Genomic DNA, 278716 nt, shown 5'->3' with positions numbered 1-278716 from the left:
GGCCGCCGCCCGGGGAGCGCAGCGCGGATTGGCTTCCGCTGGCGCGCACATTCAAAGCGCCGGGCGAGGGCGCGGCGGCGGCTGCGTGACCGCATCGCGCGGGGCGGTGACACCGCGCTGCCGCCAGGCCAATCAGCGGCCGCGCCAGCCCCGGGCGCGCCAGCGGAAGCCAATCCGCGCTGCGCTCCCCGGGCGGCGGCCAATGGCCGGGCCCTTCCCACAGGGCCCCGCGGCGCCTCCAGCGGCCGCGGCGGCCTCGGCCTGGCCCGGAGCGGCGGCAGCGAGGCCGGAGGCGGCGGCGGAGCCCCTGCAGTGCCAGGGGAACGGGCCCGGGCTCGGGCCCCTGGCGGAGCAGGAGCGAGGCGGGAGCGTGCGGGGGTATAAAACACGAACCAGACGCCCCCGACCCCGCGGAGAAGCCCGAGTGACGCCGCAGCCTTTGAGCTTAAGGAACTATCGGAGCAAAGACGCAACACTTCGTAAAACTTTATTGATTTATCACTTGATTAAAGTATGGAATATTATAACTATTATACATCGTATTTTCATGTAGAAAACTTTACATAGTTTTTCATATTATATAATTTTGGTATTCTCTCAGAACTCTATACATCCATTGGCAAGGAATGGTCTTTAAATTATTGATGGTAAATGCACTTAATACGGAGGTATTAAAACTCAGGCATTTTAAATATGTGAAAACATACATTTTAAACAAAGGTGCTGAACAAACTGAACTTACAGATTAAAGGGAAATGTACTGTTGACAGAGTTACTATTTTTAATCTTTGTCCTGAATAGTAAGATTGAGCCAAAATCTGGGGGTTGGCTGTTGGAGCAGTGGACATGGTTTAGATTGTGCTGTTGACAGTTTGGAAAGTGAGATACCAGACATGGATAACAAACTGCTTTAAAAACAGCCTTTTCCTGGACTGTAAGACACAACAGAAGCAACGTGAAGGGAGTTTTTAATCACCACGAAAGGGAGGGTTTAGGGTTTTCCTCGTTAGCATCCTCTCCCCCTCCCTTCCCTCGGGAGGTCTGAAATGACACGTAATAGCAAACCCCACGGAGTCTCCATTATTTATGCCATTACAGGTGGATGAGTTGCAGATTCATCTATTGCACAAACACGTCCAAGAGGTGACTTTCTCTCAGTGCCTGTATTGCACAGTCCTGCTCTCCAGCCAGCGAGCCCGGCTGCGCTCCCGGTCCCAGCGGAGCCAGTAACAGCCGGTGTCAGTGGAGGGGGGGAGAAGGAACAAGCTGGGTCCACTCGAGGAGGGCTGAGCTTCACTGGGAGGGCTGTGGGTTCTGCCCTTTCTGACTCTCTGAGGAAAACCAACAAGCGCTGTGGACGTAACCTGAACACACCCTGATTATTGCTCTAATGGAGACAATCACCTGCAGAAACAGGATAGGATTAAGGCTCTGACAATGCAATTGCATTCCAGTTCCTTCTCCTTCATGCACTGCAGGCTCTGGGATGGTTGGATATCACATACCCAACTTCAGCAGTTTGTAACTGGTGTAATTACAACAAAAGCTTTTCTTAAGGAAAAGAACAGTCTCAGACCAAAGGCTGAAGGGAAGCATGGATTAAACATCCCATGTGCAGAGAGAGTACAAATGCTGCCCCTTACAGTAAAGAAAGCCCATGAAGCAACTGTGAAGTCATATAAGATCTCAAAATTGAGACTTGTTTCAAGACATGACTAGGGCTTTCAAACCTGTGACACACAGAGGAACATGCAGCTGGACCAGGTGTGTCTGATGGGACAGGAGGGAACACATTCCATGAGGCAATAACACATTCCAAATCTGAAAAATTACAGTTCCAATATTTTTCTTAGGACTACCTACAACCAGAAAAAAAGGAATAGCATATTCTTACAGATTTAAATAGAATTAAAATAAATACTTCATTTTCTGCAGTATCCAATGCAATGACAGTCCCAGGGAATGAGCAGCTACACGAGATGCAACACAAAAGGATTATTTCAAATGCAGCAATTTAAGTATCAGCATTGCTTATTTTTCAGTCTTCTCCTATTGTCGTATATAGCCATATATTCCCTTCTACTAAATAGCAGTGTATAGATTTAACCTAATGGGCATTTAAAAGTCAAAGAGCCACAACCACCACTTACTTTTCTTTGGTTAAAAATAAAAAGTAAAAATAAATTGTGAAAGCCATGTGACTACTACTGACTGCAAAACCTTTCCCAAACAATGCTTACATAGGACAAGCTGATGTACTGAGGAGCACCATAAAAACCCTTTGGAAATAGATCACAAAAAACAAACAAACAACAACAACAACAAACCCCAAAGACAGCACATTCCCAGCAGCTCAGAGCAGCGTATCCCAAGAAAACCTCACCTGAGGCCATCCTACCAGGAAACTCAACTCAAAAAACAAAATAATGTTATACACTTAGTTCCATTCAAGTAGGTAGGTTGTTGTTGCTGTTTGTCGGTTTGTTTTTTTCTTTAAATATTGTTAATATTTTAAGTTTGCTATTCTGGATAGCACAGTAGTTAATACAACACGTTGCATTATTTTAGGAAGTGGAGCCTCTCCTCCCATCCTGCCACACTTTCCTGGTTTAGAGAAGTCTTGAAACTTGAAATTTAAAATTATTTCAAAGGTCAAGACAATATTCTGTCATGGAAACATTGTCACAGAAACCCAATGCATTTCAAGGAAAGAAAGAAAGAAAGAAAAAAAAAAACTCTTGGGCAAGCAAAGCTGTGGTGTCATGTCACATTTTGCTTCACAGATAATCTTCAAAGCACAGAATTGTGTTGGTCACTTAGAGCACAGGGATGAACTTGTTTAATTTTGCTAGAGCAGTTTTTTTGAAATTTGGGTTTTTTTAAGATGCCACTAGGAACTAAGAGTTGAGAACAAAAATCATTTGCACAAAATGACAAATCAGAACTTGCAAATCTGCAGTAAAAGGAGACAAACTTGTGTTAAGGACAGGACTTTTTGCTAAGCAGTCACAATTACTGCTAAATACGTTATATTCAAGGGTCAAAAAGGTGGGTTTATTTGTTCTGAGCCGTTTTTGATGTTCCTGTGTATGCTCTGTCCATGATCTGCCAATGTATGAAAGGAAAAGGAAAGCCTTTTCTTTTTCTTAAATGCCTTTAACTCAAGCATAATAAACTAAAGGAGTAGATACTATTGATGCTCCTGATGTAAAATCTTCCAGAAAACTAAAAATAAGTCTCAGAAGATGCAGTACTGATACTAAATTTTTTTTTAAGTCATTTGCTAAACAGGAGGAAAACCTTCTCCAAATATCCTACAGGCTGTCCATTTCAACAGCCTGGTGCCCTGCCTGGCCTGGTCCTGGATACAAAGGAAAACCCAGAGGGATCTCGGGTGGTCACTGGCCACCGCAGTCGAGTTTATTATGAACACGTGCCAACATCACAAGGCTACACAAATACAGTCATTTTTTCCAAGGGGCATAACTTCTGTTGAGAGATCAGCTGATTTATCAGCTCTACCTGGGATGCAAGACTGAGCAGTGGATAAAAGACTAGAAGAGACATACTGGATCATACAAATGATTAGCATTGAAACAAAGAGACTGCACACCTACTGTATTGACTCTGTAAGCAATAATTTAAATAAAACTGCTGACACTTTTGTAGGATGGACAGAACAGGATTATTTTCCTCGTTCCCAAATGCCATTGTGGTAAGAATAACTTGCTCCTGTGGTGATACATCAGGGTCCCATTTTTCTCCCATCCACTTCAACCCATCTCTGGACACAGCTTTATGTACGGGCTGGTGTAACAGCCTCACTTAGAGCTACCAGGAAGGCAGGTTTATCCCAGTTGTCCGTGCCTGCTCGTCCGTGATGCAGATGTTGAACACCACCCCTATGCGCAGGAAGAACTTGCGCAGCACCGCCCGCAGCTCGGGGATCAGGTCGAACTGCATGATCTCACACAGGTACGGGTAATACGTGGAAGCGTGTGCCCTGAACTAACCAAGATACAAAAACAGAACGTCATTCTCTATTGCTAGAGGAAAATGCGAAGTTTTGACACATTCATGGCTACACCAACTTGTTAAAACACCAGGTCTCACCCAAGCCCTCCCAACGGCCCAAGGGCACCAAGCTCCGTGTTGTTTGCGACAGCAGCGCACACGGGGCCAGCCTTTGGTGTTACTCCCCAAGCAGAGTCAGGTTTTTGTGAGTCCTCAGACTAGAGGTGGTATCAGGGTCTTTTTGTAGCAACGTGAATATTTGCATTCCCTTTTCCTCAAAAGGGCCAAGATCCTGAGAATTATTCGTGCCATCACTGTCAAGGAACTGGAATTCCAATTTTACAGTGGTGAAATTCACCCTCACCATTCCTGTGCAGCTGTAATACAGCATAAGCGTATCCTTTACTGCACACTCATTGTGCTTTTATATGAAAGCTGTTCAGTAATTCTATTCACATTCCCACACAACTGGGAATTGGATGGATGCAGCCCCATTTCCACAATGCAGAATGCCTGCAGACAGTGGAGCTGCCACTGCTGTATTGCGAAGAGAGCACTCACTATGAGGAACGTCCCACCTCCAATCTGGATGGAAATGAAGACTGAACTCAGACTGAAGAAGGAATGAAAAACATACTCAAATGCAGATATGACTTCCAGCCTCTTCTTACCTTATCATCACTGATTTTTAGTGTTTTTGTTAAAAGCAACAGCAGGAGGTTGGTCCAGGCTTCTCTGTGGCTTTCTGAGTTGACAGTAATAAAATACGCCAGGGCTTCACTGCACACACTGGAGAGATGGCACAGTTCACACAAACCATAAAGAAAACCCTTACAAAGTTTTTGATTACATGCTCTATTTGTCCTCTCAGTGTACTTTGTTTTCAAACAAGATGCACTTCCATGGGAAAGTTTTCAATCACATGCAACAACTTTAACTACACAAATTTGCTTTTTCTGGTTCAGGAATTGTTCCAGATAACTGAACTGAAATACTTTTCATGTTGGTGACGGAGAAGAAAAAGTCTAATTTGCCTGATAAATATTTTGTAATTGAAGTGCTGTCACTTTTAACCTGCAAATATTATTTCCTGACCTGACATTGGGACAGCTTAGGCAACAGCACCATGAGAGAGCTCTCCCTCCAAATTTGGACTGTTTTAATAAAGATCTGCACAGATCAGCATCACAGATTACGAAGGAATTATTATTGCACTAATAAATTTTTGGTCCTTGCTGCAGATTGTCAACACAAGGTACAAACTGTAGCATTTACTATGGCTATTTTAAGGACACTCTTAATTAAAGAAGGACTGAGCAGATTAACATGTCTGTACATGCTGGTAGATCAGAATCCCCTGTATTAGTGCCAAGAACAAGTTGGGAGATCTTCACATTTGATAAGAGACTGGTACTTTCAACTTCTATGTACCAACTCACCCAAACACCTTTTGATATTTATTTAGAATTATTTTCTACATTTGTTTAAATTCCAGGTATACAGCAGCTTATACTGCACTCTTTTTCTATTAGTGTATCCTATCATACCTCTATCACTATGTACTCAGATGGGAAAACTATTCAGACATCACCACTTCCATAGAGAAAAGCCTATGTCAGGCAAGAAGATGCTTTGTCTATTCTAGACAGATTGCTTCCTTACTGCTAAGTGAACTTTTAATAAAGAGTGGCCACACCCCTCTCTGCCCATTCCCATCCTGAGCAGGGCTGTCCTACCTGAGCAGCCGCCGCTGCACAGCGTCCCAGGCCTCCCGCCGGCTCTCGTCCACGTACATCCGGAACAGGATCCTCAGGCAGCATGCCAGGCTGCTGGTCTCTTGTTTTAAGAGATTGGGTTTTGATTTACCCTTGAACCCTAGAAATCAGTCCCACACAGAAAGAGAGGGAACATCCACAGTTGGTGTTATTAGCCAAAAATAAATTTTATCAACGATACCTGCACTAGTGACCAATAGTGATTTCTTGTCCAGACAGTATTTCCTCCTCCTTGATTTTGATTGAGTTCTGATTTATTTATAAAGATACTTAGCTACAGCAGTACCAGCAGTGTAGCTCTACTTTAATAAAAAAAAGCAGATAATTTAGCAAACAGAATTATTCAAGTCATCAGGAAGGAGACAAGCAATAAAAGCATGTGACTGTCTAATAAACTCTAGAGGTGACTGCGATGGCATACTGTTGTATCTTGTTACTTAAAGCTAGAAGTGTATTTCAGCATTTTTATCAAATAAAAATAAAAGCCTTACCTGCTCTCCATAACACAGTTCGCTGCTCATAATTTGAATTAAAGGCTTTTGAAAATGAATGAGACTCTTGCAGACAATCCAGTAACTTAAAGAGGTGATGTGAAGACATGTATTTATACATTCCTTGGTCTTCTGTGTCAATGTGGATGTCTGCATCCAGCGTGTCTCGCTAAAGAACAGGGGGAGAGGGACAGAGAGAGAGAGAGCACATGCCACAAACTCTAGTAACTCCTAATTCCAATTTATAGGTGCAATGCAGTATTAGTGCAGTACAACACAGCAGAGTGGTACTCTTCTCAGTAGGATACTTAAGAAGGGAGAGGTTATCATCTATCCTATTTACTGATAAGAAAATAAGACTCAAGAGCAAGGGAAGAACTCCCTTATTGAGACATTGCAGTCATAGCAATACAGTACAGAACATTTCCTCTTCTCTAGAAGCTGACTGGGTAGGTCTGTTGAATTCTGAAAAACATCAAAATGAACGACAAAAGCAGTGCAGGTTTAAATGCTGCCTAGTGTAGAAATCCCCCATCTTTGGCTCATGTCAAATTTAATTAAATTGGTCAATATTTTTTGCTAATTTCACTAGGAATTTAACTATACCATCTCCAAAATACTACCTGAATGCACGAGCCAGAACTTCCAGCTTAGGGCTTTATTAAAGCCAAGCCAGAGGTACTGTGCACTACTGCCCAGAATCAGAACTTTCAGGGACACAGGCATCTCCAAGGTTGGCAATGAGTGAAATCTTGACCATTGACCTTGCTGAAGTCCAACTTCTGCAACACTTCCTGTGCAAACATCCAGAGGCTGAGCAAAGCCTCAGCTGTGGCTAAATGAAGACACTCAGTCTAATGAGCAGAAAAGAATGCTTTCCCCCAAACAAACAAAAACCATTTTTGATGAGTATGTATTCATGATAAAAACAATTATAATCTATTTTATTGATAATAAAAATATAGGTAATGTAATACTACAACAGGCAGACCACCAGGCAACACTGGAGGCAGACAAAAAAATCACAACTTAAGAGTAGTTTACACACACATTCAGGGTAGTGCTGAGAGACAGAAAAAGACACTATTCTGTAAACACGTCAGAGCATTGCATAGTTTGTACTTTACTGTCACAACAAGATTACAAGTAAGCCTGATTGGTACCTGAGCTGCAGCCATGTGCTCAGCATCTTCCTTCTTGCTTGTTGCTGGATAGAACACTATATTATCAATGGTCTGTATCAACTCCAGCTGTACCACACATTTGATCAGGAGGCCAGCAAATAGTTTTTGGTCTAATGAAATGGAGCAACACAAGTTTCAGAAGCAATTCATGCCAAGTCACTTACAACAGGCTAGCAAAATAGGACATTCCCATTAACAATTTGATATTTAGTAATGCTGTGAATTATCTTCTAAAGAGAAAATCTCTCTGCAAGGCATAAACACAAATTGCAAAGACTTATCCCAAGTTTAACTGCCTCAAAACTTTCTGTAAAGAACTACAGAAGTGAACTAAGACTGGCTATAAAGGTGCATCGAAAAAGCTTGTATGATTTCCTTACTTGTATAAGGACCACCTTTCCAGCTCTCATCTGTTGGATTTGAATATTGGCTTTGTCCTCTTTCAGAAGCATTTTTATCCATGCTGCTTAAAGACTGGTGATCTAGGTCCAAATCCTAGAAGAGAGTGCAGAGCAATTCCAGCAATCCAAAACACTAACTCCCAACCAGCTATCACTTTTCAGATTACTTCCCTAATCCTACATTCAAAGGCTTCCTGCGTCCATTCTTTACATCATTTTTTACAGTAACACCAAATACAATCTACTGTCTTTTTTTTTTGTCAAATGTATTGACTACAACAGAATTTTTCAAAAGCTAGCCTAACACACAAAACCCTTCAAGTCAGTTTATTGCCCTGAGTAAACTCTTACCAAGTGTTTTTCAGATGAATCTTCCTCCATTCCTACAGGCTTCCATGTCAGCAAGCTTCACAGAGTTAAGAAAAAAAACAAACAAAAAACCAAACAAAACAAAAACAACAACAACAAAAAAAACAACACAAACAAAAAAAACCAAACAAAACAGAACAAAACAAAAAAGGTAAATATTGTTGCTCTGGAATTTGGTATCAAAGTAAGAATTAAACTTATGAACTTACACATGAGGAATAGTTGTTTTGAAGATTTCTAGCATACAATTGCATGTCTGGCCCCAGACTTCAGGGCTGAATTTCTGTCCATTGAGTATTACCAGGTTTTCTAGGCAGTTTGTACCTGATCGTGCCAACTGCTCATTATCTGTGAAAGAAACATTCCATATTTATCAACTTCTACAATATCAATCAAAAATTAAGCATTCCCTATTACTGCTCCATTAAAAATTTTATCAATTTTTCACAATACTGTGAAATGCACAGTGTCTTGGCTCAAAGCCTACCTATATATGTTACAACAATATGAAGCTGAGGAACCTACTGAATAAAAAAAAGAGTTTCAAAATAGCCTTCATGAGATGGAAATCCAACCAGGGAAGATAAAAGACAGGGCAGATGCAGTAGGGAAGCACACAGTGAGAAAAAGGAAGGAAAAGCAGCAATTGGAAACTTATGATTTACTGCACGATCGTCCCCGACATTCCATGCCAGTAACACACAGGATTTCAGGTGTAAGAGCTGGAGCCAGAAGGAAAACACGTTCTTTAGAAAGCTGTATTTAGAAGTACACGATGGCTGGGAGAAGGGGGCGAAGCAGGTGTGAGAAAATAAGAAAAAAAGATAAAAATGAGAAAAAAAAGAGAAAAGAAAAAATCAGAATGCATGCACATATCTGTATGTGTAAATAAAGGAGGTAATGTATCCCTGCAGTCAAATGAAGAAAGGTTGTTGGCAGAAGATTCAGAAGATTGACACCAGCCTCCAAAAGCTTTTTCTGTGTCACAGTAACACCATGAGTACATTATGAACACAGCAACAAAATAGTTGCCTAACTCAATAAAAAGATTGGTGCTCAAATACTCAAGATATTGCATCAATCTGTTGCAACACATATTGTCCTAATGGGAACTTTTATTCTTCCAAAATTCAGTTAACCTTCCCCTTCTTAAGTAATGAACATTTAAAAATACATTTAATCAAAAAAACAGATAAGTAAGGTACCTTGTTTTACACACCAGTGTAACTGTGCAAGTATGTCGGGAAGAAGGATCTCGTGTAAAGCTTCATAGAACTGCGTGAACACGTCACAGATGGCATAAAGTGCATGGTTGCACGTCGTGGTCATCCACTCTGATTTCTGGGAGAGAAAATGAAGTCTTTGGTTCTATGGGGATTCATCCATAAGAACAACAGTTCGCTTATACATGGCTGGTCAGCAAGAGACACAGCTCTGAGGAGAGGAGAACTCAGAATTAAAGCCTCACAACTGCAGATGTCTTGTCAGAAGTACTTAGTTGGCCACATGAACACTGCTCAGAAAACTGTACACGTTCACAACAGAGTGAGAACATTCTCCTTGAAAATAATCAGACAGAACACACACACACAGAGGTCACTGGACACTGTGGCAATTTTCATTCATGCCACAGAATTTGGCAGAATATAGAATGTGTTTAGTTAAGTCTAGGGCAGTATGGGGTGGCAATATCTGATGTCAATACAAACTGCTGCCTCAGATGTGCGAGTTTTTGAAAAGACAACTCTAGAGAATGCTTACTTCTTGGGGGTTTTTTGGTTTTACCTCTGTTTGTTGCTCAGGGAGTTTCATATTATCAAAAATCCGAAACACAATTCTAAACAGGTCTTGCCACCAGTGCTTTTCAAAGGTATGCCCATAACTCTTCATGATTTCAAACATCACTGTTAAGCCTCTATAAACAAACCCAAACAAGTATAGGAACAGATGTTAAAATGTGTTACTGTGGTATCTTCACTAAATTAATTACAATTTTTAAAAAAATAAAAAAAATAAAACCTTTATTACCTTGTACGAACATCTAATTTGCAACGATTGATGATACAAGAAAGTTCAAACAAAATAGGAAACCATCCTCTGACCCACACTCTGTCCCCAGGAGCCACGTTCATGTCATCGCTTGTGTATTCTCTTAATACCTTGAAGATCAGCCGGCAAAAAAGATTTAAAGAAAAAATTATCTTAAAAATCTTTAAATATGACAAATTTAGATACTAATAGTGGTACAGACAGACTTGGAAAGTTAGCTTAGTCCTACTGTAACACTCCAATCCTGCAAAATGTAAGTATAGCTCTGAGATGTAACTATTTGCAAAAATACTAGAAAATAACATATGGCAATAAATACTTCAATCTGTTTTTTAATTCAGTCCAGCTAAAGGCCTTACAAGTTGCTGAGGTCTGGACTTCTTAGCCATCAGCTTTAACAGTGACAGACAACTGTTATATCAATGCACGTTACAAGGAAATCTAAAATTGGCAGAAACCAGTTCTACACATCTCTGTACACTGAATGCAGCATGCAGTGGGGACGTGCAACTGCAATGCAACTCCAGGCTCTCCTCAGCCAGTGATTCTTACATTCAGTATTCACACAACAGACCGATGTAGAAGAATACGCATGTTTGTAACCAACTGAACTAGAGATAATTAGGGTGACAGAACAGGAAGTACTGCTTTCCAAGTCATCTTAACACCACAAAACCAAAAAAACAAACAAGGACTATTTAATTCAGTTATTTCCCATTTGGACTTACAAGACTTAACATTATTTAACTAGCCCTAGTTTACTGCTTATATAATACCAAAATTTCTCCTAAATCCAAATAAGCTTTGAATACAAACACTTGCAATTGAAGTTTGAGTCTGAAAGCTCTTTCTTAGTAGATTAAAGTCCATTTAACAGTAGAAGAGAGTGTGAAAATGCAACAGGGTAAAAATTCAAATATACCTGTGGTCTTTCTGAGACATATTTTGCACAGTAACGAATAAGCCTGATGGCTTCCATGCTGGTGTCCGGGAAGGCAACATTACAGGCAAACTCAGAGAGGCATTTTACTGCATCCTGAAATGAGTCAATTGCTGCTGGAAAATGCTGCTGAAAAATATTTGCTGTGAAGAACAAACAAATACACTTCTTAAAATTTACGGATATTAAAATCCATAGATAAACTGCATCAATCTAGGCATGCCACCCATGGTATACTGCTATGGAATAGACAAACATGAAAGGACCAGATCTTCTACATTAAATATGGTTCTTTGCTTTCTCTTGCATTCTTCCCTGTCCTGCCTCACCAACTGCATTCCAAAGTTCTACAGCAGAATAGCTATATCTAGTTTGTCCTGTCCATAGTATTCAGGAGACTTAATGGGTATGACCCAGCTGCAGAGTTTAAACAGTCTGGCTGCAAGGTTGTGTGTTTATTTGCCTGCAAATACAAAAGCCTTATTCAGATGAGCCTTTTAAGGCAGACTCACAGCAGCAAAGCGAATTTGGGTGCGTGCATCTGTCAAGCACTACTTACTAACTATGTGTGCTGTAGTCTGAAAGGCCAGCTCTACGATATTCCCATCGTGGTCTGACGCTGCTTGATGAAAGACCGCAAAGATATTTTTCCAGCCTGAACGAATGTTACCAGCTTGAGAGTTCACCATCTGAGCAATACAGCGGATCACCATGTCTCGAATAGTCGGTGATCTTAAAACAAAAGGAGAAAGGAAAGCAAGACTACTTTACACTGGCACAAAGTAACTGCCCCACTTCCCTGTACATGACCATCTAACCCATGCCAGGTGACATCCTTAAGTGGGACTAAAGCAAGCTAAAGCAGAAATTGCAGTGCCTCACACCTGTTTTTCTTCATAATATGCTCAAAAGGCCTTAGGAAGTCCTTCTGGAAGCGAAAGTTGGCTAACTCTCCCTTCTCAAGAAATTTCATTGACAGTTGCCTTAATGAGTCTACAGCAAAGATGGCAACATCTTCATTAGGGTTACACCCAACCTAGAAAAAAAGCATATTTTCAAACATTTATCAGCCAAAGTGTCATTTATGTGAGTAACAAATTCATAATTCAGGTTCCATCTCAGCCCACTAAACACTGCTAGCACATTCTAGTGCTCAGATACTCGGGAAAGAAGGGGTTCCTATTGAAGGGGGCTTTCTGTCATTTTGTCCATCGAAACAGACCCATGGATTTTGAATGCATCAATGCAGCACTATAATAGCCAGCTAGATGCTAAAATTTAAATTAAAATACAATACAATAAATGAAATCTTTGGTTAAAAAAATCCCATCCTAACATGGTTCAATTTCCTAAGGAAAACAATGGTTGTTCCAGGATCACCTGTGTACATTTCAGAGGCAAACTAACTTGGCATTTTATCAGAAGGAAAAGACAAAGAAAAATTACAAAAATACTAAATCATATAATGAAGATTATATGATTAAAGATCATTCCCATAAACATTTCTATTGTAACTTCAGATTAAATAGGTGCTTCTTTTAGGTGCTTTGAATGGAATTTTTTTCAATATCAGAGCTTAAGCCACTATCAACACAGAAGGGAAAGCCTGATTAAAGAAGTTCTGCTACTCATGCATATAGTGTAACTTGATTTTAAGAAGTACCTTATTGAAGTGATCTCCAATCACATGCCAAATCCTCGACCACTGCAGCCTAATGCGGTTCATGTTGTAATAGGATATCTCCACTATCTTCTGCAGGCTGAACATGCGCGGGTGGTGCGGGGACGCCAGCTCATCCATGGAAACAGCACACAGCCAGCGCACAAAGTCAACTGCACAGGAGAAGCCTGCTGTGAGCCAGGCTGCCCCAGTGCCAGGGGCCCTGTAACCCACCATACGTACCTATGGCATTCCCATCCAGCCTCGTGGAGCCTGTGAATATCCTACGGAACAAATACAGGAGTTGGAGTTTCAGCTGCGCATCCACAAGAGTCAAGTTAGTGCTGCAGCAAAAGGTCAGCACATCTGGAGGTACTTCACAATCCTCCATGCTATGAACTCTGCACCTCTTGTATTCCTGCTCCTTGGCAGCAGTACATGCATTTTTCCTTCGTCTAAGCATCCTCTTTCCTGCACCAAGTCACAGTCTACTGTGCTCCTGCCCCACTGCAGGAACAGGCACAGGCTCACAAGTTTACCCAGCCAAGTTATGCTGGAACACTCAGTTGGGTGACAGCATGTTAAATTTCATGGGGACAATAAACAGACAGTAAGAAAGCTTTGCTACAAGACCTTACTGGTTATCAGCCACCTTTTATCTTTAAATGCTCTGAGAATATGGTCAGCTGTGGCTGTCAAAACAGAAGAAAGACTGTGGATGCACCATTGTCCCTTCTTCCCCTTCAGCTGTTCAGTCTTGAGAGAAGTTCAGACTACTGATAGTGGTCCATATAGAACACTGATAAAGTGCAGAACATTCCCAAATCTTCTGGACTTTGATGTGGTAACAGACACATTAATGGTTAGAATAAACACCGCAAGTCTGAATATATGATTGTGCAGACTTGCACAATTGTATCAGTAATTACTAAGCAGTCCCATTCCAACACGTGATTTAGGATAGAAGCATGTCTTTAGACATTTCAGAAGGGCAGATGACAAAGATGATGATTTAGGTAAGAGTGCAGAGATTACATTCTCAGTACCTGTCTACTGCTACCACCACACTCTGTGAGCTGGTCTCCCCCACAGACTCCTGAATGTTTGCCATATGCCGTTTGTCAGCCCCACTCCCAACAAGGTTCCCTGCAATAAAAGCCATTAAAAACCAGTATTTGCCATCAGGAAATAACAACTTTATATTAACTGCAACATCAAACAAGTAGACAAGAAGCGTCTACTGCTTCTAGATACCATGTAATTTATATGGAGCAGATGGTGCCTTTGCCAGATCTGTGACAGATTATTACACAGCTAAACATCGTGTTTATTAAGACAATATGACATTGTTAATAAAATTGGAACTGATAAAATATTATTTTAAAATATTAACTCTAAGTCAGCTACAAGTAGTTAATCAGTTCTGTATTCAACACAGTTCTGTATTCATCATAATCATCATGTATAGCATCCACTCCAGAGTTTTTTAAAATTAATTTCCTTAGTGGTTTTAAAAGTCAACTTGCCTTGTCCCTCTAATTTACAGCCAAAAATCTAAGGTTTGTTTCTTGCACATACTGCAGAAACAATAGTAACTGGAACATCAAGCCCAACATACAGAGGTAAGAAATTCCTTTGGAAAACCAATTGTCAGTTATCAAAACATCTATTAATTCCTAAAAGTAAATGGCTCTTTTTTTCTTTTAATTAATAATTGTAACAAAACCATGACTTTGTATGGCAAAACAGTTTTGACAATAACATATTCCAACAAATAAATCTGGAATAGTTATTAAATAGCTTAACCAAATTCCAAAGTTAGAACAGATGTGGTAATTATAAACACACATTGAAATACACAGTTTCATTAATCCAACACAGCTTCCCCTGGAAGCATGTAAATATATTTGAGTATGTTATAAGATTGAGGATTCTTTAACATCCTTACTCCACTTGTATGTGCACCTTTGTGAAATCCAGGATTAATAATCTTACCTAATCCCAGGCTCATAAACTCTTCTCCTGCAGAGGCATAGCCCTTAATGCTGCTTTCCCTCTCACGCCCAGAACCAGACAAATAGCGAGTTTTCACACCAGTTCCTATGAGCTGTGCCAGTTCCAGCTGGCTAATACATTTCAAGATCTAAAACCAAAATAAATTAAACATTGTGTTTCTGGACACCACCATATTTTTATTCTTAACATATATTTGTATTTAATATTTATAACCTTCCCAGGTTCTCCAACCATTAAAACAACTTTGACCATGACAGCAGCTTTGATGGAGCTAAAACATTGCTAATAAAATTGAAAATGAAGTTGAGTGGTTCATTCAATATTATCAGCCACCATGAATCATTCCAATACAAGAATAAAATAAACAGTGCTCAAAAATCTAATCTGGATCTCTAACTACTAAAGGAAACCTTTTTATTACTTTTTACAGCATCAACTTTCAAGACTATAAACAAGTTGGAGCTGATCTTCCACAGACTTCATTGTCGTAGAGAGACAAAAAGACTGAAACGTTGCAGCTATCACCACTGTGAGTAATGATGTTCCAACCTAGACAGTTTAAATGCCAATGCTGTACTTGCCATAGCACAAAATTGACTCTCTTCCTTCTTCCTCCCCCACTGCCACATCCTTTGGCTGGCACAAGCACTCAAGAGGGTGTGCTGTGAGCCAGGTCTGAGGCATCTGTCAGCTCTAGAACCTTCTGACTCATAATCACGTAGCCCAAGACTAGAGCCAGAGAACTTAAGGCAGCAGAAATGCTCCTTTTAGCAGCAGCACAGATTTAGAGCTGATAAAATTACTCCTGGAAAATAGGCTTTAAGAAAACACATATGATCCTGAGAGCCTATCTTTACCAATCCCCCACCAGATTATTTTAGCCCTAATTTTTCATGTGTTTATGGTGTAAATGTTGCCAAATATTGCACAGACAAGTCTGGACCTGTGAACTAGAATATTTTTGTTTCCATGAATAAGAATACAATAGTTCATATGCAGAATTTTCTGAAGCCAAATGAGACTTCTTATTTCATTTAAAGTCCATGTCAAATGCACCCACAAGAATTACAATATTGTCACACAGTTTCCACAGGGTCTTATATATATATTAAAAAAAAACAAAAACCAACCAACCAAACAAAAAAACAAAACAAAAACTTAACAATATAATGCACTTCCTTCGCATTTTCAAGAGGGTTCTGGGAGCTGATAGTAGAAGGAAAAATATGACACCACATTCACTATTTAAACTAATCAAGATTTACCTCATGCCAAGAATTGCCAAGATAGTTGCCATCTGTGTGAGCAACTGTAATGAGTGTCTTAATGGTATCAATGTTCTTCTGTTTCATTTCTGTAATGCTGGAACTCGCAGTCAACAAGGAAAAACGAGCAAGGGCCTGTACATAAGCATCTCGTTCAAGCTACAAGACAGAGAAACAAGCATCAAAATCAAGTCCCCAAAGAACCAGAGAAAGCAACTTGCCTACAAATTTTCCTTCTATGGATAGCTGGCACTGTTAGAGCATTTTCCAGCTAAAGGAGAGTAGGATGCCAGTTAGCAAACATTCTTAATAGAAGATTCACCAAGAAAAAGAAAAGCAGAGCTGAAGAAATACTTGATTACATCAACACCTTTTACCGTTTCAAGAAAGCAGATGACACTTCATCTGCTATGTATAAGCTGTTTGTAATTCTTCACCTGCCTCCCAGAGCCCACATGTCTGTCAGTGAGTCCCAGGCTAAGTCTGGCACCAACCTGCATTCCAAAGATACAGGCTATCCTAACTGCACAGCGTATTCCTTCCAAACACAGGGATGCAACTTCTGTGTCATCACAGTTCTGCAAACCAACACTGTAAGCTGCCAGCAGTGGAGTCCAGACAAGCTAAAGAGAGGAAGAAACTAAGTTCAGAAGTCTCTTACAACTTTAGCCCAAAACACTGGATCACTGCAGTCAAATATATCCAAAGAGTCCACCTGTGGCATTTAGCAAACTCTGAAGAGTAACTTTCCACTTTTTTTCCCATGCTTAAAACTCTTCGTGATGAAGACACAGCGAGAACCTGACACTCACTTTGAACATGGGTCTGACATGATCCAGGTGAGTGGCGCTGGTGAAAGGTGCCTTTGCATGGCTCACTGCCTCCATGAGGGCTTTGGCTGTCTTTGCCATTTGTTCCATCTCCAAGTTGTACAACAACCTCCGCTGCTTCTCATTAGCTACACCTAAGGGGAACACCACGCAGAGGCATTGATTGCTTTTCTTACAAGAGCATATTCCATGTCTTCACATTGAGCATCACAAAATGTCAAATAAAGGTATTGCAACTGAAAAGATAAAAATCTTGCAAAATCTTAGAAGTCAGGAGGCTGCCCCAAGTTGCAAGCAAGGAAGTCCAGCACTAAAAACCACACCCAAGTTTAAGACGTTATTCTGTACAAAATAACTAATTCAGTCCTTTACTATGTAACATCTGCTATCACCTAATTGTTCAAAGCCAGAGGGGCATACCCTATTAAGTCATTCTGCCTGTAAAAGTGGATGGAGAATCCTGTATCTTCTTAGGCTCACATCCCCAAAACAAAACAAGCCCTCACCACCATGATAAATAAATTGATAACTTAGTGTTTCTTTACCCTTATACTACCGGGTGCAACTTCAATTTTCAAGCAAATTAATTTTGTTCCTATTTTGATTTGAGAAAACCTGCAAACAGCATGAAAACACTGGAAAAACCACTATGCTGACGATTCAGAATTCACTAAGTTGAATTAAATTAGTACCAGCTATTCTCAGTAAAAGTAGGGTACAGCTGGGGATACTACACACAGAAGTCCTCATTTGGTCTGGATGAGGAGAGGTGACTATAGATCACAACAAGTTCTCTAATCTCTCTGTTCTGCAAACACTATCAGAAGGACTGTGACACCTCCCAGCCACTGAACCATGGAGGAAGACAAAAAACCAGCCCAAATCAAGCCCTCACCCATTGTCAGCACGTAAAAAGTTAATTGCAAAGTAAGTTCCCCCTTGAGTTATTCCAGCCTTTTCCCCTCACACTCATGTTTAAAAACCCCAACAGATCTCGCTTGTTTCTGCCGTGGTACCAGAGGCACCTACACAGCTGTTCCCACCACAGAAAGCCGTGTTAAGTTGTAACTGAGCCAGTTTCCCTCCACATAACTCCATCAACCATTCTAAATGTACTCTATGTATTGCCCCAAGGCATTCTCACGAGGACTCCGCACACCACTGTGCCATCCCAAAGTTCCTGCAATAGTTCAAGAGCACTGTGGTCTTTCCTGTTTCTAGTTCCTTCTTACTTGGTTTACTACACTTGGTTGTAATTGCGTATTCTTTTGTCTCTTTCATCGCAATTTTCTTTCCTTCTATTTCTTCATAGATTGTGGATAAATACTCTTCTGGCAGGTCTTTACTGTCATTGATTCCTCGATTCATTTTAATGTACTGCTCCTTTGTCATTTTATTTTTTACCTGTAAGAAGGAATAAGTTGGATATCAGATTTTGAATGCAACTTCCAGGGAAATTTGAACTTCTGTAAGTTTGGATTTTTTTAATTTCTACCTGTGGACTGTGCAAGTCTGTAGTCAGCATTATAATGGAGTATGCCAAAACATAGGCAGTGTCAGCACTAGCAAATAGTGTTTGCCTGAAGGAGGAAAAAAACAAAACAGGTTTATAGACTCCCAGTTCCTCAGTCCATTAGCTCTAGTCCCATATGCAAGAAAAATACCCGTAAGTGCTATGGATTCAACCAAAGAGCCAACAAAGCCTGAAGCTAGCTTGATGCTAGAAATGCATCAAACCCCAAGTAGTTTAAAACACAAATAAAAAGGGGGGAAAAAAGCGCATCATCTTTACAATATTGAAAACTAGTGGTGACTGAGATTTTCAAGTACATTGCCTAAAGATTACCCAGAGAACAATAATGTATGATCTTTAAAAAGTTAAAGGACAGCTTATTTTTCACTCCCAGAGTTTCAAAAAGATTGATACAAAACCAACCCACTGATACACCAACTGGACTAAGGAATGGGAACTAATTAAGCTTGACATGTAGCTAAACTTCAGTTTAGGTTATTGCATTAGGAATAGTAGCAACTTTGCCTATTTGGTATCAAATAGCATATACACATTTTGTTCCACATCTAACAGGCAAGCAGAAGCATTGTAACATCCTATTAGCTGTTTATGCCATGAATTCTAGCCATTTCTACTGCTTATTACTGCTTTTTTATACTTGACTAATCTACATTTGTCTAAAATTGTCTCTGCATAAGCTGTAGCATTTTAACCTACTTAGGGCTTCCCTCTTCCAGTAATTCCTTCTAAGCAAGTCCTTGGGATTTAAGGAAATGCCAGCATCAGTATACGTCTTATCCAATATCAGCAGCAAGATCTGCTCCTCACACAAGCCTGCAGAGGTTCCTGGCCGGGTATGAGCTTAATCTATCCTCCACCCCTAAGGGCCACAACAGTACAGCCAGGGAGTGCTCTTTGGCCACTGATCTGATACAAAGGGTTTGAATTACCGTTGGTTGCATTCAATATATCTAGCAGCAAACTTCTCCATTAATCTATCAATCTTCTGGGCTTCACCTGGCAGACGAAAACCTTCCAGAAATATACGCAGAGCGGAGACAAAGTCTTTTCCACAGAAATCAAGTTGGTCTACATAGGCATACATCACTTCCTTGTTAAACTTGCTGCTTTCCCCAAGAAATTCCCCCACTTGAGTCTAAAAAACACGAGACAGTTATTACTGTGCAATCCAAGTGCCAGCTTTGCAAGAAGGTTTCTAGGCCAAGAGTTGCGCAGCTGTCACCTCTGTAAAGCTGACGTGCTGCTGAGTGGGCAGAGCAGCTGATGGAGGGGTGGCAAGGGACAGGGGTACTAGATACCCCCCTCAGTCTGCATATTCCTGCTTCCCTCACTGCCAAAGGTAAGATCTGCATTACTGCAGAGCCAAGGAGAGCTGAACTGTGCCCAGTTGAACACGCAGCAGAGAATGCTTTGCCACTGCAGCACATGCTACTCCTTTGCTGGCAAGGTACTGCCGGCAACTGACACTACTCCATCTCCCTCCAGTCTCCAGGGACAGATGAAATGCACATTCCACTGATGGGGAACCCTCCAGCACTTCACTGTAACACAGTACTTCACTAAGAAGCCCGGGACAGCAAGGATACAGTAGGTAGCTTTGGCATTAGGTGTGTCCATGAGAAGCCTTGCCTGCTCGTTTCTCTAAGATACAAACTACAGAGTGGGAGCACACAGATACCAGGGACAGGGCCAAAGGTACTGGGGCAAGTGTATTAATTATGCTGCATGTAATCTTACAGAACAGAGGCGTTCCTCTTGGTGCAAGAATTGTGCCAGGTCCTCTGTTGTAGTGCCAAGCATTCCCTGCTCCTGTAGATACTGTATTCCTCTCTTTGGTTTTTTATTAAACCTATTCAGACAAAAACATGGGAAAATTGAGACATACAATTAAAAAATCACATCCTATAATATTTGAGTTTTACAGAGTCCTTATAAATCAAAGATTCTGTGCTGTAGCACCATGTCCTTTCTAGTTAGAAAAAAAGTTAAAGAATGTGCAACAAATCTATTACCTATCACACCACAGGCTCCATCTCATAAGGTACATTGAGCTACTGATAACCTTAGAAGTTATTGCTGGAAAACTCCAAAACTCACCGTTTTGAACATTTAAAATTAGAGACTTTACATGACATGTTAAAAATGGTGCTGTTCAAGACCTTCTTCTAGCATTTACAGACACGAAGACCTTCAAATTAAAAAGAAGTAAAGCATAGCTGGACAATGATCTAATTCTTCAAACTCTATTTCAATAAAAGACAACAAATCATGTAAGAGCTGCAAGACAACCGTGCTCCTCAAACCAATTTCTCTCTAGGCATACACACTTTTGTGCAGCTGAGCCAGCAAAAGGACAGCTGTGAAAATCCCTTTCACTCCATCCAGGATTTTATTAAATTTGGCCTCCAGCATTGGTTTTTGACAACAGCAAGCAAGAGTCTTCAGCATTAATATCAATTTGTAAGTGTCCCTACAGGTGTGACTGTGTGAGACTGTAAGAAACAACACATTTTATTACTCATGAACTTCAGTTTTCCTGTCATACTGGGCTTACAATTCTATCCCATGTTCAATTATTTCCTTTTGTTGCTTGATGACTTCAAATTGCTCTGGATCATCTGGGACAGCAGTCTGGGTACCAACACTTCCAACTCCTGATGATACAGTGGAGTCCAAGGAACTGACACTACTCCGTCTCCCTCCAGTCTCTAGGCATTTACCTTCAGCCATTTCCTGTTCAGATGGTTTATATGAACCTATTTACAAACAAGGTGAGATTTAAGTTAACCTTGTTCAGTCAAGAGCTTTTAGTTACAGAACTTTTAAGGAGAAATCTAGGAGTCAATATTCTTATTTTACCACATATATTCTTTGTCAGTCTGCGCTACACTACATGAAGATGCTCTACTGATGCAATTCTAAAATAATCCAACAAAAGGCAGAAAAGCAGCAGCCCCTATGGAGAAATTCTAGCACTTCAACTCAGTAACTCCAAGACTGGTCACATGTATTGTTCTATGTGAGCTTTTATAGCATAAACAAGGGCCTGGCTGAAGCTCAGCAACAGAACCCGGTTATTCAAACCGGACGCTTGGAGAATCGGTTACTGCAACACACTAACAACTGTCTGTAAAATACCTCACTTATATAAACAAATTGTTAGGTACAAATCTGGCATCCACATTTCTGAATAGATTCTAAACACTGAACAAACACAAGAATGAACTGATTAAACAAATTAGTCTCTCCATACAGAAACAATCTTACCCAAGCTAGTCTGATGATTGGGGTTCACATAAAGGTCTTTGCTCCATTCTACCATACATTTTAAAATAGAAACCAAACATTCAAGTCCTTTTTTCCTCAGGCTTAGTTCCTAAAACATGAAGAAAAATAATAATAAAATAAAAAAAGAAAACCAACAAACAGTGCTGCAAACAGTCTCTACACCAGTCTCCCTCTAAGGACTTGGAAAGTATAATCTTAAAAATAAAATGCTTATGGTGGAGATATGGCACAAAGTCTGTGCAAAGCAAACCCCACAGAAGGTACCACTGGTTCATAAGCTCCAGAAGCAAAGTCATTTAAATGAGGCCGAGAAAGGCTCATTTGGTTCTCTCTCCCATGGCAGTCCAATTAAAGAGACCAGAACCAGCCTGGTCTCACAGTGCAAGCAGGCAGCAAAATCACCAAGTAAATTAATGGCACTGCTTCAGCATCCAATTGCAAATTTGCGAACTAATAAAAAGTAAGTAACAGACAACCTGAACCACTGGAAGTATCAGTAAAGATGCAGAGATAACACTGTTTATGAAACCATAGTACCTTATCTCAAAGCTGTTTTCCTTACCTGTAAAGGTGTCATTCCCAGCTCATGCCCACTTCGTCCCTGTGCGATTTTGGACAAATCATTTACAAGACGTTCAAATATATTAGCAGCATTTAAATCACAATCATAATTAACATAAATATCCACTACACATTGGGCATCTGGAAAATAAAAGCAAATGAAAGCATTAGGATTCTGTGCAATAGAATTTTTTAAAGGGACCAGCCAAGTTGGAGCAGGCAGTGCAGATGAATCCAGACATTTCACCCAAGCACTCTAGGATCACATTCAAATTTTCATACTTAAACATCTTATGTGGCATTTCTTTTCAAAATCATTTTCAACTGCTGCCAGAAGTGATTCTTTTACACAGTGGAAATACCTGCACAAATTCTAGTTAAAGTCTGAATCACCATCCATTTGTGTTCAAAGGAACTTGAAGAAGTCTCTAGAATATTCAGGAAGATCTCTTTGAAGAACACCTGCAAAATAAATAAGGTTAAGGACTTGATGATCTGAAACTTATTATAGAACCACGTCAAATGTACAGACTCATTTCTGTTCAGTAATTTCTCTTGAAGAGTAACATTTCATACATATTAGAATTTGGATACAGTAGTAATATACTAGTTTAGTAAGCAAACAAAACTAAGACGCTAAAATGTAAATTCCAGCTGTCTTTTCACCATTACAATATTTTGAGAACTAGAGCATATGCAATTTTATAGATTAAAAGTTTCTCACCTCAATCTGCATTTTTAAATGGGTCTTAAAATTTGAAAGCAGTGTGAGGAAGATGGCAAGAGAGAGCTCAAACACATCAGGAACAGAAGAGACTCCATTTTTAGATAATGCTACACAAAGATATTGCTTGATTGCATTGATGAACATTTCATGTGTCCTGAAAACCAGACCAGCATTCTGCAGCACTGACAGAAGCAGCTGGAGAGACACAACCTTGGAACGCAATTCATGGGATCTAGAAAAAATTCAACATTAAATGTATTTTTGTATTTTCTTAGTATATACTTGTATTCAACATTAGCACTCTAGCATTTCTTCCACATCAAGAAGAAATGACTGCTATTTTAATTCATTTGAATGCAGGGGGAAAGAGGGGTGGAAATCAGCCAAGTGTTTTTTTAACATCTACCACTCAAATTTGAAAAAATTTTCAGTAATATTAACATCTTAGACTAGCCTAATAGATGCAGCTCAGTGCTTCTTAAGCAATTCCCCACTCTCCCATCAAAAGCTTCACAAATACTACAGTCAAAGCCACTCCAACTGGTAAGATTAAGTCTATTATGCAAAAACCAAAAATCTCAGGTATTAAATTTTTAATAATTTGAAGCTATTTTCAATCCTAGATTCATCGAGTTAACTAAACCAAGGGCCTGACAAGTGGATTTTGAACATCTGCTTTACTATACAGCAGCTACTTAATTGTCTCCAAAAGCTACCTGGAGAGGACAGAATAATAAGTACAGCTCATTACTTGGGATCTGGTGGTCCATCCCCGAGCGGTTTCATGGAGAGCTTGCACAATGACCTGAACACAAGGAAGGCATCCTTTTGCAGAACATGGGAAAATCTGGCAGCACCTTGATGTCCAGATACATCTGTTTCCTTGAGAGTAAAAAACACAACACAGATCCTCCATGAGACAGAGAAACAGAGCAATTAGGAGATTCCACAGCTCCTCTGAGAGTCAGCTACAGTTTGAAGAAAATAGTACCTTTGGCAAAGTTTAAACTAAACCTAAACAGGATCTTTTCACTCGTGTTGACTGACTCTTTATCTCTGTCCCCACTCTGTATTAAAATACAATATAATCAATTTTAGGACGGGTATTTTCAAAATATGCTAAAATTCCAGCCGCTGCTTCCTTTTTGAACTGGAGCGGGACACACACATTAGGGTTTCTGTCCCTTTCTTCTGCCAAATCCCACTCTATTAGTTGGCACAATAAAAACATTTCTTCTCTCGTAGATGTATATTGGCATCTGGTGCAGTTATTTACCAGATTATCAGTGGAGGAAACAGACTGCCCATCATCTGGAATCCCGTTTGTTTGTACATTTTCATTGCTAGAGCCAGAAAGAAGAGTATCTGCAGTCTCCAATGCAGGCAGAGCCTTGACTGGTTCTGTTACCTGCTTTTCTTCAGCCACTAAAGGGGAAAAAGGAAAAATTATGAAAATCATGCATTAAGAGTTTTCTATCCCATGACTTTGTGAAGCTCTACCACCGAGTGGGACAGAAGTAGCACTGGTAAACTAGAAAGTTTCTCAGCTATCAGCAAAAGAATATTGTGATACAATCAAAACCTGTTCTTGCTGCCTCAGTAGGTGTTCTTGTCAAGATGCTTAGTAACAAAAATAACTTCCATGCTTCTATAAGCAATACAAATGCAACTATTTTACTTTAGAAGGCTTTACTACCTTTCACAGCTGACTCCACCACGTCTTCCAAGATGCCTTGAACCATTTCCTTTCCTCCATCAATTGTTTCCTCTAATGAAACACACAGAGAATTTTTTATTTAGTATTTTTGTTTAGGAAGAGGATTAAAAGGAAAAACATGAGAGAGGCAGAAACGTAAAAAATTATCAGTTTTCTTCAGCAGTTCTCATTGAAAGTAATTTCTGAGAAGTCACTCAAAAATATTCATTGATGTTATTTATGTTGTTTAAATCAAAGCACTGATATTTTTAATGCAGTTATTTTGTCATTTGTATCTATCAACTGTTACAAACATTCTTAATTTCGATGCAGTATGTGCCGATGATATGGTCTTCATAATATGCACCATTTTTACCACAGGACTTCAATTACCTGAAAGCAATTCTGTCCCACATATTATCTGTCCACGTATTACGTCCCACATACCATGACAATTCTCTTCCTTTCCTTCCCCTTTATTAACCTACTCAAGCCAAATTCCTTTAAAATTTTCTAGATAAAGCACACATAGTTTAACTAGAATTCTAGGGAGAACAGGAATCTTTCTGCAGCAGTTACAGTGTAGACACAAGCCGAGGATGGCAGCACACTCAAAGACTACTGAGGAGAGCCAAAGGAGCCAGTCACCCCAGTCACTGCTCCTCGAAGCGGCCTCCGAGAGCGCTTTCCAACAGCACCGCCGTAAGCGAAAGCAAGGGACACCCCGTACCCTGCTCACCTGCCGCGGGCAGGCCGAGGGCCCGCGGCGGCTCCCCTCGGCCGGGCTGTGCCGTGCCGGGCTCCCCGTTGGCCAGCGCGGCGCCGGCGGCTCTGCCTCCCCGGGAGCTGTGCTGCCACTGGCCCGGCCGCGGGGACCGCGCCGCCACCGCCGGGGACTGCGGCTTCTGCGCCGGCGCTCGCTCTGCTTCTCTGGATTCCTGCAGCTTGAAAAATCCGTATGAAAAGGTTCATCTAAGCACAAAATACACTAAGGGAAATTCTGTCTACAATGACTGCTGTTCCTTTGTGAATTCTCACGTTAGCAAGAAACAGTGAAACTACAATCACTTGGCCAATTAGATTTAAAAGATACACTTCAAGTTCATTTGAAAAGCATCATGTGTTTATGCAGCGCCATTTGGCAGAAGCTGCAGTGTGAAACCTTGTTATCAGCAGTGAGCCACACCTTTTATTTTCAAATCAGTCACTATGCCTTCACTGCAGGGTTTGACAGGTTTTCTAACATGACAAATCAACAGATATAAAACTACAATGACAGACTCATTAAAAGCAACAGTAATGAAAAAAGTTTTCAGCCATTTGCAAGCCTAAACATTTGAAAAAGGAATAGTTACTTACAGCTTGATTTTCCATCCGTGTAAAAATGACATTTAACATCTGTGTCAGGGTAGCTTTGGCAGTCGTCTGGTTAATAAGATTTTTACTGGCCAGATAGATGTTGTAGCAGGTTCTAACAGTTTGAAGAATTGTTCCTTCATGAATTTCTATATATGGAGATGTTACTGCAGTGAGGAGAGCCTAGAAAAGTCCATAACACGGTAAAAATGAAATCTAAGTAAGTAGGCAGCAATGCTCTTCATGCTCTTCTTCATGCATGTCTTCCAGAATAATCAGTGGGTTTGCTACAAAACACAGGTATCTTTTTTTAAGACTTTACGAGCAACATCATTTCAAATCAAAGAAAGTTTAAAAGGACTTCCATATCTCTGTTCTCTTCTGAGCTGTTCTTAGAGGGTTTTATCAAAATTAATTTTCCACTACGGGACATACTGCACCTCCAAATGAAAGTTATTATATTCCATAGCTTCATTTCCATGCAAGAAACAACTGTCCCACACTAACATCAAGCTGGATTACTACAAGGTTCACCAACTTCCAAACTCAGCTACAGTAGCCCAAGAAGATTTCAGAGCCAGAACACACACCACTGATGGACACTACCACGCCTTGCTGAGAACATACACTGGCAGCTGTCTGGAAAAAAGTCCAGGGGAGCAGACAGGTTTGAACAGCACTCCACAGCACTGCATCCCATTTCCAGGGCTGCTATCAGGGCTGAAAGCAATTCCCTGGCCTGATGGAGGTGGGCACTGCAAGCCTCTAAGAGGAGCATGAAGTTGTCTGAAAGATGGCTCATCTTGGAAAGCACAAACATCTATAAAATATTCCCTTACATTCTGCTTTCCCAACAGGAAGTACATTTTCCTCACCACCTCTGCCCTGGTGACAGCCTTCCTGAATGCAGTGACACATGGGACAATGTAAGAAATGGAGCAACTGGGCCCTCAGTAATATTTAGCTTTCTTTTTTTTTTCAGTTACAAAATGAAAGAGAGAGAAAGCAAATTAATATTGCACCAAAATAAATGAAATAAAATACCTTAATTATCTGCAGTTGTACTCCTTCATCTGTTTGGGGACCTTGAAAGCAATTGCAAATGGTTTCGACTATTCGGTCAATCAGTCGTTTTCCAGGAGCTCCACTGTCTGGAGCGTTGCCAGTGATATGCCCATATGCAATGAGTTTCTAGATAGAAAGAATGCAGCTTAGATGACCATATACTGTTAAGAAAAACACAGTTTAGCACAGCATAAAAAGGGGTGTTTAGATAGCATACCTCACTTAACCAGCTTTAATGCAAAAATTTAACACCATCCATAGTCTGGCCACCAAATACTTTGACTGCTCACATACGTGGACAAAACAGATTTCAGTATTACACAAAAGCTTTTTCCACCCAGACCATTTCTTCATACCGTAACCAGAGAAATTTTTTTTAACACCAGTCCTTGTGTTACACCTTTGTGTAACACCTATTCAAAACCAAAGGGTTCTGCCCAAGATATACAAGAATTCTGTAAGAATCGAAAGAGGGAAAAAAAAAAAGAAAGACTCCAGAGTGTGACCTCTGCCATCACATCAGCACCACAAGAAACCCCAAGGTAACACTCCTTGTAGAGCACCGCAGACGAAGCGCCTTTCCTGGCTGATGTGAGGATCCCTGAGCCCCAGCAAAGGCTGCTGCAGAAGTGCAGCCACACTCCTCCCTGTGCCACGCGCCCAGCCCACAGCGAGCCCAGGCCGGGCCAGGGCGTGCGCAGGGCAGGGCTGCCCCTCACCTCTGGAGCTGCACACCAGATTTGGTAACTGCAGCTTTCTCCATCTCACTCTGAGCAGGCTTAACCAGGACACTTACCTGTAAACAATCCAGGGAAGTACTGACGATGCGTGGAGACTTTGACTGGCAGGCCAGCTCAAATGGAAGGAAATATTTATCTGCTTCAATGAAATTTGCTTTTGGTGGAGCAGCAGTGCCTTCTCTAGGTCAGATAAGAAGAGTTATTAATTTTTCTAAACACGTACATCGCAGCAAACTACACTTTCTCCTTTTTCTAAATTTAAAGCTAAATAATGCATAGCTGCTTACAAATGTACTGCAGCTTTCTTGCATATACTTTCTGAAACTAAGATAAATTTTCTTTTAAAATCACACAAAACCCATTTTACATTTATATTCTATCTGATCGTTTTGATACCTTCTTCAGCTTAACTATTCCCTCACTATACTCCAACACTGTTGCGCTATCTGAAATATTAGAAAATTCCTACACAACTGATGTATCTATCCATGTTATTCAAAACTGGTTAAACAGAGCCCATAAGAGGAAAACTAAGCAAATAGAAACACATTTGGAGACCCATCTACTCATTTTTAATCATAGCACAGTGCTGGAAAACCGTTTTAAAATTTTTATTTAAGTAATATTCAAATTGGTGTTCTTGATCTAGGTAATAAAGAGCACATGCTATCAAACAGAGGGTATGTACCGCTCCCCATGATTTCCTATCAAGCTATTGAGTCCAGTAAAAGGAAGCAAAAAACTGGCACCTTTTAGGAATTTTGCAATTTTTTCCTGGTGAAATTCAGAGGCAGTTATGGCTTGAGTACCCACAGCCACAAACATTGTGTAAGCGAAACACACAGGCCAGGCCATATGCTCTTGGCAGAAAGGTGGGTAACCGAGTATTCACAAACTCACTGCTGTAATGTATATACACCCTTACACTTCCACAAAATATTCCATTTGTCCTTTTCACACACTGTTTAGAGTAATTAAGAATTTACCTTTGCTTTTCCAGCTCACTTTTTATTTCATCTGGAAGAGAGAAAAAAAATCAACTTAGTCATCATTACCAATAACACAGTAATACAGAAAAGTTGTTTCAAATCAAGTCTCGCACTTCAGTATTTGCTACTCCATTCCTGTAACACCTCAGCTTCAGAGATCAGTTTCACCAGTTATGGAAAGGTATATCTCTCCAATTTTACATTTAAAAAGCCATTTTTTCCAAACATTCTCAACAAAAGGTATCTTTAGAACACGCAGGCATAGTATGCAACTTTTATTCAAGTGCAAGTCCACATCATAGAGCGCTCAGATCTGCAGAAGCCTTTGAGCTACTGCATAAACCCTGAGCTCAACGCATCCGACCTTCCCGTCACCTGCAGTCCCAGCCAGCCTGCTTGTCTTGAGCCTTACAACAGGAATTGGCCAGACAAGCTCCCAGGAGATAGGAAATCTTAAAATGCACTCTGTCCTGTTGCCAGCAGATTTTTTTTTAATTACACTTTTAAAGAGCTTTTCATAAAACTAAAAACATGAGGAAAGAAAGTTCCTTTCTCATTTCTCTTGTATACAGCATCAGATCCCAAAGATCCTAGTAAGGCTTTTCAAGGATTTCTAAGGTATCACCACGATACAGACCAGCGTAAGCACCCACTGTGAACACTGACAAATCCATATCTAAACAAACACCCACGGTAAGGCTGCACAGCTACATCATCTGTAACACCAGTGGAACCTTCCATCCCACCCTACAGCACATGCTGCAAATTACCCTGACTCTGCAAATTACCATGCTTACAAATCTTGTTTCAATTGCACGTATTAGAAAATGATAATTCATTCAATACTTGTTCTCCACAACTCTGGAGAGGCACCATTGTTTGTGATCAGATGTCCACAGTTCAGATGATTTCACTGCTGCCTGTGAACCTCAGGAATTTCTTCTGTCTCAGGAGAATCAATACACAAACCGCACTAAGGAACAAGGACTGCAGCAAACACAGATTACAGTGTTTTGTACAGGCCTGATTGTCAGTGAATGGCACAGGAATTAATCCTCACAGCGTGTACTTATTTTGTAAAATTACTACCCACACTGGATAGAGAAAATGGAAGCAAAACATAGAGAAGACCTGTACAACTATAAGCTGTGAGTGATAAGCTCCATCCAGGACTCCCATTCTCTCTGCCATATCTGCTCATTCATGAGCATCAGTCTGACATCCCTTAGTTCTCATGGCACACAATGATGTTACACAAACTGAAGTAATGTTATCCATCCCGGAGTCAGCCAAAGAGACATCAGAAAAATGGAAGAGTCCCAGGCACACAGTGTTCCCAGGTCTCCTCAAGCCCATCACACAAACAAACATATCCAGCAGCTTTAAAGACCAGTTTTCATTTGCCAACCCTGCAGAAGCCAAGCCCAGTGCTCAGCACTGGGGCCTGGGGCTCCAGGATCAGAAGGAACTTTGCAGCTCAGTGACAGCGCAAACCCAGAACCACCATCCCCTGATACTTCAGGCTTCAAGTGGAGAGGAGACAACAGAATGGAGGCTGTTGGTAAGAAATGACCAAGGTTTTCTGTGCCAAACAGACAACGTAAATCTTGCACAGCACCACTTCCTGAACCACTGTGGTTTTCATTCCAGGATCCAGCTGGCCTACCAACAAGGTGACTAGTCAGAAATTCAGTTCAGCATAATTTGAATTCAGGCCTTTAGGTTTAATTGCCTTCCCCATCTTTAACACTATACTGTGATCCAAAGAGCTACTGAGAACAACGTATGCTAACAAACCCACCAGTGTATTGTGCTCCTGTTTTTGTCTGCCATGTTCTTAGCACAGCATATTCCCTAGGCATGCAGGAACCGGCTGCTTAAAACACTGAGTCTTCTGGGTAGCTTTATACCTTCAGAACGCTTAGTCCTGCCTCCAGGTCTTGGCAGAGAAAGGCATATTTTAGCTATAGCTAGAATCCCAAGTACAGCAGGATGCCAGGACCAGAAAAAACACAATTAATGCTGTATTTCAGACACCCTGTAGAACTAAGGTGTACAGAGCTTTTTCTTAATGAAGAAATTTTTCTAACACAAAAGCTCCACTAAGTTCTTCTTTCTTCCAAGGAGATCATTTTCCCCCCATACTGTTTGTTTTGCAGAGTAAAAAAGATCTTGAATTGAAACTTCACGAAGATTATGGCTCTAAGGGGACATGATCATGCCCATCTTTACTGATACTTGTCTTAGATCTTGCACTGGAAAAATAATGGAAGAATAACATCCCATATTAGAGCAACAACAGTTCAACTCTCAGAAGTACTCTATAAACAACAACAATAAAAAAAGTCTAACCAAGGCCTGACCAAGTTCCCCACTTTTATTATAATAAAAGCTTTTCTAAAGCCATATAAAAACATCTTCACCACAACAGTATTTTAATAGATAATGCTGGCAGAAAAGAATAAATGAAAGGACAAAAGGAAGCTACAGGCATACCTCTGCTACTGATTGCATCAAAATAGTTTGAAAACCTCCACGTTTGAAGTACTCATTTGGTGGTCTGACCATCACAAGTGAGTGAAACAGAAATAGTTGCCTAATTAAAGACTGCTGCCAGGAACAGCTTGCTAAGCCCTAACCAGACACTGCCAGCTTCCAGAAATCGCCTGCCACTGGTACTGTTTTTCTCCAGTCACAGGAGCAAGGGGCACAGCTCAACTCCCTTCCATAGCTACAGAACACTGTCTGAATTTTGGTCAACATCTGGTCACCCCAGCACAGTGCTGATCCCTCAGTTGGCGCTTTAGGTACCAGAGCTCCCTGTCACTCTCATGGCATCTCCTTCAGTCAGAAACATCTTCAACCCCTGTGCTGCCCACCCAATGAAAGTCCTGCAGCATTCCTAGCAAGCAACAGAACTGGAACACGAATGGCCTTGCAGCAATTTCTTCCAGAGCTTCTGGCCATAAAAGCAGGATGCAAACCCACACTGAGTAGCTGCCTTTCTATAGCAGATGGATGGGTTCAGTTCGCTTGCATTGAAAACTACACATTAAAAGAGAGGACATTTGTTGTCTGCCTGCAATTCGATGCCTGCTCTGTGGCCGTAGAGTCAGGTTTGTGTCAGTGGCAGCAAGCAAGCTCCTGTGCAGAAAATGGCTTGTGCTGGCACAAGGACACAGGCCATGCCCTTCCATAGCCCGTCCGAGCAGCAGGCAGCAGTGCCAACACAAACACACAGAGGAGCAGCCAAAGCTTCCCTCCCCCAGCCCAGTAAAGCCGACCGCATTGCCCAACTGCAACCTGCCTTCGACTTCATCCAAACCCCAACACCCCGCAAGTATTGATCACATCTGTCCTACAGAGCCCTTCAGAAAAGGCTGCCTGGGGAAGCCGGAGTCTCCTCTTTGCCCCACCATTCTCTGAACACACTGGCCAAGAGGCCACACTAGGAAACACAACTTATTTTGGACATTTGTCATTTATACACAGAGACTTCTTAAACACACAACCAGATTCCTAAGTGAAGGCACGGTTGAAAAGATTTTAACTTGTTAACAAGCTAACTAAACAAATTGTGTTGTTTACAAAGCTCGAAGATATGTATGTGGAGCTGCCCAGGCAACCAAAGAAAGCCACAGAACCAGGTTGGCTGCACAGGATGTCATTAAAAATAGCCGCAGTAGGGCAGGAGTAATAGTTTATGTGAGAGACCGAGGTGCACAATTAGCTTTATTCTAATATGAACTGCTGTGATACAGACTATCAGTGTTCCACTGCAAATTTTTCAAGATAATTTCAGCAGATTTACTAAGAATCATGTGTACCTGGAGCTCCATGTAAATGCTTATTAAATAACTATTTTTATACAATACGATGGTCTGTTGAAAACAAATTTTCTTTAAAACAGTTTTCTTAAGAAGAGCAGAACAGCTTCTCTGTTTAAAACCCTCCATTTCTCCCAATCTCTCCTGGGGTTTACTGGCACTACAAGTACAGGAGACAGGAGACAACCGTTACACCTACTGATGAAGCAAGAGACCGAAAGAAGGAATCTATTCAAACTCTGCTTACTTAACATTAACACTGCATATTTCAAAGGAGGGGGTGGAAAGAAGAAAAAAAACCCAAAACCTCAAAAAACACCATTGCAAACTGGTTTTGTTCCTTTTCTTACATATTTCTTGTGTTTGTGTCCTACTTGAGCCTATGTTACTTCTGATTTCTACAATGTCAGGTGTATTTTGCAGTCCAAAACTGATCAGTATTAGTCCAGTGAAAGGACTGAATTACAGGGAAAAAAGGGTAAGAAGAGTTTCAATTTAGAACAATTAAAGCAGATTAAAATTAGAATGAAAGAATACCATATTTCCTACACAAGAGAGACAGCAACATTCAGTAGTGATTTACCTAAATTCACAGGAGTTACATGTACAAACCTATACAGAACTCACATAAGAAAACAAGAGCATCATTCCCACAGTTAGAAACTTCTTTCTCTCTCACCAAACAACAAATGTAAAGCATAGGTAAGTAAGAGAAACACTACTGCAGTAACACCACAGCAGAAGCCATAAAAATAGGTTCATTTTTATTAGGCAGCTGTAGAATACACCAGTTCCTCTCCATTTGGAAAAAAAAATTCATCTGAGACTTCCCTTGTCCCAGGAGCAGATACCATGCACACATGCTCTGTGCCTGTGTTGCCTGGTTTATAACTGGTGCAATGCTTCAAGGCTCCAATAAAAACACCATTGCATAGAGAAGACTGCACAGCAAAAGGGATTTAGGAAGTGGTAGAAATGGATTATTCAAACTATGACTTGGAGAAAAGTGCAGCAGACAACAGCTGACACAATGACCATTTTCATAAAGTAACTACATTTCTTTCAAACTGAATTATTTTTACTCAGTGTTAACTGGACTTTTTATTATTATTCACAACATTGAAGCTTCTTTCATCCATGACAGTTTGTGTAGGTTATGAAGTTTGGCCTGAATTCTTCAGACTGCCAGCAACATTCTTCCCTCATTTCCTCACATATATACTATTGCATAGAGCTTGAAAATTAAGTTGACACTTCTGGAACTGTCATAGTTAATATAAAGTATAAGCTTAATTAAAATTAAGTATATGGAAATAAACCTGGTTTTTTCACTTGAGTTAAAAAAAAAAAAAAAAAAGGCTTAACCAAAATAGAAAAAAAGAAACTGCATTCCTGTTGGCAACCTACAATGCTCAAATAATATTCGCCAAATGTAACAGAGATCCTCTCATAGAGTCATCCAGGCCCCTAACAGTTGGGTCAACAGAAGGTTATCTCTTTATGCTGACTTCTGCTTTAGTCCCGGAAAGCCCATGGACTCTTTTTCAAGGCAAGATGAGGGAAAAAATGTCCACCATCACAACCATCAGCTCCCCTCAAACATACTGTACCTCAAAACATGCAGGCATGGAATAGTCATAGTCCAAATGGCAGGTGCCAACGGGTGGCAACTGCACAACACTCCTCCCAAAATCATCTGCGATGCATTAGCAAACACAGACCTTCACTAGGCATCTTACAAGGAAGTTCCCTTTCTCAACCTCTAAATATATTTACATAGCAGCAAAACAGGTTCTCAGTCCTGTACATGGGTTTGGTGCATGTGGGGGCAGTTGGGGAAGAGATCAGGAAAAGGAATTAATTAGGAAAAGCAGTCTCTAACTGCTGGGGCACATCTGTTATTCTCTTGCTCACAATGCCAACTTTAAATAATAATTAAAATACCCTCCTATCTGCTTACCTTTCTCTGGATATACTGTCACTACTGGTAGCTCCTACAGATCTCCTGGCAGCAAATATTGCAGGGAGGAAAATAAAAAGGACAGCATTTCTTTAAGCTTGCTCTCACTCTGCCTGGGACAGAACTTGCACCTGTCCAGCGTCCTTACACACTCAGCCTGTCTTTTCTTCTGTCCCGGATACATTAAATGTTCCCAATTCAAAGGAAAATATTGATGGGAAGCAACCAAAACTGAAAGAGAGGTGTCACTTTTGCAAATTAAGAAAGGGCCACAGAGAACTCCAGCTGCAGAGCTCTACTGTTCTACCCAGTTTATCTTTACCCTCTTTGTGACACACCATATGTTGTCAGAACTCTTAACACAGAGACCTTTACATAAGCTTGTACTTGCAGATTTCAGAACCAGTCCACCAACTTCACAAAAACCGCTTTCAGGTCTGAAAACATCACAGACATTACATGTACTTGGCCACACTGCTAACAGTCCTCAGCCAGTCCGACCACGACTTAGAGATTAGAGGTCAGATTTATCATCCCGAGAAGCTCTGGGACTCCATAAATCGAGGGCCTTAAAAAGTCTTGTTTCCTAGTCTAAAATAAGCAATTAATTTTCTGAAAACCGAAGTGGCAAGTCCAAATTCCTCCTGTTTCATACCGAGATCAGAACTTAATAAAACAGATATTTGGGGGGTTTCCCCTCGTATTTGCACGTCCTGTACTGCATGGAAGAACGTTCCCTCCGCTCCAAAGTCCCGAGAGCAGCTGGGGGCGCGGGGCTCTCCCGCACCCTGCCGGAGGCGGAGGGGACGTGTCCCGGGGGGCTGGGCCCCTTCCACCGCCGCGCCCCCTGTGCCCTGTGCGGGCCGGGCCGGGCCGGGCCGACTCACCCAGCGCCACCTGGCAGGCTCTCCGCAGCTGCCCGTGCGGGGGCCGCTGCGCCTCCTTCTCCGCCAGGATCTTCTCCAGGGCCCGCGACACGAACATGCTCTTAGTGCGGGCGTCCTGCTCGCGAGCCGGTGGCTGCATGACGAGGCCGGGAGCGGGGCAGGGGACGGGAGCGAGAGCCGGGCGGGCACTCGGGGCCCGCGGCACCACCCGGAAGGGACGCGCCTCCCTCAGCGGCCGCGCCGCCGCCACGGCGCCGCCATGTTGGTGCCGTCACGTGACTCGGGCCAGCCCTGGCCCACCCCCCCCGAGCCGCGCGTGCCGGGGGCGGGGCCAGGGGGGCGGGGGGGCGAGGGGCGGGGCCTAAGGGCGGGGCCGAGGGGCGGGGCCGAGGGGCGGGGCCGAGGGGTGGGGTCGGGGGCGGAGCTGAGGGGCGGGGCCGAGGCCAGGGGCGGGGACAGGGGCGGGGCCGAGGGCCGAGGGGCGGGGCCGAGGGCCGAGGGGCGGGGCCGAGGGCCGCCCTCCGTGAGGGAGGGGAGCTGTGCTTTGCTGACGGGGGGGTCGCGTTGGTGGAATACTCGGGTTTGTAATGCTTCTAATCGAAGTATCTCCCCATTCCCATTATCCCTGTTAACTCTCACACAGTCCTGTAACGAGGCATGGAGAGAGAACACATGTGAAAGAGCCAAAGCCGTATATTAAAAAGGACTCACTAAAAATAAAATTTCCAGGCACAGAAATTAACCCTCCTTTAATAACCTTATACCTAACTGTATCTTCTCCCTTTACCTTCTGCCTAGGTGGTAAAGCACCTTACACCCGAAATCCAGTTCTGGACTCCAGCACAATCTGTAGCAATAATCTGTATTTACTCTATCGACACCCTCCTCAGTCTATTAACCATCACTGCACGCAGCCGTCTCTTCCACGAAGTTCCACAGAAGTCTCCTTCAAATTCAGACGGCCACATCTAACAGAGAACACAGGAGCACATTCGATTCTCTAGGTTGCAGTTTTGCTTCCTTTTTTTCAAACAGCAGGACTAACTCTTTAAAATGTCATTAATGAACCCTTAGTGTCGATTTGTGAAGAACTGCAATTTTTGTCCCCAAAACCATTAACAAGGGCTCCAAACACCTGTGCAAAGCAATAGTTTAGTATTCTGTCCCAGGGAAAATTTACCAGTGCTTGTATTTTTAGATACAGATTTTTAAAAAATGCTCCCAGTCAGAAATGTGCCTGCAAACCCAACCCCCCAATGTACGTCTGGACATGTGATTCTCCTTTCACTTACACTCCTGTAGATGAAGGGTAATTCTACTGTTATCACTGAAATTACAGTGATGCAGAAGTGACATAGCTAAAAGACAAATAAAGCCCTGAATCTTTTTTGAGGGTTGCTGACTTAGTTATTGACACAAAAGGAGGCTGTAATTACTGTCAGTAGCATTGCAGAACTAATTAAGCAGCAGAGCTTTTCATGTATTGTCAGCCAAATTATCAGTTCTGATTTTAGGGTTCTTATCGTGGGACAGGATTAGTTCTCAGGGGAGAAGCAAATGGATACAGGCTAGTTTTTAGAAAACGGATTGAACAGATGGTTTAATGGAGATTTTAAAAAATCTGTCTATCAGGCAAACCCCCTGTTTTTCAAATCATAGATTTGAAATCATATACTATAGATTCATAGTATCTGAATTCCTAGGTGTAGGGCTACACTGAGGTTATGGTTTGGATTTCAAAGAGCCAAGAGTCAATACTAGGCCTGAGTTACAGTGAGCTCTCTGTCAGTGGCAGATGAAGAACACAGAGCTGGTGGATGGCACACTCTCATAAGGTGAGGTTTGGTTATAGGCAAGCTCAAGTTTCAGCAGAACGTAAGTGGTTTGGGAACTCATATCTTTTTAGCAATTCCTATTACGCATGGCACGACCATCATCATTATTTTAAACCAAAAGAGATGGACAGTCATCCATGCCAAATGCCAATCTCGTAGGAAATAGTTTTACACAAACAGTATAATCTGAAAATACAATATATGCCACTCTCCGTTTCTAGTACAGGGTGCCCTGTACTAGAAATATCACTCTATACAAAATTTAGGCATCTGAAATGAATTTGCAAATTTCTTTTCTAGAAACAGGCATAAAAATTTTTACGTATTGTTTTGTCCCTGGCAAATTCTTCGGCCTTTCCTCAGGAGAGTGTAATGGATCCTATGTGTTGCACACAGGGGATTTATGGGACCTGTTCCTTTTACTTACCTCCTCAGTCTGCTCCATTTGCTCACCAGTTTGTTTTTGTATTACTGATAAATGTTTAAGCAAACTTCCTGGGCTGTTTACTCACCACAACAGCCTACCTGGTAAGGATCTCTAGTTTATTCTCACAGAATAAGCAATGAAGTAGGAAATCCAAGAAACTGAAATGTGATCTGTAGCAGGGCCCAGATGCAGATTAAACCCTTTCATCATTACCAGCATTTTCAAACACTGGGGGAGAGGAGGGCTCTCCAGCTGAGGCTTTCCTCAGCCATGACAAAAGTAACTCAGGAATACTGGTATTTATGCCATAGCAAGGCATTTGCCCCTGTGATGATTTACTGCCTAGGCTGGCATCTGTGACAAAGAATTGCTGCCGTTTATATGCTTTCCTATTTTGTTATTGACTTGTCTCTCCTTTGTCTGGGCTATTATAGGTCTGCCACTGTGCATGTGAGCAACAGGGATCATGTGGGAGGAACTTCCACCCACAACCCTGTGTTCCTGAAACACAGCCCTCTTCCTCTTGGTTGCTTTCTCTCTTTTCCATTTTCATAGAAATATGAGTATTTTTTAAATACAAGCACATTCCTTTGGTAAGTGCAATTTGATACTTGAACCATTTGTATCAAACTGATGAGCTCACTACATCAAAGACTGCTTGAGGATTCAAGAAAGAAAAAGCCAAAGAGGCAGAGAAGAGTTCTTTTAAAAATCTGTAATTCAAAAAAAGACACAACCTCATGTGTCTTTTCCTCTAAGTATTTTAGGATTACAGCAGCTGATTTTCTGAGGGAAGAACGTGATTTATTTGGTTAATTCAAAAGCAACAAAGCCTAGTCCAATGCTGTTACTGAACACAGCACCGTGCTGCAGAGCGTAATTGCATGATGGGTGCCCCTGGCTGGAGGCATACAAAGAAAGAAAGCCTTTCCAGTGGGAGAGAAGGCAGACCAAGGGGGAAGAAATCCATGTATCTGCATGCATGTGTTTGCCAGTGGATTCAGTGCCAATTACAAGAATTACTATTAAACTGCTGTAAATAGCTCATTGTGGCAAATACGTCTGTAGTGCGAGACATAAATCATGAGCAAACAATGCCTAACAGGTGGACAGAGTTCACAGTTTGTACAAGCTACTTCCTTGGCAAGAAGCTTCTCTGGATTTCTGCCCGGAGGCCAGGTGCTCTTGCTGACTGACAGGACTAACCTCAGAGCACTTTCCCACTGGCATATTGCTACATAGTTTGCTTTACGAAGGAAACCACACTCTAAAAATAGATGCGGAATGGACAGGAAAATTCTTGGAAAACCAGCACTGGTCTGTATAGTAGCTTAGTTCCCAGTCCAGCATTAGCACAGAACTTACTTTCCCTTCTTCTGTCCATTTTTAATCATTTCCTTCGGGACTGATTCTATAAACTGCCTGGCTTCCAGCCACTTTCCCTGCTGTCCAGTAATGTACTTACTAGTGGATTTCCCAGGGGGGGTCCTTATTTGATTCACTATCTCAGCTCTCTAATTTTTTCCAGTTCAACACTGCATGCCCTAAAATCAATAAATCCACATAGTAAAGAGTTATCCCACTGCTAGCAGTATAATTGAGGTAACTATTAAGTCGGTAATTATGCAAGTATCTGTGTGATATTAGCAAGACAGTTCACCATGATGTTTAAAGACAATGCCCTCCCTTTCATTCCCACTATTTTCTTCAAATCCCAGTCTTAGACCTTCTGTGTCTTCTGACCGACTTACTGCCAGCAGCCTCACACTGAACTTGCACTCCTGCCCAGAGAAGCTCTGTAATGTGAAAAAAGGACACTGACAATATATCTAAACAGCACCGTGCAGTGTCATGAGATGAAAAGAAAAATCACTTGGCAGGAGAGGCACTGGAGCTGTTTGTCCCCTGTGCTGGGCCAGACCAACCAGGCAGCTGCTGCAGCCAGCACTGCCTCGCTGCCAGTCCCCACAGCTGGCTCTCAGAACTGACTGCAGCATTTCTGCTCACTGCTGAGGTTTTACCTTTCAGCCCAATATTTTACCTTGAAGTAATTTACAAGGGACAACAGCACTATTTGGAATATATGAGATTTATACAATTTTAAGCAAATACAAATTAAATTCTTCTTTCCTTATAAAGCCATCAGGACAGATCAGATTTGCAGTTCTCTCTCTCACAAGAGAACTTGAACTTTCTTATAAAAAATCTGAGAAACATACTTTGGCTTTACCCCAGATCTACAGTTTTCATTTTTTCACATTTCAAAGGATCAGCAGCCTGTCGAAAGAAAGCAGACAGTTTTGTTAAAATCCCACCTTTCAATCAAAACCAAGTTAGAGATTTTTTTTCACTTGCCCTGGCAGAAGGAGCCCATTCCTGAGATCAGCTGTGGTACCAGACTCACATGAGAGTATTGCAATAAACCACGTGCTGGACAGAAGCAGATGCAGAGCCTTCGATGCTGAAATGCAGCCTCTATTCCTTGTCATGATAACAGATAATACGTAACCATAAGAGGATGTGTTAGGAATGTAACAGTGTTCAGACAACCAGAGCTGCAATAGATTCTGAAGATCAGACTTTGACTCAAAGTGTTCACATGTTCAAATATGATTGCCTTCATGGCCCATATTACTGAACACCACTGCTCTCACTGATAGCAGCATGTGCTTCTGATGAGCAGCAGCCCTAAACACAGTCATTTTAATAGCGTAACATACTCAGGCTTGAAAATTTCAGATTATTTTCCTTTTACAGTGTTTAGAACCATATCTAGGCCAGAAAAGTGTACAATTACCTAAATATAGAGAAACACTAGAAACAACATGTCTTTGAAAGCAACAAAAAAGTCTATTTATTTTTAAAAGATAGCAGCCAGAGTGAGGGAGCATTTGGGAAAAATATTTTTTTCCAGCTCCTGCTTTTGCCTGCAGAGTGAGAAGTGTAATTGTTTGGAAAGATGCAAATGCAATTGAGTAGCTCCCACACCCTGAGATGCTGGAGAGGTGGAAGACCCAGGGCTGGATAATCACTCACTTCCAAGTTTCCTGTCTGAGAGGTGATAATGAGACTTTACTTGCCACACAAGCAAGTGCTAGTTAGAGTTGCGTGTATCTGAATGGCACAGGACTGACTCTTCCATGTTGTATCTGCGCACAGAACAACCTGCTTTGCACAGCACTCTGCTTTTCACCAAGGTAAGAGTATAACGAGGCAGATTTTGCTGACAGAAACTTTGTATTCAGTAAAAACAAAGGAAACAGAATACTAAGCTACTGAAGATCCTGGTTTCCAATTGTAGTGGGTTGACCCTGGCTAGATACAGCAATATAACAAAACTCTGTCAGAATTTCTTAAACTGAAAGGAGTTGAACAATGTTTGCAGATCTACAGCATTTTAGTGATTGCTCTCCACCTCTGATACACATGCCTTGCATCAGCCCTGATTTTGCTTTCTATCAGGATGATTTCAGTCAGGAGAGCTATGAGTAGCTCTATGAGGAATTAAATTGATAAATGACCTTCTCTCTGACCTTTAATCTGATCTTTATGTCTCATCATTTAGTGTAAGAAGCTCAGAGTGTCATCAAGAACTGTCCCTAGCTTTACCATACAGTATAGACCTTATCCATGTATGTGCAGAACTCTTCATGTCTTTCACAAAGCCAGCTCAAGACAGTTCCTTGCCTCCTTGATTCAGATTTACAGGCTTGTTTCCCTTCCTCTCAGCAGGAAAGGCTTCCTCTCTCTGCTCATTACTGAACTCATTTATTCTTGAGTTGCAGGTAGGTATTCTTTAGAGGAATCTTCATCGAGACAAAAGCAGTTTTGTTTTGGTTTTGCTTATTGTATCTTCTTTCTATTGGACCAGAACTAACATGCATAACCCAAGAGGTCCAGTGAGCTATCCAGTCACTCTTATTTTAAGATTAATTTTCTTTGTCCTTGCAGTATTTCCCAAATGCTTTATGAGACTAAATGTTACTGGATCAGAAGAAACATATTGACAGAACTGAAGAGTGTATGTAGAAATTGGGGCAATGGAACTGATCCTTTCTCTTACCCTCCAGATTAGTTCAGTTTATAAAGTGCAAAATTATTTTTCTATGCTGTTGTCAATGGAAACTTTTCCACAATCTTCTTGAACATCTGTGTCTCATCATTACATTATACCTTTTGTCCTTCCTTCTAAAACCACTACTTTAGTGCTCTAGCTTCCCCTTGTCTCCATACTTCATCACTTAAGTCCCAGCCACCATTTTAAGGAAAGTTACAAAAAGCAAAGGTACGAAAATTGAGTTGCAATATGTTGAACTGACACAGAGGAAAGAACCTGTTAACTGTCCTGGTCTGGTGTTCTTAGGCAGCATGTTCAATTTGAAACTGAAATGGTTCTGTAATTTGTTCAGCCAGTAGAATGGAAAAATAATTTCCATATCAGGCATCATCCCAGTGAAATGTGGAGAGTCAGATTTACTAACCCACCCCCTTCTACCCCTAAGCATATGGGCACTGTCAGTGACTCTAACTGGCCTGTTTGTGTGAGCACTCACACAAGTGTCCTTTGCTGCCCTGGTGCATACCAAACAGAAATCCAGCCAACGCCCACACTTCACACACAAACCACTGCCTTCTACCCCTCTAGAGGGAAGATGGGATCCTGCGGGGACTTTGGTACTTGAACGATAACAATGTAGGTCTAGTGCAAGCCACGTCCAGAGCATCAGCCACTCTGAGAGAAGGCTTTGCACACCTCTAAAGGGCTGTTTTCTCTCCTTGTGCAAGCATAAAAAAAAAGAAAGCAAGCATAAAAGACATTTTGCCACCTTCCCCAGGGACTGACAGAGTTCAGGGCTGCTGTCAGAAGTCTCCAAGGACTCCCAGAAAAGTCTGAATTGTGGAGGTCCATTTGAGCGCTTGGGATGATTGATGTAATAAAACATCACAGAGGTCAGCAATGGATGTAAAGCTGTAAAACTGGCTGCACAATCCAGTTCAAATCAGCATCCTGAGAACGGGAAAGAACATCCTGCTTAACCTTGCCTTAACCTTCCACACTTTATAGTCACCTCATACTAGGGTGTCCCTATGAGCTATAAAAGCCAAACGTCATGCAGGCCAGAGGCAGATACTTATGACTTTGGTAAGTAGTTTTAGTTTAAACAAAGCATTCTCTATTGTGTTAGCTACATTCTCTTCAAATTTTCTTTTCTTTTCCCCTGAAAAGCAACCTCAGCATAGCATTGAGCCTATAGTTCCATCTTCCACGGCAAAGCACGTGGGCCTCCTCCTAACTCTGTTACCAATGGCTTCCTGTTAAGGCTTGTACAGCATTTACACTGTAATACAAATGAAAGTGTTCTGTGATTTCACAAGTGATGCTGTCAGTTTGGTCACATTTTTATTGCTACACTTACTTTTAATGTTTCTGCACAAGATCAACCAGAGAAAAAGAAAAAAGCCTGTTTTGAAAATAACAATAGTGCAAAAAAAAGTCCAATTCCCCTTCCCTAGCAGCACTGCTGTAGTCAATTAGTATTCTGTTAGAGCTGGTGATGATTTCCTAGAACATCTTTCTCCCCCTATGAGCTCACAGCCCATGCACTGACCTTGTACGAGTGGTTATAATTCCAAGGACTGCATCCAGTGTTGATGCAGGCAGTTGTGCAAGGCTATAGTTTCACAAATGGTCTTTAAACTGATCTGCAGGTGAGGAGGCAATCCCATCCTTTTCCCAGCCCTGCCCTTACCACAAGACTGAACACCTCCTCTCATGCCAGCAGTAGCTCTTGGGGTTGCACACTGAGCCTGTCAGGGAGCAAATCTGACTGAAAAAGGACCTTTTGTTCGTTTGCCTTCCAGTTAATTTTGAGCTGGATCAGCTGATCGGTTCCTGATCCTGTTCACTACAGTGTCACAAAGGAAGTGGTGAAAACATGCAGCAATGTCAAAAGGGAAAAAAGGGTAGCTCACACTTCAGTTAACTCAAGTTCAACAATAAAAACACAGTCCAAGCTACACAGTTTCCCAGTTACATGAATTCAGCCTTATAGATATAAAATATGTGCACTACAATTACAATGGAGAGGGTTTTATCCTGGATACAAGACGCACAGGGAGCCTATAAATGGCAAAATTACGTATTATGACCAAGCTCTCTATTTTGTGCTAATGTGATATCAAACTGGTTCAGCACATCCTTAGCAAAGATCTTTAGTTTATCAAATGCAGACTTCCATCACTCTTAGTATTTAGTGGAGAAGAATTCACATATTATCTCACAAATGTATGTTAGCTTACTCATATGCTCCAGAATTAAAAAAAAATCTGACCAAAATTGCAGGTGCAGACAATAAATCCCTGAAATTACATCTCTGTACAACTGCATTTGGAACACCGAGTGTCAAAGAAGCAGGAGATGCAGCATCACATTATGTGATGTTTGCTCCTTTTCCTCACGCAGTGCACAGAGTGGGCCCCAGCTGAGTCAGTTCCTTAGGCATGGTCTGATCTTAAGTGTGAGAACAATTCACCAAAGCCCTTCAGCACATGTTGCACCTGAAAGGCAGCAGGCGGCAGACTGCTGAGCTAGTGCCAATTTCTTGCCCCCAAAATCATCATCTACATCTTCAAAACCACTGAGGTGTATCAGGAAAAGCAGAGAATAGAACTGGAGTAAAGAAGAGCAGATGGATGGATGCCATGTATTCCACATGTATTTATGTGCCATAAAACATTTTTTTCTGATCTTCAACTCTCTGTTCCACACAGAAGATTCTTTCTGGCTCTAGCTGTGAAAACACCACGAGTTTTGAACCGGCTACATAATTCCAGCCTCCACTTCTTCATTACAGTTTCTATACATTGGTTGTGCTGACACAGAGGTAGGTGGCTTTTCCTGTTCGATGTACTGACAGAAGAAATAATGCAAATGCAGTCAGGAAGAAGCAATTTATAACAAAAAAACCCAAAACCCAAGTACTATTGTTCATGTTATTTTTACTTCATGTATTTACAGAGAACAAAATACAGAAAGTGAATCTTTGCTTGATTGTGTTAGCTCAGGGCATACAATCTGCAAAGCTTCCACCAGCCTTTTTTGGTACTCCCCCCAAAGAAAACATTTTGTAAGAATGTTAATTTGTCAGAAAAAAATGTAAGGAGTTGCAAACTTGTAAATGGTCTCACATGGGAAAAAAAATCACTTGGAACAACCCTGGATTAATCAACTATTCAATCAAAATCTGACAAACTTCCAATTTGCAAAAGAAAAAAAGAATTTTCAAAAAAAAAGTCGTTCTACTTCAAGCATATTGAAGTTTGATGCATCTTCTTTTCTTTAGATAAATATACCTGAGCTTGTTGTCAAGGCAGTGTTTCTCCATTGTTGGCTTTACAGGGTAAAGATCAGATCATACGGTATTATGTCAGGAATAATAGAAACACTTTCTGCATCTGACTTAAAAACAAAACTGCTTAAAAATACCCTGAATTAAGAAGGACCATTTGATTAATTAAACCAAAAATCTTCTCTCAGTTTGAGAGCTCAATGAGAACCCTCAATTACATAATCAAAAATTATGTCAGGAAAGAGCATAATGAAAATCTAATTATGCACTTTTTAGTATGTGATTAGTTTTAAGTAGGTGGGTATGATTGAGGAAGAGCAAAAGAGGAGAAATATGATAAAAGAAGTGAATCAGATAGTGGAAAGAAAAGAGTTATCAGAGGAGTGAGTAATAGCAAATACAGCCTTCTCCCAGAGTGTCTTCCAAAATTGAGTATTTTGACTTGACTACAGAATGTATGAAATAACACACGCTTCTTCCCCAATTATATGCATTTAGGATTTGACACAAATCTCACTGAAACCTATGAAAAGGAAATAAGCTACATTTCCAATTAATTAGTGAGTTTGATACCAGGAATATTTTCAAAACGTTTTGTCCACCTCCCCTGACCTCATGGGAAGGCTGGAACTCTCCACCATTTGCATTGTGTTGTCCCTCTGCCAAGTCAGACAGTGATGTAATATTTTACAAAAGCTTGTGTGCATGTCCCATGATACAGTTTATGGTATCTCCCCCTTTCTTCTCAAATCCCGAATCCTTTTTGTCATGAAGTTGTGTTAACCTTCAGTTTTTTCTAGGGTATTAGCATTATCAAATAAGTGGGGACGCCAAGGAGAAACACGAGCTTTGGGCACTGCTGTCTCATCGCACTCACAGGTGGCCTAACAACCCCACAGGTAAAATCTGAGTTGCTGACTGGAGACTCATGTGACATCGTGGGAGCCCCTTTGAGTGGGCTCTGTTTTGCACATATTCACAGTATTCTTGGGCAGCCACTTCAGATGTATGCATCTCAGTTTCCCTGTTTTCAAATGGACGCAATACTTATGTCCTACCACACACCATGTGTCTAATTAAGTGCTTTCAGACTTTAACTGAATGTGTGTATTATATTATCCTCTAATCACAGAGAATTCTACCCAACCCTTCCTAGAAAAAGAAAATTCTTTTTCTTTGTTCTCCATGTTCACTCTAAGCCTCTATTTGTTCCAAGTCACTCTGCTGTCAAGTTACCTGAGCATCTTTATCTTAAACCTATTTTTAGGCTGATGTTGAAAAGGGAAATGCAAATGCTCCACTGGCAGTCTAGGTTCCTGGAGAGTGGGAAGGTAAGAAATTATTTCTGCAAAGCTCACGCAAACCACCTCCATATAGCTTGCTTGAAGATTAATCATTTGTAGAAATCAAAGGGATTAATTCTTAGCCAGAATAAATCAGCAGTGGCTTTAGCAAAATCAGTTATCTGCAATGAATTATATAGGGGCAGGTGAAAGGTGATTCATGTCCACTGCACACAGGCCAGAACCTGATTTTAACTACACACATGGAAATCTCTATTAACTACATTATTTTGACTGAAGTTTCTAGAATTACTCTGCATATCTACAGGTGCAATATTGGAATTGAAATTAGCTGTTGCCATTCAATAAACAAGTGGTGGAGTCAGGGTTTATTCTCTACTCAGCAGCAGCATTTTAGAGCCTCTGTGGAAGCAGCACACTGACCATCACTGCATCCTGAACAGGTCCCTGGTACACAGACTTTAATGTCTTGCACAAACCTTTTACTTCTGTCTCTCAAAGGATATAGTAGAGCTGCTATAAGTACAGGGAAGTGAAAGAAAGATGGTTAGCCATGCAAAATGGCTTCAATATGAGGAGAGTCTAACAGGTTAGAGCATTTTAAGTTGGTGTGGAGGGCACTGAGAGGAAATAAACTAAAGGTCTGCAAAATCTTTAAATGGTGAGTAAAGCATAGACAGTGACTAAGCTCTATTTTTTTGTGGTAATGAAGTTAAGATGCAACCAAGGAAATTATCAGGTCTAAAGCAAGATTTTTTTTTTTTTCATACAGTAATCATTACATGTGGAACAAACTACTGAAGGATCCTGGAAAAGCCAAACACTTAAATGTGTGTCAAAGGATGATTCAATGGGAAATAGGCCCATTGTTGGCTATTAAAAACAGTGGTCCAGATACAACCTCTAGCTCAGGAAATTCTTAAACTGCCTTGAGCCAGGTATGTCACATGCTGGGCTTGAGTGCCAAAATTGTTTTGGAAGCCACATTTCAACAAACTTTCAACTACTGATTTCCCGTGAGTCTTTGGGCATTTCTGTACTCTTTAGGGAAAAGGGCTATAGACTAGTAAATGCTGAACTGAAACAGTAAATTTAGGGTGCCCCATGGACATAGTGTACCAAATCTGGAACCAGTGCTCATAGGAGCAATCATCCTCTGCTGGCCTGCCTTACTGCAGCCTTTACTGGCTGCTATGCAGCTCCAGCAAAGCTCATGCGCAGCTTTGAGCTTCTCTTAAAGTTATCTTGCCTTATGTGGCCTGTTTGAGACCCATCTTCACCAAGAGATGCAGACAAGTCCCCTGGTATACTAGCACACAGGGATCCGCAGTTCAGTGACTCTTTTAACACAGCTGTAAGAAGATGCACACAAGGACCAAGTGGAGATCAACACAGGAGAGGAAAGTTCAGATACCTTCGCTCTCAGATGCACACTGTACCCAACACTTCTTATTGTCCATGTACTTTTCACCACAGAGAGCTTCAATAAACTGTGAAATTGTGGTGTGCTAAATTCTACTGAAAAGCTGTATAAACATTTCCATAAACCAAAGCATGAGAAGCTGGGATTTTTTAGCACCAAAACCCCAAATAAATGTATATATAAATCATATATACACTGTCTTCACAGACAAAGGGTCATGCAGAACATGTAATGCCCGCCCACATTTGCCTTAGTCATCAAGTCACTTCAAAACTATGTGTGAGCGGCAATTCTCTTATAAGCCAGAAATAGGGATTTGCTTCAAAATTTCCTAAAGTTAGCAGATAAAACATCTAACAACTTAGCAAAGTTCAGAACAGTGTAGTTTTGGGAAGCCTGATGAACCGATAGTACTTTTTAGAAAGGAATAGCAGTGGTTAAGGAGAAGAAAAAAAGTGGGAGAAAGGCAGGTGTGCGTTCTATCAGGTCTTTCTTGCAGAGTCTAAAGGGTATAGCAGTATAAAACAACAAACTCTACAATTACATGGGACTTCTAGATCTTTTTTCTACAGCAAATAGGGTACCAATCACCTCTCACACAACTTTCCAGGGGCTTTCCTAGAGCCTTCAGCAGGCCAGGAGTGAATAACATTTTTTCCTACAAGACTGAATGCAGCCAGTATGCAGACGAACACATAATGGATGATTATTTTCTTTGGTATTGTGATACCATGTGGAGACCTTGCCACCTTGCTGCTACTGGGAGAGACAACATAAAAATATAACAGCTGCAAACAACTTACAAGCACACGTAAATTAATTACATCTTCACGAAAGACCTTGAATTCATGGTAATTGATGTCAGACTCCTTGTAATTGACTCCCTGACCGTTTTACAAAGTGGCAGCATTTCTTTTTTGCTTTTGAAGTGCTCACTTGAAAACACATATTGGCAGTAAAAATTCTCTTCAAAACTGAAAGTAATTGTAAACTACTTCCTTTTTAAAAATATAAAAAATTAAAATGAAGTGAAAAGAAAACAAGCTAGAAGGAACACATTTTCAGCTAGAGTTTCAGTCAGCTAATACATGGTAGCCCTTCAATAATAAAAGAGCTTGCTGGCTAATTACATATTCTTTTTCTTTAAAATAAAAATCCATGCTAGCAACTAATAAAATATCCATTCAAAAGTAAGGATTATGTGTGTCTGCAATAATTTGGACTTCGCCAAAATGAATTTTCCTAGAGCCAAAAGAAAACACTTTCTAAAAAAGAGTGAAAAATCTGCCTTTAATTTTAATGGAAGCCTTTTTCCTTAACATTTTAATTTTTCCAGTCACAGGTAACATCCTTTTTAAAATCCTTACACAGTAATGCTTTCAATACTGCCACCAAAGCTAGAGGAGTGTTTTGAAGCAATATAGTTTGTACACCATGTTGACAAAAAGGCACTCACCCTCCAGCGGTGGAGGCAGTGCTCCGGTAACATCCTACTTATGTTAGCTGCCATGGGCTCCTGTCTCAGCAATTGCTACGGAAATGAAATTATGGCAAGATTTTTGAGGAAAACACAGGAGAGAGAGTTAACAAATTAGCAAGTTTAAAACTAACAACTTTCTCATTCAGCCACAGGGTGGGGGCGTAGCTTTGGTGATGGTGATTTCTCCTAACAGGGTGTATTGGTATTTACTCAGGGTCTTTTAGAAGAAAGTCTTGTCTCCTGCCTCTTGCCCAAACAGAAAAAAAACATTTGATGATTTCAAAAAAGAGATCGACTGGACACAAAAAGAGTAAATAAATGAAAATGCTGTAGTTACTTTCAGAAGAAAATGAAAGGTTAAATGTAAATAGCTTGAAAGAAAACCAGTGAATTTAGAGTCAAATACGACCTTCTGGAGATTCCCTGTCCTTGTCCCAGACCCACTCTGCAGTGCTCTCCCACATCCCAGAGCGCTCCTCAGCACAGCTGAGACCTGCACAGAACCCAGAGCCACCCTGGCCAATCCCTCCCCTCGGTGCTTTTCCTCGGACCCCCAGCATTTAGGGAGATAAGTCCTTTCCCACACACTCCTTCCCATTTTGAGCAATCGTGTTTCAGACTGACTTGGAGTGAGGGGAACGTTTGTCACTGATGAGGATGCAGAAAGTGCTACCACAGGGTACCACGAGAGCCACGATAATTGCACACCTTGACCCAAGACTACCTCATTAGGAGACATGGAGAAATAAAATATTGACACTTGATAAAGACAATTTCCACACCTAGGGCTGAAAGCATTTGAGATATTTTCTTTACACTCCAGACCTGCTGACTGCTGCAACTGTATCTTGACCCAAGAGCTGTTTCCTCATTTCATGTAATGTGATATCCATGAGGCCTTGAGATGACAACTGGGTATGTTAGACTACCAACACTTACTCCTGAATAGAACACTTAAAAACCAGAATAATGATCAGTCAAGACAGAAAAAATAGCCCATGTGTTAAGATAAAAAAAGTTCAAGAGTTATTTTGGTTTAGCCTGGGGAAAATGACAATTGTTACATTATTTGTTACATTTAGTTTTGCTAAGTTTACTTTTTAAGGTAGTATATCCAGTAAGTGTCTCTATCATTACGCCTCTTAAGAGTTCACATTATTGATGTTTTTAAATTTTCCTTTTGAAACCTTTTTCCTTAATTAAAAAAAAAAGTATTTGTACAAGAAAAAAAGAAAAAAAAGCCTGGCAGTGTTCTTATGGTGGCATGAAGATATTTGGGAAAATTTCCAGTTATGAACCAAGTTAGCTTCTTGGGAATGGGAGGAGTAGCGTTGAATTGCAGCCCTCACCCTGTTTTTGTGTGCAGTTTAGTTTGCCCTGTTCATCCCTGCCCTTATGCCGTGCACTCACTTTGCACAAGAAGTTGCAACCAACTTAAAACCTCTGCATTTTGGATTCACAGGGATGAAACACGTGTTTTGTATTTATTCTTTGTTGGCATGGAAGTCTGCGATACCTTATTTCTGCATATTTGTGTCCATTCTGGTGTGTGCATTCCTGCGTGACAACTGAGTGTATGAGGCGTCTGCGTGACCACCCACCCCTTAAGTGGTGGGCAGGGCGGGGGACCTGTAGGGTTGGGGGCAAATCCCTGTTCGTGCAGGAAGCCGTGGTGCGTTCATGGCCCTGTCCGTGTTCGTGTGGCGCCCGGCTGTGCTGCGTGGCTGCGCTGTGCGGGCTCTGCAGCAACGCAGCGGGAGGAGAGCAAGGAGGCGAGAGGCGCGGAACGTGGGGGTCTGCCGCGCAAGGGGCGCGAGGGGAGCGTATGTTGGAGGGGGATAAGGGAGTGCGGGTGCGAGGCGGTGTCTGTGCCTGCGTGTGTGAGGGGCTGCGTGCGAGCAGCACCCGCGGCTGCGAGAGCGTGCGGGACCAGCAGAGGAGGAGGCCGCACGCCCGTCGCTCTCGCCCCGCCCCGCTGCCTTCCGCCGGCCCGGATAGGCCCCCGGGGCCGGGCTTCGCCGCCTGTGCCCGCCCCGTCCCTCCTTCCCCTCGCTCCCCCTCCCTGCCACCGGGACTTCCCTTCGCGCTCTATTCAGCGGTGCCGCGCCGCTAGCCCGGTATGTCCCGCAGCCGGGCTTCGCTCAGTGCCCGGCTTCTGTAACGCCTCCACTCGCGGGCGAGGCAGGGCCGAGGGGGCCATGGGGGGCTCCTGAGGGAGCGGGGAGCGGAGCGCCCGGCCCGCCTCGCCACCATGGAGCCGCCGCCGCCGCCCGGCGCCCCCAGCGCCGCCGAGCCCGCCGGCTGCCCCAAGGACACCGACCGCCAGCTGCGCCTCCGCCTTTGCGTCCTCAACGAGATCCTCAGCACTGAGCGCGACTACGTGGGGACCCTCCGCTTCCTGCAGTCGGTGAGTGGCACCGCGGGGCTGGGGAGCGCCCTCGGGGGCATCGCGGGGCCGGGCGGACGGCCCGGAGCGGCTCCTCCCGGCGGGCCGGGGGCTGCGAGGGCGGCGGGGCAGCGCGGGGGCGCAGCTTGTGGAAGTGCCCGTGCCCGGGTCCGCACCGCCGAGAGGGAGTTTCTGTTCGAGAGGCCGCGGGGGCGGGGGACGAGCGAGGGACCGCCTGAGAGCGCGGGGCCGGCAGAGCCGCGGTTCTCTCGCCCCCGCCGCGGAGCGCGGGCAGCGTCGGCCCCGCAGCGGTCCCGGCCCCACGGGGTGGCCGGAACGGACCCGGGAATGGATCTGCTCTTTGGTTGTTGTCTAGAAGTTGCTTTTACATCCACTTGGAAAATCTACCCTTGCTGCCACTTATTTATAAATAAATATTGTATATATATCTTCGTTTAATGGTAAACATAAATTTGTGATTGTGCTGGGTGTGTCTGTGCATGTGGAAACAATTATACCTGCCTCTGAAATTATCCACGGGCTAGTTCAGAAGAAAAAAATCCATCTGGATATTTCCATTTTCCTATGTAGGCTCTAAATGTGGAATTCATCTGTGTACCACCACACTCCTGCAAATAACTAGAAGAGTCTGCAGTAAAAGTTACTAGATAACAGATATATCATAATAAAAAAAAGAAGAAGAATAAACTAGTGATCACAGAGAGATCAAGAATCAAAGCAAAGGAAGTCTCTGCAGAGATTTCTAAAAGATTGGTCAGGGCAGAAATTCTTTCTGGTGTTTTCCTAGATAAAAACTAAACTCTGGTTTCATCTAAAAGGGCTTAGACCCTGGGCCCCTTTTGACCTGTCCTTCTGGCAAGATTTTTGTTTGTTTGTTTTTTAAAATCAGTTTGTCTTCAGTGTTTTTCACCCAAGTGGCAAACTGTCTACCATAAAAGATAAATGACAAGGATGTGGTTGCTTTATGAACTGGTCTCTACTTCAACCCTCCTCTTCTCTCTCCAGTAGTTGAACTCAGAACCTTTAATTTGAGTTTTCCAACTGAAGTGCCAGTTAGTTTAATTTAGAACTGTGGTTCTGTCTCAGTGCGAGGAGGTTCTTATAAAAGCTGTAAGTTGTAGAAGTGCCCCACCCTACAGACAAAACAAAGCAAAAATCCCTCAGAAAACTCCTCTGTCCTAAGTACTGAATTTGAGATTTTGTTAGCTGCAGGCTAGAATGTAGATTCAAGCTATATATTTTTAATTTCAGTTCTTAAAGCTAAACGTATTCACAGTGTCAGCTAAATGGGATTTTCATATATTAAAAAAACAAATCAGGTCTTTTATTTATTTGTATTCATTAACTTGGCAGTTTTCATTAGAACAGTAGTGAGTAATATGCCCTAGGTAATGGCAGGAGAATATCCTGACTGAGTGCACTCGCTGAGGTCTTGGCTGGCACTGCTGGCAGTCAGAGTCCTTCCGAGGCACTTTGTTACCGGGTGTAGAGTGGCTATAGTATAATCTTGCGGGTTGGTTCTGGAAGTGCAGCTTTACGCCCTTACAGAATTTGTGTTTTGTTAATTATGTTTGAATAAAGCACTGAGGGATAGGATCTTTCTTATCTCTGGGCCTTAGTTTAGAGCAGCATTCATACACAGGCTTAACTTTATGCACATGTCAAATATTCATGTGCTGTCCTAAATAATGTTAGTTTCTTCAGTCATTGACCTACATCTTATGTACTGAATCTCTGTACAACTGCATTTGGATAGCTGAATGGTGTTAGCCCCAGAGAAAGGAGAATGAGGATCTACTGCAGTGTCTGAGGGTAAAAGAGCAGTAGTGGGATGAAATTTTTTAAAATAAAATTTGGAGTATGAAATATTTCCTGCATAAATTATGCGGATGGCCGTAAGTTAATCCTTCTAACAAGACAGCCCACAAGAATGAACTCTGCCCCGCCTCCCACATTGGACAGCTGACACAACATGCAAGGATAATACCATCTATATCTTCACTGAGATTCGATGCAGTTATAGGCCTAACATTTTGCCTTATGACACTAATGAAAGTACTGCTGTAGCCCTGGGACTCTATTCTCAACTCTGCTTGGCCTCACAAATGCAGGCCACATAACTCCCATTTGTTGGCTTTCCTGAGCATGCTGGCATCGCTGCACAGGAACCTCCTGCCCTATGGGTCTCTGTCTCCCCAGCTCACGTTCTGCATGAGCAGCACTTACCCAGTGCAAAATAAACGTAGACTGTTCTACTTCCTGGGGTAACGCGCCAGGTTAACGCTCCAGTGTGATTGGGCAAGGTTAGTTGTTTTTTCCATAATGTGAATTGTACTGAAATGGTCCAGTACAATTGATCCAGAAGTAATTTTGGCTGCACTGAAAGACTGCAGTTCTGTGCAGGAGAACTGCAGTACCCAGATCTTCTGGAAACTTGTTCCTGTCAAAAAGGAGATGAGAGAGATGTGGGTTGTGGGTTCCTTTGCTTAAGAAACTTCAACAGCTTGGGTTAAATAAAGGAAGACTAAATCTCATATCTTTCTATCACCATAATGAGTTTTCTCCAAGTAGGCTGGGACAGTTGTACTTATGTGAGGGAATCTGTGCTCTTGGTTAAATATTTGCTATTGAAGCCCTAGTACTCATTAAGTGTTCTCAATAAACAATGTTTCAAAAAGCAAACAGCTAAATTCTATGGGTTTATTCACAGCACTGAAGTTGCTTGCTAGCAGCAGCTTCCTGTGTTCCCTGGTAATGTAAAAGAATCTCTTAAGTATTTAAAATCTTGTAAGTATTTAATACTATGCATTTGCAAATAAATCAAAGTAACTTCAATTTACTTACAGTATTTTAATCTGTTTTAGGAGATGAATATACGATCATATTTAAGGAAAGGTTTCCTTTTTCTTTTCTTTTTCTATGCTTAGAAACGTTTTCCCACTAAGCTGCAGGGGAAAATAAGTTCATTATTAGCATGAGGACATAGTCCTTACTTGCTTTGCCTAAAAGATTGTGGTCCATATTTTGCTTTCATAAACTAATAAAGTGAATATCATTAAAGTTGTAGAACATGGAGTTCTATTTTCTAACAATAAAAATTGTGTTAGTCACTTTTAAGAATATTTTGCTGTGAGTTTTGTACTCATTTAATGAAAATGCTACAGATGTTTACGTATTTAAATAAAATTTAGTCTCTAGAATTGGTTATGTTTTATACCTAAAGTAATTTTGACAAATGGAGTTATATCTGCAAACTTAACTTAGGTGTCCCATCATTTTTCACTTTGTATATGATTTATAATAATTTTATTCCATTTAATTTTGGACATGAGAAGGCGTTTCTCGTATTTTGCTCGTATTTAGTTTCTGGTACTCCTGTTGATATTTTTATTATATGTGTGTGTATATATATAATATATACATTATATGTGTATTATCTATTATAGTATAATGTTTCATAACTATGGGGAGAATGAAACCCAATAGCTTTACCCTGTGGTTTGTTCCTTACAAGGTGAGATCATCAATTGCAAGGGATATAGCTGTTTTTTAAAACAGAGTCTGGATTTTACATTAAATTGTAATATAATACAGATACGATACTATATGTATGCCATCATTTCAATAGTCCTACTTGTCCTCGATATTTCTTCAAAATAAGGAAGGAGAGGAGGGAAAACTCTTCTACCAGCTCACAGCTGATGACCTGAAGTTAATGATTTAGTTATGAATATACGCATGCCATATTGTGTCCTGTCCTATTTGCTATTTTGTTAGGCAGGGATGATATTATTGCAAATTATGGCATCGTCCTTGAAGAAATGCTGTGTAGCACAGGAGTACTAATAGACAATATTGCAGTTATGCAGCTGTGTTACTAGCTGTACTAGTAGAGGCTCGTTACACAGCCAAACTTTTTAAGCAGCAGGGAGAATTTCATGTAGCAGATGGAAATGTACTGCTGCTAACATCATTAAAGAACTACTGATCACAGAAGAAGCAAAGTGGAAAATTGTCAGAACCTAATGGAACTTTAGTAAAAGTTTCAGGAGTAAGATAAACTTCAAAGACATAAAGGCAGATAATTCTGTTGTAAGTCTCTGGTGTGATCATAAACCATAAGGATTTTCAGTCTCCAGACTTTAAGGTTCAATTAATTCTTTGGCCTCTTTTAACTCTGTAACGTGTACAGAAATGTTTATATTGTCTTACGTAATTCTGTAAATATTTCTTTTTTTGTGTGACAGAATCAAACCGGGTGATAATTTAGTTAGTGACCAGTTGGATAAATGCCAGGATCTGTCTGGTGGCGTGCAGTCCTGTGCAGAATGTGGGGCTGCCAGCGCACTACTGAGGTGCAGTATCTGCAGGGTGCAGCCCCCAGGCTTACCCAGCACTAGCTAGCTGTTCTTGCTTATAGTGTTAGTTGGTATGGAGAAGTCATGCACAGTTTGTTGAGAAAAGAAAGGTTGTGGTGTGTTTGACTGCTGCATGGTCATTCCACAGAATCCCAGTCAAATCTAACACTAATATTTCAGTGACTAAAGACCAGCTCTCAAGTAAGGAGACACAGGAGCCCTGAGCAATTTCAGACATACTCATTGACCATCGTTCTAAAAATAGATTGAATAGTGAATACACAGCAGTTAGCTGTCAGTTTTTTAAAGTTTGTTCTTCCCAGTTTGTAGATTTAATCATATGAATTACATGTGGAAATGTTGGAGCAGTAGTCATCCAATACACGAGACTGCAGTGGTAGGTATTTTGTTGCATCACTTTTCCCCCCCCCATTCTTTTATTTCATTGAACACTCAGTTCAAACCTGCACATGCAGCTCCCACAGCTTAGATAATTGCAAATCTATAAAGCCAAAATGTTCTCTACATTGTATATAAATATGTCTCTTTCATCTTTCCAAAGACAAACCACCAGCTTGTTATTTCAATGTCAGAATGACAGGATGTACTTTTAGCTTGAGCAATTGCTGTTTGTTCTGTGCAGGCATGAAAGCAGTAGGAAAGGTGAATTGTTCTTACCAGATAGGTATCAAATTGGATAAGTAATTGTACCAGTATTATTTTTAGGTTTTAGTATCATGCATTCCTGTATTTTTATATGAAAACTAGAAGTCGTCTTCAGTCCTATCAATTGTATAAATGTTACATTAGGACACGTGCCATCAGATAAATTAGCCCACATCCTACAGACTCAAAATATTTATGTTTTGCTCCCCTTTCTTGCTTGCTTTGTAGTTGTAAATGATCTATCTCTGGATTTTGCACTCCACCCATCTTGAAACATGATAAGCATCACAGGCCTTTTTTTTTTTTTTTTTCTCCTCATTCCCTTTCTATTTCACGATCTTGTTTGCATCCAAGATGAGGCTCTGGTGCTCTAATAGAGTAGCAAACAGACCATTTGTCTCAGCTGTGAGCTGTGGTTTCCTGTCCTACCCTGTTCTCTGCCTGTTCACCCTCAGTAGATACAGATACACGCTGATTCTGGAAGGTGTACCATATGCTTTGGGTAATATTGCTCCCTTATTACAAGACAGCTAAAAGAACATTTGGGGGAGAGGAAGGAGATGGGAAAGGAAATTGTTTGGAAGTGATCTAAATTGGCTTTGCTGTTCTGTTATTTTGGGTCAGTTGGTCACCTATAGCCAGTTGTTAGGGCTGCAAATGATCAAGATGTTCTTCTGTTTAGTTTTAAAGTCATGGAGCTTTTTTTTTTTTAAAAGCCTGGTTCCTGATGTATATAAATTGAGGAATATCACAGCTTTTATTTAAAATGACATATTTGTAGCCCTTCTGGTTGTAAAACATGAATTGAAGATAGAACATTAGCAAAACAAAAATGCTCCTGGGTTTTTAGGGGCTTTTGTTATGACTCTTGAATTTGGGGTTGGCAATTCTGCTCATAGAGTTTTCTGTTTAGACCAAGTGTAGTGCAAAATTAGCTGCTAATGGCTGAAATGCAAATAGACTAAAAGGTTCTTTTGCCCTGGATACAAAAAAAGAAAGTGAAGAAAACAGTCTGGATGTAGAAAAATGAAGCAAAAGTGAAAAACTGAAAAGCAAAACAAAGCAAAGAGAAAGCTCAGAAAATATTTATTCTTCTGAGCCTGTGGTCTAGAGAGCCCCGTTTACAGTCACAGGTCTACGATCAGGGCTGTAGGATCCAGATTACCCAGGTTCTCTCCTGCTCTGAGATGTATGAGCTTAGTGGGTCGCTTTGAAAATAGTGTGCTGAGCCCATGCCTTTTGTAGTGAGGCTTTACAAATCAGAGTTATGTAGGAGTACAACAGGTTTTTTGTATGAATGAAGGTGTTCATTCTTTTTGTACTCTCACAGAACTTCCATGGTGAGAAAATATCAATAAATCCCCTGTGTAGTTTCACCAGTTTACTGCCATACAGGTGAGAATTAAAACTACTTTCTCTTTGCTTCCCTTAACTCATTCCAGCTTGGTGTGCATCTGACTCCTGTTACCCTTTATCTCAGACCTACTTTGGTCTTATTACATCCTTTGGAATGAGGTGTCTGACCTCGTTCTGGCTCTGCATCTCTCCCTCCTCTTGGTTGCTGTGCTGTGATCCTTTTGCCGTTTGTCCCTCCCTCTCATTTCAGGCATGCCAGTTGTTGTTTGAATATGTGCCATGATCTCTGAGGGAGGAGGGAGTGCTTGGCTTCCCTGGGCTTTCCCAGAGCCATGCTGGTGCCTCTGCAACAAAACTCCCTTGCGATAGCACTCTGGGAGCTGAGGGAAAGGAGGGACAGAGACCCTGGGCTCTGGCAGGAAAGGGCATGGGGATCAAAAAGTGAACCAAGCATCACAGAGAGCAGAGTATTAGAGTTGCTTGGTATATAGCTGAATGCATGTTTGATTTCACAACATTTCGGGCTGATGTTTGCAGGAAGCAGACTGATACCCATTATGAGAGCTTGTTTGTCCCTAAATATAGGAAGCAAAATAGTTTAAAAGTTTTGATAATTTTCCACTCACCAGCTCACACAGTATTTCTGCCCTAGGCAGGAGTACTGGTTTGCAGGGATGGGAAATGTGATTCTTCAATTTTACATTGTATTGTAGAATCATGAAACAAAGCCTTGGAGAGAATCTTGACAAACCATCCCATCCTGTTCTGATAGGAAAAGATCTTCATTTCTGATGGTTTACCCTTGTTGTTTAGATGTTGTTAGTATTAGAAAGGTCTTCTTAATGCCTAACATAATGTCTAATCTTTTTTTGCAGTGCTGTTTATTTCTTTGCATCAATCCCGTAAATATTTCAAGAATGTTTTCACATTTTGCTTCAGATTATGCTATATTGTCAAATTGTTTAACTTTTCTTTCTCAAAAACTATTTAATTTTACTTCTGTAGTTCCTGTGCTGTTATCTGGATTCTCTAATGTATGTCCTGAACTCTAGTGCCCAAAACACCAGGTGCAAGACATTTCCAAGGTTTTAGCAGTACCAAGTGAGGGAGTGGATTACTTCACAGGTTTTGTAGAGTATACAGAGTATTATTGTCGCAGGAGAGCCTTGTACCTGCATTTGAGGACAACTCATTGCTCATACCAGCAACTGTGACTAGGTGTTGGCATAAAGCATTTATGGGAGCAGTCTAGCATTCAGACTTCTGGGGGGTACCCTGCAAGTGCAACACTGAACCCCCCTATGGGGAAGAGAGTGATGTGTTTGCAGGCCAGCTTTCCAATGTGCACATCCTGGCAGTCCCAGAGGCATCCGCCACAGAGGGTATCTGAGACTTGAAAAAGCAGGATCTCCCAAGTGCAGTGTTTGCCTTTGGGCACCCAGATGAGTCTGTGACAGATGAAGCTTTCAAGAAATTACTTATTTCTGTTGCCTGCCTATTGTTTGCTTCAGGCACTTGCAAGAAAATATAAAGGGACTGTGTGAATTTCTTCTTTCCAGCTGTAGAATCCCTTTTCTGTTTTTGTCTCCCCAAATGGATTTCCAGCCTGCAATGGTAAAGGCCTTGCACAGTTGTGGTGTGGTTTAGGATGTAAATGGTGATGTATCTTTTGATTTTGATGATGCTTGAAATTCCTGTGCAAATGGCAGCTTGTCCTGGTTACCAGGAGTGAGTACATCTAGAGACAAGAAAAGATTTAAAATAAGCAACCATGTCGTTTCTCAGTCAGCTACAAAGACTTCCTTGTGGAGCAGTGCAGTTCATGCAAAGCCATCTCATCCGGACTGAACACTACCTTTGACTGCTTTTCCCTTCTGTATCGTAGAATGAGGCTTGGTCTGGGAATTGCACCAACAGCATGCCTGAAATCTGACCAAAATCTTGGATTTAGATATTACTGCGGATGAAGAGTCCTGCCTAATTACCCAGTCAGATGTGATTAAAGCTTTCACACTACCTCTGCAGGTGTGATTGAATCAAGCTGTAGCAGAAATAGAGAACTGCAGTGGATCTGTACTGGGACAGAACCTTAGGGTGGCTGTCTGGTTAAAACATCTGACTTCTGCATGTCACCTTCACCTTCTGTAGATTCCACTCATCTGAAGAGACCTTGGCTCCCTTTGAACTGCAGATCTCAAGAGCAGAGTAAGAGAAAACAGCTCTGTGATGAGAAAACAGTTCCTTCACTCTTCCTAATGAGTCTTCCTCCTTGCTTACACAGCTGAATGCCATATGTCAGGCCATGAGACACTGATTGCCCAAAGCTGAATGTTGCTCTGATAGGCCCCTTCAAACCCATGGACAGAAAGACAGATATTGACTGTTCTGGCATTGTGAGGCTTATGCCTTAGGCCTGTCTGCCCTTTCACCCAGTGTTATCAGCACAAGAACTTGTTACAAACTGGCTGGCAATGTCACTTCCTACAGTTCTGGAAACAGTGACAATTTTATGTCATGTATCTTTGAGTTGCAGAGTGGGCAATAGATTTCTAAACCCTGATTATTTAAATCTGAGTATGGTTACTGAGATGATGGGACTGTGGAACTGAGTTACAGGAACATTTAGGTTCATGTGAGGATACTGGGTCATTCTCACTGCTGCTCCCGTTGCTGAAATTATTTTTACGGAAGCATATCAGCCATAGAAATAATACCTTGTTGCAATTAATCTGATGTCTCATGACTCATAGAATAAATTTTGTGACCATTCTCAACCTGACTTTCATTTTGTACTTCTGGTTTTGCTGTGGTCAGTTCTTGTGCCAACAGGTTAATTTGTTGGTTCCCAAACCACTTTGCTTATCTAAAATGAGGACACTTTTTTTTTTTAACAGGTGCAGTTGTTTAGTCCTTAAAAATCTTTCTAGACTAATCATAATTTATTTGGCTCAGTAAAACACTTTCAGTTAACAAAAAAAAGAAGGAGCAAACAATTGGATAGGCAGAGTGCTGATTATATATTCCCTGTGGATTTGTCAGTTGTTAAGTTGCCACTAGCTAAGTGATAGGACCAGCATTTCCAGGGCTCCTGTCTCAAGCATATATTAGGAGCTGTTTGACAGTATGTTTTGGGTGTGAAACTTGATGTGATTGGGCCAGGAGTTTGCCTTGCACAAATCAGGGTGCTGGTTTAGTTGTGAACCAGAGCCGCTAGTGATACCAAAACCACATCCTTTCTGCTGACATGTCTTGGCCCAGGGTGTCAGAATGAGCAAATGCTGATCCTTGAGAGGCACAGTGCTTGCCCCTTCCCTGAGAGCACCTCTTTTACAGAGAGGTTGCTGCAGTCCTTTGCACCAGTGACCATGACTGCTGAGCTTGCCACTAAGGAGTGATGTTTATCTGAGCAATTTACTAAGAAACAGCTTTAAACCCATGAGTCTCATTTTACTGGATGTCTGCCAGACGTTTACTACCTTTGTACATGACAGAATGGGTTTAGATTTTAAAAAAGCCTAACAACATCATCCATATCCTCTTACACCTTCTTTTATTTACAGTAAATCACATTAGTGATAATACCTTTGTCTTGAAAGTTTTGCCTGCTCATGCTTCTGGCATTCTAGCATGGCTTGAGTAATTTGGAACAACCTGTAATGGGATACATGAGGGAAATACTTGTCAGGAAAGAGGGGAAAACATAAAAGGTTGCATTCAGGGATTGTTTTGGATGCTGAGGAAGCTGGCAATGAGAGGAGTTTCCTGATATTCGAAGTGTGTGTGTCACTGGTGGAGAGCCTTGCTTTGGCGGCAGACTCCTGATAAGAACTCACTAAAATGCAAATTCTTATCTCAGACAGGTGGGGGTGGGTTTCAGCTACACAGCAAAGTCTCTGTCTAATCTGGCAACTGCTTTGAATGCATCACCTCAGGGAGCCTTGGCTGTTAACCTCATCAATAGGTGGCTAAAGAAGCCCCTTCCATTTTGTATGAAGGGGCACTAACAGAAGGTTATAAAAGTTTTTTGGACTCGCAAACCTGATTCTTAAATAGCATCCATGTTGTTGTGGGAAAAATGGACAAGCTTAATGTAGGTATACATGAGTAGGCTGTGTGCTATTTAATATGTAGGTCACAGAGGAGAAGGCATGGATGCCAAAGTTTATCTGTTAGAGCTGATCAGTGGTTAATGCCCTGTATTGTTAAGCAAGAGACTTAAGCTACAAATGTAGTAAACAAAACAGTGCCAGGCTTTACTCTTAGGCCCTGTGGCCAACTGGCATGATCTGGTCCTGTCTTGTACCATTGAACTCTTGAGTCTCAAAGCAGGATAGCTGCATTAAGACTGCCTACTGGGAATGGTCCTTGGCCTCTCCTAACTGGCACCATACCTGAGAATGGTTTGGGAGAATGCTAGAAGGCCCAGGTCAGAGCATGCCAGGAAACATTCTCCCAGTTTTCTCCCAGAATTGCAAGGCTCAGGGGTGTGTCCTGGCCTTATGGGCTCACCAGTGGAGGCATGGCCCTACATTCCACCCCAGGCTCCGGCATTTATTGCTAAAGCAGGGTTCTGGTACATGGGAGCTCATACCCAGACCCAGTGCTAGCTTTTCCTTGAGGGTGGTTGATGTGGGTGGTTATATTTCTGATGCTTTGTTGTTACATGAAAGTTCTAGGTGCCAGGCCAGAAGTGCTAGAAATACATTCTGTCAGCCTTCCTTAGATCTTTGTCATTACTGACTCTTGCCATCATTACTTGAGATCTTTTATTTTGTTTAATCTGTGGAGGAGGAGACAGAAAGGAAATACAGTTTGAATGGCTGTCGACTACTTCAGGGCAGTGTGAAAAGGAACTGGATATTAATTACCTAACTCGGTGTCACCACTGACAGTTGTCAGCTGAGATATTGTAGACTGAAAGTACTTTGGCCCTTCATATGAAGGGTGCTTGATCATTTCTCTTTTATTTACTTCCCTTTTTATTGGAGAAAATCAAAGGCTTCAAATGATAATCACTGGGCACTTGGATATAATTTTTTAGCTTGTATCCCTCTGGGTGCTGGTGGTTCTGTTTGTTGTATTACTAAAACTGTGCTCAGAAATCAGTTCAGATGGGAAGCAGCTGTTTGTGAGGAGAGGGTGTTGACAAGACAATAAGGGCAGAACAGTGGGGGAAGTTTTCCAAAGAGAGCTGCAGAAGTGTGTTTGCTTTGAGCATTGGTTTGTCAGAGGCATGATCCGTCAACAGGAAAAGGAGAGATGCATATTGGGGAGACACTTTCCACAGAGTTTATCTCCTTTGTTGGCTCTTAAAAATGTACATGGGAAGCCACCACTGTTAAAAATACATGTCCCCTCCTCGGTGCTGGCACAAGTCGTCTGTTCACATGAGGAGAATTGTTGGGGTCCCTCCCCGTGCCGTGTGGTCCTGGGAGCGGGGCCCTGAGGGGAGGTACGGGGTTTTCCTGCCCCGGTCAGCCTCCTTCCCCCCTGGTTGGTTTGTGTTCCCCTGCCCAGGGGAAGGACCCTGGGTCCCGTGATTGATGCAGTTTCCTCGGCATCCTCAGCCATGCGGCTGGGAAGATAAACATCTCTGAAAATATCTACCAAGAATCGGTCCATATATTTCTTTTCCACGGGCCTCGTTGTCTGATACATGTGTTGCAGTATCCCCACTGTAACAGAGAGTGTGTTCTGAAAACTTGTTGGTAAATAAGTAATGATTTTCAGGCTATATGGACCAAAGAGAGTATTTTTGGGAGGTATAGTTGAGAAATGAGATTTATCAATTAAATTATTTGTACAAGACGAAAGTACTGCACGAGATTTTAACTTAGTCGTTAAACGGTACGGGGGACATGAAATATGGTGCACTGAGTGTTGCAGTACCTGTTTTGCTGGGTTTTTTACTGGGTAGGCCTTCAACTTTGCCAGCACTGAACTTCTGGGGTTGTGCTGTATTCAGTCTTCTGGCTGTGACATTGCCTCCATGTTCTTGCTTTCCAATGATTGCAAAGCCCTTGTGCAAGGACAGATAATCTTACTGTAGATATTTTTTTTTCACTTCTGTACATTCATCCTTCAACACTTAGAAGAAGCATTTGCCAGAATAACTGCACTTAGAAGTTAGGAAACAGGAGCAAAAAGCATTTAGAAACAAAATTGGACCACTGAATTGAAAGTGTAGTCCAGGCTTTTGAATTAAACGCAGTTGGAGAGAGTATTGGTTTTAGATGAATGGAAGGAGTCCAAAAGAAGCACAGATCAGTACTTCTGTATTGAAGTAAATACTTCCGTAATTAGAACAGGTCACTAAGACATATGACATCCTTACATAATCTTTCACTATTCACCAGCTATGGTGGTTCTCTGAAAAAATCAGCTGTGGGCAGTTCCTGTTGTTATAAATGAACAATTGTGCACAGTTTTTATTACTTTGCTTTGATTTTTGTTGTTGGTTTGGGTTGGTTTTTTTGTCTGTTTGCCAAATGGGGCAATTACTCAGTGAGCAAAACAGTCCCTGAAGAAATGTGTGTTTTCCTCTTTTTGACTGTTAAGCAAGCCTTTCTTTCTCTAAGTGTGCTCAGCTTCATCTTGATTTTTGGCATGCTGAACAGATCAAGCTGATGAAACTTTGCTCTATGGATCGATCTGTTGGTGAAGGATGCTGGAAGTTTTCTGCAGTTATACCAAGTAGCAGAGGAAAATCAAAAAAGAAGGATTATGTAGGGTGATAGTGTTTTGCATGGTGTCTGGTAGAGCACCTTTTGGGGATTCTGCTCCCTCCACAGACTTCATCCTGTGGAGTGCAGAAGCCAGGAGGAGCTAGAACCTCCTGTTCTAGCAGGTGCCTGTCACCTTGCAGTATCAGTACCTTCTGCTTGTAGAACATGAACACCATGAACAGCAAGGCACATCTGGTATTTCTGCTGTGACCTCTGTTTTCTTCCCTATTGAAAAACAATACGCAACTTGACGTGAAATAAAGCTAGAAAGAACAGGCAGGCTCTTAATGGGCTTTGTCTGTTATATTCTGCATGCACTGTGTCATAAGAGATCCTTTTGCACAATACAGGCCATCTTTCTTAAGCAATTGCACAAGAAAAGCCACAATATTTGGAAAGTAAAGTATGAATCAAAAATTTTACAGCACATAACCAGAGGAACTGAAATTTGCAAACAGCAAGCAAGAATGAAATTGCAGTGGCAGCAGTTACCACGTCCAGGTGGTGTGTGGAGGCAAGGCTGCATGACATCAGTTCTCTTTTAATGTGGCTCTGGGTGAGCTGCTGGGGCAGCATGGTATCAAAAACCAGCTCAGTCCAGTGGAAAGAAACTTTTCAGACTATTTCACTTAGAGAAGAAGAAAATTTTGTTTTGAAGTGCATTAAGAATAAAGATACTGGTTCATGCAGCACTTTTTTGTCTGGATCATCTCAAAATAGAGCACCAGTATTTAGCAGATGGAGAAACTGAGGTGCAGAAAGGCAAAATGCGTTGTCCAAAGGTTGCAGGTGAAGTAAGTAACAGAGCCTTGTCTCCATTTCTTACCTCCTTTAGGAGAAAAAGCAGAGCAAAAGATGTCACATAAACTTTGTGACTTTTTTTTGTGAAAAAGTGCAACAAAAATGTTAATTCTTCAGTTCAGTCTTCTGGCAACCAGCTGACACATCCTTGGCAGTTAGCGCTCGATGAATTGGTGGTCTTAGCTCAATTCCAGGGGGACTGTTAGGCGTAACCAGAAGCAGTCTCTGTGTGCAGACAAAAAATCCATAGGGATGGGAGGCATTAACGGTTTTTCCTTCTGGGAATACCTCTGCTGGATGCAAGAGACTGTGCTGGGAGAGTTTTCCTGCCAAAGTCCTGTGTGAACATAAGGTATAGAATGTAAGTCTTGGCCCTTGAGGAGCTGCCAGTCAGCACTTTCCCAATACTCTCAGGGAGTAGTAAAAATGTAAACAAAGAAGCTATGTTAGGTCTCAGAATTACTCAGTGGCAGTTGTCTGAACAGTTGTGCTCACGCTAAAGTCTCGGCAAGTCCAAGTGCAAACACTTGGACATCTGGTTTCGTACTTGCCTAGTCTGTTTGTGTGCTAGCTGCTGAAACAAATCCTTCTCAACACTATGCAGAAGTACTTTTTAAAGCAGTAAGTGCAAGCCTGAGTTCTGCAATCAAGCACAAATTGAGCACAAAGGGTGTAAAAGACAGAAATGAAGTGAAAATGTCAGTGGTTTGAATGTACTGCTGTACAGGGATTTGAATGCCCCTGCATTCACTAGAAAAAAAACCAGTCTTGACAAGGAAAGTAAAACTGTCTAATGCCAAGCTGAATCCAAGGTGAAATTTTGAAAAAGTTGTTACAAAAGTCAGTATCTAGAACATTTCACTTGTGTAGCTTCTTTGCACTTGTTTTTTTTTTGCTGAGGAGCTGGAACTTCAGAGATGCCACAGAAAGGAAGTTTCTTCCTCTGTAATTTTCTAGCTCCAAGGTTCAGACTTGAAGTTTGAAAGCGAATTAAAGAAGCATTTTAATCCTCAAATTCACAGCGGAACCTGTAGTCGGGGACAAGAGCATTTATTTCTGGTAGATTTTGTACCCCTCTGCACAATTCTGATCATCTAAGGTTTCGCCTCCTTCCTTTTCATTAATTTTGAAGATAACCTCTTCAGTCAACCCTTGTTGGGTCCTTAAAAATTCTCCTTATTTTCACATAAAAGGATTTTTGTTTACCAATTCTGACTCTGGGAGGCCATGACTACTTTGTTCAAACTAACCCAGTACCAAAATAAAAAAGTTACCATGATATATCTCTGCAAATCATGAGACTGTTGAACCATTTGTGGAAGAGATCGGTGAGATTCTGAGTGAGAGTGGTGTGTGGAGAGGTGGAGTAATGCCCTCATAGAAACACTACTTGCCTTTTCTCACATGCCAGCTGGTGTGATCTGTCTAGGAAACCAAGACTTACGCTGAGACACCTGGTCTGGTGGGGACTATAGCACAAGGTGGGGTTGGACTGCTTTCCTCAGTTCTGCATACCTGCATCACTACAGCATCCTGTCGCATCTTGTGTCCCACATCACAAATTCTCGGTTGTCCCCACAATATATTTCTGTTCTGCTTTACTCCAGCAGTTCCTGAGGTGGGGTGCAAGTACCGTTGTACAAGGGGAAAGAAAAGAACGAACACGGTGTTTTCAGCTTCCTGCTGGAGCAGGGCCGTGCCGCTGTTGCATGGGTCAAAGGAGATGGACAGATGAAGGTCCACCAGGACTGGTTGACGCAGGACACAACACAACATTAACATTGTGTGTACTATGAGATCATAATTTCAGTATTGGCCATTGCAAACAATCGGAGATGCTGGTGTATGTGATAAGCCATTATCCTGGAATCCATATTTCACTTAATTATCTTAGAGTACAGTAGACCAAACCAGAAGATATTCCCACCAATTTCACTCTTACTCACTGCTTAGAGCTTTGATTTATGTTTGTAAGCGTGTCAAAGTGAGGTGACCATGCCAGTTACTGCCATGCCTGTTTGCCTGGCCCCATTGCTTGGAGGTGAAGTCCCGCAGTGTGAATGGGTGTCTGGGTTTGTATCCTCAGCTGCTACAGCTTTCTGTATAAATGCAAATTAAAGGCTGCAGTGGTTTGTTTAAATGTTGAGTTGCAGAGGGCAGTGTTTAAGCAACAGATGCACATTTTGTGCAGTCTTGTTAGAAAGAGAGGTCTAACCTTCAGGAGAGGAAGGAACAGAATAGAGAACAAAAATTGCTTCAGTTATCTTGTTTAAATCAGTTTGCAAATGAGAGTCACAGTCCTTAGCCCAAATGCACATTAATTAACAGTTTGTAGTTGACTGTGGGATGGCAGCTGAAATGGTTGAGGATTAGGCACTTACCTTGATTTTTAGAATCAAGAAATGTTAAATACAGATGGTATTTGAGTTGCAGTTTCAAAGGAGGAAGAGAAACATACTGTCTTAGTCTGCTTCTGTTTTCTAGGCTTATGTTATTTTGTATTTGCTGTGTAAGCAAGTTTCAGCTGAGCTGGTGGAATTGGTCAGAAGGGTTGAGACTTCTGGATGAAATGAAAAAAGATTTCCTATGTGGTTTTTTTTTTTGTGTGTGTGTATGGGGAGTAATTTGGGCTTGAGTGTCCTTTTTTTGTTTAATGATACACCATCTGTGGAACCAGAGACAGGAATCTCTTTTCATTGCGAAGCTTCTTATTTAAAGCTGTATTACCTGTCTGCTCTAATGTGCATTTAAGTGAAATTTGGCTAAGTGAATAATTTCTGCCTTCACTCATCATTATACAGATCTTTTCTTAAGGAAAAACAAGTCTCTCCTTCCCAGTGGTTTAAACATCAGGCAGTGACAGGAGCTAGTTGGAAATCTCCCTGTCTGTTGTGTGTCTAGGTACTATGATATTCTGTTGTCAAACTTGTCTGTTTTTCTGGGGAAACTCTGCTGCATTTAGAAGCTTTTGGGTAGGACACACAATCCCGGACACTCAGCATGATTTCCTGCACATACTTCTGTGAAGTTCTGTGATGCTGTCAGAATTCTGGGATGCCTCTCCAAAAGGGTGATCTGCTTTGGAGTACCTGGAAGAAAAAGGCTTGGTTATATGCAGGTCTCCTTAACAGCACTTCTGAAAAGGGCACTCATTCCCTGATGAGGCAATCCTTTTATCACGTATTGTCCTTTTTGGTGGAGTTATTATGTTTTCAGAAGTGAGGGAGAAAAGATGCATATCAATTTCCGATTAGTTTCGAGTGTGAAGTTTGGACATGGTGAAATCCTATAGCAAGTTCTCTATCCACATCTTTCTTTAATCAGCACTGACATCTGTGTGAAGTGTGCATGTTGTGCGTACGAGTATTTCATACCCACTGAAGAAGTTCTCATTGTTTTCAGGAAGAATATATTTCAGAGGAGAGATGGAGAGGAATCATGAAATGCCATTTCTCCATATTCTGTCTGTTCTCAAAGAAGTTATGGGTATGGGCAGGGGAGTGTTAGTATGAGAAGAGATATACCAGTGTATCTGGTATAACATTGACTGGGAAAGTTTCCATGGGTCCAGAACTTGACGAAAATAATGGACAAAGGTCTCCTGATTGAGGATTAAGGGAGAATGCTGAAAAGTTGTTAATTTAATCTTCAGATCTATGCAGCAGGTGTCTTTGTTATTTTTGGTGTTACTTGCACAAAACTGCTTTTTTGAGGATTCATCTGCCCTTACTCTTCATTTGCCAGCTTTGATTGGAGATGCCTTTATAGCAATTTTAGTATAAAATAACTATTTTCAAGGTGACTCTAGTATTTATTTTAACTTTCAAGGTGATAAACAGAAGGTTATGAGCTGCTGAGAAATAAAGTATGACTTCTTTTCCCTTTATGTAAAGTTTATCGGTCATTTGGCTTACGAGGGAATTATATACCCAAAGACATAAAGAAGATGGCAAGAGAACAGATTAGAAAAATAATGTCTTATGTGTTTCAGATTCAGTGGAATTTGTAGTCTGTGTATATATGTAAAAACTTAACTTTGCAGGCAGTATTACAAATGCAGGAGTGCTAATACTTCTACAACATCTCTGAAATTTGTTTTTTGTGCATTAACGGAGGAATATGTAACAGTAGAGGAATGAGATTCTGTTAGGTTTGTACCTGCACAATAAGAGGTGTTGTGTGCAAGTCCCCACCTGCACAGGGCCTGGGGGCTGCATGCTCTAAGCAGAAGGGTCTGCACCCTGCTTACTGCGCAGGAAGAGAAGCGATGAAGCCTGGCTACGATACTTGCACAGTCCTATGTAAAAATCTTGTTTGGCAGTAAATTGCTGCTAGTTTGGAGCAGTTTCCTGCTTTCTATGTGTTTCAGTTTTTAGTTTCTAAAACTTACGCCAGAATAGTACCTCCCACATGCACATGTATATATCTGTACATGTATATATACTTTGCCTGTTTATTAATGGGAGGTACCTTCTAGGCTATAGCAGAAATATGGGGTTCTTGGTTTTTTTTTGTAGTCAATTCTTGTCTATTACTGATTTGAGTGGAGTCTCAATGAGTTTACTCAAACTCCAGACGTATAGCCTACTGGTGTGTGGTACAACTACTAAAGCATGCATGAGCTGGAAGCCTCATCAGAATCTGAAGTGAGTTATGTAGGGTATTCTTGCATAAAGAGTGGGATGCTAAATATTAGAGGAAGCTGCTCCTCCTTAGCAGCTCATATCTGCTTTCCAGGTTTTGAATTCTACAGTTGCAGTGGCTGTTTCTTCAGAAAAATATCAAAATGAACCAAAAAAACCCTGCTATTTTTTCATACCATGCAAATCTTTCATTAAATAAAATGCCAGGGAAGTATAGATTCGGTTCAGTGGTGGGAACACAGTAGAAACTTCAGTCCCTGCTGCTTTGAATTTTAAGAGGAAAAAATGTAATCTATAAATGAGTGGAGGAATCTGAGGCCACCAGTTCTTCAGAGACAAATAATTCAAGCAGAATATGATGATTGTTCCAAGGGCCAGGTATGAGGGAGCAACAAGAACACATTTCTCTTGATTTCTGGTTGATAGCTTGCTGTGTTGGAGAACAGTTGTGCTCAGAGCAGAGCCGAGAGAGAGTAGGCACAGTAAGGTATAGGCAAGCCCCTGACAGTGAACTAAAAGAGAGGATTTTTGAAAAGAGAAGAAAAATCCAATGAGTAGACTTCAGGAACTGAGATCTACTGTTCCATTCAAAAGTCACTGAAAAGCCATTTGTCTGACATGCTACTTCATATCCTGTCCTGTTTGTATCCTGAGTGTTTGTATACAAAAGCAAGGAGTCAAACCATGTTTCCCTGTCTGGATTTGCCACCAAGGATGTCCTGCTTGGATGCTGGGCCAGTTGGCGTACGCAGCCCTGGCTCCGCTCCTTCAGAAATGAGCGTGGGGATCACAGTGTACTGAACAAACTGCTGAGTGCCATAGTCTGGGCTTTGTGCATCTCTGTGTGACAGATATGGGTATCACGTATGAGGACAAGGAAGGCAGAACATGAACAACAGGAGTGTTCTAAAGCAAAACGTGAATGAATTCGGATTGCTCCAGCTGAAAAGGCGTCTGAAACTAGTTCTTGTTGAGAAAGAGTGAAACAGACTAATGAAAGAAGTGTAAAAGATGCTGTGTGCCGGCCTCAGTTATAGAGAAGCTTTCTGGTCTCTCTTAGTCCTGATTTCCTTCATTCTTTGATTTTAAACAGTGGAGAGGATTAGTCAAAGACTTGAAATTGCTTTTAGGCAGCTTTTCTGACTGATTATTTCCTGTTAACTGATTTTATGTATTCGTAACCCTTATCCTTTTGGTCTCATTGAAATTTGTGACAGCTCTTTAATATATCTGAGTGAAGAGTTAGGAAGTTTAGTTTGAAGTGTTTCTTTGGTACCTTGAACTGAGCAAGCTGACACTATGCTGAAGCAGAGGAATAGCTCACATAAACTGTCTGAGAGCAGGGACAGTAGCTTCCAGCAGCAGAGGGGTAACCAAGAAAAGAGGTGTTGAAGTCCTAAATCATTCCAGTTCTTAGCAAAGTAAATGTGACTTACCTTTGTAAGTCAATCCAAACAATTTACCCTGTCTTCTCCAAAAGCCAAGCATATTTAAAAACAGAACAAATCCCTAAAGACACATAAAAAGTGTGGATTCTTTCTTAAAAAAAAGAACTGTAACAAAAGTAATCTTGGAACTATGAATTTCACAAAGGTAAAAATGTGAAATCCAGTTTTATGAGGCTGTTACCAGAGGTAGGAAAGGTACCATGGGGGTACCATGTACCAAGGTACCTATCACATCCTGTGATACTGGGTAGGTGTTTCACATTTGGGAGAGGTTAATAATGTAAAATTACTGCCTAGGTCATCTTTTTTTGCCAGGTAAATTGTTTTATTTCTGGTTCGAAATATGTCCTGAAAATACAGTGACTTGAAGATTCTGTGGCAATCCAGAAGATGACAATATAAATTTGTGACTGTCAGACTGTCAAACTCATGACTGTCAGAATACTAATATCTTCTGTCATTTGAAGCAAAATGACCTAACTTGTTTAAGAACTTTCTCCTTCTAACTGGGATAGCGTGTAATTCCCCTACATTTCTGGCTAGTCACTTGGGCCAAAAGAATAACACTGTGCTTTGTCTGCCTGGATTCTCAAAGATGTAAATCACTGGACTGTTTTCAGTTGTACATTGAAATTCTCTTTCTGGGTCCTCCTGAGGAAACCAGACACTGTCAGCTCTCCCTACATGTCTGGCTCTGCTGTCTCTGTACACAAGAGCACCATAGTAGACAGGAAGTTTGCTGTGCAGTCAAAAGAATTTTGCCCTTGTTCATAAGTTACAATTTAGCTCCAGAACCTTGCTGGCATCACCTTTTTCTAAATTCTTGGCATCCAGCTGCCTCATTTCAACTCATCTTTGTCCTGGATAGTTTTCTTTTGCTGAGAAGTGGCTTCCTCACTCCACTTCCTTAGTGTGGTTCAGCTGCATTTTTCGCTCCTGTAGACAGTATTTCCCCCTAGCACTCTTGCCTCACAGCCCAATATTCCCACACTTTATAAATATGCTTGCAATTGTGCCATAAGCTGTCCCTTCTTATTTATGGATAGAATTGCAAATTTGATCCAGATGGTGCTGGTTTTTAAAGTCTGCTTCTGAAATCTGTTTGCAAGATATGATCTGCCTGAGCATATGCCTGATCGTCTGTTTTTGGGAGATCTCCTTTCAGGATTCTTGGCTTATTTTTGCTGTATCAAAGTTGTGCTTCATTAAATGCCATGAGTCAGTGGAACTGAATCCTTTTGTTTGCCACAGCATCACAGGTAGTGTCTAAAATCTGCTTAGACTTACGTGCTGTTTTGTCAGAATTGTTTCTGAAAGACTTAGTGCTCTTCAAGCTTAATAAGAAAAAAATACTATTTTATGATCTGTAGTAAATGACAATTAATGATATGATTAGTAGTAATTACTAGCTTTGTATCAAGAGACATTTGACAGTAGTTGTAGCTTTACTAGGGGATGGGGTTTCTCAGTGCCTGTGCGTTTGATGGTACTTGTAACTGCCTGGGTGGATCCCAGCTACCCACTTGCAGCTTGCACACAGTCCTTCTTGGTTTCTCTTGGGGACTTAATCTCATGCAATTTGTATTGCCTCTTTTTCTTTTCTCTCATTCTGTTATCTCTTTATGTGCTTACCTTCCTTGGCTCTTAAAACTGGCAAACAAAAATTCTTTGGCATTTAGTGTACCTTAGCATTTTTTCTTAAGCATGCAGATTATCGCGCAATGCCATAAGGAGGTCTCTTACAGCTTCAGTTTTACAAAGTTGTATCTCTGAATAAAGAAGTTGTACAGCAGAGGTGTGTTATGGAGTATGATGAAGTCTGTGCTTCAGTCAAATTGAGACCAGCTTGTGGAATCAGTGTATGAGCACTGAAAGTTTCAAAACTCAAAAGGCAAAGAATTAAAATACCTCTGTCTCAACCCCGAGACACTCTTCTGATTTTAAAGGCAGTTAAACTCTCCTAGTTGATAGGCATCTGCTCAGTACTGTTTGTCATGTAGTTCATTTGTTGGTTCATCATCAACAGTTCTAACACACTCCGCTTCTTGTTCTTCCAGGCAGAAAGCATGCTGGCAGATTAGCAGGAGGAGCATGGGTGGCATTGTCATCTTCTGTGGAATGCCCAAACTGTGCCTGTCCAAGGGACACGGCTCTGGTTTGTCCATACATTTAAGTCCATTAGTAGCTGGCTTTGAGGAGACTGAGTAACTAGTGATTGAGGGTGGAAAAAAATAATGCAAATGGCTTTTGTCATGAACTTTCAAATCGTAGTGGTTGCAGTGTCAAAAAGACTTGCAAACCAGAAATACTTTATCATCACCTTCCACAAATTCAAGGCCAACAGAACTTGGCAAAACCTGCTTCTGAGTGTTAATGTCACACTGTACAGAACATGTAGGACAATGACCCAAAGCCTCTTTGAGGCAACCTCTAGCCACTGTTGACAACTACTAAACAGATACATGCTTTGATGTGTAGAATTGTTGAGGCAATTTGGCTTCTCTGTTTCAGTGGATATAAAACTTCAGCAGTGTGTTAGCTGCTTGGTAAAAGAGGCTGGAGCTCTCTGCTGCAGCAGGATTGTTCTGTTGCTTTGCTTTGGTGTTGCAGCTTTTTGACAGTTGTTTCCATAATCTTCCAACCCAGAGCAATGCATGTTTCTTCAGACACCATGCAGTAAGAGTAGCCTCTGGAAGAAGTTGTGACGCCAGAAACCATTGGTATTTGTGCTCTACTGCTTGAATATTTGATAAAATTGGTATGTAGGACTGGGAGAAGTTAGAACTGTCTCATCTGTCTTACCAAGAGCTACCATCCCAGCAGTAACAAACTGTTAAAAAGTCACTCTTTTGACAACTGAATAATGTTAACTGCGAGCAGTTTTGAAGTTTGTTCCTTGGAGGAATTTGCTATTGTTCCTGCCCTCTGTGTGCACTTCTGGAAATGTGAAGACTCATATGCATGTCACAAGCACTCACAGTCCAGAGGGGTGAGTGTTTGCATGCACAGGGAGCAAATGGACAAGCACACTGATCATCCTGCCTGCTGGTGTTACCCTGCTGTTTGTGCCGCTCTGCAAAAAGACGACTGTACTGCCTCAAGTTGTCTTTAGGTCAGCAGAGTGCCAAGGTGGTTATTTAGGATGCGGACCTCTCCTTTGTATCTTGTGCACTGTAGTGCTGAGTGAACTTTGCAGAGGTTTGTTTTAAATCACATAGACTCCTGAAATCAGGGAGAGTTTTTTAATTTCATGTCAATATTGGCTCAAACAGCCACATTCAAAATATATACCACTGTGTTTTTTCAAAGCAGAACACTCAAAATTGTACTAACCCTTGCTGAGAAGGCCTCCTCCCTTCTGATCTGCTTTTTAACTAACTGGAATAAAATACAACAAAAAGATAGCTTTAATAATTTTTGTTCTTATTAGCAGGGAACTCGTAGCTAGTTTCCACACTTCAGTTTCCCACTAGTTTTCATTTTTGCATAAAATCTTGGTATTGTAGGTGTCTGGGGAATGTGGAAAGAGGCAAGAGGGTAGAAAGAGGTGAAATTTTGCTTATCATATGGCCCAATTAACTAATTAACTCTGGGGGTTTGTGTCTCAGGTTTCACGGGGCAATGGTGGTTTTACCATGGCTCTTGGTTTTAGCACCACATTTCCCCCTTTTTGGCATGGTAATAGTCAAAACCAGGCCAGCACGGACTGTAGGTTCTTTCAAGGCTACACCTGTTGCCATGTTTATTTCCTTTCTTTTTTTTTCTTTTTTGCACACTACAGTGTTAATAAACTACTTAATAAACTACTTTTGCCCAGTGAGTGAGAACAGGTGACGTCAGTGCAGTCAGAATTCATGTTGTAATGGGGAACTCAAGTGCATTGTTTATCTGTGCTGCTGCTTCCTCCCAGTTAACTGACGTAGAAGTTACAGCTTCGGTGTACAGATTTTCCCTTGAAACTTGCTGTACAAGACAGAGGATCTGCTACCTTTGCAGAGGTTTTGTTATCAGAGAGCTCTGTTATCATGTGAGCCGTCTGTGCATGCATTCAGCACAAGGGCGGCGAGGGGTTGTTCTGTTCTGCAGACTGTGACACAGACTAGAAATGGCTGCAGAAGCCTGGGAGCCGTTTGAAGGGCAGGTGCCAGTGTTTGAGAGCTTTGCCTTCCCTTCTGTGCACACGTCAACATCTCTGAGAAGTATCAGTTTGATTTAGAGGGAGACACAGAAAGAAATACAGGATGGGAAAGGGAACAGGAAAGAGAAAAATTGCTGGGTTGGAGGGGGAAGGGGGGAAGTGGCCAAGGAAAGGGAAATGAAGACAGACAGAAAGACAGAGAAAGAACTGTTTCCCCTTTTATGAGGAAAGGGAGCCTTCAAATCAGGATGACTGAGTTCAGCTGTTCAGGCCACTTTATACCCATGAACTTGCAATTAAATGCGGAAGTGGCAAACAAAAGACGAGCTAAAAGAAGATATTGTTAAATAGGCGGCATTGGAGGATGTAGAGGGGAAACTCAGAAAATGGACAGAGCCCAAGTAATGAATAAGCACTCAGTTTCCTGGGATTCTGCTGTGGGTGGGAGGAGTGCTGGAGGTGCTGGAGGCCTCTGTCATTCAGAAGCGCTGTGGTGGCAGAGACCCTTTGTCCTTCTCCCCTGGATGCTGTTACAAAGAGAGGTTTTATTCAATTTCATGGTGCTGAGTCGACAGGCCTCTTTCTACTAAGCAAGGGGTTTATTCCCCAGGCCAAGCCCTCAGAGAGGCTCTGGGAACCTTGATTGTTATTTGGCTTGGAAGTACATTGTTTGCTGCTTGAATTTTTCTTGATCTTTTGCCTAGATAACCTCAGCTGGTTCCTGTTTTGCTTTGGAAAATTACACATGCCGGATCAGTTGTTCCTGGATTATTTCACAGTATGGAGACACCCAAAAGGAGTCAGGACTGTTACCTTGTGGTCTGGCCAGATGGTTCTAAAGTTTTTTTGGTATTTTAGGGGGTTTTTTGGGTGAGACAAAGTAAAAGCTTGCCTAGTCTCTTAATGACAGTTTGCACACATTTCTAGCAACCTGTGCTGGTGAGAGGTAAGCCACGCTTACTCCTGTGAGTTCATGTGCTTCTTGCTTCTGGTCAGAAGTTAAACTAGTATAATCAAAACATTAATTAGAGTTTTGAAAACATTTTGGAATTTTTTTGTCTGGAAGATGGGGAAGAGGGGGTGTGTGTGTGAGGTTCTTGGGAACCAGGAGCAAACAGTGATTTGACAGGTTAGGATAAAGCTGTCACATTCATTCCCTTGCCATATACCTTTTGAGTAATGGAATGGGAATAGATTTTCTTAATGTTTATGAAGACCTTAGTGGAACACAAAGGATGCATTGTTGAATTTAACAGCATCAGAACTACAAAATTCATAACCTATGAGAACAGAATGGGGGTTCTTGTGCCATAATCTGCCAGACTCACTAAAGTAAAGGAGATTTAACTTCAGTAAGGAGTCAACAGAAAGGGAACACATTCTTTAGGATCAAGCCTCATCTCATGAGTCTGTGGCAAGCATCTGAAATGCCTCATGTATTAAAGATGGTTCTGTAAACTAGTTTTTTGGGGTTTTTATTACTCTTGAAGACTGAAGCAATGTTCAGATTATAGCACATGATTTAAACTGAAGTGTATATATTATTAGTAGGGACTACAGTGTGTCTTAGCCTGTAGAGAGTGAAAGTAGGTCATTCTGAGTCCTTTGTAGCATTTTGACTCCAATACCAGTTTGCCTCAGCATATAAAATCAGGCTGAGGGGAGCCCTTGAATGGGGTGGTTATTTTGATAGCCTCTGTGAGTGATACTGTCATAACATTCTGCTAATTCCTTTCAAGTTCTTCCCAAGGCTGTGTTTGTTTGATGATTTTGAAGGTTATTTTATTTCTTTCACATGTACAGGGTTGGATTTGAGATGCTGACCTGTTTTGGTGCTGCTGTGGAAGGGACAACAAGCAGGTTTTTCTGTTAGCATTTGGCAGAGCAGAGATAAAGAATGCTGACGCAAAGCTTGTAGTTCCTTTTGTTGCCGCAGTGCTGTGTGGATTAGGCATTGTTGTAAAGGAGATATTTGGCTGCCTCGTGCCAGTTGCCTGCAAATTCTCTACTGTCAGATGTAGGAGTTGCATTTATGACTTCTTACAGTCAAATATGCTGGCACCAGATACCGTGCTGCACTGTCAAACAGATTTCTACAGGTGTATGGTGTGACCAGTTTTGTGTGGATTTTGGGTTCTGTGCCCATCACACCTTGCTATCCACATAGTATACTCCCTCACACTGCAAGGTATGGCCAGATGTCACTGGGAGATGCATTGAAAACATCACTTTTTGCTGATATCATTATAAGCAACTGCTTTGATCGTGAACTATGACGTGATTGGAAGTCTGGGAGTGACATGCAGCCTTAACTACGTTATCACATTTTCTTTGGATTGGAAGAGCCCCCTGAAAGTTTTATGGAACTTTCCAGAAGAACTGGATTAGCAATCACAGAACAGGATCTGTCCTAAATACATGCTATCAATATATGCCTGCTGGTTGTAGTCAACATTGTCAGGTTGGATGGAATGTGAAGTAAAGCATCTCCCCATACAGAGATCGCTTATGTCTCCCAAAGTTTTGTTTGTGGTTAGGGAAAGCATTGCTGTGAGTTTTACTCACAATAGTTAATTTCTCCCATTATTTCCAGCTTTCAGTATTTCTGGCTAATTTGGTGATTTGGCCTTTGTGTAAAGATTCCTGTCTAAGGCAAGAAGTGCCTGTTTATAATTTTTATTTCTTTCCTCTTTGTTTCCTAGCTTGTGGAAAACTGTGGAATAAGCAATGTTGATTAAATTTATTCTGCATTGTCATCTACATGATTTAATCAAAACCTCTGGGGCTGCATTTTGCTTTGCTGGCATGAACGTTCTATCTCATGAGGCCTTTCAGGCTGCTGCATGAGTGGTCTTTGCTGCCTTACCCAAATCCCTGGAAGGACCATTGCCCTGTGGCGGGCAGGCATTTGCCTGTTTCTGAAAACACTCGCTTCCAGTGGCATTTCTAGTCCTGGCACTGTGAGCAGTTGGCCAGCACATAACCCGTGATTCTTTGCTTGAGCGGAGATGGGTGGAAATTGACAGCAGGTTTATGGGAGGACAGGATGAACAATGGGAAAAAAGACAAGACTTTAGGTTCAAGTGGAAATCAAAGTCAGGTAGAGGACATAAACCTTTCTGTTCTTAGCAAGATTGATTGTATATTAGCAGCTGGAATTGACATGTGTCAAAGATCTCTTTTGTTGCAGTCCTGCACCCACAGCCATATGATGCACTGTAAAGGAGCTACACATTAGAAAAATTCCAGCTGTCCCTGGCTTCAGATGAACTCTTGCCTCAGTGTAAACAGCCCTTCCCATTCTTTTTCAGGTTTCACTGTAATTTCAAAATAAGGAGACAGAAATTATTTTCTTGGTTTAGGTAATATTTCTTCTTTTTTCTGTAATAAGGACTCAATCTAAAGTAGTGTCACAGTAACAGCTTACACTGAGTGTTAGCAGGACTCTTGAGTAATGCAATACAGATTACAAGCAGATGCAGCAGCTACAATGCCCTTGGTAGCAGGACCAGCATTTTAAAAATACATGTGTGGGGAATACATGGGGAAGTAAGAAAAGAGGGTAAGGAAAACTGAGTAATATCAACCAACATCTTGGTAGGGGTTGGGACAAGCTCTCAGAGTTGAGTTGTGTAAAGGGATGTAATGGAAAGAGGTTGTCCTCTGCTGTAAACTGGCTGACTTACCTCTTGGATTCAGTGCAGACAGGTGATACTGGTCCATGCTTTTCAGGAAGGAATCATTTCTCTCAGAGGCTGAAGAACAGGCATAGTATACAAGGAGAGATCCAGCCCTGCAAGTTGGCATGGCTGAGAATGAGGGGCAGTGTTACAGAGGAAATCCTGTCTGTTGATGGAACACTGAGTAGGGGACATATCTGCCTCCTAACTCAGTGTGTCTGAGGTGGAATGAGTTACATGATGGGCTTTGTGTGTAGCTTGGGTGCAGCTGAGTGGAGCTCAGCAAAGCTTGTGGTGCGTGTTATGTCTGCTGTGCTCTTTGTCTTTCATGGCTGCGGTGACTCCTTCATTTTCTCCTGAAGTTTTCATCCTTTTGCATATGTACACCTGACCAGCCTCACTGATGTGAGGTGCTGGGTGTGGGAGTAAACTCTCCAAGCTGAAACACCTTAACCTGGTTCTGTCTAGAAAGGAGACCCACTTCAGTGATTCCTCTAGCAGTTCTTTTCATATTGGTACAAGTTCAGGCTATTGTGACACAGATACATACACCTTTCCCTCTGCCTGAAGAATGCAGGGCTGCTGTGGATTGACTGGGCAGTCTTGACAGCTCAGGTGTAAGTGTAATGGATCTTATGTTCCCCATTTGATGGATATAATTTTCTAAAGTGTAAATCCAGCTTTTCTATCAACACTTGAATCCTATTAAAAAAAAAAAAAAAAAGAAAAAAGAAAAGGAGACTATCTCATTAAGTTCGTCACCAAACAGAGTTTTCTCTAAGGATGAAATAACCAAGAGCAGTAGAGTGGGTTATGAAAGTCAGGAAAAACAGTTTATTTACTTTGTAATGACTGGTACAGGTTTTGGAGTTGCCTGGGTTTTAGTTAGGAAAACTGTGAGCAGGAGGTGATTTGGGAATTTTGTTTCAGTCCTGAGTGAACTATCAGGTGTTCTTTGTTCTTGTGGCACATGCATTTTTTAACAATCTGAATCTTTCTTGACTGAGCGTGTGTTCTGATTCCCTCAGAATGCTTGTGGAAGCTGGGCCGCAGCAATGGGCTCACTGAGCTGCTGTTGGCTGGAGCTCCCCTGGCAATCACTGTTGCTCATCTGTTGTTGTACATTATTCAGAAGCAGTCGAGTGGAGACAATTTTATACAAGTTCACAGGAAGAAAATGAGGGCAGATCTCCAGGAGATGGTTCTGCCTGGTGGTACATTCTTCCAGATGAGACCTCTGCAGAGCCGCGCTGCACAGAGATTGCGTTTCCTTCTCACGAGTTACTTGTTGTGGACACCAAATCAAAGTGAGCTCAGGAATAATGCAGAGGTGTTTTAAAATCCTCCTATATTCCTTGCATCTTAAAGACCTTTTGTAGTTGTTCAGTGCAGCATTTACAAGGTTTAAACCTTTGTTTGCAAAGATAATGATAAATAATAAAAATACTTAGCAAGACCTCAGAGTTTGGAAGTGAAACACTGCTGCTCACAGGATTTATCTATCTAAAGTCTAAAGAAGTAGCCCTGATTACAGCCTGAGATCACCAGGATGCTTTGGCACTGATTGTCAGGGCAGCTATAGGAAATCTGAAGGTGATACGTGCATTATGTCCTGGTCTAAAGACATCCCAGATAGGTTGTGTCTCTTTTTGTGATGTTATTTCAGTATTTTTTAATGTCTTGTCTTTAGTAATCCATATAGTAATGCATGAGGTACCACAGTCTCGACAGCAACTGTTTTAGTGGGGAAAAAAGGATCATTTTGTCTTAGTAGTCTTCCTGAAGAAGCTTTGGCATCTATTGAATTAAATATTGTTTAATCCTTAGTCCTTTCTGTGAATGGAATATGGCATCTGAGTTCAGTCAGGGATCTGAGATCTTATCTAACAGCCATGAATAGTGAGGGAACTGTTTTCTTTAGTAGACTGGCTCTGACCTTTCATTGACATTCCCAGGTGTGCTGCTTTCTCTTGTCGTCACTTGGGCCAGAGTATGGCTTCCTATCCACAGCCACCTTCTGCATGACAGCGTGGCTGCTAAATATTTACTGTAATGAAAGCCTTGGCCTGTGCAAATAGACCTAACCTGTGTCATTGTCATTTTATTATGTATCCCCTATATTTTAAAGTTTTACTGTTTGCAGTTGAATTAATTCCACTGAAAGTTATTTCACTGGGTCAAATGAAGTCTAACAGACTGGATGCTGCCCACACTGATCCTGGAGCTTTCTTACACCTCCCTTATTCCTTTTTCCTGCATTCATCTATCTTACTAGAATAATTTCTGCGTCAATCATGTGTTTCTGGGGGCAGAATCAGAAAAGGTGTTTTGAATTCTAAATCATGTTGTGGCCCACAGGCTACTTTTGTAGCTAGCTTTGATTTCCTGGGTGTTGCTGTTCAGCACTTGTTTTGATTGCTGCATGTTGTTGTTAGAGATTACTGAAATGTGTTCTTTGCAGCCTGATAGCCAGGAGAGAGACAGACGAAGGCAGGCCCTTCTCATCTGTGATCTTTAGCAGAGAGCTGTGATCCCTGGAAAAGGGATCTGGTCTCCTGGTTACTGCAACAAAAGAAGATCCTGGCCTCGATGTGTTCTGTAGCTCCTCAAGAGAATTACACTGTAGTGTGGATCAGTTTTCTCTGCAGAAAAGATTTTTTTTTCATCTATTGGGACTTCATCACTTCTGGATAAAAGCTTAATTTTTCCTGTTTTTCTGTATTCCTTTAATTGGATCAGATGGGGTTCCCCAGAAAGCTGCAAATAACTCCTTTAGAAGGACCTAGATGTGGCAGTTTTGAGGCAAAATTTGGCCCAACGTGTAATCAAATGGGCTGTGTTACAGTACTGACTTGTAGTATTTTCCTCTGCAGAGTAGATGCCTGCTTGCAAATGGCTGGAATAACAGTGAAACTGCACTAAGGTACTACGAGGAAGAAGCAAGAGAGGGGGTGAACCAGTAAGGATTGGACTGGGAGCACTCTCCCTTTTTCATACACAGCATTAGGAAAAGTGGAAGTGATAGAAAAGAAATAGGCTGAAGGAGATACGGCTCTGTGTGTAGCTTTTGCTCATGGCTACCTATTTTTGCCTTTTCTTCTGAACTAGCCTTTCTAAGTGTGCAAGCCAAGAAATGTGGCCATCCAGAAACACCAGGTTTTTGGTACACATGCAGTGTAGCCACTATTTCCTAGGAAGTGATGGATTCTTGCATGCTACTCCTTGGCTTTGAAATGGAAATCCTATGCTTCCAGACACAGAAAAAAGACAGTCTACCTATCCATCAGGTTGAGTATGTCTGACTTCGGGCATCAAAAAGTGCAAGGCTTTTGCAGGCAATCCCCTCATGTGCTGCTGCCCCAGCTACTGGCCAGCTGGAGGCTTTATGTTGCTACAACAGATTTGGAATTGTGCGCCTTTCCCTCATGTTTTGTGTGACCAGTTACTGCAGTGAATCTCAGTTCTCTCATCCTGAAGGCTTAAAAATTATTTCTCAGGAACTACTTTGTGCCTCTCTGGTTGGGGGAGTCTGTCTTTGTGATTTCTTGCACTAGTATCTCAATTCAAATGAAAAACAGGCCTGAAATTCAGGGCCCCACACGTATCAGGTAAGTGTTATGATCCCCCATGGAGCTCTGCATTTGAAATTATTCACAGGCTGGCCAAACTCTGCATGCAGGGAACCAGCTATCTCTGAATTAGTGTCTAGGTGCTGTGTAGCAGTCTAGATCTCTGTGTCACCTCGGTTGATAGATCCAAATGTCCTTGTAGATGCTCATCACTTCATTGGCATCACAGATTTCCTGCTGAGGCTTCTACATCACTTCACAGGGGGTAGAGTAGGTTGTGCTGTGTTGGGGGGAGTACTGGCCATCAGAGCTCTGTAGCTTGGCCTCCTCTCCTGGTATCCCGTAGATGTCGTGGTGCTGGATGGCTGAAGCGATGGCTGGGTGTAGCTGGCCTCAGCATGCCATCTCTATAGACCTACTTGCATATATTTAATGCCACATCATAGGCTGTGGTATAAATAGAAGAGCTGTGATGCTGGAGTATCCTGAGAAGCTAACCCTAAATTAGAGCTGTGGTTCTGAAGCTGTTCTCATGGATGGGTAGAAGAGAGAAATGACTGATTTCCATACCATGCACTTCCCTGTTTAACCCTCACAGCACTGGTTAGTGTGTTGCACTGGAAGAAGTGGAGTGCAGAGTAAAGTAGCAGCAGTTTGAGGGAGCAGGAAAAGAGGAAGATTTAGGTGACCTTGATCAGTGGGCTGTAGATCAGAGGTATGTATAATCTCCTTTTATCAGTGAAAGGAAGAGCACAGTGCTGACTTCTGAGGCCTATAGCTGCCTGTACGGCTGAGACATCTTTGCAAGGAGTCAGACTCAAGCAGTGCTGTATCCTTTTGCAAAAGAGTCTAAACTTTAAAGAGCCTAGATCAGTTCCTGCAGTGTGCTACGGAAGAATCCAGAGTAGTTATACTGACTTGGGTAGAAATTCTCTTCAAGGAAGTCAAGTGCAGAGGTTAGTTCAGAATGGTTTGCTTAGAGACATTCAATCTTTTCTTTGTTGGGGCAAATCGAGGTTATTATTCCAGTATGTATTTTGGCAAAAGAGAGGCTGACATGGTGGCCATTTGCTTGTGTCTGTGCTATAGCAGATGCACACACAGTTGTGCAGTAGACCATACTTTTCTCCTGTATAGCTCCCCTGGGATCCCTGAAGATCCCATGGGCAGAATGGAGTAACATACAGAAAATCAAGCCTAGTGATTTTCTGCGTATTATGTGAAAATTGAAATACTCCCTGCCTTGTTTGGTTCAGAGGAATGATTGTGGCTTCAGTGAGAAAAGTTGGGGTGTCTTGCAATAAGTGTGTGGATGTTACTCACTTTTGGAGGCCTTGAGACTCACTGTTCGCTGCTAATGCATTTAGGATTGTGATGTGGTGTTACAGGCTGAACATCTGGTTTTTACAGGCATCACTAGAGTGTCATCTTCTCCTGAAGTGTTAAATTTCACAGAATACTGTCATTCTAGCCAAGCCCAGAAGTTAACCTCTACAGCATCATGATGCTTCCCATGGCTTCTTTCTTAATGCTGGAAAGTAGACAGAGCATTAATTATGATACTGTTAGGAACTGTACAGGACTTAATAGGTACATAGTAACTCTCCCTCACTGCCTTCCATAGTAATGTTTTATATGTATCTGAAAATACATTCCCTATCAGACACTGTTGCTGGTATCTCACTTGTTTTGCTTCCATGCAGTTTTGATGAGGTTGATGGACTTGAGACTTTCTGAGACTGAGGCTTTGTGTTGCAGCAAGGCACTCTTTAATGTTTAGTGGAGTACGCCTAATCTGTGTTTGAGAGGAAAGTTATGTTTCTCTCCACTTTGACCACCACCAAGAAGGCAGATGGGTGCCTACAGCAATGGTGGTTTTGGAAGAATTAATTTGTGACCCACAGAACTTTTTTGACACAGTTGCCAGTTGAGAAAAGCTCTAGGGCATTACTAGAGAGAGCTAAATTCAACTTGACCAAATTTTTATATAATCGTATGAAAAATACTTAGGTGGATAGATTTTAAATACTCTTTACGAGGTCCAAGCCCCTATACCCTGTCTTCTCTTCCCAAAACTGTAATCGATTAATAGCTATAGAGCAGCAGGATGTATCAGCTTGTGTGTTCTAGTCACGTGTGTCTCGCCCCTGGTGAGAATTACTTGCTGCTGAGAGGTTAGGGAACCAAAGTAAAAAGGAGTCCCTATTCCAGAAGGGGTAGGGAGGTCAAAGTAGAATGTTGGACAATTGATGCTACAAAATATCCCTGAAGGTTTGCTGTACTTGCTTAGTGCCAATGGGATCAGCTGATGGCTCTGGTACTAAGTTGCTTGTCTTGGCTACCAGAACATGACAGAGTCATTGACAAAAGATGACACTTTCCAGGTATGATGTCCATCAGTTTTATGTGAAAATCTTGGAATTACTTTGGCCATGCTGCTCATGGAGTTCTAATTCTCTCTGAGGCAACTCATAGCATTATCTTACCTTTTTCTAGATAACCTTGCTTAATTTTTTATTCCTGACTAAAGTGAAGGGAAGTCTCATATTCTTAAAAGAAATCAGGTTGCGTAGTTCCGTTGATGATAGCAACTGTGTAAACATTTTTCCTGAGATGTGAGAAAAGGGGAGGACTTACCTGCATTTCCTTTGTACCATAAGACAATCACGTGTGGAGTTCTCACTATTTATTTCTAAGCAAAGCCTGGTCCAGTTATTTGGGTGGTGTATTCCAGTATCACCTTTTAACAGACAGAAACATATTTGCTCCCAAGGCAGTACAATCTGAAGGCAGCTGATGTCTCATGCTGGTTTTCTCACCCCCCAGCAAAAGTGTCCCTGGTGCAGCTGTTTGGGAGACAGCAGATCATGTAACCCAGCTCAGTGAGAGCAAAGTTCTGCAAGGTGTTTCCATATTAGAAAGGAAAACCACCCAAGATCTATCCAAGTAGTGCTACCTGAATTTGAGTAATTTGGTATCTATCAGGTATCACTGATGTCACTGAGAAAGTGCATACGTGGGATATTGGAAAATTAGATAGATTTCTTTAGCTGATTGGAGCAACTGGAAATTTTCTACTTTGGAAACTGCTGGCATAAACCCTTGTTTCTCTGTTAATATTTGTTTCTCTAGTAATATTTTTTTCTCTAGTAATACTTGTTTCTCTATTAGTACAGCTTTGAGTATTAAAGAATAACATTTACGGGTCATCATTAATACTGACTTTCAATATTTTTGTTACCATGGGAACAAGGTTTACATCTTGAAAATAGTCTTCACTTCTGAAGTGCGTAATGAATGCTTATATATATTGAGCAATCTTATGAAGGCCCTTTCAGAGTAAAAACCTATGTAATGGAAAAGTTTGTACTAGTTTAATACTTATTAAAAAATGTATCTTCTTGTCAAACATGTGGCCTGAAAATGTTTTTAATTATGAAAACATTCTGTAGCATTTACTGATAGATGAGAGACTGTATGTGCTTTCATGCAGATCCTCTACAAAACGTTGTGTCCTCCATTCCTTGTTAACTTCATTATGCAATCCTCATCTCCCCAGAGACTTCTCCATTGTCAAGGGCAGCTGCATTTGCTTATTACAAGAACCTTGGTCATTAGTCACATCAATACAAAGCAAAGATCTTAATCCCAGATTATAATTATAAATCAATCCAAATTTCTTTTTAAGTGCAGTTACAATGTATTGCTTTAGATGCATTCACCCTAAGGGCTGATTAAATATATATTTAATCGGTTTTCCCCAAAAATTGTCTTCTCTAGTAGGCAGAATACTAGTAGAGTTTTATGCTTAAGTCAGACCTTATTTATTTTCAAGATGAATGGATAAAACTGAGAATCCTGCATCTGTGGAAATCTGTGTCTCTCTCAGCTGCTCTCAGACCTTTCCAGTGCATTGCTGGGAAACTGAGTATCTTACTTGCAGAGCTGGTTGAAATTCAGATCTATCCTCTCGTATGATAACTTCAAATATTTCGGAAAGTCCTCTCATCCCAAATCAGGACTAATTGGCTAGCTCCAATTATGAGAGGAGTGGGTTCTAACATGAAGGATTAACCAGCATTCCTTTTGCTCATTGTGGAAATGGATTACAGGTCGAAGCTGTCCAGGAGCTACAGCTCTTAAGGCTTTTGCAACATGATTTGCTATCTGTTCAGTCCATAATGTTTTTTCGAATCATAGTATTTATGTTTTGCAAACTCAGAGTTACTGCTACAGATAATTGATGCACAGAACTAATGCACTGTGTAGTAACTAGGGCAACAGAGTGTGGGAAGCAAGCCTTGGTCAGGGTCCAGGACAGTGCACTGCTGTGTTAAGGGGGTAGCCTGAAGCCTCTCGCTGCTGCACAGTCGCTCTTGGGTTGGAGGGCCTTTGCTTCTTGCTCACCGTGGAAGGAGGTGACACAATGTCACCAGTCCTCTCCTGTTGGTACAATATCCTGACAGCACACTGAAATTTCTTGCGTACAGGCAAATCTAAAACCTCCAGGGAGGTAGACCCCTCACATTAGAAACGGATTCAACTTTCTAGGCTTGTTTCCAAGATAAAATTGCTGAATGCTTTGGGAAGAACTTGGATCTGACATTTTTCTGGGAGATATTAATGGAGAGGAGTGAGTGAGAGGTAGCTGGTTTCCTTAGGAACATGAAGACCTTATCATTCCTGTTCTGCATACTTGTATTGTTTTCCTGTAATATTTTATCTTGATTTCAGTATTCTTTTGCATTCACTGTGCTGCAGTAATTAAAGAGATTTTTGAGCATTTGACTAACACTCTGTCATCTGAGCTACATTGCCATTAAAAATCCCTGGACTGTTTTGCATGTCTCAGTTTGATTATCAGAATGGTTCATAACACTTGATTTTTCTAGAGACACCTGTGCCGTTCAGTTGCTCTTCTTATTTATAACAAAATTTAAATAGCATGCACACTTCTTCTTTTAAGTGCTCCCAGCACTGGTAATTTTGCTTGCATTTGATAGTCAGATTTCCTGTGGCTTCTTTTGTGGGTACTGAAGTTATAAGTGCATTTTTGTCAGTAAGACTTCAGAATTAGAGAGAAATACAAGCTGTCAGGGAAGGTCTGCTGTGTGCAGAAATACTGCTAGGAATATTGCTTGTGAGGGGAGACTTGCCTCAGCGACTGCCTCGCTCAGTGCAATGTAAAACTGATGCTTCTGGGTCAGTGACAGCTTATGTTGCCATGTGACATTTTGGTACCTGAGCCTATTTCTCTTTGTGAGGAAGGCTTTCGGCTCCTCATATTTCATCCTAGTGGATGATACTGAAGAGAGAATCTTTAGTTAGTAGGACAAGTTGGGAGGCTCTTGGGAGTCCTGGAGTTAGTCTGATCACGCCTTTGTTGCTCTAGCTTGCAGAAGGGAGGGTTGCTGAACTACCAGGCACGCTGATGAGACCTTGCCTTTGGTACATTCAGGTTCTAGATAAATGTCCATGGTTGACCAGGCATGTCTGATTGCTCTGATTTTGTTAGTTAAATGCCCCAAGTCCTGAGAATGCTGAAGATTTGGGAGTGAGAGTTTCATGAACTTCATGAATCCTCAGATTTTAGAAATGGAACATCCTTTTTTCACCATCTGAGTATGTGATCCTTAATGAATAACAGAAGAGCCTTGGAGTGTCAGTTGTAATAGTTGCTATCCGAGAGTGAGGGCTGGAATCCATCCTTGTGTTGCTATGTAACATCAGTGTCACACTCGATACCTGAGCAGTAAAATCACATATCCTATTGAAAATGCCGTTCCAGATTTCAACCCATTAATAGAACTTTCGTGGGGCCTTTTAGAATTGGAGCTCCTCGACAGCCAGCATCACTGCAATTAGCACAGGCAAATAGCCATGAAACTGGGCCTTCAGCAGAAGCTTGACTCAAGGGAACTGTTGGCAATGTTATACAAATGTCAGCCTGATAAAGGCTTACAGTTCTTGTGTTCTCATTGTGACTTGAAGCAGTTATTGAAAGGATGGATAGAGCTGGGCTATGACTTCTTTTATTATTTTTGTATGAAAAAGTACTAGTTTCTTCCTTGAATTGTTTCTTCCCAACCTCAGCTGCCACTCTTTCTCCTTTAAGTGCACACTGTTACATTAGGCCTTGTTTACACAAACAGCTGTGATCGTGGGACTTGAGAAGGGATTTTAAACCAAACTGCTACTCATGTGCAAACATTTTAGCAGTGGTTGTTTGCAGTTCAGCTTAGATCAATGGGGAGCAGTTTCAAACTAACCTGATCTAAGATACTTCCATAGAAATCAAAGTGTCTGCATTGAGGTTTGCACCTGCTTAACTAAATCCCTTTAAATTAGCAGGACCAAAATACTGTCTTTTGCCCACATTTGAAAAATCCGATAGCTCTTCATTTTCACTTTAAGTCTTGATACAAGTGGTCATCTCTGAGGAGTCCCAGGCCCCAGAGGTAAGAGAGGAAGGCTGGAGAAGGGAAGACTTATCCTTGGTTGTAGAGGGTTGTGTTAGATCTCAGCCAGGCAGACTAAATGCCTATAAATCCATGAGCCCTGATGGGATGCACCCATGGGTGCTGAGGGATCTGGCAGATGTTGTTGCTAAGCTGCTCTCCATCATCATCTCTGAAAAATCATGGAGAATGGGAGAGGTGCCTGATGACTGGAGGAAAAGCCAGTGTCAGTCCCATTTTCTAAAAGTGAAAGAGGAAGGGCCTGGGAAACTACTGGGCAGTCAGACTCACCTCCGTCCCTGGAATGGTGATGGAACAGGTCATTCTAGAGGTTGTCATGAGCATGTAAAAGTAAGGCAAGTCATTGGGAGTAGTCAGCATGGATTCATGAAGGGGAAATTGTGCTTGACCAACCTCATGCCTTTTGTGATGGCATGGCAGGATGGGACAACCAGGGGAAAGCAGTGGCTATTTTCTACCTTGACTTCAGCAAGGTTTTTGACACTGTCTCCCATAACATCCTCGTAGGTAAGCTTGGGCAATGTGGGTTGGAGTAGAATCCGGTTAGAGGCCTGCAGTCAGTGGCATTCTCTAGTATTCAATACTGGGTCCAGCCTTGTTCAGCTTGTTTATCAGTGCCCTGAGCAAAGGGGTAGAATGGACCCTCAGCAAGTTTGTGCAGTATACGGAACTGGGGGAATGGCTGATACACCTGAAGGCTGACCTGCTATTCAGTGGGACCTTGATAGGCTGGAGAATGGACCAGAGAGAAACCAAATAAGGTTCAGCAAGGGCAAGTGTAGAGGTCTGGAACATCTCTGATGAGGGGAGATTGTGGTATATGGGCTTGTTTAGTCTAGGGAAGAGAAGACTGAGGGGATCTCATTAATGCATGTAAATATCTCCAAGGTGAGTGCCAAGAGGATGGTGACAGACTCTTTTCTGTCTGGTGCCCAGTGACAGGACAAGAAGCAATGGCCATAAACCAAAACACAAGACATTCCACCTCAACATGAGAAAGAGCTTCTTTCCATGGAGGGTGGCAGAGCACTGGAACAGCTGCCCAGGGAGGGTGTGGAGTCTCACTCTGTGGAGACATTTCAAACCCATCCGGACATGTTCCTGTGTCACCTGCTCCAGGGCCTTAGCAGGGGGGTTGGACTGGATGATCTCCAGAGGTCACTTCCAATTCCAGCTGTTCTGTGATTTTGTGATTCTTATGCTGTGAGTCTGCTGCGATGACTCAAAAGGAAGAAGGACATAGGAGAGGCTTTTTTTATAAACTGTCCTCTTAATTCCTGATTGGCAGGTGAGAGTCAGCTAAGAAGGTGCCCCCTTAGGCAAAGTAGTAATTCTCTGGACATTTTAGGCAGAGAGCTTCTATTACCTTGCAGTTCAGCCGTATTGGCTTCTATTGCTAGGTAGTTCAGTCATATAATTTTTATCTTTTAAAGCTTTGCTTTCCAGTCTGAGGATACTGCAATGGAAAAACAATGATGCAACTCAGGCTTAATTGCTCTTGGTGAGTGGAGTGGTAAAGAGAAAGGAATAATATTTGCCAGTGTCTTTGGATATTTCTATGGTATTTGTCTCGGTGATATAAGGTATATGCTGATTAATTTAATTTTTTGCTGAATAGTTTTGAAGAGCTCAACTTCCACATTGTGCTCAAGAAACTTTCTGGTACCTACTTTCTTAAAGAGTGCTTAAGCTGCTCCATGCAAAACTAGTGGTGGCTGTCATGAGTAGAAGGGGCTCATGTGCAAGAGAGCCCCATTAACAGGAGATGTACATTGTTGTGTCCATTTGGGAAGGTAAGAGTAGCTCTGTGTTGTTTTTAATTTGGTTCCACTAGGTTACTCTGGAAACATTTGTTAACACCCCTAACTAAAATCTGGTGTTTTATCCATGGCTAGGATGTGAGTTTTGTATTCTGCTCTCCTGAGACCCCATCTAGAGTATACTTCGTCCAGCTCTGGGGCCCCCAGCATAGGAAGGAGGTGGACCTGCTGCTCTCTTTTATTTTTAACTTAAGAACTACTCCTTACAACTCTTAAGAGATAGGATAGATAGGCTTTGTCTAAATCTGTACGTTATTTATGTTGTCATGGCAAGGATGAAGACAAATGATGCTGTTTATGTTTTGCAAGTGAAGAAATGCCAGTGGACAATTGAAGGGATTTACTATGGGCTGTAGGTGGATTACTCCAGGTTATAAATGGTACCATTTTATTGGTGGGATTTAAATTCAGGAATTGCTAGTTTGTCATTCTGTGTTTAAATTTAAGGGAATAGATTGTGACTAGAGAACAATAAAAATTAACCCTGACAGTGAAAGACAATTACTTTTCATGAATGCAGAAATATTTTTCTCTAAATAATCCCATGTATTCTGCCAGGGGATTAAGTAATTCCCTTCTCTTGGGCTAGTCATGTTGATTTAAGAAAGCTGAAGTCTCTAGAAACAATACACAAGAAACACAAAGAATAAGCTGGGCTCTCATGAGAGAAACAAATAAGAAAGATGTTTCTTTATATATCCTGTGAAATTCTTAGCCCAAACAAGAATGTGTTGGGAGGAAAGGGTTAAAAGCAGATGATTTGGCAAGGAGGGAATAGTTTTGCTCGAAGTGACCTTACAGCTGAGAATGCTGAGTATCAGTGTGGGGAAACTCCATTTATTATGCCTAGTGTTGTTCATCCTGTGCCTGCTTTGAGAAGTAGAATTCCTGGGTAGAGATAACACACTCTCACGGACATGCCTGAGTCTCCTGCTGGGAGAGAGAGAGATCATAAAAACACAGCCTTGTGATAAACTCTGCATGTGTGAAGTCCTTTATATTGGGACAGGCAGGGCCCAATTAACCACTGTCCACTGGGATGAGATGAGCAGAATGGAGCCTGTCTCCATGTGTCTCTGCCCCAGGATGAGCTGAGCCTAACAGAGCTTGTATGCCTCTGCTGCTCAGTGTTGCTAGCAATGTAATGAAATAAATCTACTCCTTGCATTTTGGCTGTGGTTTGGTGGTCACCTCAGTTACCTGTATGTGTCAATTCACGCTTTCTTGGACACGTGAGAGAGGGAAAGTGTAGCGAGGGTTAGAGGAACTGAAGATGTTTGTGTATGTTTTAATATAAAAAAATTAGGCCTTGGTAAAAGCCACAGATAGTTTCTATAAAATTAAAATCCTTTTTACCCAGCTGTAAGTTGCATTGGTGGTCTGACATGCAGGTTTTGTCCCACGGGGTCTTACTGACAGGGAGTTCCCATATTAAACGTCTTTCTAAGAAAGAGGTAGGTGGTGAGTGCTTAGAATGAAATTTGGAGATCCAAGTGCAGAGGCACCAAGACTAAGAGGAGCAGATCCTGCCGGATCCTAAACCTAAGTGCATGCCTTGGAGTAAAGACACAGAGCAGTCAAGCGTGTCTGCTGTCCTTAGAGAGACCTCCATGAACTGGCACCATTGGAGCCAGGGTGAGTTGTGTTCCCTGTCCTTGTGAGGCCTGGGAAAAACCCGTCCCTTTAGGAGAAAAAACACTTTCTGATATACAAAGGATGCATTTGCTTTCCTTTTGCCACTAAACTAGAACAAAACATCCCATCACGTGTTATAGACCTAAAAGCAAGGATGTTATAACTGGGTTTATCAAAGAGTGAAAAAGAAGCAATGGAGGGCAGAAATCTTCACAAGGTGTGTCAACATGTTCCTGGACAGTGCTCATCACTTATTTTATCACGTCAAAGACAGCATTTAATTCTGTCTTAGGTCAAAATTAATAAATAATCTCAGAGACAGCATTGAGGCATATTCTAAATTTTAAGCAGGGAACCTCTGCAGTCACTCCCCTGAAGTGCAGGCTCATTAGCATTCCAGTGCTATCTTATGCCAGGGCAGCATGTGAAAACTTGTAAGGAAAAGTTGGCCTTCTGTTCACACACCTCACTTCTTCACAGGTCTGCCTGTCTCCTTCACCCATATCCTCTGTTGTTCCTTCTGCTGTTTCTGGAAAAAGCTGAAGGAAAGAAGTTTGAATTCTGGGAAAGAAGTTGTTACTCGTGCTGTACCTCCTTTCACCCGACCCTTTTGGATAATTGTGAAACATGTATATAGGTGTCATGAAGGTATTCTGATGAGAAGAGTGGGCTTCAGTATCTTTAGCATGTCTTTGTTCATGACCAGCTGTGCTAGGATTTCTTTTCACTTTGTTACCCAGTCTCTGATCAAAGTTTCTGTTATAATTGCCTGAAAAGACTTAGGTTTTGCCTATATTAATATGATCGATGTTCTGTTTGTTTTACAGAGATGTTTGAAATAGTCTAGTGTTTTGCAGAGTTTGCTTGAATCATGCCATCTCTCCCTTACAAATTAGTGGTGATTTATTAAGCTTCTGTAGAAAAAACAACAAATCCAAGTAGCACTCAAAGCAGATTTTTCTGAAATAAACCTGGGGTTATTTTGTTGCTTCAGCATTCAGACATGAAAGATTAAATACTTAGAAAATAAGAAATGTCAACATCATCTAGGATGGAAGAAAGGCATTTCCTAGAAATTAGTCTACTTCATTTAGGTAATAAGGCTTAATATTATTTGTTATAGTAGTAATGTTATATTTAATTAAAAACAATGTTTTTTCGAGGGAATGCTAGAAAAATGGGATGGTTTTGTAAGTAATAACCACCATAATTAATTATCTAGATTCAGAACAGTCATTGCTGTTAGCTTTCTGCCTCCTGTATGAAGTGCCAGCAGCACTATAATGCACAGGAGGACCTTGGATCCAGGGCCATGGGTTACATCTCAGAAGATTTCTGGCATTGCTTCATGTGTGGCTCACTCTTGTAAGAGTTCTGCCCTAAAGACGGAGTTTGGTTTGTGACAGTTCAGTAATTAGAAGCATTGCTGGCAGCCCCAGGGCAAGGAGTAAGGTAAAGATGGGGTACCAGCCTGCTTTTCCAATCAGTAATTGACAAGGCATTGGGAGTGATGGTTAAAAGCCATGTAAATTAGCGCTATGATAATGAGCCAGAAATCCCATCAGTACCAAGGAACCTGTCACCTTTAAGACTGAGGTCAGCACTTCCTAATTCTGTGGAATTATTCCCATTCAATCAGCATGTACATTTGAAACAGAGATTGGTGCTTTATTGTATGGTGCCAGTGATAGAAGAGCAACCAGCTGAGAGTCAATACGGTGAGCAGGAAGTAATTTGTGTGGTCTGTTTCAAGCCAAATGGTCATGCATAGCTTTACTGTGGCATTCAAAAAATAAAGAGGCTCTGTACAGGTTCTGTACTTAGCAAGCAGTAATCAAATGCTTTGCTTTTACTGTTTTCTACTCCATTTGCTAGGAGTAATAAAGCAAGAAGTAGCATAGAGACTTGTGGGTAATCGCATCTTGCCTTATGTTGCTTTGTAGAACAGTAAGTGAAGCCAACAAACGTTTGCATTGCTAGCTGGAGAGAGCCAGGAGTCACCGAAAAGGGCTCTGAGCAGACAGCAACCCTTTGCCATTGAGGTATGTTGCAGTGCCTCAAGGACCGTCCTACTAGGGGAGAAATAAAGTCAAAGCAAACACTCCAGCCACCTTGCCAGTGTATATATAAGGGGACTGTAATGCTTATAGGCTCCACTCAAATCTGGAGGCACTAGTAGCATGACAAACCATATTTTCCATTAAAACTGAAAAGACAATAAGCATCAGAATCCAATCATACAATCATACACAGCACAGTGATGTGCTCCCGGCTGTGAGGTGCTTTCAGCAGAGCATTGTCCTGAAGAAGATTTTACTTTTTTCAGAGATGAATTAAAGTAAAATAAATACTTTCTGTGACATCCTGTGCGTATTACTTCCTGCTGTGGTTTCTCGATGTTTCTCATGGGTGTTTTGTATTACCTGCTTTCAGTCCCAAGTGGCTGACAGCAGGAAAAAGGCTCTGTGCTTTGACATGGCTGTTTTTGTGTTGTCAGGGATATTGGTGTCAGAGCTTTGTGTTGGTTTTTCAAAGTTCCGTTAAGTGCCCTGGAGATTTTTGTCTCATTTCTTGTTTTGTTTCTCTTCTGCTTCCTGCTAGAAGACTAGCAGAGAGTATTCTAAGCTTTCCTCCCAAGAAAACTACAGGACAGCTTTCAGTGTCAGTAGATTGAAAAAAAGGAAGGTGGGCTCTTCCCAGTTCAGAAGAGTGATTCCCAGAGTACAGAGAGCAGGACACTCTGCTTAGGCTGTTAGCAGAGAAGGAAGAGTTGCAGTTCCAGTTTTCCTCCGGTTTTTGCTTTGTCCACCATCTGTAGTGCATTTAAACACAGTTCCTTAATTTGGTACGTGGCTCAAATAAAAAAAAAAAAGGTAAAGGATCCTGTATTGGTGTGACAGTTGATAGAACATCCAGAATTTCCTGGTACCTTTACTGTGCAAAGACTGAAACAGTTCACTAGAAAAGATGTTGGCTCTATAAGCTTCTAAACACTTATTCTTAAAGCGCGTTTAGATTTATTGCATTTTCTATGGGAATGACCAACACTTCTTAAAGATGTCTAAATGCAACTTTGTGTGTGTATTTTGCCTTTTAAGTTGGCTAATGCAGTTGTGCTTGGGTATGCAAATTGGGTGTGTTTTTTTTCTCTGAACAGTCAGCTATTTAGGCAGAGTAACTGTGAAAAGATACCCACAAACGGAGCCTATTTATAATCCAGGACTTCACACTTTATTTTGTATAAGTAAAATTGGTTGCTGTTTTAATACAAAACTGAGTTGAAACAGACATTTAATTGGCAGAACTTTAAATTCCAGCTTTATTTATGTAGGGAATTCCAAGCATCGTCATAGATGCACCACAAGGCACTGGCAGTCTGAGAGTGTTTCTTTTATTAAATTCTGTGGTGTTTTTCCACTCTAAATATTTTATTACAAATAAAAGCCCTGCTATGTGTGAGCACTCAGTAACTGGCAATCAGCCGAGTTCACAAATGCAGTTGGGACTCTTGCAAAGGCTAAATTCAATCCAGTGTGTAAATGTGGTAGATGAGGTTTAAACCAGCTGTTTGCTTTGGCAGCATATTTAGAGAGTTGTTCTTTGGACTGATAGAGATGGATCCTCGGGGGAAGTAGTACCAGCAGTGTCTGAGGTGACTGGCGATATGCTGCACTGGCAGATAGGATGAATGGCAGGAGTATTGGCTCTAAAGGGAACTCCTTGTGTGAATTTCTTTGCTAGATAGTAGATGCTACTATTCAATCTCTAATGAAAAGACAGCTGAAGGGAAAGTATTGAAGAAGATGGCAGCCTGAATGATTTGCTAAACTCAACAGCCAGTGCATTGGTGTGCAGGCAGTATGGTTGATGCCCTTTCTTCAGCAGGGACAATTCCTGTAGCTGGATGGAGTGGTGAACAAGGTCATACCTAATCCTAACTGCAGCTCTGCAGATATGAGATACCTACATTGAAAATAGTTGCTCCAGTTTCTGTCCTGGTGGTAGGTCCCCAAGCTGCTTTAATAATTGTTTTTGTAAGGCAGGGGAGAAAGCTGTGGCAGTACTGAGAAAAGGGCAGGTTGCAGAAACAGATTAGGATTGTGCTTCATGTTTCCTAGCAATGTAACACAGCTGACTTCAGAGGAAAGAAGGTCCAATTTTATTTGGTTTTCATTTAAAAGCATCATAATACTTTGAAAAAACTATTTTGATCACCAAGCCCCTTCTAAAATTAAAATTTTAGTAATTCCTTTTAAGGTTTCCCATCTATTTGCGCCTCTGTAAAGAAAGAGCAAGTGTATATCAAAGCTACATTTACCTTTGCTCTAGACTATGCATAGATTAGAAACACAGCCACCAGCACCGCCCTCCTGCCACAGCCCAGAGCACTGGACCCATCAGCTGTGAATAGCTCGGAGTGGAGCTGGCCTTTTCCTGCAGGTACGAGCCCGGCGGTAGCAGCACGGCCTCGCAGACCCTCCAGGCCAGTCAGAGGCCATGGGAAGGCTGGGGAGTGCAGTCTGCCTGCTGGAGCCCTTCAGTTCATGGGCTGCAGCAAGCTTCATTAGCTCAACTTCCCCTTTATGTTTAAAATATAATGGTCTAATTCTTTGCTCTGTTTCACAGGAAGCTGGAGTTTAAGACTGTGTGTGATATGATTGTGTTCTGCAAGAACGTGTATGCAGAGAAGGAATGCCACAATGAGAGAGAGGTTTTCTTCAGTCTGTTACAAGAAAACAAATGTATTTGAAGGGGAACTATGAAACCTGGCTCTGGGCTGGCTTAGGGCAGTGGGACAGGTGGTATTTTTTAGACTCATCTACCTCTCAGACCTGACAAAATGGCATAATTTTCCACTTGTCCAAGAGGAAATGTGGCTGGTTACCATTGAGTATCGGGTGAAGAGTTTAGGTCTGTCTGGGTACCCCAAATGGGTGCGTTTTTGAATAGCCTAAATGTTCTAGGTGTGTAAAGCTGGGCAGGAGCTCTGACATGAATAAGCCTTCTGAGGATGTTTGAGGTGCTCTGTGGCCAGAGATTGGCTCTAGACCACTCTGCAGTGGGCTTTAGGGCTGTAGTGCTGTTCTGAAAGAGAAGAAAAAACCCCAAGGCCCATGAATGACATTGTCTGCCTTCAGGGAGATTTCTGGGGGTTTTTTAAATTTTGGCATTATATTTCATAATTAATTAAGGATTTTCTCATGCCTGTTTTTTCCCAAACAGTCGGTGCTCTCCACTGTATTGCAGTATAGGCAAGCTGGTGGGAAAACTGAGCCATTCCCGTGAGCAGTCAGGTGGTGCACACTTCAGAATGGTGCAGACTGGTTAGGAAAAACAGCTCAGAGCAGCTGCTGGACCTTCAGCCAAACCTTTTGTTCCTGTTTTGGGGTAGTAATAAAAATGTACTTGTGAGGTTCATTTGTCTAATTCTTTTTTTAAACCAACATGTGAAAGATGCTATTTCTTTTTTTTTTTTTTTTTCCTCTTTTTTTGTGTGTAAATAGTTGCAAATAGATCAAGGCAGATTTTGCAAGTGCAGCTGTGGGTGCAACGCGTCTGTGCGTGCAAGTGCATTAAGCGGGTGAGAGTGAAGCATATGCAAAGAAAGTGGCAACCCAAAAGCTGTGCTCCTTTCTTTCCTGTGGTAGGAAGTATAAATGCACTGTGTTGGAGGTTAGAATTGCTCCTTTTGTTTTCTTTCTCTCAGGGAATTGTCTCCCATGTGTTGCTAAGAGACAATAACGACCGGTACTTAAGGGAGACAAAAGCAGTGGCCAAGGTTCAGGGGAGGGCTGCGGCTGGCTACTCTCTTATCTGAGGGGTTTCTCTGGGAAGGGCAGGGACAGTGAGAGGTTTAGGCTGGGCGCAGCTCCTCGCGCTCTCTCGCTCGGCGGCTTCAGAGGGGAGACAGGCTCAAATCGCTGTGGGGAGAATTCGCCACAACTGCGAGGGTCCGTCTCCTGCTGTCTTCTCCTACTGTGAGTGGAGCTCGCTCGTAAGAGTGGCCATTGCACTGGGACCTTATTAACTTGCTGGGGAAAAAAAGATCCTCACCATCTACTGGGGTGCCTCAGGGGAAACCCGTGACCCCGAACCCATTCCCTCTCTGAGGGAGCCTCTCCCGGCCGTGTTCGGGAGCCGGGCTGCCGCTACCCAGCTCCTGCCGCCTCTCTGGCACTGCTCCGGGTTTTTCGCTACAGTGTAACCCCACAGCCCCTGCCTGCCGGGATGCCCCGCGGTTCCAGCTACAGCTGCAGAGTTTCTGATACATTTCATTTACTGCTCCGCTATCTGTGGTCCCTCCGCTGCCCTGAGGTTCCTGCTACAGCCCGTTTTCGCCGCCCAGCCCACCCGCCATTGCTGTGTGAGGGAGACGCGACCGAACTCGCGCCACAGCGCCCCCTGCAGGCGCGGGGGAATCCTTTCATTTTTGTTTACAGCATTGTTTTGTGAATTACCAAACTATAATAGACAAATATTTACTGTGATGTCAAAATATAGAAATGGAAATATCTGTAAACAGCTTCTTTCTTTTCTGAGAAGACCTGTAGCATGGCCTATCCTGCAATTTTTATAAAGACCTTAATTCAGGGACTAAACTTGATTTCAAGGGATGGGGAATGTGATGTGTCACATTGCCTTACAGCTTTTGTGTGGGGAAGACGAAAATTCAGATCATTGTCCTTCTTCAGATTAATTTCCTTCCCATTTACCTGTACAAGGTTAATCCTTAAGCTCACAAATAGACCTGCCCTCACTGCTGGTTTTAGGAGGTGGGAGGATTCATAGTCAGGAGAGTTGTTCACTTCATAAAAGCAGCTCAAATTGCACGAATCTCATGGTACCCGGTGTGCTCCAGTAGGACGGGGAGAGACCCAATTCCACAAACATCAGCCCACCCTGCCTTTAAAAGAAAAGATTTGGAGCAATCAGAGGTCCCTCACTCAGTGGTGATAACCAAAAAAATGTTATGGCCTTTGCACTGCCTCCATGGAGAGCTGCCTTCCCCACTCTCAGACTACAGGCGCTGAAGCTGATTTCTCCCAGCGGGAAATGTCAAGCTCCAAAGGCCAGCAATGCTAAGGCCTGTGTGTTGCACCAGAGCCCCAGCTGCTGCTGAAGGGGGGGGAAAGGTTCCATGAGAATGCACAGCCCTAGCCCCTGCAGACAGCGCTGCATGTCAGGGGAGCCGGCTGTGGCTGCTGCACAGGCAGGTAGCAGGATAGTCTCCTAAACTAGAAATAACTAAAGAGTTTAAGTCCCTTGACCCATGACTGCACCTATAACTAGTATACCTGTATGGATATTCCTAAATGCAATTATTACTACTTGCTGCCAAAAATCTGATGGCTAATATTCTTGAAATTGAGGGATTCACTGACATTTTCAGTAGCTCCTGTCAATTCCTAGACTAGTTTTCTGGAAAAGGACCTACAGTTTTCAGTGCTCCCCATATTACCTCGTTTTGAAGACTAATTAATAGGAATCCTGTGAGTGCATGAAGAGAGCTGATGCAAATAGCTCTGAGGCCCTCTCTAAGGTGAACTGTTTCATTTTGACGTTTTGATTGGTTCTTTTGTAGCCCTGATTTTTATCAGTGGAGAAGGTATAACTGTCGAGTCATCTTGCACTCTTGGGTCCTTTTAAACATAAGAATCAATCACAAGCATTTATACATTGTATGTACATTTGCAGTTTGATTTGATCCTTAACCTGATAGAAACCCAGCACGTGTATGTAGGCCCACAGAATGCTGTTGGCTCAGCTTGTTAGCCACTTGCATCTGTGTGAAATGAGGCCAGATAGACCAGCCCTTGAGAAGGAACCTGTGGAAACTATCTCAGTATTTAGATCCAAAGTCTGATGCTAAACTGGCTTATGAGAGAATATCTCAAGTACATATCATCAGGGCATAGACAGTGTTCCTAGGGAAATAAGATCCTGGGATTTTGTTACATGTTTGCAATGTAGATCAAGTTTGTGGGTCACCCGAGATCATGCCATTTGGGCCCAATGTAGATTCACAGGTAGTTTAGAGCAAGTGTCAGTGAACTGATGGCAGCTGAACTGGTCTGCGTCAGTTAGGTGAAGTCCTAGACTGTGTTGCAACTAATGAAGAATATTCCATGGACCTTAGGGGACTAGATTCAATTTTAAAGTTTTCCTCTGTGTTGTCTATTTAATGCTTAATGTATTAAGACACCATCACTGGAAAGAGAGTAGAAGAGGCAGAGAATAGTCTTTCTGGTATCCAAGTTCTTCAGCTTAAATTGTTATCTGGAAATATTATTTGAAGAAATTCTAATTTTTGCTAGAGTTTCATTCGTCATCTTGAATTTACTTTTTTTGGATTCCACTTGATGTTTCTAGTCTCTCTGATGCTTCTACCTCCCTCTTGAAAAAGGAGTAGCTGTGTAGAGCCCAAAACCTGAGTAAACATCCCCTGGTGCTGATAGGATCTTACTAGTTGGAGCCACCTCTAATCTAGAACTGGTTGCAATCTGCAGGCATCTCTCCACTGTGAATACAGTGAATGTAAGTAATATGAGTCAAATCCTGAAAAATTCATGTGTTTTTTACTGGGCCCTTACTTCTGAAACAAACTTTGGTTAAAATACCACAAAGACTAAGCAGACATAGACTTGTCTGGATTTATTTCTCTGCATTGTAGTGGAATGAAGTAAACCACACTGTTCAACCAAACTGTGTCCTGAAAGCATTTTGAACAATGCCATGGTACAGTAAGATGATTAAAATCATCTCGTGATTGTAGAACAGAGAAAATGATGTGAAGAGGCCAGTAAAAGGGAGAATATTCCGAAGGCTTGAGAGAATTAGGCATGTAGCTTTCTTAAGTTCCTTTGAAAATCCAAACAAATACGTTTTCTATTGATATTAGAATGGGTTGGAATCATCCAGGCATAGATACTCACAAAAGAGCATGCTTAAGCAAAGAAGAGAAGGGGTTTGTTTGTTTGTTTTTTCTTAAGTCTATAGTAATGAGATAGCATTTTTCAGGAGGGAGAGCATGAAGAGGAGTCAAGAGAAGTCAGGGTACAGGATATATGCAGAAATAAATAGCAACGGGTCCTGAAGGATTTCAGAGGTGAGAAGTGTAGTTTTTGGGGCCCTGAAGTGAATTGGGATCTTCTGACCTGCCTGAGAATGCAATTATTAGTGACTGAGAGGAGGAGGGGCTAGCAGAGGTCAGGGCAATGGTAGAGGAGAGACAATGGATCTCTGCAGCACCGGCCTGTCTTTCACTTCACAAAAGGTTTTTTGTAATTCAAATTAAAACAACTCCTCCTTAAGAAAGGGATCTCTCTTTGGAGTGAGAAACACTGCAACATGTTTCTCTATGACTTCCCTTCAGTTCCACCTTCCTCCATCAGTCAAAGCATGAATTTGGTTTGACCTTTTTTTGTTGCAGAATTCCAGTGTAAACAGCAGTACGCTGGAAATGGAGATAATGGTCCGGGATCTTTTTAGAGCTTTCTTTGTAAAAGACTTTTTCTGGGAAGTGCTGCTAGATCAGTTCACTTGTGATTAGTCCCAGAATACCACCGTGCTGAGAATGTTCCCTGCATGTGAATTTTGCATGTGTCAACTTGCAGTGCCCCCATGTCTCTAAGCATCCATGAGTGACTGAGAGACAGTCCTGATTCACTTCTAGAGACGATTCAGTAGCACTCATTGCCCTGGAATTTGTATTTGCCGGTGCTATGAGAGGAGTACAGGAGAGGAGGGTGGTCTGAGCTAAATTTGTCACCCAGCCTCGCTCTTGATGGAAAGAGAAAACCTTTCTAGGTGGTAATTCAGCCTCTCTTCTTCAACATCCTCCTAAAGCACAGTGACTCATCCTCTTAAGTTGCCTGCCCATTGCTCTGTTGTAGTGGGTACCTGGATCACTAACTCAGGGAAGGCTTCAGCTTTCAGGGGGTGCGAGTAGATGAGGTGAATCCTCATTTAAGCCCCAGAGATTTGTTGTCAGAAACCGTTTTGTGCTGGACCTCTGTCAAGAAATTCAACGTGAGAAGAAAGCAGTTGGAATGTCTGAGTCCTTAAAGCACAGCTGAAAATCCCAGTGCTGTGCAATGCCAGTATTTTGTGATTGATTAACTTTGATGTTATAGACAGTGTAACACTCAATGACAAGATAGATGTAAGATAAATCAGCCAAGAGTGGTCATAAGTGCATGAACCTTATAATTCAGGATTGGCTAAGGACAAATCAGATTTTTGGAATTATCTCAGGCATGTACTTCATATTAGCAGTAGCTGTTTCTCTTATCTACTATTTAAAGAAACAAGTTTATTTATTCAAACATTTTATTCATACATGCACTTACATAATTTAAAATAGCAGAATTTCTGAATGCTTCTCTATATTTCATTTACTATTTATCCACATTCACCATATGTCAGACTAAGAAGTGGGGAAGAAGTTTCAAACTGCCATGATCAGTGCTTAGTTATGCTTATTAAATTGCCAGTATGAGTGGTGGTTTTGTAATATGTGTGCATGTATTTATTGTTTATGCATCTATACAATTACAAAAAATACCCATTGAAAGTATGCTTCAGGTCAAAGGATCTCCCTTGTGACACATCTAAATTTTGCAACTGAAGCTGCATTTCTTTTCTGAGGGTCTTTACAGTTTCACCTGAAGTGGAATCTGCTTTTTTTGCAAATGGTCATGCAGTCTGCTGTGGGAAGAGATGGTGCCTGCTGTAACACCCGTGTTTTTGTGTGTGTGAAATGATTGTTATTCTAAACGCAAAACTGAAATGAAAAAGAGACTCCTTAAAAGAAGGAAGTGGAGGGGTGGAGGTGGAGTTGGGGCATATGAGCGACAAAGACATTGTCCTCAGGGATATGGGAGTCATAGTTCTGAAGACACAGGTCTTCAAACTTGTTTTCAAAACTAGTGAAATGAATATTCTAGAGCAGAGATGATCTTTATAAGTAGTTCACCTCACTTCACGTCTAACATAGCTCAGGATTATGGAAGACCTGTAACCTTTGTAAAAGAGGTGTCATTTTAAAAACTGTGCAGTAGAGTCTATTTGACCTCCTGCTTAGTAGTAGCAGTGGTGCAGCTTCTACAGCTCAGACTGCCTGAGCTGTTTGCAGAGAATGTGTTTGATACTCCGTGATGTGTGTGACTTTTTATTTATTTATTTATTTTAATCCTCTTGGTTAGCTAATAGTTTAGTTCCTCTTCAGGGGATAGATAAAAAAATAAGTATGTACCAATAAGCTTTGAGGCTTTAAAGCCAGTTTGATACACAGGAAGCCTGAAATTAGGGCAATAAATGATATTTCTGGTGCTGTTTCCTCTTACTAAACACCTCTGTCTATCAGGCAAGTCCCTGTTCAGCTGTTGGCTGATGAATTAATTTGCCTGTAGATCTCAGCTACAATATTTTTGCAGAGGTGCTCTCTCACAGCTGTGGCTCTGTTGTTTTAAGAGACTATAGAGAAAACATTCTTCATAGGTAAAATCCTCTACACAGGAATTTTAGTATAATGCACTCATCTGATGCTTTGGTTCTTCCTTCCTTCTCCAGACACTGGTAATTTAGAATGTTTTTTTATAGAAATATTAATATAGCAACCAGTAATTGGGCAATGAGGGAATACTGGATTGCCAGTAAGAGGTACAGTAATAGGCTCTTTGAAAGTAGTACAGTTGCTTCAGTATTGCTCCATTTAACATATGTAATGCTAGTAATGTCAAAGGAGTTGCTTCTGATTTCCAATATTCTAACTTAAATTTCACAGCTGAAAAACCTGAGTCAGGCCCCATATTCTACATTGTGTACTGGCGTTTGCCCAGGACAGGAAGAGATGTTGGAAAACGAGTCGTCTGTATTTACTCAAGAAGTACTTCATCTGTCTTTAAAATCCAGCTGTCTCTAGGATGGACATCAGTGGACCTTGGTTAACAGTGCACAGCACTGCAGGCCATGCCAGGAGCAACAGAACTAAAGCAGCTTCACCCCCAACTGAGCTGTCTCGATTCCCAGTTGGGTGGTGACCCAAAGCTGTGAGCAGTCAGTCAGTGGAAGTCCTGCAGTCACATAGTTACAACATGCTTGAAGGGAAATGCTGAAAGATTTAAATAGTCCTGTGCAGTCATTATGTTACTTTGAGGTTATTTATTGAATTGTCTTTCAGACTTCAGTGCAGGTGAGGAACTGCAGTTGACATGTGGGATGGGATGCAGGGTATTTGTTTCCTGTCATTTGTGTAGAGCTTTAGCTTATGAACTGCATATCTGATAGAAAGCAAAAGAATATGATCAGGATGACAAGGTTCAAAGCTAACAATTGAGTAACATGAGCAAGGATGCACCTGCTCTTAAAACATGAACTTCAGCAAACACTTATTTTAATTTGTCAGACTGTATCAGTAAAGCTGTGTTCCCACAAGACCTTCAAGCTGCTTTGCTAAAGATAATGGGGTTTTTTGGTATGGAGGCAAAGACTTCTAACAGCCACATTTAGTGGCAACACTAATTCAAGTGATGAAAAAAAAAGAGAAATTGAAATTATGCTTGCAAGTTCTTTTTCATATGTGTGGCCCCTGTGCTGTAGTTGGAAGGTGAAGATGCTTGTGATGGTCAGATGTTGGAATTTATTGTTCATGTCACCTCTTAATTTGTTGCTGTGAGCACATTTTCTTGGAAGCAAGATATGTGCACTTGCAAGAAGCTTTAAACAATTGATGGCACAAATGTAAAGCAATTTATTAATATTAACCCTGAAAATACTAGGCTCATTTAGATCCCTGGACCCATGTCCTGAATCATTCCTGATCACTGATGAGTTTAACAAAATTGTCTCACTTGTCTCTTAAGTGCAATGTGACATTCCAGTCAGCTGTTCAGGAAACAGGTTTTACAGGATTGTGCTTTAAGTTGTTTCTCCAGCAACACGGGGACCAGTTGCCTCACCGCTGTCTGTTTCTGTTCTCCTTTTCGTTTCCCTCAGGGACAGGCACACTTTGCCTGCCTTGCTATTTAGTAAGAAGTCTCTTGCTATTTCTGAATGTTTGAGGAAGTATCTGCTTTAAACATGAATTTTGAGAAGGGGCGTGAGTGAACTGTCACTGCCTCATCCCTAGTATTTGCGTTTTGTTACTTACGCTACATAGAAGATGGAAATTAAGTTAAGGCTACAAGTTGAGTTCAACAAGGCCCATTTGAAAAGCATTTGAGAGAAATCCCAGTTGCTTCATGAGTTTCATCAGTGCAACTGTTTCATGTGACAACAACTCACAATTAGCAGATTCTTTCCTTTAAATATGCTCTGTGCTTTTGTGGTTTAGAGGTGCTGCAAGGACACTCAAAACAATGAGGTTTCATTGAAACAGTGGATTGTGAGGATTGTGAATAGAAGAGCAAAACACCTTGATACAAATGGGGCCATTAAAAAATAATTAATGAAATGAACTTCTATACCTAAATTTCATTCAAGATTTGTAGTATGCTTCTATTAGTATTTATTGGAAGGAACTTGTCCAACATGATGTGAAGCAGAAAGGAAGCATTTCATTCTGCTCATTCTAATTTGTCATAGATCTCCTTGAATCCTGCAAGGCTTTGAACTATAAGACAGACTATAAACTGTGCTTATGCATGACATGAGGAGCATCAGCTGTGGCCTGCTGAGTTTGGAAATAGCAGACTTCTAGGGCAACAAGTCCAGTGCACAAATAAACGTTATGTTACCACAGCAGAATTTTAAACCAAACCAAGTCCTCTGTGGACTGTTTTCCTAATGTTGAGCACATTAAAATGGAAGATTTTTAAATGGGACCTTCACAGTCTTTATCAGGAGAATGAAAATCAATCATCCTGGTTTACCATTTTTTCCCTGCCTTGTGCCATGACCTATTCTTTTTCTGGATCCATGGGCTCTTGCAGTCCTCCTCTCCTCCTCTGCTGCCCAAGCAAACAGCTTGGGTTGCTCAGATCTGGCCCAGTATGAGCACAGTGGAGCCCTGAGAGTGGCAAGGGAGCAATGCAGTGTCTGGAGGGATAAGGAGGAAAGATGTCATGTTGTCAGTTGTCTTCTTATCTCTGCTTTTTGTGAAATCATTGTCCTTTTAAGTCCTGACCAGGGTATAACAAGAAGATAGAAGGAAGGAGAGCCTACTTTTGTTGCTGGTTCATCAGTTTCAGCTCTTCAACAGTGTCTTGGTGATCTGCAGTTGGTGGTTGTTTCAGTAATCCCTGATAGTTTCAAAGAGGAGAAAACCAAGAGCGTGCCACAGTAGAGATCTCTGCTCTTGATTGCAACGGAGGGGTGATTGTGATAATCTTGCAGTGTCCTAGGAATGATTTTCAGAGTCCCCAGGTTGTACTTTCAAGATCTCCTAAGAAAGCTGACTCCCATGCTTTCACATACACTTGGAGGCTAGTTTCTACAGAGATGGAAGGTGTTGCAGATGAAGAGGGTTATACTGTGAGGTCCCTGAAAGCTCCTTATGAAAAATGCCAAGGACCAGACCCCTTGAATTTATATGTGATTTGTGTAGAGTGTGAAGAGCACTCTACACAAAATCACAAAAAGAGGAGCAGCCAGAGAAAATTTGTCTCAGTAACTTTGTAGGTGGCCAGACAAGCCTTTACCCTTTCAACTACTTCCTCCTTAAAATATTTTGGAACATAAATAAGATACAGACATGGCAAGTTTTCTATTCATCCACCACCACCTTCTCTCTTCTGGCATCACTTTTGTCATGTCCTGGTCCAAATTACTCTAATTTTCCAGCTAAATTAATAGGTCTAATGAAAGATCGTAGCACTCCCTTCCCCCAAAGGAGTTGCACACGACTTGTGTAATAGATCTTGGAGTCTGTGTCAAGGAGGTGGTTGGAGGACTAGTGCTGGTACAGATGAGCTTAGACCCTGATAAAACAAGTAGCACAAAAAAATCCCTGTAGAAGTTTGGGAAATGCTGACCTGAATGTCAGGATAATATCTCTGGGAAAAGGGTTGATTTTTCCAAGCAGGAAGTGGTTTGGAAGAAAGTGGTGTTGCGATGTGAACGGGGCATGCAGCATTATCTTTGTGAGCTGCTGTTTAATAGCTTGTGTTTTTCATACTTTTAATTTGAGTGACTATGTTGCAAAAGATTCTTCTTGCACCTCAGTAGGTATTGAAAAATGGGGAACAAATGTGTTCTGCATCCACTAAGCTTTGATAAATTCGGGGGGGGGGGGGAAATTGCATTTTGGAAAGTAGACTACTAAATTTGTAGGACCAAAACCTCTTGTAACCATCTTGTTTTATTGGAGAGAATGCTTTCCATGCACATTAAGGCAAATCAGAGGCTGTAGGAAATTTGAAAGACTCTCTACAAAGCTGACTGTTTCCCTCCTAGGTCTTTCATCCTTCCTTCTCTCTCTGCTTCTATGCCTTTTTTATTTTTCAATTGATTTTCCTCTCTCTTTTTGTCCCTTTCTTGTGCTCACATCAAGTGATCTTTTCAGGCAAACATCACAGAAAAGCTGTTTTTCAGATTAACACAGTCTCTGCTCTTTTATTGAGTGCCCTGTAACAGCTAATGTGATTTGCACTTCTGCATACAGCTCTCTATTATTACCCATCGTACTGGGACTGGTGTGCAGGTAACTATTAGTCACCAGTGGAGCTGCTAATTGTGTAGATTAATTGATCATTTCAGTTGGGTTTGTTGTCTCCAAGCATGTTTGTGGTTAAAGCAGGGAAAATCACTGCCTGACTTACTGTTTGAGAATGAATGACTTTAGTATGATGTGCCACCTTGTATAACTCAGATGCCTGGTTACTAATGCTCAGCTGTTACACCCAACACTGAAGTGGGAGTGCAGCAGCTATTCCTCCTGTCATCAGTCATCATGCTGAACACTTCATCTCAGACAGTTCCCTGACTGCTCCTGAGCAGCTGAGCACTGGAGTTCCTGGCCAGATTATTGGCAGGGTGGACTGGCTGCTTCTTACAAAATAACTTCTGCCACTGGCCCGTGTGTTCTGTTCCTTTGATGCAGGAATCTATTCTTCAGGCTCCTAAGTCCACACAAACTCCTTCAAGTTCTCCATATCTAGCTGGAATCTAGCCAAGATCTTCTTCCTATTTAGCAATACTAGAGGAGCAATATGGTTATAGACCTTGAAATTTATTCAAAAGCAGGTTGAAAATCCAGGGCTAAAAACAAATGCATTGTCTCTGTGCCTCATTAATTAATGTTTTTTTACGGGTGCCTGCCCTGTAAAATGTGAATGGCTGATGAGTGACAGAGAGCCATGCCTGAGCCAGAACAGAGATGTGCCCTTTTTAGAGCTGAAAGTCAGGCAGAGGAACATGTTCACTGTCTTCCAAGCAAAACACCAGAGACGAAGGCATTCCATAAGCTGTAAGTCTCGATCAGTGACATTGCTTCTTACCAGGTTGTAAGCTGCTGCTGATCACAGAAGGCAAAAGGCAAAAAGCAAAAGCTGAGTATGCACCAGCTGACATGGACCTTGCTCAGAAATAGTTCAGCTTTCAAAGGCTTTGTATTATCAAGCTGTAACAAAGCCGCTTTGTGCCCTAAATACAAAGACATGACCCACTTCCCCTCACTCTCTCAGGTGGGTAAGAGAAGTTCTTTCCTCCTTGTTCACTGCACTCCCCAGGACTCACTCCTTTGTGTGGGAGGGAAGTTAAGAAACCACTGAGAAGACCAGAGAGGGAAGCCCTCTTCCCTTCTTTGCACAGGTTATGTAGTTTATTGCAGCAGATTCTGTCCTCCCTGGCTTCCCTTCAGCCTCTCCTGCAGGTATTTCCAACTCTGCTGATGCCTGTGGATAGGGAAATTCTCAGCTCTCAGTTCAGAAGTGCCTTTTAGCCAATAGTTGTGAAACCAGTGGAGTTTTGAGGTAGAAATCCCGTGCAGTGTTTTGTAAACCCTTCCCACTGAATCAAATAGGTTGTGGGTGTGTTCAGTGCAAATGCAAGTAGGTCCTCCCAACTTCCAGTAGCCAGAGTTACGCTTTTTAGGCTGATACTCAGACCACTGTCCATTTGTATCTGGCCTGGAGCTTTTTATTGATTTGGCTGTTTAAAGCCAGAGTTGTGCAGAGCTGAGAGAAGGCAAAACCTGACCTAAGTGAAAAGTTCCAGCATTGCTTCGTCTGTTTTTAACCAACTAAAATAAAGTGAACAGGATAATGTATCACAGGCACCATCTGCTGATTTCCATTTCCCTTTCCTGCATATTGAGACTGTTGAACTTGTCTCTAGCCCCAGCTCATGGCTCTGATGTGCATCAGCTCCAGCAGTGTGACTGTCCCTTTGTTGTTCTTCGCAGTCCCTTGCTGACATGCATCTCGCTGTGGGTCGAGCCCACTGCTCTGGTCGGAACAGCTGCATGCATCCTAGAGACACAAGAAACCTTCAAAGAAGTGAATGGACCCTGCTGTAGTCTACTGGTAGTAACAAATAATTAAAGCTAAAAGCTTCAACAAAGGGAATACATTTATTGTCAGGCAAAGCCCAACAGCATTGTAGGGAATGTCTTTGGTAGTGGCTGCATGCAGCCTGGACATCTGTGGTGGGGAGTTCGTAAATGTTTACATTCTTTCAGTCTTAAAGGTAATCAGCTGCACTATGTTGATGGGAACCCAAAGGAAATAAAAGAATGAAATCAAACTATTATCAAACTATTTGAACATAAATCTTTTTTCATCTCTGCAGGCATTTCTTCACCGGATTCGACAAAATGCAGTGGACAAAGCCGAGAAGTACATAACAGAGGAGAATGTTAAGGTATTTCTTCTGTCTTCCTAGTTTTCTTGGTAGGGAAAGTGATATGCAATGAAAGGCTAGGTTCAGGGATATGAATATCAAATATCCTCTTGTCATATTGATGCTTATTATTAAACTGGTTCCCTAAGGAAAAGAGCTCATGTTGACAGTTTATCTGTCAATCTGTTTGCCCATTCTTATAGCTGTCATCTTCCAGTAATTTTTCATCTCACCAGCTAATTTTAGTAAAATTTGACAACAGTGTAGTGTCAGAGATACTAACTTTTGGCAAGATTTGTGAAATGCTGAGTAGAGTACGAAGGGGCCATTCAGTGTTTTTGAGAGGAAAGGCAGGGAATCCACAGCCCTTGTCTGTTTTGTTTGATAGTATTCACTTAGCCAATTTGCATCTGCTGTTTTCTACCAATAGAAAATTGATAGGGCTTTTGAGAAGGAGGCAGGAATGTTCCTTTGTGTTCTTGTGGAAAGGAATTTGGGTTCTTTTAGGAGGTCTGTGTATTGTGAGACCCTTGTGTGAGGAGGTTCCTGAATGAATTTTGCACTGGAAAGAGTTAAGGGACATAGAGAACTGTGAGGTACAGGCTTCTCTGGGGCCCGTGGTCACAGGGGTGCATGTTGTTCATTAATGTCATAAGTACACAAAACACTTCCCTGTAGTAATTTGGCTTAAAAACTCACCTTGTACACATGTGCACGTGAAACCTAATCCCTCTTCGTACACGTATGCAAGTGAAACCCACTGATGAGTGGGACAGAGCACAGTTTGTTTGCCACTGGATGGTGCTTTACTGCACTTGTGTTTGGTCCTGGAGCTCCTGAATCAGCAGCAGCTTTGCCCTGGAGCCCTGTGGGAGCAGGGCAGCCACAGGAGGTGTGTTACACCCAGCTGTGCTGCTGCAGCTGGCGCATGTTTCCCTCGGCTGGCACATGTCTCCCTCCATTTCCTGTGCCAGCCTTCCTGGGTGTTCCAGGTGAGCAGGGGTCCAGCCCCACGTTGGCTGTCAGTTCTACAGGCCAGCAAAGTGTGGTATTGACTTGCTGGCATCAGAAGGGGCTGGGAACAAGACTGCTGACAGCTCTGTGGAGCTCAGCCTCTTGCCATCCTCAAATCTGGATATCCCCACTCTCCAAAAACTCACCATCCAGCATCTGGAGTAAGTTCAGAGGTGGCTGAAGAAAAAGAAGACAAGTGATCAGTGACAGTAGATCTTGTGTACATAGAAGTGTGCAAAAACTGTGTTCTGCATGAAAATAAACCTACACAACTATTTGTCAGTGTTGATGTTGGTGAAAATTACTATTCTATCACTATTTATATCATCAAAATGAATATTAATTAGGACTGCCATATAATCAGATGCAGTGCCCACAAAGCCTGTTCAGCAGAACTTGTATTTGAAGTTTCTTCACACTCCTCTGGGGAAGTACCACTTTATCCTTGTATCATTCTTGAAATGCCTGCGGGGTCTTTTTGAGGCTACTGTGAGACCTCATTTATTCCTGTTATAACAGTACCCAGCTTTCAATAAGAGAGCTTCCCTACAGTAATAAAAGGCTTATGCCTATTTCTGATGAAGCAGAATCACAAAGCACAGTTTTCCTGTGTCCATAGTTTCCATAGTCAATATTGTCTCCTCCTTCCACCCTCCATCTCCCTCTATACCAAATAATTTTTCTTTCCTGCAACTGAAAGATACTTGTTTTTATTTCCCATTCCTTTCTCCCTCCTTGCTGGTAGACCCAGGAAAAGCAAGGTGGTGTTGGGACTTTTGATAATCTGCCTGCTGCTATTACGTGTCTTGAGTCACCAGAGAGCTGTGAGATGGCTTATGGCAGAAGAGACTATAAAAGTGGTTTGGCAGCTTATGTAAGGAGAAGCCTGTCTTTACTCTTTCTTCACGTGGCAGAAATGTCTAGAGGAAAATACGAGGTATTCAAGCAGTCGCTCACCTCTGAGCAAAAGGAGAAAGTGCTTTTTAACATAAGTTGGGTTATTGCTGCCAGTGTTATTTGCAGATTTCTCCTACAGCTGGTTCTAAGCACCAGAGATTTCAGTAATCTTCAGCCACTGTAGCCCCCTCCGGAAAGGCCACATTTAGTCCTGTGCCAGGCCCAGACTTTACAAGTGCTCCAGTGACTAACAGCTGCAGCAATATCATAAAAAATTGGTTTTAATTTATACATTGCCTCATGTGGAAATAACTCTCCTGATATGTTAATACTATGCTGTGCTCACAGCAGGCACTGCTGTCACTTCATTGATACAGCAGTTTGAAGGCAGTACAACTTGAGGGTGTGCACAAGGATGGTAACTGGATTTGGCACAGGAGCATGTGCAGTCAAGGTCTGTCTGCTGCCTTGATTTTCAAGTGACTCTTACCTGCAAATTCTGCTGCAAGCAGAGCTTTACTGATCACCTCAGAATTCATTAGCTTGCACAGATATTCCTTGGATCAAAAAACACCCCTGAAGACTGCTCCTGAAGGATCAAATCATCCCTGACAGATGTTTTCCTCTTGTTTGTTAATCCCCTTCTGGCACAGCTTCTAGCAAAGCAATGCAGGCAGGGGCTACTGCATCATCACATCACTTTCAGCCCCGTGACAGAACACTTGCAGGCTCCACTTGAATTAGCACAGGAAGTTTTTAGAGAGCAATCAAAGGATCCTAGCTCGCTGGACTTTTTTTGGGTTCAGAGCCAATCAGTGCAAATTGCGTTGGAATCTTTCAGCTTATTGAGAGCTAGAAAGGAGCTCTGAGGCACAGGTGGGCATTAATGATGGTGCACACGACTGTATCTCAGAATTTCTGAAGGGAGAGGGAAGCAAAGACAAGGAAGATGCAACAGGCTTGGCTCTGCACATGCAGCCAGCTTGCAGGAGGAGTTTGAGAGAAATACTCTGCCCATCCTTGTGAATAATAGAAGATATAGAGTTGAACCTGACTACCTGCAGAGAGGAAAGCCTTGAATTCCTGATCTTGTCTACCCCTGCTAAACCAGAGAAGAACTGGTTTTAAACCAGGAATTGAGGTTTCAGTCCTATCTTTAATGATTAGACTTAATTTACAGATTATTGCTTCTCTGAATTGCTGCCACATCACCAGCCACCAGGCTGAATCAGTGCCACGTCTGGTGAATAAATTCCACTGCATAAAGTTGAAGAGTTTAGTGTTACAGTCAGGCATTTTGGGAAGTGTTCGGAGATGTTAGGCTTGATCACTTCCCACACCAAATGCCAGGAAGAGGAAGGCTGGTTCTGTCAGGCTTCACTCTTTAGGGTCACCTGCTCACTGAGCCAGATCTGGGAGGCTTCTTCCAATGTGAAAGCTTGTTTGACTGCACCGCAGATCTTCTCTTTGCAAGCAACATAGTTAAAGCAAAGCGACAGAAACACTGTCTGCAACACGTATGTCACTGCAGACTCCAGGATTTACTCTGCCCATTCAGGTTTCCCTCCAGTGGCTGCCAGCACTGATGGGTGTCACCTCACATCAGAACTTCTGCCCCTCTGTGGTAGCATTCCATCTTCTACGCACAGATTGACACTTTCTTCTCATAATTTGTATGAAAATGACCAAGATTTATAATGTGTATAGTATCTTTCACCCTGGCAGTTTAGTCCCCTTAGCACACATATATTCTAATCACAGAGATCATTTAACTGGTACCATTACGTTTTAATACAAGGTTGAACAAGGGGCCTCTGTCCCCCTACATGTGCCTTTTGGCACTGAGGTCAGTGAAAGGGACCTCTAAATGCTGCTCTTGAGGTTTATGAGAAATGTTCACTATTCTGTACTCTGGGCAGTGAAAGGCTGGATTCCATACGGCAGAGATTTTGTCTCCTGTTTACAGGTGCACCCTTGTGTGTGATAGCTTCAAGTCCGTTTCTTCCAGAAAGGGATTTCTAATACATGGGAAGGAAAGGCAAGCTACTCCCTGCTTCTGTGTCCTGCAAAGTGAGTTTGGCCTTGTGGTTCCATTTACCTGGCTGTTCTCAGGGAAATATTCTCAAGACTTAAAAGAGGTTGCTTGCATTTATCATGCTCAGGAGTTTGCAAAGATAGCCTTAATTTACAGCAGGGACTTCAGTAGCAATAAAGATTTTTATAGGGGGCTAGGAAAGGGGCAAATACAGTGTAATTCATTCTTTACAAGTCCCTGTCTGAGCTTTGGATCTTGTCATGGTAAGTCTAGAGCTCCACAGTATTTTGGCATTACTACTTAGCAAAAAACTCTTGAGATATATTATAAACTAGCAATGTTTTTCTCCTTATATTTCAGATCTTATTTTCTAACATTGAAGACATTCTTGGTGTTCACAAGGAGTTCCTGGCTGCCTTGGAATTTTGTTTGCAACCAGAACCCCAGTCTCAGCATGAACTGGGAAATGTTTTCTTAAAATTTGTAAGTACAATGACTTAATGCTATCTGAAAATACAGTTTCCTGTCATAAACTCTCCTGCCCCTTAGCAAGCCCTAATCTCTAAGGCTTGTAGCAGTACTATGACAATGTGTGTCTTGTATGAAAGTTGGAGGTAGGGTGGGAAAAAACCTGTGAATGAGGTTAGAACAATGGACACCACATCAAACAATGATTGAGCTAAACAACAATGTATTTTTAGAAACTCTTCCTTTTCCTGTTGAATTTTTTCCTTTTTTTCTCACCCATCTGATCACACTTTATTGCTGAGAATTTGTCTGCTTTTGTTCCAAAAGTTTCAAAAAAGCAGCACAGTTTCAAGTGCCTCAGAAACAGTATTCCTAAAGGTGCTTCCATGGTGTTGAAAGCCGGGGTTTAAGTGGTATTCCATACTCTGCTGCCACGAGCAGCCCATGATGGGGCTGAGGAGCTTTTCTCACAGCACATGCTCTCTCTGTTTTACCCAGGTAAACAATGGGGAACAGTTCTTTGGTCTTTCATTTTGGGCAAGGTTCTCTTGTTGCAATGTGCTTAGAAGAAGTGCTGAAACACTCTCAGTGCTGCTTTTTTGTTATCATCAAATCACAGTGCGTCCTGGGGGGAGCTTGCAGTGAGGAAGTGACATAAGACCCCTGAGTCTTGAATGTATTGGTATATCTGCTGTTGTGATCACCTGGCAAGGTCATTCTTAGTCCTGATTACGAATCCAGTACTTGTCAGCAGCGGGATGTTAGCACAGGTGCTTTTCTTCAGAAACTCAGCGTTCAAAATACTTACAAATTTGGTGAATAGCTTGAGAATTCTTGAAGCACTGTTTTCCAGACACTGCATTTTTTTTTAGTGGAGCATGTTTTCTCTAAGTTTCTGCCTGTCATATATCCTTGTAACGATCCCCAGATTCACCATGTGGAGTTCCATGAGACTGCAGTGCTTGGGTCCTCTTCATGAGATCTGTGTATCCTTAATGTCTTCTAGTCTACATAGGCCTGACTCTTCCTGGTCTGTCTTGGCCTAGAAGAGCCTTACTTGGCAATGGTCCACCAGCCTTCAGAAACAGAACACTGCTTTTATAGAATCATGGAATCATCAGGGTTGGAAAAGACCTTTAGGACCATCAAGGGCCACGTCAACCCAGCACCACCACCATGTTCACCATTAAACCATGTGCTCAAGTGCCACACTGACATTTTTGAATACACCAAGGAATGGTAGTTGTTATGGGCCCGATACTCTCCCAAGGACCTCTAGTTCAGAAGGATTCAAGTCTTGAGTAACACCTAAAGCAAGCCAGCAGATTTTGCAAGAATTCCAAAAAAGAAATTAATGAACATTGTCTTTTTGAAGTATTTTAAGAGATGATGAAATGTGCTTGCTCTGATATTCAGGTGTGAAAAATTGTTTTCCTTCAGGAGACAAACACTGTCTACCTTACTGTACTCCATTTGGTCGGGTAATCAGAAGTTCATTGTCTGATGGTAGATGCTAGAGTTTATTCTGAAGCTGTGGTTCAGTGTGACTGTAACAGATGGTAAAGGACATCCTTAAACGTTCATTCAAAATCCAGTCTACAGCCTTAAAACAGCATGTAGGACATGTCTTTAATGCCAGAGAGAGCACATGCACCAACTGTGGAGTGACCACACCTCGTGAGCACAGGCTCACTTTTGCAGGGCAGGAAATGGTGTGACGGTGTGAGAAGCAGAAGGGCAGAGAATTCTCAGATCCTTTGTTTCTGATATTGCCATATTGCTAGAGGTTTGGGGACATAACAGCTAGAAACTTGTTCTAGGGAAACCTGTGTTATGCTCATTATTTCAGAGCAATGTTGCATGAGTGATCAGTTTTACTGTCTTAAGTCATCAGGGATATTGTTTTGTTGAGAATTATGTCTTCTGTTTAGGTTTTTCATGTTGACAAGATTTGGTTTCAGCTTGCTTTGAAACAAGAAAACGCCATGCCTTGTTAAAAATATGTCCAAATAAAATGTTGCAGTTTTCCAAATGTCTTACTTGCTTTTTTCCTAGTCAAAACTGTTTTCAAATTTGTACTAATTTGTGGGCAGTACTAATGGATCCAAAATAACATATTTGGATAATAAACTGTTGGTTAAAGATTTATTTTAACCAAACTGAGAACAGTACAGACTTACTTCTGTCACCAAAACAGAAGGTCTAGATGTGTATCCAGCAGATTTGCTGAGTAAGGAAGTGCCATTTTTATGTGGTCACATCTCTGACCATAATTGCATTTTACCCTAGAGCAACTGCAGGTTCAGAATTCCTGGGCTAACATCTGCAATTATGTAACTGATAATTTCCTCACCAGGCTATGGGAGAGCCCAGGACTGAATATCACCCAGAGAGGAAATGAAACACTTCAGACACAGAGTAATTTAAAGCATAGTTCTCATACTTGTGGGTTGCCGGCATGGGGTACAGCTGGGAAAGACTTGAGGAAACACTCTGGTGTGTGTATAATTATTGTACTGTCTTGAGCTTTATTTTGTCATGATCTAAATATAGCCTCCCAAACTCCAGGCACTCAAAGCTGCAGTCAAAAACCTGAGCAGTGACATTTTGTGTGCACTGATGTAATGGATGATCTTGTGTTAATGGCTGCTATTTTTAGTTTCAAGCATGGTGCTTGTTTGCATCCAGGGAATTGAGGAGAGGTGAGAGGAGAAAATGTGGGATAAAATTCTATATCTGCTTTACTCTGTAACTCTCCTGCTTTTATGGTTGACAACAATCCTATTGCTTTTTTTCTATTGTGCTGTGGACCCAGGCCTGCCTTTTCCTGCATCTAGTGGTCAGAAGCTTTTGTTTCTTTGCAGCTTCCCAGTATTGCACCCCGGTAGCAATATGAACAGCTGCTGCTGAAGGATAAAAGTCCTGAACATCTGCATTCCAGCTCTTTTGCACCATACCCTTTGTGGATGCTGTTTTATTTGCTTTGTACCATTGTTCTTGTGTTTGGACATACATCTATTTATTCTCGGTTCTTTCTTTTGAAGTACAAGGAGGGGAAAAAATTAATCAGGTTAGTGATAAACCAAACCCAAAAGTGTTTTACAGACTCTGAACATGTGTATCTACCATTGAACATCTGACCAGAATGCCAAATTCTCCTAAACTAACGTTAATGCAATTTCTTTTTCTTGTGACAATAGCAAAGGGAATATCCAGTGACTGCAGCTGTATTCCCATGGTTTCATGCTAGTGAACTGCTTCAGTTGGTAGTAGTTTTTTGCTTGGATCACTGTGAGCTGTCTTAAAAGTAGCTAGATGCTGCAGATATCTTCAGCTGACACAGGAAGCTCTAAGCATCCTAGGAGTCCAATCAAAACTCAGAAAAATTAACTTCCAGGTTCTGGAGAGATGAAAACGTTCAGATAGAATGTTTTCAGACCAGAATCCTGCTGTGAATGCAACAGCAAACTCTCGAGGGCATTGGTTGCATGGCTTGGTGCCCTGAGATGGTAGCTCTGGGAAGCCTCCTGTATTACCCGGCAGAGTGCCACACTAATGCTTTGAAATTACTTTTGCTATGCAAACTAGCTTGTGTGTGTGCCTCTCCATAGCGCTCCATTATGGCATAGAAGCCAACCTGAACCAGGAAATAAAGTACTATTGCGAGAAGCACTCAAAACCAATGGGTTTTTTGGCTTCTGAACCATTCATTTTGCCTAAAGCCTAATACAATCTCATGACTCCCCTTTTATTCTGATGAATGCAATACTAGAAGCTCTGAACATAGCTGCTGAAAGTCCAGCCCTTCCTATCAGCTTTGAGAGGATCAACTCACTCCTTGCCTTATCTTCTGGGGCATGGAAATAGTTGTTCCTGCTTCTTTTGTGAATCACTCCATTGTTTCCAGATGTCTGGTGTTTGCAATGGGTTCAGCATCTCTGATCATGTTAGATACAAGGAGTTGCATTGTCTTTGAATCTGACGATCAGTAGAGCAGAACTTGCAGACCCTGACCTGCCAGCTGACCTTCATTTCTTAATAGGGGATTTCATTCCAGCATGTGCTGGTGGGTGTGACATGTCCCAGTGTTAGTACCTCAATCTCATTGTGAAGCTATCTTTCCCTTCCTTTAGGATCTGTAATATGTTGGTTATTTGATATGTATTTGATGAAATTCTTCCAGTTACAGAAATTATGGACAGCTGTTTTGTCTGCTGCTTGTTTCAGAACACAAAGTAAACCAGCAAACCTACTGGGGCCTGGCTCTCACCCCTGAAAGGCAGGGGATTTCCAGCTGACTGCTTTGTGTTATGGTTCCCCTCCAGATCTCAGAGCTTATTTCAGGCTCTTTCTTGGTTCTTCCTAGCCACCTGTGTTTCTTCCTCCTGCAGGAGTGGTCAGCCTCCTTGCTCCTGGCTTTGTTTTGCTCTTGGCTACTTTCATGGACTATGCGAGTATCTCAAAATAGCAAAATCCCTCCTTTCAGCAAAGAATATTTGTGATCTTAGTGAAGCGTTAAGAGAAAAAGTGCTGAAAGTCTCAGTGCTCAGAAAAGTCTCTGTTAATTTACAACAGAGTAAGTCAGGAATTAGTGAACACCTGTATACATTATTCACATTAGATGAGTGCCACACACTTCATGAAAACTCCAATGCTAGTGCCAGTTGGAGTCCACCTCTCTTTGTAAAGAATTTGGTAACAGACTGTGGCAAAATAATCTCTCTAGTGGTGTCTGAGTCAATAAGTTACTTCGTTTTTCCTTGCAGAAAGACAAATTCTTTGTATACGAGGAGTACTGTAGCAACCACGAGAAAGCACTCAGACTGCTGATGGAATTGAACAAGATCCCGGCAGTGAGAACATTCCTTCTGGTAAGCACCTTCTCTAGCACTCTTGACTGAATGGTCTGACTTTGCCCTGTGCTCATAATAGCTCTTCGGTATCCCAGGAATGCTGGGTATTTTGCAGGTATTACCCATTCCAGGTATGGAGCACTCAGGGTGGAGGGATATTGAAATCACCGATGAGTTGAGGCACAGGACTGAGCACTACCAGCATGAGTGATTGCAGTGGAAACAAGGAAGGTATTTTTTTTTAAGAAGCTACAGAAAAAGCAAGCACAGATGATGGAGTAATGCAGTAAGTCAGCAGCAAGACTGAGGCTAGTTCGCATGGGATTTGATTCCCTGCTCAGTTCTCTGACCAACCCACCATCTACAGGCTCACCAGAAAAATGTGGCTTGCTGCTTAAGTCAGAAGTAACCTAAGTCCCATCCAATGAGGGACTGTGGCCATACAGCCTTCAAACACGCCTTAGAAGCTGGCCTGGGAGGAGAAACAATCAGTGGGCACTGCCTTCTACCCAGCATTCCTTACTTTTCTTTCTTGGTTGTTTCTTCTCCTTACTTTCACCCCAATTTTGCTTGATTTTTAAATGCCTTGTTTTCTTGGCCATGGATGCATGGCATTTGTAACGGGGTTGGCACATAAGCAAAGGAATAATTTGTCACATTAGCTTTTTTCCTAGTAAATTCTATGAAGTAAAAGAAGGCTGCCTTTGTTGCAAAGGACCTGATTTTCTTTCTGCTCTTCTTATTTTGTTTTCTGTGAAAGGTCTGTTCTTTCCCAATGTAGTACAGCAAAAGAAAACTTCTGCATATATGTCAGTCACAAGCAGGGCCAGAGCATTCCTTTGCCCGCAAGATACAGGCCTCAGAGCGAGCCTACTCTCATGCTGTTGCATAGTCCGAGTCTGTTTGTCATGTCTGAGTTTTAATGAACCTTATCAAACCATTCCTTTGAATTACTAAATGACCCTTACTTTGTTCATTAGTTTTTTTGGGTGCTTCTGGTGAGGGAAACCAATGAAAGAGGAGTGAAGGTGCATGTCCTTCCCAGCATTCAGAATGTTCTCCACTTCCACTGGATTGACAGTTTCCTGTTTATGTTAGAGACAACAGCTGGCAAACTGATTACGAGGGATGTCACACTGTCTACTGTGGCTTGCTGTAGCACCTGAATCCAAGAGATTATTAAACTGGCAGCAAATATGGGAAGAGAGGCTGCACTGATTTGTCTACTTAGCTGTGGCTGCTGTAGTTTCTTCCAGGCTTCCCTTCCCTTTCTCCTCAGCCTCCCAAACCAATGCTACAATGCTACTATGCAGAGAAGGCAGCACTAAAGTACAAAGCTTTACTTGTGAGGATACACTGGCCCGATTGCCCCCTCACAGCTGCTGAAACATAGAATGTGGGAATGTGTTTGAAAAATCAGTAAGTGTTAAAGGGCAGTTTTGAGCCCAGAGCTAGAGAGAGGGGAAGAGATGGGAAGGACTGAATCACCCAAGACTTGGAAATTGGACAGGGAGCATTGTGAGCTGGGTAGCCAGTGCTACAGATCTAGAATAGCCTGGGAACGGGTTATTTTACAGACAATTGTCTTTAAAAATACCAGTTAGGACTAATGAGATATTATGTATGATGTCTGTGAACATTCACTGAAGAGAAAAATTGTTGAACTACAGCCAAAAAACTCACTAAATTTCGGAGTGTGTCTGAGCCACGGTTTGTATTTCACAGGGGAAAACATTACTGGTGATGCCCCAAAGTAGGCACTTCTTGGCTGAACTGCATTTAAAGTTCAGCTTCTGTGTGGACAGGATAGGTTTGCAACTGGAGTGACTTTTGGAGCAAAGTCCATATTCATGGTTGAACATAAGAATGTGGAATAGTTTATCTGAAATAGATGTGAAGTCCACCCAAATCTATTACCTGTCTCTGGCAACAGCCAATAGTAGAATTGTCAGGGAAATGTATAAAAAGCTTACAATAGGTCAGTATTGATTTGTCACACAGATTACAGATTACTGTAACAAATTAAGGACAGATCAAGGACTATAAGGGTTTTTTCCCAATGCCATACCCTGTTCTTAAACTCCTATATCAATCCTGAAAAATGAATTTCCATAAGCTGTTGAAAAGTTCCATGTGTGCTTATTAGCCAGCAAGTGTGCCCAGGCTATTTGTCCAGCTGTGCTTAGGCATGTTTTGCCAGAGAATTGGTGGATGTTATGCAGATGACTCATTTGTTTCAATTCCAGTTCAATTCAGACATGAGAACTGGACTAGAGTTAATTACATGATTACTAGTTAGTAGGCTTTATTTTAGCCTTCAAGAGTTTTCTGGACCAGCAGTATACAACTTCACATAGCTAACAAAGACAGCTGGTCCTATCTGTTGTGGGGGTAAATTGGATTATTTTAGGTAATGGTCCATCTAGGTTTCCTCTTTGCCATCGTATTGGTAGGGCATTTTTTGAGTCACCAGCTGTATAATATTTCTCTAAAAAAATACCTTTCTGCACAGCCATTGTTATCCACAGCAAATTTTCTTCCACTGATGTCTGGCAGAACTGTGCAGACTTGATGGCTGTATGTCAGTGGTGAATGAAATGCCACTTCCTGTACCTTAGGTGTGGTAAAGTGCTTTCTGACCATAACACGTTTTAGAAATACAAAATCATGTCAAAAATCATCTGAAAGCTTTGTGTCTGAAGTAACATTTGTTTCTTTTTTGATTGTAGGGTTGCATGCTTTTGGGAGGCAGAAAGACAACAGACATTCCACTAGAGGGTTATCTGCTGACTCCAATTCAGAGAATTTGCAAATACCCTCTTCTGCTCAAGGTAAATCAGAGAAAGTATTTCTGCAGATGGTTGTTTTATTCTTGGAATGATTCTACATTTTTTTTAGCCCTGACTTTTGTTGCCACTATTGCTTTCCTGATTTACACTTCTGAAAGTTGGATCCTTGAAGAAAATGGCTTTTTATGGGTACAGGCAAAAAGCTGCCTGATGCTGGCAGGCTGCTAAATCCTGTAATGGTCTGGGTAGAGCAGACAGGGTGACTTGCTGACTAACCAAAGCCTTTTGACTTCAGTGCTCTTCAGATGTTTATTAAGGCTTGTGCAAGCTGTTTTAGCCACTTCTGTAAAGCTGTGTCTAGCTAGAATTGTGCCAGTGTTCTGAGGGACTGGATGGCTCTGGGGACTCTAAACGGGATATGTTTGTCATTACAAGGTCTCTAGCCTGATGGTGATCAAGTCATTAATGATCAAAATCCTGTATCTTCTGACAGCTGTTTGGCAGCTTGTTTGAAAACTCTTTGGTTGTCTCAGATGAGTTCCCAATGGGCGGGTGTCATTTCAGAAATGACTATGGTATGTGGCACTAATTGGCCCCCTTGCTAGGATTCTTACCGTAGAAGATAAAGCATAAAAGACCTAAAAAGAGCTAACTTGCCTCTCATCCTTTCAGGTCAGGGCTGGGTCACCTGCCTGATGGGGACAAGGAGAGGGAAAAGGAGAAAGCAGTTTCTGGGAGAGCTTGCATCCCCCAATGGCCTTGTAGATACTCTGTGGCTAACAGCCATCAATCTTCTGTGATGTCAGTCTCTTCCTCAGCCAGAGTAACACTGTGTTTACTAAAACAAAAGTAATAAAAAAAGAAAAAAATAAAGACTTTCCCTCATATTTTGAAAGAAAGGTCCCTTTCTGAGTTCTGGAAGAAAGTAAGAATTCTGTGATGAGCTGGTGCTCTTAGTTCTGGGCTGGTCACATGAGTCAGCCATGTCGCGTACGGCTGTTGCAGTGCTGTGTCCATCCCTTCAGCGCCGTTGAGGATTTTCATAGGTACGAGCTGGTTAACTTGATACTCATCTGCTGTTCCATTTAAAATTGTAAATTGCTTATTTCATCTTGTAAATGTTTAAATGGTTTATTTCCATCCAGTTGCAGCTTTCAGAGACAAATTTTCAAAATACGCCTTTCCTGCAGGTGGAATTATGTTGTCTGTACAGCTGAGCACAGATCCATCTCACAGCACAGTCACGGACTGAGCTGCTGGAACCCATGTGCATACAGCTAGTTTACTAGTCAGTCTATCCACAACTCCACTTACAGTTTGAGCAAACAAAAGCAGTCTAGACACAGCAGGAGAAGCTAATGGGTGAGACTGCTACAAGTATTTCTTCCACAGCATTAATAATAGTCAAGATGGGGCCAGGATGCTTTCAGATCAGGAAAGCATATAGATGGCTCCAGCTCTGATTTGTTGTCAGAGAGGACTGGTTAGGTAGAGATGATTGAAAACCTAATGATGCCTCAGTTTAAGTGGCCTTTATTTGGGGTTATTGTGGAGAGAGTTTGGTGCCTGTCTAGTCTGTGGATCTGCATGATGAGCAACATCCATGTGTGCAGAAAGGGAGGTTCTGTGGCATCCAGTACAGTAAACAGGCCAGGGGATGTGAGGGCTTCAAAATGTGAATTCCGGACCACGGATTTGGATAGTGTTTGTTTTCTTCTTTTCATCCTGTGGCGTGTTCCAGGACTGTTACTTTGCTGCGTGGTCAAGACTGAAAACAAGAGTTGGTTTTGCTTTGTTACAGAGATCCCTTTTCTATAATCCAAGAAACTGCAACCAGATGAAATAGTGGCTGGGTTCTTAATTTTGATCTCTACATTTGTGCTGTTACTAAAGGTGAAGTTTTAATTTCCAGCAGATTTTCTGTCACGGTTACCATTTTTATGAAGAGAATCATTATTGGTATAGATAATGAAACCTGAACACCAGGTTTCTTCATCCATTTATTCCATGCTGGAGACATCTTAATCCAGCCAGAGTGGTCAGTATCTGGTGTACCTTACTATGATTATCTAAAAGTGATCTTTAACCAATTTTGTCCCAAAATTTTCTGGACTTTTTGGATTAAATCAAAAGATCACTGTTGGTACTTCATATTTCTTATCTTTTGCTCTGTGTCTTTGATACACTGGTAGTAGCTCTGAAGTTGCTGTGGTTTCATGTGCTGGGTCTGGTCCTGCAATGTGGGGACCAGCAGTCATCTCTTGAGCCACACAGGGCCATCTTAGAGAACTTCCTACATTACTTCTGCACCTCAGTGCCTCTGATTTTTCTCTTAGCATTACTGTGTTGCTAAATCACTCGTTGCTAATTAGGCCTGCTTAACTTCTAATTTTTTTGGGAAACATGGTTATGAGTGCTGGGACTCTATCAGTTTGGATAATCTGTAGACCTTTTTATCTACTGACGGTAGCTTGACTGGCAAATTGAAATTTCTGTGCTGTTTTAAAAGCTCTACAAAATATTAGAATGGCAAAAGATGCCAATACTACAAAATCCTCTGAAATTTCAGGGCTTTTAATCAAATCCTACAAAGACGCTGGCTCCAGGAAACACACCAAGAAGAAACTCATACTTTTGATTACAAGATAGTAGCATCATTGGTGCAATGACATTTTGGTATTTTTGACTTTAAATTTACCCCTTCCTCAGCACCATTCTAGGGCAGGTCTTTCAGGAAGTGTGAGGTTCTGTATCAGGGACTGGAGGAATGACAAAAGACTAGGAGAAAATAAATATTTCTAAGCTACAATTAAAATCTTTTAGTGTTAAATGGCAGCTGAAGTCATTGGGCTCTGGGGATCAAATACTGGTGGAAATAAACTGTTGGCTCCCCCGCTCCTTGATGTGTACACCTGTATATGTCAAAACTCCTGGGGATCAGACATCCTTTCTTGGAAAGCCAAAGCCAATACCACCAAGAAACAGTGTTTCTTGCCTTCAAACCACAGTGGGGTAAAGATGAATTTGCCCTCCCTGTGCCTGCCCTTGGCTCTGGGGCAGCTGACCCAGACCCACATGTACCTGTTGAACAAATGGCCTTGCAGGGAGGAGCCGTGACCGGGCATCTCCTGGTGCTGCATTCCATTTCTCTATGGATTTCTTCTTGTATACAGGCTGATAAAAATCACACAGACTGTTCACTTAGTTGAAGATTCCTGGACAGGAAATAAAAGTTTTAAGAAAAAGTGAAGAGGAATTAGGTTTTCATTAGGCAACAAATCTGCCTCAGTCAGTGAGATAATACCATCACTAGAAGTTGCTTGGCTCAGAAAATATCAGTGACCATTATAAAGTGTGGTTGATTGTGATTCTCAAAGGTAGTGAGTTTGTAGCAAATAAGTTGTGTCCTATTCAAGACTTATTTGATAGTTGCTAGCATGAAATTACCAGAGTGGACACAAATGTCTCAGACATGAGAACAGTTAAGGGAAAACACAGGTGGATTCTGTTTGTGCTGACCAGGAAAATGGAGCTCTCCAAGCAAGGGAAAAAAAAGATAGATTTAAAAATAGCACAACCCTCAAATGAAATGTTTGTTCTCCCTTTGCTACTGAATTTCAGTTATTGCTCCTGAAATAGCTCTTTTGTATTCATGGGGATTTGATCTTACTTTATCTAATTCCCAGGGCAAACAGATACTATTGTATTCCAACTGATGAGAAAAGTCATAGACCAGAGCTAGCCTACTTTTCCCTTTTACTTTGTTTTTAGCAAGAGTTTGTGAACATCCAGATTTTCTGGTAACTTTGATATGACCTTGTCTAATATAAGTATTTAGTGTAGCCAAGGAGGTGGGTTTGATAAAGCTAATATGCACAAGGTAATTCAGACTTCTTTGTGTTTGAAAGTAAACTGAAGTAGTAGGGTAAGGCACATATTTTAAATACTGTAACTACTTTTGATTAATATCATATGTGTGTGTGTGTGTTCTTCAGAATAATAGCATCTGGCATGGAGTTGGTTTGGGTCCTAATTAAGTTAATTAGGAATAATACACTGGAATATCTCCAAGTGCTGATCCACTTTAAGCATTGCAATAATTTTCAATGAAATATGGCATCTTGCAACGAGTGACTTTATGTTTTCTCATCCTCTGATGAAGCTGTTCAGTTTTTTTTAACTGACAAATGATGGAGACAGAACAATGATTCAAATGATGGTGATTGATAAATTTCAATTTTATTTATACTTTCACAGTTTTTGTGGCACAAACATTGGAGGTTTGAAGTGGCTGACTGTAAACAGGCTTCTGGTTGGGTTTTTTGGTTTGGGTTTTTTTGTGAGGGAGGGTAAAGTGGGTTTTTTTTTTTGTGGGTGAGGTTTTTTGGGGGCTTTGTTGTGTGGTTTTTTGGTTTTTGGGGGTTTTTTTTGGTTGGGTTTGGGGGGGGGTTTGAGTTTTATCATTTTGGTAGCTTTTTCTCTGTCTAATTTGCAAGCCTTTTGTGTGGTTTGAAGGATGGGACTCAAACCTAGCTATGGCATTTCATAATCTCTGTACAAATAGAGAAGTAATGATATTAATATTTTTGCCCCAATGCAGTTCTTGTCTGCTTCAGACAGAATGCAAGAAAATTAGTGTAGAATTTGTCAGTCAGTAAATTCGTTCCTTATAATTGAGGAGGAGGCTTGGACTAGGGTCAAGCTAAACAAAACTGTGTTGGTTGTGATGGGCACTGGTTTTTGGGAAGAAGAAAGGTAGCAGAGGTGAAGGGACACCCAGATCTTTAGGGCATAAACCGTGTGAGCCACTGGGAGCCAGCACGGGTCTGTGGCTGGAGAACTTGCTGAGCAGATGTTTCCAGCAGGAGGGTTTGGGTGAAGGCAGCTCTGTCTTGCCCGTGATAATTGTGGGACTCTATTAAACTAGTGTTAACCCCACTGCTTAGGAGTAGAAGGAGCTGTTGTGTAAACCAGTCTCTGAACAAAAATTTTCTTTTCCCCTTAATAGAGTGCATTTATGTCAGCAAGGAGCAAACCCTGGGGCAGTGGTGATCATGAGTTAATCACACCATCGTGTGGGGATTAGGCAGAGTCACTTGTGTCTCCTTCCTCTGGCACAGGAGGAATGTGCAGCACATGACAGCCGCACCCTGCTGCTCCTGAGAGCCCAGAGTTCACAGGGCTTGGGCCTTGGCTGAGGTCTGGTCTGTTGAGGGTTTGCTCAGACTCCAGCCAGAAGTGCACATTCCACCTCTGATCCTTTAAAAATATCGGAGTGTACACATTTCCATGGATGATTAGGGCAGTAATCATGTATTGCTTCATGTGGGGCAGAGTCACTGGCCCTGGGAGGGGCAGAAAAACTTGTATGCAGAGAGCAGTCACCAGAGTCAGAATCCCCTGGAAAGGAAAGCCCAGCAGTGAGGCCTTCATGATCACTGCCTGCACTTGGAAAGGGAAAGATGGGAAGTCAGTGGTGTGCATATAGAACAGGATGAAAGAAGGTTACCTTATTGTCTCCCTCATCTCTCCATTCCTCTTGTAGCTGTTCAAGAAACAGAACCTTCTACTTGGCCATAATTGAATATATTTATCTTGGGGGGGGGTTGGTTTTTTTTCCTCCCCTTCCCTCCCCCAAGAAAAGTTGTGTTGCTCTTAGATTCATGACACTGTGTGGTTGAAATCCAACCCTATGTAACATAATACTAAAAATTGTCTATTTTCCCTACAGAGCTGTAAGGAGCCCTGCCAATTTATAAATCATGCTTTTGTCTTCCACGTATGCATATAATCACAAATAACTGCTGATATTTATAAAACTGGAAACATGTTTTTATTGCATTTTAGATCAGCATATGTTATAGGTTTGGTGGCACATTGAAGCTAATCTGTTTTATCTGATCTACCATTGCTTGTCAAGTATTTACCCTGCAGAGACACTGACATAAATTACAAATTTTAACAATATGCAGAATAAAAAAAACTATTGTGATTGGCAGGTACACAGAGGAAGCCTGATGTGACATTTATTTTCTGGTTGGTTTAAGTGGAGAATGAATTTTATACAGGCAAATATTACAAACTGTAAAATACAAATATAAAACAGATATAAAACATTTATGTTTACAGAAAGGTGGTTTGGGTTTTTATTGCAGTTTGTTTGGGTTTTTTTTAAGCACATTTTGGAGCTGAACTGTTGATTAACACAACTTTTTGAACTGACAAACAAAGAAATACGTTGTCTTTTGTTGTGTCTGTAAACCTGTGTTGCTTGGCAGCTCAGCTGGGGCTGCAGCTCTGAAGCTGCGGTTGGTTTGTGCCCTGGGCTGTGGCGCAGAGCAAGGCAGCCTGGCAGCAGTGATCTGCACCAGTCAGTGCAGTGTCAGCATCCCTTGTATAAAGTCCATGTTAAGCCATGCTGAATGTCCTCAGGAGAATAAAGATAGGGGGAAGGAATTTTTAAAATAAAGGAACGTGTAACTTTCAACTGCAAAGTGTGTTTGCTGTCAGCTTGAAGTACACAGTCAGTATTCTGTAGCAAGGGAGGACATGGGGAAGGATGTCAGAGACTTCTTAAAAAACAAAGAAGAAAGAAAAGTGTGTTTTATGAATTAGTTTAAGAAACTCTTTGCAAGAAGTAGTTTTCTGCAAGTGGCAGCAACCTCATTTCCTGGTCCTATTGGTGCACAAGTTGCAATACATGAGATAGCAATTCCAGACGACAACGTCTTTGGGCTTTGTGGAGGACAAAAGTTACCCAGGGATTGCCATCTGGGCTGTCTTTTAGCTGCCTTTCAAAATGTTGTCAAATGCTCTTAGAGTTTACACATCATAAATGTGTCACTAAAAGAAATAAATACCCAGAGCTCTCTCCCTGTGTTTTGGAAGTGCCAAGCTCTGCTCTTTTGGGAAATGGCGGTGTCAGGGCAGCATGGCTTTGCCTTGGATGGCTTCAGACAGGGCTGTGGAGGAGCGAGTGCCAGTCCCAGCCAGCACCCTCCCTGCCTTTCCCAGCCTCCTCTCCTGCTCCTGGGGTGGGACTGGCGTGGGGAAGATGCTGTTTGTTGCAGCAGGATGTGCTGTGAATGAAGAGGTCTTTCTCTGTATTTTGGTGATATTTTTGACAGGGATGTTTAGACAGTGCTAGTGTGTACATACCTGTTTCCAGTGCCGTATGGGTGACACTGGAGCTGCAGAACTTCACTGATTTTTAGTGAGAGTCATCTATGTTGCAACCATGGAGCAGAGGCTAGCGTCACCAAAGCATAACACGTCTCCTGCCTTTGCTTTTTGAACATTGACTTTTCTTGGCCTGACTTTCAGCAAAAGTAGAGTAAAGACTTCCACAGGGAATTTCATTTGTGATATCAACTGACATTTGTGGCAGTGAGCCTCCTTTCCCTGTGCATCTGTTACTCTGTAAATCCCAGATGGGTTGAAGCAATCTAGCTCCATTCAGATCACAGTGCTGGGCAGGCCCTCTGGCTGTACCCAAACTCGTTCTTGTGTCTCATGCAGAATGAATGCAATTCAGCAGCACAGGACTTTTAAACAACCAAATAACATATTGAGGCAAAACAGTGAGAAAGTTAAGTATTTCAGTCTTAAACACCATATTATGTATCAAGATAAAATTACCAGCCATATTTTAGATTTCTTTAATGTATTCTTAGCCAGTTGTGGCTGACTGTGAAATACTATTGGTCTAAAAAAATTATTTAATTGTGAGTTGACAGTGGTTGCCCCTTTTGCCAAACTAGTTAATATTGTCAGGTCCTGAGCTTTGCTTCTGCTGTTTTTCCCTGGGTGGGGCTTAACTGGGCTGTTGTACTTTGAAACAAGTGAAGCAGAGACTCTTACAGACTCCTTCAGAGCAGAGATGTTGTTTGTCTCCATGTCAGGACACGTGCCCCAGCCTTCTAAACATATAAAGTAAACACATCTGACACAGCAAAACATACTTGGCTTGAGCTCTCTTAATGTGGCATATTTAACATGTGCAATTGCCTCATTTATTTAACAGCATTCATATTAACCCTGTAGATGAAGAAGGGAGAACAGCATCTACAGTAAAATGCCCCCAAATTCACTTTAATTTTGTAGTGGTTCTGGCATTTTTGTGCAGGATTGCTTGCTAATGCTCATACCTTTCCATGAACCACTTCTCAGTTTCTGTGTTTTCTCCTTTTTTAAAAGGAATTAGCTAAGAGGACTCCCTCTAAGCATCCTGATCACCCAGCTGTCCAGAATGCACTGCAGGCGATGAAGACAGTCTGTACAAATATCAACGAGACCAAGAGACAGATGGAGAAACTGGAAGCCCTTGAACAGTTGCAGTCCCACATTGAAGGATGGGAGGTAAGGATGCAGGACCAGCAAGCTCCCTGGAGGCAATTAACTGCACAGTTTAGTGGGCTGGAGTTTAATGACTCATGCTGTGTACAGGCATTTATTTGTGTTTCTTTTGTGATGTGTAAATGCTCTTGAAGGTGTGGGCAGCATCACTCCGGGGAGTTCAAAATTTAGTTTTTATTTTGTGTGTGCAGGCTGCTGCTAAATTGTAGCAGAACAAACGGATTATGAAAGAAAGGAAGGTGTTAGAGCTACAATGGAACTGATGTTTCAAATGGGCAAATCTCACTTGAAAGGCAGATAGATTGGATGAAATCCGGACTGGTCCAAGTAACAGAAGTTTCCATTCCTACAAGCCTTTAGTTTTTCTGGGAACTTAGAAATTTATTTCACTTAGCTTCATATGGTATGGATTTCTTGTATAAAAGATAAAGGTGAGATTAGCAAGCATTGGATTGGAAAGCAACTGGTCTATTTGTGTTTGCTCAGTGAAGTTACTCATGGATGTGTTTCTTGTGATGTGTTTTCAGTAGGTGCTTCTGTGTAGGTAGAAGCATTTACTATGGCAGGGAAAAAACTGAAAGGGAGGAAACTAGAATGTGAGGGGGAAGAGGAAGTGTCTAAAATTCAGTAGAAATACTGGGAAGTCAGGATGATGCAGGGGGTTGGCAGCTTATCTTATGATGACTTTAACTGAGGCCCTTGAATCAGTGGAGCTGGAAGCCTCTGAGAGGTGCACCATGGCAAGTCAGGGGTGTTAAGTGGTCTCATGAAGAGTTTGGCACTGGTGTTTAGTGAGGCTGACATTTAAAGTGTTGAGGCTGATCACTGCCAGCTGAGGATTTCTTAGCTGAGGACATTTTGTTAGAGGTCATGTAAACTTCCTCATGGCTGGACTCTTGGGTGCTCCCCATGAGTCTCTTTTGGGTTGTTTTTTATCTTTTGTGTATGTTTTAAACCTTGCTCATTTTCTCCCTGAAGGATGTTCTTGGCATCCAGCTACAGATGTGATAACAGCCCAGATATCCAGCTTTGTAATTTCTGGATAGCAAGCTCAGCAAGCAAAGTTGTATAATATTCTACATAGCAAGACTTCCAGAAGCAGATAAAACATTTCAGGTTCAATGCAACTCATGGGTGATTTAGGCAAGAGCCATGGTTTGAAATCTGTAGTCTGAAGCATGACTATTAAAGTGTCCAGGAGGCCATAAATAAAGTGATGTCCAAACTTACTGGGGGGTTTTTTTAGGGTTTAGCTTATCTACAGCAATATTTTGGGGCTGAAAACCCTTTCAGATTTGTTTCTGTGCACTGTTTTTGTAACACAGACATCTAGGTCACTCAGCTCAAAATTTAGAAAAGGAAGAAGTGCTTTTCCCTCCCAGTTAGCTGTGGAACATTTCTAAGCTTTTCTAGTGGCATATTGAATAGAAAATTTACTTTATATATCACAAATACAGGCTAATGTACCTGATAGCATTTTTTTCTTCTGTAAATATGAAAAAGTGTTAAACTGATTGATAGTGTCCAGTCTTCACAGTGCAAGGGTCTTAACAAATTGTGACTCTAGAATAAAGTGATGTTTGTAAATAACTGCTTTTAGTGCTTTCAGATCTATTTCACAGGTTATTCCTAATGAGAAAGGCTCCTAACTTCTCTTTCGGAAAGCTGCAATTCTGAATTAAATGAAGTTTTAGATTAACAACACAGTCCTATAAGTCACAGAGCTGACTGTAGAAGGAAGTCTGTAATGCAAATTTATACCTATTTTTAGTTTATCTGATGACAGCCTCTCCTGCCTGAAAGACAAAATTTCCCTTTTCTCGTGGCACAGATATGGATTCTGAAGCACTGGTGGCCTGTCTGTATGGTTATACACCATATATACTTATCAACAAGGCCTGCAGCTTCCAACTGTTTGAATCCAAGGCCTCTAAATTGTCAAAAAGAAGTGAAGATCAGCTTACTTAGGACCAAGTATTTTACGAATATAAGAGACGTAGCCTGAACATGGGGAGTGTGCAAGCAACCCAGCATGAAGGTTGTACCTTTTACAGGTGATTTGGAACAGGTTCCACCTTGACTAATGTTTCTGTTTAACTGGACCAGAGCTTTCACTGGTTTCTGTGACTTTGCATTTCCTTTCAACTGTGGCCCATCCCTGCTCTGATCGTCATCCTGTCAGTGCCACTCTCGAGTATTCCCAGCTCGGAGAACAGCATAACATCATTTTTCTTCTGCAGAGCCTCCTTGTTCTTCAGAGTCAGCTGTAACTTCACCAAGAGCAGTTGATTGTCTTTAGAGCAATTTCCTTAGTTCAACACTTTTTCTTCAACCTCTCCACCCACCGATCCATGTCTTCCTCTCCAATACAACTGTCCTGTCACTGTCCTGCACGGAGCAGATGCTGGCGTCACCCTGTCTGTTTCTGAGACAGATTGCAGTGAGGAGACATGTTCAACTGACCCCAGTCTGGGAAGCCACTGAAGGCCTTCAGCTTAGTCAGAAGTCTGCTCCTCAAAATGAGCTTTGCTCAGATTCATGCTTTTGGAATGCACAGAATCCTTGTAGCTGTATGCTACGGATTAGTTTCAGGCAGATCAATTTGATTCTGGTTAATCCTTCTGGGAAACAAAGATCAGTTTCGAAAAAGGGAGAGGGAAAGTAGAGGATGCATAAGGAGACTAATTTTTGTATGCAAAACCAGTTTTTGTTTTCTTAGTAAAAAACAAGTAAATACAGTGTTTCTGTTAATTATATATTAATATTTCTATGGGGACAGCTCCTCCCCACAGTGAGTTACTTTTCCTGAACAGTTGCTACATACAAGTAGCAAGTTCTCCCAGTCTGAAATGCATAGGGGAGCAAAACCCCGAGACCAGAACAGCATGAGTTGTAATGTGTGTGTTGGTGCTTAGGCAGGTTGATCATTTCATAATTGGCTGTAATTTGCAATTCTACCAGCTATGATGTTTTCTATTCTTCCTTCTCCCTCCCCTTCCCTGCAGCTTGATTACACTTAGAAAGGTGAGAAATTCTGCATTGTCTTTGAAACCATCAAATAAATCTTACTGTGTTTTTTACTATTGAAACAACTTTCAAATGGGTCTAAATGGGAGGTAGGTAGGCCAACAGCAAAAGAGGAAATGCATCAACAGTATTTAGACACCATCATGATGGGTCTGATGGAAAAATAAAGATTCATAGATTTTTAAGGTGAGAAGCAACTGTTGCAGTAATTTGCTTTACTTCCTGCACAGAATAGGTCAGATAATTTTACCCGGTGATTCCTGTGTCAGTAAAAGATTGATTCCAATTTCCGATGTCACTGTGCTTGTTGCCTTTCCTGTTTTGGGATCTTTTGGAAAATTAAGTACTTGATCTTGTGGTGCTCTGAAGTCTTGATTCCTCTGTGGGCAAATCACGTGATGAAGATGCTTTTCTATTGTACAGTCAGTTGCTTTCTGTTCTTGTTTGCATGTGTTCTAATAGGACTTTGGGGTCATAATTCTGAGATAAAGTGATTTCTCCTGGACATAGTAACAAGTCATTGTAAAAATAACAAGTTCTCATTACTGGACATAGTCAGTCTTTTCATAAAATGATTAAGAAACTAAAAACGTATCAGACAGCAGATGGAATTATTGCATCTAGCTGGTTCTTGTGTCATTCCGTCCAGAATATATAGAAACTCAGATGTGGAACACACAAATTGATGTTGCATCCTTGGTAGCCTTTCAAAGCTCTGGAGTCCCCAGCACAGGACAGACATTGACCTGTTGGAGCAAGTCCACAGGAGGCTGCCAAGATGATCAGAGGAATGGAGCGCCTCTGCTATGAGGAAAAGCTGAGAGAATTGGGATTCTTCAACCTAGGAAAGAGAAGACTTCAGAGTGACCATTTAATTGTGGCCCTTCCAGTGCCTGAAGGGGGAGCCTTCAAGAAAGATGGAGAGAATCTATTTACAAGGGTCTGGAATAACAGGACAAGGGGGAATGGCTTTGGACTGATAGAAGGCAGGGTTAGGTTGGGATATTGGGAAGAAATTCTTCCCTGTGAGGGCACAGGGTGCCCAGAGCAGCTGTGGCTGCCCCTGCATCCCTGGCAGTGTCCAAGGCCAGGCTGGACAGGGCTTGGAGCACCCTGGGATAGTGGAAGGTATCTCTGCCCATGGCAGTGGGTGACACTGGATGAGCTTAAAGATGCCTTCCAATCCAGGGTATTCTGGGCTTCTGTGAAATAATAGCTGCTTCCTTGTTAAGTAAAAGCAAGACATGGACAGCACACCTGTCAAGGTTCACTTTAGCAAACAATGTAATCAAAGCTTTGTTCACACCGTTAGAGTAACTGCATTGCACGTAGAAAGGCTGATTTGAGTGATTTTCCCTGAACAGGTTGATGGCAGCAGACTGCACCTTTCCCAAAAAGAAAAGGAAAAAAAAAAAAGTCTCTCATGCAATGTCTAAAATCATTCAAACAGATCTTTGTGTGGTGACTTTCTAGAGGGAGCTGAATTTCATGTCTGTGTTTTGCAGAATTTTTCTTTTATTTGTGAATATTGGGTTAATGGACCTTTGAAAATTAAGCAGTCATGTAGATAATGAATGTCCTGCAATGCAAAAGTCAGTTCTCTTTTCCAGAAGGACTCAAGGCAGGGGGTTATATCATCTCACTGCCTTCTTGTCTGCATGCCAAGTGTGGAAGAAGTTGCTGTTACTCTAAGTTGTTTTTCCTCCCAACTTAAAGACAAAAGCAAAAACTAGTAACTGATGCAGAATTGGTGCTAAATGTTTCCAAGGCCTCAGGGTGTTTTTCTGAAAATGGACCTTTATTTATTAGTTGCTCTTGTACCTTCAAACTAATTGTAGATCAAAGAATTTAAGGCTAGTGCCTAAGGTTTAGCCAGATTGTCTTGTTTGGTCAATAGAACAGTTGTGGAGCAGATTTTTGACTGTGTGTGTGTTCAGAATGTGGGAACACTTGCAGTTTGCCTGTCCTGATAGTTACCTGGAAAGTCTCAACTACTTTGATCCTAAAGGGCCTGGTTTAAAGAACTGTGTGATTGCTTTTCCTCAGAATAATCTGAGTAACAGTTTGGGGAGTAAATGTTTGCAAGTGCTCTCCTGTGGTTTTCAGGTTCTGGCCAAGCTTCTAGGCTGGAGTGCTTGTAGCACCCAGCTTGGGTACCTCTGGCTGCGCCATGTGCAGGGCTCAGCCACTGCTGTCTGTGGCTCTGTGTCCCACTTGCTTGTGTTTGTTAGAACTCCAGAAAAGAGCTCCTGTGTATACTCCTAACAAAAGAGTTGGAGAGGTGCATCACCAGTGAGAGGATTTTTCAGAGAGATGCTTGATAGTAACGAATGTCAGTATCAGAGCTACAGTGGTAGGGAAAAACATTATTCTTCTAGAAAGCATTCCTTAAGCCATCATTTGTGGTATTTGCCATCATAGCTCAAGGTACGAAGGGAAGACTCGTGGTCTTGAGAGACTCAAAGTACAGTTACTTTGAGAGTGAAAGATCTCTTCAGGAAAAGAATCCCTGTGAGTTTATTAGGGAAGATTTATTGTAGTGTATGAAGACTGAAAAAAAAAATTTGTAAGACAAAACATGATGTGTTTAGCCATGTTTAGAAATGGAGACTTTCCTCCTTATGAGTGCATCAGTTATTTCACAGTTAAATGGCAGATAAAATAAGAGCATTTTAGTAAAAGACCTTCATTGTGCACTCTTAAAGGAAAGTTAATCTCTCGTTTTTATGTTTCAGGGGTCAAATCTGACAGATATTTGCACACAGCTCTTGCTGCAAGGGACTTTGTTAAAAATCTCAGCAGGAAACATCCAGGAGAGAATGTTCTTTCTATTTGATAATCTCCTGGTCTATTGCAAGAGGAAATCCAGGTGAGTCCCTCTGTATTTTCAGTTTTACCATTCAGAAGATTTGTAAGTGGAGGGTGTGATCAATTACCGATCACTCACTGTATTCTCTGTTGCTCTGTAGGGCTGAGTCACAGGTGGAACTTCCCTCTGTTCTTGACTATTTCTATTACTTAGGCAATAGGAGAGAGAAGTCATTGTGTGGTAGGATAAATATTCCAGGCAGTAACGGAGTGCACCTCTGAGAAGCGTGCAGTCCAAAGAGGAATTAAAACAGTGCAGCAAAAGCACAGGGTGCATTCTTACAGACAAAAAGCTTCCGAGGGCAGCTGCGGCTCCAGGAATTATGTGAAGGTGCCAACTTACATTGTGAAGTTACGCTAAGCAGAAGAGGGTGATGTTAAAAATGATAAAAAGCCAAGATATGGGAAAGCGTAAGACTAAGCAAATGTTGAATAGATGTGGTGCCCAGGGGAGTGAGAAAGAGATGAAGATTTGGCAGTTGCTGTCAGCATTTGCAGCCCATGTGCTCTGTTTGTTGTCTTCCTTCCTTTCTTATCCTAGTAATTTTTTTTGCATCATCCCACCTAAGTAACCTTAAGTATTATTAATACCTGCTGCTTGTAATTAAAATAGCACTGGCAGAGTGGAAGGCAACTTGTTTCTGCAGCAATTATACAGTATTTCAGCTCCTGAGCTTTTCACCTTCACACCTCCAGTCTCATTCTCATGTCCTGGTCTGTTCTGAATTTACAATGCATTCTCTACACTCCCTTCTCCTCTTCTTCCCTTTCCTGTAATATAATCCCCCTGCTTCCAGTTATACTTCCTTGCTGGTGATGGCCAGATAGAACAGCCAACCCAAGTAGAAATTCTGTAAAACCAGTGCTCTCTCCAAAGAAAATTCTCATTTCTCAAAATTTGGTTGGTGTTTTTTTTGGTTTTGGTTTTTTTTTGGGGGGGTTGTTTTTTGTTTCTTGTGGGGGATTTTTTGTTTAGTTAGTTTGTTTGTTCTGGGGGGGTTTTTTTTGTTTGTTTTGGTTTGGGGTTTTCCGTTTGTTTTTTGGGGTTTTTTTCTCTCTCTTTTTTTTCCCCCAGGAAAACAATGGAAATTTTGGAACCATTAAGCTGTGAAAACTAATTTCAGTAATGTTCAGACTTTTTTTGTGTGTGTATGATGCTGAATCTGTACAACCTAAATACAAATTATTAGGTGACATCTACATTCAAAATTATTAGATGAGACATAAATGTTTAAATTTTAAAAAAAATTACACCATTAAATCTAAAAGATGTATAATGTTATCTACCTGAAGCATTCTGACTCTGAAATGACACAAGGGAGAGGAAGCACTTCACGTGGACACTTTACCAGATTCAAAGTCCAAAATTCTGTATGAAACAGAGTTCAGAAATTTGTGTGTTTTCTTACAGAAACTATTCCTTTAAAAAACCCCAGTTAATTTGATATTAATCTTTTAGTTCTTCAGAGCTCTTAGAAACTGTTTTTCTAGCCTGTTTGTAGTTGAGGTTAGCCTAACTCCAGTGGTGTCCAGGCAGTTTTCCTGGAACACTAAGGTTTAGAAAACAAAATGTTCTAGTGCCCTTTAAGCAGAACTTTTTGTACAGGAGACATTACCAAGCTGCTCTGTAGTTTGGCTTGATTTTGGAGGAGGCCGCTGTAACACTTGGATTTCTCAAGGGATTGGTATTGTTTACCTTTTCTGACAATATAACTTGAATTGATGAGATGTTGAGGATCTGATTTCCATTAAAAAGCATAATGTTTCATTAAGTCTGCTGGGAGTTGCCTAATGTAGAAGATATATTTTGGTCACTGAGCTACTTTAATTTTGGATATTTCTGCTGTCCCGCTGCTATTTATAATTAGTCCAGAATGGAAATCAATGTCTTTTCCTTTGTGTTGGTGTGTCCATTTGGCCAGCTGCTCTCACACAACTGACATGTTAGTTGCACACACCTTAAGAAAAACCCAAACCCCATTAAGAAACTGTCTATGTCTGTTCCTAATTTGAAATTAAATGACTTAGTTCTCATCTCATTGTGCTATGCTAACTTGTAGAAATCAGTGGAGTATTCCTTGATTCAAAAATGCAGTCAGAATTCAGGGCTCAGTCTTTGATAAGTAGTCAACAGTGCAGCATTCCAATCTGGACATCATATTTTGTCACTATAACATAAATTAAGGGTAGGATTGTTGAAACTAGTGTAAGGTGTGTTTAGAATCAGATCTGTGATTTTAGCTCTGTAATAGCTCCTTTTGCAGAAGCTTCGGGAAGTCTGGCAAACTGATGACATAGATTTTTAGGGCTGAGTACTGGTTTTTGGTTTTAGCAGGATCATAAGCTGCTATTTAAATTGAATCCTGATGTCAGGAACAGTATGTTTCATGTAGGGAAATAGGCTGAATGTTTAAAGGGTTTCCCTAGGGCTGCCAGGACAGCTTTTCTTTTGACTTGAGGAGTTGTCTTTAGGAAAGGATCCAATAGCTCCAAGACCTCAGCCCCTGACAATCCGACTGGACGTAAATAGGTGGTCATCACCAAATGTGTATTTGTCACTAAAGGTAGTTACAAAACAAAAAATGTTCAGAAAAAATTGGTGATTCTCATCTCACCTCAGTTTATCATAGATATTTCACTCTGACAAGAAATTTTTTCCCCAGATGATTTTTACTGCAGTATTTTTTTAATCTTACGATTAAAGCTGCCACAGCAGAACCTTCACTGACTGGAATTTGAACACCTGCCACCTCTTAATGACCATTTGACCAGTTGTGTTTTGGCTTGCATAGCAGGGTTGTTCTTGGATATTAGAGTACAACAGGTGTCACTTGGATAGTTTTAAACCTATTTTAGGCATAAAAATCAGAACATAGCTAGTAATGAAAAGTGCTTTCCTGAATCTTTTGTAAGAAACTTCAACAGAGACACTATAAAGCTTATGGATAAGGATGTAAACTTGGATGCAAAATTGCCACAGCAGAATTTTCCCATACAACAACGTGTAACACACATGGCAGGACATGTGACACTGGCTTCTTTATGTGGTTCATTTCATATTTGAAGCTTGGTGCATACCACAAATTGATCAAAGCTTTAGGCAAACAAAGGAGTCAAATGTAATGTTGTCAGGTGATACTGCAGTTGTCATCCCAAGGCTGCGTGCTGTTCATGGACATGTATTTCAGTCAGTCATCAAGAATATAAATCTTGAAGCTGCCTGCATCTTTACATAATCTGGCAAAACAAGCTCATTACTGCTGTATTGACACTGGTACACACCTATCTTGGAAATCTGAATGAGTATTCCAATTATTTAACATTAGAGATGTGGTCAAATACCACCAGCTACTATATTGGAATCCTCCTTTAATAGTCATATCTCAGATTGATTTGTTCATATATAGGTTAGACCGTTTGCTTATGTGTTGCTAACAGTCTTCATCCTAATTGCAGAGTTACTGGGAAAAAAACATCTAAAAGGACAAAGTCAATCAATGGGTCCCTTTATATCTTCAGGGGCCGAATAAATACAGAAGTCATGGAAGTAGAGAATGTGGAAGATGGAACAGGTAAGTGACTAAATACTGTCTTTTAACTACACAGCAAGTTCAGATCTTGTGTTGGAAGGTGGTGCAAAAGTACTTGTTCTTTCACTATCTCCTTTAGTGAAATCTGAAGCAATCTATGGAACTTATAGTACCTTCATTATTGGCCCAACTTACGCGGTTGAAAGACTGGAAATGCTTTCAGGCACTAGTCCTTCCTTCTGGAATGACCTTATGAAGAGTATGTGTACCCAGAAGCTTGCCTATTTTTTCTCCTAATCCAAGTTAATTTAATAAAAGATACTTCTGTCTTCTTTCCATCCCTTTTTTTTTTTACATCTTAAGCCATTACAGCTAAAATAACAGAATTTCTGGATCTTCTTCTCATTTAGAATGCTACTAAATACTAGTCTTAGTATCCAAATTAGTAGCATGGAATGTGGCCATGAGCAAAATATGGGAATGGCAGTTCTGTTATGATTCTTGTATCCTGACACAGAAGACTGGGTGGGTTTCTGATTTAATCCATAAAGGCCACACCAGCCCCTGCCCCTATTGTAATAAGTCAGGAATTAGTATTATGTCCTTTAAACAGTCGACACATAGAGTTCCCATGTCGTGTGGGCAGAAATCCTTACAGTGCAGGAAGATAGCATGTCCCCAGAAAATTCAGAACAACTAACCTGAACAAGCATCATAGACTTTTTCACTGATGTTCTTGTATTTAAAAGACTTTAGTTCTTCTTCTGAGGTGAAATCAGCAAGTGTCACTCTTAGGACTGAAGCATTTAGTCAGTTTGAATGGTCTATTGATACTTGTACTTCCAGAGTGGTAAGTACAGCGGGTTCCATGGGCAGTTGGTGAGGAACACCTCAGAAATCAAGGTCTTCAAAGAAGATGATTTTACTGAAAGCGTTCCACACTGGTTTGGTTAAAGGAGCAGGCTTTCTGCTTACTGTGTGCTTTGTGCTTTGGTCTTTTGCAGCAGATTACCACAGCAACGGCTACACGGTGACAAATGGCTGGAAGATTCACAACACAGCCAAAAACAAGTGGTTTGTCTGTATGGCCAAGACTGCTGAAGATAAACAGAAGTGGCTGGATGCTATAATCAAGGAAAGGGAGCAGAGAGAGAGTAAGTGGATGATGTATTTTGTACTGCACCGAATGAACAAATATATATGCACGTACACATATTTGAGAGAAAGAGAAAAGGTTGCACTTTTTCCTCCATTAAACTGTCCTTATTACAAAGAAAAGGGATTGAAAACAAATACTTTTCAATGTGTACCTTGGGATTTTTTTGACTTTTGTCAGTAAATTTGTCCAATATGTTTATTTACCAGAGCCAGTTTCTTTGATGCATTGAATTACTGTGAAAATATTACATTTAATCAATTAAAATTTTGGTTCTTTTATTTGTAAAGAAGATAAAATTGTATTGTATTTATCAGTAAAAGAAAAGAAGAAACTCCAGCTTGCAGCCTTTTTCCAGGTGCAATGGGACAAACTTCTCACAAACTTGGCCATCATGGTCTTGAAATAAACAGTACAGTTCCTGGAGAAGAACTCAGAAATCCTATTCCTGGAGGTGTTCAAGGCCAGGGCTGGATGGAGCTCTGAGCAGCCAGGTCTAGTGGAATGTTTCTCTGTCCCTGGGCAGGGGTTGGAATGATATGATTAAGATCCCTTCCAACCCAAACCATTCTGTGATTCCATGATTCTGTGAAATACTACACTTACACTTGGAACGGTGACAAGTATATGCAGATGCCTATTACTTTTATCTCTTCTTGTGGAATGAAACACAAACTAAGCTTATCTTGAAACAGTGATCATACAACAGAAGCAAGCTCACAAAGCCATGAATGAGGGTGTGTGATAAAAGTTCTGGTTTCCTTTAAAAGTTGGAACTCTCTTTCACAAGTGAACCTGCTTCCCTGTTTCCCCCATGGGAACAATAATAGCTCATTGCCAGAGAAAATTAGGCTTTTTAAAAAAACATTCTGTGCTTGACCTTTAGAAATGGTTCCCCTCTCTGCACATGCAACTCCATTAACGATGTAATTCTTCATTTTATGCTGAATGCTTTTCATCTAATTGCTAAACTCAATGCATGTTTCAGGGTTGTTACTATAGAGTATAAAACATTTTTAGCATACTTTGATGCATATAAATTCCAATACACCTTTAGATAATAGCAAGGATACTCCCTTCAAAGTGTACACTGGGCATGGTGTAATTTGAAAGAACTACCTGAAGACAGCAGGGAGAATCAGTTTTGTTTCATCCTCATTGGTCTACTGAAAGGATCCTGATCTTCCACGGAGGTATTTTTTTAAAAAAAGACACTGCTTGGCTGTTAATTTTACCCTCAGATTGCTAAATCCTCCCTCTAAAAGATCCAGTGCATCCATCTCTATTTCATTAGTGAGTTTGTGCTTTGGGAGGTCACTAGTGTCCTGTGGGATTTCCCATGCATCAAGTAAAATGTGTAAGTGCAGAGATGGTTCAATAAGAAGTAAAAAGAGACCCTATGTAAACATTGACCTTTCTGGAGAACATGGGGAGGTGACAGAAATAAATCCTAGGAAGGGAAAAGAACTGTTCATTAATAGAAGGTTTCCCAAGGTTTTCCATTCAGCGTTGGCTTGTAAGAGTGGTTTTTCTGATGCTTTTTGTCATATAGTTTTATGACGTTGCAGCTGATGACAGGCACTTGGGATAAGCATAGTTATTCTGGCAGAGATTCCAGGCCGTATTGGAAAATATTCTTTGGATCAGAGTACTTGCAAAGCCATATAGATACCAGTGGGTGAGATTCCCAGTTCCATAGGGTGAGCTGAGTAGAATGTGCATTCCAGTCTGCCATTTCCTCTGGAGCCTGGCAAGCTCAGTGATGTGAGAGCAGCAGGGCACACGTGTAGGATTTATTACCCAGGCTGGGTTCAGTCCTGAGCTCTCGCTGTGAATTGGCCTCAGCTGCATGTGCAGCATTTGCACTGAATTGGACCCCAGTGCTGGGGAAGAAGAGGATGGAGGAATAATGACAGTGAGGCAGGGGTTTGCAGAACCAAAACCTTTAGCCAGATATTAGACTCATGAAGGAAATACTGTATTTGAAAGACAAAAATGTGCAAGTCAGATTTCTGGAATGTGCATTTCAAGCTTCTAAAACAAATGCATTGTTTTCCAAAAGCTAGGAAATAGCTGTGAGGAGTCAGAAGGTTATTGATTCACGCAGTATCTTACCATAAAGCATTTACATCCAGTTAGGATGAACTTCTCTTGCCAAAAAATGCATAGTTCTCTGTTTCTCTAGCCTTACACCGATCACTTAAATTCTGCCTAACGTCGATCTCTGCTAAAATTAGGCACGGAAGTACAGGGCCACTTCAGGCTGCCTGTTCTCAACTTAGTCTTGGAGTTGTCTAAAATTGGTATCCCTTTTGGACTCCAGAGTTGCCCAGATTTGCAAGTTCTAGAGTAATATATCCAGAAAACTATGTGTTCAGGCTAGAAGAGATAAAACATCTACAGTAGCAAAACAGCTTTTGCCAGGTGCTGTCTCCCTAAAGCAATTTGCAAATCTAAAGACAAGAAGGCCAGAAAATGCCAGTTATAAGGACAGTTATAACATAGACACCTGCTGTTTTCAGAGATCATCCTCCTGCCTGTAGCAATTTTCAAGTTAGCATGAACTGTGTACTTGGGAACTTGTACAAAGTGATCTTGAAATGTTCTTTATATTCAATTATCTCTCATTCTTTAAGTCATGCAGTACTTCTTTCATTTACTGGATGATATGATTGTCAAACACTATTTTTAGCTTAAGGGTATTAGTAAATAGGCTAATTAATAAAGAATGAGAAAATAATGTGCCTGCCCAATTTTGATTTATTCACAAATGTGAAATTGATTTCAGCAGTTTTGTATTTTTGGCTTCAAGTAATAGAACATTCAGAAAGTGTCTTGCTCTTCCAAGCGTTTAAATGCCTTTAACAAGTTTTATGCTTGAAGTTATTTCAGGTTCACAAGTGAAATTGCCACAGGAAATCAGTTTCAGAAGGTTGAAAATCACAGAATCATAGAATGGTTTGGACTGGAACTGACCTTAAAGGCCATTTAAAGCTGTGGGCAGGGACACCTCCCATTAGACCAGGTTGCTCCAAGCCCCATCCAGCCTGGCCTTGGACACTTCCAGGGATCCAGGGGCAGCCACAGCTGCTCTGGGCACCCTGTGCCAGGGCCTGCCCACCCTCACAGGGAAGAATTCCCTCCCAATATCCCTGTGGCAGTGGGAAACCATTCCCTGTGTCCTGTCCCTCCAGCCCTTGTCCCCAGTCCCTCTCCAGCTCTCCTGGAGCCCCTTCAGGCCCTGGAAGGGGCTCTGAGCTCTCCCTGGAGCCTTTGCTTCTCCAGGTGAGCACCCCCAGCTCTCCCAGCCTGGCTCCAGAGCAGAGGGGCTCCAGCCCTGGGAGCAGCTCCATGGCCTCCTCTGGACTCTCTCCAGCAGCTCCACATCTTGCTGATGTTGGGGGCCTCAGACTGAACATAGCACTCTGGATGGGGTCCCACAAGAGCACAGCAGAGGGGCAGAATTCCCCCCTCCCCTGCTGCCCACGCTGGGGGGTCAGCCAGCCCACGGGGGGTTTCTGTGTGGCAGCGCATGTGGCTGGGTCATGTCCAGCTTTTCTTCACCTGCACCTCCAAGTCTCTCGCCAGGGCTGCTACCAGTCCATTCTCCCAGCCTGTATTTGTGCTTGGGATTGCCTTGGCCCATGTTCATCTTTCTTTTGGACTTCCTTCATGTTCTGTAAACCATTCTGCTTTGTGTGATATGATATAATCATAAGTTTAAAACGGCTTTTTAAAATAGAGAAGAAAAGCTGCATCTCGGTGGTGCTAAACTTACCAATGACAGTTTTGTACTCAGATAAAAAAACTACCTAATTTCCCTCTTAAATGGAAAATAAGTCAGTTTTTGTGTTTCTACCATTTTCGCTGTTTGGCCTCAGCTTTTGATTTTGAGCAAACATTTTATTTGGTGTTAAAGATCTGAAGGAATTTCTGGTTTATATTGCAGGTTTGAAATTGGGAATGGAGAGGGATGCGTATGTCATGATCGCAGAGAAAGGAGAGAAGCTGTACCAAATGATGATGAGCAAGAAAGTGAACCTTATCAAAGATAGGAGAAGAAAATTAAGTACTGTTCCCAAGTGCTTTCTTGGCAAGTAAGTGACATTTGGATAGAAAAGGTCTTTCACGCCAATTAGCGGACTCTAGAATTTCTGGCGATAGCATTGTGACACAGATGTGCTTTGATGCAGCTTAATTAAAAAGACCATAAGCCCCATTACAGTAGTGATTTATTAAAAATAATAATTGATTTTTGTTTCATACCATACACAGGCTGATTAGTGTGACAGCTCACTCTGTTTTACAGTAAGTCATAACAGCTGCTTCAGATCAGCAAAAGGAGTAAGAAAACTACCTTAACTCCTGCAAGCTTGGGGCTGTTGGTGGCCTAGCCTGTACTCTCTTTTGTATACAAGCAAATGCTTTCCAGGTGATACTTAAATCCAGCAGAACTGTCCAAGCCTCAGGATTGTATTTAGAAGTTTCCCGTTTGTCAGTGTAACAGGCACAAATGATATTTTGCGTGTCATGTGACCTGATATATTTGTTAGAAGTATAGGACTTTATTGGCTGGAAAAAACCTCTTTGATTCAGGCTAGGTATTACAAAATAATTAAAAAGTAATTCTGAAGGATGACGTGTGAAGCAGCAGAAGAAACTCCGTGGGCGTCTCGGGTCGGTGCTTGGCAATGGCAGCAGTGGGGTTGTCCTGTGTGGCACACAGGCACACTCAGTAGCTGACCTAAGAAGACTTTTCTGCCTCAGCTGTTTATGATTGAAATGATCAGCTGTGGGAAGAAAAAGAGTTCTGAGGCAGATATGCATTCATTTCCCTTCCCTCTCCGGTCTCTGTCACAGTAGTTTGCAGGCAGCATTGCCATTGCACAGGGGTGGGAATGTCTTTCTGCCTGACAGAAGGCAGGCTGGTAGCATAGGTTAGTGATACTTCAGGTAGAAAAAAAATTTCTTGATATTGGAGAAGTAGTTGCTTTTTTCTTCTTCACACACATCCCCCACCCCCGCAGTTGATCTTGTTGGATTAAAACTGAAACCTTCCAGATCTGATAATGGCATTTCCTATTTTTCCATGCAGCAAGCACAAGGTCAGAAACTTAGGTTCTTCCAGTGCTGTTATGTATGAGTCTGTTGTGGGTTCCCTGATATTATGCTTAGTTTCAATTCTTATCCAGGATTTCCTGCTACTTCTATTTTCTTACAGTCTGTCCTGCTTAATGCCCTCAGTTTGCTTGACAGCCACCTGACACTCCAGTAGTGAGGACTTGACCTAACTTCGCTAATGGCTAACTGAGCCCAGACTGAGACACCTACAGGTATCCTGCTCTCTGACAAAAGGGTGATTTCTCTTAATGTTTTGGCCGTTCCCACAGCAAATAGCTCTGCTGATATCTTTTCCGCATTCACTTGTTGGTATAGTCCTGGGAAACTCAGTTGAGTGCAACTCAGTCAGTACATTCCAGTCATGACTGGCAGATTTTATATCAGTCCCAGGGCTTTCCCTGAACAATGCATATTGCCTGTGACCTGTTTATCTTTGCAGATACTCCTGCCTAAGGGAGTCACTGATAACTGTGCTGAGATGTATTTAGTGGTTTTCTGTTACACGCAGCTGAGAGCAACACCAAGGCCACAAAAATAATTTTTCTCTTGGCCTTTGAATATCAGATAGCATCTCATAATTCAAAAGATAAAATGTGGTTTTTTGGGGAAAATAGCATGATCTAATTTTCAGAGATATCACATGCATTTATATATAAGGCTGTTTATTGAACTTAACTTCAGCAGCTGACTGGCTGGAGTGCAAATCTATTTTCCTGATCACTTTGTGGCATTTAGGCAAGTAAGTGGTGATACAGTTGTAAGGATGTGTGTTGGTGTCACTATGTGTAAATGATACACTGCTCTTTTCAGCACTGCACAACCTTGAGTGTGTAGTAGAGAGGATCTGGTAACCTCAGGAGATTTCAACCATATCTGATCAGATTGTACATTCCTGGATGGGTTGGATTTTCCTGTGTATTTCTTGTGCAGAAATGCAGTTGTTCCAAGTCCCTTAATTTCCAAGGTATAGCTGGGAGATGGTGTCCTGACCTGGATGTCAGATGAGAACTGAGCATAGCAGCATTGGGAAGTGAGGATACTCTCAGTTACCCTGGAGGACTGCTTCCAACGAGATGAGGAAACAAATCAAGCCTTGCCATCCACTCTTTGAGCTCACAACTTTTTAGAAACAGTCTAGCATATTTCTTAAGAGCCTCTTGGAATATTTTTGGATCATGTGCTTTTCAGGGCTTATAAAGCCTTCAGATCAAATGATTACTGATTTTGCTTCTGAATCAAATGTCATAGAAATCTTAAACCAACTCTTAAGAAAACCATCCCATGATGGGGAAGCTTCAGGGCTGTGAGGGTAACATTCAGTTATTTCCTTTTTCAGCTCACTGTATCAACCTTACATTTACAATCCACATAAACTCCAGAGACAGTTCCAAATAAAAGAAGCAGGAAAGGTAACAGGGCTGCTTCCACTGAAGTTTTGGGCAACCACTTAAGCACTGTGAAGTGCCATAGACTCATTGCTCTTGATGGAGAACTCCAGAGCAACAGGGCATCTTCCTGGGGTACTTCCTGTGGGTGCAGTCACTGGCAGCAGGTCCCTGATGGGGCCCTGCATAGTGTGCCTGCCTTGTGCCCTCAGTAGTGAGGGTGGAGGATCATTCTTACTTCGCCTCCCTCTGCAGTTTATATTCTGTTTCAGCTTTTAAATACTTTCAGAAACAGTTCAGAATCACTGGGAAATTGAGAATGAACTTTCTTTAGGAAATAGCCTGACTCATCACTACTCTGGCTTTAGCACCTTCATGAAACTCTGCTTGTTTCCATGGGATTCTCCTGGCATAGTTGAATAGATTCTGCTGATTTTTCTACACTATGACAGCTACAGAGTACCCCCTCAGCAAACCAAAGTTTTCAGCCCTGAAGTTGTTTTGTTATTCTAAAGGCAAAATGTCTTTAATTCCTACAAATAATTCCTACATCTTAGATCAGTCAGTGCTGATAAATACAAAGAGACTAATCAGTTAGAGCCCACAAGTGGAGACATGGATACTGGCTTTGTTAAGCAGCAACCTTCTGCACATTGGCAAGCACCTAAGTGTTCTATTGAACACACATTTCCCATAAGTTGCTCTACTTCCATATATTTCTTTTGTTCTTCTCCATGACTGTAACACATTTCTAGTATAATTGCTAATTAACCTGGCAAACAGCTCAGTCCCCTGGGGCTCTGACTGAGCTGGATTCATCAGGCTTGCTATGGCCGCTTTCTATACTTACTGTTTCTAATGAGTAGCATGCTATGTATCTATCCATTTTTTGGCTTTTATTCTGCTCATATGTTCAGCTCTGTCCCTCAACAGAGAGGTTTTATTTTGTGCTGCGTGAGCAGACAGATTTAGCATCTTTTGTGTATAAATTAGAAGCGTGATGTATGTATCTGCCAGGCACCACATCCAGAAAATGACCTTAAATTAACCTGTTGGTGGGACTTGTGCTGTTACTGCTCTGTGCTTGAATTCAGTAGGTTGAGTCTTCTGTCCTAAATCCTACTGTGTTTCCATTAAAGCCAATCCAATTACACCATGGGGCTAAGGACAGAAATCAGTGAAGAAAGATGAGCATGTGTAATTAAGTCAAATCACGAACACAACTTGGGTAGGTAACTTGGGAAGAGGTAGCTGGGAAGGAAGGATACCCTGGCTGTTGAACTTGATTTAAGGTCATCAGTTAACCTTGCTTGCTAATCTTTTCCCCTATGGACATCTGGATTGTTCCATAAGATAAGGATTTGCACCATCCTTATAGATGCAGCCAGGTCATCTTTCCTTTTGTGTGCACATTGTCTATGAGCTAAGGGGAACGATGGGAAGAGCCTGGATCTTCTGCAGAGCATTTCCTCCTGGAATGTAGGAAATCAAGCCACTGGGTAGAGGTACCATTGCTTACAACAGTTTTCACACTTGCTTCAAGAGAGTCTCCTGTGGCTGGCTGATGACTCGTAGAGGCAAGTGCCTGCTGCCACTCAGAGCTAATTGTGTGTGTTCTGCTCTCCTTTGCAGCGAGTTTGTATCCTGGCTCACTGAGATTGGAGAGATAAGCAGACCAGAGGAAGGGGTCAACCTGGGACAGGCACTATTGGAAAATGGAATCATTCATCATGGTGAGTGTGCCATGCCATAAAAAGATACCAGATTTCTGCAGTGTCCTAGAAATGAGAGTGGAAAACTTACTGCAGCTGTTCACATGATGTTCAAATATTTTCTGCTGCCATACCCATCAAATCCTCAAAATGTTTAGTGATTTTTGGGATCAATGAGTGGGCAGTTTTATGCCATGAAAACAGGACTTGTTTGGTATCCAGAAAGTGTTTATGTCTGCAGTTGCTTCATTTCTTTGCAATGTCTTAGCTGGGGACTATATCAGGTGTATATTCCTTTGTACTATGTGTATTTGAAAATGTGTTGCAGTCCATAAATACAGCTTTGCACATGAGCCATCAGCAATCCAGAGGAGAAAGGAGCAGTGCTCTTTTAGACTGGGGCACAGGTGATGGGCCATTCAAATGGCTCTGCTTATCGCAAAGGAAAGAGATTATGGAGGGTTTGTTGTGTTCCCAGCTCATTTGGCAAGAATGTCTCTCTTCAAAATAGTGAGGGACCATCTTTCTTCATCTCACCCAGCTGATGACCTTGAAGTGTTGTGATGAAGGCTGTTCTAGAAGCGTAGGACAGCGCATACAAAAGTGCTGCATGACTGAAGTGTACTTGTTTGAAACTTTTCTGTGCTACCTGCATTTCTACTAAAAGGTCTTTTTCCAGATTACATTGTTTAAATTCAGATTTCTCCTGCTGTTTCCTACTGTTTCCATATTGCGTTATGCAGACAGAGCAACACAGTCCTACTCTAAACAGCAAATATCCCAATTTCAGCATTCAGGTGAGTTTAGCTGTAAAATGCACATCAAAGGAATACTGTAGATGCATCTTAAGTCACCACTGGTCTACATTTTCATACAGTCTCTTTGAAATCAGTTGAAATAAGGGAGCCGTTTAATTAGGCTAGTCCTGCTTTAATCTCTTGGTTACTCAGCACCACAAACTTGTCTTTCAGGTGACAGTAACACTGTAAAGAAATGATGTATGTTAGCTTCTTTTAATTAGTACATGGAGAAATCTATTATAAGCAGTCCCATAGTCCTTCATGCCCATAAACTTCCATCCCCACATGCCAAGATGTACTTTCAGGCACATTTAGACTTTGAAGAGTTTTGAACATGAGCTCAAAAGCACCAAACACTTTCGAGTACTTGGTTTTGGAGAACTGAAGCACTCTGGCTCCAGTGTGGAGGGATCCCTCTTTAAATGAGGAATGCTCTTCAGCACTCACTCACTGGCCTACATTCTGAATGTGCACACATGCACTGCTGGTACAGAAAGCTCTCCTGACACTTGTTATTTCATAGTGATGGTTTACTTTGCCATAAGTTCATACTTTGACACTTCCATCAGTATTCTTTTTTCTCTTAACGCAAATTTACACCTCAAAAGTTGTGCTGTTACATCTGCTGCTCTCCTTATTTGAATGCCCTTTGTAAGATGCATCTGGTTTGGTTTTAGTGTGACCTTAGAGTTCCTGATGTTCATGTCTTCAGTGAAAGTTACTGTTAAACACTGGAAGGTATTTGTAATGCTACATTTACTTGGGAAATACCTCTTGAGATTTTGATTAGGCATGAAAATATCATATTATGTGTCTCATAATGTAGCAAGAATGTATAAGCACCATAACAAGGCCCTTAACCCCATTCTACATTAGGCAGTTATCTTTTATGTTTCGTTTTCACTTGGCATAACGTCATTGATCTGTCAGCCTGCCTGAGAAGCAGAGCCATAGAAGATTGCTAAATGCTGAGCACTGTGTGTTTTATGCCGCAATTTCCTCCTTGTCTTCTTTAGTTCTGGGTATTTTATCTGGGACTGCTGATGGGGTAGTTCTGGTACCTGTCACCAGGCACAGAAGTGATCAGAACCTGATCTGTGTGCCAGCCACAGAAGACACTTTCGGCTAACTCGATTCTCAATTGGATTTAGAAATACAGAATCAATTTGATTTAGAAATTCATAAATCCAGAGCCTGCAGACACTTGAAGTCAATAACTTGCACAGCTTAGAGATTCAACTGTAGACAAAAGGGGACACATTGAATCCTGCAAATTTTTTTTGATCCTGTGAAACTAAAGGAAAATATAATCAAAAAGCAGGAATCTTAATTATAGACCAGGATGTCCTATGTAATGAGGGAAGCTCTTAAGAATTTCTGGTCTCTGCCCTCTGAACAATTATCCCACCCACTGGGCAGACTAAATCTCAGACTGTGTCCTGGTACTTTGGAGTCTGCTAATCCTGGGGATTGTCTTCAGTCATCCAGAGGAGCCAGTTTTCTCAGGTTAATCAGACTTAGGTTAAGATGCATCTTAAATAGTGTAAATCCATATTTTCTCTCAGTTCATCAAATGCTGCATCCAAATTATTCAGGAGTGCTCCGGCACTGAGATCCAGTCGTGGTTTTGGGATGTTGCAAAGGCAGGGAAGATTGCAGTGACTAAGCTACCCTACCTTACCTGTTCTTCTCCAGATTTCCACCTTCTTCCCTGTATTGTTGGAACTGGCTTCCATTAAATTAAGGTGGGAACAATGGCATTTCTCTACTACATACTGTAAAATCTGAAAGATACTCTATTACTTAGTTTTAATTTCCTCAGTTCTTGGCACTTTTATACTTAAGATTGCCACTTGTTTACTACTCAGTGAAACAAATAACTTCGACTAGTTACTAAATTGCCATCTTCAGGATGAGGTTCCACTGCCACCTTCTGTGGAAATAGTTTGCCTTGTTTGCTTTAGAATAAAGACAGGATAAGCCTACGTGTAATTGGATATAGACTTCAACCATCTTCCAGTGTGGTGCATTAGATAAATCTGAAACTGGGTATGCTTTTTAACTCTTTTCTGATTTTGGCCAATGCTTCTTTTGAAATGGCTCCTGATCACGCTGAAACATCTTTTGTGTCCTTGCCTTTAAAGCCCATCAGTATATATATTACTCAGTAAGATTTTAACTGCCCCACTGTGGAATGGCTTTTCTGGGTGAAAAAAAGTAGTCTAATTTTTAGAAGGAACTCATTGGTAACTCTAAGAACCATGATAGAAGAATACCTCTGACAGCTGTAGTTCCTGCCACCAGCATGCTTCTGCTTTTGGAGTTGCAGAGTTTTGGGCAACTACAAAAATGGCTGTAAGTGCTGTGATAACTATTGTAGGAATTTGTTGTTCAAAACTCATTGAGAAAGGTCAGATGTTCCCAATTCCCTTCACTAGGACTGTTTCCAAAGCCTTACATAAACTGAATCTGATGTAAAATTTAAAAAATTCAATTTTTACCAACTGGCTTATAAAGAATATGGTGGGGGCAAAAGACTAATTTTAATTATCATGCTGATGTTTTAGTTTCAGATAAGCACCAGTTTAAGAATGAACAGGTGATGTACAGATTTCGCTATGATGATGGAACATACAAGCCAAGGAGTGAATTGGAAGACATTGTGTCCAAGGTTTGTATAATCATTCTTAGTTGGAACTTTGTGATTTGCATCAAGAAGTTTGCTCTCCCTCTGAATGTCATTGACCTGTTGTATAGGAAATTGCCAGTGCTGTTGATCTGTGTTGTATTAAGCTGTCCATCCTAATGCCATAGGAGATACTCACTTTAGGGAGAGGAAGCAGAATTTAGCAATGAATAACAATACAGTTGTGACTCCACCCAAGACTGCTGATTGCAATCCTAATAGCGCAACAAAAGGTCTTAAAACAGTAGGTGATAACATGTCTGCTGCAAATCTGGGCAGGATGGTTCAGGGGGATAGAAGAAATCAGTATTTAACCGTTCCTAATAATTGTCTGTCAAATGAGTTCTGTTGATCCCATATTTGTCCACATACCTTTTAATAAATTTGATTTTTTTCTTATGGACGTTGGTTAATGGGATAATCATGAGGAAGGATTAATGGAGAAAGTGTTGGAATGGAGGTGACTAGAGATAAAAACAGATTTTTGGCTGTTGGAAGCCAGGAAAGAAGAAAGAATGTTTGACAGAGAGGATAAGGGAACTGTTTTGAGTATCAATATTAATCAATAGGTAATTCCAGCTGAGTAGAGACATCAGTGTCCAGGTTTTGCTAGCATTAGCTAGTCAGTGTTTCTTTGAAAAGGAAAAAGCTGCTAACACTGTGCATCTTGCCTTCTTCAGGGGGTGAGGCTGTACTGCCGACTGCACTGCCTGTATACTCCAGTGGTAAAGTAAGTTCCCCTTCATGGTCCCCTTCTATTTATTATCTGGCTTTGTTAAAAGGATGACATTACTATTGAAATCTTTCTTGTTTCCTATTACAAACAGTAATTTTCTGAATTTTCTTGGCTCTTTTACTGCCCTTGCATCTTCACAGCTTAGCTGTGTAGTAGCACTGCTGCTGCTGGAGGATGTTGGAACTAGGGATTCAGGCAGAGTGAGCAGCTGGGTATGGTTAGTGACTGATTCAAGGCAGATCGTGTGGTGTGATTGTAGCTGCTGTATTATTTGTGTTTTAGAAAATGTCAACAGATGCTGAAGTGATGTAAACAGATTCCAATGTGGTGCTAGGATTCTGTCATTCAGAGCACCCTAAACAAAAGCCAGTCTGAAGCAGAATAAAAGCTGAAGCTGTAATTTGAAGAAACCCTGAAAGTTTTGTGTGGAATCTTACAAACTTGGTTCTGCATAAATAACTGCTGGAGAATTGAGATAGTCTGCAAGTGCTAGGTAACTCTCTTCCCAGATCCCAGGAGATGATTTTCAGGTTTTGTTACCTTACTGACATCAGATGAACATTTCTGGCCCATAATGGAAACCACCCTGACCCGTGTAGGTGTTCTGTTCAGGTATTTATGGTGGAAAATCAGACATTTTCACTTAGGAGAACTTAATTTTTTAAAAAATAAAAAACTGATGAGGAAGGAAAAATCTCTACTGAAGATGGCTGGACTCCCAAATTCAACAAAACTGAGCTCTTGTCCATGAGTTGTAAAATAGAATTTTCACTGAGAGATGCCACTGTTGTGCTAAAAGGAGCTGCAATGATAGTTAGAGTTCATCAGTCATGAATTTGCATAATGAGAGCTCTGGGGTGTTTTCCCAGAATAACTGTTCTACAGTGGCACAGATTTCACCTAGCCCAAAAGGTACAGAGAGAGCAGGAAAGCACAGTGCTGCCAGTGGTAGACAAAATGGTTCTGTAGATGCATGTGTGTGTTTGCACATACACATTTCACCCCTGAAGATAGCAATTCACATGCAGAGTAGAAATGATGGTAAGTGGAGTTCAAAAAATGTCCCTGACCTCAGGGTACCCACAAACTGAAGTGGATCTACTCTAATGCTTTAGGGAATCAACACGGACAAAATAACTCCCACAGGCCCATCTTGTGGTGTTGTAGTGTTTTGTCAATGTGCTGTTTTTATAATAGCTTCCCAGCTGGAGAATCTTCTCATATCAGGATTAATCTGTGCTAGTGACGTCATGAATCCAAACTGTGTATAATCAATGAAAAGTATCAGACTCTCAGAAGTTTCAGGATCCTTCTGAATGGACTTAATTATCAGTATGTTTAGGCTCTTCTTCCTGCTATTCTCTTTCTTACTCATTCTTAATTTTATAGCCACGTTAGAAAAGTTAATCTCTCAGGCTGTCATTGTTTTATGTCTTCTTGCCATGACTTTTTGCCTCTGACAAGCCTAACATTACCCCAAGGGAGCTAGCTTTTCCCAAGTTAGTTGTGCAAAGCCCATTGCTTTGTGGATCACTGCTTTATCTGACATCTTAGGACTGCTGATCCCTTCACTCATGCTGGCTTTTCTGGTGCCACCTTGCTTCTAGAAAATTGGCAAAGCTGGTTGGAGTAGCAGGTACATGTGCCACAGGGATCTGGAGGAATCATAAGTTCAAAATTATTTTGTTGACAACCTTGAGATACAATTTTACTTATTTTTTTTCCCTGGAAACCTTGGCGTTTCCATGTAGTCTTTGCCTTTATATTTTTCATCAAGTAAAATCTGACACCCTTATACTTTGAGGGCAAGATGATATATGCCACTGGAAACAAATCATACTACTTTGGGGGTTGAAGTATAAAAAGTAAAACATTTTGAAAATTCTGAATATGTCTCTGATGTACTTCTGGGAAGCTGTGAGGTGGGAGAACTTGTTTCCACTTCTGTGTGTGATGGACAATATGTCAGCGCATCACTGGGCTGGGCCCTGTGAAGAATATTCTATTCCTCTAGTTTCTGTGAGGCAGCAAGGTTCTGCCAAAATTTCAATGGTTCCCACCTCTATATTTGACTATTCACCTGAGGTTCATGGTTCTGGATAATGTTCTATGATTCATGTTCTGCTCCTGTTCAGGGTAGATTGAAATGGGAAGAAAAGAGAGTGAACTAATATTGATCCTGACCAGCACTGACCTGCAAGCAGGGGAAGACTGGGTCTTGGACCAAAACTGATGGCAGCTTATTCAAAACTGTCAGCATCTGTAGGAAAGTTTTGGGAGTTGCTTCTCATCTGGAACCCCCTACACATTAGCGCTCAATATTTTAATGTTTTCCTTTATTGTGCTGACATTTCAAAGGCACATTTTCCCAAGATAAGAGTGTGAGAGGGAAAAACTGCCCAGAAAACTCCTACAGCTTTGTGCTGGGTTTAGCACATTACTGGAAGACAAGTTGAAAACTGTGTGTAAGCACTATGAGGAAAGCTTTTGTTCTGAGGACGCATATTTCTGGAAATGCTGTCATGTTTTTTGGGTTTTTTTCCAAGCTCTGAAAGTCCCACTTCTCTTTCTAATTTCTCACACCCTGCATTCTGCAAACACACAGACATTTCTGCTGCATTTATTTACAACAGCCAGTCACAACATATCTGTATCTGTAGATGATTAGTAAGAGGAGCAGGGTTGGTTAGGATGGGTTTTAGATGGTGTTTGACTATTAGATTTTTAGGGAAAAGGCAGTATCAGACAGTGTGGTGCTAATGAAAGAGGCTGATTTGACAGAACTGAAGAATAAAGTCTTGTCTTGACCTGCCTCATGGCTACATCCGGACTGTAAAACAGTCCCAGTGGCTGTGCTTCCTTCCACAGTCATGCCAGTGGAGCTCAAGCTTCAAATACAAGGACCACCCCCAAGGGTGAGAGAGGAATTAATTCTTCATAGCCTGTTCAGCATTTGGCCTCTCTACTGAGACTCTCAATGAGAGGGAGCCAATTAATGCAAATTAATTGTGGTAATGGTTTTTGTGATGTGGAACTAGGAGCTGGATCAAGACCATGAAACTTATTTCACATGGGCCAGTAAACAGCTTTAAAATGGCTTTTATGCTCTTCCGAGCTGGATTAAATCCAGTGACCTTGGAGGTGAAAGGTGTTAGAGCCCAATGTCCTGAGCCCCACAATCCTCTTACATTTGTATCAAAATTCTTTAGAAATATTTCACGAAAGGCTAAAACCATCAATTATCTCCATGGCTTTGAGAAGAGAAATGGAAGAAAACTGCAAAAAAGCATCAAGTTACAAGAGGGTTCCTTTTCCTTCTTTCAGGAACAACGCTGCTGTCTGCTGGGTGTGAGCTGGGTGTCAGCTGGTGCCAGTTGTGTTACAAGAACTAAACACAACTCTTCTTATTTACAATGACTGAAATTACCTAATTCCATAAAAGGATACTGTGTACTCTATTTGTGTCTGGCTACTATGTGATATTTTACTAAAGGAAATAAAATCTGAACAAGTGTGGAGAATCAGGAAAATCTCGCTTGACAAAACTGACTAAAAGCTGCCTAATTCCATGAGCCTCACAAAAAGGAGGCACAGAGGGAATGTGTAGAGTCCCTATCTATGAATACATTAATAGGCAAACACTATAGGAGAATTATTGAAGCTTATAGATGGTACTGAGCCAAAAGATGTAAGCTGGACATGAATGGATTTTGGATGGAAACTAGATGATTTCCAGCCAGAAGAGTGTTATTTTCAGTGGAACTGCTGGTGGCAGTATTCTAACCTGAGTTACAGCAGCAGCTCAGGACATCTGTGAAAAGAATCTTCTGGTGCCTGTGGCAAGAATGTGAGCTCCCTGAAGATGGCTCGAAAGAAGATCTAGAGAAATTTTAACACTGCTTTGTGTTGATCTGAAGTATCTTCCTAATTCAAGTTGTTAGAAAAGTCTAAAACTTTTCTAGAGAGAAAAGATGTCTGCTTCTTATTAGTAGGTCCCAATAGTATATATAGGTTTAGACTGTGAAAGAAATGTATACCTTTTTGTCCTGATTTTCCCTGAATTCTCTTTTTTAATTAGAGACCGTGACTACCACCTAAAGACCTACAAATCAGTAATTCCTGCAAGTAAACTAGTGGACTGGCTTATTGCACAGGTAAGAAAAATTTAAGATACTGTCTTTGCTAAGGAGCACTTCATAATCCTAAACCTTTCCTTTTTCAGTATATAACAGAAAATTTAGAAGGGGTTTGGTTGCTGTTCTTACCTGTGTGCATCTGCTTTATTTCCTCCTTCAAGGGAGCTGTAAACAGTCTTGGTCTGAGACCATCTTAATTGCTGGGTTTACACAACCCAAAGCAACTGGCCACCATGACTAGGGCTTTAGGCATCACATCATTACCAAAACTAGTCAGCAATGATAATAATTGTAATGGTGGCAGTAGTAATAAGAGTAATAGTAATGTGCTCTGGACATGCTTCTTCACTGTGGTACTGACTATAAACTGTTTCTGTAATTCTGATGACTCAAATGGAGAGATTGTATTGAGTAAACCTAAATTACCTTGTCAAAAGTAGTGTATCTAGTTTCACATCTAGTTTCTGTATGAAAAGGTTGAGACACATTTTGTCAAGATTGATGATTCTAAATGGCTCTATTTTCTGAAGATTTTTTGTTACTGCTTTTATTGTATTTGGGAAAATATCTACCTTAGTGAGCTGAAAGAATTAAAGCTGTATTTTCTAAATGGAGAATGCTATTTTCCTAGGGAAATGTTTTGAGGCCAAGGTAACGTCATCAGGAGTAGCCAAGCTGGTTTAAACCCTTCCTTTGCAAAGATTTTGTTGCCTAGAACAAATACAGATTGCTAAAGGTTTAAGCTGGTAACATTAGAAGGCTTTTCTTCTCCAGTTTATTTACAACTGAAAGAATAAATTGGATTTTTAAATCCCAGCCTCTGTAAAATAAACTACCCATTTATCCCATAAAATAACACAACGTGAGCGTTGAGCATTGTCTCATCACAGGATGTTGAAAATGAGGGAAGACTTGTGAAGACTTGAAATTTGTTTATACTAAAAGTTAAACTTCTGGTTTATTAAAGCTATTTTCTTGGCTTTCCTTGTGTGATTACACAGTCATGCAATTCTCTCAGAACTGCCTTGATCCCTTTTCTACCAAGACAACAGCGTTTAGTTCTTAATTTGTAAATGTGCCTTTTCTGGTCTCAGGCTCTTTAACAGAAGCCAGTAGTGCTGTGGATTGGCCAGAGCTGATCCTGTTTTATCCTGTATTTAAATAATGCTGATACACCTCAGTGATGGGCTTTGCCAGCATTTGCTTGGCAAATAACTGCTGCTCTCCTTAGCCGGATTTGAAGTAGAACTGATGTTCTGCTGACAAGATCAGAAGGTGCCTGGTTGCTTAAAACAAAGTCAGTACACTACCCTGCAGCTGCTGTGAGAGCTTTCGGGTATCTAGTTCTCCGGATGGAGGGGAGAAAAGGTGTAATACTTGTGTAGGATACAGCTTCTAATTAAATAGGACTGAAAGCCATACACTGAAGTTGATTCTGTTGCCACAGCAGCAGGTGCCCTCCCTGCTGGAATGAGTTTAGCAATTGCTCTCACTGAGATGGTCGGCGTCAGGTTCTCTGTGTCTCTTTGGGACAGGGTAGCAGCTCATCTCACATCAAGGAACCGGTATTAACAACCTTCGTGAGACCAGTAGTGCCTTCTGATTTTTACCAGCACTATTTAAAACTTACTTGTCTGCCTAAAAAGTGTGACCACATTTGTAAAGTCTTCACTTGTGACTGCAAATGAGCAGATACATAGAGAAAACCAGGCATTTCTTGTATTTAGCTGAGCTGTAGATGTAAAGCTTAAGGCTGCTGTGTCAGGGAAATCTGTAAATTCGCAAGTCACCTTTGGTACCTATTTTGAATGACTACACTCAGGGCTTCAGGTAGTGAGAAACGGAAGCCTTTGTAATCTGCTGTGTAAGCAAACTCCTACTGCAGTTTTAACCTGTCTGACCTTTGGAGTTCACATACCTTAGCTTTACTCAGGTTTTTTTCCCTTGAGCTGAATATGGATGGGATCTCTCAGCTTCTAAGAAAGAGTGTTATTGTCTGTGGCTAATGGGTCCTAAAGTCCAACACTATGATTTCAAATAAAATGTCTTTACACTGAGATAACATGGTATCTTTCCCCAATCCTGGTCCTTGTTCCCCTGATTCCTGTAGGAGGGAGAGATGCTGTCTGTAGGAATGAATAGTGTTTGGGCAATGGGATACCTGTTTTAATGGCTTGCTATTGTTCCCTACACAGATCATCCTGCTAATTTCAGAGCCACAAGCTATGTGCTGGGGAGGGGGGAATAATTTAGCATAGAAAATTATCTGAGGTGTAACATTATTCTCCTGTTTCTAGGGAGACTGTCAGACTCGGGAGGAAGCTGTCGCACTGGGTGTGGGACTCTGCAATAACGGCTTCATGCATCATGGTAATACATCAATATTGCTTCCCTCAGTCAGTTAAATGAGCTCTGACTTCAGTCAGATCAGCTTTTTTAGGCTGTGCCATTCATGCTGTGTGCACGATTTGCAGGCATTTCTGCAGGTCCTTCTCAAAAATACAGTCCTCAAGCTAATACATGTCTAAGCCTGGTGCCTTCCCAAGGGAAGCCCCTTGCTGATAGTTATGGGAAGCACTGAAGGGATTACACAAGGTAGAAGGAGCACGTTTTTTCACTGCATCTCTTCCAGAGCCATCTGAGCAATGCACAAGCCAAATACTGTCCTGAAATACCACCAAAAATATCAGATGTTAAATAAAATTGCCTAGTTCTTGGCTCTTGGACAAACACAATTCTTAGTGCTGAGGCGTCCAAATCTGAGGTGCCAGATTGCCAAATTAGACATCATCCATCCTCAAACAGGGGAAGTAAACAAATCACATCTGTATCAGTATCAAATAGAACATACAAGTCCCAAGAGTAAACATAGCTTGTCAAATGAAACATTCAGTTTTAGTCATAGATAACATTTAGTCACTGTATTTTGAATAGTGTTTTTGAGAGCAGATTATTGTAAATAACTAATGGAGAATTTGCATAGTAATTAATAATAATGTAAGAATCGTTGGGGTCTGTTTTAAAGAATTTGGTCTGTTCTGAGCCCATGCAAACTTTTGGGATTTATTGCATCCTTTGCCAAGGAAGACCTTTGCATAAGTACATGTTGAATGAAGGAGTTGCTCCTCACTTGCTGCTTTTATTGAAGCCCCCGGGTCTCTGTTTGGAAAAACTGGTAGAGAACTTTTTCATGCCTTCCAGAATTTTATAGATCTCATTTCCTTCTCAATTTTTTTTAAGGTTGAAGAGCCTTAGTCTGTGTGGACACCTTATATGCTTTTAAACAGCCCCTTTACCCCTCTTTGCTCCTTTTACAGTTTTACCATATTCATTTCGATGAGGGAAAGGAGCATGGGGTTTTGAGTAGCATCTTCCCTCCAAGAGAATCTTTTGCATTTTATATACATTCTGCATGCCAGGGAGGTCACATCATGTCATGAGCTACTATGCACTGTGAAGAAAACCATTGTCCTAAAATACAGAATTAGCTTAAAAATACTGAGCTGAGGAACTGACTGATAGAGATGCATCTGGTCTGTGTCCTGTAAAGAGTGGGGAAATATTTAGAATTTCCTTTGACTTTCTTCTCTGTTTCTCTCTTTCTTTCTCCATGTAAATGCATGTATGTATTTCATATATATCATTTCCAGTCCTGGAGAAAAGTGAATTTAAGGATGAATCCTTATATTTCCGCTTTTATGCTGATGAGGAGATGGAGGGCACCAGTTCGAAGAGCAAACAATTACGTAATGACTTCAAGCTCATGGAAAACATCCTGGGAAAGAATCTTCTGGTAAGAAATATATTAATGTAAACCTTGATGTTTCTGCAAAAATGGTATTGTTTTATAGTAGAGGAGAATAAGAAGGAAAATTATGAGAGACAAGAATTAAAATGGGCAATTGCACCTCTAGCTAGACTTTTCTTCACTGCATAAATGCTACTAATTCTTGATCTGCTTTGCTGTATATCTCCAGCTTCTGTAGCTCTGACTTTTTAGTTAGGCAGACTGCATAACTTATTGTAGGACCAAGGGAAATCCTTGCATTGCAGGCCCCTTTCTGGAGCACATGGCCATCCTGCTGTACTGGGAGCTTTAGATGTACACTTCACACAGGTGCAAATGCATGGAAGTTCCTGCCTGTTCCCAGTGCACAGCTCAAGCCCTTTCTATTCCCAAGAAGCCCTTGCAAGAGTCTGGAAGTGAGCTGGGAGCTGGAGATGTTTTAGCAGACACAACAGTGTTAACTGAGGAAAAAGTAATGGGCTCTACTCTCTTGGAAGAGATCTGCCATCAAGTTGAAACACAGTTTAAATTCAAACATGGTTCAAACACGTGAGGTAAATATGTGAGGTAAATTCAGCTTCAAGTTAAAAGACTGATTAGAACACAGATATTTCAGGGCATCATTCTCTAAGCCATGTGAATGCTGTTTTTGTAGTTCTGAAGTGCATCAGTCACCCTCTGTCAAAATGCAGTCCCATCTCAAACAGAAAACAAATGAAGAGCACATGCTGAGGAAAAAGATCTCCTACTTAGAGGACACAGATTTCTGTCAAATGTGTAGTAGTCATGCTTAAGTCATGAGTTGCTTTCACTTGCATGCATAAATTAACAGTCCCTCGAGTGAAGGGACTTGTGAAGATCCCGCAAAAGCAGTACAGTAAATTCATTACACTTATCCACAAAAAAAATGTGCCTGACTTCTGCTTTATGCTGTGTTTAGCAGTTATGAGCAGCTGTAATCCTGAGGCTTTGCTGTCTGTGGAACATCACTGCTTGCCTCTGTGCTAATGATAGGGCATTAATCCTTCCCATCCTCTGATCCCACCATAGGAGGTTTATTGGAATTTCCTCAGCACTGGCTTTTGAAATATGCTTTCCTACTGCTGTGAAATCCTAGCTGTTTAGTGGATAGGTTTCCCCACCCCCTTCATCAAAGTTTGCTCTATCACAGGAGAGTTTGCCTTTGAAAACAGAAAACAACAGAAACCTTGGCAAATACTTGTTAAAAACGCCAAGGAACAAAGTGCTTTCAGTCTGGAAAAACACAATTCAAACAAAAGCTAGTATTTATTTATTTGCACAATTATTTCTCATTGAAGGACATAAATCTCGACAAACTGAAAAAATATACAACATTCTTTGCATAGTTGAAGAAAATTTGGATTTTGGCCTGACTCCAAGCATTGTGATTTGGTTACTGCAGTGTGCTGTGAACTTGTGATCAGCACCTCTACCTGTTAGCCCAAACTGACCACATCACAAATCAGACCTGGTTGCTTAGATCTGAGTATCAGACAAAGGAGAGTTTCCTGTAGAGATTGGCCATGATCAAAGTTGTGTGAGAGGTTTAATTGCACATGTGATGATGGAGTCCCAGAAGATTCAAAAGAGAAGCATTCTCAATGATTTCTGAAGATGATGCCTGCGTACATTTTATGTAGCAGTATCAAAACTCTTGTGCTGACTTGGAGATCTAGACTGGAATTCTAAAGATCATCAACTTCCCAGACCTGTAATAACTTCTACATTCATCCAGGATATCCCATGTTTCTTATCCTCTGTAAAGTGTGGCAGTAGTTGCCCAACTCTGCAAAATTTCAGCAGAGAGAGCAAAGAAGAACTTTCCCTTTGTTCTTCATTATACTGGTGTACCACAGTCTGTTGTAGCTAGAGAATTAAACTCATGGATTTCAAACACCTCTGGGAGGAAAGCCACTAAGAGCTCATCCCCTAGGGATTTCTGATCCCAAGGGGACAGGCTGGAAAGTCAGTGACGAGGCATTCATCATCCAGGTGTATGCAGCCACATAAGGGCTTCGAGTGGTTTTGGGTACTAACAGTGAACTCTGAAGTGAAAAATGCCCTTTAGGCTCTAAGTCTTTAATGGTTCAGAAGGAACAGTTTGAGTTCAGTGCTCAATTTCAAAGCTCACAAATGAGAAGAAACTTGGAGTCATTTTGTATGTATTTAACCTCTTTTGCTAATGTTGCAAAACATACCTTTAAAGATAACAGTAGGGGTGCTTAGATTCTGAAGCTACTCATTGGAAAGCAACTTTGTCTTTTCAAATCTTGTTTTGTGCCCCAAAGCTGTGGGCTTGTGAAAAGCTGTGGAGACTGGAACAACCTGGGAGATGAGGTGGCAGGAAAGAAACTGTCTTTAAATGCTGCTGAGGGCCTCAGAAACCTCCTTCGTTTTCTGAAATGTTTGGACTTGACATTGTCTGATACCAAGTCAGGCTGTTCAGGTGTTTCCAACAGAGAAGGGTTTTGCTGGAGAGCTGTAGGGAAGTATGTGAGAGAAGAATGTGCATCCTGGACCCAGGTTCAGGGAATGGTGGTTGATCTGCTGTGCTGCCTCTTCTGGTGTTGATGTCCCCAAGAGTTCAGGATGACAGTTCCTGCTGCTCTGTGAGACTGGTGTAATAGGCCATTCTTGGCACACCTTTCATCTCTGCAGATCCCATTCCCCTTGCTCATACCAAAATTTTCTTTGAATGTGTTCTGAGTACATTTGCCCTCTGTTTTTGATTAAACATGCTTGTTTTTCAAATGGTCTCATTTGTTAATGTGATTGTCTCTCAAGACTAAACAGCTGCTGCCTTACATTCCAAAAACTGATTTGGCTTCAGGGGCATAGAAATAGTCCTTGCAGGTGGCGATTTAGTTAATAGCTTTGGACTCCCTAGGGATGAATGGGGTTCAGCTGTGGAATGGCAGAGTGTTCCTACTTTATAATAAAGAACGAATCATTGCCTTCTCCAAGTACTGCAAATGGAATATTATCCATAGTCTGCCTTTTCATCAGGGGTGTCTCCAGCACAGGAAGTTCCGAATGTTGATGCATGTGGGGTTTCTTAAAAGTGTTTTAGTTCTTTGCTTTCAAACAATACATATTTGCAATACCAATGATCAGAGAGAGGTAGGTTATTAAAAATAATAACAAGTAAAAGATCTTCTTGCACAGTACTGATGGCTTCACCCCAAGAGGTAGGTAAGGTTATATAGCTTGCTGGCTGCTGAAGTTGGACAAATCAAAGCCTTCAAGTTGTTTAATGTGTATTTCACATATGCTTTCAAAATTCAAGAAAAGAAACTGAACAGTCCCTTCAAATGTAAAGTGAGAACTGGAGGGGAGAGGTAGCCTAGAAATTTTCCATTGAATCCCAAATATGAAGTGATAAAAGTACGTGCTGTGTTGGGCTGAAACTCATTCCACTTGCAACATTAAAAATCTAACCAGCAATTTACCTGATTTTCTAAGGTCCTTTGTTGAACAAGCACTACTAGCATTGCTTCTGAAAATACTTAAAAATAGCCAAAAATGGGAAATTTACCTTCCAGTCTTTTTACTTTCCTGTGCATCCTCTAATGTGAACATCACCTGATAAGGACTTTTCCCCTTATATTATGCCATGCATTACTTTAACTTGACTGTATGGCTCCTACAGGACAGAATTATTCTAGTTCTTTATTTTTTTTTTCCCAAGGTAATCACATGTAAAAGGACAAAATTTATAATCTGATGGAATTTACTTGAAAGGAAAAGGGAGGACAATATATTAAAACAGTGCAGAAATCATCAGAAGCGAGGAAACAATTCTGAGTAATTTTTTCCCCCAGCTAGATTATGAATAGCTTTATTTTTCCTCTTAAATCAGTTCTGTTTTATCAGATGGTTCTTAAATACATAATATTTGTTCAAATGCAAGATGTCTATCAGTTAGATTTTCCACTCATCCATTTACCAGTGGCTAGGCTTGGTTTATTTTTCTATAATGGGGAGTGAGTTGTTAAGCTTTTTACTCATTGTTAATAAACCATTAGAAAAGGATGAGTGAAATGTATATTTGTCATGATTGATATGATTTTAAAGGATATGTATAAGGTGGATCTGTATGACTTCAGTGCAAATAAGAGGAAGCAGAAATTCAGGAGTGCGAATTACGAAGGCTTCTGTCTACCACACAAAGTACAAACTGAGCACAGGGTATGGAGTTTGTGTTTTTTCCCTTACACAAAGCTTGTGTGCCTGTCTCTAGAGGAAGGACTTACAGAAATCAGAAATTTTTGTCTCACTGGTCAGATAGAATTTTAGCCGTCAGACTGCCATCATGATGTAGAATTATGTAGTGTGTAGTTAGATCTCAGGTAGGCCCAAGATCTGCAATTTGTCTGAAACTGATAGCTGAGAAGCACTCAGATCAGTCATTATCAGGTATGTGGGATGTATTCTAAAAAATAAATAAATGATTCTGCTCAATCTGTAGTACATTCACCAATGGAAAATGCTGAATAATGATGAATTCTGTAATCTAAAAGTGAAAGATCTATTGAAGGATGAAGAGCTAGGCATTAAAACCAAATGCAGTTTCTAATAGAAGAGTTGATTAACCATTAGAACAAACTCTCAGGGGTGGGAATAGATTCTTTACTTCTTAAAGACTGCAGATCATACCTGAGTTAACTCTGGAAAATCTGCTTTAGTATATATTAAGGACTCAGTGCAGAAATAACTAGGGTAAATTTTATGGCTCGTGTTATGCAGATCAGACCAAATGATCTGGTAGTCCCTTTCCATTCTAAGATACAGAAGTCTAGATCAGTTGTGGCTTGCTCCAGTCTTCACCTTTTCTGTGAACTCCATATTTATGAACCATAAATATGTGTAAAATTTGTGCTCTGTTTAAGATTTTACCAGAAGAGGATGACTATGGATTTGACATAGAAGAAAAGAACAAAGCAATTGTGGTGAGGTCAGTTCGACGAGGGTCTTCTGCCGAGGTAGGACCTCACATTCATATTTTGGTATCTAAGAATGTTTCACTACTTTGAAAAGTAACAAACCATCCTTTTGAAATCTGTTTCCTTTTAAAGGCAGCTAATAGAAGATGGCTGTCTTCTACAATTCCTGGTAATAAGCTGTTTCTGTAAATTGATAAGTGTTTGGCATTAGTGGGTGACTTGAATATTATTGATAAGTGATAGGATGAATATTATTGATAAGTGATAGGATGAGAGCAGTATCTGTGTGATGATAGCTTACCTCAGGTTCCTCAGCAACTTTAATTTAAGGAGGGAGGGAAAGTAACACTCTTTTGGGATAGCAAAGGTGTTCAATGGGAAACAGGTTTATTTGAGTGAAGCTGCATTTTTAGATATGTATTTTTTCCTTAAAAAGCATGCAGTCATTTCTCTCCATGGTATTTTTTAATTCTACAGAATATATTTGTGTTGTTTCTTTGAAGCGTGTAGATGGCCCAAATGTCATAGGATCTGAGTATTTCTTAATCACCCATTTATCCATAGAGAATCCTTATGTGGATAACACAGTCTGATCTTCCATTTACCAAAATAAGGCATGGATAAACTGATGAAGATAAGAGAGGACTAAATGACTTGTCTGGGGCTTCACAGTAAATTGTGGCAGCACACAGGACAGAGCTTCTAATTAAAAGTCCAGGACAACCATTACAGAATTTTTGAATGTCCATGTTAATTTGTGGGTTACTCCTTTAGACTACGTTTAACTCCTGGATAACTTGCTTAGTGGAAACAGCTGAAGTGGACAGACTGATTTTAGCAAGTTGAGAATGTCACATGGGTAGGAATTTTGAACTGAAGTTTAGTGTTAGAATGAAATTATTTCAGTATTCCTGATTGTCATTTGGTTTATGGTCACCAAAGAAACCAATCCTATGCTTTATCTAGTACTCAAAATCAACATAGGTTGGCCAAAAATTTTATTAATCTAAACCTGTGCTGTGAACCATTGCCTGCCAGATAATCCTTCTGCCCTTTCTTTGGCTGGAAGCTTGGGGAATAGACTGCAAATCCGTTGTGTTTTAGGACAATGGCAGCACACCATTTTCTAAGGAATCTTCTTCTTGATCTTTCAAGATAATCTGTGACCACGAGCCCATCTTTTGAACTTGATCTAATTATACTGCTCCAGCAAAAAACTAAATCTGCATCTCTCTGAGCCAGAGGAAAGAGAGAGTAATGCTGTGTGGACCTCCTGTTTCAAGTCAAGAAACTTGTCAGTGGATTCCAGGCAGAATAGAAAAGGGTTTGCCACATTTAGAAGGAAACCCAACTGCTGAACCTTGAAGTTATACGAAGTAATTCTAGTCTGGAAGGTTTAATAATTTTTTAATGGTTCCTGGATACCTAACACCTAGTCCAAATATTGCTATGTTACATTTTAACTGGTAGAGATCATCAAGGGGTACATTTAAAGCTATTGTCCAGTGGGCACAGTAGGGGATCTCAGTTTTGTCATTGGATCTGTCTCCGACTCCCTGTGTGACCATTGCCAAATAACTGAAGTTAGGTGCAAAACCTAGGAATTAAAATCTTGTGGCTTTTTAGGCTAATGGAGAGCTAGTACTTCAGTTAAAGCAGAGACAGGTTTTTATCAACTCTTCAAACCAGGTAACATTTACTGACATGACTGGGTATAGGTTGCTTTTGCAAGGCTGATGGCTGAAACCTGCCCAGGGCTCCTGTGCCCAAGGTGTAGGAAGTCACACGTCTGCATCTCACTGAGTATTACAGCCCATCTATTATAGGCCCCTAGATTTCAGTTGTGTCCCCCCACCCCTTGTTTTTTTATAGTCTCCTTTTTAATAGTACCTGAAAAAATTGTAGCAGAAAAGTACTAAGATTTATCCATTGCAAACTAAGATACATCTGTAGAGTGGCATATTTCTAAGGATACTAGTGACATCTCTTTGTTTTCTGTAAATGAAGAAAACTTGAAGGGGGAGTGACAAATGACTTGATGAACCAACACTACTTATAGAGTATTCCATGCAAAAATAATCCTAGAAATGTCCATAAGTAGGGAACAGTTGAACCTTGAAGCCTGAGCTTTCAGAGTTGCTGCCAGTGACCCAAAGTGCTGTGTGGTGTTTGTTCCCTTTGCAGATGGCTGGCCTGCAAGCAGGAAGAAAAATCTATTCCATCAATGAGGATTTAGTATTCCTACGCCCGTTTTCAGAAGTGGAAACCATCTTATCCCAGTCCTTCTGCTCACGAAGGCCACTTAGGCTTCTGGTAGCCACCAAATCAAAAGAGTAAGTGCCAAGATGGGCAGACAGAGAAGATTATTGAGAAATGTCAGTTACTAAATAGTACTTCTGCAGTTGTAGTGAAACCTCTGTAAACACTGTGCCCTGCAGAAGCCACTCAATAGGAAAACAGATGACAGAAATGAGGTACAAGAGTCACAGCTTGTTTTTAGTGATGACCCTTGGGCTGCTAGGAGAGGTTGGCATGTGTTCTCTTTATATTGCGGATAGCTTTTGGTTTCCTTGTGCACAAACGAAACTGAATCACAAAGATTGTCATTCTCAGGTATGAAGCTTCTCACACTCTATTATATGTGCATGGGAAAACAATTTCCACCTATAAAAGCTTGGCTTATTTTTGGATGACTAACAATGTCAGTCCTTACAGTTTTTCAGTCTGTTATTGTTTCTTACAATGAGAGTTGGCCCTGTTAGTGTCTTGTGTATTGTTAAATTCTGTAATCCCAGAATGTGCCATAGAAAGTGAATGTCTCAGTGAACATTTGTTGCTGAATTCTAGTTCAGAGTGTCTTGTCCAGTCTACTTTTTTTTTTTTAAATTTTTTAATGGAAAAAAATCCTCTGCTGGTATAGGTCAGCACAGCTGCACTGAAGTTTGCCTAGAAATGGAAGTGAATATAAATGCCTTAGAAAGTTTCTGTCAAGTGTTATTCACTTAAAGATGTAACAAATTAAGAAGTGCCAAATTTTAATTAGCAAATAAAATCTCCCATCTGCCTTGGAGATTGAAGATGGAGTATATTTCTTCATTTGTTATTTATTCGTAAACACTGTGGATGCTTTCTCTCATCCAAACCCAGTTGTGAATGCTGGGGAAAGATGCTGTTAAGAACTGCCCAGAATTCGGGCAGCCTAATTTAAAATTGTGCTTTCTCTTCTCCTTGATTTATCTGCAGGATTATTAAAATCCCAGATTGTCCTGAAGCACTTTGCTTTCAGATACGGGGAGCAGCACCACCATACGTTCACGCAGTAGGAAGAGGTAAGTAGAAACTCTGTGGTACAGTTAAGTTGGGAGTACAGCTGAATAGATACACGTGTGTATATAAAGTGTGTGTGTGTATCTGTATTTCAACGAAGACAGATCCAGGTTTCATTGTCCAACTTGTTCTATACAAGTTCTGACAAATTTAGTGACCACAGTGATGAGAACTCATGATAGACAAGAATCACACTCATATAACCATAGAACAGTGTGAGATTTCCTGCATCCAAGTGCTTATCATCTAAATATATTCTAAGACAGCGGTATCATTCTTGTGAACTGAGTGTTGAGTCTCTAATCCCATCAACACAATACAAGGAATAATTTAATTCCACAGTGGAAGAAACTTGAATACTGCAATGCACAATACCATGTGCATGATCAGAAGGCATTATCACTTTAGCTCTTGCAAGCTAGAAATGGACTTGCTTAGTGACCCTACCCTTGTTTCTTCTGAGACTACTAAGGTAAAGCTTGACAGCCACAGTGAAAAAAGCCCCTAAAGCTGAGATAGTTGAGAAAAAGTTGAGAGGTAATGGTGTCTGTTGCTTCCTCAGTACTTTTGCCAATTTGGGTCACTGGGTTCTGAAGGTGCTGTAGGATCAGCAGGTTAGTAGACAAGTCATAACACAATCTGGACATCACAAAGTGACATATGACTTGCAGACTAGTTCTTCCTTTACATAGGCATATATTGCTGCAAATTACCAGTATAACACAGAGGCAAACTGCTCTCCTTGATATTTTTAAAAGGAGAAAACACAATTTGACAGAAATATTTACTACTTCTGTACCTGATATATTAACTGGGCTACAAGCAAAGCACAGCTTTAACCTTTCTGTTAAGCAGATGCAGAAAATGCGGCCTTTTAGACATACACCACTTCCTTCCTTCAGAACAAATGTGCGTCTCCACCTGAGTGCAGTTAGCTTAGGCAGCACCCACAGATGGCATTCCCAGGGACACACATTTATTACACCCTTTTATAGCAGCACCTATAACCACTTTTTCACAGTTTGGAGTGCAAGCTGGAAGTTCCAGCTAGAAGACTGTACTTTTTCAGGATTTGGCCTGGAAAAGACAAATTACATTTGACATCATAGTCTTTTTCTATGGCAAATTGTGTAACATGCAAGTGTTCTGTCTTCCAGGTACAAGAGGCTGGAACAAATATAACAGTTTATACTTTAGGAAGACTGCAGCTAATGTAACCATAAGGCTAAAAGAGAAACATATAAGAATCCCAAATGATTTCCCACAGAAATGTCAATTTCTAGCATGAATGCATTTAGATCAAGGAGGTGTCTGTTTTTCCCAGCACTACTGAAAACATGAAGGATAGACACATGATGTTATCCTTACACAACAAAGCTCTCTGAATAGTAGCAAAGGCGTAGTAGCAAAGGCATGACAGGACTGACCCAGCTCTTCTTACTTTTTCTAACCAGAAAGCTTTTGCAAACTTTCCAGTATTCTCATCCATAGGCAGATGGCATTTCTGTCTAACTTCTCTCCTGTTATTTTTCAGGTTCTGAGGCTGCCGCTGTAGGCCTTCATCCAGGGCAGTGTATTTTGAAAGTTAATGGGAATAATGCAACACATGGAAATTACAAAGAAGTTCTGGAGCACTTCACAGCCTATAGGACCAGGCAGCAGGAAGCACTGGTATGAATGCAAAACCTCAAATGAAGTACATTAATTCCTGCCCTTCTTCTGCCCTCCCCTTTTCCTCTGCTTTTATGCTCACTAAATATTCAGAAAAAGAACATCTACATGTTTGTTTTGACTCATTTCCTTCTATGCCAGGGTCCTGCTGTCACTGAGGGGACCTGATTCCAGTTGCCTATAGTTGCAAAACACATACAGATAATATGAAAGCCATTTCATACATACACTGCATACAGTACTGAAAATTACTAACCACAGAAGTTTACCCAGCAATTGATCTAGATTTTATGTTCTCTGAAGTTCAGAGAAAAGCTGAGGGAACGTTGATATTTCAGCCTACTTAGAAGATACAGAATTGATAGCTGGATTCACCTTTGTAGTCCAAATGTTTGGAGATTGAGCATTTTGAGGTCCTAGCTGAAGCCTGTATCTGTTGGAAGGGATTGTACCAGTGGGTGTACAGAACACATGAAGATGCTGAAGAGGACAGAGTTCAGCAAGCAGCATCCCCTGCATGTTTGAATGGCAGTCGCCCAGGCTCCAGCAAAGACAGCTCTGCACTAGAAGGACATGCAGAATTGGAATCCCTTCAAAGCAGCCAACAGGAATCAGGTAAAGATTCGCATGGGGGAAGAAAACCTAGGGACAATTCAGCGGCTTTCAGAAGGAAAACTGCAGTACAAGTATAAAATATAATTATTATTGTAGAATCTCTCTTGTCTTAACAAAGCTTTGTAATTGAATGAGGTCTGCCAGAGGAAGTATTTGTATGCTGCAGTTTATTCAGGAGAAGAAAAAATTGCGATACACATAGAAATTGTGCACCTGTGACTCTGTGCCTTACAAGATAGCCAGTTATGGGAGTGAAGAGACTCAGCATTTTTAGAATCCTTTGGTAGCCCCTGCAAACCAGGCATTTATGGGCAGTAGCTGATGGAGAGGGAAGGTCTGCAAGTACCTCTCCATACCTGCAAGAACAATCTATGTTTTCTGTTATTTTTGATTAAAGATTAAGATGTTAAATTACTTTTACCTGAGCTTTTGAAAGCATAGCTCAAAAAACAGTTCTACTCTCATGTTGAGGGCTTATTTGGAAAAGCAGATGTTAAGGGAGACTACTAAAGCAAAATTTAATCCAAAGGACTGAGCCTGGCAGAAGCATGTGAGCAATTCCCAGGCAAATCTCAATCTGACTGTAACTGGAATCTCTTCTCTAGTGGCAATAATATTGCTTTGTGTAAAAAATGTTACCTCCTCACCACATCTCTTCCCTGATATCTCAGTCTTCCAGAGGGCTATTGCAGACAACAGGACTCAGAGGTTAACATACTTCACTTCCCTTACAAGCTTCTGCTAGTGAACAGAACTAGAAGTAGTGTCCTGAGCATGGATATGTGCACACATGTATGGAAGAAATCAGAATGGGGATTGGAGCATGTGGACTATCTAAACGTCTGTCACTGTCTCCATTAGTGGCCAACAGCAAATGTCTTCCTTAGAATATTCTCTCAGTCTACAGCAGTACATAGTTCGAGACACTCCTTGAGCCAAAGGTTGTGTCACTGCATTCAATAATTTTTCTCAGCAGGTTTCTCTTGCCTGGGCAGGCCTGTGTTCACATGTGCTGTCAGATGCCTCTAATGACTTCCTTTGGTTCCAGCCCAGACACCGCAGACTGTTACTTCTCCACTGGTCATTGGTGAAGAAACCCCTCTCATCAGCCTAACTGTGGATAACACCCATCTGGAGCATGGGGTGGTATATGAATATGTTAGCAGTGCAGGAATCAAATCCTTTGTCCTGGAGAAAATTGTGGAACCAAAAGGTTGCTTCAATCTCACTGCGAAGGTACTGAAAACCGGACATGGTCAGCTTTATTCCTAAACAGAATGGAAAACCAATAATATAGCTTATTACTGCCTGCTGTGGGCTTGGATCTTCAGTTGAGGTTGACATTGGTCTTCTCAGCCCTGCTTAGACTTTTGTTCATTAGAATGCACTGAGTTACAATAGCTTGACTGGTATGAGCAAATCAGCAAGTGCTTCCAGGACTTCAACTGTTGAGGTAGATGGAGGAGAGCCCTCAGCTCCTGTTCCTGTGGAATTCTTGCTTTTATCTGCCTGGTAACATACTCTCTGATGATATTCAAGATTAATCTTTTCAGGCAGGAATTTGCTTTACCTTGGAAGAAAATCAAGCAGCTTTTTCCCACCTGAAAGGCTGGATGGGTTGCTTTTTTGCGTAGAACTGCTGCTATTGGAAGGCAGTAGAGTCTGCTGAGTGTCTTTGTCATCTCTGACAAAAATGAGCTAATAGAGAATGTTTGTCACATCCCAGTATATTATCGTTATGTCCCATGAAAGCATGCCAGAGCAGGTAACTTGGACAGTGGATATTTCAATTCACTTCCACGATTCTAAAAATTTTTGAGGAATGTTATATGACTCTGAGGATTAGACACATTAGTGGTTCTCAGGCAGTAATAAAGGCAGCTTGTTCTGGAGGCAGCTTTATCCAACCATGGGGCTTTGCCACTCACCGAGTGGAAGAAAACTGTATTTTCCCTCCCTGTCAAGACTCATATCATTGACATCCTGTCTTTTTGTTTAGATTTTAGAGGCCTTTGCTGCAGAGGACAGTCACTTTGTAAGGAATTGTGAAAGACTCATATCCCTAAGCAGTGCTGTGGTCACCATGCCCCAGTATGAATTCCGGCAAATCTGTGACACTAAGCTGGAAAGCATTAGCAGGAGGCTCACAAACTACCAAGAGGTACAACACTACTAGTTATTGGTGAAGTCTTGAGACAATACTTCATTGTGTTAAGTGGGTCTTAGTATTCTTTATTAATGAATCCAAACTGTTTCTGAGGTGGGTGTCCTGGAGGCATGAGAACAGTTCTGCAAGTTACTGAAATTGCAAGTTTTGAGTGAAAAATACCTTGTCTGTAAATCGTTCCTTTCTGCTTGTCAGAGCTGTGGGTTAAAACATATTGTTGCAGGTTCATTTCCACTGTATTAATGAATAAATATGAGAACAGATTGATGCATGTCTTAGATAACTTGAATGTAACTACAGTGTATCATGGTGTAAACAAAGTATGTGTGCTTTGTTTGTGCAGTTATCTGAGCTGCTTGAAAAGAGAGTAGTAGGAGATATAGCTAATTGCCTTCCTTTGTTATTTTATGAACTTTTTTTAATGTGTTGTTTCAGCTGCAGCAGAAGTCTGAATTCCTGGATTTCTGGAATAGGAGGCAGGGAGAGAAAAGAATTGTCTGTATTGCATCAAAATTTTTTTGAAAGTGAAGTAACACACACCTACTTTATTTCTTCTAGTTTGCAGATGAATTGAAAACAAAGGTGAGCCCAGCCTTCAAACAAGCTGTTATGGAACCACATTCCCTCAACAGCATGGATTTCTGCCCCACCAACTGCCATATTAACCTCATGGAGGTATCATACCCCAAAAGCACTACCTCAGCAGGGAGATCGTTTAGTATTCGCATTGGACGGAAACCTTCTATTATTGGTCTTGATCCAGAGCAAGGTGGTAATTAACTTTAAAGTGATAACTGATTTTATCTGTATAAAAAGTTGTAGTTTTACACTGCTCAGCAAGGTCAAATATAAACATAGTCTTGCCAGTACTCTTTCTTCCTCCTTAAAATTTTATAGTTAAATGGCAGCCCTCTTGTGTTGTGAAAAAGTAATGGCTTTAAGGATAGAGAGGCTTCAGGTCTGATGTTTTTGCTAGCTAGGCTGTTTGTGCATCTCATGGTAGTTACATGTCCGGGGTGCTGTTGCCTTTAGTAGAGGTGACCTGCTTGAGTGAGCAGGGACTGATGGCAATGCTGGTGCTTCATTCAGGGGAACAGCTGAAGTCAATCACATTGTAGTGCTACTTTCTACTCTTATTACTAAATAAATTCCGTGCACTGGAGTTGAAAGTCTCTACTTTGTCAGGGGATCTATTTTCTGATAAATTGCTGCTATGCAGCATTGCTCCTACAATCTGGTTGGTTGAGTTACAATATTTCTTTATCATGATCTCACTTAACATGTTTCTGATTCATTGCCTTATGAAGGTCAGAGTGCAGGAATGTTTGGAAGAGGGAAGTATAGACTAACCAACCTTCTGAACAATGGCATTGACTATTAAAATTGAGGTCTATAAATGAGCCCTGCTTGCTTGGGCAATAATATTTTTAATGCGAGCTAAGGTAGTTAGCAAAGTACTGCAACAAAACTGTCAGCATTTCTAAATGAAAAAGCATTAATTTATCTTCTGTAAGGACAGAATCCAATATTTCTTTATATGTGTATGTGTGTGTAAGTGTAAATGTCTGTAGAGCTGGCATAATAACACAAACCGACTCCTGAGAAGCCAAATTCATTAACTTCTCAGCAAATGCTTTTAGAGAGCTTCTGTGTTGACTATATGAGTATATGTGTGGACATATGTCTTTACTTCCATAATTTAACCAGTTTCTGAACTGCAGTAAATTCAAAACAGCTAGCTAGCATGCCAGGGGAAAAAAAAACAACTTCCTTGGGGTTTTGGGGGTTTTTCCAGAATGATTTTGTCATAGAATGTAATTATATAAAATAGTTCTGTGAAATTTTAGTTTTTCCTGTTAAAACTCCACGTATCCTAAACGATCATCATTGGGATGGAGTGGGGAAAGTCATGAAAGCCATACTAACTAGATCCTTTAATGTTTAGTAGGTACCTTAAATCCAGTCTCATATACTCAACATTGCATCACCACTATGGCTGCACCATCCTGGAGATGTCCAGCCCCAGAAGATGGAGATCCTGATGGTAGCTTTGGCCAGCAGAATGGAGGAACAGTTCAGGAAGAAAGGGGACTCAGTTTTCTGCTGAAACAGGAAGACTGGGAGATGCAGGACTCCTACTTGCACCTTTTTAACAAACTTGACATTGCAGTGAAGGAAATGAAGCAGTATGTCATACAGATAAATAAGTGAGTACAAAATCCTGTATGCACTGGAGCAAGAAATTCTTATGACATTGAGGCATTAACCTCCAAAAACACATTGTGCTGTCCGCCCCAGCTGTCAGCCTCTTTACTCACCTGTTCACACCTGCCCTTGTATGACAGGTCCTTGCTGGTTGCGTCAAATCTACTCCTGGGCAGATCCATCAGTATTTGTATTATTGTCCTTTGCTTCTAAAAGTCTATCTGAATTTGACAGCCACTGTTTTGCTTACTGTATATTCCAAAATAAGAATCTATTTGATGTCAAGAGCAGTTTTGGAATCCCATATGAGCACAGACCCTTGAGATTTTGTCTGTCGTAAGACAGACTAAGCAAAACATGTAATTGCAGGCCCGTTTCTCAATGGAACTTACGGTTTCCTTTCCTCTTTTTGTCTTTTTATTTCTGTCTTTATCATCACAGGTCTCCTAGTAGCAGTAATGAAAGATGGAGTAGCGTGTCTGTGATTTGTGCATAATAGGCAAGGTTTTGGTAGCAGGGGCTGCAGGGATGAGCTGTGTGGGAGGAGGCCTTACGATGCCCTAAGCTGATGACAGCCACTTCCAGGAATCCCAGTAATGAAAAGAACAGCCCATTGTGCACTGCCATGGTTTGACCCCAGCCAGCAACTCAGCCCCGCACAGCCACTTGTTCAGTCCCTGCCAGAGGGATTGGGAATGGAGTCAGAAAAATAAAAGTGAGAAAACTTGTGGGTTGAAATAAAGACAGTTCAACAGGTGAAGCAAAAGCTGCACACAAGGAAAGCAAAACCAGGGATTCAGTCACTGCTTCCCATGGGCAGGCAGGTGTTCAGCCACCTTCAGGAGAGTAGGGCCCCATCCTGCAGAATGGTGACTTGGGAAGACAAACGCCATGACTCCAAATATTCCCCCTTTCCTCCTTCTGCCCCCACTTTATATTCTGAGCATGGTGTCACATGATCTGGAATATCCCTTGGGTCAGCTGGGGTCACCTGTCCGGGCTATGTCTTCTCCCAGTCTCCCACACACCCCAGCCCCCTCCCCAGTGTGGCTGTACAAGAGGCAGAAAAGGCCTCAGCAATAACAAAAACATCTCTGTATTATCAACCCTGTATTCAGCACAAATCCACAACAGTCCCATATCAGCCAATGGAAAAAAATTAACTGTATCCCTGCCAAAACCAGCACATAACCAAAGCTTCACCTGACTGGAAAGCACATGGAGCCTTGGCTCCAACGTGTATACAGAAGGGTGGTAGCTGCTGGGTAGAGGCAGTGAGCTGAGGAGGAGAAATCCAGTGCCTTGGATGAAGAAAGTGAGGACGTCCAGGCCACCATGGTTACAGTGATTAAGCTACACCTTACAGAAGTAGGGTACCTGTGGAAACAGGACCTTTTGGGACCTGGGATTCATGGGAGTCTCCTGAGGTTCAACAAGACCAAGTGCAAGGTGCTGCACCTAGTCAGGGCACTACAGGCTGGGGAATAAGGGGACTGAAAGCAGCTGTGCCAAGAAGGACTTGGGAGTGCTGGTAGATGAGAGGCTGGACATAAGCCATCAATGTGTACTGGCAGCATCATTCAGTCCTGAGCCACCCATGTCCTGGGCTTATCCCCACACTGTGGGCAGCAGGTGAAGCTGGGGGGAATCTGCCCCTCTGCCCTGCTCAGGTGAGACCCTACCTGCAGAGCTGCCTTCAGCTCCGGCATGCCCAGCCCAGGCAGGACATGGGGGAGAGTCCAGAGGAGGCCATGGAGATGAGCAGAGGGATGGAGCAGCTCTGCTGTGAGGACAGGCTGAGAAAATTGGGATTGTTCAGCTGAAGAGAAGGCTCTGGGGTGACCTACTTGTGGGTTTCCAGTACCTGATGGGAGCCTGCAAGAAAGATGGAGAGAGACTCTACAACAGCCTGGAGTGACAGGACAAGGGGGAATGGCTCCAAACCGAGAGCATGTTCAGATCAGATGTTAGAAAGTAGTCTATGTAAAAGTGCTTGCAAAGTTAGCTCTGATTTCACATAGCTGGATTTAGCCTGAGTTGTGACAGTTCATTTGTGGGACTGAGAGCCCTATGTTGTGCTTCTGCAGACTTTTGTCCACCATAACAGAACCTACAGAAGGTGGTGCCTGTGAGCCACCATCTACTGAGGAGACATCTTCACCTTCCCTGGGAACAGAAGAGAGCGATGCTGACAAAGCTGAGCATGGTGGAATCAAGAAAGTCTGTTTCAAAGTTTCTGAGGAGGACCAGGAAGACTCTGGACACGACACAATGAGTTTCAGAGACTCCTACAGGTCAGTCTGAAGATTATGCCACTTTTACCTTACTAAAAGTGTTTCAGAATTCTGATTCCAGTATGGATTCAACAGGTTGTTTTCCAGTCAGTCAATTATCTAGTATTCACTTAGTATTCACTTTACTGAAGTATTCATTATATTTATTATCATGGAGACATACATAGCAAAAATACTTCTGCCAAAATAATGGCAAAATATTAAAACTTCTAGAAAATTGAATAAAATGAAATAAATAGGTCTAGTGTGACTTTTTGTATCCTGTAGCCAGAAACTGCAGAAGTCCAGCAGAATTCTTAGACTGCTTGGTCTTATAATAGCTGGTATTTCCATTTGGTTCTGCAGCCAATTTTCCTGAATGTCTAAGACACTGAGAAACAGAAATGGACATTGAGTTTTTTATTTTTAATGGGCCTTTGAAACCACAAATGCAAGTATTTATTCAGGTGTCTCAAAATCTTTTTGGGACATGACTGACTGTTGGTTCTTCAGGAATATTTGCTGCCAAAGGGAATCTCAGTACAATTCTCTCTATTTTGGGGGAAAACATTTGGAAACTCAGCTTCAGAGTAAGTGGAATAACAAGCTGTGGCCGTGTCTGACTACTGCAATTTAACATCCTTAATTGGCCATTTCTACATTTCTAGTAAGGCCCTAGAGCTGGGAGGATTACAGGGACCTGAATGAATGATCTGTCTTTGTAACTTCCCCGCTGCAGTCCTGATGCTTTATTTGCTGTTGTTGGGCACTCGTACTAGTAGCAATAGGTGCCACCATGCAGGACTGCAGAATGGCAGAAGGGGAACAGTTTGTGTTGGAATGGGTCTCTGGAGCTTGCACAGTCCAGTCCCTTGCTCAGGAGAGGGCCAGTTAAGAGTGGTTGCCTGGGGTCTTGTCCAGTTGAATATTGATCACCTCAAAGGACAGCAATATGAAGTCAATAAAGAAACAGAACGAGCACTTGCAGTGGGGCAACCTTTGTTGTGTGAGATTTCAATCTACACGTGTGCTCTGGAGCTTTCTGAGTGAAAGGTGCCATATTTCTTTCACTGTTAACAGGGTATCCGTGTAGTTTAGATTTCTGAAATTAAGGCTAATCTATTCTGGGTAACAAAGTGACAGCACTAAAAACCTCTCTGGGTTTGTCGCTTGTTCCGGAATTCTACACATAAATTTAAGATGAGAAACACTATTCTGTCTTATCTTTATTAGATAGAGGCAGAGAATTAAGCATATATTACAGGTAATAGTTACTCAAGGGGGAATATGTTCTTACGGGTTTTGATTTAAAAGAGCATTGATTAGCTACAAACCCAAGCAAATTGCACATAAGAAAATACCTTGCCATGCTTCTTTTTCTGGGATTGTTTGGGGGTGCAATTCATAAGGGTTTGTACTGCAGAGTAGTTACCTTAAGTGTTAATCTTCTTAAGAAAATAACAGATTTCTTTGATACTAGATTTTAAAAAGGACAGCAAGAATCCCAATTAGGGTTCTTTCCCTTGCTCTTATATTTTTATTTCATCTCAGTTAATAATTTAATCAGAGGCAGAGACAGTGGAGAATTTTGTAAGCTTTGTTTTGGGCTTGTACTATTAAAACCACTGTCACTTCACTGGAAGGGGACAGCCTGAGATCTGTAATCATTTTGATTACTTTTAGTAAGAATAGTTAAAGTGAACCTTAAAGAGAGGAGATTCACACTAGAATTTTCCAGGTGTGCATGAGCCAAGATTGGTGTGGAGCCGACTGTCGTGACTCCTCTGCGTCATGATAGGATCTGCAGTGCCTGATTCTCCAGTGGCGTAGATTCCTTAAATTTTCACTCCCACCTCCATTATCTGCAGCCTCCCTATATGCTGGATTTGGATGCTGTAATATCCTGAGAATTGGTAGCAAACATTTAGTGGAGATCCAATATTTTAATTATTTCTCCCCTACTCAATGCCCATAGAGCAAATTTAATGATGTGGCCCAGCCGAGGACTGTGGTGTGACATCTGTTTTCATTATTTACAGAAGCAGGGTGATATATTAAGCATTCAGTGTTAACTGCAAATGGAAAAAGACATCCTGTGGCAGCCCGGCTCCCGAGTCCTTGCTTAACGGCTGTTCTGCGTGTCACTAGTTATAGTCATTGCATTTTCACAGAATTAGGTTTGGGGAGACAGCGCTAATAAAGGCAGAATATCAGTGTATCAGGGACTGGGTGCAGGCACAGCTTTTGTTCAATCCCCTCTCTGCTTTACTTTATAGTGAGTGTAACAGTAACCGGGATTCCGTGTTGTCCTACACCAGCGTGCGGAGCAACAGCTCTTACCTGGGCAGTGATGAGATGGGATCAGGTGAGTGTGCGCACAGGTCACAGGCATCCTTCTCGTGCCCGACCCTTCAGCAGTGCTGACAAGTCTTTGCTGATTATAAGCACTTAGCATATTTAATTTGCACAGGTGGTCTCTTCAAAACTAATCACAAGAACATAAAGATACAGCTTTGCCCTTTTCTATTAAGTCACAATAAATCTGGAACATGGGAGAGGTATGAGGCAGGGTTAAGTTTCTTTAGTTACTGGATACTTGCATTATATGAAAATAATGAGTGTTTTGATCTAAGAATTGGAGATAAAGCAGCAATCGTTATTTACTTCACAGCAGTGTGAAGATGTGCCTGTGCCTCATGACAGAATATGTTTATAAGTTAAAAGCTTTTAATTTCTTCTTTATTAGGAGATGAGCTTCCCAATGATATGAGGATACCTTTGGACAAACAAGACAAACTCCATGGCTGTCTGGAACACCTTTTTAACCAGGTATGTAAAGCGTTATTCTTACACAGAATTGCTTTCTCTTTATCAAATGTCAATTAAGAAATTGGAAGTACTAAATTGTGTTATGAGATCATATTTTGAGGAAGGTATACTATTGAGATTTTGGGGTACCGTGTAAGCAAGTGCATTATAGGACAGTCTGAGGAATCACTTTTGTCTGCATTATTAAAGTTGCCTCATGATTTAAGCAAGGCTGACCTTCCCTACCTAAGGCATGAGACTAAGGGAAAAAAAGCTTTCATGAAAAAAAAGACAAACTTCTAATACTTTGTTTGATGTGAATGGATCACATTTGCAGATTTCAGGAGATGTGTTTATAATGTGTACCACTGGAGAGTTAGTTGTTTGCTATTCTCTTACCTCATCAGCATGTGGATCATCGTCATGCAAAATGCTGTTACTAAATGTGAGAGGCTCTTGAGGCCAGTTCATGGCTACAAAGTCTGACTGCTGTGCGTCAGTCATTCCAAAATACAAACAGTGTAATGGCTTCAGCAGTTTCCCACAACAGTTCTTTCTGTTCAGATGTTCTTCTGCAAGTCTTACTGACGCTGGTTGGTAACATTCCAATTGTAGGTTGATGCAATCAATGCACTTCTAAAAGGACCAGGGATAACTAAGGCCTTTGAGGAAACCAAGCACTTTCCCATGGACCACAGTTTGCAAGGTAAAGAAATTGATTGATTGTATTTAATAATGTGATTTCCAAGACTTTAAAGCTTAAGGTACATGCTATGGCCACGCAGTCTACCCCGCCCTGCATTAGGCAGGTACCATGTCTGACCACTGAAATTTTGTATCTCTTAAGAGGTCATTTTCATGGGAATTCCTCCACACAGAGGCCTCTTTTGTTACATGCTGCTCAATTCTTGCAGCTCTTTCACAAGTCTCCAAATCTCCGCTTTGATGTGAACATATCTGAAAAGGTACGAAGTAGGGATAGTCAGATTGAAGGTGAAAGAGTGCTCTGATAAGCTGATGAGGGGCTGACCACTGTAGATCCAAGGCACCAAAAGGTTCTGCCTCAGTTTGCTCAATGAGTTACTCTGCTTTTCTTCAGATGGATGATTGCCAGAGTAAACTCATCCTCCCATAACACTTACTTTGAAAACTGATTCTCATAGAGAGCAAACAGATGATACCATGTTTTCTTTTTTCTCAGGGAGCTTGATGACTCTCTGGTCTTAATGGTTTTGGGGCTCAGGATGTGGTTTCTTTTCTCCCTGAAACACACAGGATTTTATTTTCTAAATATTTGCTGCCATTTCCTTTCCCACTTGAAATCTGAAATGTTTCCTACTATTCCTGCTGTACCTCAGGTGCTGTAGGAGGTGAGAGCTCCAACCTCTCAAAGGCTCTGGTTTTTAGTAATGGTGGCAAACTCTAGAATTAGAGATCTTTTCTTGCTTTTTTTTTTTCCTTGACTCCAGAAATAACTCCTGTGAAGTTCTGTTATATGAACTCATCTCTGTAAACACATTCATGTTTGTACAGAATGTTAGTCTTTCCATGCACTGCTTGAATGAAGAAATAACAGACATTTATTTTGTTTAAATAGAATCTCATTTATTAAAAATAGATTAATTACCCTGAGAGAGTCTTTTAGTTAACTGATTATTCCACACTCATCACACTGAGGAACAGACAAGTCCTGCTTACACTCAGCTAGAATCCTGGATCACAGTGTCTGTTTAATGGCTACCATAGACACCTTTTCATAATGGATGGACATTGGAATGCTCTCCTGTTCCTGTCCAGGATCAGTTATTTGGCATAGTTTTTTTTGTCTTTCTCTGTTTGCTTACGCATCTTACCACCAACAGTGGGGGTGTTTGGCTTAACTACATAGCTAAGTCATGGAGAATAAATTTTCTACTCTATAATTAGTTAGTTAGTTTTCATCAGGTGAAAGAATGCAGGATATTTCAGAACTTCTCATCAGTATTTTGGGATGTGACAGTTGCAGCCAAAAAGTTGATCTGATTCTCTGTGTCTACCCGATACAGCTGCCTGCTGGTCGTTAAAGGCAGAGGAAACAGAAAGGGGTTCCTTGTCTAGTGAGTGGGGCAGAGCTCCCTGCACTTTGCATGTCAACCAGGCCTACAATCCTGAAAGCAATGCAGGGAGACTGCTGATAATGGGACTAGGGGAATGGTCTTTTGTCCTCTCTATTAGTTCTATTTAAGGACCTTTTGAATTCCCAGTTACTACTATTGGTACTGTGTCTCTGCTTTCATCTGTATTCACATTATAACTCCTAAGCCACTCTTAGTTATTTAGCATTTCCTAAATGGCTAACACACTCCATGTTTTCTAGAATTTAAACAGAAGGAAGAAACCACAGTTAGGTGCCGGAATAATATTCAAGCCAGCATTCAGGAAGATCCATGGAACCTTCCACTGCGCATCAAGAACCTTGTTGACATCATACAGAAACACGTGGAAGGTCTGTAAATAAGGAAACATTTGTTACTGGCTTCAGGGAGAAGAGATCTTCATCAAATCTAGCAGTTGATTTCATAATTTTAACTCAATTTGTAGTAAGGCTGTCCTGGGCTCTAGAGATGACCAGGCAGAACAGGTTGTGGTTTGCAGAGTCCTGGTGCTTTATGGTAAAATTGCACCTGTGCAGCAATTCCAAAGAACTTTCCCCCCCTTACTTTATTTCATCAGCCCATTCAGAATGATGTCAGACTGATCTATCTCCGTGTGCATTTTAAACCCTTTTAGAAAATGGATACTTCCAAACTGTGAAGTGAATGCTAATCAGGTATTACAATATTCTAAACCATTGCAATCTGGTTGAACTGAAACAGGAGATGAAACTGATGTCTACAGATCAGTGCGAAGCACTGGATGGAGATCACCTCCTTAGGATTCATCTGCAAGTGCAATTTGTTTCCAGTAATTCATGGTTAACAGAGCATGTAGCCAGTGAAATTCTTTGCTTTACGCTTTGTTTTTTTCAGTCATGAACGTGTCTGTGCAAGTGAGGGCTACCAGAGTAAATAGACATGGCCATGCAGGTGCCAGGGATTGGGGGGAATGAGGAAACTTAACCAGCTGCAATCTACCCTGGTATTATGTTGAACAGCATTTGTTTTCTTCACTGTTTTAGATGGGAAGAATCAGCTGCTTTTGGCCTTGTTAAAATGCACAGGTAAGGGGTTTTCATTTTTTACAAAACAACAACATACATACAGAAGTCCCTACGACAGGGTTTTTCTGTCTTCATTTTTTCCTTTGTACAACCCTCCTTCCCAGATGGAAGAGAACCCTCCTTCCCTTTACTGCTTCCTGCTGTGGTGAGAACATGCAGCAAAAATGAGATATATTGCACAACTTTTTTGAGCCCATGGACTCTGTCATCTTTCCAAACAGAGCAGGCATACTGAAATTACAGCCAAGAATAGATGAAGACCTTAAATGTGCAAGGAGAACCCAAATACACTGGGGACATCAGGAACCTGTTACATGCACCAACCTTTGTGCTTGCAGAGCAAGGGACAGGTCTTTACAAGGAGCCTGTGCACAGTCTTTTTGTAATTGTAGCACTTGGCATTCTTTTGTTTGAAAATGAGATAATACATAACTGGAATAGGCAGTCATTGTTTCACTGTGCCACACTTGATTCTCAAATCTTCATAGAATGAAGACCAGAGATTTGTATGGCTCTAACTTATCTCTCAGCTCCTGCCAGGGCTGGTCTGTGAGTCTGTCCAAACCAGGCTGTGTGCCAGTTTACTGACCATAAAGGCTGGTTTTACTGATAGCAGATAAAATGTCTCCCAAAGTGTCTCTCTATGTGTGCCCCATCTCCTGCAGCATTTCCATGAACATCTGCTGGAAAGAAGGATGGCTGCTCATAAGCTGAGAATATGGCCCAGTGCCTGGAGTGTGTTAGTCAGTCTGTTGTGTTCAGTGCTTATAAAAATAATCCGGACCTTCAAAGCCTCTGGGTGATGTCTTCAGCCTCTTTCTGTAGGGAACAGTGCCTTTCCAATGAGAGCCTGCTGGAAGGGCTGGGGGTGCCTGGGAAGTAACTCTTTACTTATTCATGTGCTTCTCTGGCCTGCAATCCCCTTAAGCATGACAAGATTGATTTGACCAGCATGTGGCTGCCTGGCAGGCACACAGGAAGCAAAATTAATACAGGGGAAATTCTCCCAAGAAACAAACCAATTCATACTATATGGATGGGCACAGTTAATGAATTAGGCATATGGGAAACCCACAAATTACAGATGGATGGGGGAAGATTAATCTCTAATAGCCCAGGAGAGAAGTAATGGCAGAGACCTTCTTTCAATAATTCTCTTGCTCCTGTAAACATAAAAAGAAGGGAATCAGTCCAGATATGGCTGTAACTAAGGAGTTTATTACTTTCCAGTAGTTAGTTTCTTTCCAGTTGGAAGGAGCATGCAGATGGCAGAGGGAGTAACGAACAGTCAACTGGACTAGAAAATTTCGCGACATGCACATGTGCTTAGCTGTGCTGTCTTTATCTGTCCACCCAGGTCACACAGCAAGGAGAGGTATCTGTGAAGTCAGTGCAAAGCTACAGCAGAAGCTGAACATTATTTGCGCACACACACACAAACTGCTTTGTTGGCAGTGAGAAGGAAGATGAGTATATTCATGACTTCTTTATGCTTCTCTCCCCTTCTCTGACAGATACTGAGCTACAGCTGAGACGTGATTCCATCTTCTGTCAGGCTCTTGTGGCTGCTATTTGCACCTTTTCAGAGCAGTTACTGGCTGCTCTCAACTATCGGTACAACAACAATGGGGAATATGAAGAGAGCAGTAGAGATGCCAGCAGAAAATGGCTGGAGCAGATAGCAGCCACTGGAGTTTTACTGAATTACCAGTCTCTTCTCTCCCCCACCATGGTAAGATGAAGAGTTGTGGTATCCTCAGGTCTGCTTTTATTTGCCTGTGTGATTCTGTGCCACTCAGCACAGCCGGAGCTGTGGAACCTGTTACCTGCATTCTAGCAGTGTATTCAGACTCTCACTACTGCAGACTCTGGAGATTTCCTCAGCTGACAACCAAGTGCCCATATTCCTTATCCAGTCATATTCATATGCTCACAAAAAGTGACCCATTGTCACACTAGAACACTATAGAAAACAGTCAGCCTTCATACTGGGAACAATGCTGCTGCATTTAGAGGTTTTAGGGCCCAGCTGTTGGTGGCATGAGTGTCCCCTGCCATCCCGTGGTGAGGACATGCATCTCCCAAACAGGCGAGAAAGTTCTGAGTTTTGCAGGAGTCCAGACAAAGAGATACAGTGCAGTCCATCTCTCAGGTCTGTGGTGCTGGGGCTGGAGGCATCGTGTCTAGGGAGAAAAGCTGTGCTTGCATAGTTCATCTGCACCTAATGAACTGATGAGCTACAGCAGATCAGCTACTGTAACTGTAAAAATGCTAAGAAAAGAGAGGCATAAAACAGACAAGCAGCTCTGACATTACAGAGAAGGGAATTCTTTTTCTTACTTTGTAGATATTGCAGATTGAGTGTGGATATTTTTTATAAAATACAATCCAAACTATCTGTGCATGTAACTGCTATTTGTTTGCGTTGCACAGAATGTATCAATATTTATTTTGCAGTAACTGATCAGCTGTTCTTCACATTTGTAAGTATAAAGTTTGGAGAAGGAGATCCCTTCAAACTTACTCAGTTCTTAAACCTTTCTACTCCGTGAATCACATCAAATGACATCTAAGCAAAGGGTGGTTAAAGTTATATTGCAGTTTAAAAGCTGTTAGTAATTGCCTGGCTGGGATGGAGCTAATGAAAAGCTCTGCACTCTAAAGCAAAATATGCCCGTAACAACAGTACCTTCCTGCCACACATCTTTTGGCAGATAATAACCTATTTGTATCGCTCTACAGAAGGAGGAGCGCACCATGCTGGAAGACATCCAGGTCACTCTGGCTGAACTAGACAAAGTTGCCTTTTTTTTCAAGCAGCTGGATGAAAGTCTTGTAGCAAGTGAGTATTGTCTGTTTCTTTGAGGCACTTTTTTTTTTTTTGTATGTTCTGTGGATTAATAGCCTCTATGATTATAAATCTAAGAGACCATCTCACACCTGGAGAGCACTGGGCAGCTTCTCTGAAGCACTGTTGTATTCCCTCAGCTTCCACTGCAAGCACACAGCCCCTAAAGCAGGACTGACACGATGGAGTGGTGGTGCGTGTTCTGTGCTGTGTAGTTGTGGCCTGTGCCAATGCGCCTTATCTGTGTGATTTTGTACAGAGGGAAGAGAGATGACATTCCCTGTTGGTGTATTCCTAACTTTTCAGTGTCCAGTGTCTTACCCTCCCATATCTCTCTCTCTTCATGTTTACTGGCTATGAAATGCCATGAAACAACATGGGATTCTAATTATTAAGTACAGTTATTGTATTTGCATCAAACATCATACTAGGTCACACTAACTGTGTTCTTTTAAGTGTAATATTTCAGAGCCTGCATTCTCTCCATAAAGGCTCTCCCTTACTCACCTTATGGTGGATATGTGATATGTCATTAGGTAATCTAACAAACTCAGACAGCAGTGGTTTTACAATTCTCCTGCTGTGGTAAAGCAGCAAGTGTTTTATCTTCATTTCTCCAGATACTCATGTCTTCTACCACATCGAAGGAAGTCGTCAGGCCTTGAAGGTTATCTTTCATCTTGACAGCTACTACTTCTCCAAACTGCCTGCTCGGTTTCAGAATGGGGGAACCTTGAAACTGCACACAGTGCTCTTTACAAAAGGTGTCTATAAAAAGCTTTCTTGAGAAAAATAAGCTAACTACTGATCTTGAAAGATTAAAAATATAGAACGACCATAAAGCTCTTAAAAACGCAGCTGAGACCTACAGACACACTTAGGAAGCAGATTTTTCTATTTTAGGAAGCCCTGGGGGAGGTGCTAGACTTTAGAATTAGTCATGAGAACAAAATGTGCTTGTTTGGGGCTTTTTCATGCCTCAGCCATAGAAACATTATACTGGACGACATGATCTAGTGTAGGATCAGGAGATGTGCCTGGGCTACAGAGAAGTGTTTTAAAACACGAACACTGTGACAGAATGATCTGGACTAGAAACTGACTTGATAAGCAAATATTCACACCAAAATACAACACAGGAAATTTCTTTCAGGGGACCATTAATGGGGAGTAACTACTGTCAGACAGAACTGCTTTCTGTGAAGCTCACCTCTGTGATACTACCACTGTACTCCCATACTGGGAAAAGCATTAAATTTATAGAGTAACAGGATCAGCCTTGACATGATCCAAGAGTCGTCTGCTGAGCAATGAGATGATAGAGAGATAAATATATTTATTTTAAAAAACCACTAATAACATAGCTTTAGTAAAAGTGTTTTCTTCTTCAGCTCTGGAGAGTACAGAGGGGCAATCACAACCAGCTGGCTCATCTCTAGAAGAACTCCCACAGCAAATTAATGGTATTTCACTTGAAAAAGTGCAGCAATACTACCGTAAACTCAGGTATTTTGTACTTCTGCTTTGCCTTAAAAGACATTGAAAATTTCAGAGCGCTCCTTGCTAAGGGCCTTAAAATTTAATGAAAAACAGGTCCCATTCCTGATGCAGTTTTTGTACAAATGGGATTTTTGGAGATCCTCATTGTGTGGGAAACTTGTTAACTTCTTCCAATAGTTTAGCCCATTCAGAAGGAATGCAAATTTGACCTCAGAATTTTGTGCAGGGCTAGAATTATACTTTTCTTAATGGGAGTTTGGAATATTTTAGTACAGACTCTGTAAATTACTGCAATCACAATTGAACAATAAGGAAGATCTTCAAGTGCAAGATTTTTTAGCATAGCTTTCTCAGCTGTTTTATACAAGATAGTATACATATATGGGCTTGAAATGGAGCAAACCCAACTAATGTAGTACTTGCTGGCCTTTTTGCAGGACATTTTACCTAGAGAGATCAAACTTGCCCACTGATTCCAATACTACCGCAGTGAAGATTGACCAGGTATTGTTTCTGCATTTATTTCTCCAATAAATTCTCTCATAGAAGTATTATTTCAACATCTCTAAAATTCCAGTTGTGGGATACCTGTATGGCAGATCTGTACAAATCCAAACAGCATTTTAAAATGTTCCCTACCTTAAAGGGGTGATCTGAATTTCTCTGAAGCTTGGCTACAGTTCTTTTGCTGAGAAGAAAACGTGCAGAACCTGGGTAGACACAAACCCCCTGCACTGCAACACCAAGACTCTATGTGACCCTGCCTGCCCTTGCCAAACACCGTGTCTGATGCCAAACAGATTGGGTTCATATTCCTCTCCCACAGATGCATGAAAACAAGCAAACATTCAATTTGCAAGTTACACTTTGTTCACAGTCACAGACAAAACAAGAAAATAGTGCTGCCCAGCATCTCACGTGTAGGCAGTCTGTCTAACTGGGCAGGTGACATGTGAATATGTGCATGCAAAGCATTAAAATGCTACTGCAGGGAACACAAAGCCAGAGACCATCTTTGCAATTGTAATATAAATTGTAAACAATCTATGTGATTAGTGACAAAAACTTGTCCCAAGCCTAAGTAATTTTATTCTGCCACTTCCAAAGTTCATACATATTCTAAATAGTTGTTACTGTGTGGCAGTTACTCTCCTGTAGAATATTGTGCTTAGACAATAGGAGAAAGACTTGTAAATGTCTTTATAGCTTGAACGTGTTGATGTGCTACTGATTGCTTTTGTATTGCTTTGTTTAGCTTATTCGCCCTATCAATGCAATGGATGAGCTCTGCAGGCTGATGAAGTCTTTCATTAGTACAAAACCAATGCAGTCAGGATGTTCGGGCAGTGCCGCATCAGGAGCTGGCCTGCTGCCCGTATCCTCGGAGCTCTGTTACCGGCTGGGAGCCTGTCAGATCACCATGTGTGCCACTGGGATGCAGAGGTGAGGGTTAAACCTGTGTGCTACTGCTGTGATGGGAACTTCGGTCCTTTCTAGAGATGTGATCCCATTCAAAGCAAAATAAGGTGAATTTTAAGGGAATGTAATAAGGACCTAAATCTGCTGACTTTACTTCAGGGGAGGTTGTAACTTTTAATATTTTTGTTAATAACTAGTATAGACACAAAAGTTCTTGTGTTTCAGTGCATCAATCAATGCAACTCACTAAGTGAGCTCGTTGCATAGAACTTGTAGTCAGCATTGTCTTCAGTCACATACTGAAAATGTAGGAAGTTGCTCAAAAATAGCTCTAGAATCTTGGTGTGTGCACACACTGATTTTGAAACACACCACTGTTCTGCCAGTGTCTCAAATGTAAAGATTAATTTGTGAATTGCTTTAAAATGAATTAGTGCAGATGATCCAGGTGCAACAAGACTGAGGTAATTTAATAGTTTTATATGTAAGAAAATCTAAAAAAAAAATAAAAGTAAATAGCTAACAGAAGTAATACTTAACAGGTAAGTGTCCTGCACATACCTATTTATAGTTTTTAAAATATGATCTGTGACTACCTAACTCTTGTTCCCTCGTTCAGGAGCACACTGAGTGTGTCCCTGGAGCAAGCAGCCATACTGGCTCGCAGCCATGGACTCCTGCCCAAGTGTATCATGCAAGCTACAGACATCATGCGAAAGCAAGTGAGTATTGGCATGTGTCTGCTGCATGCCACCATCTTCATTTCAGTAACATGGTACAAACACCAGTTTATTTTGCTGTGGCACTGTATTTTGTGCACTACAAACCTACATTTCCAAACTTCTACTAATGTCTGAATAACTACACCTGTGTGTGACAGGAACAACTTAACTTTTGCATGTACGGCCCCTGCAGCAATTAAAGTCTATGCCTCAGTGTATATTAACCGTCTGCCTTGACGGTTATAAAAGAGAGACTGTGCAGTATATTTAAGACAATTTCTGTATAGAAAAAACCCAAGTCTCAATCATATTGTTAAAATAGCAGAAGTTACCTAGTGCTTACCTAATAGCACTTACCTAGTGCTAGACAGCAGTGCTTGTAAAGTGCTTTGGGACTAATTTATCTTCTACGTAAACACAGATGATAATTGTATCCACCAAATGGATTCCAAATCTTTTAGAAGTAGTTAATGAATTCTCAAATAGGAGCCATACTCCCATTATAGTATTCTTCCCTAAGGACCATTTGCTTTATCAATACTGTCAGTACCATAAATTCTCTGTTTCCATAGGGACCAAGAGTCGAAATCTCGGCCAAGAATCTGAAAGTGATGGACCAAATGCCACAGTGTGCACCTCGGTAGGTTATTATGTATTGTGTGTTTTCTCTGAGTGCTGGTTTTATGTTTCTGTAACAATTGTGGAGTTCCTGCTATAACCAAAGATGATCTCAGTAGCAATATTGGAAAAAATAGGAAAAAAAAAAAATCCTATTCTTTTTTCTCCCTGTACTAAACTAAGTGCATACTGTAGATGAATCAGCTTTGCTGCTTAGAATTTGCAGATCATCAGCTTCAAGGGTTTCTGCATTTTCTGAATCAAACATAGCTGATCTTTTTTGGACTGTTTCTATGAGTTGACAAAGCTAGTGATGGACAGTCATCTCTTGAATGCTTAGAAAAAAAAATTCCTGAACAGCAAATTTGACTGCAGATATGCAAAGGTAATGCAGTAGTGTGCTTACAAGAGTCTGATGGTTTAGTTCTTGCAGTGCAGGTTTAAGAGCAAGCACTTCAAGTCAGAGTAACCACACAGTAATGCAGCCCTAAGGAACCTCAGTTGCCTGGGGTTATACACGGGTTTGTCTAGAAGGCAGCTTTGAAAAGCACTGTACATTTGTGGATCCTACTGCACCTAATGGGAGATAGAGATGTTCATCTCTCTCTAGAGGAGAATAATACCTTTACTTTTAAGAAAAGTATCTTGGGTCAGTTTCTTCCAATTTCATCTCTCAGAGGGAAAAGAATGATCTTCAATAAACTAACACAGCATTTTCCCACAATGGCAGTAACAATTTGTCATGGTTTAGATGACAGTGTATACAGAATCTGTCTGTACAAATACCAGAGAAACTTCTGATTCTGCCGTTGTTAATGGCATTGTTTACATGAAGACAAAACAAGAATCAGCGTCAGAAAAGGTCCAGCAAAGTCTGTGCCATATCTTCAGACAGACCAAATATGTTTGCTAGTGCCAGAGTCGTCCAAAGAGCACATTGGTTCAGTGTCAAGAAGACTCCTTAAACACTGGTACCCTATCCACCAATTAAGACTGCTGAGTTAGTCTAAATTAACCACTCCTTTTTCTTTTTTCTCTCCTATCCGCTCCTCAAAATGTTTATAGAAAATTATTTTAAACTTTAGAGACTGTGGTGGTGTTTCCTCTAACAGTCCTGGTTCATTTTCTCAGAGATGTTTAAACTAAAACAATGGTGTTGGCTCCTGTACCATGGCCCAGGTGCCATCCATCAGTGTTTTGGCAGTGTGGTTATTTTGCCTTATTAATGGCCATACGTTACTTTGGCTCCATTGTTATGGCCATAACTGCATGTTACCTTCAAAAAGAAACAGTTTTAAAAACAAATCAGAAGATGAGTTGGTTTTTTTTCTTTTGAGTAGACTCTAAATCACAATGATAAATTCCAGAAGTATTTACTTGGATTATTTCAGGGCAATAAAGCTCAGATATTGTGTGCTCCTCCTGGATTCCATCATAATATGAAATAAAACTGAACAAAGTTAAAAGGAGATCTGGTGAATTAATATTAACTCCCAGGATTATATTTCTTAGCACAAATCTGTAATAGCCATCTTGAAAGAGAAGTTATAAAAGACTGGAGTTTAATCAGAAGTGAAGAAGAAAAAGCCAAGAAAAAGCTCACAAAGTCATGCATGAATGTCAAGTCAACATGCGCTTAGGTTTAACCACTGTTCTCAATTTGATAATCTTGTGAGTCAAAAAATTTCTCTGAAAAGATCATTATTAAGATTTGTTCAAGCACGTCAACAAACAGATAGGTTCTTTTATGTGTTTGGTACCCCAGCCTGTATGAGGGGCAGAACTTTTTTGTTCAGGAAAAATGGTGAACTGGGTTTAAAACCAAAAGAAATAGAAAAAGAGAGAAGGGACTGTTGAAGACCCAGACTGAGCCAAAATTAAGAGGAAGCGATGGAGAGTCTCAAATAATATTGTAAACAGTGATTGTAAATACTTTAGTTAACAAATGGCTAGTGGCACTTTTAAATTTGCAATTACTAAGATTAAAAAGAGGGGTATTCTTGATACGTCATTAAAGCTTGCAGAATGACAAAGAAGCTGCTGACCCTCATACATTATTCCAATAATTTTGTTATCTGTATGATCTTTAATTCCCTACTCTTCATCTGCACTACAGACTCTATAGGTTGTGCCAGCCGCCTACAGATGGGGATTTATAGAAGTAAGAGGCACCTCTTGGCAGCCCCACAAGAGAACTTGGCTCTGAGGAGCCCTGGCCGAGGACCCTACGAACTGTCTCCAATGGTGCTGCTGCGCTCTGGAAGAGAGGGACCTGCTGGCCCAGGCATCAGGAATCTGCCTTTGAACGCCTGAAACCCATGCAGGATTTGTGTATTTCTTTGACTACTTGAAATTCTTGAAACAAACACCACAGGCAAGAATGGATGCTGCTGCCATTCGCCAGATGGCTGGAAAATGACCATTATTCTTCAAGAAAGCACAGTTCTCCTGGTGACTTCTTTGTGCAACCACCTCAAAGTTGTAGACTTCAAGATACAGCTTGGTTCAGAAAATCCTGATGGACATGCCTCTCTCCCTGTACTGCACCTGGCACCCATTTAACTGCCAGCAGGTTTTTGGTCAACATCCTTTAGCGGTATCTTCATAAACCCCTCTTTTTCATGAACAGACCTGCACTTCTGAGCAAAGAATAAGTCTATGGCTTATTCAAATAAGAACATAAAGTATTTCTTCCAGAGTAATTTTCCACTTCAGCCCAGTGAGAGAATCTATGCTGCAGAGTATACATTCCATAATACTACTTATCGTTACTTCATTTTACTTACTGTAGCTTTCAGGTTTTTGATTAACTCTTTTTACTAATGCCCTGTGATTATGTACTCTGGAATACAGTGCTAGCGAAGAGGAGTGTGGGATTTTTAAGAAAACTTTACAGAGAAAAAATACAGTCTTACAATCTGATTATTTGAACAGATGTAGTTTTTAAAACAGGTCAGAAGAACTATACTTATTTATGTGGAGTGGAATAATACGTGTTTTCAATCATGTTATTATATGTACAAGATTAAAATAAAAATTATATTGTTTAAAATGGGACCAATATACTGGCAGTATACACAGTTACTCCCAGTTTACTGAAAAAATCTACATTATTTAAAATCTTCAGTATTTAAGCAGTCTTAAATACAGTTATTAAGATGTATTAGGGATGCTTTTAAGTTAAAAGAAAAAAGGAATCGTGTATATAATGTTCTTTATTTTTTCTTGTTTGAAAAATCGTTCTCCATTCTGTCAGTGTTACCCTAAGCATTGTCATTTTTTCCGAATTACTGGCTGAAACTAATCAAAGCATGTCAGCAGTCTCAGGACAGAAATAATGTTCTTTTGGAGTGAGTGCCTTAACATGACCAGCCCTCCCTAACATGGCAGGTGTACAGGAAACTCCCCATTCCTCTGTTCCTCCACAGCCTCCTTTAAACCAGCTCCCAGTCAGGAAACCCAGGAGTGCTTTGCAGTAATGTATATTTTAGAAAATAAAGGTTTGGGGGTTTTATTTGTGTTGTTGTTTGTTTTTTAGTAGGCTTAATTTTATTTTATTAACATCCAAAGCAACTCAAAAACTAAAATTGAATGTTTTTATTTGGACATGAAGGCCTCTTAAATTTTTCTAATCTTCTCTTGAATGCAAAACTGTTTATGGCAAGTTGGGGGATGCAGTTTGTTATGAATCTTGTTTCTTAATTTTTTGTTTTCTTCTCTCACAGACTGAAATAATTTTGGGGAAGGAACTTGTTTTGATCTCTTTTTTTATTTTGTACTTTTATCTGCTTCCTCTGATCTACAGCAACATGTTGCAGGGAACTAGGACAGCCCATGGACTGCCAGCTGTGGGATGCATGGATTTGGTACTGGGTATCTGTTCTGGACTGCAGCCAGATGAGCAGATCACTATTTCAATGCACTTTTTGTTAAATTTTGGAAAACTTACTGTTACCATTTGCTATTTGAAGAAGAAATAGATGCTTCCTCACTGAATCCTCAATTTAAAAAGTACTTAGTACTGTAAGAAGCATAGGAAGACTGTAAAGTAAAAAAGAACCCGTTGGGTGAGCCCTGGCTGTGTCCCCATCAGTTCTGCTCCGCATAACAGCTGCAGCCTGGGCAGGATCCTGGCCCACGCCTGCAGCCTCTGTCAACACGAGACGCAGGGTAACCAAGGGCATGTACACTGTGCACTGTTTTACACTGAAATGTATGTCTTGTTCTCACTGAAAACCTGAGAGAAGTTTTTATTATTAAAAGTTGGTTTATATTATAAGGAAAGAAGGTTGATCTTATTTTCTCTTACACCCTTTAGTTCCTTAGCCCTGCATTCTGCTGAGCAGTTTTAAGTTCTGATATACTTGTATGGCGTGGGGAGGAGTCAGAAGTAGAAATGGGAAGGGGAAGGGTGGGTTTGATTTCAGCTCAAACTGGCAGTGTAGAGCTGAACTCTTCCTGTTTGTGCAGTCCCCTAAAGCTGTGGGGGAAACCACAGACTCCTGTTAAGGTAGAAACGAAAAACTGGTTTGATGTCATAAAATTGTGGGGTATGAACCAGTGCTGGGAAAGAACAGGTTCAAGTGGAAAAAGAAGAGAGCACAAACCAACCTGCAAGCAGAGAGGTTAGGTCTGCAGAATTTCCAGGGCTAAAAGCAAAGAATCAGGCCTGGCAACAACAGAACAAGTGCAGATTTTGTAGATTTGGAACATCTGATACAGTGGAAGTGTGGAAAATAATCAAGATGGAGAACATGGGAACTATAGCAGCTGGATGATGAGGTGTCTGGGGTTGGGTGGCAGCTGCAAGTGGAATTTCTTATGTATGTGTCTTGTAACTGAGTTTGCTGAACATTTTCATTAACCACTGAAGCATAGATATTAGCAAGTGATGCTAATTTGGGAGACACTAATCCTCCAAAGGATTCTGGTACAGACACAAAAAAACCCTGAAGGACTTTGAACACTGAAGGGGATGAAATGAGTGGGAGTAAATTTTTCAGTACATGAAGATTGAACAAAATATTTTGCTATATTTCTTGTTAATTGATAATAAAAGGAGCATGTCACAGAGTTTGTCACAAGATGACACTGAGGCAATTTGATGGAATCATGAAAGCTCAGCCTGCACGAGGAGACAAATGGTCAGTTATGATGGAGAAGTATTCAAGCCTCTGTGCTGGGGCCAAATAATTAAGTGAAAATGCAGTAGCTAGGAGTTGAGGAGAACAGATGCCTCTATAAGAAAATAATAATGAGAAAGGTAAAGACAGTTCAATCTGAACATAAATACAGCCTGAAGGAGACAAAGGGGTACAAGTGATCAGGGATAAATATTGGCTGAAAGTTTTTCTTCCGTCAGGCTTTGACAAAAAAAGAGGTAGCTTGTCCAAAGCAGGTTTTAAAGGCTGAAGCAGTGCCTGGTGCAGCAGGAGAGATGCAAGCTGTCTCCAGTTCTGATTAAGATGGATTCTCTGAGGAGCTAAAAGGTGAGAAAGGTGAAACTGGTAAGTGTAAAAAATGCAGGCTGTATGGTAAATGTTGCTAAAAGTCAGTAAAAGGACAGTACACTCCCTTAGGTGGTCTTGATCACCCTTGAGCTTACAAAGCATGTGATTTGAATGAACAAAATTGAGCGATTGAATTAGCTGCAGGAAAAAGGAGTGAAACCGATGGGTGACATTAGTGCACATGATGGTTATAATAATCTCATCAGGACTTTAGTATCAGAAAAATTACTGATATATTAGTGTCATTCTTCTTATAGAACAGTCAGCCATTAGGTTTAATTCTCAAAGTTACATATCAAAAAGGTAGTTCTTTACCAAAGGAATTTACATCCAAAAATCTGTCCCACTTTTGGAGGGTGTTGTGATTCCCCCAGTTCCTAACAAGGGAGGTTAGCAGGTAGAGAGGGTCTAGACAGAAAACCCCCAACAAAACCAGCCCTACTGTTGTAAGGCTCTGGGTCCTGGGTCAAATCCTGAGCAGATTGTGCTCAGACTCTTTATCCATTTCAAAAAAAGCAATAAACCTCCTGATTTTTACACTTCTAAACTGATCTAAAGTGTTCTCTATCCTGTTCCAGCATGTCTCAATAAAGCTGTTTCTTTGCTTTAGGACACAATTTCTTCAGCTTTCTTGCCCACTAGCAGCAGGGAAAGCAGAGAGCAGCACCCTGGCTGGTCTGAAGAGCAGAGAATTACCACGACTTTTCCAGTCATCCTGGAGAAGCCAAACTGCTGCTAAATAAAGCTGCTTTCACTGAGCTGCCAAAGCTCCCTTGGAGCTCTTTAACAACCCCTTCTGGCTGACAGGATTCACTATTTGAAAAATAATTCTCCTTGCCAAAATAATGACTCATTTTGTAAAATGTCAATTAATACCCTGCAGAGTCTGCAAAAAAATAGGTCTGTTTTTAAATGAATTAGGATTAAAATTAGTAATTAATGTTTGAATCAAGTGATTATTTTCTCAATCCTGCTTAAAATTAAATTTGGTTATAAGCATGTTGAAGGCAATGAGGAAAGAATCATTATTATTTAATCAGTTTTAAATGACTTACATAATTACTTACATGAGTGACGTATTTTCATCTTGAGATAATTAAAAATAATTAGTATGGTTTTATCACAGTTTTAATGTGCAAAAATCAAATTCACATTATTAGAGGTCCTTGAATGCTTGGGTTTTTGATGGAACTTATCTGCAAATTATTGCATGAAAGTTAATGCAATGCTTGCAGAGAGTGATTTGGCAAGGATGCATCATTCATCTCTGATTCCACATGAACTCAGTTCTATTTTATTTTTCAGGGAGTTTATTATAGTCTTCTGAAATAATAAGCAATTTCAATAATAAGCAATTTTAGAGCTGGTATAACACATAATGTGTCTTGCTGCAAGAAATAACAAACCTTGAGCCTTATTTCTTCTGCCTACTCTGGTGTTATAGAGTTGATTGCAAACCAGCAACAACCAATAGGTTTAAGCATATAACTCAAACCCAACAGAAATTTCCAACATTTTAAGCAGTAATTTAAAATTATGAAGTAGGGAGCTATTTCACCTCTGTACAGATGGTAAATGAGAACAAGATGTAATTCTAACTGAAATGACTGCATTAAAATTGTGGAGTGACAAGAAACAAACAGCAGTTTTCACACTGGATGGGTGTGATCAGCACTACACGGCTCACATCTCTCTTGGGATCTGCCAGGAATTGATCACCAATGATCTGATAAGTGGGATAAGTAATCTTGTGGGACCAAAAAAAAAAAAAAATTATTAAATGTCTTTTAGGACAACGAAATCCAAAGGCAATTGAAAAAAGCTGCAGAAGAATGTTGCAGTAATGAGTGTCTGAAGTGATTCAATGGCAATAAAATGAACCATCAGCAACTGCAGAGTATTGGTCACACAAAATAAATAATTAGGCACTGGAGGTACAAAGTCAAGTTTTAAATTTGATACCCAAGCTTTGGAAAATCTTTCAGAGTTTCCTTGGACTGTTCCCTGGAATCATTAGTTCAGCATTTTGTGGCAATCTAAAAGAAAATAGAATTGTTAGGAACAGAAAAAGAACCATAGCTGAAAACCCTATTAATTCCATGGTCCCCCTGAGTCCTAAACACTACAAGATTTATTATTGGTTTAGGCATGAAACACTTTTGAACCACCTTGAGAATCTGCACACAAGAAATATGCCCTGTGCCATCCAAGAAGGGGTTTTTGCAGCACAGAAATAACTCAATTTCATGGGAGCATAGGCATCCTCTGACCTCTGAACCACCTGTACTCAAATTCAGCAGTTTTTCCTCCTGATTTTCCTCTCTGTATATACCCCAGAAAGGTTCTTGATGAGAAGCTCTGGGTTTCTCCCTTCATCAAGTGAGTTTCCTTTAGTTTGGGTTTTTATAACCATTAAAAAAATGTCAAAAAATACTGTTTAGAATTTGCCTTAATAGCTGAGATCAGACTCATCTGAGTCTGGTCTCAAAGTGGTGAAAAAAACTGGAAACCACATATTTCTAGCTTAATTCCTCATTAGTAGCTAAGTTTTATTCATGGATACGCATAAAATTGTAAAATACGTTAAATCTCATGGAAATATCTGTATAAGCAGCAGTAAGTAAAACTCCTGCTGGTTTCAACAGCCTTTTGCAGACATAAAATCAGGCAGGAGAAAAGATTTTATGACAAGTTGCCATGGCTTACAAAACCACAGTTCCATTTAGTATATCTCTATTTGATAAAGGCTCTAGCAAACTTCCCAATTTCCAATTAGTAATGGAATTAAAACTACAGTTTCAGCATACCTGTGCATTAACAATCCATAGAAATTACAGCAGCTGTGCATTTACTGGCTGGTAAATAGCATTATCCCTCTTTGCATGTGGAGAAATTAAATACAAAGGTAAATTACCATGTTAAGATAGAAAAGGAGAGAATAAGATTCCTCTTTTCCTCAGATGGAAACTTTTTCTGCTGGGCCAAGCCATGTGGCTAATGGCTTCCAGAAGGTTGCTCGTGATCAGCAGATAGTCAACGCAGGCTTCTTCTCCTCCCAGAATAACCAAGTACTAGGTAACCATTAAAGTTGTATTGTGTTTATCGCAGTCAAAAATCTACTTCTGGATTCATGATTAAGGAAATTCATGAAAGGACAGAGTGCCCTCTTCCAAATTAATGCCATGTTAGATGTGAATCTGAAATTTCCACTGCCAGATTCTGAAAAACGGCAGGGGCTGCAGAATTAAAACTAAAAAAAAAACCTATCAAGCAAAGAAATTTCCAGTATCACTTTACAATTATGCTGCCTATATCTACAGCTGAAAGGAGAATGCATTAAGAACAGTTGCCCAGGTCTGAAATCCTGTCTGGAGTAGCTGGATTCCCTAAAGACAGAAGAAGTAAATATTCAGTTAGCTCCACTGGGATAATTTCGCTGGTTTTGTCAGCAGGACATTTCAAAATCCATACAGCTATAGACACACACATAAAATACTGAGCTTTCCAAAAGAGAGACCTGTAAAACTAAGCTTTTCTGTGTAAAGATCCATCAGCTGCTGTCATGACTATGGAGGTCAGTCAGGTGTAATTGCCCTAAACTGGCCCTCCTGGGGCTATCCTTTACTGCAGCTGAATGACAATCAAATATGCAAAATTGCTTCTTGCCTCTGAAGGCCAGAGGAAATGAAGGGAATCACTCCCAGGCTCTCTCTTTCTCAAAATGAATTTTCCCACTTATTAACATGAGCAATAAGCAAATACAGCTTAAGCAGTCACAGGAAATTGTTTTCAAAAAGGAATTTTTGATCAATACAGCTGAATGAACACTATTAAGGGTGATATTTAAAAATTAATTTCGCTGTTCGTATCTTTTTGCACATGTCCTTCATATGATTTTTTGCATAATACCACTCCAGTAATATCACTTTTTTGCTCATCTGGACCGGACAATGGACAGCTAGAGAGACTCCTCATAACTACCCTCAAAAGTGTTCAGCCTCACTAGTTTTAGACAGACCAGCCCATAAAAATCTTCAGACATACTAAGAGCTTCCATGTGCATCCCAAAACTGATATACACAGTAAACTGCAATCTGTGTAAACCTACAAAAACCCTCAAAATAGATTTTAAAGACAGGACAACTGTTCACTCCCACTCCTTTCCCATCATTACACCAGTATGGCCTGAATATATTCAGAGTGCTATCACCTGTAATGGAAGCTGCTGCTGGTAGGTGCTGAAACAGGATGTCTTTTCCACACACTTCAATTACATTAAAGTGGCAGGGGTTTGGAATTGTCAAACTATTCAGTTATTGACCGGCCTTCAGACAGAGAGGATTTGTTTCTAGTTTTTCACTTTAACCTTGTGTTCCGTTAAATTCACTACAGTTAGCACTCGGAAGAACTGCATTTTGGAAGATTCAGTCAGATAGTAAGGCTATGTGCACAATCCTCTCTCTGACCAATCCCTTACACTTCATCAGCTCTTGTGAAAAAAAAAACTGAGGAAGATAACAGTCTCTGAAAGAGCAGGGTTGAAAGGGATTTTAATCACCTGATTTTTTCCTCTTTTCCACAAAACAGTGGAGAGCATAGGACAGCCAAAGGGAAGGGACATTGTTTCATTTTCTGACTGAAAACACCATAAGAAATGATTGCTTCACAAAACCATGTCAGAATCCATTTTTTCCCCTAGCATTTAAGCCAGCTTCTTCACAGGAGGAATGATCACTTGATATTAAAATTAAAATCACCACTAAAACATCAACTGCAGATGAATTTCATCAACAGTATCTAAGAAACTTCTGGCTAATTTTTTTATAATGCATCTCTCCCCTGAAAGCAGTAGAAGTATAGTCAGTATAAGGGGAAGGAGATTTTGGTTCCCTGCATTCAGATCCCCCTATATAAAGCTGCTTCAGTCCTGCATTAAGTGCTACAGCATGATTTAATGTGGGATGTGTAGAACAAAGATGAAAATATGCCAGATTGTAAAATAGTAATTTCCTTTTTTTTTTCTATTTATAGTTTCTTCACAATGTTCTGTCTTAAATGGAAGAGATTTTTAATAAATTACTGTCTTTGCAGAGCCACAAAACATCAACAGTTTATACATAGGACATCCATGTGATTGATACATCTGGCAACACATTAATCTTTCTTAGTCTTTCCCTAGACAGAACTTCTACAGAAACCAACAGATTTCCATTCATTTAATTTAGTTCCCTGAAAATCTCTCTCTTTGATTCTAGATGCTGCTTGGCACAGCAGTCACGTGTGCTTAAATGTACAGTCAAATGGATGGGTTGCCTAAGAGCAAGGGTACACATGTACACGGAGATTCGGTGCTGCAGCCGAAGGGAAGGGCTTCAGCCTCACAGTTCTGGCACGTCCTGGGCCAGGTTTGGCACTCATCCCACTTTTCTGTGAACTGGTTCAATTTGCTAACTCAGCCACAATCTCTTCATTCTTTTGCTGGCATGCTTTCTGCTCAGTTAGCAAGCTGCATCAGCTAACAGCAGGGTCCAGTGAATCACTACAAGGTACCAGAGGAAAGCATGGAGTGCGGAGCAGGAGAAGCACTCTGTCCCCCTCTCAGTACTGCATTCTCCATGGGTGTAACTTCACTCTGAGATACTTCAGTAAAACCCAGTATTCACCCTTCTGGAACTCTGGACACAGACATTCCTGAGTAAGGAGTTTCCTGATGGCCAGCTGAGGGGTAGAACCACAGGCACTACCATTACTATGAAGAAGGCTGCTGGCAACCAAGGCTGTTACCATTGCCAGGGGCTTATCATGGCCTCGCTGGTGCAGCTCGGGACCCCAGAGCTGAACAAACAGCTCATGGCAGTACTCTCATCTGCTTCAGTGCAAAGTTGGAGGGCTCCCTTGATCCCTCCCTCCTTGAATGCTGTTTGGTAAACACGGGCAGACTTTGTGATAAACTGACAGTGAACAGATGGGTAACACACCCTGTCAGCTCTGTCTGCACCTCCTCCAAAGGCACACTGAAAACTGCTGGTAACATCCATTATCTTTTGCATAGTGATCACAGTCTTCAGTTTTCAACCTCAGGGAGGGAAAGCTGAAAGGAGACAAGGAAATGAGGGGGTTCAGCTAGATGAAGGACCATGTGAAAAGATTATAATGATTTCTTTTTCAGCAGAAGGGAACACTGTGGAGCCTACTACACATGATGGCTCTGTACTGTTAAGAGATCTCGAAAAGTATAGGCTTGACAGTAAACCTGAAGGTTTCAGGTTTTAAACATGAAAACTTAAGATGAAAACCATGCCTTCTGTTCACTGGTTTTTGTCATTTGACTAAGAGAAGCAGGCATTGTAGGAGAGAACACGAGAACAGGTGGAATCTTTCACTGACCCGCAGCTCGGCAGGACTGGTAAGTGTTTTTTTGAATTGACTTTAAAGATCAGTTACCAGGTTAGAAGTGAAATCTCTTGCAATTTTCATTATGGATGAAGGCCAGAGAGAATTCCTTTGTTAGTGGTACCACATCAGATCAGAACACATTTTCAGATGCTGTTAGTGAACCAGAAAGCAGCAAGAGGATTTCACGGGGAAAGAAGAATCTTATGAGTCTCTGAAATGAGTGCCCTGCTGGCCTGCTGAATGTGGGCAAAACCCATGATTAAAGCTGCCACCATTCCTGCTTTGCTGTCTGCTGTTGTTAGACTTTATATCACAGACCGATCAAAGTCTTAATCTGAGTTCATCTTGTATGTCTACAAAGCTCCAAAACTTACCAGGGACAGGTCTGATTACCTCCAAATTATTTCCTGGTGAGAAGCCTTTTACAATTATCTGTTCTGCGGCATGGGGTTTCTTTGGAACATTTGGCTAATACATATGATACAGACATATGCATCTTCTGGGCATAACAATATGCTCAAATAATTTGTTTACTAGATGAGTGGAGGTCTACTGAGTATGAGAAAGAGTGCCATAAAATAATACCTGCTCTTTAAGAAGTAAAAAGATGAAAACCATTAAACCAAATCCTTTATCCTTAAAGTCTCACAGACTACATGGTGGGGAATAAAAAATTGTTGTCCTTCATTGTAGATATGAATGGGAACTAATAATAACAAAAAATGAGATTAAATGTTTCTCCTAACCTTGTTGAGAAGTGGTGTCAGCTTCTGGCCAAATTTTTTCTCCCATGCAGTCAATTGAGAGAGCTATGGAATTAGAGCACAGAAAGGATGTGAACAAACACAATGAATCTAAACATTAAATGGCTGCAAGCCCCTGGTCTCATTTTTTAAGAACTTTTTTTTTTTCTTGTAAACCACAAACCAAAGTCTCAAAATGCTGTACTGGTACTTCCCAGCTTTGCCTCCTTACCCATTAGTCTTTTCCAGACACACAAGATACAATGCATACTGACATTTCGAAGTGCAACCTTTATATAGCACTAGCTGGCAGATTGGCTCTGAAGGTGGCTATACTTAAGTGGGTTTTTTAATCTACTTGTGGCTACGAACTCAGAGGTCACAATAAGGCAAGTTATTGGAAGACAAAAATTAGGAAATGCTCATTCCAAACTGGTATTTGAGAAAATAAATATTTAAGCTGACTTAAATATATGCCAGAATTTTCTAATGAAGAAAGACCATAGAAAATGTAGTCATACTGAAGATTAGATTTTTAGGGGAGACATACAGGTCTTATGGAAATGATTGTTCCAAATAAATGAAAGGAAATAGTTTTGTCCCTTCACAAGCAGTCACAGGGATATTTCTTAAACAGCAAAGCAAGCATAAGGCATTTATTGGCACTATATGACTAGCTGATAGGACTGATGGCATCCAGCTGCACCTTCAGCCATTCACTTCAACAGATTTTTAAGCTCTTGTGCTGATACAGTCACTTCAGGAAGCAAAACTAAAAGTACAGACTGAATTTATGTGGATGTGTAACACAAAGGGGGATTGTTGATCTGTAAGGGTATTAAAGAAGTCTAAGGCATTGTCTAAGGAAAGCGTACTTAAATTGTCCTGCTTTTATAGCACAAATAATTGATTTATCCCCATTTACATATTACATCAATGATGGAACAAATGTACAAATTTGACTAGTCAGGACCTGTTGGACCAGACAGCCAACCTATGATGAATGAAGTGCTCCCTTTTTCTCTGAATGCTCAGATAAATAACTGGTATAATAATCACAGAATGGCCTGCACCAAATCCATAGGGATCCCCCGCTGAAAATCCCTGCTTCCACAGAGTGGGGGGCAATGGTACATCTCACAAGTGGGTGGAAGAATTTTATTATTCTCTGTTGCTTGACCAGGAGATGGCAGTGATTCCCTTTGCAGAAATAAGAAAGCTCCAAAAAGACACAGAACTGCAGTCAAGAGGCTCAGGGGACACGGAAAAACATGCAGAAAAGAGACATGCAGAAAACAGCCTCCTTGAGCTCAGTGAACAAAATCACAGTGCAGATAGCAGAGGGAGTATAGCTAAGGTATTTTCCTTGTTTCTGTGACTATCGTTAGTATTTCTTTGGTGTCTAAAATAAAGAAAAATTCTTGGAGAGACACACAGCTCCCGGAGCTTTCAGTTTGGTATTATTCATAGCCCTAATTATATTTCAAGAAGAGCAACAAATTTATATCTGTCAATAGCAGCTGTATGTTAATGTTACTTGTATGTTAGTGATATTTGTGAAAATATGCTCAGAAGCTTGTACATTTGAAAGAGCCTGAATAAGCAGAAGAGATCACCTTCCCCCCAGGCTCCTCCACAGAGAAAAGCTCCATATTCCTGTGCCAGTGCTGTGACTCAGAACAGGCAGCTTCGCACCACTGCTCCCTGTCATTGCCTCTTTGTGTCCATCTTCCCCCCTTGCAACTTCATAGATCTCATCATTATTGTGCTATCCCTAGAGCACATCCTGGGTATGTTCTGTAAATCCTCCCCTGCCTCAGCCTCGGCCCACACTGACAGCCTACTTGCATCACTCCTGAACTGCCCAGGGAGGTTGTGGATGTCCAGAGACCAGAAGTGTCCAAGGCCAGACTGGATGGGTTTCAGAGCAACCTGGGTTAGTAGAAGGTGTCCCTGCTCATGGCAGGGGAAGTGTTGGGACTGCATCCCTTACAACCCTTAACAATCTGTAGAAAAAGACTTGCTCTCCTAAAGAAGCAGTAGGAATTGTGTGGCTGCGTAGGAAACTCTTACTCTCTGGCCTGCAAAATGCATATGCACAAAAAAAAATGCTTTTGAAACAGTTTATTTCCCTCATTTTGCTGAAGGTCTAGAAATAATCTACAGAGGGAAGATCCAGACCAGAGTGCTGAAAAATATAGTGAATTTTGTGTGGTTCTTAAAAGATATTAATGGTAACCACATTTCAAAATTATATTTATCCTGGAAGTATGAGAGTTATAAATTTATTAAATTACTATGACAGATCCAGTTGTGGTTTGTGTGATGCCGCCCCATTAATCTCAATCTAAAAGAAATTTGTAGATTTTTACCAAGAATCTGGCAGAATGAGTGGAGGAATATAGTTTGCCCATTCAAAGGAGTTAACACTTCAAAAGTAATGATAAACATTCCTAGAAAACAGCTCACAGAAGTTCCCGTGAGAGAAATTTTTTACATCAAATATTCATTACATCACTGTAAATATACACCACCAGTTAGTCCACAATGTTATGTCAATGTAAGAAAAGGCATGGGTCTTCCTGTAAATTATGTCTTGCAGCTTTTAAAAGACTTCTGCAGGACAAATTATGTAAGTAAGGACTGTTGGAATAGGGCTTTCTCTGCATCTTTGTCATTTCCCTTTTAATAGGTATGTGTGATGGTTTCAGTGGTCTGACCAAACCACATAACTCTGCTGTCATCTGCATCCCATAGAAAAAGTATTTATTCCCACCTTGTCAGTCTAAACTTCTTCTACTACTCCTTCTACTAGGAAGAACAACTCAAGCTGTCTTTTTGCAGGCTGGCATTAACTGCTTCCATATCATGCAATCCTCCATCCTCCAGGCAGATAGATTCCAGTCCCTTCGAGGTTATAAGTGTCCTCTAGGCTCACACTGAAGCTCTGCAGACAGAACACTAAGTTCAATAGCTTTACACTGGATCACACCGTGGCAAGAAGGTATTTTGCAAATAAATGGGGGCATACTCTGTGTGGGAACTAAGCAAGCTGGCTAACTTTATTTCAAGCCAAGAACCTGAAAAGTCACATTAACACAGCCTGGAGCATTGTGGAGCAAATTCACCTCACCCAGAGATTCGAGGACAGAGATTGCCTTTCAAGCAATAATTCTTGTGCATCTACAAAAGCCAGTCCAGTTTTAGCTAGTTGTGGATCAGTCTCCACTGTTTCCATTGGCTTAAAAAAAATTGTACTTACATTTGGGTAGCTATTGTAGTCTATCCCTAAGGAGAGCAGCAACTTCTCTTTTAAATGTAATATGTAAATTAAAAGCAGCCTTTAGTCTCTTAGTGGCTAGAAAATGGATGTCAACACTGGGTACCTCAGTGTATGTCACTGGGACAGAAGCACACTGCCATGGCAGGAAGGAAAACAACATGGAAGAGGTTAGCATTATTTCTCCATTAAGCTTCTACCATCCTGTCTCATAATAATCCAAAAAGAGAAATGACAAACTTTGCATTAATATGTATTTGTTTTATAGTGTACTGTCATATACATATGAAAAAATGTTACTGTTAAACATTACTGCACTATTTGAGCAAGATAAAGGATGAAGATTTTTCTCCCACTAGCCAGTATTTATTCACAGTTTGCTTTTAGGAAGTTTCTTTAAACACTTTTTACATTCTTTGTAAACTTTCCTCCTAAAGCTTCACTATAGGAGGAATATTATTAAATTATATCATATCAGTTTAGTTTAGTTTGCCATCCAGTGCAGCCTTAAAGATTCATTTCTTCGGTGTCAGCTTGATGGGTTTACCCTCAAATAGTCACAAAATCATCAAAGCAAATACGAGGCTATTTGGCTGAACACACCAAATCACGAGTTAATTGCTTTTAGTGAGAGAATAGCTTTGTTCCAACAAAGACAGGTGCCACAGCACAACTCAAGTATATCAGAAACAACATGACTAGCAGGAAAATGAAAAGGTCTAAAAAGCTATTGTCCCTTGCTCTTTTACTGCAAACTAATGTGCATATATATGGTACATATCAGATGATAAGCTTGAGAAATTGCATTTTTGATGGATGTGATTACTATAACTGCAGTAACACGTCTCAGTGACAATACAGCCTGATTATTTAACCTCAATCTAACATTTGATCATTAGAAGGATCTAGGTCTTCACAATGTCTCTTTACATTTTCCTTTAAAAGCACCACATTCTTTCCTTTTGTCCAATCAAAACACACTGAATTAAATCTGGGCCTGTCAGGACAGATAGTCTTGAAAACTAATGTGGCATGTTATCTAGTAAAATGACACTAATTGACATCAATTTATCCAATAAAATGACTTCAATTCACCCAAAAGTTATGGCCCACAGAGTACAATAGAGCATGGATTTCCTCACATCTGGAAATCAGAATCATGGTCACATTCAACATCAATTTCCTTCCTTCCCAACTTTCAGCTAATGTCATTCTGGCCCGAGTGCTGGCATCAGCAGATGTGCTGCCTTGCTTAGCCATTGCAGCTTTTTCCAAATGGCCCCTAATCTTGGTGGTTGTCAGGCTGCCAGGTAAAAGGAATCTGTCAATACACACAGCTCCAGCTTCCTAAATCCCTCCATAATTCTCATTCCAGTCAATGTCAGAGTAATTGCAGTTTCATATGATCAGTGTCCTATCCAAGTACAGTCCCACATCCGCATAAATATTTCCTGATCTGTATTTTCACCCAGCCCTGGAAGACAAGTAATTGTTTCCTATTATACTTGTTTTACCATTTCAGTCCTTAGCCTCAAGTTCAAGGTGTCTCTTAGTTGCCATCCATGTGAAGGTTATTCTGTTATGAGCATAATGCCCTTCCTCATTCACACTGTCATCATCTCCTCCTCTGTTCTCCGTGATGATTGCCTGTCCTTAAAGTCTGTATCTGGATAATGTAATATTACAGCCTGTTTCCTGAACTGGCAACATTTCACTTACTCCAATTACACCAGATTTGTCTTCAAGCAGCAGATGTCCTTGCTCTCCCAGTCTTGTTTGCCATTTCCCTCCCGGCCTCATCATGCCCTCCAGCACACAAAGGATTCCCCTGCTAAACAGTAAGCAGAAGCTGGTGTGCCTCATTCAACATTTTTCATACCTGTCTAACTGGAAGATGAAGTTGTGCAGTTATTTCGTCTGTGAAATAAAAATCTGGAATCTTTTATCAGATCATGGTTAGCCCCTGCTTCAACAAAAAAGGGTGCTCAGTATAACCTCTAACAGAGACAAGGCAAAACATTATACAAGAGAAGCTTTCCCACATTCTTAGCCCTTGTAAGCTCCCAGAGAGTCAGACAGCTGCAACAGCTCCTACATGGGTTGTAAAATAGCACCTGTCTGTTTCTGGTCACCAGTTGCTAAAAGCTAGAACAAACATCAAGGCCCCTGTGAAAAGACACGTCCAAAACTCACAGATGCCTGTGGAGATTTTGACTTCACTCAAGTATTTCTGGGTCTCAAAGTCAGGCTTTTGCCATTCACTTTGCAATGTAGGTTTTGCCATTTATTTCCACAGACGTCTGCATTAGCAAAAAGACTGTAATATATCCTACGGCTGGAGCCATTGCAGTTCATCTGTCACCCTGCCTCTTATTGCCAAGGGGATAGGCATGTAGGCTGATGACTTCTATTTTACAGGAACCCTGGCTGTACTAGCGCTACAACTTTCAACACCAGAGGCCTCTCCTCCTGCTCTAGCGAAATACTGCTTAACACCCGAGTCACCAACCTTAGTCACAGAAACAGCATAAGGTTTTCCAGCTCACACACTCACTGTGCATTTTATTTCATTTTCATTTTACTTGAATACACGTATTGCATATGCATTAGGCCAGCTATGCCAGAAGCATCATCACAGAAACATACTTAATTTGACAGCCTGCTCAAGTGGAACAGCAATGTTACTCATTATTTACTAGGCTGAAAGTCTACCAGAGCAGAGACTTCTAATGGAAGCTTTCCTTCCCCTCTGTGACCTATCAAGAATAGAGGAATTGCTATTCTCTGTCTCACTTCTGAGCAACAGATCATCATGCTGGATTCAAAGTGGATGTAGTCAGGATACACTAAGGACATTTTTGGTTCTCAGAATATCCAAATAGGAGTAAAAATGTAATTCATAGTCTGCAAGTTCAGTAAAAACCAACTATGCTGGCTGAGCATGTTTTTCTCACCAGTGTTACTTTCTGAGCTACTACGGCCTAAGTTAAATTTCTCATCTACTTCAATTCAAATTCCAGAGCATGTGTGAATTTGTCCTTCCGTAATTTCTAGATACAAAAAAAATACATTAGAAGTGTGACTAAACATTCACACTAAACATGTGAAGTACCAGTGGCATGATGTACTTACCAAGAAAGCATCAAACGGTTTTTCATTGTGGCATCTTTGAGGGAACGGTAAAATATCTTGAAGCTCTGAGAAACCATAGTCAGTTGTGCAACCACTTTGTAATTTGTGTTCCAGTACCAGTGAAAAAGAGTATTACTAGAAATATTTTTTCTCTTCTTTTCACAAGTCTAATCAGTTTCTAGGACTGGGGAGCTAAGGTAGTAAAGTCATGAATACTATGAATATAAAATATCTAACTTGCATTAGCTCCTCTGTATTTTATAAATGGTAATTAAATGTCCCTCACAGCTCCCAGGCTAAATAACTAGCCCAATTTTACAAGCGGAAAAGTGCTGGTTCAAGTACACAATCTGACATGGCTGCAGTTATTTTTTTTAATTCAGATACCTACACTGAAGCAGAGGATACCTTACTTTGATGACGGTCAACTACAAGGGACAGAAAAAAATTCCAGTCTGAAATTTCCCTCTTTCTGCTGTTTTATGGACCAAAAGGAGAGGAAGACATGAGAAATTTGAGAACAATCTCATAGTGCACTGTGCTATGCCCCTTGTGTGAGGCTGATCTGCTCCCTCTCAGCTCTCCTTTGCTGTGCTCTGTCTGTTGTTACAAAACCAGACTTGATCGAGTCCCTCTGCATTCTATTTAGGGAAGCACATGACCCATCTGAAAAAAGGAAAGCTTGCTACTATTGCTTTTATTTATTCCACAGGTGCTAAGGGCCAGATCAAACACCTCTACTGCATCCAGAGCTGCCCTGATTCCACAAGAAAGGCGTGCTGTCCCTGTAGCACCAAGCTGCCAGGGACAAGGACATCTCTGTGGTTTCCTGAGGGTCATTAAGAGGTCATTTTGTGCAACTTACATACACTGTACACTCTGAGACTACAACAGAAACTCAGAGAAAGTTTTAGCTATCGAGCTAAATTTACTTTCAGGGATGTTGTTAAGCTAGTAGCTTTCCAGTTTCTGTGAAGGTGAGGTGCCTAAGACCAGTCTTAGTCCTAACTGAGCAGAGAAGAGATGGCAAATGTCACTTTCACCTCAACCTCACAAACATTTTCTGTTGCTAAAAAGGAGTTGTGATTCCCCTCTTAGTATAGGTAGTTTCCTTAGCTTCCTGGCAAGAAATGCATATATTTATAAGAATTTCTCTTAGCCAAGTGCATGTTGCCAAACGTTCATGTCCTAGAAATACTGCTGTTTCCCGTTAGTTATTATCCCAACTATTTATCCCAAGTTATTATAATGCCATATGGCCATAGTAACTCGCCTGCTGCTTCCACAGTGCAATTACTTCAATTTTGGCAGCATTAATCTACAGTATTTGCTGTCTCTTTGGATGACATCATAATGGTACAATGCAAAAGTGATCAACATCTCCCAGGCTGTGAGAAAGGCAGTGTCTGCACAGATTATGATTTAAACCAGGCAAGAAACTTTTTCTTGAAAAAACAATAAACTATTTTCACTAATGCTATTTTTAGAAATATTTGGGATAGGAGGAAGGAACCACATTACTCATATAGAGCTGCTAAAGCCCTCCAAGGTTCAAAATTTGTATCTAAAAAAATGCAGAGCAAACGCCTGCTTGTTTCCAGATAATTCCAAAAAATAAAAATTGCAACTGTTAAATTAGGAAAAAAACATTATTATTATCTTCTGTGGTCAGCAAACCACTGAGATCTGTAGGTTAAGTACAGATTTTAAGTCTGTGTACCAATCTATAATTCTGGAGGATTCTAATTGCTGAATAACTGAGATGTTGTGGCTCTGTGAGCAATTAGAGATCCTCCATAAGAGTCAGCGAGCTGGAGGTGACTGTCCTCTAGGTACTGCAAAACTGCTTCATAAATTTGTGAAGCATTTGTTCACACGTGACTAATCACATATATCAGTCTAGTCTCAAATGACTTACGACCTGAATTGGTCTCATTACCCATGTTGTGAAGTGATGTCTGCTACTATTTTAATTGCCTGCGAGTCTGAGGAGTGGAAACAGAAGTCAGAATTTGTTAGCCTACTCAAACACCAAGTAAAATTAACATGCTGAAAGCCCGGACTTAGGTTCACTTCATCCTGTGCATATATGGACTACAATCCTGTCAAGACCTACATATGTTCTTAGCATTATTATCATCAGCACTCCTGCTAATGTGGACAAAAGTGAAGTCAACGAATGACTGTGAGCACAATCAGAAGCAGAATGATATTACCACAAGGCAAGACAAAAAGCTCAGATAGAACAGGGCTGTACCACATCTTCCTTGTCAAATCACTCCCCAAGAACCTGTGGAAAACCAGTGGTACTAAATATAACTTTGATATAAGATCATACTTTAAATGATCACCCTATGATTATACAAAAAATATCTGTGAGTAGATCTTTTCTAGGCAGCAGGCAAGCCCACCTGCTGTGAGAGACCCATAAAACCTTAATTTACCTGTTGTCTTCAGATGCCCAGTCCTGACCATGAGCTCAAAACCTCAATGCATCTGAGCACTTCTATGAACTGCATCTAATGAACAGCCTGGATGCTTCCTCACCCACTTAAAACCAGCCTCCCCACACTTATGCCCATTTGACATACTCTATATATTCGTCAATGTACAGACATATTCCAAATTTTACTTTTTTTTTCTTGGATGAATACTTTTATAGTTACAGTTCGGTACTAATTTTGGATAGATTCATGTGGTATGCTACAGTGATGGTATAATAAGCTCTATACATAGCAACACCAGTGATCCACATTCCATTGAAAAGGAAAACTATCAACACTATAGCCTGTGTTAGCATGTCAGTTGGGCATACATGTTGAGGAAATCTCAAGCAGGGATATGATTAACACGTTTGTGCATAATCCAAGTGATCATTTGTCATCACCAGAATACTGGTAGTTACTCAATACAGAACAGGACAATGAAAGGCAGGGATTTCAGCTATGCAACAAGTCATGGTGTTCCTAATGGAAGAAGAGACTTTGGATTTTCAAGGATTCCACTGAAAGAGAATGGCCTCCATCCCTACAGAATGAGAAAGACATGCACAACAGAATTTGAAGAAAGTAGGATCACAGCCTCTGTTCGATTAGGGAGAAGACTCATTTTTAGGCCTGGTTGCTGATCTTTCGACACGCCAATTATCATTGACTATGCACAAGAACATGATGATCCACTGTTACCTCCCACCACATACTTCATTGTAAACAAGGAACAGAGACATCCCCTCTGCATGTTCTATTTTTCACAAACTGCCACTCACTTCTGACACTATCATTACAAATCATGCTTTTTATACAGGAATGATACCCAAGCTGATAAATGAAAGGCAGAAGGTGCTTTGGAATAAAAATTCCAAGTCAAAATTGGCACATGCCTACAAGATAAACAGCACAGAAGGTTCTGAAAGCAGTTAAGGTGTCACCATGGCCAGTTCCAATAATAAAAACAGGTTTAATTTTTACAGGCTACACTATATAACCTATAAAGCAAGACTGTCTCCCTTTGGCGGCATTTGCCCACAAATTCAATGTCAAAATTTGTATTTATTTGTATTTTTTGCACCGGATGAGTGCAAAACAAAGCAGAATGTGTATACTGCATACAATCCTTGGCTGCTGCTTCACTGCTCTCCTCTGAGCTCTACAAAGCACTCAAGGACACTGACCTGCTTTTCATGTCTTCAGATACAGCCAAGCAATTCCTTAACAGTATTTCTATGCTGTATGAGCTAATCCTGTGTAAAGATTTTAGGTACCTTTGAGCAAGAAATCCTGCACAGCAGAAGTCACATAATCGTATTAGTGCAGCTCTCCATGGGGGCTAAATAGCCTTGTTAGGAAGGGCTTTGCTGAGCAGGGCTTCTCAAGCCAAGCTTGGTAGCTCCCTGGTGGTAATTCAGATACCTGCTCTGTGCTGCGCAGACACCCCTTTGTTCTCCTTTACCTAAGACCTGGATCACCCTCAGCTTTGTTCCTGCTTTCTTTCCCTAGCCTGACTGGTTTAGGTATGTGGCTGCTGTCAAGATTACAAAATCATATTAGCTCCTTCATTTTAGTGGGAAGAACTGCTAATGGAGCTTTTTTTGCCCCTTTCATCACTGAAGTTTAGTCTGCTATCAAAGGCAGCATATTTCTAGTGATTACAGATTTATTATAAAGGTATTGGTGAAACACTCCAGGCTGGTTTCCTGCTTGTTTGTGCCCAGGAGTACACCATATCCTGGAAATATGCTGCCGAGATTAAGCCTGAATTATCTGCAGGGAATGAAAAAGGACAATCCAACACACGCAGTAATGAACCCTGCAGATCCTATGTAAAGGGACTGTGCCCCTCCAGGTTCTCCGTGTGAAAGCTGACTAAGCAGCTCCTGCGGGAAGACTGATTTTCTTCTAAAACTGCTATAAAATAAAATGGTTGTTTCAAATCCAGCAATGCACCACAGGTGCAATTTAACTTACAAAATCCCAGCTCTCTTCATAGACATCTATAAATCTTTGCCCTTTAGATCAGTACTAGGCATCCCAGTTTGCTAAGCTCTCCTAATTTAATGACACACATTTATTTGGAAATCCTGTAGCAGGACAGCTTCAAAAGCATTATTTTGGCATTATTACACTGCGAGAAATTATGGTGGTTAGGAGTCTTCCAGCCTAATTAGATTCCATTTTGCTCAGTCATCCTAAAATGAAACTTTTCTTTTCAAAGGATTTTGTGAACAGTCTGCTAGTGAAAGAGAATTTGTAGTATTTATGAGGCAACAGTGTAAGTGGAATTTAATAGCCAAGAGCCAGCAGGGAACTGTCTAATCTTTATCAAATTCTGATTAGCACCTAAGGACTTCTGGTGAGATAATGAGGCCCAGACTGGCTTCTATCCAGTTTTTGACATTGGCACCAATGAACATCTAGTAATTGCTAGAGGAATACATACAATAACTGAACTTCAACTAATTAGTGGAGATTTAACCAAGTCATTGAAGCTTATGTCTTCGCAATTCACCAAAATATCAAAAATCAGGTAATCACCAGAGACACTTAATGTACACCTTACTTTATCCTGCGTAAATAAATTAAGAGATGAATTTCCAGAACTGGTGACTCCTCAAAAACTTAGCATTGGAATGTATTACAGTAACTACCGTTAGTCCAGACCTAGGAACTAAAAATGGTTCCATGCCAAACTGAACAAAGTCCTGCACATCTAAACTGACTTCAGGTCCTCCTAACAGGATCTGCGTCTGTGACCTTAATTATCAGGTCTTGAAAGTTCAAGTGGCCAAACCAAAATCATTGGATTATGAGAACTTTAGTATCTAGATCATTTTTTTTTCTATCTTCACTAAGGTGGCCACCGCACAAAAACCTGAGAGCTTAAGTTGGACATTCCCTCACACAGCCAAGCACAGAATTTTATGTATTTCTAGAATGAAGACCCCAATTTTTTAAAGCTTTTTTATCTGAATGGTCATTTGTCTTCTGGCTCCCCTTCATCTTCCATCAGAACCTCTGAAGCTCTGAAGGCATCCAGAAACCTTAATTTGCAGTATCTATCAGTGCATGTTCTTGTCACAGCATTAGAGTCCTTCAGCATGATAAAGTCCAACAGTGCACTGAAGAAAGTTTATCCTCCTTTTCCCATTGTACCACAAACCTTACATATTCTGTTAAGTGACAAGAGGGATACTATCACTAATTAGAATCTGTTAAACAAGTGACAATAAAAGAGCCAATAATTTGTGGATGCCAGGGGGTAGTACTGATAAAAGAAAGAATAAGACTACTGTCAAAGACTTCTGTATGGAGCTTCTGTATGGAATTATTTGATAAAATGAAATTTGTAATTAATGAAGGAAATACTATATGTTCCATCCAGCTTAAAAAAAAAACCCTTTCAAAATTCATGTAATTGTTATTTTGGCTTGGAAAGGGGAAGCTGCGCAGATAATCAATTTATATAACATTTCAAATCTACTGTATTATTTAATAAATATATACATATATAATGGATGACTACTAACAGCAATTACATCAAATGGGTGAGAGCAGCAATTACTTCAGATACAATGGCAAAATCCACAAAACTGAAATGACGCAACTAAGAAATCTCTTGCTATTACTCTCTTCGAAACACAAAATTCAGGTTGTTTTGACCCAATTCAAGATTGCAAAAAACCTCAGTGTATAAAAAGACAGTCATAAGGAGGGAGATGGAGAGGAAACACAGAAGATACAAGAGATCTGCAACATTATCATGAGATTACCAATGGTACGGAATGACAGCACTACTCTGTGAGCACAGTCCATATGGAAGTGTTCAGTTTCTTACTTGCAAAGTCCTTTGAAGAATAAACTGCATTAAATCCTCTCTGGAATGATGACAATGAAAACTACTAAAAGTTTGTTAATGCCTGAAGACTTTTCTTATTTGTCTTTTCTTTTGCTTATCTACCACTAATCCAGAAAAAGAGACGTGGGAATCTGACTTGTTATCTGAGTTATGCGGAAGACAAGTGAATAATTTTGTGCTTTTTAGCATCACAGTTTTCTGGAAAATTTTCTCTAAAATCTTTTAGAAGTTTTGAATGTTCAACAAAATCAGTACTGATGGCATGATCCCCTATGGCATCTCCTATAAAGACACTTTCAAGGTCTGCTGCCTTGAACTACTTCATATTAAAAAAAGAAAAAAGATTTATATGTATCCATAACCAGAAATGAAATTTCAATGCGGTGATGACCTTCTGCATAGTTCAGAAAATGAGCTTTGCCTGTGTATCTATGTATTGTAGCCTGCAGCTAAACTAATTTTTCTAATCATTTTATTTCCCATAAGGACTACAGCAACCAGCAACAGGTTCTTGACCTTCTTCCAGCTGCAAGATAGTGCATACCAGATCTATGTGAGCTGTGCTGCTGCTCTGGACCCTGTAGGAGGACTAAACACCAGGGAGCTCTGTGCTCTCCTAACTCTGTAATGAATGGGGGGTTTGTTGTGCTCTCACGAGAAGGGTGTATTTGCCAGTGATGGTAACCTCTTGCCTCTGGGGTTTCTCCTAATTGGAGCATTTTAAAAGTACAGTAGCTACAGTGTTTGCATATAAGGGCTGGGGCATGAAAACCTACAAGAAAGGAAGATTTTTATCATTTTTATTTTCAATAGCCATATCTCTCATTAAGAGAAACACCCCAAATCACAACACAACACAACACCAAACATAGTTCTGTACAAACACAGGCAGTGTCTTGTTTTGCCCCAACAGAGGTATCAGTGCAATAGAGCACTTGCCAGTTCTGCTGCAGAGTGCTGCTTTGGCACTCCTCAAATTGAATAGAAGGAGTCAATTATTATGGTCAGAGATAATTATTTCCTTGGGTTACTTTGGCCCTGCTCTTTAAATGCAGATCCCCTGAAAAATTTTTCATTGTTGGAGGGTTCAGACAAAATCTATGCTAGTTCTTTCCTCTTTATAATTGAGAATTAGACTTCAAGTGGGTATGAATACTTATTTGCAACGTAGGACATCTTCTGCTATCTCCTTTAATTTATCAAGCCAGCATTAGGATGGAAATAGAGACAGTAGGTAGCAAAAAGTTCAGAGTAATGGGTAGCTTCATGTGGTTCCTGTTTTTTTTTGACTTTCATGATCAGTGAGAAACACTTCTGGTGCAGAGGGATATGCATATAAGCCACAGTTTTACAGACTTTTGTCTTCTTACAATAGCAAAAAGCCAGAATGTATATTAAGTATGTCAAGAACTTGGATGCCCCATTACTGAATACCATTCCTATTCACACCCTGCTGGATATTTGCTTAACAAGTCAGAGCCGACAGGTTGAAAAGCTGCTGCAATGTAGCTAGTGGGTGTTCTGAAAGTAATGTCAGGGATGTAAAATAAGGCTATCAGAAGTATTCATTTAAAGGACTTCCAAAATAAATTGAATTTCATTTTGTGTAACAATGCTTAAAGCCTATACTGTGAATTTGAAGGGCCTAAGGGCACAAGAAAAAATATAAATCTGTTACACTTCTAAGAAAGCTTCTCTAATTTAAGTCCAGGATTTCAGTCAGAAATAAGAATTCTCATCTCTTCAGTTCCATTCTACTGGTACTTGGGATTTCACTTAAGTCCCTTCTCTGTTGTTTTGATTTAGATTCCTTTTCCAATAGAACCTTGGCAAATCGCTTCCTCTTATGCCTAGTGCTGAGATCTAAGTGGCCTTGTTTCTTTTCCCCTACAAAGCAAATTAGAGGCATCTGAAACAAATTATGGAATACAAAGAAGGATTCTTTTCTGGATAAAACTTTCTCCGTTTCTTCTCCATAAATGAGCTCTTGAACAAATTAAGAAGTTGCATCTGACTTCTCAGAGGACATAAAAAAGAAAAGGTAATTGTCTAGTAAAATAATCCACACACGGGAAGGTCAAGAGAGACAAAAAGCATACTCCATACTAGAATGACCTGTGCATGCAAAGTCATGTAAAGTAGCCCCCAGTCATTCAATCACTGCAGTCTTATTTTTATTTGGCTTTGCTTAATAAAAAAGTTCATTATATTGCTAAATTGCATGATGAGTCAACCTACAATGAAATATACTACTTGGCACCTAATTTGGGCATCAGAAGTTGTTGGTCACAAGCCACAGTCTGAATGTGCTTTATTCTCAAAGCAAGTGACAGCTGTTGCTCAAGTGAACCATACTTTTGGTGTATTCCTTTACCGGTTATCAAGACAACTTAGAACAGACATGACAAGAATGGTTTTCATCAGTGGTGTAACTTGTGTTACTAAGGTAGGAGAATGCTGGAAATACATTTTCAAGAAAAGCACTTTTTAGACATTTGCTGTTGGCTTTGTATTCTTACAAAGCAGGTGGTGAATGGCAAAAATAGAAGAAAAAACCTGTACACAGCGAACAGCAATTCTGTTGTAATCATATAAGGCCATAAAACCTCCTTGAGAAATTTGGAATGCTTGTGTCATACACTTTTATTGGTAATAGGATTTGGGTACTGCTGGAGATTGTATTTCAGAGTAGATATTTAGTATTCAGTAGTTTTGTCTAGTCTGGAAATTTCTGTATTCTATGATCCTATTGACCCAAGACACAGAAGGATTTCAGTGGTTCAAAGACAAAATCAAGGGAATCTTGGAAGACATAAAATGTAATGGAAATTAAAGGAAATTACTGGAAGAGGTGGAGTTAAACAATTGTGGGGCTTGCTAGGTTAATAATTTCCCATTCATATTTTATTACTTTAAAAAAATATATGTTTGCTGTCCACTTCACAAAGAAGGTAAAATCTTAAACTACTAGTTCTAGCCCATTTTAACTTTAAAGGACTGGATTGCTGTTTCTGATTTTTTTTTTTTTTTTTTTTTAAATATTAACACATTCATCTGCTTTTCTTCAGTTTTCCAGCAACCTCCAGTAACAGAAATTATATTAAAATCTCATCAACATTATTTTAATATATTTTCCTATTTTTACTTAATCTTTTTCATCAAAATTGACAGACTGTCAGAACAATGGATGTCTGCTGCATTTTCTGTTCCTGCTTGCAGTTGTGTACCAGTATGTTATCTCATGACTATGTATTTGCAGCTATTTTCCTGCTCCTGCATATTATTGTGACAAGTGCAGAAAAAGAGCATCAACAACATTCCATTTCCTTGGCACCTGAAAAATACTGAACAGAAATTGAATAAAATGAACACAGACTACTAATGCTTGGCTATCATATCACCAAATTCTCATCATCCTCTAAGGACTATATAGACTCATTTCCCATAACCTCTATGTTCTACCTGTTATAGTGGGATGGGATAAACGTTTTTTTCAAATCAGAACAAAAATTTACTGTGCACTGCACAGCATTTAGGCTGCACTTATTAATATCCAGGTGTTCTTATTATGTTCTTTCAAAGGAATAATATATTTCAGGAAGGGCAAGATAAGGTAAGAAGGATTTACCAAAATACTCCAAAACATAGCTTTGAACTTTTCATAACTACTTCCTTAATGTTCACTTTCACTATTAGGAATCTTCTCATTCACTGAATAGTTTCTAAGAAATCAAACTGTTTTGAGCCTTGTCTAGATCAAGGAAAGAGCACTTGGGAGACAAGAAAGTGAATATGTGTCTTTATTCTTCAAAGGGAGTAAATAAGTGCCTTGCTCACGTCTGAATATGCCTGCCATAAAGTATCCCATTGAAAGATTATTATAGCTGATATAATCAAAAAGCTGTCATTTAAAGAATGGTTTCTCGTATGCCAATGCAGGACTTACACAAAATTAGATGTCTTAATTCACTCTCTGGTTCAAATTTTTACATTCAACTAGTTTTCATTTTAATCTCACCATATCATTAAAACATGAAACTTCATATAAACAAATGAAATATGGTCCTCCCTGCAGATGTCCTCATATTAGTTGTATACAGCAGAGCTTCAGCTTGGTAGGTGCTTTAATGTTTATTCCGTAAACATGTACATTTGATATACTCTATCCCCTTGGCTTGTTTGAGCTACCAAGGAGGTCTGGGCAAAAACCGCTATGATTCCTCAGGGCCAAAACTCAAATGTCAAGATAAACTTCTTATATTATGGATGCTTACTAGACAGCTCAATTTCTGGCTTCTCATCCTTCCAAATTTTCCCTGCCTTTAAAAATTATTTTGATATTTTTGAAAGCATTGGGTTATATTAATTTACTATAATTGAACATAGAAATAGACTATTAATTCATACTGACTAACTGGACTCTGCCCATCTATTTACATGAATAAATGTCCAATAAGCACCTAAAATTATAGCAACTATGCTTGAATATTGGGCACTCAATTCCACTCAGCCAGGATTCTGAAGTGATCGAATCCAAGGCTTTGGATTGTAAATGTATCTGAAATCTTTTTTGCCTTGTTTTATTGTAATTGACAAACCATTTTTGCTTTGTTTTTAATGTGCACCCATAATACAAAGGCCTGATACACATCATACTTGAGATAGGTAAGTTACATGATAAAGGAAGTTCATTTTTCTTATGCTGTTAATGTAAAGACTAGTAATATACTGCTATTTCAAATAAACTGCTGTGTTCCCTGAATCTTTGACCATATATCCTTTGCACAGAGGATTATTTATTATTTCTATTGTACTACTTGTATATATAGCTTCTTACAATTACTGATTAAATGACAGGAGAGGGACTTCAGTCAATCATGGCCAAGAAGAGAAACATTATTTTCTGACCTCTGCTGATAGCTTTATTAGCATCAGGCAGAACTAATTCCTAGGTAACATCATTGATTCCAATGGCACTACTACAGCAGTGAATTATGTACTCACATCCTGGTTATTTTCACAGTTACCACAACAGTTTAACGCATCTATGTCACAACGATGGACAGTCCAATTTTTAGGGTGTCCTACTTATGGAATGGAAGAACCTAATTTCACTTCACTTTGTACTGAATTACCACAGTCAACCCCTTCAGACCTAAGCCTCAATCTCAGTGTGCTAAAAGGCCCCACTTCATTTCTGCATCCAGTGCATCCACTGCAGGAATTTCCATCAGATGAGCCAAGGGCACTGCTAGCTGGCCGTTGTCCTGCCACAGGGCAGAGCTGGCTGCAAATCAGGCCGAGTCGCTCACATTGTAGATGAATCAATGTGTTAACAGTGGGCTCTTGGATTTGATGAGGTGTACATTTACCAATTTTTATATTCAGCTGCTTTCTCTGCAGAGCTCCAAGACAAAGCCCCAAAAACACCTATCAGTCTGACTAACAGATGGAAAAGAAACCTGGTTTGAAAATCCCATGGGAATAATTTGTGAATTATTTCTTTAGGAAGGTTGGTGGTTACAGCAGCTACAAGACACACACTTCCTTATTTGCATCTAAGCTCCAAAGAGATTTATGCTGCAGAGAAGCTCATGTTTCGTGATTCCAGCAGTGATCAGTGTTTTCTGGAAAGCTGGAAGTGATGGCTAGAGGCTTTTCCAGAGATCTGCAAACCGAGGTATAAGGGCAACAGTATTTGTAGATTTGAGCCTTGGCTTTATTTTAAAAATTTACCACAGATGTTCTTACTTTCTCATCCTCAAATAAGAAAAAATCTCCAGAAATTATTAAATAACAAAGATATCTAGGAGGCAAGATTTGCTGTCTCCTTTTATGAAGTCTAACACCTGTTAAGTTAGGCTACTTCAGGTTAATTGCTACTTAATCGGAAATATTTTACCTACTGTATTTGACTTGCTGATGAATTGCTTATGGCAAACTTAGCAATCTGGATTTAGGTCAGTGAGAGCAAAAGTGCCCACTCATACTGGCACCTTTTAGAATACAGAGCATTAAAACTAGTTCTGTCAGGGTTTTCCATCTAAAGCTGTATTGTCCATCAAGCTCTTTCAGCACAAGACATCAGCATCTTTTCTTGAAAAGTGAAGTACATCAGAATCTTTCTTACTGCACTTGATTAATGTAAATGATTTTCCTGCAGCAATCAGACTCTGCTTGCCAGGATCATCATTATACAGTAACAGAGATTAGTGAGGTACTTAATCAAAACCAGCAGTGATTGATACTCCATCAGTTTTGGTCTTCAATCAGAGAAGTTTTCATCCAATCATCAGCTATTAAAGAATTTCATCTGATTTTTTTTTTATTACTGGAATATATTTATTTATTTATAAAAGCTATAGACTTCTTGTGACATTACCCAGATATATGATTGTTTTTTCAACATTCTGTAGCAGGGGAAAACTAACCTGTGTCAACAATTGTTTATACAGGATGGTTTGTTCAGCTGGCTGGGACTCGGACAGAATTTTTCAGCTCAGATGTAGAGCACTAGTAGAATTTAGCAGTGATCAAAACTAATTTTCATTTTAGAGCTCTTTGGAAGCCAGCTGTAAATGAGTTGGTGGTCTCAGTCTCATTTCTAGAAAGCAGCAAAGTTTCCAATAAATTTGTCACTTTTCATTTTTGCTTATGATGGCTAACCTAGAATACAGAATTGAGAAACTAAGTCAAATAACTGATGTTTCTTTCAGAAGGTATGGATAATTTGTAACACAGTGTGAATGAGCCAGCTCCTGGACATAATTTCCTCTCAATTTTCTCTGCACATTAGCAACTCATCACTACAAAATGGAAGACTTGTTTCACAATGTGTATCATGAAGCTATGTAAGTCCCAAACAATTCTTCAAAAGTTTTAAGACTTTCCCAGCTTTAATAAATTACAGTATAAACAAAGCCTAAATTTGGTTGTCAGGTGTGTAGAGCTACTTAGAACAAAGAACTTAATGCTCAATTTTGATAAATACAGCGGTGCAAAAATAGCTGGTGGTAATCCTGCAGTTGAGGTAGATCCCCTTACAGGCAGAAAGGTAAATAAAATCAAAATAATGAAGTTGTGAAATACCACTTCCCCCAAAGAGTCATACTGGACTGGAATGGTAAGACAAAACACATCAACTAAATAGCTGCTAGTGTAAAAGGTACTAAAAAGACAGGATACAGACTGAATCAAATTCATTCACAGAATCTGGAAAAATATTCTTGTTTCATGTTCTTGAATTGTGTATTTTTTGACATGAATGAAATATGTGAAATTAACCCAGTGGTACACATACTCATGGAATCTCCAAGCAACACTGATACTTATGATCACATGTACTTTTCACAAGTGGAAACATATGGGCCGTTTAGAACCTTTAGCCAGAATAACCAATCCCTAAAACATATACTTTTTTATACATGATTGGTGTAATTGCATAATAGTGGATTATGACAACCAAGTGTGATTTTGCAGTACATTATATTTGTATCTCTTCCCTCCTTCTAGTTCCTTAACAGATACAATTAATGCAGTTGATTCTGTGTCATTCCTTCTCATCTCATTTGCTATTTCTGAACAAGTGGAATTCCCAGCTGACCAGAAGAAAGGTCAGGTGTCTTCATTAGATTCTACTTGCTTATTTGTGGAGTTCTTAAAACTGTGTGTCCAAGTCCTAATTCTAAAGGAAATTTCAGAGGCAGTAAGTATTGAGGTTCAAGTGTTCACATACTAGTCTTCCTTCCTTGAGGGAGAGAGAACACTGGTGTGGAGAAGGATCGTACATCAGTTCTGCTACAGTTCCTACACTTGACCTACGTTTTTACTTATGCCACTGGTATAAGTCATCCCCTCTAAACATTTAAATAAACATACAGCCAGTCTATCATATTGTTCTCCTTCCTTTCCATTTAAATGATTCCAGTCTTGGATAAGATGTAACCCTGGAATAACACAGGATCATACCTTTAGATCAGGTGCTGTACAATGTATCTAAACCCATTACAGAAATGAAGAACTGAACCAGTCTGTAAATGTGCTATGCCTTTGGGCTGTAAGGAAGAACTGAAAGGACAGGAGAGCAATATACACAAATCTCAATTATTCTGCACTTACTTCAAAGCTTTTTAGCTTTAAATAGGAATAATACATGACAACTTTGGGTAAAAGTGGGTTATCATCCATCTCAGTTATACCTAAGAGGTAACACAACATCTGACCATCATTTATTACAAATGAGGGTGGCTAAAGGGAAATTTAATCCAGATAAGGTCAGGACAGGTTTTTCTCCTTCGGCAAAGGAAATTCCCTGTTGAATTTTCAAGCGGCCTAACCACCAGCAGATCACACAGGTCTAGCCTGAGTCACAGCAATAAGGTCTGGGAGAGGAGTAGACCAGATGATGTTCCTGCCCAAGCTCATTAACCACAAAAAGCATATTAAAGCCATTGATGATTATATCAGTGGGAATTAGAAGTGCAACAGCTCAAACAAGTCAGGCCACCAGATGGCAGATCATTAATAGTTTAAAGTCTCATTTGGAGGCTGGTCATTATTTCAAATTCCAAATTTTTATGAATGTTAAAAGCTACAGCTTCAATTAATAAAACAACGCTTGCTTTAAAGAAGAATGGACAAAACCCCTTGGATTTCTGATATAAATCTAAATTTAAAAAATCCTGCTGACTGCAATTTTTCAGTGCAAAATCTATTAAACGCATACAGCTGTACAACTACCTGTAGCTGCTGTTCATTAGCTGACATTTGACCGTGCTGCAACCATAATCAGTTAGGGAAGAGACTGAGAAACAAGACCTAATGAAAAAGCTTTGTTAAGACTTCGCAGGGAAAAATTAGGCTAAGAAACATCCAGTGAAGCTATGCATAATATTTGGTAAAGAGTGGGTAAGAACTAAGGCTCTTACATTTCTTTACACCTTACTGTTTTGTTACTGTCAGGAGGACATTTAGCATATGCTAGCGGGGATAGGTTCCTTTAATGGGGCAATAGCAACAGATGGAGGCCACGGTACCAGTTCGTATCTGTCAAACAGATTAGTAGCTTTCTTTTCTTTCAATAGTGCAGCGTGAGAACAAGCTTATCTAAAAAAACTCTTCCCCATGGCAGCAAAGGAAAGTAGAGTACACGGAATAGCCTGTCATTAGTACTGGATGACCAAATGGGCCTTGGAGCTTCTAATCAAATATCATCTCCCAACAGTGAGGAAGTTTCTATCACCCTTGAAGGTGACACAGATACACCATTAAGTGGTTAAATAGAGGTTGGGCTTTTTTTTCTTGAGATACAACTGTGGGGGTTTTCTTCTTCCTACAGTTTCGTTCCTTTTCTTGAATTCCATTTTACTGGGATGTTGAAAGAAGGAATGAATCATCTGAATCTAGGAGAGCTGTGGGTGTCATGTATTTGTAACCACAATACACCATGCTCACACGTGGAGCAATCATATTTATTTAGGTATTAAAGCAAGAGGATTTTCATCAGCCTTCACCAGAGCTGATGTTCTAGGCTGTGCTTTGGAAGTCAGATTTTGGGAAAAATTCTTGTAATGGTGCATGAGAACAGTGGTGATGGCTTTGCTCAAAAGCTCAAAATAAAAAGACCATTAGCAGCCTTTGACTGACACAGAATATTTTTTTTTACAGAAAGCTTTTAAAACTTCACTTATATAAGTTGATCATAGCCAGTCTTAGATAATGAATATACACATAGGGTTAAGACTTTTTGTGAGCAGACGAGTTCTTATAGAGATGCAATATTTGTTATATGTACCATATTAGCTACCACCAGATTAGCCCTTGCGATGACATATTTCAAACAGATAGTCCAGGAAAAGCATGTAATAAATCGATGAAATGCAATGAAAAAATTCATTTTTTTTGCTAGATTTTCCTTTGTACTTTAATATGATTTATTTACTGGGCTTGGCTGAATGTTAGAATATGTTTTTTAAGCGCTGATGTATGCAATCTGCAGCTCTGGACACAAGGCTTCCAAGACTTGCTTTCCCACTCCATATGAGCACCAGGACTGAAATAGCAGCAGTGGATTTACAAAATCCTGATATTCCAGGCAACAAAGTAAGTCTTTTCCTTGCTCCTCAGGGAAATGCAGGGGGATTAAAAGGAAGATAATTGACCATGTTCTTACTAGGCTGGCAAGCATGAATCTCTGGAATGGGATCAGATCTTGGTTGTCAAAGTTTCAGTGAACCTGTACAATACTCCAAAGCTACGCAGCTGTGTCTAGGAAGAATAGTGCAATATGAAACGGTTTCTCAAAACAAAAAACCCAAACTTTAAAATCAGGGTCCAATGTAAATCCAACAGGTTTCTGTTGGGTGGTACATGGGCGATAAAACTGGCCCTGTTACATTAACAGTTAGTGGATTGGTCATTTTAAAACAGCTATCACAATCTGAAATGAAGCATGGTCCATTGCTAGTCAATCCTAAAATAGTTAATACTGTGCAATTCATGCAAAATTAGAATCTTGATTTGGCTAATGCATTCAGTTACATCATTATCACCCATTACAGAATGGAAATTGTTTTTAAAAAAAGCAATCTAGCATCACACAAATCTAAACTGATTATTACACAGGATTTCAGTCATACCCACTCATTTCTAGCTAGATACAGAGCAGCAAACAGCTTCCATGCCCTCAACAGTGTTTTGAAATCGACAAGAACATTGAAGCAGCTTGTTAGCATAGTGATATAACATATTCATTATATGCCAGCTGAAGTATTGCAAAGTTTGGATCTGTTGTCTTGAAGATAGATTGATTCTACATAGGATTCATTACAATTCTAGCCTGCATTGTCCCTGCTTTCAAGCTAAGTAAAGAGCTATTTCCCCAGCAACTACAGAACGATTCATTTCCGTTCTTTCACAATACACATCATCATTACCTCAGTGCCAAAACAACCTTCTGATGGAAAGCCCTTCTAAATGATAAATTGTACATTCAAGAAGTGTAGTTTAGAAAACTACTACATTCCAAAACTGTTCTCTCTTGTATTCCTGACCTGTATGTGTCAATTGGAACTGAGGAGTTCCAATTTTAGTAACTATTTTACTACTGGGTATATGTGTCTGTTATGCAAATACTTTCAATAACAGCACACAGATAACTCGTACATTCAGCTGCAACCAACTAATCAGGTATGTTTGCATTCCCTATTTATGTCCACCCACAGTCACGGGGAATGTACATACAACTTAAAATCATACTTTTCTGCGTGTATTTGCCAATTTTTTTAAAAGTAACCAAAATTGTTCAATGTATCATAATCAAAAAACTTGCCCAAACATATGTATAGCCATACTTAAAACTAGCACAAGCATTTCTGAATACCAACTACTGCAATCAAACATTTATGCAGCTGCACACGCAATTGAGGCTGTAGAAGTGCTGAATACCATCCTCTGATTAAACTGTGCTCTTTCAGATTTCATGAATACACATACACCCCAAGATGAATTACCAAAATCTAATTAAAAATTTATAAATCCCCTGCTATTTAAGGCTTTCTATAGAGTCTACAAATGCTGATAAAATAGAGGTTCATCAACATTTTCATTAGGGATTATATTATTCAAATGTCTAAAAATAAGTAAACCCCTAAAAAGTACTTAAGTTATTTATTTGAATCTTTATTAGTCTCTAATATAAGAACACCATTCCACACATTTGGTTCCCCTGACAGCCTGGCAGTCTTTTGAGGAAAGTAATAAAAGATAGTAATACCTAGCTCTTACAGAGTGTTTTCACTCATAGATCTTACAGTTCTTTACAAAAGAACTAAGTCTCTTTATAGTCTTTAGTTTCACCAAGTGAGAATCCAATCTATGCATGTGTATCCACAATTTGTATGTAAAAGAGGTGCATTAGCCATGCAAATTATTATTATTATCTTAGAGATAGCTCAGTTTAAAAATACACCTTCTCTGCTTTATTGCACTCTTTAGAATTTGTTTCCTGAGGACTGGAAGAAATGGTGAATGTTTGAGTGTCTAAGGACTGTGAAATGTACCACATGATGCATTCACACTCCTGAGGCTTATGAAAGTCAGTAGAAGTCATATGTCATATGTCCATTATCATTCCGTGGTGCCAGGTAAGAAAACAACATGAGTCTCTCTTGCCCACAGTACAGAAATAATAATTAATCCCCTTTACTGGATTCATTGTTGAAAAATTTCAGCATCTTTTTAGTTCATAACTAATTTCTATACTCAGAGACCCTGCAAGTGAGATCTATCCATTAAAGAAGAAATACAATCAAGATAAAGCAACATTTTTTTGAAATGTGGCCAAATTAGCTTCATGGAATAGAAAACAAATGCTTCAAAAAGGACAAGATGTTCAGTAGTTGTCAAGCAGTATTTCAACTTTTAAGAGAAAAAGCAAATGCACTTTGGGTCCTAGTCTATTGTTACTTATCTGTATGTTTGCCTTATGCTTGCCTTGTCTCATTCAAACATATACAGAGCTTGAAATACATCTCCATCTGCTGAGAACTACATCATGTTGAAATGATGCTGTGCTTTCATGACTGAATGAACTAATTCAGACCTCAGCTAAAGACCATCCTAATTACACAGGAACGTCTAACTCCAAGTTTCTTCAACCACGTTAGACTGATTCAACTCCTCTCATTTAAGAGAGGGTATGACAGTCGTGAAATTTCCTTGGTCTCAGATTAGGCTGAGGGTCACAGTGTATCAGACAAGTCAGTTACTCTGGTATGCAGCTGTACTTTCCTCCACAACAACTCTGATAACAGAAGAGCCCTTCCTTCATGTAACAAATTATTAATTAGTAGAGAGCAAACATGTCTTACAAATAGAGAAAAATCCAAGACCTAGCTTTCCTCTAGTGTTTACCAGTACCAACACAGGGGGATGACCAATTCCCACAGAAACTTTCTGAGCCTACCTTCCATGAAGTGAATCGTGCAAGTGATGCCCATGACACTACCTGATATTTGCTATCTGTTTTTCTTATTAAGAATACAAACTATTTTACATCCTTAAAATCCCTTCCTTCTTGGCTAAAGGCCTCAAAAAACGTGCACACATATGGTTACCTTATCAGGGAGGCAATTGTTACATCTGAAGTGTTTTTCTTATGAATCCAATGCAAGGTTTTGAGCAGTGATATTCTGTTCATGAATTTCTAATGCAAGTCATGCCTCCATAAACATACCCTGGTTGCTGTCAAGCGACTCATGTTCCCTACTTTGAGATAACTTTGTATCTTTGCCATCTTCCCCATGTTCCCTTCCTTCACAGCATCTCCTGCTTCTCTACCCTCAGAAACTCCCAACCAATCCTGTAATGTCCTACCATCACTCACACTGCTGCCCTCTCCCTTTTACAATAGCAAAGACCAAACTTTTCTGTCTTTTCCCTCTTTTGTTGTACCTCCTTGTCAATTTATTTTTGCCTGCCCCCTCTTTTCAATTACTCTTTCCTCGTCAGTGTCCCAAAATGCAGTAAAGGCCCTACTGCACATGAGATGACTGCACACAGGCAGATGAGAGGCACCACAGCCTGCCCATTGGGGTTGATCTCTTCCACTGGGAAGCTGTTCTGTGAGAGATCATGGACACCTCAGCTGTTCAGTGGCCAGTCAGTCAGCAAGAGCCTGTGTCCTGGATGGTCAGACATTTGGTTGTGCTCTTTCCTGTCAGGCCTCAGGGGCAGCAAATCATGCAGGCTGCCCCTCAATTGTTGTTATGCCAAAGAAACTGTCCTGCAAAGCATGTGCTGCACAAGTCTTTCCCAGAGCTTCTCACACAGTAACTAAGTGACATATCAGTATTTCTAGGTTTTCACACAGCCTCACCTGTGGCGTTCATAATGTTTTTGCATTTCAGCTCCCCTTCTGCCACAATCATATGTGACATGTTATGTTCCATTTTAAAATATGTACATATGTCCTAACTTTACTTGAGAATTTCAAATAGGATCTTTGCAAAGCTACAGAACATATGTTTGCTTCTACTAATTGATATAAACTGTTTTCCTTTTTAGAGAGCCCTGTTCAAAATAATTGGATCTAAACCAGAAAATAAACTGTTTCAAAGTGGAATGGATGACAACACTGTGCTGATTGATCGGCTCATTACCGGCGTGGGAGCTGGAGGGAATCTAATGGTGTCCGTTCTGCTCCGTCAAGATGTGACTCCAAAAGCATGATGCTTAGTTCCCCTGCCTGCCCAAACAGCAATGTGTGCCTACCTATTCTGAAGGCTTGTTCTCCGATTGTAGCATTTTTGTATATGTGATGAAAATTGAGTCCACATTCAAAGGGTTAAAAAACTTGTATGTATCAACATAAGAGTAAGATTATGCTACCAAGAAATGTTAACACTTAGAAAAATATGGATGAAAATTGACTTGCACAGACAAATATGCTTTACAGACAGTTAAATAACACTGCATGGCGTGGTTGGAAAGCACAGGTCACTAAATGTAGCAATACTGAATGAATAAATAGCTAGAAGAAATGAACAAAGTCTTGGTAAGTTGTCAAAATCTCCACTTGAAACAGACTACCTGTTCTTTTGTGCAATAAGTCCTTGTAAACCAAGTACTTATTAAATTAATCCTCCATTCCCATGCCTGCAGCTTCATCCCATCTTCTAAAGCAGGAGCAGCACTGGGACGGACAGTGGCATTAGACATGGAGGGCTGTGCCACATACCCCTGTGCTTCAGTTCCCAGCATTATCAAGCACCTGAATCACCAAAAGGGCCGTATGGATTTGCCATAACAAAACAAAACTTCAGGAGAATGGAAGGATATATAAGTCATTGACAATTTCCAACCACGCCCCAAAAAGGAAATCAAAAGTATTTCTCCGTAACAATTATGTTCTTAAAAATGGGATGATCTTTCCAGGGATAAAACATACTCTCACATGGGACCCTGTAGCACTTCTGCGGCACCACCCAAATCTTGACAAGAGGCCACCTAGCTGTATAAAAATTGCAGTCATCAAGGCTGACAAAGACCCAGTCATACAGCAGGAGCTATAGGAAACTTTAAAGGTGTATTAACACAAATGGGTTTTTCAGCTTGGGTTCCAGAAAAAATGGTTACAGCACGAGCAGTAATGCAACACGGTAAAGAAACAGACTCACAGAAACGAACATTTTACACATTTGTAGCTTTTATACAACTAAAATACCATGATAATCAGACAGTAGATTTTAAAAAGGAAGAGTGAAAAAATAATCCTGAAAGGTGACACAGATACCAGAGATGGCAGAACCAAATCAGCATACCTCATTTCCCTCATGAAGTGTCTTGCTCCCTCCTTACTCAGATGCTACAAATAACACGATTTGAGAATTTATTTTACACTCAACATGTACAGCCACCCCAAAGCCAAGGATTAAGCCAAGAGTAGGAAGTATCTGTGCAGAATCTTTTCCTTCATCTGCTACTCCCAAAGCCACAGAGTAAAACCAGAACAAAAATCAAGCAAATCAATTACATGCACAAATTTTCATTTACAAGGCACTATTTCAGGTTTTTTCACCTGTTGGTACTTTTCAAATACTGCGATTCGCTTTATTTTTTCAGCTAGTGAGTACTTAAACTACCACCATTCATGCTAGCAAAGTAACAGAAATTAACTTTTTCACCTACAAATCCCATCCCCTCAAAAGATAAGTATTACTGATATAAGTAGGATTGCCTAAAAATACAGTGGAAGAGAAATATGTATGAAAGTGGTAAAGAACACAGTCTGATGAACGATCACAAGATTTCAAGTGTGCCCAACACAGGAGCTGAGATTTTCACACATATGGAAATAAGAGAGAAAAATGTTTTCCTGGTGATATCACCTCCAATCCTCACATGGAAATGAACATAGAAATTACACTTTTCTATGGATGATTTTGCTTGGAGTAGGAGGAGTGTTTTAGGGTAAATAGCAAACCATAGTTTGCCTACCTTTCAGTAAATGCATGAGAGCGTATTTCCATTGGACACATAATATATCCTAAACAACAGAACAACGAGGAATGTGTCTTGTTTTTTCAACTCAAATATTTTCACAGGCAAGAAGAAAGTACAGAAGAAGAGTAATTTACAATAGCCTGGAAGCTGTTCATTTGAAAGGCGAAGAAGAAAAATGTGTCTGAAATGCAGTGGATCATCATCTAAAGTGGAAAAAATAGGCAACACACATTGATTTTCTCTTTGGAATCCTTGCAAGCCAAAGGTTTGCCAGATTAATTAGCAACCATGTTAACTAAGGAGCCAGGTCACAGCATCATCATGATGGAAGACTTTTCAAATCCTTTTTAAATTTATGACCTTGTTGTTTTTGGTCCATACTTCTCAAGCAGACTGGAATCTAGCAGATTTCAGATCTCATGGCATTTTACTCTGGTTCAATCCAATTTAATTGATTTTGCACTGATTTCAGAGATATTTGACACTCAGAAAGATGCCTTAAGAATAAGCAAGTTCCTACAACCTTCATCAAAGACCTGAAAAAAGAAAACTGAGACTAAGTCTTTCCTAAGGGGTGAGAACCATCTCTGCTCATTTTTCTTCACTTTAGGTCCCTTATTTTGGTTTGTGCTTACCCAGTTATCACATGGATTCCAGCACACAGCATTTAACATCAATCACAGCACATCCTGCCTCTCGTGGTACAGACAACAAGGGAATGGGAAGAAACACTGCCTACATGCTGAGCACCAGGGAAATGTGGCATGGAACTGGAAGCAATGTGGAGGGATATGAGTTGCTGCACTAGAGTAAGTAGTGACGCAGTGTCATTATGAACTAGGCCTCATTAATTCCAATGCTGATAAAAAAATTGTTTTGCTGTCATTTTTAACCATAACATAGACATTACTGCAAAAAACCCCAAGAATATTGAACAGTACATTAATAAGAGTATTCAAAATGCATTGCTATCAATGCAAAATTTTCATATAATCCATCTTATTCACAGCAGCCACCTATCCTGTCTGAAGAGAGCATGCAAAGTGCTTTAAAAGAAGTAGGCTTTTGTCCTATTCTGCCTCGAAAAAGAAGTTTGAAAGAATTTGATTAACCTGGGAGACGCAGCCTAATTCCATCCAGTCCAGATGGAATTGTCTGAGGCTTTTCCTCATATGGAAGTATTTTTAATTAAAAGAAAACCAACTCATTTGTTCCCCATCTTACTAGTTTGAATTCTTCTTTAATTAAGGATTAATGCATGAAAAGATTAAATAAATTATATTCAAATGAAGATGTATTAACCAACAGAATTAATGTTCTCATTGTCTGGGGGTAGAAGAGTGGGAAGAACCCTCTGATACATAAAATTTAAACCTGGCACCAGGTTTAAACCTGGCACCTGGCATCTATGCATGCTTGTGGGCATTTCATTAAAAATATCCCTGGAGGGCTGCTGAATAACTTCTAACTTAAACAAGTAAACTCAAATGGTGACATGGGCTTCTCTAGATCTCTCATTAGTAGAACCTCAGAGTGTCCAGGCACAACAGACTCAGCATTAATGTCAGTTGCAAAGTAATGCTCGTAGTATTCAGAGATACACGAGTCAAGCCATGTACCAGAAGACTACTAAGAAGTTAATTTTGTGGAAGGTACTTAATCTGGAATTGAAACACAGCTACGTTGTCAGGCTGCCAATGAGAAAGTGTACCTAATGAAAAAGAGAAAGAATACAAGGACAAGAGTGCAGTAATAGCAATACAGGTGTTCAAATAGATGTGGGCTTCAATGCCCCACCTAAAAATCTGATCTCTCTTGGCTTCAATTTCTGAACTTAGTGCTCCCAAGATAAATAATTTTCAGATGACAGTAAGTCCATGTAGGACAGGAATATATCCGGCCTTTAATAAGGAAGCTCGAAGCATTCACTGGGAGGGACAAGGTAAAGGAACGGTACTGCCACAAGTGGTTGGCTCTCCTGGAGAAATACGGCATGGTGTGGTTACTCTTCCTAAGCAGGGGCAGGGGACGATAGCAATGACAGAACTGGCTGGCTACTTTAAAAACACCTAACAGTGTCCCTGTTCCCACCCTAGGAAGGTCTGGGTTACCATGAGAATCAGTCAGTCCCATCTTCTTCAGTACAAGAAAACACTGTCAGGCTGAGAAAAAGTACAGTACATCAGATCAGCGACATGTAATGAGCTGAGAAAATTCTGAAAGCAAAATAAAAGCAAAAGCATCCCCAAGAATGCTTCAGGAAAGTTAATGGATTGACAAAAAGAATAAATTTGAGACTTGTAATCAAGGTACAGATGGTTGAAAAGGTTCTATCTTAAACAAAGATTGTATTGCCTGACCCAGACATTAAGAAGTTCTGCAACAAGTTTCTGTACAATGGAGAGGGGCCTTCTATTGGTTTCCTCTTTTCATTTGACCCTTTGTAAGAGCCATTCAGGGCCTGTCATTGAATGTAAAATGCAATTCTAAGCACAAAGCTTTGACTAAATGAGCAGATGGTGACCTTATCCCTGATTGTTAGTTCACCAGGCCTTATGCATCCGGCTTTCACATTAAAATTCAATCAAGATGACCATACAGATGTAGAACAAAGTGGTTTCAAACTGCCACAAAGCAAACAAGCAATGTGTCAAAACTGGGCAGGTTTGAACGGCTGAAAACAAAATAGCTTGTGGCTTGTTCTTAATAAGCTTGTTCAAATGTCAGAACTAAAGAAAAATTCTCTCTAGCTGTTATATATATATATATAACAGTAGCAATATCACATTCTCAGTTTATACAAACATACATTTCTTCTTATTCACTCTGGCATTCTTCAAATAATTGTTATTAAGCTTTGTATTGCTTATTACGTCCTGCAAATCCTGAAGACAACAAAATTTTCCATCTTTAGCTTTTAAGAATTAATCTTTTGACAAAATAATCAAAACAAATTTAAAAGAGAAAAACAGCTACCTGGCCATAAGGTCCACTAGCTAGGGCAGATGCAAGGTGAGCTGGCAAGAGCACTACACACCTTATGAGATCAGGTCAGTCTGAGCACAGAGAAGTGCAGTCACTCTACAACAGAGTTCACAAAAACGTACAATTCTTGGATGGTACGGTGCTACATTACACCTCTGCAAAATCTTCATCTTCCACAAGAAACAAGTTCATATCCTCCATCCTGTTTATCAGAACATACACACACATCCATACACATATTTCCCACTTGGGAGTCCCAAGAGAGGAGCAGATGGAATCCAGATCTGCTTCCTTGCCAAACACCGGAGACAGACAAGTAGGTATTTCTGGCAGAAGCACTGCATGGTGTACAAATAACCATCACCAAGTACCTTCACATTCTGATCATAGACAGGCTAGCAATGCAAAAAAATCTTGGAAAAGTGGATAAATGATTAAGAGAAGCAATGGAAATGAAACAGATGATAGCTATATATGACACGTAGGCCAAACTGATGGTACAAAAGAGCCCCATAAATCAGCCAACATACTTTAAAAATGTCACGCTTTTGCAAAAAAGTGCAACCATAGTTCTGGTTTTCCTAAAGGCTAACTACCTACAAGACAGGTAAAATAATTATTCCGGGCTCTTTAGCGCTGCTAAGACCTCAGCTGGAATGTAATATCAGCTCCATCCAAAAAAGTATCAAGAAACACAAGAAAAATATGGAGAGAAGGGAGAGGAGAACAAGAATGACCAGAACGAAGACCTACTACAAAAAACTGAAAATAATTTTCTTCAGTCTTAGGAGACCAAAGGGAAATGTGGTAAGAGCTTTTAAATCTGTGGAGGGAATGGATGGGCCTATTCTAACAGCAAGCAAAGTGAAACAAGTGGACAGGTCACGAAGTGGACAATGGGATGGTTGTTAAGTACTGGCCAAGCAAACATATTGCAAAGCATAGTTATTCCAGTTTGGAACTCAGGGAATGTTCTGATGGTCTCTCAGTGTACCTTCTGGCCCTATCTGTCTAGGAAACCACAACTAGAGAGTCACTGGGTCAGTTTACTTTCAATTAATATCTCATGAACCCACCACAATGTTACTTAAAATGAAGAGTTTGGGGTTTTTTCCTCCCCTCCCTCTAGGTTTTTTTTATGCTTGGTTAACCTAATTTTTGAACCAGTGTTAAGTACATGGCTTAAAGAGCTGGGCTTTTAATTTCTCTTTTCTTTAATTCAAATGTTATACTCGCACAATCCCTACCATGGACACCAATAAACTCTATGTGAACCGCTTTACCAGTATGACAAACCATCTCTCCACTGGAGAAGAGCTATTGAAATGTCAAGTAACATGATACCCATCCTGCTGCATCAGCACCATGTGCCGATTTGATGTAATAATCTGTGTGTGTAAACAACTCGGTCTTTGGAAAGTATGAGAGTCCCAAGAAGGTACGTGTGACCTTTGAACAGGAGAAGGCTTTTATGGTTTCATCCAGAGCCACATAACATTGCCCAGAGAATTCCAAACCATCCTCTCTTAACTCAGCCAATGAATCAGAGTGTTTCACATCACAGCTGCCGCACATATAGTTCGCACACATTCTTTTTTTTGGTATTTTGAAATATCACCCGTACAGAGATTAAATGTGAGAACTGCACACAGCAAAAAAAAAATATCCAATAGCCACAAACTACTCTCCAGACCTCTGGATGTAAACTGAATACTTCCACAGACAACATGCATGTGGTGACCACAGCTGAAGATCTGATTCACAATACTTGAGCTAAAATGGCTCAAATAGGCTTATAATTATGTTTCGTGATTTAGAGAGATCTTAATATGTGAAAATCTTTCATGTCTGCTCTGATAGGTAGCTGAAGTTTTTCATAAACAAATACATTTCATTTATTTATGATAAGTGCAATAGGTCAAATACAGAGATTCAATACCCATAAAACGGGGAAATACTCTTGAGTCTAGAAATTTTAAGGTAAGATAGATTTTTTGAACTGTCCTTCTATTAAATGCTGCCTTGGAGAAGTCTAAGAAGGCATAATCATTAACCCCAAATAAATCGACCATGGTATGATGTACATCATATAATATAATGCGATAGTATTGAAATTCTGAAGACACAAAAGACCAAATATTTAAATTTTAAGATTTTCCACTTAAAAGGTAGCCTGTAAACCTGAGAAGTCCACTAAACAATGAGAAAAAGGATTAAGACTCACTGGTATTCACGGATCTGCAGAAAACATCCAGCTAAAATATACCAATAAAAATGTAACAAATATTGATACAAAGATTTCTTTGGTATGAGTGTTTTATTAATTTCAAGGTTGTTTAGCTAAATATCCTGCTTATCTCTCCCTCTGCTGGATGCTCCTGTGAGTCCCCTAAGCTTCCTACCTTTAATTCATAATTTACATAGAAATAAATAGAAATTCATGAAACCTACTCACATTTTGAAAAAAAAAAAAAAAAAATCCTCACTCATGCATTCCTTCCTTTAAACTTCTTTTCATCTCCTTCTTCCATATCTATTATCACTCAGGTTACAAACAAAAGAATTAAGCCATAACTGAGATCGCATTCCCATACTCCACATCAGTAAAACTCCCTCCTGTCACAGCCTCCAGAAGGATTGTGATTTTCAGTGAGTTCTCTGGCACTATTCACTAGGAGGTTCAAAAGGATCTTCTTTCTCCTCCTCCACAGCATATTACACTAGACACATGTACACAACCTTTTAAAGTGCTTTCTAAAAGCATATTGGAATATTAAATTTTACAGCTCTAGATTTGTAGGAGCTTGTATGTATTTTGTGGAAGAACCTGGCAAAAGAAGGATAGATGCTGATCCTCTTCCTTTGGTTATTAATTTCCCCCACAGCATTTTTTCCTACTTTGTTCCAAACAGGTTTGATTTTGGATTTTGCTTTCAAGGGGTGTTCAAGTGGACTCTAAGTATAAAAGACCACATGAATTAAAGTGAACAAAATTTACTTGTTCACAGGCTAAAAAAAAAGTGAAACTGCTCCTGTATTCAAGACAAATCCACAACAAACCTCAGCTGAATTTAATAGCTCTGTAAAAAATAACGGAACTCAAATAATATTCACTACTATGTTTCCTAAAATTACATATGCATATTCAATTTGTTCTTCTGGACTTCTACTGTGACACAGAACTGCATAATTCAATTTCCCCTACAAATCCATCTATTGACAGGGAAAGTTCAGTTCAGCAACTGCTACTTAGATATTCACAACCAGAGTCTTCCAACCTTTTCAAAAACACATGCATAAATTGAGATTCCTAAAAGGATACCAGGGATTCTCATGGGCATGCGGAGTGTTCCCTGATTTCAGCAGGCTTTTCTAAGTACTTAGAACATTTAATACACAATTTCACACAGGGACTCAAGATCCTCTGTTGGAAATGATACAACATTCCCAGTTAATTTTTAATTAGTGTTAATTAGTTGTATGCAGGGCCCACTTTTGGCCAGCATGAGTTAAGTTTCTTCACAGACATTTATTGTTACTTTGATCATTAAATCATCCAAATCTTAAGTTTGCTAAAACTAACCCTGACAAGCTTCAATAAACAAAACCAAAGGGATTTGAAGATTGGGCATCTGGGATTTTAAATTTATGGCCCTTCAAGGACATTGGAGTAACCAGCAGATACAGAGGAGATTAAGGCCTGGAAAGCTTCCCCCATCTGAGGAAGAGACAAGGACTAAAGAATGTGGACCAGATCAGCATGAAGAGTGAGAAATCAATAACCAGCAGGGGCCAGAACCCTAACTAATGAAGAGAGTTATGCAATAGAACCAATAAACATTCATTTCTCTGTTTGCTAAAAATGTATAGATAAGTGAAAAGGTTTTGTTTTGGGGTCTGTGTGGAGGCCACAACTTTGCCAGTTACACACACACACACCCCCCTCTTGGCCAAGAATAAAGTACTGTCTTACTTCCTAACACTAAAAAGGCAGAGTCTTATTTAGCCCAAATATTTCAGAGGATTTTGGTAACAGCTCCATATACCAAAACATCCAAATTTGCCTATTCTCCCAACTTAACAGCTATTTGCCTATTCTCCCAACTTAACAGCTTTCCCTAGGTCAAAGTTGACTGAAACTCTCATTCAAATTTATTAATACAAAGCAAGGAGTTTGATGTTTTACATAGTTCTGTTCCATCCTGCTGCAGGATGATAGGACACGTGAATATATATGCTTACCCATAACTTATATATGTACCCTCAACCCACATCTGAAGAGGAAGGACTTCTGGTACTGCAAATTATTTTAAGTGCTTTTTAACCTTTCCTGGTATTGACATAATTTCCTTTGGGAGTGGAACAGACCCTGTCATAAGTTACAGCTTCTATTCAGCACAGTAGATCTCATCTAGTCTGGCAGAGATTCTTCTCTGGCAATTAATTTCATGTTTTATTCATCCCAGAATTCTTTAAAGCTCCAAATCAAAATGCCACTTTGTGCATTGCTAACCACATTATGAGCACCCAGTATTACAAACAAAGGTGCTTTCTGCATAGCAATCAGATTGCCTCTTTTCAGAGAAAATGAATCTAGCTCTGTATTTATCTCACTAATTGCACTCACAGCATTACAAATTATCACCCGACTCCTATTTACATTATTCAAAACTCAATCCCTGTAAGTTACTAAACCAAAAGTGAGCCAGACATTTCCTCCTGAGACCCACACACACTGAGAAAACACATTGTTTGAACTGTTGATATATATGAACTAGATTTATCAGGAAAAAAGTTTAGATACCATAATTGATAAGAGAATAATCACCTGAGAGCATGTGTGTGCTGCATATGCACTGCTTAGGAGAAAAGAGGACAGCTGACCCAGCAGATTGCTGAATTTATGTCCCTCCGATAATTAAAAAAGTGAAGAGCCAGCATCTTACCTGAGTTCAGTTAAATTCAAGAGATAATGTAACATCCAAATGGAAAGCAGTGAGTGCTTTCACAGCTTCCCCCCCAGATGCCCTAAAGGCTCAAGTAAGTTTACAGGTAAGGTTAGTCACTTTTCATTGTTCCACTGCACGACTGAAAACCAAAAATCTTCCATAAAGAACTACATAAATATGTGTCCCAACTAGCTGGAAAATTGCATTGCACAAAGAGTTACAATTCAGGGGCCAGAATCTGGTGTTCTTATTTAGGCCCAGCTCTCACTGATGTCAATGTGTTCTTTTGCTTGAAGCTGTACTGGGTAAAACCAGAGAGACTGAACCCCCAGTTGAAATGCTGGACTTCAGAAAGTAGTGGGGGTCATGGTGGCAACTGACTGTATAAAAACCAACGGGCAAGCTACAGTAGAAAAGAACGTAATTTTTCTATGCGGCAGAAGCTGCTGTATGAGACCACTAATTTAGAGGTAAATATTCTCACTGCAGTTTGATTCTTGTATGAACTACTGAATTTTTGTGATCATTAATCTACCAAATTCCAGGTTTTCCTTTTCAAAAATTTTTAGGAAATTCTCATAAACAATGAATGATAGACTGTACCATGTAAATATGATTCAGTCTATCTTTAGGAAAATGATCTAAACTTATCACCAGCTGAAGGAAGATGTTCCCCTTCTTTCCTTAACAATGTTCATGTGTATTTCATAGATATAACATATATATCAGGTTAAGACTGTATTCAAAAAGCACAAAATGCCAACAAAAAAGGTTTTTCACTTTACATTTCCTTCTATTGCCCTACTTCATTTTATTTATAGTATTTATTTGACAGCCTGATGGCCAAATGCCTATATTTGTTAATTACACTCCTCATTTATCCTGAGCAATATAGGGTTTTTTTCTGGTAATGTGAGGAGGAGATATATACACTATGGTCCATAAAAGCACCTCAGTTTACTACTGCCATCATACAGGTAAATGTGTACCTTAGCAGGGATCCCATTTTGTCTGCTCAGATGATGGTGTCCACCTAGAGGCCCCTCTTGTCTGTATTATCTGGTGCTGCGCTAAGAGGGGAGGGTGGAAAATGTCAAATTTCTGTCTTTTTTCAGGAATTTCCACCACCTCCGCTTTTGCTGAACTTTGCTTCAGATGAGGTCACTTCTTTTGGGCAGGTTTCCTCTCAACAATGCCATTAGCAAACAAAGACAGATTTACAGTAAAACACTTACTGTAATGCTACGTGTTGTCTCATCTGATTGGTTTACAAAATATGAGGAAAAAATCTTTAACAAGTATCACTAACAATGTCAGTGAAAGTTAAACCGTCCTAAACAAGTCTGCTAGAAAGTAGAAAAGAGGCATACAGCCTTTCCTGTTCATCCACCTCATCATATTTGTCATTTCAATGTATACTTTAATAAAGATACCAAAAGGCATGTTCAGTGACCATCTTTTACTTGCAAAAGGAAAAATTTAATACTGCAGCAAATCCCTGGCTCTAAAGCTTATTTTCACATATTACAGGTAAGACATCACTGAATCAGAAGAGCTATAGTTTTTATTATTCCTCAACTATTTCCATTTGGAATTATACAGAACAGAGACATGTGCTTCCTCTTATTATTTTAGTATCATTTGCTTCCTCATGCTTTTACAGCCTCACATACAGGCCCATGACTGTCCCTTTCACCTGCCAAATGCAGACCAGAAATCCCTCAAATCCATCTGTGCAATGACAAATCCCTCATCAGGTTCAGCTAGTAATAAATCAGATTTAATAACAATTTAGAAATTATTTTTACTGTAACTTCCTCATGAATCTTGCTTATCATCTTCTCCCATCACAGAGAGAGAATAATACAGGATTCAAGATCTGACATGCAAATAAGGTGAATTTTGGTGGGAGAGTCTGGTATCTTCTATTCTGAGATGTAAACTTTGTCCTAAAAAAAAATCACCTTGTAGGCTTACATTACAGTTTCACTACGACAAATAACATGTATAATACAATGGGTGCAGTAGAAGTAAACAACAGATATTATGCTGTTACTAAAATACAAAACTCGCTTGTATCAGCATAACAAAGCTCATGAGAAGTAAGAGAGGAAAGCCAGATGTGGGGAGAAATGCACACATTACTACTATCCCACCTCCTGGGCCTGCTGCTGCTGTATGCTTTGTCTTCCCAGACACTCATCCAGCAAAATTTTATTTCCTCTTTGCCTCTCCCACCAAGCTTCCACTTCCACTCCCTGGTACAATATATGGTACCAGAAGCTTATGTCACAGTCCTTTGGGTAGACAGTCTTCTATTCTCAGAGGCTAAACAGAAAAACACTAAGCAGTCACTAACAGCAGTGATGTCCATTCCTTTGACTGCAGCAGGAATCACAGGATAAATCATATTTGAATAAACCATACTCAGTAGATTTATAATCCTGGCGATCTACTAGACTGCTAAGTACTGCTGGGTGAGTGAAATATGAAACTGCATAAGGTTTCACTTGACATCACATATGTAATGTGATGACTTATTTTCCTCTCTCAAGGTAAGATCTCTTCTTCCTTTCACAGTTAAGTTCCAGCTAGCTTAAAAAACTGGATCACTTTATAAGGATATATTCACCCTGTGTCACTTGAAAACAAATCATGGTCTCCAGAGAAGGAGTAGAAAAGGAAAAGGATTTCTCCCTTCCTTTCCCAGTCACTATGAGCCTCAAACAGTTTTCATGTGTCATATGGCCAAACTGCAGTTGCTTGGAGAAACACAGGGGTTTGTAAAGGTCCATGAAAATAGACATGTGTAAAGGGATGAAAATATGATAGAAAAATATTTTATAGTTAATGTCTATGAAAACCTAGTCAATGGTCTTCCAAACAAGGAACGGAAGGAACATCATATGGTTTAATAACATTTGCTCACCGAATAAATTGAAGTTACTGCTGTGTTGGAGATGAGGAATGAAGCAGTTGTAGAGAATTACCTCTTTACTTAAAACATTCATACAAGTTACAGTATTTTGAACCCTTACCAAAATCCTTGTGGAACTACAAGCAGCCATCAGGGCATTCCAGAATCTTCACTGAATGATCAAAGAATCCCCTGCTGAAAATGCAAGGGAGAAAAATGGTCTGTAGACAATTCTGTCTCACTTGCTGCAAATATTCTGTCTGCAATTCTCCTTCTCTGGAAGGCAAAGTAGGAGGAATCTTCCCCCTGATGTTAGTGTGAATTTAGCTTGTGTGTTTGTGTCTCCATGGAGACAATGTAAACACATCTGTTTTCTTTTTGCGCTTCTGATGGAAGCATTCCACACAGAATTCATCGTTGCAGAGAACAAAAACATTATCTTGAGGCAGAAATAGAGATAATTCCTCACACAATGAAAAAGGAAACCTGGTTTAGTTCATTTCCATCAATGATCAGTGTCACCAGAAGAGCAGAGCAGTGGAGTTTACAGTCATATCTTAAAGCTCAGGGTTTGCATATCTTGATACTTGAATAATAAAATAATGTTAAGAAAACAGTTGATGTTAAACTCATGTTACAAGGGTAGAAAAAGAAATATAAATGCAGAATACTCAAAGCCATCAGGAGAAATGCAATATTCCACACTTCTGAAATGTCAGTATGACATTATAATGCTGCCAGATCTGTTATACATTGTTGCCCTTCGTGCAGTCTCTAAATCTTAGTAATTCCCAAGACCTGGCAACAAAGCTACCTTATCTGTAACTTTATTTTACGTTTCCCCTAACATCTATGCACTGCCAGTTAACGAAAGAAGAAAACACATTGCACTGCAGTGGTGTCAGTTATTTGTTCCTTTTGTTAAAGATGTTTCAAGAACTGGCGAAAGAAAACAAGTTTAAGCAGGGTTCATTGTTTCAATAGCTGAATGTCCATTCAGCGCCTGAAGCATGCTAAGCAGTCATAAGAATGTCCCATGCTCCTTGTTAATCCACTAATGTAATGGAACAAACCACTTGCAAGCATCACTGTCTGCAAAAGGGGAAAATATTAAATAAAGATTTCCTACCAGAATTTTAGTGGTTTTCACAAAATCAAATCATTAATCTTAGAAAATCCACATTTATCACAACACGCAACCTTCAATACGCATTCCTAATATTCCAGCATCTTATCAATCATTCTCGCTTGTGAAATCTTTAGCCTGCAAAATGAAATAGGCCCATGATTTTTGGTTGTGGCCATGAGCCCAGAAATAAGTTCTTTCTGTAAAGTACCCTCTCTTAAATAGAAGCAATTACTCTTTGCCACACAAAATCCTCACAACAGTAAAGAAACAGAAACAACGTTTTAAAGATATACTGGAAATTTCAAATACCAAAACTTTTTGTTATGGACTAGTAAAGTACTAATAGTTTCCCTGGTGAGTCCTATCATCTTAGGAGCCCCTGGCTCTTCTCTGTAAAACTTCCAGTGTGCTGCAGCATAGCCAGCAGATCTCTGAGTCATGTATTAATAGACTGGGCCCATCTATTTCTTCCAATGTTGCAGCCTGTGGCCGGAAGGAAAAGGTGACCTGTGCTCCCGATTCCCTCCCCAACTGTCTCAAGGCCCTGAAGACACTTTTGATTGACTCTGGACTGTGCATTGTGATTTCATCGCCACCCACAAGGAAAAGCAGTAACAGGCAATAGTCGAGGGCCATACCACATCAGGAAGCTTCCTAGTGATGTCCTTAACCTAGGCTTGGGGAAGCAGCAGACAGAGGCGGGTCTGGCATTTAGACTCTCTATTCCCCTTAGAAGGGAAATACCCACCTACAACTATAACCTACCTTTCTTTAGACCAAGTCACGGAGTTCGGCCCTTCCGCCCCTGGCAACACCTCTGGTGTAGATGGGCCACCACCACATCATGCACCGACCGGCCTCGCACATCCAGAGCTTCAATGTCTCGAAGTCTCATCCTGGTCCTTGCAGAGGACAAGGCTCTGCACTGAGGCGACACCTCAGCCCAGTTAATTCTCGCCAGTGAAGAAGACGCCGCTCTGCGCTGAGGGGACAACGCCCCAGCCCGCCGCCCCCTCAGCCTCCCGCGCGCAGCCCGCACGCGCGCCGCACGCTGCCCTTTAAACAACGCGGGGCTCGCGGGCGGCTCTCGCGAGAGCTGCCGGCCTGAGGGGGAGCTGCGCGCTCTCCCCTCCGGGGTGACGTGGCTTTCCAGTCAATTATCTTTCAATACTTTCAATATTTATTTTATAACAGTATCTGCTACCCCGCCCGAAAAACATTCTGCAGGAAGAGGTATTAGCATTCATATCGCGATTTAATTTGTTTAATTGCCAGCTAGTTAGGCGGGATATCCCCGCTGCAGCGCAAGTGTTCTCTGGAAGGACAGTTCAGATGATTAAAGCTGGAACCATTTCAGTCATTTCACAGCTCCTTCAGCTGGGCCGTGATTTTTTATGCCTTTCAGAATACTTTGGCGAAGGAATTTAATGACATGGCCAAACTTAGAGTGAAAAGGGGCACAGTCCACATCTTAGGCAAATTACAATTAAAAAAAAAAAAAATATGTAAAAGGAGTATGATATTACGGTAGAAGAAGCAGGCAACAGGTGAAAATCAGGACAAAAAGGGCTCCTAAGGAGGGCTGGCTTTTGGGTAGCACAAACAGAAAGGTATAAAGGAAAAGAGAACCCTGGAATAAATTGCCCACACATACACCTACTCTGTGACTGAACTGCAAGTAGCTTGATGGTTCTTTCATTTTCCTCTCTTCATATTTTGCAGAAACATATTTGTCACATATAAATCAGGATTTAATATATGTGGCTATTCCAGTGAAATGTGTGATTTTTCAGTTGAAGAGTAGCATGGCATAACATTACACCAATCAAGAATAGCATAAATAGTGAAGAAAAGATTGATTAATTCCAGTAACTAATGCTTCTGCTGTGTGCCCCAAGAGTTCCAAGTCAATGCAGAAATGTTGCTGAGATGGAGGATCTTCTGTAAGCTTAGAATTACTTCTGATGGTACAACATTCTGTGTTACAAGCATGTGATACAGTCAATGATGTACCTGTGGCACAGTTCACAGATAGAAGCAGTACAAAACCACCTAGGGACTAAGTCTTGCTTAGCTCTGAAGCACTGCTGCATTAAGAGACAAATACTAAAGGACTGGTATATGTCCTCAACAGAGATTGCAGTAAGAGTATATATATAAAGTTACATCCGGTTATATATATGTATTAACTTTTGAAAAATGTTCCTCTGTCAAACAGTGAAAATATTTAAAGTGGGATCCACAGGGGGGGTGGTGTTCTAATCTCAAGTTAAAAAATATTTTCTATTGTCAGTATGGATAATAAGAGTAGAGGATAATTATAATATCTGCCTGTGACATATCCTTTAGAGGCCCTGCAAACATTTCGGAGCTGAGAATTCAAAATTATCTTGACAGGTTGGAGAGAATCTAAAATGAACAAAGTTAAATTCAATAAAGGTAAGTGTAAAATGCTCTACACTTAGGAAAGACAAATGAAATGCATAAAAGCAAAATGGCGACCATCTGGTAAGGCAGGATTTCAGCATAAAAGCATTTAAAGCTTATGGTGAATTAATAACATGATGCTCAAACACAAAAGACTGATCTCATTCTGGGAGGCCTTGCTACAGGAGTCATATGTAAGATACAGATGCAATCTATTGCACTTCATGTGAGAAATGAGGATAGTGTTTCCAGGCTGGGGAACCAGATAGTAAAAAAGTAGAAGAATCAGAGAGATTCTAGAAGTGTAGTAACAGCAAGGGACATGGACACAACTGGCAGAGAAACTAAATATGGGACAGTCTAGAATGTCCTGTTACACAGAGTGTCGAGAGTTATGTAAAAGGGGCCCCTGAAAAAGATGTTTCACAGTAGAAATTAATCCAATATAAGGACAGAAAATCAGGAGATCTTTATCCAGACCAACAGAGCAAAAATTAGCCATGCATCTAAAAGGTTACTAACTTTAACTCAATGCAAAAACTAATTGAACTTCAGGAAAAGGCAGTCAATATTTTCCCTCATTAAAAGTATAAAAATAAAACTGTCCATAAAGAAGGAACAACTCCTACACTTTGTAAAGCCTTTTCAGTACATACTGCAATATTTTCAGAGGGGAGGCAGTTTAATAGAAGAGAATGAGGTACCCCTAAAGTGCTAGTAATCAAGAAGAATGTGACTGTGTATTTGATGATTCCAAGGTTAGCATTATCCAACATTTTCTGACATGTTCTTTCCTTGTTGTGATTTAGAGAATGGCTTTGCCCTCATTGCTGTGGTTAACATTTCTTCAGTCTGAGTGACATCAGCCTCTAACTTTTTATGTTGACTTTTAAACAGGAAAGGCAAACAAGCAATGAATGTTCTGTGGGCATTGGGCGGAGGGTTACAATTCCCGTTACAGGAAGAGTTCCTGCTGCAGTAGAGAATGCTAATACAAGGGCTTTGGTCCCTTGTTAAGTCTTTGCCTAATTATGAAGGAAACATACAGATACAGTAGGTTCCATCTAATTCTTTTAACTAAATCAACAAAGAATGCAAGGCTTAGCTATGTACACTCACTATTGTGCCAGCAGGCTTCTTAAACACAGAGATACCACTTAAAATTCTGTAAGGTTATATAAGGTTATAAGTGCCAGTATTCTGGCTGGTTATGCTATCATCAGTTGGTTGGTTTAATCTTTTTTTGAAACCATAGACAAACCAGTCTATTTCCACAGGCAACCAGTTCCATTACCTGGTGTTAGGCACTAAGCTGTCTTTTAATTTCATTCCATTCCTGCTTTGATCATTTCAGGGAATAGCACTCATTTACCTAATGAGGAGAAACAGAGTAGAATAAGTCACTGAAAGGTCTCAGTTTGTAGTGGTGACCAGCTGTGAAATCAAAGCTCTTTCTGGTTAGCACAGACGTGGGGAGAAAAGTGATTTGTACATGCTGATGCCGATTTTTGGGTAGCAGAAAATTAGGTTATTGTTGTTCCACTACAAGTGCATTATTTTTCTTTCTGTGAATTTACAATACTCAAACATTGTACAAAGAAATATTGGAGATATTTATGAGCATATAACTCCAGAGAAAAATGTGCTCTCTTTCATTGCTGGTATCCAGAATATACTCCTCCACAATGATTCGGCATTAGAAAAAAGTTCCTGTATCTTCCTTTCTCCCTGTGATACATTCACCCATTTCCACATTATGTGTGTCATCATTTGGTTTTAATTTTCCAATGTCTTCTAGTGCACTATTGTCACTGAACGATGGTACAACAAAAATATGATCTACTTGACAGGCCAATGCTTCTTTGCTCTAAATCAACACATCACCAACAATATATTAACCTGCTACTACATGTACTATAAGGGGATGTGGAGGTGTGGGGTGTAGTTATTAAGAATCAGTCAAAACCTCTGTTTGAGGCCCTTTTCCCACCCACCCCTTCTCATTCTGTCCACTGGGAAAATAACCTACTCAAATATGAAGGGATTCTCTCAGGTAACAAAAACGGACTTCACTCTTTCAGTTTTATCTTCAGCAATAATTAAGATTTAAATTAACTTTAGTGTGCAAATATTATTCCTGTGACCCTTTGGGAGCAGCACACACATCCCCTGAAAACTGCACTCCCCAAATTCAAAATTTAGTTCATAGCACAGTGCTTCCTTCAGGACAAAATGCCATACTCCTGAAAGCCTTGGCATTCTCTCTGCTCTGTTGCTGAAGGATTGCTATTCCTAGAAGATTCAGCTCTGTAAGATAAGTGTTAATACATTCTTTCTGCAGGTCTCCAGGGCCTGAAGTTTGAATTTAATGTGAACTGAATAAAATAATTTGCTTTTTATCAGCATGGTCCATGAACTGTGGTTTGAGGCCAATATGTGACTCTTAAGGTAAATGAGTTTAGCTGCAACTCCCTAATCCCCAGATAAGATCATAAAATCACCACACATCACTCAGTACTGTTTAGCAAAAAATGCCTGCCTCTCTAGTAATAACAAAAACTCTGAATTATAGTCACTGGCTTCTCAAAGATGATGGCTCTTGCAGGTTCAGGTGAAGTATGTGACTGTGTATGGAGAGGATGGAGTGCAGCCAGCACAGCACAGTAACTTCCATTTCACATTAATGTTTGATTTCTGGAAATCTACTCAGAAATCTACTTTTAAAAAAATGAACCATCCTGTTGCCTACTCTTTCTCTCTTAAACAGCAACATACACATACTTTTATACATAATCCTTTTTAGTTAAAACTCATGCTCTGCCTTAGCTAAAATTCAAGAATAAACATGGGAGTAACTCCTGATGTAGACTATTGTAATAACAAGTTTAGTTATGATTTATTCAGTTTATTCACATGCAAACATGGAAACTCAAATGTAGAGACAGTTGCTGAAACAATTAGTCTTTTCCATAAAATTACAGATGCTAGAGAAGGAAAACACTCAAATATGCAACAGGCAAGGTGTCCTTATTCTTATGAATTCACTGTTACTTCAAACATAGGTACCACCTCTCTGGATTACTTGCTACTAGTTTCACTAAATAGATAATTTAGTAGCAAGAACTTCTACCAAACGACTAAAAGCAAATCAGTAGCAAGAATTTCACTAAAATAGAAAAGTATGTCTAAATTTCAACTCAATGGCATACACAGGTACTGCACATTTAACAGCATAAACCTGATGGTGCTTGTGTCCTAGCGTGGAGCAGAAACAACCAATACAGTGAATCCTCCCATTTAATAGGTAAAGCCTAACTAAATAGAACACTTCTGTCAATTTAATGGCTTAATCTTGCATGAAAAGCATCCATGAGAGAAAATGCAGAGGCAAAAATACTCTGAACACCTTATTTCTTACAAATTCGTTGCACAAGCCTGTGAGCTCCTTTAACATTCTTCTCACAGTAAAAGATGAACTCAGCAGAACACTCTCAACTTTTTTTCTCTGAAGCAAGCTTCAGTATTTTTTATTCCATCATGTAATCTTTTTAAGAACCTTTCCTTCAAGCTCAATAGACTTATCAAACAAATTTTCAGTTAATAGGGAGATAGGAGTTTAAAGAACAGCAAATAGACATAAGACAGTAAATTGATGGACGCCAACATCACTCAGATATTTTTTTGTACAATTTAAGTTACTACAATCAAGCACATTCTACTCAGGTGAGGTCTGGAGTGCTATTCTAAATGCAGAATCATTTCATTATGTAGGCACAGGCAGAATAGGTCCAGATTGACCAAAAGCAGAACAGAATTTGTTCACAGGCAATATTATAAAAGCTTAATTTAATATTCAACTTAGCCCTGGTGCTTTAAAACCACCTGATTTGCTAGTTTGAGAACAGTCCCTCACTAATCTGCACAATCAGCAAACCAGTTTAGAATGTGAACAGAGCTCAAAGCTGTCCACATCTTACTGTGACCATTCAAAGTTAGTTAAAAACATATTTAAAGTAAGGATATTAATCAAAGAAATCTGAAATAAGAGTCACTACAAAAATAGTTACACTGTTTAAACCAGTACTAGTCAGTGTGTATAGATTAGTTGTAACATTTTCTGTAATTCTTGTTTGAACTCAAGTGCAGTGAATTATCTAACTCCACCTCTAAAAAAAAAATTAAAATCAAAAGCAGTTTTCATTTGGCACAGAATTTTTAGGCAAGGGTGACAGATCCTAGCAAGAATATGTTGGGGCTATCATGCATGCATACCTATTTTACACAGTACTAAATAAAATATCAGTCTTTAAAAAAAAACAAAACCAAAGCAAACAAACTGACAGGGATGTTCAAATAGGAATTCAGAGTTCGACAGTGATATTCTTAAGAATATATGACTTTACAACCTGGATTAAAGTGAATATATACTAATCTGAAAGATGCTCATACTCAAAAATTCATTCTTGATTATGAATATATTATTATCATATTATGAATTATTCTGTGCAGATGTGCTGCAGTATTTTCTTCCAGAAGGGTTCACGTGGGGTCCAGTTCAAACATTTTCAGGACTACGTTTTTCTGGTTCATTTCTGACAAACAAGAACACTATCATCTTGTCTTACACTTTGTTTCAAGCTGAATCTCTTTATTCAGTTTCCCTCATCATACTTCATCACCTCCCCTCCCTTGTTTGACCTCCTTCTGAATCACTTTTGAGTCTAAGTTTTATGCCCTTTCAACATGTATTCATTTTCGTTTCCATGCTTGAATTTCAACATTTCTTGCCTACACAGTCCACAGATGGCAAAACTCTCCAGTCTATGTAAGTATCTGTTTCTGCCCCTCTGCCTAGACATGTTCTCTTCAGTGAGGAGCTGTGGGAACAGGTGAGAAACGAGTAACTGGAGGGTATAGGGCAATTGCATTAGAGATCTCTCAAATGACCAATGGGAGGAAAATGCTTTTAAATCCCAGCTTTTCAAGATGGAGGAAAAACCTCTGTTAATACAAAATATACTGACTTAGATAAACCAAACTGCTAGGGAAAAAGAATTTTTAGGATATAGTGATGCACAGACCTAAACAGAAGCAAAGTCTCAAAAATGCAGGAATTTTTCGTACATTCATTTGAAAATTAGATCCAGCCTCTCTAATGTGTATTTCAGTTCAGAGGTAAAACATCTGTAATACCCACCAGCACTTACACAAGAAGTGATCTTAACTCTGCTAAAGTGTTTTCTTCTGCATTTGATTTTGGGATGGGGAGGAGACATAGGGATTTTTCTATTAGCTTGGTTTTTACATAGCAAGAACTGACTTGGTCCTGGCTAAAACTTCAGTGCCACTGAAATGGTGCCAGGGATATATTTGGATCCCAAATACATCAAACCTGAAGTGCCAAGAAACAACATCACAGTGTTCAGCTCAGATATGGCAACAGAACACAAACACAGGGGAATAAGGAATATTTTCTTTCAAATGCAAATCTACATGTAGCAGGTAAAGTTTTGTCATCTGATGAGAGGCCTCACATGGCATTCAGTGCATGTTTCCAGTAGTAAATGGCTAATTTCCCTGCACTGCCTTTTGGAACAGTCTGGGCCCTATATTTATAAGGATAAGCAGACAATGCATGCTTGTTGCCTAACAGGACTGGAAATAGCAGCAATGCTACCATTAATTCCCTGCTGTTTTAAATGGGACCCAAACAATAAAAGGCAAAGTATTGCGCATGCCAGGCTATTTGTATGTGGGCAGGAGTAGTCTGTGGTGCTAAGTGATACTGCTGCAGAGTTTGTAATAGACAAAATGTTGTGAAGAAATAATTATTTTAATGGTACCATATTGGTGTAAGATTAAGTGAATAATGAAGTTAATATAATTTAATCTTGCTGTGACATATATGCTAATGAAATTATGGTAACCAACAGGTTTACCCTGAGTTTACTGTGAGATTATGCATGCCATACGTACAATAAAGAATATGTAAACCAGCACCAAGGAAAAATGGATTCTAAAGAATGACTTTTTACAGCTATCCCCTATGGTCTTGCTGCAATGCCTGCTGTATATTCTGTTTCAGACAAATTGTAGTGGGAGTAGGAAAGCTTCTGTCTTTTGATTCTTCCAATAAAGATAGCTCCTGTCTATCTGGTTTTGGCAGAAACTCAATTGCCTTATAATAATCCATGCAATATTGTTCCCAGGGACAAGCCATCTAACATCATTCACAGCTGTAGGAAATTCAAGAGTTACAATTAAGGGCAACAGGCATAGGGAAGTATCATGTTTGCAGTGTGCTGTATATGCAGTATATGCAGTATATGCAGTATATGCAGTGCTGTTGCTAGAGGGTAGTTAATATCCTCCTGCCTTGGAGTTCTGGCAGTTCTGCTTCTTAACTCAGCACAGCATAGCATGAATGTAGACAACTCAGCCTCATGCTGTGCCTGGGCTGAAATACCTTTGCAGGATCTGGAACTTGTGGAAACCCAACAATTCATCACAGAGCTTAGCCCCAAAGGCTTAGAGGTCATTCCATGGCATGGCACGCCTACATGTTCTGTGGCAGCCAAACAATCCAAATTTTTCCATATCTGCGGGGGATCCTGTTTTCCAGCAGGTAAGACGTTAACTCTGTACAGATCTAAGTGCCAAACCAGTTATATTCTGTTACAGACTGATGCAAAGGCTCCCAAGGCTATTGATCTCTTCTTATTTTGCATTAATAATACCCAGTATTTGTTCAACTCCCACTGAATGGACTGGTGGACAGAAGGTGGGTAACACGAAATTACCTCCAACTTAGATGGGGTAAAATGAGCTGCAGCATACTGATTACAAGTTTGATGGCTCGGGCCCCTACTGCTCCATAACAACATGGTAAGAGCAAATTACCAGATGTACTGCAGAGACAAACATGCTCGTTAGCAGAGGTTGTTGTTTTGCCAGGGAGGACAGCCACTTCAAAAGCAGGATTCTTCATGCTGGAAGACAGAGTCACGGCAGCATTTTGCTTTCTTAGATTTCCAAATTAGTATACATATCTGTCATGTCAGGCTTCTACATCTGTTTAAATGTTGCAAACATTTATGAATATTAATTATTATTTGTTCCAGAAGAGCTGTAAATCAGTTACTTAGAAAACTGTCGTCATATTTATATTGTCTAAAGAAAAATCCAAACTACAATAGAATATGAAATTAAGCTAAAATTTAGTCTGCAATCACTATTTATAAATACATCAATTGGTGCACGCATAGCTTTCACATAACATGAGGTAATTTTTTTTTTTCTACTGGTTATATATTGACCTAAAAAATAAAAAAGAGCTGAAAGATATATTGTGATCACATTCCATTAACAGTTAGGCAAAGCACAGATCAAATGGGCCAGGGCTGGACTCTCAGCTCAAAGAAGCCACCAGCTTTAGGAGTTGCTGAATTCAGCAAGCTGAGAATTACAGAGAATGAACCCCTAAAATCAGCAATAAAAATTAATTACCCACAACTGAATTACATACTGACAAATAAAGGCTTAATTGGCAAATATTTAACATTGGAGCTTTCCTTCCTATACACCTTCTTCCAATATTAATAAGATAATAACTTCAGTGTTTTATGAATGCAAATCGCCTTTTCTACATACTCAGTTAATTTTATCTCTAAACAATGATGATTTCTCTTCATTGATTCACATTACATAATCTGTATCACTCATATACTCCAGCCAGCAATACTTAAAACCTACATTCTTCCCTCACAGTTTGAGGAGAGTAGAGCAAATACAAATTGGCACAAGTGTAACAAAAGATCCTTTAAAATATTTTGTCCAACTTTGCCCCTTCTGTAAGTATGATGTATTAAAAAGACACGGTACCGAAAGGCTCAGCTATAGCCAACTGTTGCTTTCACTAACGTTCTAAGATCCCAGAGTTTTGTCCGTGAACACAAGTCCTCCTAGGTTTTAACCTTTCTCTCTGAAGAAGCCCATAATGTTGGGCTGTTAGTCAATAGATGCAAAAAAAAAAAATTAGCAGTGCCTTTAGTAAGTGGCAGTCTTAGAAAGTTAACACTAAGTAATGTTATTTCAGTGCACGGGAGAAAATTACTTGTATGAGGGACACACTTGTAATTGTCTAACACCGAAATGCAAACTCCTCCAATATGGAGAGGGGTGAAGGAGACAAAGTCAGCCCCCAAATAGAAATAAATTTCACTACACAATGTAGGTGGCTTTTTGCATTTAAATTACTTTTGATGGATACCTGTTCACTCCTTTTCTATTAATTTTTAAATTAAAACTTGCATGCATTAAATTTTAACATTATCAGAGAAGCTTGAAAATACTTCCCAAAGCTTCCATGCAGTGGACACATAATAATCAAATGCCTAGAATTTTACACATTGCTTCATGAGAAGTATCTGCCTGTAGATTTTACATCATTTTTTCCACTTTCAAGCAAATGGAATAATGTGGGACATGTAAGTTAAAATAAGGGTTCATTTACTCTCTCACACATATTACCCTTTTATGATTATTTTGACTTATGTGCAACCAAAAACAATGTATAGAATATGAATTAAGCCCAGTTGAAGTTAACGAGTGTCTTCTCTTCCTTGGGGCCAAAGTTCCAGCTCAGTGGCCATCAATCCCCAGGAAATGCCTGGTTCCTGCAATCATTATTGTATAATTGAAAGGATAGCAACCAACACAGTAGAAAACATATAGCCTTCTAATGGGAATGGATAGAGTACAGGCTCACACTGAGGAGCTCTTTTCTTCCATACCCTCAGATCAGGAGTTGAGAACAACCTGGGAGGAGAAATAAATCTGAAGATACAAAGAGCTTCAACAGCAAACCAGCAGGTCATAAATAAAATCCTCCCACAAATCCCACAGATGCCAACTGGTTTGGTTTTTCTTTCTTTTCTTTTTTTTTTTCTCTTTTTTTTTTCTTCTTTTTATCATTATTCATCCTGACGTGAATCCTAATTAAAATTTTACACAGTGTGTCTTTTAATTAGCCGTGGCTGGAGTGGTGAAAGCTATCAATATTTAGCAGGATAATTGTACAAAATTACTTTTCAAAAATGAACAGCAGGCATGGATCCTCTCAGCAGCAGGGGGTTATTCAGCAAGATGGGGTGCCTCAGATAATGTGTGAGAGATAATAATGCACACAGGGAGGGACACATGCTGCCATATTTTGTGCTTCATTGGTTTTCTGCAAACAGCATTTGGCTCTTGTTGCACTCAGAACATCAGAGTTCACACAACCTTTAAGCTGGTTATTTTTTATCTTTTTGTTGTTGTTTTATTTTAACTTAAATACAAGGACGTGTTTAGTAACAATGCACACAAACACAATGCTAAGACACAGCTCCATGTACAATCTAGTTTGTATACTGTATATTTTGCTGATGCTAACAATGAACAAGGTCAAGAACAGAGGTCTTCTTTCTTCCTTCCTTTTTTTTTAATCAAAAAGAAAAGAAAAAAACTTTGCCCATCCTAGCAGAATACAAAGCAGTTAATTAATTTCTGGTTTGCAAATCCATGGTGTAAATGTACTCAGATGTATTTTAAAATAGATTTGTAACAGATTTGTAAATTTCTCACATAATCTTTCTCTCCTTTCTTTTGCAAAAGAACCAGGACAGGGAAATTGCAGCATGATGTGCTTGCTATTTACTTTTTGCACATAAAAACCCCTGAAAAACCAGGAAACACCTGCAAATGTTTCCTACATGCACCAAGGAAACATTCGGTAAGCTCACATAGAATGGGGTTCCCAGGCAGTTACTCACAAGAAAGCAGTCTGTGGGACAAGGGCCTTAAGAAACTATGTATCCAAGAGTAAGACAAATCCCAGCACACAAATTCCCTACACAGAGAGCCAGATATAAAGCCCAAATGAGAGCAGTAGCAGAGGGAACAGGCAGGTGAAATGTATGCAAGAACCAGCTCTTTAGATTTAGAAGATATGAATGAGCACATCTCTTGCTTTACCATCACAACAAAGAGAATTCCCTCAGTTCCAGGTAATTCCCTCATCTCCTACAACTAGGCAGGTAGAGCAGAATAATGGTGTTTGTCCAAGGCTCTAAATAATACTGGAATTGAATACAAAGGCCCAAATTGGTACTGCAATTTCTGCTCATCAATAATGGGAGATTGGTGATTAAAACTGTATGGATTCTGTACAAGATGATAGCACCTGTATGATTTCAGCACACAAAAAACCCCACAGTGTGACATCCCTAAATTGCATGTAACTTCAGTATACTCTTGCCTTGTCCTTTTTTCCTTCTTTTCCTTTTTCGTAGTATGAGATGAATAGAAATATCCTGGGCCCACAATGCAGTATTTCAGCAGAAACTTTAGTTTCATTTTAGATGTGGCACATAATGCAGCACCAATTCATCCAAACCTTACCCATCATTCTGTTGCCTTTCCCTGGTCTTAAAATTAAGAACCAAACTTAAATTAAGTGAAAAGGGGTTTTTGCCTCAGTATTTATTTAAGGATCCTTAAGGTGCGCCACTTTGTCCAGGTGGAATGTGCCGAAATGCACACCGAAATGCACACCCACGATAGATCGCGTATACAATTTATAGGCCTTGCAAATAAGCATATCTATCAAAGATTCCCCAATGAGAGGCTTGAATAAATGCCCCCATCCTGAGAAATTCCCCCTGGATGGGCCTATCTTAGTTTACAGGATGTTCTAGGGAAGGCCTTGGTTTCTCAGGATAGCATAGGGCTGTCTGGCCTCTAACTGTGAGGCCTCCAGGATGTTTGGTCTCCTGGCTTAACGGAATATTGGGTCTAAGCTAATTTATCAGACTTAAGGAATTACAAGTATGCATGCTAAAAGCACTGGGGATACATAAAAGCTATATAAAAGGGTATATAAAAGATAAATATAAAAAAAGGCAAAAAATCATCATGGCATCAATTCTTTACAGCCAAATCAGCTATAAAACTCAGAAACCAAGACATATAGCCACATTGTATACTACCTCAATGCACTCATACCAGCAACAGAACAATTATAAAGCTGATAATGGAATTAGATTGACAGAAACCTGAGAGATTTACAAGGCGAGACCAGTAGGAAAGACTTTGACAAATTAACAGACATGTAAAGCATTAAGGTTTAGAGTTCAGCAGCCCGTGCTGTACCACTGTGGAATGGCCCCCTCCCAGGCTGTGATCTACAGCCCTGTGAAGCTACACGAGTTCCTTCACTGGGCTCAGGAACTACAGGGAATGGGCTCCCAAAGTAAGTTTGCGTGCAAGCCTTGGAATCCAAAATTTTGTTCTCAATGTTGCAAAGAGGGTTGAGGGACTTCAGTTAATTCATTTCCCCCTTCTATGCCTTAGTTTCAGTTTAAAGAGAATCACAGCATTTTTTACAATCTCCATTGAGTACCAGTTGTAAATCTCTTTCAAATTCCTGGGAGGTGGTATACTGGTGCTAAGTATTTTTAACACTAAACACATTACCATGTACAGAATTGGCAGTTAATGATTAAGCAGGAAAGATAAGAGACACAAAATACCCAGAAAATTGGGAGCAACACATGACAATATCCTAAAGTTAAAAAATTAAAAAATAAAAGTTAAAACCCAAGACAACTGATTTATCCAACCGCCTACTTTAAAACTGTTCTGTATAAATACCAGAATTCACCCTTCTCTGAACATGAATCAGATCACAACCAGAATTTGTTTTGTCATTAAAAAAGAGGGGGACAAAATATTAAGGGAAGGAAAAAGGTCGTGGAAGGAAAAAACCCAGACTTTTTAATGTGATGGATACAAGATAGAACAAATTTAGAAAAAGCAGCCTGACATATGATTAATAGTCAAAGAACTTTGGGTGGCAAAATTGCATTAAAATGACAACACCAGCTATTTTGACTTTCAGGCTACAGCAGAACATCTGTTTATATGCAGTATCTCTTAATGTAACACACAACAGAATGTCTGTAGCAGACAGGAGGGTAATAACAAGAATTCAAAAAGTACAGCAAGACAATGATTGAGTGGTACACCCATGATAAAAAAAGAACTAGTTTCATGGAGTGTCATCTCCTCTTAAGGAATGACCAAGGTTAACATCAGCAGCAGGCTGATGTTTGCAAAGTGTTTCGAAGATGGGAAGCTGTGTCTGAGGACCAGAGTTGGGGTGGGAGCAATGGCATCTGTAACTTCTCCTTCAGTTAACATAAATCAGCAAAGGAATGAAGTCCTCTGTCAGTATCTATTGCACATCTCGAGAGGCACAGCCTGGGCTTCAACACTGGTTGCACAGTCTTGCCCCCCAGAAACCATCACCCTGACACTTCAACTCCCACACAAATAAATTAGAAAAATAATTACAGGAAATAATCTATCTAGAGCCAGAAGCATCTGCATTGGCTGAGTGACCCCAGAGATCTTGTTACACATTCACATCATTCACAATACATTAATCTTGCTGCCAGTAAAAGCAATTGCTTAAGAATTAACTTGGGTATTTATAAAGGCATCTTACCCTTCATCTAAATAAAAGTTCTGTCATTTAGTGAGTCTTGCAAAAAATACAGTAACCAAAGGGACATTTGGATTAAACAAGAAAATAGTGTTGGAATAGTGGGAATCTGCCATGATTAAAAAAGAGATCTAAACATAAAGTACTATGGTAATTTATAAACTGGGTTATTGTCTCTCCTCAATGCTAATAGGTAATGAGCACCAAAATCTCTTACATGTTTTGAAGGTAAAATGTACTAAATAATAAAGCCTTGCTTTCAGATTAATTGAATATGTAGCCCTGATAATTTGTTCCTGAAAGAGAAGGTTTTATAGGCAGAAATACCTCAACAGAAGAGTAGTTGAGTCTATTTTTCTGAGAGGGATAATGTGTTACTACAATACTGCTGTGAAGAAGTCGTTTAGCTGCCTATAGCAGCTGTCTGAAACACTGCAAAGTTTGCCATGCATTGTATAATGCAGGGCATTCAGTTTAACTTTGCTTCCATTCGGAACTGGTGAATGGTGTTGATGTTATGAATGAAATGAACATAAATTTATTTCTCCTGTTTTTTTAAATACCAATGTGCATCATTATCTCTGTCACAGCCACTAACACCTTGTGTTATGATATGGATCCTTGGTCTTTTAAGAAGAAGCAAATGTGTAAGAAATATTCCAAGCACAGTTTACAGACCTTTAGGAAATAGGAGAGAGAAGGGAAGTACTGTCTATGTCAGTTTCTCTTCTCACCTGTTTGCATAGAAGTTCAGAGGGCATTGCAGACTGGATTTCAAGGCAGTTGTCTGCAAAAGCAAACAGGAGATAGGGATGGGAAAACCACCCACTGGAAACAGAAGGGTGATGGAATCACTTGCATGAGTAACCCTCCACAGTGCCCATCTCCACTGCATCCCTGCACTGGGTCTAATCCCCGCTGCCACACCAGTGCTGGCTGCAAGAGCCCTGGGCTTGCTGGGTGGCCTTGGTAAAATACTGTTCCCCTGCGTCTTCTCCTGCTTCCCATGGCAGACTGGAAAGATGGCAGGTCCATCCTTGCTTCCCCCGATGGCTCCTGCGGCTCTGTCCTGATAACAGTGCTTTCTTCTGGGCTCAGGTTAGTGCTGGTGCTTTTGGGGCCACAACACCGTAGTTGGGGGTGGGCAGCTCCTCAGATTTGCAGATGGGGATGGCTGAAGGGTGCCATCAAGTCCCCAGGTTCCCATCTATTTTACTGTTGGATTAACTAAGGCACAGAGAAGAAGTTAATACAAAATCGAAGTAAGTCAACAGAAGACTCCTAAGTGACTTCTTGATGATCTCGGGGCTATACAGGTCATCAGTCCTCATTCCTTTCCCAGCAGTAAATTATTCCTCAAGGGGTAAAACGTTAACATTAAGCTATCGTGTTCCTGGCAGTGGTAATATCCTTTATGTAACCTCCTCAGATTGACTATCTGTATCAAAAGTGCTGTGTGCATCACTGAAGTCTTTAAAGAACAGGAATCAAAGAAGGTCAAGACACATCATTTTAGTGACATTACATGATATGTTGGGTAAATCCTATGCTCACTGTCATCCAATGCAGTCACAATAAACATACAGTGAATGAGTTAATGTAATTATTTTGCAGTGTTTTTGAAGACCAGATCTTTTCCCTAACACTGTATACTGCATAATGTTCATCATCAGACATACAACTGGAATAATTCTTCATTATGTACTAAGCTGCCTGTATGTAGTCACCCAGACCATTTTATGGAGTTTGACTTATTCACTGTCTTTATATGTAAATATAATATAGAAGTTAGAATATGGATGGTAGTTAATTTCTGCCAAATGGCAAACACACTGAAATATGATGATACAAAGACATCTACATTCGTCAAATCAGACTTTGCTATAATCCACTGCTCAACCCCCATCAGTCCCAGGCATATAGATCTATGTAACAGTGTTTCACAAAAAGATCAACTAACTTACTAAAAGCAAAGCCATCAGGAGTCACAGCTGCAACTGCTTCAAATGTTACTACTCCAAATGCTTACTGTAATTTTGTAAATTACATCAATATCAAAGGATTCATATTTGAACACACACATACAGACAAATATTGCATACATTCACACATCCTGAACTAAAACTTTCCAGTTGAAGTGTAGCTGTCTTACCTGAAAACTGTAATTCTAAATCAGTTCACAGTAAACCTGCAAGAATTAAATATTTCTGCCTTAATTTTGCAGCTGGTATGCTAAAGAAAGAGTCAAAGGGACTAGTGATCTACTCTGAAAAAAACCCATGAAATCTGATTTAAAGTTATTGTCATGAATCATCATCACAAGAAATGGCACCAAGCAGTGTACAATCCTTCTGTGCAAAAAACACCAACTTTTTGCATAATTGGAATGATAGTCGCAGATCAAAGTAAGAATTAACCTAAATTTCCAGTCTTAAATATCTAATGGTACCCATCTCAGTGGTCGCTCAGCATCCTCCCCATCTCACTCTATGAGTATTGTTGCCTTTGGACAAATCACTTTTCATTGCCTGGCAATAGGAGATCCCTAACAAACTAGAGCTAACAAGGACTAAGTATGTGTAAATCCTTTATACCGCTTGAAAAGGACACTAGGAGAATAACAACAGCAACAAACCCAAAAATTTGCAGCATTGAATACTAACATTATTTTTAAATTATATCCCCATCTTTCAAACTTACTCACTTGACTTCTCATAACTAAGCAGTCCCACATCTCTGGAGGTAATTCTAAATACTTGTGACAATCACCTCCCTAAGTAAACCCGGACTCATGAACCTGAGACCAAATACATTGTGCGACTATCAAGATCTGCACCATTTACTTTTAATGTCCCTGGTCATAGTTCTTTCATTTTGTGTTTCATTTATACTGAAACAAAACAAAAAATCCCCATAAGAAGATGTGATCTTTGCTTCTCCTGTTAATATGTGGTATGTTGAATCTTTAGAAAGTAAAATATGGATGAATATAGGCAATGTTCAATTCCCATCTCTTATAAAGAGAGATTCTATCTGTTCCTGGCCAACTTGCTTGAATCACATGACGTTATCTTAAATTATTATTTCATTTACCATAATTTTTTTTGGGTCTCACTTACTGAGATACCAAATTCATGTGGGTAGGATCTTTCCTAACCAGCTGTCCACACAGAGTCTAGCACAACAGAGCTGTAGCATTCTGCATACTACATACTATTACTCTATGTGTTAAGAGTTTCGATTAGCAATGATCAATTAGCAATAATTGAAGGAATGGCAGGAAATTATATAAGGTAGGTTGAAGTTGGGTATTAGAAAAAGACTTTTCCCTCAGAGGGTGGTGGGGCACTGCCCAGGCTCCCCAGGGAATGGGCACAGCCCCAAGGCTGCCAGAGCTCCAAGAGTGTTTGGACAACACTCTCAGGGATGCACAGGGTGGGGTTGTTGGGGTGTCTGTGCAGGGCCAGGGGTTGGACTCTGATGATCCTTGTGTGTCTCTTCCAACTCAGAATATTCCGTGATTCTGTGCTTTTATGCACTGTGACTACTATATCTCCCAGTCACTTTGATGTCCTGCTGGTTTAATTTTTTTTCAATTTTCTTACTGCTATTAGGCAGACCTTACAGCCTCAGTGGGATATAGCAAGTATATCTGATCACTTGTAGATCACCTGTAGAACACAGGGTGTTAGTTATAAATGCAAATCCTCCAAAGTTAGCGTAGCAATCACCATCTCGTACTCTCCCAAACACAGACTGAAGCACCACCCTGAGTACATAGGGTATCTTTCTGTATAGCACAACTAAAGCCCCAGCTGAAGCAAGTCCTTGGCACTAAGAGAGGGATTTGCTCTCAACTTTACTTAAGGACCTAGCTCACTTAGCAAATAATTTGCTCAATGACACAATGCATTTTAAAATTAAACTGCATATCTGAAACTGGCTTTTGGCACACAGTAATGGCATGACTTTCTACAATTTCTGTGTTCCTCTCAAACACGAAAAGTTCAGACAAATGGAGAGTGAATGGTATGGTTATGAGCAGAATTCTGAAAGAAAATGGCATAGAATCAGTAGCTCTAATGATGACAACCATACCCTTTGGGAATCAAAACCAGAGCTCCTGTACATACCCTTGTCACTTTTCCAAGCAAGAAACTGAGCCTGTGGTTTAAACAGCGATATTTCCTGGAGCATACTTACGTGAAACAGAGATCACTGGAATCCCATAGGGAAGAGAAAAGAGTGCATTAGCTCCCTTGGTAAAAACACACAGACTGATGGAGCAAATAGACACTGCTTACTCATTTACTTCACAGTGTAAAGAGTACTTGGGATAGATGTAATACTGCAAGCTGGGAAAATATCTGATTAATCCAATATCGGCCAAATATGACATCAGTCTCTGACATGTTAACTCTTCCCAGACACATCAAGTGAAAAATCCAAGGACTGAGCAAGGAGAGTATAGTATATCACATAGGTGATTTAAGTCACTTTATTGCATTGATACAGCCAATGATGCATGCAAAATGTAAAATTAATTGTATTTTAGCAGCAACATATATTTCTTCAGAGTTTGAGCTATGTGTAACAGTATTGTGTCAGAGTTTACTGTATAAGCCTATAGAGCAAATCTACTGTAGAACAGCTTAAGAATGAGGCCATAAAAGAGCCTGCTACTTCAGAACACATTTTGAAAGCCAGTAAGACTATAAAACAAAAGTAAAAATCTCTGAGAACAAACCAAAAAGCAACACAGCCCTTTTGACAGTCTTGCTGACTGTACCAGCTGAAGCTCTACTCAAAAAAGGAAAATAAACTTGTGCAAGACTTTCAGATGCCTTACATTTTCAAATCATTGAACATAATGTAATGTGTCACTGATACAATGAAAATACCTTAAAATAGTAAGAAAATGCTTACTATTATTTATTAAACTACGCAAACTTGTAACAGAAGATAATGTAGGAGGGAAAGAATGTTTGTTCTTTTCCAACTTTTTAGCAGAAAGCAAAGATAAGGAATTCAGGTGAGAGAGCTACATCTCGGCCATCAAATCAAAAAGGGACAAAAATTGATTCTGAGTGGGAGAAAATAGTCAACTGCATTGGCTGATACTTAGCAGTTAACAACAGCAAAAGCTGATCATACATCATAACAAAAAAAGCTGTAATATGAAGAATAGCTTTATAGTATTACCCTGAGTTTGTCAATTTGCCTATTGATTTAGGGAATTAATCTGTCCAATATATGACATACACGCACAGCATTGTCTATAAATTTCACAATAAATGTGAATGTTAAAGACACAAAAATCTCAGCTGCAGAGGCGGATGTCCATTTTCATTATTATTTATTTTTGCTACAGGTTTCAATATGATTTAACAGCACACAATACAATAGGACAAATCTCAGTACTCACAGGGATCATTCCAAGAGGTGAATGACATCAATCAACAATAACTTAGAAGGAACATGGACTTTTGGGGGATGCCTGTCAGTAGAAAACATGGACTTCGTGGCAATACATGAGCAAGAAAATTCTGAATGTGGGTAAACAGGTGGAAGTTTCACTTCCTTTGAAATAAACAATTAAAATATTAAAGGAGAAGCTGCAACTGGGAGAGCACTAGTATCCTACTGAGAATGCATTCTACATAGGTAGCACCTTGCAGTCACTCACAGATTTTTTTGCAAGGCAGAAGAAACATCAGCAAAATTACAGTGTGTGTGCTTGTCTGCATGTGTGTAGAGATGTATCACATGGATTTTTAGCAAGACTAAAACTTAGCATGACAGGTCTTTTGTTACAATCAGCCAAGATCCAGTTTCTTCTTGCCCTAAACTGTACCACCACAATTTTACTTTTGTGCTCTGGACCATGTAAAGTTATACACCAGATAATTCAGTTGAGGGTTTAGGGGGTTGTTTTGTTGGTAGATTCATGTTATGATCCATGTTTCCATTTTTTACACAGAAAATGATGAACAGATAAAAAATAGAATTCATCACATTATCTGAGCAGAATGGTATGCAGCTAGTATTAAGCTGATTATTATACAGGCATAGAACAACACAAGACTCTTGGCCCAGGAAGATAACAATCAAGTACAGAAATAATAACAGGGTTTGAATATGCGGTAACTTACTCAGCTGTTAGGGCCAAACTGGAAGAAGCAACCATGAAGTTCTCAGGTTTGCTTTATTTTCAAAGATATAAAGAATCATCATCCTAAAGTGTGACATTCTTTTATGGCAATGATCCCAAATATTACAGTTTAATTTCTGAGCAATGCACACATCTGGAATCATTGCTGAAACATATTGTCATGGTTTGGGGGGATGGGAGATAAAGAGGTTAGATCTGAGGGATTTGATTTAAAGGCTAGTGAAAAGAATGAGGAGTAAACAACAGATTAAGAATAATTCATGTTTCTTTGCAATACTGCTTAAACTTCTAATGTTATAAACTATTTTTAGTGATAATATTTCTACTCATGTTACTAAGGTGTTAAATTGTAATTTAATGTTATTCATTGAAGTAAACGAGCTGACATAAAAAAACCTCTCAAAACTGTAATGCTACAGAAAATGGATCCTTTGAAGTAAATTTCAGAGGAGTTTAAAGCTGCGTAACATTGTATCTGGCAATTTTTTCCTAGACATTTAACCATTTTTCCAATATGATTCAGATCCTTACATTCCTTTTATGTTAGAAAATAGCTTATAGGCTTTTTTTCCCTGAGCTAAACTGTCTTTTTTTCATTTTGAAGTTAATTTCAAAACTTAAGATTGACAAATGCCCCAGCACTAAGTCAGTAGAATGGCAACAACAAAGTTTACAATTAGACCATGATTATTTGATCTTGAACTGCTAGCAAAACAGCAAAACTCAGCAGATTTTTAAAGGAATTCAAAAAAGTCACAAATATAATTAAATAAACCTGAAACCTGTTCAGCATTCATCTTCTGTCCTTTGATGTTCTCACGCAGAAGTATAAAGTCTCATTTCTCAAAATCTTTTCCAGCACAATGATATCATCCATTTCTCTTGTAGCTCTCACACTGCATTAACTCCTTTTTTACCTTACAGAGAATTTTTGACAAAAGGGTATAACCCATGGTGTACACAAAAGATTTCACTCACACTTTGTATCATTCCTAATATAAAGTTGGTGGATAATTTTCAAACAAATTCTATAAATCTAAATATTTTGAGAAACTGAAAATCTATCTAGGACCTATCTGGGACAAACATATCAAATTAATTACAAATGTAAATATGTATTTACACAATATTTGCACAATAAAAACTGGTATTTGATCAACAAATAAATATTCCTGCATTCCTCTGTGTCAAACATACCAAATGCATACTTTCATTACAGGTTTTTAAAACTGAATTTATTATTCTAGTTCAACATATACTTTTTAGGAAACAGGTTCATATTCCATATACAAAATCCAATTAGCATGTCTGTTGTCTGTTCAGCAACATTTTGTCCACTGTGAACACTGGAGTTCAGTAAGCTCTAGTTACATCCCTGACATACTTGTTTACTCTTTGAAACAGAACATAAGAAGTGCAGGGATAGCTTGGTTCAGCTCTTTTTATTACGCAGGCATTTCCCCTCTAGCTTGTTTCCCAAAGATTGCCAAATAGTACAATCATCAGACACAATGAACTTGGGTCAAACTGATTTGTTTCTATAGCCTCATATTAAAAATTCCATATCTGTTTCCCAACCTCTTGACCCACACCTTGGGATTATTTTTTCAATCCAATACATATCATCTGTAGCTAGTACTAACCCAAAAACTTCAATTTCTCCCTTTCACTTTTATTTCTCTCAATCAAACAGCTCTGCAAAGGGAATATAACAGGCTTCTGGCTGCGTAATTGTGAAGAATAATACATGGAATATAAAAACTTGACAAAGATGAAATGCAGAGTGAAGTTACCCTTCTGGGTCTATTAGAGAATATTTAAACTATTTTAATCACAACAAGGACTATTTAGCTGGAATGTTAATGATACATGTTTTAATGGATTGGAACATTTCAAATCACCTTAAAACTAAAAAGACATTTACTTCAAAAGATTGGCAGGACATATTAGAGAGTAGGTCATGTCTTTATGTGAATGACAGAAGGCAGTATAAAGAAAATAACTTACCACTGTCCTTCTTAGTCCAAATTTCTTGCCTTTTAAAAAGAATATTTCTATACAGGAGCACTCCTTTTCCCTGCCCTACCACTCTGCTACAAAATTATTATAGACTGGTATTTCAAAGATTTTTATCTTCCCATATTAGGTCCTTGGCACTTTGGGTTTCACATAACATGTCATTAAGGATAAAATGCCTCAGGGATTGGTAAGAAGTGAAAAAATTTGTCACCTCTCTTCCCGGAATAGATCAATAACTAAATAGTTAATGATAAGATTACTGGTTTCTAAATTTAAGGTGGAATAGAAAAAAAATACAACATAGGTTATGACAAGGTATGTTGTATAAGTGGAGCTATGTCAACATTTAAAAGCTACAAATCTGGCCCAAACGTCTCCTGGTATAATATGCCACAACCTTTCTACCCTTCACAGTAAATACATCTACACAGAACAAATTAGTTTATCCACATTATAATGTAATAACATCATAAGACATTTATAGAACATAAGACACTAATACAAGTCCATTGTCAGTAGTCTGGCCAGACTGGCCATCAGGGAGCAAGGAGTGTAATTAAATGGCTCAGCTGGGGATAGTAAAAGATTAGTGGTAAACCACTAACCTACAAGCTAGGCTAAGAGTGCTTGTCTATGGCTACTGAAGTGCCAATGCTGTACTGCCAGGAAAATTCGTAGTGTGGTTCTAATACACTGATAAAGAGTCCCCACCAAACAGTCCAGTGGAGGTGAAGGGGCTCTTGATATGACTCCAGGATGGGGAGTGAAACCTTTAGACTATTTTAAATGGGTTTGGGGTTTTTGTGGTTTTTTAAGGAATGTATTAGTCTAGTAAATAAGCATAGTTCAGAAAATTGGCTTAGAGAGCTCTTCTTTGGGGGTGATCTAAAGTTGTGAATTTTCTCCCTGCTGGAGACACATAGGTTTACACTTAGAAAGGAGACATCTTTCACAACATCTGTTTTTTGAAAATGCAACCTCCAAAATGTATTCTGTATCTCAATGACAAACACACAGAAAACTTGTTGCCTGCAGTAACTTCACAGTCATGTAACAGTTTGCCTGCATATACTCAGGTTGGTTGCCACTAATAAAATAGAAGTGCTTCATGTTTGTCAGATTCAAAATTTCAAAGAAGCTTTAAAACAAAACCATATGTATTGCAAGATAACAAACAATTATGTTCTTCATGTCAAAACAGGAAGCAATTGTAAAGGATAAATTACATACTATTATGTAAGTACTTGTTGCAATCCTTTATGCATTATCTGTTGTAATGATGACTCCCTTTACATATATCATAGTAAACTCATGAACTCCAACATACTCTCTCCTCCTTACATAAGATATTAATAATACAAGTGAAAGCTTTGGTATGTATATTTTTCAAGCAAAGTTTGCTGGGTTTTTTGGTCAGTTTTATGTGCTTCTGGATCCTATACCTAACCTAAAGATGTTAATATTATTATTTTCTCTTTGTGGGCTTAGATATCATATTTTGTTTTCAAAATAATTGGTTTTGAATTTGTCATTCAATCCCTACTTTAATAAAAACTGCAAACTAGACCTACTTACTCTTCATTGTGTCTCAGTCAACATTTTGTAACAGGCTACAGATGTTATGCATTAAATATTAAGATTTTTAGATGTTAAGATATTTAATGTTATGCATTAAATATTAAGGTCTTAGAAAAGGAACTGCAATCAGCATAAGTTTCCCAAAGGAAATGTACCCAGTTTCTTGGTAATAGTGAAACATCTACATAAAGGGAGAAACAACTCTTTACAAAAAGAAAAGATATGTACTCGAAAGAAATTTCACTTATTAAATGCTGCAAAATCACAAATTTTCTGCTGAAAGAGTCCTTTTATATACACAGCATATAAATACCTGCTTAGGACTTACACACAGGAAGAAGATAAGCCATGAATATACATACACAATTAAAAAACCACATAGTGCAAGTCTCTGTGTTTCTATGGGAAGTTCAGTTTTGAAGGACAATATTCCAAATCTCTTTCTTAAAACCATTTGGCACAGATGGAAGCCAAGGTGGCTGTAAGCCAGCTCTACCTCAGCCAGGGATTTCCTCTTGCAGAAGAAATCTCAGGTGCCGACTGTGGAAAGCTTTATAGATCCTTTTAGTGGAAAGGAGCCAGCACACAGTCCAGGACATGGACTAATACTTTTTTCCCCACTAAAGTAGGTTTTTCGGCTGTAAGACACTTACTGAAACAAAACAAAACAAAACAAAACAAAAAAGACTGGTAAAAGACTGAGTCCCATATTAAGCAATTTACCTGGAGGTTAATTTTCCACCACCAATACAGTGTAAGCAGAAATGATATCATTTAGCTCTTCATGCACAGTTTGCAGTGACCTTGCATAAATCTAGTTAATAGTAGGAAAAGAATAAGCAAATTCAAGGATTCTATTTCTTCTAGTGAACTTTTTTTTTTTGTCCCTTTATTCATATTTTACCTTTCTTTTGTCCTCCATGCCATTTTTTCATACGGATTTTTGAATTCTATGCTTTTCACTGTCTTTCAAATTAATAGGTGCATATTAAGGTTAGAATGAATGAGTGAAATGGAACATGCAATGTGTAAGTAAGTCCATTGCAAATGACATCATCCATATTCCAGAAGAAAATGTGCCTAAACCCTTTTAAAGTATCTAAAAATGTTGCCTCCAGTGAACACCTAAAGGACTCTGATGATTTTTATAGGTAACAAATAAAACTCATTATGAGGCTAGTCTATGTGCTTATTAAGCAGCCTAAGTTTCTAAGCAATAAAAGGATCCTGTTGCATATGGGGGAAAAACAAAAACTTGGGGAGGTGGGAGAAAGAAATGAAAATCCTACACAAAATTTTATTCTCGTAACATAGAAGAACATGCACAAGTTCTCCAACAGAAGTTGTATTTAGTACAACTGGGGTGTTTTCTTTAATGATATCTGAGAATGAAAGAACATAAATTTATTATAAGGAATAAACAATATGTAAATTAAACAAATAGAGCTTGCCTTGGATTGCCCAAGTCTTGCATGCCATGACAATATTGAGGAAAAACCCCAAGGAGATTTTTGGCAGTTAGTCATACTGAGCCTTTTGTTATTCTCAAAAGACTGTGTCCAGATACATGCATAACTCATGCAGTTGCAAATAACAGAGTAACTGGAAGACCAGACATAAGAACTCTAGGGTGAAGTGGACTTAAAACCAACAGTCAGTACAGCTATCTGTGCTGCTCTTTCCCAGAAATCAGGAAACGTCATCTGTAAACGCTTTTAAATTATGCTTCGTGTGTGTTACTCTGTATTACCCAACATTAAAAGGCATACCACGTGCTAAACAAAAAGAAGGGCTGACTTTTAGATTAATTCTTCAAATAATAAAAGAAGGTAAAATAAAAATGCATGTGCAGCCAGTCATAATCCATATTTTTCAGGTTTACTATTAGGTTATATGACCACACTTCTTAGAAATTCCCACTACAGCCTTACTTTAACAGCTGCTGATAAAAACTGAGAGCTGACTTTTGATTTTTACAATCAAACAGAACGAAATATAGAATAAGTGATTTATAGATATGTGCCTACTCTTTTTTGTCCACACTAATATTTGCCTGTCATAATCACAAAGCAAGAAACACAACAGCTGCAAATAAAAAGAACGTACTACAATTTATAAGAAATTCTCCTTCATATTTAGTTCTCTCATGCATTGTGCTAAGAAATAGGTTAAATGAACAGAAAATCAGTGTGGTCAGGCAATGGGGTGAAAGTTCAAATGATAACTAGCTCTCAGCAGGAATAAAATGAATTTAGGAAGTATTATGATTTATTGTTAATGCTAAAAAAAAAAAAAAATCTAGAAAACCTCACAAACATGTAACAGCTCAGATAAATCAAACCCAGAAATTAATCCACCCACCAAATGGCAGGAAATAATTCGTATTTTCTTTCTAAATCATTACTGCTTCAGATAATGTTACTCTGCAATCCCTTTGCACTGCCTTTGTTTGTTATCTTCTATAATTCAGTAGCCAAAACACCATGATTCATGTATTTTAGGGCCAAACCTGAATGTGTGGATGTCAAAGCTCTTGTCTTGGGAGGGCTCTGTTCCCATACATTTTCAGGTTGCAAACAACACACGACAATTTTATATATTCTGCAGTTATTCTTTGTTATACCATCACAGCATAGAAATAAACGTTACAAATACTTATAAATATTTAAGTTTACATTCTGCCTGTAAAGATCATGATCCTTACAGCTGCTGTTCCAGGCGTGTTAAATTAACTTTTGCTACATAACTTTTGGGGGATAATTTGTATGACACCATATATTGAAAAAGGACACTATCTGGTAAAATCTGCTTAATAAAAAAAGAGTCCCTCTTCAATGGATTTTTCCAGACAAAATTTTGATCCTTTTGCAAAAACCAGAACTCATTTTTACATTCTGGGAAATGTCAGCCTAGTTTGGCAGGATTTCATCTTAGTGATGAATGGGTTAAAAATCAAACAATGGCCTGGGTATTTATTCCACAATGTAGTTTCTCTCGTAAGAACCATATAATGAAAACCTCTGTGTGGGATCCTCGTTTGCTGCTCCTGCTTCCTAGAAGCTGCACAGCTCAGTCCCTTCCCCCTTCATGCACACATTCAGATTTCTCTACTCTGTCAATACAAAACTAAAAGGCAAACCGTGAGGATTCATAAAATTAGGGGTTGTAGCATGTGATGTCACTGTCATGGGAGCAGATATTTCTTTAATCAGAATTTCTTTATGTAACAAGAGAACGGTTGAAATTGTTTCTTATTTCTGTGCTTTATAGCAACATGCCAAACTGCAAGAAGAGCACAGCATGGGACTGTACACTTGCTTTCTGCATAAGGAAAGGTTATGCGCAAAGAAGGATGTCTTACTGTGATGTATCATTTGTGACTAATACCTATTTTATGCTTCACAATCCAATTTATATTGAAAGCTCTTTGACTTCAGCCCAACACTTGTCCATCCTTCAATAAAAGACATGTTTATACAGATGCATGTTATTCAGAAAAACTCTTTACAACATAAAGACTGTATATATAAGAATACATTCAGTGCCTATACTTGAGAAGAATAAAATCCAAAAGAAATTTCGCTTTTGCATATATATTCTCTGTTGCCTAGCATAAGCAAATACTTTCAAATCAACTATCTTTGAGACCTTGGAGATTCCAAATCTGTCTTCATACATACTGACATGTATCTCAGTGGTGCAGGTCTGGTTTGAGTCCAGATACTAAGTCAATAAAGGAAAATGGCAATTCTGGTAGAGATTTTTAAGTAGTAAGGGCTAGCAGCTAAATTTGAACCACAGGTGTGACTGTGGTTCAAACTGCTTGTCCCAAAAAGGTCAGGGAGTGTTTGATTTTAAGGCTCAATACATAGAAACACACATGGCATATGCAAGTAAAATACTGCCTAACAATATCTGTGGTATTGAACAGTTGCCATAGTAGAGACATTGGTAACCAGTGAAGCTTGAAAGATTTGCATTATAACCAGAAAAGCAAGATGCCAGATCAAGTTAATCTGTCACAATGGTTCCTGCTTCCCTTAATATCTACGAATGTGTAGATATTACATATTTGTGTAGCCTAGCCTATAGCTATTATATTTTGGATCTAGAACAAGGAAGCATGAAGAAAATGTTTAAATACAGAGTGTAACCTAACGTGTGACTGAAGACAGCAGTAAACCAATGAGTGTTCGTTGCTGGTGAAGAGTGAAACTTGGAGCTGACTTAAAGCCTTAAGGAGCACATATCTTACTGTTCATCTGCAAATTACAGATCCACTGGTTAATATACCAGTGTACCTGTAGTACCATTGTATAATTGAAATACAACCTCCAAATACCAAAAGAAACATTTCCCAGGGATAACTGTGTTAAATTCCTCAGGCATTTAAGAATGAAGAAATTGCATTTTTGTCAATTGACATTACTTTAGAAATACACAAATAGGAAAAATCCATGGACTTGTAACCAGAAATATGCCATATGCACATTCAACCCATATGAACTGTACTAGATCTGTGCACAATCTGTATATGCAAGAGTGAGTAACTTCAGAGATCCCTCTGCTTAGTCTCATTTTTAACTTGCCTTGTTCAAAATGAAATCATCAATCATGAGATCTGTACCATGTTTTATGGGATTATTTGATCTTTCCCATGACAAATACAATTAAAGCATGTCACTTCTCCATACACATCGCATTCGTATGTACAGGCATGATATATTGGTACAATCACAACTTTCTGACTTTGGTGAAATTGCAAAGCTTCATTAGAAATGAGGAGACAGAGAGCCCTGGCACTTTTCAGATCTTTAGGGAGGCATTTATTGATGTAATAAATTTCTTTTTTTTTCTGTCGGAAGGGTAGAGTCTAAACACTGTAATAGAGCAATATTGAAGTATTTATTTTACCTTTTTTTCTTCAACTGAAATGCTAGCAAGGGAGTGTTTTTTTTCAGTTTGGCAGGCAGCCAGCTGTTTTGCAGTAAATAATGTGAACTTTGTCCTGCAGTGTAAAGCTGTACATCTTTACAAAAATATTCAGTCCCCTGCTAGAGTCCAAGGAATCTTTGCTCACAAAGTTCTTGCAGAAGCTTCTACAGCAAGTAACTTGGCAAAGAATTCTAAGCTATATTAAGTACTTTCTCCCTCTGTCTCTTTTTCCCCACTGAAAAGAATTCATGTATTCCTCCTCAAGATGCTTTTCCTCAACATACTGGAGATACAAAAAAATATTAGACTAGTTCTTAATAAAATGTCTCAGGTGCTGTCTTCTAGCCAAATCCTGAAAAAATATGCTCTGTAACAATCTGCCAGATTCAGTACTGTATCAAAACTGACATGCAATATATGCAATTGCTCAGACAGCCTCACTGGCAGGGTTCCATTATAACTATGTGCACTTGAAGTACGTGACTGTACTATGCACTTCAAATTAAGAAATTTTGTTTAGTTACCAACAACTGATGTTGTAAATAGGCTCTTAAAATGGTAACTTTTGGATACATATAATTCAGATCATTTAGGCTACCAGCTGAAAAAGGCAAGATCAGTGTTCTAAGACAGAAGCTGTAGAAGGTACAAAGTCAAGGAGTCCCATTCTTACCGAAAGCAAAGGCAGTTGGTGTAAGTGAATGCATCCAGACAGGTGGAGTCATATTGATGAATTGGACTGAAAAGGCAAACTCCATGTTATAGAGGGATTGTGTCTAAAATTAAATCCATTTTAGGTTAAATGTAGAAACCAATACAGTAAGTGTTGCTTTTGAAGACATAGAAAATCAGAAAAGTAATTTGTGAGCATGTGTGGGTAGCAGAAGGAACTTGATAACTCTGATCCTTCTGTCAGCACAGCAACCTGCCTTTATACTAACACATCAAAGGAGAAATCTAACTTGTGGAAGGAGATAATGAGGCTTTTTTTACCTCTGTGTATCATCTCACACCTCAAGAAAGGAAAATATTTACAGCTACTGTTAAGCATGTTCTTTGTAGTTATCCAAAGAGGATGCTTTCAGCAGCTATCACTCCAGTACTGCCTCTCTGCACATGCTCACTCACTCAACTCACAGCACAGTTCAATCTTTAAGAGCAGTAACAAAGCCCACCTGTTTAGAGGAAGGATTGTGTGCTTCCCCAGAACTGAACACAGAGCTGATTAATTAATCAGTGGTTGCAAAGCCCCTTGAAACAGAAAAGTGCTCTAAAAGCTACAAATTGTTATTGCTGAACACTTCCCTGTTAGCACTGGAGTTACAAATCCACTTCCCTTAATGTGTTCTGAGGAAGGGGATAGGAAACATGAGATTGCAGTTACCACAGTTACCAAAGAACATGCAGAAACTCACAGTTTTGGTGTTTACCTAGAGAGACTCATCTTGGAATCTATTTGATTCTATTCTAACTATATTACCTGCTGAAGTTTAGACAGCTATTTCCTTACGTACCTCTTGTGCCTCTTGTTGCTATTGTTGCTTTTCTGTTTTTCCCCTTCCCCTTACAGATACAGTTGCTTGCCAGCAGAAGATATGGCCCTGTGGGGTAGGAACTTAACTTTTCACTTACCATCTGCTGGCATTTTCAGTGATTAGCACTGTCCATCCATGTTTTTGCTTGCTCACTAGTGTCAGCAGCTAAATGACATTTCAGCTAGTTTCAGTTCTGCAGCTTCCAAGATGAATTTGTTTGTTTAGGTAAAGATGCTACACTGTCTAAATCTAGGCTAGGTCTTGCCACATTTGAAGTAGTACATTCATTTTCATAACGGTTCCTGAGTCATCACTGGCACATAACCAAAAAAAAGAAAAATTCTAGCTTTTCGCAGTTTATAAAGAGTGGCAACATTCCCACAGATCTGCTTTGTCTTTATAACAAAGCAACTTCTTTATGACTAAGGCTCCAAGGTATGTTTCTGATTAGTTTCTTCAGTCCTGATTTTTTTTTTTTTCCACTGGGAACTTAACATACAGAAAAAAAGGAAAAGGAGGGGGTAGGTTAAAATTCAAACTTTGGTTTTGCACTCACATACTGAGTTCCACTCATATGGTTTTGGCTGGTTCACTTCAAAGAACAGCCTGCTTCAAGATCTGAAACTAAATCCATGGCCCAAGTTTGCACTATTTGGATCTTTGGGTTTGCTTTTACATTCACACTAGTATTTAATTACTGATGCTATTAATGTAACTTGATATATCTTTATTTGGACAGGGGAAGTTGGCAAGAACAATCAGATTTGTTGGATTGATTAAACGTTAATAGATCTTCAAAGACATTAGGGATTAAAAAAATTTATTACTACAGCTAGCTTATTTCAATATTTTTAACTCTGCTGAAAGCATCACCCTAATAGATCACATTTTTCTCTGCTTTGCATAAAGAAAAGATGGGGAAAGAAAATTACAGCAGAACTATATGCAACATGCACACAACCATAAAAGGAAAATTCTTAATGCAAACGTAGAGTGGGAATGGCAAGAGATGGTGTTTCCTGAGCTTATTACATTAATGAACACCTGCTGCACATGGAAAACACACCAAAATAGTTTTTGAATAGTTCTCTTGGTGGTACCAGATCCTCATGTCACTGAACTCCCATAACTAGGCACTGCAATAATTTTTCATGAAAAAAACAACATTTTTCAGGGATACAGTGTTTTTCATCATGAACTTAGTGGAAACCTGTTCATTCTCCATCTTTGGTCATTTGTATTTTCACTGCTTCAGAGGTCAGTTGTGTGCTTATAGGTAGTTTCATTTCCAACCATCCTTTGTCTTTCATATATGATGACAGCATGCTCTTCCGTCAAGTGAAGAGCAATTTTTCATGCATGTATTTGGCACCTAGGTCAATTTGTTTAAGCTGTTAGAAGAATTTCTATATATTAATAAAATCAATAATAACATTCTTAAAGTAGTAAGACCAAATCATGCATTAATGTTAGACA

At 40.3% G+C, this 278716-nt stretch overlaps 2 protein-coding genes and 1 long non-coding RNA gene across 10 annotated transcripts in view; 1 reads left to right on the top strand and 2 right to left on the bottom strand.

The window, feature by feature from the left end:
• Window positions 1-35903, bottom strand: part of LOC121672030 (exportin-2) — a 59461-nt gene extending 23558 nt beyond the window's left edge. The window contains exons 1-39 of one of the 4 annotated variants that reach the window (XM_042044447.1): window positions 35625-35903; window positions 28948-28978; window positions 28018-28141; window positions 27201-27347; window positions 26160-26339; window positions 25531-25744; window positions 24801-24872; window positions 24381-24529; window positions 23856-23986; window positions 23102-23336; window positions 22740-22839; window positions 22379-22518; window positions 21796-21904; window positions 21083-21284; window positions 20266-20377; window positions 19458-19663; window positions 18490-18574; window positions 18227-18398; window positions 16977-17128; window positions 16659-16787; window positions 16165-16323; window positions 14879-15026; window positions 13930-14029; window positions 13127-13167; window positions 12887-13056; window positions 12108-12259; window positions 11783-11955; window positions 11206-11366; window positions 10263-10393; window positions 10020-10149; window positions 9440-9575; window positions 8444-8582; window positions 8217-8271; window positions 7845-7959; window positions 7444-7574; window positions 6281-6449; window positions 5751-5889; window positions 4686-4803; window positions 471-4008 (exon numbers count right to left, since the gene is read on the bottom strand). In XM_042044447.1, coding sequence (XP_041900381.1) covers window positions 3832-4008; window positions 4686-4803; window positions 5751-5889; window positions 6281-6449; window positions 7444-7574; window positions 7845-7959; window positions 8217-8271; window positions 8444-8582; window positions 9440-9575; window positions 10020-10149; window positions 10263-10393; window positions 11206-11366; window positions 11783-11955; window positions 12108-12259; window positions 12887-13056; window positions 13127-13167; window positions 13930-14029; window positions 14879-15026; window positions 16165-16323; window positions 16659-16787; window positions 16977-17128; window positions 18227-18398; window positions 18490-18574; window positions 19458-19663; window positions 20266-20377; window positions 21083-21284; window positions 21796-21904; window positions 22379-22518; window positions 22740-22839; window positions 23102-23336; window positions 23856-23986; window positions 24381-24529; window positions 24801-24872; window positions 25531-25744; window positions 26160-26339; window positions 27201-27347; window positions 28018-28141; window positions 28948-28978; window positions 35625-35763 — 5373 coding nt within the window. In that variant the 5' untranslated portion in view covers window positions 35764-35903 and the 3' untranslated portion in view covers window positions 471-3831. Of the gene's footprint in view, window positions 1-470; window positions 4009-4685; window positions 4804-5750; window positions 5890-6280; window positions 6450-7443; window positions 7575-7844; window positions 7960-8216; window positions 8272-8443; window positions 8583-9439; window positions 9576-10019; window positions 10150-10262; window positions 10394-11205; window positions 11367-11782; window positions 11956-12107; window positions 12260-12886; window positions 13057-13126; window positions 13168-13929; window positions 14030-14878; window positions 15027-16164; window positions 16324-16658; window positions 16788-16976; window positions 17129-18226; window positions 18399-18489; window positions 18575-19457; window positions 19664-20265; window positions 20378-21082; window positions 21285-21795; window positions 21905-22378; window positions 22519-22739; window positions 22840-23101; window positions 23337-23855; window positions 23987-24380; window positions 24530-24800; window positions 24873-25530; window positions 25745-26159; window positions 26340-27200; window positions 27348-28017; window positions 28142-28947; window positions 28979-35624 lie in introns of those variants that run through there. The other 3 variants (XM_042044455.1, XM_042044464.1, XM_042044475.1) reach the window with 3 other exon arrangements.
• A 15597-nt stretch (window positions 35904-51500) lies between these two features.
• Window positions 51501-196150, top strand: PREX1 (phosphatidylinositol-3,4,5-trisphosphate dependent Rac exchange factor 1). Of its 4 annotated transcripts, none has more exons than XM_042044418.1 (40): window positions 51501-51849; window positions 110895-110966; window positions 115252-115374; window positions 120126-120230; window positions 122942-123043; window positions 131198-131359; window positions 137119-137252; window positions 140708-140823; window positions 141789-141935; window positions 145887-146034; window positions 150076-150176; window positions 153523-153626; window positions 154322-154371; window positions 158456-158531; window positions 160811-160883; window positions 162164-162306; window positions 167211-167303; window positions 169449-169597; window positions 170508-170593; window positions 172126-172262; window positions 172706-172877; window positions 173926-174113; window positions 174877-175038; window positions 175603-175813; window positions 176990-177251; window positions 179337-179543; window positions 181799-181887; window positions 182269-182351; window positions 182946-183036; window positions 184687-184815; window positions 185488-185529; window positions 187044-187261; window positions 188272-188371; window positions 188998-189141; window positions 189769-189883; window positions 190315-190381; window positions 191133-191320; window positions 191916-192018; window positions 192591-192658; window positions 194753-196150. In XM_042044418.1, exons 1-40 carry the CDS (start codon window positions 51694-51696, stop codon window positions 194793-194795), a joined length of 4959 nt encoding a protein of 1652 aa, XP_041900352.1. In that variant the 5' UTR covers window positions 51501-51693; the 3' UTR covers window positions 194796-196150. The 4 variants fall into 4 exon arrangements, with proteins under 4 accessions (XP_041900352.1, XP_041900344.1, XP_041900333.1 ...); XM_042044410.1 differs by having other exon boundaries at window positions 141786-141935; window positions 176993-177251; XM_042044399.1 differs by having other exon boundaries at window positions 141786-141935.
• Window positions 196151-199990: 3840 nt separating this feature from the next.
• LOC121672025 lies at window positions 199991-247047 on the bottom strand. Of its 2 annotated transcripts, none has more exons than XR_006018727.1 (5): window positions 246796-247047; window positions 245023-245096; window positions 243793-243933; window positions 205289-205351; window positions 199991-204237 (listed from the first exon to the last, which is right to left on the bottom strand). It is a non-coding gene; the product is annotated as an uncharacterized LOC121672025 (long non-coding RNA). The 2 variants fall into 2 exon arrangements; XR_006018728.1 differs by having other exon boundaries at window positions 199991-201532.
• Between the last annotated feature and the right edge of the window lie 31669 nt (window positions 247048-278716).

The sequence above is a fragment of the Corvus kubaryi genome, unplaced genomic scaffold (genome assembly GCF_017639235.1).
Source record: "Corvus kubaryi isolate FWS band 111438036 unplaced genomic scaffold, C.kubaryi_AGA036_p1.0 134, whole genome shotgun sequence".
In the NCBI taxonomy this organism is placed as follows: domain Eukaryota; kingdom Metazoa; phylum Chordata; class Aves; order Passeriformes; family Corvidae; genus Corvus; species Corvus kubaryi.
This window is presented reverse-complemented; position numbering and strand designations above follow the sequence as displayed.

Coding starts and splice junctions, on each gene's coding strand:
- PREX1 (XM_042044399.1), top strand. CDS start 51,694: ATGGAGCCGCCGCCGCCGCCCGGCGCCCCCAGCGCCGCCGAGCCCGCC. Junction 141,936..145,886: donor GGAAAGGGAGCAGAGAGAGA/GTAAGTGGATGA, acceptor TTTATATTGCAG/GTTTGAAATTGGGAATGGAG. Junction 179,544..181,798: donor AGTTTCAGAGACTCCTACAG/GTCAGTCTGAAG, acceptor TTTACTTTATAG/TGAGTGTAACAGTAACCGGG.